Source organism: Talpa europaea (genome assembly GCF_964194135.1).
Source record: "Talpa europaea genome assembly, chromosome: 13".
In the NCBI taxonomy this organism is placed as follows: domain Eukaryota; kingdom Metazoa; phylum Chordata; class Mammalia; order Eulipotyphla; family Talpidae; genus Talpa; species Talpa europaea.
The window spans coordinates 51,560,089-51,848,446 of NC_140080.1; the positions used below are offsets into that span (position 1 = coordinate 51,560,089).

The 288,358-nt window shown below is 42.4% G+C and overlaps 1 protein-coding gene across 1 annotated transcript; it reads right to left on the reverse strand.

Annotated features, from left to right (window-relative positions):
• Window positions 1-114,361: 114,361 nt before the first annotated feature.
• On the reverse strand, window positions 114,362-239,705 carry MTCL1 (microtubule crosslinking factor 1; the record flags this gene model as incomplete). Its single annotated transcript, XM_084252675.1, has 15 exons — window positions 114,362-114,556; window positions 119,702-121,238; window positions 124,572-124,603; window positions 126,420-126,716; window positions 131,719-131,973; window positions 135,456-135,656; window positions 149,292-149,456; window positions 150,985-151,215; window positions 154,004-154,126; window positions 162,372-162,518; window positions 163,645-164,976; window positions 170,869-170,928; window positions 227,798-227,956; window positions 229,276-229,500; window positions 238,635-239,705. 15 exons carry the CDS (start codon window positions 239,703-239,705, stop codon window positions 114,362-114,364), a joined length of 6,030 nt encoding a protein of 2,009 aa, XP_084108801.1.
• Window positions 239,706-288,358: the final 48,653 nt, after the last annotated feature.

Here is a 288,358-nt window from a genome sequence, read left to right on the forward strand (position 1 = left end):
AAGACTGAGAACTGTTGTAATTCTCTTGTTCCATGAAGTTGGAGCAGAAAGCCTATGCCTGAGGTGCTGCATGTGGAAGGATGCAAAGTGACTGAGTGCTCCATGCAGAGTGGATGTCCAGGAGTGTCCAGCAGGGGACACAGTGGAGAAAGATCAGGTTGGAGGCAAAAAAGAGCCCTATCCAATAATGCAAGGTCAAGATTAACTCCAGGGCACTGTTAACTCAGGATCCAACTGTGCTGAATAGTCCAGCAGTTCTTCGTGTGTATTAGGTTTAGGAACATCGGCAAAGAGCAGTTTGTTCTTTTAAAATAACCCCTGTAGAAATGCAAATCAAAACCACAAGTCAGACACCACCTTACACCAGTGAGAATGGCACATATCAAAAAAAACAAGCAACAACAAATGTTGGTGAGGATGCGGTGAAAAAGGAACTCTCCTACATTGCTGGTGGGAGTGCAAACTGGTCCAACCATTGTGGAAAACTGTCTGGAGGTTCCTCAGTCTACTGAAAATAGAGCTACCATACGATCCGGCAATTCCACTCCTAGGGATCTATCCAAAGGACACAAAAAAACAGTGATTCAAAAGAGCACCTGTACACCTGTGTTTATTGCAGCACTATTTACAATAGGTAAAACCTGGAAACAACCCAAATGCCCAAAAACAGATGACTGGATCAAGAAGTTTGCTATATATACACAATGGAATATTATTCAGCAATCAAAAAAGATAAACTCATGCCATTCGCAGCAACATGGATGGAGCTGGAAGGAATTATGTTCAGCAAAATAAGCCAGAAGGAAAAAGAAAAATATCAGATGGTTTCACTTATGGCAGGAATATAGGGGAACCAAATAAGACATCAGTGTAAAAAAAATAATAACAGTACAAAACACAACAAAGCAAAACCAGATAATTATAAACCAGAGACACACTGCAGGGGAGGAGGAAGGAGAGGGGTGAGAGGGAGGGAGAGAGGCGCACAGGGGACTGAGGTGATGGTGCACGGGTGCCTTGGGGAAGGAGATTCTATGGGGACTCAATCTGAGGGGGTGGGGGGAGGCAAATATTGTCTCAAAAAATGTAAAAAATGATAAATATTAAAATAAAAAAAATACAAAAACACTACATTTTATTGCCCTTGAAAAAAAAAATAACCCCTGTATTGTTCCTACAAACCCTTTGTGTGAAGACCCTGCACTCATCAAGTCCACAGACCCACCACGTGCTGTCTATGGGCTGCACCACACAGAGTGTGGAGGCTGCTGTTGTGAGCTCTAAAGCAGGAAATTAACTTAAAAAAAATGCGACTTAATTTATTGTGTCTTTTCACGAATATTTTAAAAATAAATGCTGAAAGTGCTATTAATGGGAACTATGAAGTTTTTTGATGTGATGATGTTTGTACTTTAATGGGCGAGGAACGAGAGACTAAAGTTCTGGTTGAGGAGTCTGCTGGCCCGGTGAAGTGCCGTGTGGGCAGCCACCGCCACCGGTGACCTCCGGCGAGGACAAGTTCAGCCACACCCTGAGTCTGCATCTATGCCCAATGGAAGATGCATCTGCATGAATATTTGCTTAGCAACTGGCAAAAAAACCATAGCAAAGTTTCCTCCAGTGGCATCTGATGTCGCCCTCCCAGGCCCAGAAGTCATAAAGAGCATAATTTTCAAAGACAGAATAAAATGAATTTATAAAATTTGTTATACAATAAATAAATGCTATTTCTATGCTACTGTTGTACTGATTCGCTCCCAGTGAGATTTGGGAGAAGTAAACAACTCATAAAAAGCAGCAAACACATTAGCACTGAGCCTAAATAGCTCTGGGAAGAAACCGAGAGCTGGCCTGCAGCAGGCCGGCTGTTGTCAGGTGTAAATTGGCCTGGGCAAGAGATAGTCAAGGCTGGTGTTATCTTCTCTGTTTTTGACCCTGCAGACCAAACACGAATGCTCTGTCCCTTAGCATGTCTGTTCCCAGGTGGGAGCTCCTGTCTCTGGTCCAGGTGGCTTCTTGGACGCCTCACACAGTCTGAGAGACTAAGCAGCCCTTTTCCGTCACTGAGGTTCCCTCAGTACTGCCCTTGAAGTCTATTTTTTTTTTTGGTTTCTAACTTCCTGATTTTGGCCTCTGTGATGTATTTCACTACTGACCACCTCTTGGACAGGGCGGGAACCGGCCGATATTGTGGGGCTTTTCTTCCCTCTTCCCCTTCTCTGTGGCTCTCGCGCCTCCTCCTCTTACCCTGGGGCCTCCTGGGCTTTCTCTTCTCATCCTGGCCTTGCCCTGCCCCACCAGCACAGTGCTGCAAGGAATAAGAGAGCTGAGAGTTCTCTCTTTATGTTTTCTATCTCAAAGGTTTTACTTTTAAGATCTTTTCTATTACAGTAGATCAAAATGTCCTTTGCTCTTAGTTAAAGTCAGTCTAGACTCAGTGATGACAGTGGAAGTGAAGAAAGCAAACTCCAAAATTACCCAGTCACTAACTTTCTGTTTCCACATGTCCAGTGTGTAAGGCTCAAGTGAATAATAGCCCTGATGCTCCCTTTGCTGGTCTTATTCTTTTCTTCTTCTTTTTAGAATTATTTTAAAAAAGATTTATTTAGGCATAGGAGAACTGGGGTGCAGCCTAAAGGTGCGGGGATGTGGTGAGAGGATTCACCAGAGACAGAGTGGGGAGCAGAACCGGCAGACTGACTGAAACACACTGTGGATGTGCATTAATTCCCTGGCCAGGGATTGAACTCATGTCGTAGAGGTGATAGTGCTGAGACTCAATCCCTAGTCCACCAGGGAGGCCCTACTGGTCTTATTCTTAACTGAGTCTGTGATTAGCATGTTTTGTGCCTATTGGTGGCAATGTTACCAGCTAGAAATGCCTGGCACTCATCTGGGCCTGTGCTACTTGTGAGGAGCACACACACATTTCCCCAGCCAGAGTCAACATTGTGGCTGGGCCGGCCCTTGCAGTTCTTGATGGTGATTGCAGAGCACACATCAGTAACAGCTGTCAGCGAGAACTTCCAACTTCGGAAAAACAAGATTTGTCACTTAGAGTTCCTGAGGTGGGTGTGGGAGGTGGGGGCATGGGAGGAGAGAGAGATAGTGAGAGACAGATAGAGACAGAGACAATGCACTTGGACTGCTGGCTTTAGAGGGGTCCAGAGTGTGGTGCCAAGGGTTGCTGTAATTCACTCTTTATTGGCAAATTTAAGACAGAAGAGCAGGAATTAAGGTGCAGAAAGGGAGCCTTCCTGATGGCAGAAGGGGTTAAGTCTCAGCACTATGAAGCTATCTGCAGCATGACTTTGATCCCCAGTCGGAGAGCTAACCCACATGGCGCAGCAGACCTCTCCTGTCTTGCTCAATGCTCCCCTCTCAGCAGTAGCGTATTTCTATAGATTGGCCTGTTCTGCTCCCCACTCTGTCTCTGGCGAATCCTCTCACCCCTGCACCTCTGGACTGTACCCCAGCTCTTGTATGCATAAATAAATAAAAATATATCTCAAAAAAAAAGGTGCAGGAAGGGAAAAGTGGAGTCGCCAGTGATCTAGGTTGCCTGCAGCCGTCTGAAAGTCGCTCTTCATGGGTGCCATGGCCTAGTTCTTCATCTAGTTGTGTAGCTGGCAATATGTTTACCTGGCAGGGATGGTGGTTTTTCTTTTTTCTTTGGAAAAAAGATAGATTTATTAATTAGCTTTGTTTATTCACTTATTTTGATTATATTATTTTTAAATCCCACCCTATCCCCTGATTGTATTTTTTTTAATTGAGGTAACAATGGCTTGCCATGTTATGTATGACTTGGAGGAATAAGTTCACACCTCTTCAGATCTATGTTACCACACCACATCCTCTAAAAAGTCACCCATAACTTCCAGCACAGTCCCTTTCCCCTTGCTCCCTACTGCCCACCCTCTGACTATGGTAACCTTAATTCTATAGTCAGAATTTTAGGGTTTGTTTTGGTTTCATTTCGTCATCCATTTGTTTTGTTTCTCTCTATTCCAGATGATTGAAATTGTCTAGTACTAAACTTTCTCCTTTTGATTTATTTTCCGAACACTAACCCCTTCCAGTTCAATCCATGTTGCCATAAATGGCAAAATTTCATCTTTTTAAAAAATAGCTGATTAGAATTCCCTTAGGTATGTATACTAAGTCTTCCTAATCCATTCATCGGTTGTTGGTACTTAGGTTGTTTCCATAACTTGGTGATTGTAAGTAGGATTGCAATGAACATAAGAGTGCATACACTTAAATCAGTGTTTTGTGTTCTTGAGGTAGATACCTAGGAGTGGAATTGCTGGAGCATATGTTAGATCTGTTGTTTTTTTTTTTTTAATATTTTGAAATCTCCGCATTGTTTTCCATAAGGTTTGCACCAGTGTACACTCACACCAACATTTTACAAGGGTTTCTTTTCCTCCACATTCTCACCCATAGTACTTGTTTATGGTCTTTTTGATATAGGCCATTCTCATGGGAGTGAGGTAGTATCTCACTGTGGTTATGATTTGTATTTCCCTGACAATAAATGATAAGTATTTTTTCACGTGCCTCTTGGTCATCTCTATGTGTTCTTTGGTGAAGTGTCTATTTAGTTCTTCTGCCCATTTTTTGATTGGGTTATTTGTTGTTGCTAAGTTGTATGAGTTCTTTGTAGATCTTGGATATTAGCCCTTGTCAGATGTATGGTTTGCAGATATTTTCTCCCTCTCAATAGGGTGTCTTCATCATTACGATAGTTTCCTTTGCTATGTAAGTTTTTTTAGTTTGATGTAGTCCCATTTGTTTATTTTTGCTTTTGTTTCCCCAAAGATTCAACTCCATAGTTGGAGAGCTTTGCCTATGTTTTCTTCTATGTATTTTATTGTTTGATATGAATATCTTTGAAATGGGTGCCTCAGCAATCAACAACTTAATATTGGGCACATATCTGACACAGTACTTGCTTACTCCATCAAGACTGTGATCCTACTAGGCAGGTGTTAATTCCATCTTTTGGAAGAGGAATGCTGGTGAGGTTATTTGATGTGCTCAAGGTAGAGCACCCCAGCATTTGAAGACTGCAGCAGGCCCATTCGGCCTTTCCATCCTCTATTAAGTTGTTCTTTCCCTTTCTTTGTAGTATTTATCTCTTTCTCATTTCATCTATAGCTTTCTTATTAGGTTTTTTTGCATATAGGCTGTCTCCCTGCTTCACCTACCTCCAACAAGAATCTACACACTCTGCAAAGACAGGGATTTTTGTCAGTAATGTTCACTGGAGAATCTCATGGGTATAGAAGAATGACTGCCACATAGTAGATGCTGAATAAATGTTTGCTAAATGAATGAATGAAAGCAGCCAATGCAAGTTTCAGAAGTATTTTAATGCAACTTTATCACCAACTCATCCTAAGTCTTTTTTTTTTTCCACCCAAAAGTCTTTTTTTTTATATAGCGAGACAATTCATCTTTTGAATATCCTATTAGGAAATGCTGTTGGGAAAATTATGCAGACAAAGCAAAACATGTGATCTTTATCTGAACAAATGTCCTGAGCAGTTTTGAATTTCTGTCTGCCCTTCTGATGTGGAAGTCTGTTTAATTGCTGGCAGCTTCAGAAGTCAATATTTATTATAAAAGTTGAGATGTTCAAACACTGTTATAGTAGGTATTAGTGTTGCTTAGGGAACACATCAGTGTCTTCTGCAAGATATACTTATGGTCATCTGCCTCTTTGTTGCTAGATTTTTCTGTATCTGACTTCATATATACTGCTCCCAGACAGTCACATTTGTAAACACTAACATGTCCCTCTTCTCTTTGCCAGCTAACTTTCGAAAACAAATCTGTGATTTGCACTTTTTTTTTTTAACGTGCATGTCTTGTGTCATTTTTCTATATTCTCCTTATAGGGGATAGTTCTAAAATTTTCCTAGACTTCTGTATGTGGCATTTAATATCTATCAGTGCTGTCATACAGTTATTCCCTTTACTCCTGTAATGGCTTGTTGATTTTAAAAGATTCCACATACATTCTCTCATACAACCCACTTACCTGTCTGTGTACTTGGCAAGACAGGCATCATTACTGGTAATATTTTAGAAATGAGTGGTCTGAGACTCAGGGAGGCTGTGTCTTTTCTTGGGTAACAAAGCTGGGAAGAGAGAGAAGTGGGACTGAATCACTTCTGAGGCCTTGCTCCTGGCCTGAATTCTACTCAGTTGTTTTAAGTACAGTGCAGTGTAAAATTAGGTACTTAATAAATAATTTTCAAGGCTGATATTTTCTGCAGCTGAAGTAATAGTCCATTTTAACAGTGTTAAAATAATTATGGTAAGGGAATAAAACTATAACCCAAGTCTATCAGAGAAGGTTGAGGGTAGTTTGTGAGACATGAGGAGTAAATTGTAGACTGGGTAGAGAGAAGACAAATTCTGAGGGTAAAATACCAGAGAGATACTCAGTGGAAAAGGAAAAAAGCAACAACAACAACAACAACAACCTTATACTAGTATAGTGTTTTCAATTTTAAATAAATGATTTCCTTTATTCTGCAGGATAGTACTCCCTAAGATGTTCCGAATAGGCCTTCCCAAGACATTCTATGTTGGCATGTGGAATATTTTAAGCTGAGATCAGTTGAGCCCCTGTAAGCTCATCAGAAACTTACCACTCCTTTAACTACCTGGAAGAATGAAAATTGGGGGTATTGGGCCTCCCCGGTGGCGCAGCGGTTGAGCACTGGGTTGCGAAGCTGCACGCAGCCTCTGCGGCGCCGGTTCGATCCCCGGCTGCTCCCCGGCCACCGGAGGAGGGTCCCACATGGTGCACAGACCTCTCCTGCCGCCCGCTGCTCCCCTCAGCAGTGTATCTCGGTCCTTCTGCCTGCTCTGCTCCCCGCTCTGGCTCTGGTGAATCCTCTCACCCTCCCACGCTTCTGACTGTACCCAGTGCATGTATAAACAAAACAAACAAACAAATAAATAAATAAAACATGCCTCTATTAAAAAAAAAAAGAAAATTGGGGGTATTACCCAGACTTTTTTTTTTTTTAAATCAGCAATAACCGTTTTATTCAAGGGACCAATCTCTATAGCAGGGCAAACATATAATTAGAGTGTTTGGTTGTTTCCAGAATTCATCTTCTCCTCATTGTGGCCCCCCTTCTTGAAGTCCTAGGTTTTTATCATGTATTTTGCAGATCAGAGAGTTTAGTATTTTTTTTTTCTTCAACACCACTCAGTTAGTGATTGGTAGAGCTGAGATTTAAAGCCTCTCTACCAAATATAAAGACTGAATTCTTTCAAAGGGGAAGTAGAGGATTGTTTTTCCCCTTGAGATATGAAGTCTGGTTCCTTGAGTTATAGTTAAGTTATTCTTCTATGGCAAAAAAGACTGCCCTATTGGTTTCTCCTTTTTATAATCAGTCTTAAAAAGACATAATAATGCATGCGACAATAAGTTTAAACTCCTGCTCTGCCACTTACCAGCTGTTGGTGGATTTAAACAAGTTATTTCCCCTTTCTGTACCTTGGTTTTGTCAACTGTAAAATGGCAATAATAATGTATCTGGCATATAGGATTACTTTGAGGATCAAGTGATACAAAATGCACACTACAGAGCCTACCACCTAGAAAACCTTCATTAAATGTCAGCTATGGTCATTGCTATATAATAAAGCATTTGTCTGGTCTCTGTCTCAGGTTCCTGAGATAGAGTTTCTAAGCCCTTGGAATTTCCTGAATGATCTTTGCTATTCATGGTGAACTCTTGGAGGATGCTAAGTTTATGCTACTGAGAAGACCCAGCATGGGACCAGTTATGATATCAGCCTGACCTGTGACTTCTGGGCACAGGGCTGGAGATCAAGTTCAAGCATATTGCCAGTGATTCAATCAGCCATGACTATGTAATGAAACCACAATGCAATCTCTGAATACCTGAAGCTGCTCCAAGGTTGATGACCACATTTTGCAGCCTGTTCTGAGTCAAACAGACTCCATCTTTTCTCTCAGCTGCCATGTTGAGTCTTCTAGGTGAAAACTAAACAGTCTGACTCAACAGTTTAATGACTGTGAAAAAACAAGACATCATCTTCAGACCCCATATTGCAGCTGACCAATTGGAGATAGAAAAATGCACTAAGAGCCAATCCAAAGATTTTGGCACAGATGACTTAACCTCAGGCCATGTCCTTGCCTAATTCCTTAAAACTCCCCTGTGCTCTGACCCTGTTGGTACATACCTTAGAACTGCCTACTCTCAAAAAAACAAAAAACAAAAACAAAAAACCACTTTCCTGATTATGTTACAATCTGATTACTTCTTGGTCAATAACACCGATATGTCAGCAGGGTGATTTTTTTTTTTTGATTCTACAAGGAGTGGTTATTGAAGATCTGCATACAGGACCCCCCAAACCTCACCCCATGGATTCCTTCATGGGGCCATTCCTGATTTTCTTTCTTTTATAATAACACTGCAATCTTAAGTTTAGCAATTACTGAGTTCTATGAATCATTCCAGTGAATTGTTGAACTGGAGAGGGTCCTGGGAACCCCAAATTTGTAACTGATTGGTTGGAAGTGTGGGTGATCTGGGGACTCCCAACTTGCTGGAATCTAAAGAGAGGGCAGCCTTGTTGGGGACTGTGCCCTTCCCCTGTGTGATGCAGAGCCAATACTAGGCAGCAGTACTGCACATTGTTCTTATCACCTAACTAGCAAGATAAGTCAGACTATCACAGAAAAAAAAAAAAAAAAAACACCTCCCAGAGGGTGTGGTTCTAGGTCATGCAGGCAGGAAATAGGGGCCATGTTCAGTTACAAACTCAAATTCTGCAGTATTAAGTCCTTGATCCTGGGTGTATGTAAGAGTGACTCTTCATGATCATTTCTGTGACTGGAAGTGAGGAAGTGGGGCAGAGGGGTAAAGAATAACAGACTCAGCATTATATCTCAATTTTTTTTTTATATATTATTTATTTATTTATTTATTTTTTTATAAATTTTATTGTTATATTCCCCATACAATTGCAGCCCCCCATTCTGACCCCAATCCCTCCCCTCCCGCCCCCGCCCCCCTAAAAGTGTCTCTGGTTCATAGTTTTTTGTTGATTTTGATTTTCACTTTCTTATAGTTATTCATTTTCCTGGTCCCTTATTTAAGTTTTCTAGATTCCTGCTATGAGTGAGAACATCCGGTATTTTTCTTTTTCTTTTTGGCTTATTTCGCTGAGCATGATCCCTTCCAGCGCCATCCATGTTTATATCTCAATTTAATCTTTATTTTTGGTTGTGTGTGCAGGGACAGAGAGGAAATGTTCCCCTTATCCTGCAGGCTAATCACACAATTAAATTAATATCAGACAGGTTCATAGGAGAAAAGCCAAACTTATTATATATGTGTGGAGAATCTACATAGATGTGAATTCTAAAGCTAATGGGGAAAAATGGGGTTACATATACCCTGGGTCAAGGAATGGAATGGATGCTTGGGCCTTCCAGGAAAGAGGAGGGGACTCACAAGATGAGGACCTGACATATATTGAAGACCAGATGCTCTGTAATTGGATGTTTGTCCTGCCATATCGGTAGGCTTCCTTGATAGAAAGGTGGTTTCTAAGAAAAATACCGGATGGTCTCACTCATAACAGGAACTAGAAAACCTAAATAAGGAACCAGGAAAAAGAATAACTATAAGAAAGAAAAAAATCAAAATCAGCAAACAGCTATGAACCAGAAACACACTTTGGTGGGGGGGGGGAAGGAGGGATTGGGGTCAAAATCAGGGGGTTGCAATTGTATGGGGAATATAAAAATAATAAAAAAAAGAAAGGTGGTTTCTTATAAAAATTCTAATTCTGGGTAATACCCCTAATTTTCATTCTCTTTGGTAGTTACGAGAGTGGTAAAAGTTTCTCATCTGCGGCACACAGCATGGGAGGTGGAAGGAGGTGGGTCTGAATAGTGGAGGGAAGAACACAAGAGATTGTGGAGGTGGATTACGGTTGCTGTGGTGGTGGGAGAACTACGGGGACTACACTATAAAAAATACTCAACAATGTAAGAAAATAAATAAACAAACAAACAAACAAATAAATAAACAAAGTTTCTAATGAGTCTGCAGGACCTTAATTGACCTCAGTTACAAATAATTCACATCCTGAAGTGGCACATCTTGGGAATGCATATCTGCACATTTTGGGTGGCCTGTCCTTATGTAATGTTTTTATATTGCATAGACTCACATTAATTTTTTTCTTGGACTGAAATACTAATAGTACTACTACTACTTCTAATTAAAAAAAAAAAATTCCAGATAATACCCAAAGTGACTTATTGAAAGTGAGCTCCTTTTTGACAATCCTTATTTTCTTTTGGACATTGGGGGCCCTTCTAAGGTTTCCAGCTCAAAAGCAGATCCTTTTCCTGACAACAATCTCTGCCTTCTCGATTTTTTCCACATGTTCCTACTTGTGCATATTTTCCCGTGAAGGTTCCTGCTCCTCCAGCTCATGTACTGAGTCTGTGTCAGCTTGAAGCGACCCTGCAAGTCTACCTTTCTCCCACCTTCGGTGTCCTCTTGTTACTCATTCTTCTCATGGAGTTTCAGATTTGCTTTCTGAGGCTTTTTGCCTCCATGTGAAAGCCTTCTGCTGCTTCTTGACAAATATTCTGCCTTTCTTCCTAATTTTGCCTCCAGGCATAGATCTTCTCTGAAGTCTTTTTTGATTTTTTTTTGAAGATTTATTTATACAAGAACCGGGGTACAGGCCAGAGCCACAGAGGGTGAGAGAATTCACCAGAGACACAGTGGGGAGCAGAACAGGCAAACGGACAAAGACACTGCTAAGGGGAGCAGCAGGAGAGACAGGAGAGGTCAGCCGCACCATGTGGTATCTCCCTGACTGGCTGGGAATCCAACCTGCCCTGCAGAAGCTGCGGACAGCTTCACTGCAATACCTGGGAGGCCCTCTCTGAAGTCTTTTATGGAGATTTTCACACCAGACTGTTCCCATGATTTGTAGCAACTGAATTTGTGCTTCCGCTTCTGGATTTATTTTGGAGGACAAGGAACAGTGAGCCTAAATAGAAGGGGAAGAAATCACTGCCAAATGGTGGTAGTTACTTCTGCAGTTCTTAAATAAGATTTTCCTTTGAGACAGTGATGCTAAAAACTGGTAAAATGTGCATTCTAAACATTGTCTAAGTTCCCTGATTTCAGTTTAGCTGAGAGGGGCGGGAACTGCAGGAAGAGAGCTCGCAATGCACAGAAGTGGTCAGATACAGGGCTGTCCATTTTTGGCCCTGGAGACCAATGTCTCAGTTCTGTAGAGAAGATGTCTTCAATCCGTGGGCGAACTTGCCTGCCGTGACCTATGCCTGCTCAATTTTTTTATTTATATATCTATTTTATGTCATTGTTCATTTTGTACAATGCTTGCTTTCTCCTCTGAGGTGTAGTCCCCATAGAATTCCCACCAGCAATTCACCCGTGTACCATCACCATAGTCCCTTGTGCTCCTCCCTGCCCTGATCCTTCTACCTCCCCCTCCCCTGCAGAGTGTCTCTGATTTATAGTTGCCTGATAATTTTGTTTATTTATTTATTATTATTGTTATTTTCCCCCTGATCCCTTATTTGGTTCCTCTATATTTCTCCTATGAGTGAAACCACCCAATATTCTTTTTCCTTCTGGTTTATTTCACTGAGCATAATCCCTTCTATCTCCATCCATGTTTCTGAAAATGGCATGAGTTTATCTTTTTTGATTCTGAATAGTATTCTATTGTGTATATGTACCACATCTTCTTGATCCAGTCATCTAATTTTGGACATTTGGGTTGTTTCCATATCTTACATAGGTAAGATGTACCTATGTACATCTTGCTTTCTGTGGCTTTTTGCTTCCATGTGAAAGCCTTCTGCTGCTTCTTGACAAATATTCTGCCTTTCTTCCTAATTTTGCCTCCAGGCATAGATCTTCTCTGAAGTCTTTTTTTTTTTAAATATGGAAATAAACATAGGGGTACAGGTAGACTTTTGAATTAATGTTTTTGTGTCCTTTGGGTAAATTCCTGGTAGAGGAATCCTGGGTCAGATGGTAGCTCCATTTTTATTAGTTTGAGCAACCTCCACACAGCTTTCCATAGTGGTTGGACCAGGTTGCATTCTCACCAGCAGTGTAGGAGAGTTCCTTTTTCTCCACATCCTAGCAAACATTTGTTGTTTCCTATTTTTTTTTTAATGTGTGCCATTCTCACTGGTGTAGATGGTATCTCATTGTGGTTTTGCTTTTCATGTCCCTGATTATAAAGGATGTTGAAGATTTTTTCATATACCTGTTGGCCATTTGCATTTCCTCTTTGGACAAGTGTCTTTTTAGCTCTTCTGCCCATTTTTTTGACTGGATTGTTCACTTTGTTTTTGTTGAGTTGTTTGAGCTCTTTGTAGATCTTTGTGATCAGTCCCTTATCAGTCGTATTGTGTGCCAAAATTTTCTCCCAATCAGTAGGGTGTCTCTGTGCTTTGGTTAATGTCTCGTTTACTGTACAGAAGCTCTTTAATTTGATGTAATCCCAGCTGTTTATCTTTTCCTTCACTTTCTTTACTTTGGGGTATGTGTGTTTAAAGATGTTACTGTGCCTGCTCAATCATAATTGCACAACCCACTTGACTTGTTTGACAATAGCACTTGTGTGGCCAAAACCAAGGGATGACCAGTCCCAAACGAGACTCCACAATTCTGAAATAATCAAAAGACACCCTTCAGAGTCCTGCATTATTGGAGCAGTCTTTTCTTTTTATCTTTTATCTAGTCTGTCTCATTTAGCTTGGGGAGACTCAATGAATACACCTTTGAGTGAATGAAGCAGCTTTTCCTTGAATTGCTTCCCAGTTGTCTGGCAAGCAATCGACTTAGCTTTGTTTTCTAGCTGCGGTTATCTTTGCATAGTTTGAAGTTGTCTACTGTTGAGCTAGAGATGTAACCTGAGGTGACCTTACCTAACCTCAGTTATCTCAATCAGGATAACCATACCATTCTCAGAGAATTATTGAGGATTCAATGAAGTCATCCACATAAGCCCATGACAGTACCTAACATTTTATACCTGTTGGGGAGAAGAGATATCCATTTGACTCTCACACCCTATTTGTCCCAACATTATGCACGTATTTGCTGCTTCGTAGTTATGCACTGTGTCATCTGATTCTTAGAGCATAAGACACTGTGAACTTATGGGTCTTCATCTGAGGTCACACAACTAATTAGTGACAGGCAGTCTCTTCATTAGTGTGCTCACTTTAGACCATGGGACTTTATTCTCAGACTTTGCATGGAAAACTAAAGACTGAAAAACGGAAGAACAGGAATGTGTGGGTGAATAGTGTTGACCGAGCAGTCTTGTGCTACCTAAACTTTGATTGTTCCAAAGGAAGTCCTAACCCTTGACTGGTTCCTGGTAAATGATTCCACGTACACAGAATATCCTGTCTGATTAGAGTGTCTTCACTGGCCACACTAGTTTAGGCTCACAAGTGGGAGCCTTGTAACTGTATATAGCTGTGCTGTATCAGTTTGGTGAGGCTAGAATATGAGTGGCTTATGTCAGTTGTAAGGATATCCCAGAATTACATAATCAATGCACAAAATCCCAGGACTCCAAGACTCATGTGAGTGTCCCTTTTGAGTGACATTTTGTACGTGTACCATGTTCCTGGGAGAATGAAGTATTGTCTGTAGACCTCTGCTGGGAGTAGACAACAGGAAACTCACTCCTGGATACCACTCTCTGAAATTTTCTCCCTTGCTAAATTAATTGGTATCCTTCACTGTAATAAACCATAACCATGAGGACAACAACTTTTCTGATTTCTGTGAGTCCTTTAGCAAATCATTGGATCTGAGGGTGGTCTTAGGGACCCCTGATGTAATGGGAGAACCAAGAGCTGCTTCATGATGGTAGAAATGTGTGGCATCCAGGATGCTACACTTATGTTTGGAATAACTTGCTCTCTTTCTTCCATCATATTCGGTTTCTCTTTAGGAAATGGACTTGGCTGAATCTGGGAGGACATGCTATGTTTGGTTGTTGCATTAAACCTGACCCAGGGTTGCAGGCATGGCATTTACTTCCATGCTCTTTGCTGGAGCTGGGACACCTGGCCCTAACTGTATAGGCACAGCAAGTGTTCTGATATCTCTAGCATTTCTACAACTTATACCAGATGATGGGAGAACTAACTTGTGATCCTGGATTGTGCGGATTTTATCTCATGACTGATTTCACTCCTGGAGAAGCTCTAATAAAACATACTGAGGTATCCATGTCATCAGGATCCTGCTCTACAATTTTCTAGGCAACAAGGAGGGAGGCAGTAAGGATTGGGAAGGAATGGAGAGGAAGCAAGCAAGATGGATGGCAGGGAAGAGGGAGGACAATGTGAATCACTGCACAAGTTTGCAAAGTCACTTCTCCACCTGTTTACTGATTTCAACTCACTACTTTAAATGCTAAATAAATGTGTCATATTCTTGGTTTTGAACAAGTTCATTCATTGCAACACAATGGAAATAAACATTTTTTTTCATAAATACAGAACATTTTCCTGACAGCATCTGGTTTTTAATGTGATTCTGACTCTTGTAGGAAGACTCTTCTCTCCATCTGTCTGATTTGTGCCCATCCCTCAGGTTTCAGTTGAGCTATCATTTCCTCCACCAAGCCCCCTGTCCAGGTAAGTCACCATCTGAGATGACTTTAAAATCTGTCAACTTGGCTAGGTGGGACCACATATCCTAGCTCATCACTCATGATGAGCCACAGGAAGAGTCCTGTAAGAAGTGAGGGGGTTGGAGATGAAGCAGTCTCCAATCTGGAGCTGATTTGTGTGGTGTCTCACCTGCTACTTTGCCTCATAGATATGAAGTAGGGGATGGGCTGGTGTCGCTCTACCCTCTAAGCTTCCTCCTTCAGCTCCTCTCACCCCAGGATCAAGTGTGTGCTTTGCTCCACTCTGAAAGGTCTGGTTTGTACCCAACACCCACAGTAAGGACAGAGGCCACAAGAGAGCTGCTTCATCTCCCCCATGTTACAGCCATCCTTCCTTCCCCACCTGCCTGCCTACCCTGTGGACTTCAGACTCTAACCTCAGCTGTGAATACAGTCTTACAGAAACTGCTTAGTTAGCTCCCCAAATTGTGTACTGCTAGTCCCTATAACAAATCAATCTATCTATCTCTCTATCTATCTATCTCTCTATCTATCTATCTATCTATCTATCTATCTATCTATCTATCTATCTATCTATCTATCTATCTATCTATCCATCCATCCATCTGTCTGTCTCTCTATCATTGCCACCATCTATCTACTTCACCTGGGTACCCACCTACCTACCTACCTTAGTTGGACTGCTACAATAAAATGCTACAGGCTGGGTGGATTGAAAAAACATAAATTTATTCTCACAGTTCTGGAGACTGGGAAGTTCAAGATCAAGGTTCTGACAGATTTGGTGTCTCTCATTGATTGTCATCTTTCACTCCCACCTCACATGGTGGAAGGGACCAGAGAACTCCAGAGTTTCTTTTATAAAGTCACTGATTTCATCCCTTAGGGCTCCACCCTTATGACTTAGTCACTTCCTGATACCGTCACATTGGGTTAGGTTTCAATATATAACTTTTTTTTGGGGGGAGCATAGACATTCAGCCTTTGGTACCACCACTCTCTCTGTGTAGTTCCTCAAGGTTCTACTTTTCTGCCTGAGCCCTGATAAACCATCTTAACTGCTTCCCTAACCATCACAACCTTTACTGCCGTGTACTGTAGATTCCTGTAATTCCCCAGTTGTCCCCCTAGCTATTCAAACTTCCCTTTCTGTGACACCCCGTGTCTTTATCTGAGTATTTCATGAAGGCAGGGCTATGTGTGACAGGTGCTCAGCCACATTCCCTGGGCTAATACAGTCTCTGCTATATAACAGGTGCTCAATAAATCTTAGCTGTGTGAAAAATTGAGTAAGTTTTGTTTCCATTGAACTTTTTTCCTCCTTGTTCAGTGGAAATTTGTTTTGACAGAAGCTAGGAAAGAGGTCATTTCTTGGTTATACACAGGGGTGAAATAGGTAGATGTGAGCAACTGAGGGAAGAAGTAAGCATTTGATTCTGGAATCATTTGGCAAACTAAACTAGTTTAAATAATTTAATTGTACTAGAATCTTGTGTGTAAACATTTCCATGCTTTTACCTTTTGGCAAGTAAATATGCATATGTGCACCCCATTCCAACATGTTCATTCGATTTCCTAAGTGTCTTATAAGGATAGGGCTACTCAGGGAAGCCACGGCTTTAGCTGCCACTGGCCACTGAAGGCTGACTTTTTTTTTTTTTTGGTTGTGTGGCCTCAAATAGGTTATTTCAGTTTTTATTTTCCCCTTCTGAAAATCAATTGGTAGAAGCAGTCTATTTCTCAACTGGCAAAAACTGCCTGGTTCTGCCATCAGAAAGCTTGTATTTATTTCTTCAGCCTGGCTTCCTCTACCTGCTGACTTTGCCATCTCATGACCCTGCCCCAGAACAGCACAATGTGGGGAAATGCTTTGTGTTCATGGATGAAAGAGGATATCTAAGGGCAAAGTCTAATTATTGCCCTTGTGATTTTTATTTGTTATGATGGTAAAATATATATACCCCCCCCCAAATTATCATTTTAATCATTTTTAAGTATATAGCACAGTGACATTATATACATTCAAAATGTTGTGCAGCCATCACTGCTGCTGATTTCCAGCACATTTTCATCTTTCAAATGAAACTCTGTGCCACTAATTAACTCCCATCCTATCCCCTAGCCCTTTGAAACCACCATTCTTTCTGTTTTTATGAATGTGACTACTTTTGGTAACTCATGTAAATGGAATCCTCTTGTGACTGACACGTTCCCCTTAATGTCATCTTCTCAAAGCTCATCCATGTTTGTAACATTAGTGACAGTTTTCTTCCTCTGTCAGGCTGAGTTGTATTGCTATTCCATTTTATGTTTTAGAGTCATGAGTCGCTGAATGAAATCTCCGTTAACAACAAACCACATACATGACAGGTGTCCCAGCAGGCTGTATCACAGTGGGCTACACCATCTATGTTGGTGTAAATATACTCTCAAGTATGTCACAAATAAAATTGTCTAGTGATGCATTTCTCAGGTTGTAGCCCAGTTGTTAAGTGTCACATCAGTGTATATAAAGACCTACTAGAGGTTTTGCCGAGTCATATGGATTTTCAATTTTTATTTTCTTTAAATCCCCATTCCATTTTCCATAGAGTCTGCATCAACTTGCATTTTATCCGACAGTGGTTGAGGGTTCCTTTTTACCACAACTTCACCAACATTTTTTGATTCCATTCTTTTTTACATGGGCCTTTCTCATAGGAGTGATGTGGTATCTCAATGTTTTAATATGCATTTCCAGCAGCAACACTACTTCTGGACTCATTCAGGCTAACCTTTTTTCCTGCTGACTAGGCAGCTCTGACTGCATGTGGAACTGAAAACTCTGGCAGATTACAGGATTTGGGAATGGAACTCCTGGCAAAGTCATCAGTTGCTAGTTGTTATATCTAAAACTCTACAAGTAAGAAGAGTAATTCCCCCAAGCCAGCTCAGTCCAATGTAACAGGTAGTCTAGCACTTTGAAGAGCAGCAGATTCCAGGGAAAAATCCATTCAAAGGGAGACTGTCAGACCCTGTCTGAAGAAGTCTCCCCAGGAAGCTCTCAGCATGGGAGCAGGCATAGTGTTCCCTGAGCCTTGACATGTGGCAGTTCAATGATATTCTGATAAAATCCAAAGACCATCAGTGTCAAGCTTTGGTCAAACAAAAGGCCACTCATGCAAGATGGTGCTGTCCTATCAATGAGGGCCTGGAGCTCACGGTGTACTAGCAAGTAGTGGTCCAGGGTCCAACTCATGGTGGTGGGTGGAGGTGCTTACAGGTGGGGCTACTGAGATGACACAGCAAAAGCTCACAGCAACAGTCTGAAGGTTGGTCTGGACAGTACTGGATGCTGGCCTGGACAGGAATGTAGGCATCAGCAGCTGGAAGTGCTGCTGGACCATCAGAAAGGCTGAACAGCTCTCAAAAGTGACCTGGACACAGTATACATGTCATCTGTCAGTAGTGCTGGACAGTACTGGTTAGTAGTGTCAATCACTGGTCACCAGGAGGTGGTGTCAGACACTCCAGTATTAACAGTTCTTTGTGAGCTATTAGAATGAACCAATAGCACAATAGCTCTGCTCTTTTCAGGTGATGTCAGAGGCAGAGCTGGAGATAGGTGCAGAGGCCAGGCCTCTGTGAAAGTCTTCAGCTTCTTTTTTTCTTTGGAGGTTGGCTGCTGGATGCTGCTTCTTTCTTTTTTTTTTTTTGGAGGCCAGAAACAGACTGCCCTAAGTTGGCTCCTGCTCTGCCTTACATCCTCTTCAGGAGTCCCCCACCCTACAAGCCTGACTGGACCATGCTCAATCCTAAGTGACTGATTAGACCATTTAGAACCAATCAACCCACATAATTAACTAATGAGCTGGGCTTGGACATAATTGGTTCATCTAGCTCATACCTGATTGATCTATTCTCAGATCCAACTACCAAATATAAAAGGGAATACTTGGTGCCTGCACATATCTGACCTGCCCTGACCTTTGGGCAGGCTCACGGGTGGGTAATGGTGTCTTTAACCTCCACACCTTCAGTGGGGTCAGGTGTAATAATGTAAAAGGGAGGGGGCCTGTAAGGGGCAGGAATGACACGGAAGAGGTTTTCTGATTGAGCAGACGGGGAAGAGAGTCCTAAAGGAGAAGAGAGTCCTAAAGGAGAAGAGAGTCCTAGAGCCCTCGGCGGCTTTTGCAGGATTTTATTGGGATTACCAGGTACACAGCAGGCAGGGGAACTGGCCTCCCAGCCCCCAGCAAGTCTTCACACTGTCTGGGCTCTCCAGCGTCTCTGGTGGTCTCTGTTGCTCTGCTCTCTTGTTTGCTGGTGTCCCTATGTGTAGGGTAAGGTAAAAGGTATCAGGCTTTTCTGCCCTCCCGCCATTAGGATGGATGACGGAACCCTGCGGTCCTGAGTGCATGCCTGATGGCGGGCACCTGGAGTGGGGTGTGGGCATGCGTAGGTGCGTACACCTGAGCTAAGAGACTGATTTATAAGGGTGGTGCAGCAGAGTGCGGGGTGGTGGTAGTGCGGTGTCGAGGGTGGAGGAGTGGAGTGTATGGAGGCATGCGGCGACTACAAACCACGGCGAAGAGCATGTGGCTGCTAGAACCGTTCATAAACCTGTCCGGAATGGGTTGGTTGCTTTACAACTGGCGTAGACGGCAGAACTGTTCGAGGCAGGACAGCTCTACGCCAAACAAACCCTTTGGAACCTGGGGAGGGATCCCCGGATGGCCGGCCATGAGCAGATGGTGCTCGGTGGCCGACCTCCTCGCCCTGTGGGCACCTCCCCAGGAATGGCCAGAGGTAGATGGATCCCCGGGGCTTTTGGAACAGGCCCTGTATGATGTAGAAGAAACCCTGAGTGGATGCAGTGCCCGCGAGGCGGCAGGAGCCGTGGGATGGGTGTTTCTCACAGCTCTGCGAGAGTCCAGGCAGAAAGAGCAATCTAGGATCCAGCAAGGACGGGATGAGATGCGGGTACTGCAACAACATTTGAGGATTCTGGAGGAAGAAGTTTGGAGAAACCGACCCACCCTTCCGGAGATGCCAGACTCCGTCTCAGGAAGGAAGAAGAGGGAGGCTGGCCCTTTGCCCGAATCGCAGCCGGTGGTGGCAAACCAACCTGTGACTCCAGAGATGCCAGACCCCTGCTCAGGAGAGGGGGAGAGGGAGGCTGAACCGTTGCCTGAGTCCCAACTGGTGGTGGCAAACCAACCTGCAACCCCGGAGATGCTGGACTCCTCTGGAGAGGAGGAGGAGGCTGGTCCCATGCTCCGGCCCGCCTGGTGGTGACCCATGGCCCCAGGGGGTCTGGCTGCGGGACCACCACAAATGACGGAATTTACTACCTACTGACCTTACACCCAGGCGGAACTGGTGGACTTGGGCAAACAGTTCCGCCAGAAACCAGGGGAGCCCTTGGCAGCCTGGCTGCTATGTTTATGGGACCTGGGGGTAGATGGGATTATTTGCTCAGCACAAGAGATGGAGAGACTGGCCTCTGTGACTTCACACCCATCCTTGCGACAGAGGCTGCAGAACAGCCGGCGGTGTGGCCAGGGCGACCACACCCTCCTGGAGTGGATATGGCTGCCATACGGACAGTCTGGGCTGATGCGGGAGACGTGCCGGAGACAGTAAGCGGATGGCAGACGTCCGCCGAGCTGCTGCAGGTACTTCGGGAATTGGGGATGCGGCAGGCCATGTTTAATGTGAATACCTGTGGTCCTGACAATGAGCATTTCACAGCAGGTATGAGAGGCTTGGTATTAAAGAATGCCCCCTCATCTACTTTTGGATCCCTCATGGCAGTACTAGCACCCTATGTGGGACGTCAGATACACGACGTCACCACAATGATAGCCAGCTTGGGAGAAGTTGAGAGCCGGCGCTCTCAGAAAGGAATACGGGTAGTTTCTGAAAGGTCAAAAGGAATGCCAAGGAGGGCAAGGAAGCCTCTTGGCATCACAGAACCTATAAAAGTCACCCGTAACCAAATGTGGATGGATTTAATAAGAGCAGGGGTAGATGGCACTAAAATAGACGCGCAGCCCAATGCATATTTATTGGAATTATGGCAGCAGCTGCGAGAAGACCAGAGGTTCACACCCGTGAGAAGGACTGCTGCTCAGGGGGAGCCTGGAAGCTCCAGGCCTCAGGCGCGCACCCTGTGCCTGAAGACCACTTGCTGCCAGTCCCGTCCTCGGGTGATGGCCTGATATCTTTTGAATAGGGTGAGGGCCAAGGAACCCGTCCACAGGGGACGGGTGGGGACCGGAGGTCACATGTGGAGCTTGCCATCCACTGGTCCCCGACTAATGTACAAAGGGTTTTAGCTCTGATAGACACAGGAGCAGAATGTACTCTGCTCTGTGGAAATCCAGAAAGATTTCATGGGTCTCCTTGTTATATTGATGGCTATGGAGGCCAGAGTGTCAAGGTGACAGCAGTAAAACTATCTCTGGGGATTGGACGATTACCCCTGAAAGAGTATAAAGCATATGTATTGCCCATCCTGGAGTACATCCTGGGGGGTGGATGTACTACGTGGCTTATGGCTAGAAACCACAGTCGGAGAGTTTCGCCTTAGAGTGCGAGTGGTAAAGGCAGTGGTGAGAGGACACGCTAAGCATCCGCCCCTACAACTGCCAGTCCCCAGGCGAGTAACTAATACCAAGCAATATCTGTTGCCCGGAGGCTGGAGAAAGTGCTGCCCACAGCCCCTACAATTCTGTGGTGTGGCTGGTGAAGAAGCCCCATGGCTCTTGGCGCATGACAGTAGATTACCGTGAGTTGAATAAGGTAGTTCCCCCCTTGCATGCTACAGGGCCTTCAGTGGCAGACTTGATGGATCGTCTGAGCCACGAACTGGGAATGTATCATTTTGTAGCCGATCTGGCAAATGCTTTTTTTTCCAATAGACATAGCCCCAGGAAGTCAAGACCAGTTCGCCTTCACCTGGGAAGGCCGGCAGTGGACATTCACTGTGCTGCCAGAGGGATACCTGCACAGCCCTACTCTGTGTCTCGGGCTGGTGACAGCAGATTTGGCCCGGTGGGAAAGGCCATCTTCAGTGCGTTTATACCATTATATTGATGATATTTTATTGACAAGTGACTCTCTTACAGATCTGGAAAAGGCAGTACCTCTCTTATTAACACACCTGAAAACATGCGGCTGGGCAATCAACGAAAGCAAACTGCAGGGGCCTGGACTGTCAGTGAAGTTCCTGGGAGTTGTTTGGTCGGGTAAGACAAAGGTTATCCCTGAAGCTGTGATAGATAAAGTTCAAGCTTATCCTACTCCAACCACAGTGAAGCAGCTGCAAGCCTTTCTGGGTCTGCTGGGTTACTGGAGGGCATTTATACCTCACATGGCCCAGCTCCTACGACCCTTGTATATGTTGATACATAAGGGGGCCAGGTGGGATTGGTCAGCTGAGGCAGACACAGCATTTGCCACGGCCCAACGAACTATAAAGACTGCTCAGGCCTTGCAGGTTTTTGACCCAGCCCGACCCTGTGAGCTCGATGTGCATGTTACTCAGGAAGGGTTTGGGTGGGGACTCTGGCAGAAATCAGAGAGGTTATGACAGCCTATTGGGTTCTGGTCCCAACTCTGGAAGGGGGCTGAGGTTAGGTATTCCTTAATTGAGAAACAGTCAGCTGCAGTATATGCAGCCTTACTAGCCACAGAAAGTATAAGTGCCACAGCCCCTGTCTCAGTGAGAACCACTTACCTAATAGCTGGATGGGTACGGGACTGGACAACAAAGCCCCATAGTGGCACTGCTCGAATGCCCACTTTGGTGAAGTGGGGGGCATACCTAGAACAGCGCTGCACCCTGTCAACTAGCTCCTTAAGGGTGGAATTGCAGGAGGTTCTTGGTCCTGTGACATATGTTAGTATGGAACCAACTTCAGAAGCCTGTGTAGAAGCCGAACCTGAAGCTAGTCCTTACAAGGAGGGTCAAGCACCGATTCCAGCAGAGGCCTGGTATACGGACGGCTCCAGCCAGGGCCAGTCAGCCTCTTGGACAGTGGTGGCTGTCCACCCAGAAACAGATACTATTTGGTTTGAAACCGGGACGGGACAGAGCAGCCAATGGGCTGAACTGAGAGCAGTATGGATGGTGATGGCCCATGAGCCTTCCCCTCCAGTAATCTGTACTGACAGTTGGGCTGTATACAGGGGTCTGACACTGTGGATTTCCACGTGGAATCTAAATGACTGTTGGCCATTGTGGGGCCAGGACCTATGGAAAGATCTGTGGGATCTGGGGCATCAGAAGCAGGTGACTGTTTATTATTTCACAGGACATGCCCCATTAGCCTCACCAGGCAACGATGAGGCAGATACCCCAGCCTGGGTTCGATGCCTTGAAACTGCTCCAGGGCGGGATGTTGCAGAGTGGCTACACAGACGCTTGCTCCACGCAGGGCAGAAGACAATATGGGCCACTGTGCGTGTCTGGGGTTTACTTGTAACTTTAAAAGAAATTCAGACTGTTTGTGAAACATGTGTAGTATGTTCTAGGACTTACCCCCGGAGACCTTTTGCATCTACAGGCCAGGTGTTGCCGGGGAAGTTACCCCTGACATGCTGGCAGATTGACATCATTGGACCACTACCTCGCTCTGATGGACAATATGCGGTCACCTGTGTGGACACTGCTACCGGGTTATTGGCAGCTTACCCTGCTCTACATGTGGACCCAAAGGCAGTTCTGGCAGCACTGGCACGCCTATGTGCAGCATATGGACATCCGCTGGTAGTGGAGAGCGATCAAGGGACTCATTTTACAGGAGCCTGGGTGCAGCAGTGGGCCAAGAACATGGGTGTTGAATGGAAGTTTCACATTCCCTATAATCCCAAAGCTGCAGGGATTATAGAGAGGTATAATGGCCTGCTGAAGCAAGGACTAAGAGCCACTGCCCCCACTCAGACGCTGGCCAGGTGGAGCTGACGTCTATGGGAGGTGTTCAAGACATTGAATGAGAGGAGCAGGAGAGGCGGCCTGGCTCCAGTGGAGGCATTGCTGCATCGTGCCGCTGCTCCCATCCAATTACAAATAAAAACTTCAGACATCTTGTTAAAACCAGGACTTGGACAGCAGGGCAAAATCCTATTGCCAGCCCCAGCTGGAGTGGACCCAGGGCAGACTGTGGACTGGGAATGGCCTTGGACAGTGAAGGCTCCCCATATGCGCTGGGTTGCTCTGATAGCCCCTTGGGGTCATGGCCTGGAGGCTGATTTACAGATAATACCATGGGTAACTGCACAGTGGTCGCCACGGGTGCGTGTTACCCACCCCGGGGTGGCAGATCAGCGGGCAATCCTCAAGGGGACATTTGTAATAACTCTGTGGCCCATTATGAGCTCTCCACTCCTGCTGCATGTGCAACCCACTGATGCCTCTTCACTGGTAAAGCGAGTGTGGTACTCATGACCTGGAAGGCCACTGATGCCAGTGACAATATTGTCCTCAGATGCCAAATTAGCATGTGTATTGCCAGATGGGAGGGATCTCCCATTGCTGGTACAGGTAACTTCTCTGTCTTTCCGCCCCTAGGAAAATTGAGTTTAGTCATTTTGTGATGTATTTCATTTGCTTTAGTGGGCCATGGCTGCATTGTTTATGTTTGCTAAGAAAATTGTACATATATGTGGACTGTATGGCAGAAAACCCTGAGGGGGTGGACTGTAGAGTAGGTAAAAGGTATCAGGCTTTTTTGCCCTCCCGCCATTAGTATGGGTGACGGAACCCTGCAGTCCGTGCATGCCTGATGGCGGGCACCTGGTGTGGGCATGCGTAGGTGGGTACACCTGAGCTAAGAGACTGGTTTATAAGGGTGGTGCAGCAGAGTGCGGTGTGGCGGTAGTGTGGTGTCACGGGTGGAGAAGTGGAGTGTACGGAGGCGTGCGGCGACTACAAACCACAGCGAAGAGCATGTGGCTGCTAGAACCGTTCATAAACGTACCGGAATGGGTTGGTTGCTTTACACCGCGACACCACCCTTAAAAGCCCAGTCTCAGCCCAGGTGAATCCCATCTACCTCTGCCCACACCCTACTCCAGGTGCCCACCATCAGGCATGCAGTCAGGACCGCAAGGATCCATCATCTATCCTGATGGCGGGAGGGCAGAAAAGCCTGACATTTTTACTTACCCTACACCTGTCATCATGCTGGCCTCTGCTGGCAGGCTGAGCCCCAGTGGGGCCATGGTGGTGGGTAAAATGCCCACCACCCATTGCTGCCTGTTGTGCTGCCTGTAAGCAGCATGCCTCTCGGGCCAGGTGCTCTGAGGGAGGGGGGTTGAGGGAGAGCTCTGCTTGTGCAGTGGGAGGGCCTGCAGGCCACTGGAGCATGGGAGGAACCACCACTGCTTCTGCCTGAGGCTTTTGGCAGCCCCCACAGACCAGCCCTTTAGCTGTATTCACTAGTTCTGTAGAAATGATTGTTTTAGATGTTCTCTATAATTCAATAATATGCTTGTGGACTAGAAAAGTGCTATATAATCAGTGAATTATATTATACTAGCACATCTGCCTTCATTGTGCTTGCTATTAGCCTGAATAGAATGGCCCATTGTAGGGTAAGGTAAAAAAGTATCAGGCTTTTCTGCCCTCCCGCCATCAGGATAGATGATGGATCCTTGCGGTCCTGAATGTATGCCTGATGGTGGGCACCTGGAGTAGGGTGTGGGCATAGGTAGATGGGATTCACCTGGGCTGAGACTGTGCTTGTTTTTTTTTTTTTTTTTTGAGATTTTTCTTTTACCTTTATTCATTTAAAATGCAAGTCTGGGCCAATCCACAACCAAGAAAAAACCTTAAACTCTGTTAACAAACAGGCTGAATATGATAATGGTATTGCCCTTGTACGTGCGAACAAGAAATTCATTTCTATTCCTTTCATAAAACCTCTTGCTAAACATTAGATTTTATTCCATCAAAAATGCATTAAGAAGATCATGATTATATAGCTAGTCAGCACAGGAGACAAATGACAATTTATACTGAACTATTTAAGTCTTGCATTATATATAGTGCTCACAAACCCAAGATGTAGCTGTTGGCCTTTACGCGCTCTATCTCGTCTGATCTCGGAAGCTAAGCAGGGTCAGGCCTGGTTAGTACTTGGATGGGAGACTGTGCTTTTAAGGGCGGTGTCACAGAGAAGCCAAGAGAGAAGCAAAGAAGCAGAAGCAGAGAACACCAGAGAGCCCAGAGAGAGTGAAGACTTGCTGGGGGCTGGGAGGCCTGCCAGCCTTCCGGTGCCCCAGCACCCTTGCCTGCTGTGTACCGGGTAAATCCCAATAAAAGACTGAAAAAACCACTGAGGACTCTGACTCCTCCTTTACCCGGTCTGCTGGATCATAGAAAACCTGCTCGGTGCCCTGTTCCTGTCCCTATAACCATAAAGTTGATTTTTTTTTTAGGGAGCCTTTGAATGCATTTGGTTTGGTATTACACTTATTAAATAAAGGATTTAATTAGTGCTAAGTGTGAACTGGACCCTGTTGATAAGCCTCAGCAGTCATATCCTATGCAGGGTTAAATCCCAAGTAAAATTTCCATATTGCACATGTTCTAAAAGAGTTGGAATGTCAAATAAATTATATATTCACTTTAAAAATGTCATTGGTATTTTGATGGGCACTGCATTGACTCTTTAAATTGTTTTGGGATATATAGCCATTTTAATGATGTTAATTCTCCCAATCCATAAGTATAGGATATCTTTCTACTTTTTTTTGGTGTCTTATTTCCTTGAACAGAGTTTTGTATTTTCAATATACAGGTCCTTTACATCCTTTGTTAGGTTTTTTCCAGGTATTTCATTCTTTTGGGTGTAATTGCATATAGAAATGCCACTGATTTTTGTGTATTGATTTTGATCCTGCCACTTTATATTCATTTATTATTTCTAGAAGTTCTTTGATAGAGTCTTTTGGTTTCCCTAAATATATTAACATGCTATCTGCAAAGAGTGAGTTTCATTTCTTCCTTTCCAGTTTGAATTCTTTGATGACTTTTTCTTGCCTTATGGCTTCAGCTAGGACTTCTAATTCTATGTTAAATAATAGCAGTGATAGTGGGCATCCCTGTCTTGTTCCTGATCTTAATAAGAATGCTTTCAGCTTTTCACTATTGAGTATGATATTGGCTGTGGGTTTGCCATATATGGCTTTTATAATGTTTAGATAAATTTCACTTATTCCCATTTTTGGGAATGTTTTTTTTTTTTATCATAAATGAATATTGGATCTTGTTGAATGCTTTTTTGGAATCTAGTGAGATGATCTGTGATTTTTATCTTCCTTTTTCTTGATCTGGTGAATAACAAACCCACAAAATCTGTTCTGCTACACCCACAAAATCTGTCCTTCTGCTGCACATTTCTCTAGAAAACCCATCTGCTTGGCCCATCTTCATTCTTTCCATGCCTCCCTCTCAGCAGATGCCCTTGGAAAGGAACTCCTAACATCCACATTGATGGGCTTATATATGTGGGATCCCTGGGACCTGTATTTTAATAGGGCTCATGCTCTATTCAATCCAAGATGAGTTATCAGTGACAGTGCCTTAGACACTTAGGACAGGACCCTGATGATGGAGTAGCAATTGACCTTTTTCATGCACTTGAGATGTGGCTGCGGCCTGGCTACCCATTCTTCACAGAGTGGGAATAATGCTGGGCACAGATAATCAGCCTGAAAATTGGAATATTGTCTAGTAAGCTGTTGAAAACTGAGCATGGCACACCTTTTCTGACCTAACTTCCCAGAGGCAAAGTGTTATTTCCATGCTTGAAATGTTCGTCTCACAAAATCCTTGGAAAATGCTTAGTGGTTAAGTAGAGCAGAAACCTTTTGATAAAGGGCAGACAGATGACCCACCAAGTGACTCGGTGAAGTCACTTTGTGAAATGGATACTAGAGATTCATGACTCGTTATGCCACCCCTTTGGCTGGGATTTCTTGGGGCAGAAATAAATTGCATCATCATATACTTTGTTGTTATATGTGTATGAAGGCAATGTCAACAAATTTTAACCAAAAATTGAGGCACAAACTTGCAAAATAATTTTTTTTGTATGCTTCCTAGTGTGAAAAGTTGTGTGATAGATATAGATTGTATACTAAAATATTGGAATTTCTAGGGCATTTTGATGGGTTACAGAAACAAGTGAAATGTTAAAAACTAGAATGGTTTTAGAAACATTGGAACATATGGTACCCATCCTAGGGAAAGTCACTGCCAACATGGGAACCAAACACAATAGGAATTTTTGGCAAGGGATTATTTGGAGACACTGACAAAAAATGGACTCTTCCTGTCCTGGCCCTACTGCCTATAGTGTCTGGCCAAAAGCTGTCCATCGATGAAACACAAGGTATCACAGGAGGCTGCTAAGCACATAAGCAAAGCACACCATGCAGTCGGCTGGGTTGCCCCCCTAAGCCTGCTGCAGACTTGACAAGGCACATATGGTGTTCTTGCAAATGTCAACTCCTCATTCCAAAACCTAAAAATGAAATAAAGTGTATTTTAAACATTTATGCACAGTTCAATTGAGAATATGGTACCAAGGAAGTGAGTATGAAGTCATGAAGCTGTTTTCACAGTAAGTCTTGTATTTTTTTCCCGATAGTATGTCTTGTTCTACCTCTCAGGGCAGCAGGGGAGATGGCACACCGTGCCTAAAGGCCAGCATGCCTTTTGGCTAATGCAAGTGGGACTCCACAGTTGAGAAGCTCTCTCCAGTGGCTTTTGACCTTTAGGTCCTGCCTGATTAAATAAAATAAGGACACACAACCACCCAGTTTGGATAAGAAAATTCTATCAGGACATGAATGAATTTTATAAAATATGTAGCCCCTTTGCCTGCCCCTTTAAGTGGCAATTGGTTGTAATAGCAGAGGTGTAGGCTGTATATAGCTTTACACAGCGCAGAACAAAGAGGCCCTTCAACAAATGTACATTTTAATTCGTGGGGGTCGCCAACCGAGGTCAGTGGATATAGAGAGGAACCTACTCCTTATAGTCTCTCAGGAACTCATGTTATCAGAAGCTTTACCAACTGTAATGTGGCTGATGGCCTAGGTGAGAGAAATTCTGTATAGAGAGCTCACATCCGTCATTCAAACCGTAAGTGGCATATATCACTTCTGCTTGCCATCCATTGCCCAGGACTGGCCACAGGGCCCCATTTAATGGCAGAGAGGTTTGCCATGTAGTGTTTCATGTGCCTGGAGGAGAATAGAACTGAAAATGGGCACAAATAATGTCTATCAGAGTTTAGAACTTCATTCACTCATGCATTTGTTTAATAAACCTTTACTCAATGCAGTTCTAGGTCCTATGGGGGATATAAGCACATGTCAAGTACACTTGCCTTTAAAGTTAGAGACCCTATATATCTCACACTGAGGAAGGTGAAGTTTGAGAGTTTGACCTCCCATACTCAAATAATTACATCATTTGGAATATCACTTTCCTAAAGATGGAAGACAATTGATCAGACAGTCCCTGACGTGTAAATATGACTCCTACCTGCAAATGATCCCTATCATCAAATGAGTTAGCAACCACCCTCTCATTCTCTCCCCCAGAGCCCTCCTCCTGGGTCTGGTAACCAAAGTTGGAGGTAGGGTTCAGAGAAATGTTACAAGATGATATAAAAAGCAAGACTATCCTAGTTGGTGATTTATACCAGGCCCTGAGGCTGGGATGGATCTGCCCATCATGGTGCCTTCTCTTAACATTTTCTCACTATTTTCTTTTGGTTGTATTTTATCATGCCTGAAATTCAACTGATTAGAGATTCAGCTTGGTTATGGAGCAGTTTCTTTCAAAAATATCCATCTTGCTCAGAGGATTCTGAAGTTGATAGCTGTTGAATGTGATGACTATCACCATTCATCAGGTATTTTTCCTTTCTAACACCACCTTAGCTGAATTTGGGAAGAGGTGTTTGATTGAGGGCTAAGGATAGCAGGACTTGTTGGAAGAATGAGGAATTTAGAGCACTTCTAATAATCTGGGGGCCTGGGCAGAGAAGTACACTAATCCAGGGGAAGAGGTGATTACTCAAGTCTGGGGCTGATAGCACCTAATACTGAGGGAGGTTTGGGAGAACAATTCATTGAGTATCTGTTCAGTATCAGGCATACCAGATGCTTCACAAACATTTAGTTCATTTTATCCTCTCAATAGCCCCGTGGATTAATTGCTACTGCCTCCAGTCACAGCAGAGGCATCTGAGTGTCAAAGATAAAGAATTTGTTCAAAGGCCGTATGACTTGTAAGGAACAGAATAGGAATTAAAGGCTCCTTGCTTTTTCTCTGATACTACTACTGTCCAGTCACTACCTCCCCATCATTGCTGCAGTGTGACCTCCTGGTGTCCCATGGGACAGTTTTCGAAGGACCCGAGTTCTCTGACCTTGTAGTCAAATAAGATTTGATGGACCAACTCTGAATCTCCTTTCTACAGTGATACCTTTCCTGTGGCAAAAAGTACACTGAATTCCAAGTTGCTGGCTTACAAATGCATTTGGGAAAAAAATCATGGAAGCCTGCTCATATTATTAATCTCCTTAAAAATAGCCTAGAGTTTTAAGGTGTAATTCTAATAGATAGTTTTGTGATTATAACTGTCAAAAGTGGAACTGTTCTCAACTAACTTCTTGGGGTAAAAATTTGGAATCTAGTAAGTAATTACACATTCATCTTTCTTGCATTTTACAAATACCATATGCTTTTCTAGGATACGTTTTATCTTCTGCTTATCATCTCTTGACATTGGCTAGGGTCATGGTTTCTGAAAGGCAAAGTGTTCATCTTAGGTTCTGAAATAACACAGAATGTTATCATGAAAAAGGGTGACTTTTTCTTGTTAGCTTACAGGTTTATCACTTGGGTTCCTTCTAGAATTAGATCTGCCACTCTAGTCAGCGATTAATTGATGTGGTTATTATTTAACCTGCCTGGGTCTCAGACATTCTGAATTTCCACATGAAAAATGAATGTAATGAACTTAAGGATTTCTAAGTTTGCTCAGTACTTAAGGTTCTACAGTCTGAACAGAGAAGACAAGGTCAGGATTAATGCGAGATTTAGGGTCCTTAAATTAGGAGATGCAGTATTCTGGATAACTTCCTGTTGCCTGGGTGGACATATAGATTATTACTTTCCCTTTGGTACCTGTTCTGATGTGATTAAATATTCTAGACAGAGTAATTTCTCAGAGAAGCAGAAAGGGACTTGGAAGGTAGCAAGCAGATGTAGGAAGCAAATAAAACATTTAATGTTGTCATAGCCTGTTCTTTGGGGGTACTTGATCACTATGTAGTGGACTAAAGCATCCTTTTAGAGTCACAAAAGATGAACTACCTTTCATGAAGGTCCAAGAACTTCAGTTTTAAAATAAGGAAAAGAATTTGTTGATGTTGACCTTTCTATACCTACATTTCAGTGCTTTTGCCTTGAAACCTTGAAAACCTTCCTGCTAAAAATAAAAGCTCATATACTACATGAAATTGTTTTGTCTTTCTATGTTTCTTCTCTTTGGTCAATTCAGGCTGTTTTGAGGTATCCAAACTATTGCTTGCTTGTGTAAATTCAAAATTTAAAAAAAGTCAAACTATATTTTTTCACTTTTTAGACAAAGCAAACTATTTCATGAGTTTCAGGCCACTTCTTTCACTTCCTGGATGAGAAACACCCAAAGTAGATGCTTGCCTTCTTTGAACTTCAGGTAAAAATTGAGACAAATTATGAGCAAATAAGAGAGCAAACTGTTGATGAACACATGTAGATCTGCCTCAAACAGTAGTTTTGTTATAGGGCAACCTGGTATGAAATGTGTTGCCTGACTAGAGGTCCTCACCCGTATGCTTAAAAGGGACTTATAATAATACTCAATTGCAGGCACACACAAAAAGGTTAATAAAGGATTTATTTATAAAAGAAGGGGAAATGAAGACATGAATAACTCAGGGAGAAAGAGAGAGAGATAAATTCATGAATGTGTCCTCCCAGTTCTACTGCACTGGAATCCCATGGCACCTGAGAGTTGGCAAAAAGCCAAGAGTTAGAGCAAGAGCCGAGAGGCCAAGATGACCCCTGAGGCCCACATGTCTTGTTTTAGCAAACCTGGCTGCTTAACTCTACCCTCAGGTCCCAGCAGCCCTCCCTTCGATGATGATGGGGTTTGTAGTTCCCAGTGTCTTGATGGCTTTGGTCTGGAGTGGGGGTGGAGTCCATAAAACCTGTATGGAGTTTGCTCAGGACATCCTTTCCCCTAACAGTTTGACACATACTTTAGATAATTATGAGTAATGATTCTTACTATAATGCTTTTCTCAGGTTGTGAAAATATTATGATCTTTTGTGGTTTTTCTTTGACTGAATGTCTTGTATTAGAGGCAAAACTTCTGCTAAGAAAGGTGGGGATAGAGATGACTAAGAGGCAGGATCCTGACCCTCAAAGAACAGATGAGAGAGAACCCAAACACCAACAGAACTCTTGTATGTGCAAAGAGCCATGTTGCTATATTACTGATTATAAAGAAGCTCCTTGGGAATCTAAAGTGGGGAGAGAGGATCTGGGGGTGATTTTGATAGCTGGGGGGTGGCTATCAATGGACAGAGATAGAGCATGTTAAACACACCCAGAAGGCTTTTGGGGATTGGTAGCTGTCATTTACCCTAAGCACATTTAAAATTTTTCAGACACGTTCACATGACCATTGTTCAAATTGTGATAAAAAGATGTTAATAGAAAGAATAAGGAAGCAGGAGGATGAGTTAAGGAGAGGTGTGACAGTTGTAAATATTTTTTTTAAGATTTATTTATTTATGCATAAAAGAACTGGGGTACAGACCAGAGATGCAGGGGGTGAGAGGATTCACCAGACAGAGTAGGGAACAGAACAGGTAGATTGACTGGAATACACTGCTGAGGGGAACATTGGGTGAGTCAGAAGAGGTCTGCTGCGCCATGTGGGCTACCTTCCTGACCAGGGATCGAATTTGTGCTGCAGAGACTGCTGATCTCTGCCGATAGTTTCATAGTTCTGTGACTTAATGGTGCATGTTTACCCCTTGCACCACCAGGGAGGTCCCAAGAGTGATACATTTTTATGTTAATTATCACACTCTTACTGCAATAAGTGCAGGGCCCATGCCCTTCCCCAGAGTCACCTCACCTTAGGTTGGCTTCTCCAAAACATTAGACCTGGCTGAGGCCCTGGGGCAGAGATGATGGTCCTAAAACAATGAAAAATATCATCAAAGGCCTGGGGGTAGAAATATGCGAGGAATGTGCAGGGAATACTGACCAGTTCAGTTTGGTTGGAGCCTCTGGGTTGCAACAGCAAACAATGGAAGGTAAGCCTGGAAAGGTAAAGAAGGATCTGACTTTAGAAACCCTGAAATTTCAACTTAAGGACTTTGGACTTTTATCAGGCAGTGGAAAGTTTTGATCAGGGAAGTAATGCAATCAAAATAGTGTTTTAAGAATAGGAACACCCTGAGCATATTTAAGAATTTATTTTCAGATTAACCACTGGGCAGAAAATTTTGGGTGCATGACAATGAACAAATATTCAAAGGGTTAGCAGTGACTAGAAACTTTCTTGACCACTGCTTACTTGGCAGTGATCACATTCTCTTTTGAATTGTGATTGCTATCTCATGTATATTGAGGCTTATTACCACATAACTAGATTACAAATCACTTACTGTTAGTGACCTATGCATGGTATATGCACAGGACATATTTCTTATTAGAAATAATGACAAGAATCTATATGGAATCTATATGGAAACTAATGGAAACTATATGGAATCTATATGGAAACTAATGGGAAAGGATCAGATCTCTGAACCCTGATTTGTAGGAGTCAAGGAGTATCTATTGAGCAAGGAGTAGAATTTATGCAGAATTTTTATTTGAGATGCAAACAGTATGTATGAAAATTTATGCCTGTATCTTTTAATACCCACTATATTATGAATTTATTTATTTATTTAAAGATTTATTATTTATTTATACAAGAACTGGGATACAGGCCAGATTCGTGGGAGGGTGAGAGGATTCACCATAGAGTGGGAACAGAACAGGGAGACTAAAGAAATACACTGCTGAGGGGAGCAGTGGGTGAGACAGGAGAGGTCTGCTGTGCCATATGGGCCTCTTGCCAGCCAGCCAGGATTGAACTGGCGCTGCAGAGGCTGCAGACAGATTCATAGTGCTGTGCTCAACTGCATGCACCATCAGGGGAGGCCCCATTATGAATTTATTTTTAAACTCATAGAAATAATTTTAAAAATCTGATCATGAGTAACAAAAAATAAATAAATCTTGTGATAGACTTATTTCCTTTATTTGATGGCATAATACCAATGATTCCCAAATCACTAATGTGGATAATGAAGACTCTTGTGAATTCAGCCAAAGTCTGCATCCATTAAATGAGATATTCCTATCAAAATTTGGTCTTTCCTTAAGTGCACAAATTGTCTGAATATACTAGATTTTGTGCATCATATCTCTAATACATGCATTACATACTTGGTGACTATTTCAGATGTTGCAAAGACCAATCAAAAGTTAACCATTAACTAACCAAGATAAATCTTATTCAACCCAACAAACGCCAACAAATAATATAACACCCTAGTAAAACTAAGAGGGTTGAACCCTAAGGAATTCTTACAGGATTAAGAAATTCATTAATAAGAGTTATTATTTCATTCTTTAGATGAGTCAACAAATGTTTCTTTGAACCTCAAATGTGAAGTGCTTACATTGAAATATTTTCTGATTCATTTCTATGACTGAATGTTTCTGCCATTTCCTATGTTGTGAAAAAGGGTGGGTTGGAACCCATTCAGGTCAGACATGTTATAGGTGAATAAAGTAAAAACAAAACAAAACAACAAAATCAGCACCATAGTGATAAATGTATAATATGTTAAATATATTCTATATGCTATAATCTTTGTCTACTTTGTGTTGATGGTGATCTTCCCAAAGAGACTCCCAGAAGCACTGTTTGATCAAGCAAGACACATTAAACCTAGAGCCCTGACAATGTTACCACATTGTCAGTATAGGGGGTGGAGGGGAAATTTCCCCCTTCTTCTCTAGTTTCTCTAAGACTGGTCAAGTAATCAAAACAACATCAGGAAGATTAGCAGGAGAAAAAGATCAATTTTTTTCTGTTTGTACATAGAGGAAATCCACATTGAGAATGAAGGTTCTGCTTTCAGTGGGGTAGATGAAGGTAATATATCCTGAGATAAGGAATGGGAAAGGGACCAGGGGCTTAGGGAGAGAGGGACAGTTCTCTATGATCATGAGAGGGTGAATCACGTGACAAAGACCAAATGTTCTATAATTAGATGTTGGCTCTGCCATATAGACAGGTTTCTTTGATAAAAATGTTATTTCTGGAGGTATCTTTGAGTCCAGAACACAACTAGACTGCGTGGAACTGGGAAAGTGCTGTCCCCACAAGTCTGGCTGCCAATCAGAGCCCAGAGTGGGGTCTAGCCACCATCTGGGCAGACTGCAGGTGCAGGGAAGTGTCCTTCTGACTCGTCATTTTGGAATAGGTATCTTTGCATCCGGAACCCACCTAGACTGCGTGGAACTGGGAAAGAGCTGCCCCCACAGCCAGAGGGGAGCTGAAAAGCCCCCACAAGCCAGGTCCCGTCTGGCCACGAGTTGGAGTCCAGAGGGGGATCCAGCTACCACCAGGGCAGATGGTGGGCACAGGGAAGTGCCCTCCTGACTCACCATTTTAGAACAGGTATCTTTGCGTCCAGAACCCACCTAGACTTTGTGAAACTGGGAAAAGGCTGCCCCCATAGCCAGAAGTGAGCTGAAAATCCCCCACAAGCCAAGCCCTGTCTGGCCACCAGTTGAAGCCGAGAGGGGGATCCAGTGATTTGGAGCCCAGTGGGCAATCCAGCCATGGCCAGGGTGGTCTATGGGACTGCAAGACCCACCTCTGGAATTAAACAAATACAGAAAGAGGAGATTTTCTGTGACAGCGACCACTAACATATTTATAGTACCACTCTTCTGCACTGTTGGTGGGAGTGCAAACTGGTCCAACTACTATGGAGAGCTGTGTGGAGATTTCTGGACCTACTAAACATAGAGCTTCCATATGATCCAGCAATTCCACTCCTAGGTATTTACCCAAAGGACACAGAAACATCAATTCCAAAGAGCACCTGCACCCCTATGTTTATAGCAGCACTATTTACAATAGCTAAGCTTTGGAAACAACCCAAATGCCCAAAAATAGATGACTGGATCAAGAAGATGTGGTACATATACACCATGGAATATTACTCAGCATTCAAAAAAGATAAACACATGCAATTTGCAGCAACATGGATGGCACTGAAAGGGATCATGCTCAGCGAAATAAGCCAGAAAGAAAAAGAAAAATACCGGATGGTCTCACTCATAGCAGGAATCTAGAAAACTTAAATAAGGGACCAGGAAACTGGATAACTATAAGAAAATGAAAATCAAAATCAACAAACAACTATGAACCAGAGACACTCTATTGGGGGGTGAGTGCGGGGAGGGGAGGGATTGGGGTCAAAATAAGGGGGTTGTAATTGTATGGGGAATATAAAAATAAAATTTATTAAAAAAAAAAAAGTTATAGGAATCCCAGAAGGAGAGGAGAGAGACATAGGAACAGAGAAAATATTCAAGAAAATAATTGAAGAGAACTTCCCAGACATGAAGAAGGAGCTGAAAATAGACATACAAGAAGCAAGAAGCAAGATGAAAGGAAAAGTACAGCAAGAAACATAATAGTAAAGCTCCCAAGAATCCAAGAGAAGGAAAAAATAATGACGCTGACAAGAGGGAAGAAACATATAACATACAAAGGAAAACCAATCAGGCTGACATCAGACTTCTCCAAAGAAACACTGTGGACAAGGAGAGAGTGGAGGGACATAGTACAGACTCTAAGACAACAAATGCCAGTCAAGAATACTCTATCCCACAAAGCTTTCCTTCCTCTGTGAAGAAAGAATAAGGACCTTCCCAGACAAACAGAAACTCTGGAATTTCATTACCACTAAACCCCCACTCCAAAAAATACTACAAGGAGTCCTAAAGCCAGAACCAATAAGGGATGAATAAGAATGAAACAAAACAAAACAAAAATTAATTAAAAAAATAAGTAAATAAAACCAGAGAAAAGACAAACACAATGGCAAATACAGATGCTAACATATCAATATTAACTCTACATGTAAATGGACTAAACGCCTCAATTAAAAGACACAGAGTTGGGGCCTCCTTGGTGGTGCAAGTGGGTGAGCTCCTCACTGTGAAGCTGTCTGCAGCCTCTGCAGCATGGGTTCGATCCCGGTCTGCTGGGGAGAATCCCACATGGAAAAGCAGACCTCTCCTGTCTCACCTGCTGCTCCCCTCAGCAGTGTACTTCTTGTCTGCCTGTTCTGTTCCCCGCTCTGTCTCCAGTGAATCCTCTCACCCTCCTGCGCATCTGGCCTATACCCTGGTTCTTGTATAAAAATAAATAAATCTTAAAAAAAAAGACACAGAGTCACAGAATTAAGAAACAAAACCCAACTTTTGTTGACTCCAGGAAAAACATTCAGCTACAAAAGATAAACATAGACTCAAAGTTAAAGGATGGAAAACAATCCTGCAAGCAAATGGACCAAAAAAGAAAGCAGGATCAGCTATATTTATATCAGATAAAACAGATTTCAAACTCAAAAAGGTAAAAAGAGACCCCAACAGTCACTACATTATGATCATGGGGACAATACTTCAAGAAAACATAACACTCATTAACATATACTCACCAAATGAAGGAGCACCAAACGATATCAGACAACTATTATCATCTCTGAAAACAGACATCAGAGAAAACACATATGTAGTAGGAGACTTCAACACACCACTAACAACAATGGATCGATCAACGAGACAAAAAATAAGTAAGGATACTAAAACTCTAAATAAGGATCTAGACCTCATGGGCTTAACTGATCATCTATAGAACACTAAACCCAAACAAATCTGAGTACATATTTTTCTCAAACGCACATGGATCATTCTCCAGGATTGATCACATACTGGGACACAAGACAAATATCAATAGATACACCAAGATTGAAATCATACCAACCATCTTCCCTGACCATGAAGACATCAAACTAGAAATAAACCATAAAAAGAAGGCAAAGAACCCTCTTCTCTCATGGAGATTGAAACCCACACTACTAGAAGACCACTTGACTAATGAGGAGATCAAAGAAGAAATTAAAAAATACTTTGAGTTGAATGACAAGGAGGACACCAATTTTTTAAATGTATGGGATGCAGCAAAAGCAGTAATAAGAGGAAAATATATAGCAATACAAGCTCTCATCAAGAAACAAGAAAGAACGCAAAGAAACAACCTAATCTCACATCTCAAAGAACTAGAAAAAGAACAACAAAAAAATCCCTAAAACCAGTAGAAGAAAGGAAATAATAAAAACCAAAGCATAAATAAATGAAATAGAAACCAAAAAAAAAAAATCCAAAAGATCAATAAAACCAAAAGTTGGTTATTCAAAAAAATAAAATAGACAAACCCCTAGCCAGGTTCACAAAGGAAAAATGGCAGAAAACACAAATAAATAAGATCCCAAATGAAAAAGGAGAAATCACAACAGACACAGCAGAAATCAAAAGAATAATCAGAAACTACTATGAACAGTTATATGCAAAGAAGCTCAACAATCTAGAAGAGATGGACAAATTCCTACAACTCTACAATCACCCAAAGCTAGATAAAGAGGAAATAGAACACCTAAACAAACCAATTACAAGCAGTGAATTGAAATGGTAATCAAAACCCTCCCCAAAAATAAAAGCCCTGGACCAGATGGATTTACAAATGAATTCTACCAAACATTCAGAAACAAATTAGTGCCTATCCTTCATAAACTCTTTAAAAAATTTGAGAAGGAAGGGATAATACCAAACACATCCTATGAAATCAACATTACATTAATACCAAAACCGAACAAGGACAAGACACAAAAAGAAAACTACAGGCCAATCTCTCTAATGAACATGGATGCAAAAATCCTCAATGAAATTTTAGCTATCAGAATCCAACAATGTATCCATAAGGTAATTCACCACGACCAAGTGGGATTTATTCCAGGGACACAAGGATGGCTCAACATCCGAAAATCAATCAATGTAATCCAACACATCAACAAAAAGAAATATAAAAATCATAATAATATCAATAGATGCTGAGAAAGCTTTTGACTAAGTATAACACCCATTTAAGATAAAGGCCCTTGAAATTCTTGGGATACAAGGCACATACCTCAACATCATAAAGGCCATATATGACAAGCCCATAGCCAATATCATTCTCAATGGTGAAAATTTGAAAGCATTTCCATTAAGATCCGGAACAAGACAAGGATGTCCACTCTCACCACTGCTTTTCAATATAACACTGGAAGTCCTAGCCAGAGCAATAAGACAAAAGGAGACATACAAGAAATCCAAATAGGGAAGGACAAGGCCAAACTATCACTATTGGCAGATGATATGATAATATACATAGAGAACCCCAAAAACTCCACAGAAGAACTAATCAAATTAATCAATCAGTTTAGTAAAGTAGCAGGATACAAAATCAACACACAAAAATCAGTAGCCTTCTTATACACAAACAATAAATCTGTTTTTATTATTGAAACAGAAAAATCAAATACTTGGGAATAAAACTAAAAAAAGAGGTAAAGGACCTATACAAAGAAAACTATAAAACACTGTTAAAAGAAATAGAAGAAGACACAAAGAAATGGAAAGATATCCCCTGCTCGTGGATTGGAAGAATTAACATTATCAAAATGGCTATCCTACCAAAAGCAATTTACAGATTCAATGCTATTCCAATAAAAATTTCAATGACATTCTTCGAAGAAATAGAACAAATATTAATGAAATTCATATGGAGCCACAAAAAACCCTGAATAGCCAATGCTCTCCTGAAAAAAAACAAAGAAGCGAATGGAGGCATCACACTCCCAGATTTCAAACTATACTACAAAGCCATAATAATCAAAACTGCATGGTATTGGAACAAGAACAGACACACGGACCAATGGAACAGAATAGAAAATCCAGAAATGAACCCACAGATTTATGGTCAACTAATCTTTGACAAAGGAGCAAAGAACATGCAATGGAGCAAAGAAAGTTTGTTCAATAAATGGTGCTGGGAAAGCTGGGTTGCTACATGGAAAAGAATGAAGCTTGACTACTACCTCACACCATGCATAAAACCAACTCAAAATAATGAAAGAACTAGACATAAGACCTGAAACCATAAAATATACAGAAGGAAATACAGGCAAAACACTACATGACATACACCCCAGCAACATCTTTAAAGGACTAATCACAAAAATCTACAAAGAGCTGATGAGACTCAACAAAAACAAAGTAAAACAAGTCAAAACATGGGCAGAAGAGCTAAAAAGCAACTTCTCCAAAGAGGAAATGCAAATGGCCAACAATCATATGAACAAATGTTCAGCATCACTTGTAATCAGGGAAATGCAAATCAAAACTACAATGAGATACCATCTTACACCAGTGAGAATGGCACATAATAAAACTAGCTACAACAAATATTAGCAAGGATGTGGAGAAAAAGGTTCTCTCCTGCACTGCTGGTGGGAGTGCAAACTGGTCCAACCACTATGGAAAGCTGTGTGGAGATGCCTCAACCTGCTAAAGATGGAGTTTCCATATGATCCAGGTATTCCACATCTAAATATTTACCCAAAGGACACAGAATCATTAATTCAAAAGGGCACCTGCACCCCTTTCTTTGTAGCAGCACTATTTACAATAGCTAAGCTATGGAAACAACCCAAATGCCCAAAAATAGATGACTGGATCAAGAAGATGTGATACATATATGCAATGGAATATTACTCAGCAATCAAAAAAGATAAACTCATGCCATTTGCAGCAACACGAAGAGAGCTGGACGGGATTATGCTCAGCGAAATAAGCCAGAAAGAAAAAGAAAAATACCAGATGGTCTCACTCATAGCAGGAATTTAGAAAACCTAAATAAGGGACCAGGAAAAAGACTAATTATAATGAAAAAAATCAGGGTCGACGGGCAAGTATAAACCAGAGACACACTGCGGGGGTTGGGGGGAAGGGAAGAGGGATTAGGTTCGAAGTAAGGGGGGTGGGAATTGTATGGGGAATATAGCCAAGATGAAAATGCATACATTGTGCAAAACTGAGAAATGATGTAAAAATATATAAAATAAAATAAAAAATAAAGTTATGTAACTCTAAAAAATATTATTTCTGGAGATAATCCTGTAAATGGGTAATACCCCCAATATTCATTCTTCTAGGTAGTGAAGGGGAATTGTAAATTTCTCCTGAGCTTCAGTTGACCTCAGCTCAAAATAATCTGAAAGCCAAGGTGGCTCATCTTAGGGAGTTCTGAGCATCTTAAGGAAACTTGTTCTAAACATTAGCCTGCGTAGTGTCACAAAATGGAGAAAATAAGAAAGGACATATGGAGAGCATTGCAGCCTGGAAAGAGTGATTTTAAGGTGCTTTGTTAAGCGAAGAATGGAATGAGACTAGGCAAAGTTTAAGATACAAAAGATTTGAGTTGGTGAGCATATGGAGGTGAGGGTCTTAAAGTGAATCTTGCAGAGGAAGCTCATAGTTTTGATAAGCATGCCACTTTATTTGGTCTTCAGTTTTATCTTCTAAGAGCAAAAGCACAAAGATATTTTGCTTGCTCCCAGTATTGTTTCACACAGGGGTAGCTCCTATGATCACTCTCCATTCGTACATTTTCAGTCCCACATTGAGTCTTTGCTAACACACCTGCCTGAATCCAGAAGAGGTGGAGAACCTGTTCAGGGGGTACCTGTTGAAATGGTGGGGGGAAGGCTCTGCAGTTTTTGCCAGCAGAGCGAAAGTATTAACCTCTCTAGGGAAGTCAAGCTACCGCTACAAACCCTGAGGATCCAGGGATTGTTGTAGAATCACATTCTTAACTGTCTTAGCTCCACATTTCAAGGTTTCCCCCATCAGGGCCCTAGCTTGTGTAACAGATCCACCCTGACTAGACATTTAAACTTGTCTGGAGCCCTAGGTCATCAGCTTGCATTTTGGCTATGTTTCCTTTGCTGGAGATAAAAGCCCCTTTGTAATGTCACAGAGACCCTGTGCTAACAGGCCTCAGTTGCCCTTTCTTTTTCTGCTTGGCACCAAAACAATTTAGCAGCAAACCTTCGACTCTTCTGTTTTTGCAGACATTTTGTATTTTTAAATGCCCGCATCATGGCACCTGCCACAATATTCCATTCTGCCAGAACATTTTGTTTTCCAGGTCACCCCTGGTGGTATCTTGAGCAATTGCGCCATTGTCTCATGCCAGGGGCTCTCAGTGCTCCACCTGCCACTGTGACGGCAATTCTACCTCCCTATTTATTTGCCTGTTTTCTCAAACTATTCCTGCCCTATCCTGTGTTATTCCAGGTCCTCCAGACATGATTAAGTGTGCAAGAAATTTGTTAGGAGAAGGGCTTTTGCTAATTTAGTTTTTAAATCTGACTGGTTCCAAATTTAATGTGGAAAAAATGTGATTAATCTAAGATATTAAAATTTCCTTAACTTAATATTCAAAGGTCTCCATGACATAGTCCCAAACTACCTCATCAGGTTTCCCAGTGAAACCTGCACAGGGTCTGCAGGATGTTACTTGGAGCTATAGTTTGTGGCTTTCACTTTTAGACTCTGCTTTTTTTTTTTTTTTTGGCTATGTCTGCTATCTAAAGTTCCCTTTTCCTTTGCTCTTCACCAGGAGCATCCTTCTAATTATTCAAGAGCCAGGCAAAATACTATGCTCTTACTTTCCTGACCTTTGTGTTGGAATTAGTCACCTCTTACTAAAGTGGCAAGAGTTCCCAGAAGGACAGAAGAGGAAGTGTCTACTGTGCCTGGAGTTGTGTTGCTCACTCATACCTATCCTGCAAAACAAATGCTTACTATCCTGTGTTTACACATTGCATTTATCTTTTGTGATGGGAAGTAAATCACCACTAACATAGTGGATCAAAGAACGAACATTTCTCATCTCTGTTTCTCTGGCTCAGAAGTCTGTGCACAGCTTAGTTAGTCCTCAGCAAAACAGCAATCAAGTTCTTGGCTAAGGCTGGGTTCTCACTTGGAGGCTGAAATAGAGAGGGGAATGGAGAAGCAAGCTCACGCAGATTGTTGGAAGGATTTATTTCCTTCTGGACATACATTTCATTGATTCCAGGTTTTGGGGTTCCTCAGTCCTCGTCTATGGCCATGAAAGAATTCAAAGTCATGTTTTAGCAGAAGCAAGTTTATTTAGAGATAATTAAAGTACAATTGGGGAGAGGTTCTGGGCAGGCAGAGTTCAGAGAAGAACAACTGTGAGGAAAAGTGGGGGACTTCTGGCTTAAATGGGGTGTAAGAGGCTGCTCATTCCATCCCTTCCTGGAATATACTGTCTAGTTGCTTCCAGGGTGTTGGTTTATCAATTCAGGCAGCAGTTTCTAAGTCATCCCACCCCTACTGTGCTCCCTCAGTGTAGTTTTATCACCCCCAACAGAAGTTTGGGGGTGGGGGTCTGCCTTCTCCCCTTTGCCACTTCTTATTCCTCTTAGGCTTTATCAGCATGTCTATAGATTAGGTTGGCAGACTGCCTTTGCCCCTCTGAGCATTTCTTTGCTCTCCCTGGACTTCATTAGCCCTGGGAAACGTTTCCTGGGGTCCTGGGTTTCTGGCTATTTACTTCCCTTTAGGTATTGCCCTCCCTACCCTGCCTAACACTCATAATAGTTGGTTTCTTTAAATCATTCAAGGAGAGCAAGTCTTTTGACAAGACAGTCTTACATAACATAACATAATCGTGGGAATGACATCAGACCACTGTTTTCATAGTGCGTTGGTTAGGAGCAAATGACAGGGTCAAGGTAGCCACCTTAAAGTTCAAGTGCACACCTGTAGAAAACACCAGATTAAACCCATCCAGATTAGGTGATATTCTGAAGAAGTAAGAAGCAGATGCTGGAATTCTAAACTTGTTCTCCCTAAACCCTGAAGCCACATTTTTAATATTAATTAATTAATTTTTAAATATATTTTTTACATCATTTTTCATTTTTGTACAATGTATGCATTTTCATCTTGGTTATAGTCCCTGTAAAATTCCCTCCACCCATTCACCCATGAACTATCAGCATGGACCCTTGTGCTCTTCTCACCCTTGTTTTAATTCTACTCCCTTCCGCCCCCCCACCCATAGTATGTCTCTGGTTTATAGTTGCCTGTTGAAAACCACATTTCTGATACTAGACTATATTCATCTGTTTCATTACATTCGGATGATATGAAGGGAGGGGGTTTCAACTTCAGTGTTTCTCATTTGCATGGCTTCTGCAGGGAAGGACCCACAGAGTATCTAAATTTTGTGGGTCCTAAAACTTGTACAAAAATGCAAAATAACAATATTAAAATGTTACGGCCCCCTCAGGGCTCTAGAATAAACCCTGCAAGTAAAGGGCCCTAAAGCTTAAGTTTCATGGTTCCTTGGAAAATCTGCCCACTCTTGGTAAATCTTCACCATTACATTTTCACCAGGATTATTTACCTTTAGCCTATTACAAAGGTGGGAAATAGTTGTCATTCCAAAATGTTGCATGTCACTAAATAAATCACACTCTGAGCCCCTCAACTTCTCCCACTCAGTCAGCTTTCATTTCTTTACTTCCTTTCTAACCATTTAGGCTTCCACAGAATGAATTCCCTTCCCATGCTGCAAAACCCAATCACAGATGAACCAAAAACATTAGCCCCAAGGCGCGTGCACGTGCAAACACACACACACACACACATACACACACAGCTCCTTGTTCCCACTTGCACTGGGTTCCTTGTGTTCCTGGGATTGCAGTGCTGCCTTGCCTCCTCTGTGTCTACAGTTCTCTCTCTCTCTCTCTCTCCTCCCCCCACCCCAGATGATCACTTCAAACATCACCTCTCTTTAATCTCAGATGCACACTCCTCCTCCTCCCTTCAGCAGATGACTGAACATCCCACTTCAATGAGAAAATAGAAACCACCAGATGGCTATGCCCTTGTCTTTCTGCTCCCAAGCCTGCAAACCTTCCTTAACCTTCATTCTGTGCTCTTTCCCTGGAGCAGCCAGTCTCCCTGAAGCCCAACTCATTCCCCACCTGCATATAACTTGACACCACCCCTCTTGCCTTCTCAGAAATTTCACACTCTGGATTATTCATTTCTTTCTTTTTATTTTTCCTCTACTCTTTGATAGTCAACCTTTCTTTCTCAAAGGGCTCTTTATTATCAGTTTTTAAATATCTGAGAACAAACCAATCTGAATCAGAAGAAAGGAAAACCTTCCTTCACGCCCATGCCCAAAGATGCTGCTCTCCACTTCTTTCCATCCCAAATTCTCAAAATTCTTCATTATTTTTACTGTCTTCATTTCCATATTGGCACTCCCTCTTCAATGAGCCCTTTTCTGTGAGGTTTGGCTCAGCTCTTGTTGAGGTAACCAGTGATCGCTAATTCAAGAACTGCTTTTACTGGGACTACATCAAATTAAAGAGCTTCTGTACAGCAAAAGAGACAGTAATCAAACAAAGAGACACCCCACGGATTGGAAGAAAATTTTTTTTAAAGATTTATTTATATTTATTTATACAAGCACTGGGTACAGTCAGAAGTGCAGGATGGTGAGAGGATTCACCAGAGCCAGAGCGGGGAACAGAACAGGCAGACTGATGAAATACACTGCTGAGGGGAGCAGCGGGTGGCAGGAGAGGTCTGCGTGCCATGTGGGACCCTCGCCCGGCGGCCGAGGATTGAACTTGCGCTGCAGAGGCTGCGGGTAGCTTTGCAGCCCAGCGCTCAACCGCTGTGCCACCAGGGGAGGCCCTGGAAGAAAATTTTTGCACACAACACTAGTGATAAAGGACTGATCACAAAAATCTACAAAGAGCTGACGAGACTCAACAAAAGCAAAGTAAACAACCCAGTTAAAAAATGGACAGAAGAGCTAAAAAGAAACTTCTCCAAAGAGGAAATGCAAATGGCCAACAGGCATATGAAAAAATGTTCAATAACACTTATAATCAGGGAAATGCAAATCCAAACTACAATGAGATACCACCTTCCATCAGTGAGAATGGCACATTTTTCAGTATTCATTTTACTAGCTCTCTGCATCCTTTGACACTGCTGACCTAACTATACCCTCCCTGAAAGACTGACTTCCTTTGCCTTCTTCTGTGGAGACACAGTAGCTTGGTTCATTCAACATTCACTACACTTCCCTCTTCACATCCCTTCTTGACACAGTGTAGAAAGTGTAAAACGCTTCCATGTTTCCTCACCACTGTTTCCAGATGAGATTTAGACACCCCTTCAGACACCCCTTCAAGAGCACTGCCATTTGAAACAGGACAATTGTGGAGTGGTGGGGCTTGGAGCACCCCATGTTCTGGCACTTGTTCTGGTGGAAGCAGAAGGCTCTGCAGGATGGTAGCTCCCAGACTGACAGCTCTGAGACCATGTTGACTCATTTGGAGAATGGACTCTGAAAGATGGTTTTGGGAGTTATTCCTGAAAGTCCAGCCTAAAGACTGTTTTCTTGCCTTTCTTCACAGTTCTGTAAGTTGCTTGAGACTTTTAATAAAAATTTTTTTTTAAAAGAGACCCTTTTTTTATTATTTTATTTTTATTTTTTTTTAAACAAGAGCTGGGGTACAGGCCAGAGGTGCGGGAGGGTGAGAGGATGCACCAGAGACAGAGTGCGGAGCAGAACAGGCAGACTGACGAAATACACTGCTGGGGAGCAGTGGGCGGGACAGGAGAGGTCTGCCAAGCCATATGGGAATCTCCCTGGCCAGCTGGAAATCGAACCGAGTGCGCAGAGGCTGCGCACAGCTTCATAGTGCAGCGCTCAACCCGCTGTGCCACCGGGAGGCCCTTAATAAATCTTTTAAAATTGCCTATCTTCGATTTTACTCTATGAAACTAAGATGGTTGAGCAAAACAGTGAATTATTTTTTACCTCCTATGGTAAAAAATTTTATTTATTTTTAATTATCATTATTTATTTTTATTACTATTTTATTATTTATTATTTATTTTTAATTGTATTTTTTATTGAGGTAACATTGGTTTACAACACTGTGTATGATTTAAGGGAATAGATTCACACTTCCTCAGATGTTTGTTATCACACCACAGCAACCAACACTGCACCCATATCCCCTGCTACAATCTACTGGGCTCCCTACCCCCTTTGCTTGACACTCCTAATCCTCCCCCTCTGGAAGCTCAATTCTACAGTCAGAATTCAAGGGTTTGTTTTGGTTTTGTATTGTCTTTGTTTTGTTTCTTTATATTCTGCATGAGTAAAACCAACCCTTCTTTTTCCTTCTGTCTTACTTTGTTGAGCATAATCACTCCAATTCCAACTATGTTGTTGAAAATGGCAAAAGTTCACCTTCATTGTCTTATTCTTATTTTTTAAAATAAAGATTTATTTATTTATGCATACAAGAGCCTGGGTACAGGCCAGAGATGTGGGAGATGAGAGGATTCACCAGAGACAGAGTGGGGAGCAGAACAGGCAGACTGACTGAAACACACTGCTGAAGGGAGCAGCAGGTGAGACAGGAGAGGTCTGCTATGCCACGTGGGTTTCTCCCTGGCTGGGGCTCGAACTCGTGCAGCAGAGACTGCGGATTACTTCATAGTGCGGTGCTCAATTCCTTGCACCACCAGGGAGGCCCTTTCTTATTCTTGACTGGTATTCCATGGTGTATATATTCCACATATACTTAATCTACTCATGTGTCACTGGGCAGTTAGGTCTTTTCCATAATGTGACTTTTTTTTTTTTTAAGTGAAGCACCATTGCTTTCCATCCTTGCCAGTATTTTGACATTACAGGATTTCTCCCCGTAGCTGTGCTCACTGCAGCTCTCCCACCACCACAGCACCCATAGTCCTCCCCCATTGTTCATTGTGCTCTTCCCTCTCCCCCTAGCCCACCCATTTTCACCACTCCCTCTTCCCTCCCCCTCTGGATGCCTCAAATCTATGGTAAACTTTCAAGTACTGGAGGTTTTTTTAGATTTATTTATTTATTGAAGAACTGGGGTGTAGGCCAGTGGTGGGGGTGGTGGTGAGAGGATTCACCAGAGACAGAGTGGGGAGCAGAACAGGCAGACTGACTAAAATACACTGCTGAACTGTTTACAATAGCTAAGCTTTGGAAACAACCCAAATGCCCAAAAATAGATGACTGGATCAAGAAGATGTGGTACATATACACCATGGAATATTACTCAGCATTCAAAAAAGATAAACACATGCAATTTGCAGCAACATGGATGGCGCTGGAAGGGATCATGCTCAGCGAAATAAGCCAGAAAGAAAAAGAAGAATACCGGATGGTCTCACTCATAGCAGGAATCTAGAAAACTTAAATAAGGGACCAGGAAAATGAATAACTATAAGAAAGTGAAAATCATAATCAACAAAAAACTATGAAACAGAGACACTTTTGGGGGGGTGGGGGGCGGGAGGGGAGGAATTGGAGTCAAAATAAGGGGGTTGCAATTGTATGGGGAATATAAAAATAAAATTTATAATTAAAAAATACACTGCTGGGCTTCCCCGGTGGCGCAGCGGTTGAGCGCTGGGTTGAGAAGCTGCCCGCGGCCTCTGCAGCGCCGGTTCGATCCCTGGCTGCTCCCCGGCCACCAGAGGAGGGTCCCACATGGCGCGCAGACCTCTCCTGCCGCCCGCTGCTCCCCTCAGCAGTGTGCTTCGGTCCTTCTGCCTGCTCTGCTCCCCGCTCTGGCTCTGGTGAATTCTCTCACCCTCCCGTGATTCTGACTGTACCCAGTGCTTGTATAAATAAATAAAAATAAATCTTTAAAAAAAAAAATACACTGCTGAGGGGAGCAGCAGGTAAGACAGGAGAGGTCTGCTGTGTCATGTGGGTAGCTCCCTGGCCGGGGATTGAACTCAGGCTGTGGCGGTGATAGAGTGATAACACTGAGACTCAACCTTTACACCAACAGGGAGGTCCCTCAAGTGTTGGTTTTAATGTTTCTTTGTCTGATCCTTCATTTGGTCTCTTTATTTTCCACATATAGGTGATACCATCCAGTATTGAACATTTTCTTCTGGCTTACTTTGTTTAGTTAGCATAATCCTTCCCAGCTCCATCTATGTTTCCACAAATGGAGTGAATTTAATTTTTTATTCACTGAGTAGTATTCCCTTGTGTATATATTTCACATCTGCTTGATCAACTCATGTCTTTTTGGGCACTTAGGTTGTGTCTATATCTTGGCTCTTGTATATAGTACTATTATAAACAGAGGGTTACCTGTACTTTTTTGAATTCCAGACCCACAAATCTCTACATAAGTGCAGGAGAACGACTTCTCTGTTCCACCGGAAAGGGAAATGGGCATTTTGGTTGCTGTAGTTTGGCTGATTTACACATGAGTGGGCATTCCAGCTTCCAGATCTCATTTAAGTAAGAGTCTGAATATTTCTGTTCACAGTCGTAAAAACAAGGTCCTTGTTCTTCTCCAGTCTTCTAGAATCACCTATATGAGCACAAAGAATATAGTTGCTCTTTTGTGTGTCTGAGGCTTCCTGGGGTGGCATGGGGAATAACAAGTCTGGAGGCATCCATTGCCTCCTGCTTGGAGCTGCTGCTCCAATTTTTCCTGTATTATCCCTGGCCTCTTGTGTCAATCCCTCTATGTTCTCTAACTCCCTTCATCAGCCTTGTGTGGCCATTTGGACACTGCTACCCGCCCCCTCCAACCTCTATAAGGCAGTGGGAACATAAGTATGTCTCCCAGCAGTGTTGCCCTCTGCTGCTGCGTGTGTGTTAAGGGAAGGCAAAGGAGGATTTCTGCACAGCACAAGAAACATGAAGTGAATTTGCAGAATTATTAAATTTTGTTATCAGTGTTCTTATGCTTTCTTGTCTTTAGCCAACATTAGATTAAGAGTAAGAAAAACTGGGTCTTTCCTGGTGGCGCAGCAGTTGAGCGCTGGGCTGCAAGGCTGCCTGCAGCCTCTGCAGCGCCGGTTTGATCCCCGGCCACTGGCGAGGGTCCCACATGGCGCGCAGACCTCTCCTGCTGCCCGCTGCTCCCCTCAGCAGTGTATTTCGTCAGTCTGCCTGTTCTGTTCCCCTCTCTGGCTCTGGTGAATTCTCTCACCCTCCCGCGCTTCATAGCAAGCACTGTACAAGCACTGTACCCAGTGCTTGTATAAATAAATAAATAAATCTTAAAAAAAAAGAGAAAGAAAAACTGAAACTGCTTATTAACTAGCGAGAGACACCTGACTGTGCACCATACTCAGTGTAGACCTCTCAATTTGGGACTCATGTTCCCCATGGATGCAGAGGCTCTGCTTGAGGAGAAGCTGTTTTCAAATACAGACTTGTGTTTCACAAGGCAGTTGGAATATTTGCCACTGATACTGGCTTTTTTCTTTCAACTGGAGTAAAACATGCACGACCATTTTTAAATGTATAGTTCAGTAACATTAAGTATAAATAAATAAATAAAGAAAGAAAGAAATCTTAAAAAAAATTAAGTACATTCACAATGTTGTGCAACCATCATCCTTCTTTTCAGATATTTTTCATCTTCCCAAACTGAAACTCTGGCCCCATTTGGCAATCACTCCCCTTTCCTCCCCTGCCCCAGCCCCTGGTAAGCACCATTTACTCTTTGTCTCTGTATCTGATTATTCTAGTTGTCTCATATAAGCAAAATCATTCCACTTTTGTGATTATTTTACTTGGTATAATATCCTCAAGCTTCATCCATGTTACAGTATAGATCAGAATTTCCCTTCTTTTTAAGACTGAGTAATATTCCATTGGATGGATATACCACATGTTGTTTATCATGTATCCATCCATAAACATTGTATTGTTTGCTACAATGAGCATTTGTGTTCAAATATTTTTTTTGAGCCATTATGTTCAGTTCTTTCGTATATGTCCAGGAGTGTAATTGTTGGGCCATATTGATTTTTTGAACAACTTTTTGAGGAACCACTAAATTGCTTATCATAGTAGCTGTACCAGTTTACATTCTTACTAGCAATGTATAAGGGTTCCAGTTTCTCCACATCCTCACCAACAATTATTTTCCATCTTTCTGAAAGATAACCATTCAAACGTGTGTGAAGTGGTATCTCATTGCAGTTTTAATCTGCATTTATCTAATGACTAGTTATGTTGGACATATTCTCACGTGCTTATTGGCCATCAGTATATCTTTGGAGACGTGTCTATTCAAGTCCTTTGCCCATTTTTCAATGAGATTGTTTGTTTTCTGTTGTTGAATTATAGAAGTTCTTTATATATTCTGGATATTACCATTTTATCAGACATGATTTGCAAATATTTTCCTTCATTCTGTGTGCTGGCTTTTTTTTTTTTTTTTTAAATAGAGGCATGTTTTTATTTATTTATTTATTATGTTTGTTTGTTTTGTTTATACATGCACTGGGTACAGTCAGAGGCGCGGGAGGGTGAGAGAATTCACCAGAGCCAGAGTGGGGAGCAGAGCAGGCAGAAGGACTGAAGCACACTGCTGAGGGGAGCAGCGGGTGGCAGGAGAGGTCTGCGCACCATGTGGGATCCTCCTCCGGTGGCAGGGGAGCAGCCGGGGATCGAACCGGCGCCGCAGAGGCCGCGGGCAGCTTTGCAACCCAGCGCTCAACCGCTGCACCACCGGGGAGGCCCATTCTGTGTGCTGGCTTTTCACTCTTTAATAGTGTCCTTTGTATGCACAAAAGTTTTTATCTTTGATGAAGTCCAATTTATCTATTTTTTGGTTGCTTGTACTTTTAGCATCATATCCATGATTTCATCACCCATTTAAATGTCAGGAAACTCTTGTTTTCTTCTAAGAGTTTGTAATTTTAATTCTTACATTTAGGGTTTAATCCCTTCTGAATTAAATTTGGAATAAATGAGGGGCTCAACTTCATTCCTTTGGATGTACATAGACAGTTTTTCCAGGATTATTTGTTGAAAAGACTGTCCTTACCCCATTTAATGGTCTTGACACCCCTGTGAAAAAGTCATTTAGCCTATATGCAAGGCTTTATTCCAAGGCTTTTCTGTCCTGCTGTTCTATAGATCTGTCCTTATGTCCGTACCATGCTATTTTGATTACTATTGCTTTGCCATACGTTTAGAAATAAGAAAATATGATTCCTCCAAGTTTCCCCTCCCCCTCAAGTTTGTTTTGGCTATTAGGAGTCCCTTGAAATTCCATATGAATTTTAGCTTGAGTGCCAGTACTAGTTTTTTTTTTTTTTTTTAAAGATTTATTTATTTATTTATACAAGCACTGGGTACAGTCAGAAGCATGGGAGGGTGAAAGAATTCACCAGAGCCAGAGCGGGGAGCAGAACAGGCAGAAAGACCGAAGTACACTGCTGAGGGGAGCAGCAGGTGGCAGGAGAGGTCTGCGCACCATGTGGGACCCTTGCCCAGTGGCCGGGGATCGAACTGCAGAGGCTGCAGGCTGCTTCGCAACCCAGCGCTCAACCGATGCACCACCGGGGAGGCCTGCCAGTACTAGTTTTAATGGCACAATTCCTAGAGTGTTTTTTTAATATAGTGCATTAAAAAAATTAGCTTTTTGATACTTTGAATTCATGCTACTAAATCATCTAATTGTTGTTTTTGATTCTGCATCCTTTGGACTAACAGAAATTTCATGTACCTTCTGAATTATATTTTTACCTTCCTGATTGAGAATTACTGTGTTCTTTATAGCCCTAGAACTTAGAACTATTTTGCAGACTTGTTTCTTTTATTTCTTCCTATCTTGATAATATTTTTTCTGATTTTTAAATAGAAAATTATGTTATAATAATAAATATGCTTTTTAAGACAAGATCTTGGTTCAGACTCAGTGATACAGAGATTCTTTGCTTCTCTCCCATTTAGAATCTCTGACCTGCAGGGACAAGATGGACCTGTTGTGAATTGCAGTTCCTAACAGATGGTTTGTTCTGGTGCAGGGTCACCTGAAGACTGTACACTTGAGTCACAGTGTTCTACCTCCTCAGATTAGAGCTACGAGATTCTTTCTAAGAAACATGTTTCTTTCCAGAAACAGCTCCAATTGGGAGGTTGTCGAGTACTAATAAAGATTCTGTCCTTGATCAAACTCTCATCAGGATCCTCTGAGATCTTTTTAAATTAGGCTTTAACTTTGATTGTGTTTATTTCTTCATTGTTCAATTTCAGCAAGAATCCTGTTTAATTATAATGCGCTACCTTTGGTGTCTGATCACTTCCTCATCCCCCATTGTTCCCCAGGTGATGTCTGGTCACTGGTCAGCCTTCAGCAAGACTCCTGTTAATTCAGTTTAACGAGATTAGCCTCTTACTCTTGCTGTTTCCATTCAGTAATTTCCCTTCAAGTCACATCCTCCACCCCTGCTCCTTTGCTATAAAACCCTCCTTTTCCTTGTTGTATTTGGAGTTGAACCTAATCTCTCTGTCACACTACAAAAACCTATTGCAGTTGTCCTCAGACATATTCCCTGATAGTCTGTCTGACCATTCTTTAACAAGTGTCAGAAATAGTTTTTTCTTTAAAAGCACCTCTTCATCAGGAGTCATGGGAGGCATTTCTGTCAAGTCCCAGCACCAGGAAATGTTATGTCTTTTGCTTTAGCTTCTTGAAAAAATAAATATCTAGCAATGTGACATTTTTCCTCTTACAACTATGCAGAGCTACATGGTGAGAAATTGTTATTATCACCTTATTTTAATATTTTCTTATCCATTGTTTTTCTAACATCAATTACCTCAAATGTTTATTTTTAAATATTATATGTATTTTTGGTAAACTCTCAAATCTTTGTAGAACATAGTTAATATAAATGGGCTTTTAAAAATAAATTGAATTGTCATCTTTGATGAAACTTGGTCTCACTTGTAACCACAGAGCCACATCAAACCCATTTAATATGGCATGGTTTTGAAGGGTGGCTACATGTCAACACTTAATTTTTCTGGGATGAATCTTAGTAAAACTTTTAATGAATGAATAAGGAACATCTAACTTCCAAAAATAATCTCATATTGATCTACTTGTTGCAGGGACCTATTAATTACTTTAATTGTGTGAGAACATAAGTGGCTTCATTATTCCTCCCTGTACATGTTTAAACACAAAATTAGTTAAGTTGCTGGGTCTGCCTTTTATTTCCTCAGAATGGTGTTTGTTTGCAGAGAATCTAAAGGCAGTTGAGCTCTTACAATACAATGTAAAAACAAAGTATTCTTAAGCCTGTCAGTGTTTTAAAAAAGAATGAGACAACCAAACACAACTGCACTCCTTGGCTAACTTTCTAGAGAGAAGAAAACAAGCCATCTGCCAGGAACAGGCTGCTTAGGGGACACTGATCACAGGGCCGAATGTAATATTCATAGTAATTAGTGGCAGCACCAAAATAGAAGCTTCGCTGTGCTTTTCATGTTGTTATGGTGACAGTCCCCCAAACAGTTCCCCCATTTCCGAGCCACTCAATACTTTCTGTGCCTTCCATCTGGTGTGTTTTCTTGTTGAGTGTAGTGAAGTTAAATTAATTGCTCATTTGTCACCCAGGGTGTATGTTTGTGTGTGTGTGTGTGTGTGTGTGTTGGGTGTGAGGAGGTGAAAGACATGGATTGGAAGGAATAGTGCTGGGGGAAGGCTGTCCCCTGTGCTGAGCAAGAGGGACAGGAGAGCAGCTGGCACATCAGCCAATGGCCCAAAACTAGCCAATGGCTGATAGCACTTGCCTGCTGAGTTAGAGCTGGCCTACTTAGTTTTTTCTTATAAAACATTATTTTACGTATTTCTGCGTATATTTTTTAATTACAGTAACATTGGTTTACAATACTGTGTATGATTCAGAGGTCCAAAATCACTAATTCAAAGGCGTACATGCACCTCTATGCTTGCTGCAGCCTTAACTACAATAAGCAAGTTCCTAAATTGCTGGGAAGAAAAGCAGTACCCAGGATCTTGATTTATCCAGACATCCTCCATACTTTCCCTTTATACATTTTTCTTTTTTAAATTTTTTTAAAGATTTATTTATTTATACAAGAACTGGGGTACAGGTCAGAGGCGCAGGAGGGTGAGAGAATTCACCAGAGAGAGCAGGGAGCAAAACAGGCAGACAGACCAAAGACACTGCTGAGGGGAGCAGTGGGCGAGGCATGAGAGGTCTGCCACACCATGTGGGTTGCTCCCCAGCTGGGGATTGAACTTGTGCCGCAGTGACTGCAGATAGCTTCATAGGTTGTGTCTCAACCCCCTGTGCCACCAGGGAGGCCCTGGGAAGAATATTTATTTATTTATTTTATTTTAAAACAATATTTGCTTTCCTTCACCCCCTCAAATTGAGTCCCCATAGAATTTCCCCCCAAGGCACCCATGCACCATCACCACAGTCCTCTGTGCTCCTCCCTCCCTCCCTCTGATCCCTCTCCCTCATCCTTCCCTGCAGTATGTCTCTGATTTATAATTGTTTTTGCTTTGTTGTGTTTTGTACTGTTATTTTTTTTTTTTATACTGATGTCTTATTTGGCTTCCCTATATTCCTGTTATAAGTGAAACCATCCAATATTTTTCTTTTTCCTTCTGGCTTATTTCACTGAGCATAATTCTTTCTAGCTCAATACATATTGCTGCGAATGGCATGAGTTTATCTTTTTTGATTGCTGAATAATATTCCATTGTGTATATATAAATACCACATCTTCTTAATCCAGTCATCTATTTTTGGGCATTTGGGTTGTTTCCAGGTGTGGTATCTTAGTGTGGTTTTGATTTGCATTTCCCTAATTATAAGGGATGTTGAACATTTTTTCATATGCCTGTGGGCCATTTGCATTTCCTCTTTGGAGAAATGTCTTTTAAGTTCTTCTGCCCATTTCTTGACTGGATTGTTTATTTTGTTTTTTCCGAGCTGTGTGAGTTCTTTGTAAATCTTTGTGATCAGTCCTTATCAGTTGAATGGAGTGCAAAGATTTTTTCCCAATCGGTGGGGTGTCTCTCTGTTTTGGTTAATGTCTCTTTTGCTGTACAGAAACTTTTCAGTTTGATGTAATCCCAGTTGTTTATCTTTGCCTTGACTTTCTTTGCTTTGGGTGATGAGTTTTTAAAGATGTTTCTGAACTGTATGTCTTATCGTGTTTTACCTATATTTTCTTCTATATATTTTATAGTTTTTGGACTTATGTCCAGTTTTTTTATCCATTTTGAGTTGATTTTTGTGCATGGTGGAGGTAGTAGTCTAGTTTCATTTTTCTGCATGTGGAGGTCCAGTTTTCCCAACACCAATTATTGAACAAACTGTCTGTGTTCCATTGCATATTCTTTGCTCTTTTGTCAAAGATTAGTTGTTCATATAAGTGTGGCTTTATTTCTGGGCTCTCTATTCGGTTCCATTGGTCTGTGTGTCTGTTTTTGTTCTAATACTAAACTGTTTTAATTATTATGGCTTTGTAGTATAGCTTGAAGTTTGGAAGTGTGATACCTCCTTTCTTCTTTGTTTTCATCAGTAGGGCTTTGGCTATTCATGCTTTTTTTTTTTTTTTTGTGGTTCCATATGAATTTAAACAGTGTTTGTACTATTTCTTTGAAGAATGTCACTGAGATTTTTATTGGAATAGCATTGAATCTGTATACTGCTTTTGGGAGGATGAGGCCCTGGGAAGAAATTTTGAAGGTATCAATAGTTTGGCCCAGGATGAGAAAAAGAACTGCAGACATGTACAGTTAGAGGAGAAATTGTGAACTTGTACTGACTCCCACACCTACTCCACGACTTTTCTCACTAGCATTTTGGGAGTGGATAATTTGGGTTAACCCAAGATGACTTGTAAGATTGATTAGAGTGAGTCATGATAGACTTTCTTATAAAGTCAACCATATTTTCTCTTGATTCCTACTGGTCACAATGTAGCACAATAAAGTTATTAAAATTTTGATCAAAGCATACTTTAATTTTCTAACCTCACACTTAAAAGGTAACTGATGGTCACCAGTTTCCTAAACCTAGCATTGATTACTAGTTTACAGTCCCTAAGGCAACAATTTCCTTTTCCTTTAGTTCATGTTCAAGTTCCATCAGTTTCAGCGTGCACCAGTGTAAATGCCATTTAAACTCACTACTTGGTGAAGGCAAAGATAAACAGCTGGGACTACATCAAATTAAAGAGCTTCTGCACAGCAAAAGAGACAATAACAAAAACAAAGAGAAACCCCACCAACTGGGAGAACATTTTTGCACACAACACCTATGATAAAGGACTGATCACGAAAATCTGCAAAGAACTGATGAGACTCAACAACAACAAAGAAAATAATCCAGTCAAAAAATGGGCAGAAGAGCTAAAAAGAAACTTCTCTGAAGAGGAAATGCAAACGGCCAACAGGCATATGAAAAAATGTTCAACATCACTTGTAATCAGGGAAATGCAAATCAAAACTACCATGAGATACCATCTTACACCAGTAAGAATGGCACATATTAAAAAAACTAGCAACAACAAATGTTGGCGAGGGTGTGGAGAAAAAGGAACTCTCCTGCACTGTTGGTGGGAGTGAAAACTGGTCCAACCACTATGGAGAGCTGTGTGGAGATTTCTGGACCTACTAAACATAGAGCTTCCATATGATCCAGTAATTCCACTCCTAGGTATTTACCCAAAGGACACAGAAACATCAATTCCAAAGAGCACCTGCACCCCTATTTATAGCAGCACTGTTTATAATAGCTAAGCTTTGGAAACAGCCCAAATGCCCAAAAATAGATGACTGGATCAAGAAGATGTGGTACATATATACCATGGAATATTACTCAGCATTCAAAAAAGATAAACACATGCAATTTGCAGCAACATGGATGGCGCTGGAAGGGATCATGCTCAGCAAAATAAGCCAGAAAGAAAAAGAAAAATACCGGATGGTCTCACTCATAGCAGGAATCTAGAAAACTTAAATAAGGGACCAGGAAAATGAATAACTATAAGAAAGTGAAAATCAAAATCAACAAAAAACTATGAACCAGAGACACTTTTTGGGGGGTGGGCGGTGGGAGGGGAGGGATTGGGGTCAGATTGGGGGGTTGCAATTGTATGGGGGAATATAAAAATAAAATTTATTATTTAAAAAAATATAAATAAACTCACTACTTGCACAAAATTCAAGAGCTTACATATTCCATGGAGTCTTGGGATTGAACAAGGAGCTTTACGTCTTATGTGGCTCTTAATGATACTATGGAGAAAATTTTGTTTTTGTTAACCAGAATGTTTCATTTATAAGAGGACCAGCTTGCAACAGGTTTAGTCAATTCTAAAAATGGTTGCTTTTTAAATTTTTTCTTCAGAAACAGAATTTATGTGAATGGAATATTGCCCTAAGTCTAATAATGTGAACCCTAGTTAATCTTTTTTTTTCTGTGTAGGATCAAAACAAAAGGATAGTTCTCACTTTTCCAAGTAAAATCCTACTTAAATTTGTCCTCATCAACTCTAAACAATAAGAACAAAAACAACAAAACCAGCCACTCCAGAGTAAACAAACAGAGCATTGCAACATCCCAATAAAGTTGTAGATTTTATCACATGCACCAAAAAATCTACAGGGCTCGGTTTTGCACTCTTTTTTAACACAACTTATGTCTATTATACCAAACAGTGTTTTATGCACAGACATGTAACTCCCTAATAAGACAAAGCAAAGACAAAGCATTTATTTTATTCGATACCATCACTTAATCTTCAAACACTATTGCACTTTAACTTTCATATTTGGACAATACATTCATGCAGCAATCAGTAGACAATTACTTTTAACAGAAAATTAAAGAACACTTTTAAACAGACACGATACTCCTAAATTGTGTATTGGGTGAGACTTTTACAAACATGATCTATTATTAACAGTAATGGGGGAGCTGCACACAAGAACCAGCAGCGTGTGGGGGGCCTCAGGTCCTTCCCAGGACTTTGCCGTTGCAGCCTGCAGAAGTCAGCCTTCACCTTTCCCTGGCTTGTGGACGATTTTGGGGATCCACTGAACATCGGGATTTCTTCTGACAGATTTATAGAATGGATTGATGGGATAACCTCAAAGAATTTGTTTGTAGACTCGACAACAACCCAGGCAGAATTCAGGGCTCTCAGAACCTGGTAGTGGCGCCCAGCTCTCTCCTCAGCAACAGACGGAGGCTTCGGGCAAACTTGAGCTGGTTCACACGTGAGCGGCATACTGGCTGTAGGTCGCACTCTTAGAACTGGATTTTCTCGACTGCCGTGGTGAACACAAGGCTGACACGGGCCATGACCTTGCTCGTTTTGGTATCCCGTCTGTGTGCGTTGTCGGGCGGGGAGGGTTGGGGCCCTGCGGAGCTCTGAGAGCAGGTGGTACTGCCAGCATTGCCCCAGGAGAAGAAAGCTCGTCGCGTCGGACAGCTTTTTCCTCCACAATCCTGGACGTTTTTGTAAGCTCCTGGCTGGGAAGTAGACTGCTTATTTATCTTAGGATATTGTTCATTTTGGTGATAGGCATTGATTTGATTATTAATACTGTGTGCTGCTGTCAATGGCACCTTCTCTTCAAAAGCCCTGGGGCTGCACATTGAAGAAACTGCTTAGGATGTTGCTTCTTCAAATGGCACTGGGAATTATTTATAAAGATGGCTTCTTACTGAGATGGTACATGGAAGTGTTTTGGAAGAAACATGTGCTGGGCCTCCCCTGGTGGCGCAGCGGTTGCGCGCTGGGCTGCTAAAGCTGCCCTTAGCCTCTGCAGCGCCGGTTCGATCCCCGGACGCCAGCGAGGGTCCCACATGGCGCGCAGACCTCTCCTGCCTCGCCCGCTGCTCTCCTCAGCAGTGTGTTTCATCAGTCTGCCTGTTCTGTTCCCCGCTCTGGCCCTGGTGAATCCTCTCACCCTCCTGTACCCAGTGCTTGTATAATAAAGAAATAAATCTTGAAAAAAAAAAAAAAAGAAACATGTGCTAACTCAGGGAAAGGGCCTGGCTTGTTTGTCACTTGACAGCTATAGGTTTTCATGCCCTTAAATTTTCTTTCTATTGTGCTGCCCTATAAACTGAAGTGTTGGTGTGGTCAACAGAGTTGACACCATTTTCCTGGGCTTCTTAGTGAGATTTCCTGAGAATGAAAATTCAAGAACACAGAGCAATTTGCAGAATTGTATATATTCATGTATTCATTCAAGAAGTGGTTTTTGAGCAGGCACTACTGAAATTGTGTACTGGGGATGGAGTGATGCTGGTATCACAGATTAAAACCTAATCATTGCCCCCCCACCCCCACACCATCTGTGAGATTGCCAGGGCAGCCCTGGGAATGGTGCGGCAGCGTTTGGTCTAAGGAACAGGGAGACAGCCGGCTTGGGGAAAGAGGGTGATTTCCATTGTAAATGAGCTGAATAGTTTTATATTAGCAACAATGCCTAGTGTATTTCTGAGGAATTGGTCTGAGTCAGATCTCAGTTCTCTCTTGTTGGGTACAAAACTACTCTAAAACTTGGTGGTTTAAAACAATGACCATTTATTTCATTGTCTCTCAAGATTCAGAGGATTCAGCAGCAGGTGGTTCTTCTGCTCCTTGTGATGTTGTAGGGGCAGGGCACTGAGCAGGTTATCTATGATCTGGCAGACAGGTAAAGGAGGAGTTCTGGAACCCTCGGTGGCTTTCTCAGGCTTTTATTGAGTTTTATATATAGTGTGGCAAATGGTTACACGGCAGGCAGGGGTGCCAGGGGGCCAGGAGGCCAAAAGGTCTCCAACCCCCCAGCAAATCTTCACTCTGGGCTTCTCTGGCTTCTTTCGCCCCTTTTCTCTCCTGTCTCTCTCCTGCTGCTGCTTCTAGTGGTGATTATCTCTCAATACTCCTCCCATGGCCCACATAAGTAAATAAATAGTTTGCAACAATGTAACAACTGCAGGTGCCCCATCAAGCAGGGCAATCCTAATGGTGGGAGGGCGGAAAAGCCTGAAAATCATTTACCCTACAGATGTCAACTGAGACTTGGCGCTTCATTGGGAGATTCACTCCCACAAAACATTGCAGAGGTGACTGAAAAATCTGAGCTCAGCTGGATACAGAAACAGGTGGGGAGACTCCTTTTCTCCACTCACTTAAGAAGTGTTTTTGAACAAATTATTGCCAGGCCTCTCCCTCTCCTTCTCTCTTTGTCTATACAGTCTTGGGCTTCTGTCTTACCATGTAGTATCTTCCCTTAGTTTCTTCTTATGGTCTCTCCAACAACATTGCCAGACATCACATGGCAGTTCAAGGCTCATGCAGGCAGGTGAGCCAAGAGCTGAGAGGCAGGTGCTGCCAAGTCTCTAAGGGCTAGACTTGGAATTAACATGACATCATTCCCACCACACTCTCATGTTGACATGAGTCGTTGGCCTGTCAGATCCCTTGTGGGAGGGGACTCTCCAAGGCAGGGATACTGGTATGTATCCCTGATACTTATCACAGATTTCTCAAGCAGCATTATGCATTTGAGATTTATTCCAGTTCATGAACTTTGATCTAGTTCAGGAATTGGCAAAATTTTCTGTAAAGGATCAAATGGTAAACATTTTTTGCTTTGTTGACCATACAGTCTCTGTCACAACTATTCAGCTCTGTCATTATACTGAGAAAACAGACAATGACAATATGTAACCACATAAATGTAACTGTGTTTGAATAAAACATTATAAAACCAGACTGAGGGCCAAGATTTGGCCCCTTAAGCCATAGTTTGCCTGATGTTTGATCCACTTTATTCATATTAACTGTTGAATACATTGTATGAATAAAACAGCTTATTAATTTGTTTCCTACTGAGAGACAGTTAGGTTTTCATTTTTATTATCTCAAAGAAAGCTGGAATGAGCATTCTTTTTTTAAAAAAGACATATTTATTTATGCATATAAGAACTGGGGTACAGGCCAGAGGTGATGGTGGTGAGAGGATTCACCAGAGTCAAAGTGGGGAGCAGAACAGGCAGATCTACTGAAATACACTGCTGAGGGGAGCAGCAGGTGAGACAGGAGAGGTCTGCTGTGCCATGTGTGTAGCTCCCTGGCTGGCCAGGGATCGAACTCATGCTGCAGAGGCTGCAGATAGTTTCATAGTGCTGTGCTTTAATCCCTTGCACCATCAGGGAGGCCCTGAATGAGCATTCTTATATCATCTGTGTCTACTTGTGAAAGAGTTTCTTTAGGGTGGGTAGTTAGAAGTGTAATTGGTGTTCTCGCTCTCTCTCTTAGACAGTGAATGGCCTTTATTTGCTGCAAGTAGGCAAATAGGTAAGGGTACATGCTCCTCTCCCAGAAGGATGCTTGTATTTAGGTCACCTTAACCTCTAGTGACTTGAATATATAGAATGGTCATAAGGATGAGAAAAGATAGCTCATTCTGAGAGCCTTAATGTTTCCTTATTATCTTCACTACAGGAATGCTAATGGTCACTGAACATTTGAAATGCAAATTAGAAAAGGAGTCCTGAATAATTTCTGAGTGATATTAGCTCAACACATTTATCTAGCACATTTTTCTAGTTTACATTAAACTCTCTTGTATATTACCCCACTTTCACTCATAATAAATTTGCAAGGAAGGTGGGAAGCTTTTATAGATATAGAAACTCAGGCTCAGTAAAGTTAAGTGAATTGCAAAAGATAAGTAAATATCAAATGTGTCAAAACATTCTTATTCCTGGTTCTTTCCATTGCCTTTTTCGAGGTTGAACATAGTGTACACACACTCATGCCCTCATTCACACACTTACACACATAAACAGATGTTCAAACATGGAATGGAAGAAGTAAACTACTTGATCAGAGAGCTTTGTATTGATGATCTTACTGAGCATTATAACAACTCAGTGGGTGCAGGTGATATTATATCATTATTTTGCTGATGTGGAAACTGAGGCATAGGGAGGTGATAGAATTTGCTCAAGATCATGCTGGTGATGGCAAACCTGTCTGTTTGACTCTGGAGATAGAGGTTTCCCATCTTGTTACTGCCTTATCATGTAGTGTTTGTCATAGTTTGCTGATATTTTTGCTGAATACTCGAATGAATAAATGTTATTAAATTCTTCAAGTATTTTTATTAATAAGTTCATCACTGTCATTTCCAAAACAAGTTACTATAATGCTTTATTTATCCTTGACAGAAAAAATAAGGCATATTGAACACATATTTAAAATATTCCACTTTTCTGGTGCTATTGACTATGACATGAAATATAAGAGAATCCAAATAGATGTACTCCAAGGTCATTTCTGATGATTTTCAGAGATTTAGAGGTTACGTGGGTATTTTTAGATAAGAGAAGATTAAAATGTCCAGATATTTGGCTAAATCTGGAAGTAGAGTTGTTTTGGTTAGTTTGTATTATTTCCTGAGCAGGATCCTTATTTTTGTCTAGTCCAAAGGCAACTCAAGTGATTTCCTGCTGTTACTAGTTTGGTTAAACTAGTTACCAAAATTAAGAAGTGAGTATTTTCAAAATGCAAGTCAGTCCACAGTACAATTGAGGCTACCAGAATGGGGAGAGAGAAAGGGGAGAGCAAACTGGGGCGGAGCGCCATAGACTATGGTGGATGACATTGGGTGCTGTTATAGTGGGTGTGGTGTGATAACCCACTTACAATGTTGTAAACTAATGTTATTTTACAATAAAAGACACATGATGCTGCCACAAAACAAAAACAAAAACCCAAAGAGCAAGTCATTCCAGAAAGCCACACAGGGAGGATGGGCTAGGACCCTGTGAGTTCCTCAGGACTTTGGAGAGGAACCTGCTCAATTTCCAGTGCCCCCATGGTGCACCTTGCTGAATATTTAATTCTTGGGGAAAGGAAAAACCTTTTCATGAATGGTTGCTACTCTGTCATTGGAATTCGACCACATATAGAGTTTTGTAGGGGTTTAATAATCTGTGCTGTGCATTGAAGTGCTCAGTAGCATAGGCAGACAGTAAGTCAGGCTTCCTGTTATTAAAGACATTTTATTATTAATATAATGTGTTTTGAGGGCTTGTGATGATGTTGTACACATTTCCCATGGTAAAGATAAATGAGCTATGAGAAAATGCTTTGCATAGTGAAAGTATCATTAATAACCATTCAAGAAATTAGTGACTATGCACTTGGACATCTTGTTTCTCTGTGTGCTTTTAAACTTCATGTTTCGGTCCCTGAATCACATTTTCTTGGCATGTTTCTTGGGTAGTCCCCTTGGTCAATTTGAAACTGAACATCTTTATATAAATTGGTGATATTTCTAAATACAAATACCAAACAAACAGCATTTGAGTGCAGGAAGACTCGAATTGATGCTGGTCATTTCCTGCAACACTGATTCATACTTTTCATCAATAAACTATGAGTCCAAATTTATGCTTCAAAGACTAAACTTACAAGGAATAAATGAGCTATGTGTAAAAGCATTTTGCATATATATAGCTCTGATTAATTGCACCATTTTCTCAGTTACTATCATCCCTCAAAATATTCTGTGTGGTGTAACATTACCAGTTCTATTGTCTATACTGTACATCTTTTCAACTTTTCAAGAGTTATTGGAAAATTCTCTTTAACACTGAGATTTATTAAGGTGCAGCTTTATCTTCCCATCTTAAGGCTGTACAGGACTTATATTTCAGCAATAGCTAACTTAAGTGAACATACATTATTATGCTACATAATTTGCTGTTTGTTAAATAGTTGTCAGCTACAAACGTATTGTCCAGTACATTAAAGTAATAGGAAAATGTTGTCACAGATAATTGGATTGTGAAAATAGATGTGTCTAGATGCTCATTTAAAAAAAAGACAGCAGTCATCTTGTGACAGCATTTGCTTTCAGTAGCTTTATTTCTATTAAATAAGCACCAGGCAGACAATCATCATCCTTGAAGAATGTAAGGATTAGTTACTTCATCAACAGAGAAAGTTTTCACTAAATGCCAGTTGCAGTCTAAAGTCCTGGACACCATTTCAAGCTTTTGATTTAAACATTTTTAAATGTGCATATTCTGTGTATACATAACATAGGTAGCAATACAAAATTCATAAGCTTCTAAAGGATACATATGATTAAACGCTTCTCCTCTATTCCCCCTCCTTAGAGGCAAAGAGAGTTAATAGTTTCCAATGTATAGTCCGTGGATATTTTATGCACATACAGCTGTATATTTACAGCTCCATATATTTTCCTTTATTCCCCTATTAGGGGCTGAATACAGCTCCTCCCCTCTCTTCCTCAGCCCTATCTTCCACCCCCTACCCCCATCCCGCAATTCATATATTGAAAGCTAAACTCCAGTATTTCAGAAAGTGTATTCAGAGATACAATTTTTTTTTAAAAAAAGATTTATTTATTTATACAAGAGCTGGGGTATAGTCCAGAGATGCGGGAGGGTGAGAGAATTCATCAGGGACAGAGCAGGGGGCAGATCAGACAGGCGACCAAAAACACTGCTGAGGGGAGCAGCGAGCAAGACAAGAGAGGTCTATTGCACCATGTGGGTATCTTCCTGGCGGGCTGGGATCGAACCCGTGCTGCAGTGGCTGCAGATTGCTTCATAGTGCTGTGCTTAACCCCTTGTGTCACCAGGGAGGGGGTTGAGGTGGTTTAAAAGTTTTATTGACAGACAAAAAATCAACAAAGTAGAATACTTGCAAATAAAAAAAATTAAAATGTTAATATGCATTAAATTAATCATAATGAATATCATACTTTTAAAGATCCATCGTGCTGTGGCAGAATGATTCACAAAATGTGAAGCCTTTATTTCTCCCCTAGTTAGACATAGCAAAGCTAGAGAATATGCCGAGGTTTTTGGCTAAGCAACTCCAAGCAGAAGGTTTGGGTGTAATGTAGAGAAAACTGGAAGGAGAAAAGTTGGAGAGAGTGGATATTGTTGTGGGTCTTGCCTCATTCTGGATCAAGGCACCTATCTCCCAGCTGCGGGGAATGGCAGGTGCTTCACATTGGGCCCCTTGCTGGAAAGTGCCCTTGCCTACAGGTAACTACCTCCCTTGACATTATGTACGACTCCCACTCCCAGGAAGTAGTTTGTGGTCAATGACGAACTGATGTGGAGATGTACAAGGCCAGCCACCTTGTCTCATTTGGGCTGACTTTAAAGGATTATCCCTGTTCCCCTTAGGACAAGCTGAAGTTGCAATTGCCAGTGCATTGGGGGTCAATTTCCTTTTCAGCCCACAGTCTTGCCTTCCCCACTTCTGGAGTTTAGCTTGGAGAATGATCCTCCCCAAGGACCCAAGGCAGGACAAAGAGATGCACCATCAGAAAATAGGCTTGGGCAGTTGATAATGCTGCTGCAGCTTATGAAGTTTTACCATGGAGGGTATGGTAGGCAGAATTCTAAGATGCCCCCCTCCTCCCAGCCCTGGTATACAGGCACCCTTTCCCAGTTATTTAAACACCCAGCTAGGAATTGCTATGATGGCATTTTGCCAATGTAATTAGATTTCCAGCTCAGTTGGTGTCAGCATAGATATAGAGATTATTAAGGATACAGGGGTGGTGGTGGTGATCCCCTGGTTGTGGATGGGGAAGTCAGAAATTTGAAATATTGGAGGACCCTATATATATGTTCTTGCTATCTTGAAATGGGAGGGGTACATGTGGCAAGATGTGGCAAACCTCTACATGCTGAAGAAGGTCCCTGCTAACAGCTAGCAAGTCTCACAAACAAAAAAAAATTGAATTCTGCCGCTCCTGGGAGAAAGAGGTAGAGGAGAGGAGCATTCTTAATATGACAAAAATATCAAGAAAGCAACAAGGATACCAAGTCTTACCATCTATATTCAACATAGAAATTAGAATCCCTAAACAGAGCAATTAGGCAAGAAAAAGAAACCAAAAAAAAAAAAAAAAAAGGAGGGGGGGCGGAGCAACATGGCCGCGAGGAGACTCTGTGAGTAAGATCTCCCATTAAAAAAAAGTTAATAGGGAGGAAAAGCGCAGGTCCCAGTGAGAACTGGGACACGGAAGATAAACGGACGACTCCAGCAAACTGCCCGAAGAAGAAAGTTGCCATAAAAGAGGAGAGGACTAGAAGGGAGGGAAGCACAGAACCCTGCTCCCCTCCCCCGCCCACAGAGTCGGCACTCTCCGACCCGCAGAGAGGAGGAAAACAACAAACTAAAACGGCCAACAAGAACAAACAACGCAGCAAGCGGGACTGTGAGTGGAAAGGAACTATTGCAGCCACCACACCCCGTGAACGGGAGCTGTGGAGAACCCTGCAGGATTCGCCGCGGCAGTGAGCGAACGGCTCCGGGCACCATTAGAGAAGAACAAAGAGACTCTGGAGGAGACCTGCACTCAGCCCCGGCCGATCCAAAAGATCAATGATACCAAGAGCTGGTTCTTTGAAAAAAATCAATAAAATAGACAAACCCCTAGCCAGGCTCACAAAGGAAAAAAGGGAGAAAGCACAAATAAATAGGATCATAAATGAAAGAGGAGAAATCACAACGGACACAGCCGAAATCAAAAGAATAATCAGTAACTACTATGAACAGTTATATGGAAACAAGTTTAACAATCTAGAGGAGATGGACAAATTCCTACAACTCTACAATCACCCAAAGCGAGATAAAGAAGAAATAGAACACCTAAACAGACCAATTACAATTAACGAAATTGAAATGGTAATCAAAAACCTCCCCAAAAACAAAAGCCCAGGACCTGATGGATTTACAAATGAATTCTACCAAACATTCAGAGACGAATTAGTGCCTATCCTTCACAAACTCTTCCAAAAAATTGAGAAGGAAGAGACAATACCAAACACGTTCTATGAAGCCAACATTACACTAATACCAAAACTGAATAAGGACAACACACACACAAAAAAAAAAACTACAGGCCAATCTCCCTAATGAACACTGATGCAAAAATCCTCAATAAAATTTTAGCTATCAGAATCCAACAATGTATCCATAAGATAATTCACCACGACCAAGTAGGATTCATTCCAGGGACACAAGGATGGTTTAACATCCGAAAATCAATCAATGTTATCCAACACATCAACAAAAAGAAATATAAAAACCATATGATAATATCAATAGATGCTGAGAAAGCTTTCGACAAAGTGCAACACCCATTCATGATAAAAGCCCTTGAAATTCTTGGGATACAAGGAACATACCTCAACACCATAAAGGCCATCTATGACAAGCCAACAGCCAGTATCATTATCAATGGTGAAAAGCTGAAAGCAATTCCATTAAGATCTGGAACAAGACAAGGATGTCCACTCTAACCACTGCTTTTCAATATAATACTGGAAGTCCTAGAGCAATAAGACAAGAGAAAGACATACAAGGAATCCAAATAGGAAAAGAAGAAGTCAAACTATCACTCTTTGCAGATGATATGATAATATACATAGAGAACCCCAAAAACTCCACAGAAAAACTAATTCAACTCATCAATCAATTCAGTAAAGTGGCAGGATACAAAATCAACACGCAAAAGTCAGTAGCCTTCCTATACACAAACAATAAATCTGAAGAAGAAGAAATCAAAAAAACATCCCTTTTATTATCGAAACAAAAAAAATCAAATATTTGGGAATGAATCTAACAAAAGAGGTAAAGGACCTATACAAAGAAAACTATAAAACACTGTTAAAAGAAATAGAAGAAGACACAAAGAAATGGAAAGACATCCCCTGCTCATGGATTGGAAGAATAAACATTATTAAAATGGCCATCCTACCAAAAGCAATATACAGATTCAATGCTATTCCAATCAAAATTTCAATGTCATTTTTCAAAGAAATAGAACAAATATTGATGAAATTCATATGGAATCACCAAAAACCCCGAATAGCCAAAGCTCTACTGAAAAAAAAGAAGGAAATGGAGGCATCACACACCCAGATTTCAAACTATACTACAAAGCCATAATCATCAAAACTGCATGGTATTGGAACAAGAACAGACATACAGACCAATGGAATTGAATAGAAAATCCAGAAATAAACCCACAGATGTATGGTCAACTAATCTTTGACAAAGGAGCAAAGACTATGCAATGGAGCAAAGAAAGTTTGTTCAATAAATGGTGCTGGAAAAACTGGGTTGCTACATGCAAAAGAATGAAGCTTGACCACTACCTCACACCATACACAAAAATCAACTCAAAATGGATTAAAGAACTAGACATAAGTCCTGAAACCATAAAATACATAGAAGGAAATATAGGCGAAACACTACGTGATTTGCATATCAAAGACATCTTTACAGACACATCACCCAAAGCAGTGATAGTGAAGGCAAAGATAAACAGCTGGGACTACATCAAATTAAAGAGCTTCTGCACAGCAAAAGAGACAATAACAAAAACAAAGAGAAACCCCACCAACTAGGAGAACATTTTTGCACCCAACACTAATGATAAAGGACTGATCACAAAAATCTGCAAAGAGCTGATGAGACTCAGCAACAACAAAGAAAATAATCCAGTCAAAAAATGGGCAGAAGAGCTAAAAAGAAACTTCTCTGAAGAGGAAATGCAAATGGCCAACAGACATATGAAAAAATGTTCAACATCACTTGTAATCAGGGAAATGCAAATCAAAACTACCATGAGATACCATCTTACACCAGTGAGAATGGCACATATTAAAAAAACTAGCAACAGCAAATGTTGGCGAGGTTGTGGAGAAAAAGGAACTCTTCTACACTGTTGGTTTGGAGTGCAAACTGGTCCAACCACTATGGAGAGCTGTGTGGAGATTTCCGGACCTACTAAACATAGAGCTTCCATATGATCCAGCAATTCCACTCCTAGGTATTTACCCAAAGGACACTGAAACATCAATTCCAAAGAGCACCTGCACCCCTATGTTTATAGCAGCACTATTTACAATAGCTAAGCTTTGGAAACAGCCCAAATGCCCAAAAATAGATGACTGGATCAAGAAGATGTGGTATATATATACCATGGAATATTACTCAGCATTCAAAAAAGATAAACACATGCAATTTGCAGCAACATGGATGACACTGGAAGGGATCATGCTCAGCGAAATAAGCCAGAAAGAAAAAGAAAAATACTGGATGGTCTCACTCATAGCAGGAATCTAGAAAACTTAAATAAGGGACCAGGAAAATGAATAACTATAAGAAAGTAAAAATCAAAATCAACAAAAAACTATGAGCCAGAGACACTTTTTGGGGAGTGGGGGTTGGGAGGGGAGGGATTGGGGTCAGAATATTGTATGGGGGAATATAAAAATAAAATTTATTATTTAAAAAAAAGAAACAAAAAAAAGACATTTAATTGGAAAGGAAGACGTAAATATGGCGCTATTTGCAGATGACATGATATTACATATAAAAAAACCCAAACTGTTAAAATTAATCAACAGATGTAATAAATATAGGGGACACAAAATAATATACAAAAATTGGGCTGTGTTTCTATATACTATTAAAGAAGTAGAAGAAAAAGAAATTATGAAAAGAATCTCATTTGCAATCATATTAAAAATAATAAAACAGGAATAAATTTAATCAAGGAGGTAAAAGATATACTGAAAATTATATACTTACACCAAAAATTACGAAGTTGATGGAAGAAGCAAACTGGTAACACAGAGAAGTGGAAAAATATTATATGCTCGTGGATGGTAAGAATATTGTTTAAGTGTCTGTGGTACCCAAAGCAATCTACATATTCACTATGGTACTTTTTTTCACAGGAATAAAACAAGCAATCCTAAAATTTATATGGAACTACAAAAGATGCTGAATAGCCAAAGCTGTCTTTTTTTTTTTTCTATAGAGGCATGTTTTTATTTATTTATTTGTTTGTTTATACATGCACTGGGTACAGTCAGAAGCGCGGGAGGGTGAGAGAATTCACCAGAGCTAGAGCGGGGAGCAGAACAGGCAGAAGGACTAAAGTACACTGCTGAGGGGAGCAGCGGGCGGCAGGAGAGGTCTGCGCGCCATGCGGGACCCTCCTCCGGTGGCCGGGGAGCAGCCGGGGATCGAACCGGTGCCGCAGAGGCCGTGGGCAGCTTTGCAACCCAGTGCTCAACCGCTGCGCCACTGGGGAGGCCCAGCCAAAGCTGTCTTGAGAAAGAATAACAAAGCTGGAGGCATCACCTTTCCTGATTTCAAACAATTTCACAGTCAAAATAGTAGGGTAATGACATAAATACAGAGGCAGAGATCAATGGAACAGAATAAAGAATCCAGAAATCAACCAATGTATATATTGTCAATTAATTTATGACAAAGGAGCCAAGAATATACAATAGGGAAATGACAATTTTTTAAGTTAATTATATTAGGGAAACCAGCCAATCACATTCAAGAGAATGAAACTGTACCTATATCTTAAACTACATACAAAAATTAATTAGAAACAGAGTAAGCTCTTGAATGTAATATCTGAAACCATAACACTCCTAGAAATAAACACAAGTGGTCAGTTCCTTGACTTGGATTAAGGTAAGAATTTTTTTGGAATTGTTTCCAAGAGCAAAGTCAGCAAAACATAAATAAGCAAGTGGGACTACAGCGAGACATTCCTGCAGAGGATATCAATGAATGTGATGAAATATAATGACAAGAATATAAAAAAAATGCAAATCATATATATAACAAGGGGTTAATATCCAAAATGTGCAAAGAACTCATACAACGCAATAGCAAAAAACAAAACAAAACTCCAAAACAATCCGTTTAAAAATGAGCAGAAGACCTGAATAGACATTTCCCCAAAGAAAATACATAGGTGGCCAAAAAAGGTACATGGCAAAATGTTCAAAATCACTAATCATCACGGACATGCAAATCAAAACCGAAAGGAGGTCTCACCTCACGCCTGTTAGAATGACTGTCATTAAAAAGATAAGAACTGGCAAAAAATGGAACTCTTGTGAGTTGTTGGTGGGAATGTAAATTGGTGCAGTCATCACAGAAAACAGTATGGCGGTTCTTCAAAACATTAAAAACAGAACTACTATATGACCCAGTAAATCTGGATATTTATCCGAAGAAAATAAAAATACTGACTCAAAAACATATCTGCACTCCCATTTTAATTGCAACGTTACTAACAAAAGCCAAGATCGACATGTCCATTGATAATAATATATATGTTGTATATATATTATAATATATATAATTATTACATATTACATTTAATAGATCTAAAATGAAATATCTAGCCATAAAAAATGAAGGGAATAGTACTATTTGCAACAGCATATGTGGATTATGCTAAGTGAAAATAAATCAGATAGAGAAAAACAAATACCATATAATCTCACGTATATATGGAATATTAAAAAACAAAACAACATCATAGATACAGAGATTGTCAAAGACCGGAAGGTGGTTTAAATGGGTGAAGGTGGTGAAAAGACACAAACTTACAGTTATAAAATAAGTCATGGAATGTAAATTACAGCCATATAATTATATGTAAGTATATATATATTTATATAGTTATATATAGTACGTATAGTTATATATAATATAGTTAATAATAATCATTTGTGTATTTGAAAGTTGCTATGGAAATAAATCTTAAAAATTTTCATCACAACAACAAACTTTAAGGCAATGTTGGTGACGGATGTTAATGACATGTTGGTGATGGATATTAATGATATGTTGGTGCTGTTGTGGTGGTGATCTTGCAGTTTGTGTGAATATGGAGACATGTTGGACACTGGAGATTAATTAAGTGTTACAGGTCAATTATACCTCAGTTAAAACACTTACCTAAGATGTAACTGAGCTTTTAAAAGGAGACAAAGGGAACTCAAGTTAAAAATTAGTTAAATGAAATTACATTTTTTATACTTCTGGCATGTTAAATTTGTCCTCATTGTTATTTTTACTTGCTTGTTAGCAATGCTTAAGAATTTCCTTCACTATAGTTTCCTCACAATAATGATACATGTATTTTGCTTTGTTGTGGGTGAAGAAACATTTCCCCAGTGCCCATATCGTCACTGAAATTCAGATTAAAGTACTTTAAAGAAAACATCTGCTGATGGCAACATATGGTCCTTACATAGATCTTGATTCCAACAAAATTTAAAGAAGAAAATATGAGATAATGGGAGAATTTGAACACTGAATATTTTATAACAATAAGAGTTGCTGCTAATTTTCAAAGTCATGATAAAGGATATGTGTACATGGATATGCATACTTATATATAATGATACATTTGTGAGTGAAATAATATAATGTCTGGGATTTATTTCCACATAATTGAGGTGGGGGTGAGGGATTCACAGGTTCAGAGATGAGTTGGTATTGAGTGAATCTGCCTAAAATTTGGTCATGAGTTAATGATTATTGAATCTGATATGTCAGGTACATGGCAGTTCATTATATTTATTGATTATGACAAATACTTATTGTTTTATGTTTCATATTTGAATTTTTTTATTAAAAAGAAAGAAAGTCTCCCTTGGTTTCCTTTCCAGTTTTGCTGACTGAATTGCAGGTGCCCCTGCACACCCTAGGCACCAGATCACCCCAGGGGCCACTCCTCATCATGCAGGTGCTATTTCAGATAAAAGAGGCCTTTCCCTCAGCCTCCTTCATTTCTTTCAAGGCTTCCTGGCAGAATTTCACTGCTTTTCTTTTATATCATTTCTCCTTTCTATTTCTGAATTCTATTTCAGGTTTTTTCTAATTATTCTCAACATAAAAGAAAATTGAAATTCATATATGCTATCACTGAAAAATCTGGTTGCTGAAGGGCAGACAGAAATAGCCCACAGAGTATGATTCTTCCCAAGAAATGCAACTGGGGAAGGATTCCACTTCATTTCTCCTTAAAATATGGTAATTTAATATAAGTCAGAGAAAAACAAAGTGTACCAAATTTCATTTTCCTGTTCATTCTATTTGAGCTGAGAAACAGAAATAGAAAAATGTATTCTTTTTATATTTAAGCAAGATATTTATTTAAACAACAGGATGAGTGACTTGGAGGGCAAACTATCTAGGATTTATTTTTTTAGAGCAATAGATCACTACATAAAGACAGAGTACCCTGTCTGTAGCAGCTATGTACAAAAAATGCTATAAAATTGTCCTTTGTGGCCATTTTAGAACTGGGATCTCTGCATCCAGAGCCCACTTAGACTGTGTGGAACTGGGAAAGGGTTGTCCCCACAGCCAGAGGTGAGCTGAAAAGCTCCTGTAAGCCAGGCCCAGTCTGGCCATCAGTTGGAGCCCAGAGGGGGATCCATCCACTGCCGGGGCAGACAGTGGGTACAGGGAAGTGTCCTCCTGACTCGCCATTTTAGAACAGGGATCTCTGCCTCTGGAACCCACCTAGACTGTGTGGAGCTGGGAAAGGACTGTCTCCCCAGCCAGAGGTGAGCTGAAGGCCCCCACAAGCCAGGCCCCGCCTGGCAGAGAGTTGGAGCCCAGAGTGGGATCCAGTGATTTGGATCCCAGCAGGTGATCCAGGCACTGCCAGAGTGGTCTGTGGGACCTCACAATCCACCTATGGAATTAAACAAATACAGAAGGAGGAGATTTTCTGGGACAGTGACCATTAACACATCCATAGTACCACTGCCCTACTGGACTTCTGGCATAACAGCATTGGACACGATTGGACTACCAGTTTCTGACATCCCAGAAAGAGCACACCAAAGAGATGCCGGCCAGTACCAGTGACACTGTGTCCCAACACATAGGGCAAATTAGAAAACAAGCAACAGGGAGAAGAAAAATTACAAGTATGTCCCCAGGGAAAAGACACACCACAAAAAGACAAACACCAGACTGCAACAATAGTGAATTAGAGGAACATACGAGTCTTCCCGTTAGAGAATTTAAAGTCGCCATGATTAAAAAACTGAAAGAAGTAGAAAATGATATGGGAAAAATAATAAATGATATGGGAAAAATAATCAATGACCAGAAGAATGAAATTGAGTCCCTAAAGAGGGAAGTGAAAGAAATGCAGGAGATCAAAGAATTAATGAAGGAGCTGAAAAATTGTGGGAAAAGCAATGAAAGCAGAATAGATGAATTGGAAGAACGAATAAGTACTCTCAAAGACACAGAAATAAAAAGAACCAAAACAGAAAAGGAAAGTGAAGTATGAAGGAAAAAGAATGAAGAAAGAGTTCAGGAACTATCTGACTCCATGAGGAAAGGAAATATAAGAGTTATAGGAATCCCAGAAGGAGAGGAGAGAGACATAGGAACAGAGAAAATATTCAAGGAAATAATTGAAGAGAACTTCCCAGACATGAAGAGGAGCTGAAAATAGACATACAAGAAGCAAGAAGAGCACCAGACTTCCATGATGAAAGGAAAAATACAGCAAGACACATAATAGTAAAGCTCGCAAGAATCCAAGACAAGGAAAAATAATGAAGCTGACAAGAGGGAAGAAACATATAACATACAAAGGAAAACCAATGAGGCTGACATCACACTTCTCTGAAGAAACACTACGGGCAAGTTGGGAGTGGAGGGGCATAGTCAACAAACTCCAAGATAACAAATGCCAACCAAGAATACTCTATCCCACAAAGCTTTCCTTCCTCTATGAAGAAAGAATAAGGACCTTCCCAGACAAACAGAAACTCCGGAATTTTATTACAACTAAACCCCGACTCCAAAAAATACTATGAGGAGTCCTAAAGCCAGAACCAATAAGGGATGAATAAGAACAAAAGAAGACCAAAAAAAAATTATTAAAAAAAAAAAACAGAGAAAAGACAAACATAATAGCAAATACAAACTCTGACATATCAATATTAACTCTAAATGTAAATGGACTAAACTCTTCAATAAAAAGTCACAGAGTCTCAGGCTGGATTAAGAAAAAAAACCTAGCCTTTTGCTGTCTCCAAGAAATACATAGAGAACCCCAAAACTCCACAGAAAACTAATCAAAGTAAACAATCAGGTTAGTAAAGTAGCAGAATACAAAATCAACACACAAAAATCAGTAGCCTTCCTATACACAAACAATAAATCTGAAGAAGAAGAAGAAATCAAGAAAACCATCCCTTTTATTATTGAAACCAAAAAAATCAAATACTTGGGAATAAACCTAACAAAAGAGGTAAAGGACCTATACAAAGAAAACTATAAAACACTGTTAAAAGAAATAGAAGAAGACACAAAGAAATGGAAAGACATCCCCTGCTCATGGATTGGAAGAATTAAATATCAAAATGGTTATCCTACCAAAAGCATTTTACAGATTCAATGCTCTTGCAATAAAAATTTCAGTGCCATTCTTCAAAGAAATAGAATAAATATTGATGAAATTCACATGGAACCACCAAAAACCCCAAATAGCCTAATTCTTGGGAAGATCTCCTGAGGAAAAAAAAAAAAGAGGGAATGGAGGTATCACATTCCCAGACTTCAAATTGTACTACAAAGCCATAATAATCAAAACTGCATGGTATTGGGACAAGAAGAGACACATGGACCAGTGGAACTGAATAGAAAACCCAGAAATAAACCCACAGATTTATGGTCAACTAATCTTTGACAAAGGAGCAAAGAATATGCAATGGAGCAAAGAAAGTTTGTTCAATAAATGGTGCTGGGAAAACTGGGTCGCTACATGCAAAAGAATGAAGCTTGACTACTATCTCACACCATGCACAAAAACCAACTCAAAATGGATTAAAGAACTAGACATAAGACCTGAAACCATAAAATACACAGAAGGAAATATAGGCAAAACATTACATGACATACACCTCAGTAACATCTTTAAAGAGACATCACCCAGGGCCTCCCCTGTTGGCGCAGGCAGTTGAGCGCTGCACTGTGAAGCTGTCTGCAGCCTCTGCAGTGCCAATTCGATCTGGCCGGCCAGCGAGGGTCCCACATGGTGCGGCAGACCTCTTCTGTCTCTCCCACTGCTCCCCTCAGCAGTGTATTTCATCAGTCTGACTTTTCTGTTCTCCCATCTGTCTCTGGTGAATCCTCTCATCCTCCTGCATATCTGGCCTATACCCAATAAAATAAATCTTTAAAAAAAAAACAAGGAAAGCTTTAAGATGCTAGAAGAAAGATAAAAGAAATAGAATACACAATGGTAAGCTGTTCCCTACTTATGAACCAGAAGAATCAACATTGCCAAAATGGCCATCCTATCCAGAGCAATATAAAGAGTCTATGCAATTCCTATCAAAGTTTCAATGGCATTCTTCAAAGAAATGGAAAAACATTACTGAGGTTCAGATGTGACCACAAAAGACCCCGGATGGATAGTCAAAACAATTTGGACAAAATTACAGGAAAAATGGCAGTATCATCCTCCAAAGTTATAATAATCAAAACAGTACAGTGCTGGATTAAAACAGGAAAATAGACTGATAGGATTGAGAGCCCAGAAATAAATCCACACTATATGGATAGTTAATCTACAACAAAGGAGCCAAGAATATATATTGGAGCAAGATAAGCCTCTTCAATAAGTTATGTTGAGGAAACTGGATAGCCACATGCAAAAAAATGTAACTAGACCACTATCCTACATGGTACACAAAAATCAACTCAAAATGATAAAAAAAACTTGGACCTAAAACCCGAAAGCATAAAATACATAGAAAAAAATTAGGAAGAACACTCTGACATAGACTTCAGAGATGTCTTTGTAGATTTGTCTCTAAAAGCAAGCAAAACAAAAAAGAATATAAGTAATTGAGACTACATTAAACTAAAAAACTTCTGTACAACGAAAGAAATTATCATTGAAATGAAAAAAAGAAAAACCACTACCAACTGGGAGAAAATATTTACACATCATACATCTGAGAAGGGCTAATATCTAAAATTAAGAAAGAATTCAGGGCCTCCTGGTGGTGTAGGGGTGGTCTCAACACTATCAAGCTATCCCCAGCCATTGCAGCATGAGTTCACTCCCTGGCCAGGGAGCTACCCACATGGTGCAGCAGACCTCTCCTGTCTCCGCTGCTCCTCTCAGCAGTGTATTTCAGTAGATCTGCCTGTTCTGCTCCCCACTCTGCCTCTGGTGAATCCTCTCACTCCCTGCACCTCTGGCATACACCCCAGATCTTATATGTATAAATAAATAAAAATAAATCTAAAAAAAGAGAAAGAATTCATGTAACTCAAGAAAAAGAAAATACATAACAAAATAAGAAATTGGATAGAAAAGATAGACATTTCTCCAAAGAAGACATGTAAATGACCAAGAGACAGATGGAAAAATGCTCCTTATCACAGACACATGAGACTTTATGATCTTCTCCTTAGTTAAATTTAGTTTCCTTACAGCATGGTGACTGGCTTCTAAGAAGAAGGAACATCTCAAGAGAAGGAAGTAGAAATTGGTAGCCTGGGTGAAGAAACCAGCCCATTACTTGTATTGAATTTTATTGGTCAGTCACAGAGCTCAGATTAAAGAGTAGGGGGCAGAGATCTCAACTTTTGATATTGGACCAAATCTTGGGAAGACCGTCTCCCACACTTGGAGAATGTCAAACTTTTGATGACAGGTTTTAAAACTGCCACACCCCATAGTAATTTTTAGAGCTTGGGATGTGAATCCAGGCATGTCTGAACCACCCAGTTCAAGGTCTTAAAAATTCTACTTTGCATTTCAAATAGCAGGTGTGAGAGAACCTGGGATGGATTAGTTGGAAAGCTAATCAAAAAATTTTTGGTTGGTCCTGGGAGAGGGTGCTTGGTTCTTGCTCTTACCCTGGTCATCGTAACAGTCATTTTGGAACAAAAAAAAAGTCTGCACTATTAATGGCAAATTTCAAAGATTTCACTTAAATGGTGAGTTTCAGGAGACATGAAGGTCCCCTGTATTGGAGATGAAGCTTTTAAAAGAACAAACAGGAAAAGGGCTTGTTTCCCTTTTAACCACTGATCTGAAGACAGGACTCGCTATGAGCCGGAGAGCTCTGTCTACGTTTTGGTTTCTCCTGAGAAGTGGGTGTCCCTTTAGTTTGTCCCTTTTAGAAGGGGGCTGTCCCTTTTAGTGAAGGCAGGCCTTAACCTGGCACCAAGTCACACAGTTGGGCTTTAATTCTGGGACTACCATCAAGCCTCTCCAAACCCCATTATTATACTTGACAAAGGGGCATGTGCCAACATGATTCAAACCTGGCAGCATGAAATGGAAAGTTGGAGCTTCACTTAAGATGGAAAGAAATTCTAGCCCCTTTCCCATTTGTATTGCTATTGTTCCTCAAATTTGCAGCCCAGAGATAGGGGAGATTGTGGTCATTGCTCACATTGGATTTGGAGATCTTAGTATTCGAGATGAAGATTTACATATGCCACAGCTGTTAAAATATGTGCTTATGTGGATAAAACATTTTCAATTGGCTCTTGCAGCCTGGATAATAGGCGGTGCTGAGTGAAAATGGTATGATGGTGTAGGAACTTCTCACTGAAGTGACTCACTGGGGTCGGCCCAGCAGCATATTATTTTCCTGTGCACTCACTAGCAAGGAGAAATCAGTTCTTTTTGCTAACTCTAGAGCCTATTTTCTGGAACAAGATGTTCATGCTGGGGTTCCCAAGAACTGTGAACCTTGACCACTCTGGGATGACCTCACATATCCGCCCACACGCTGTCTGGGCCCTGGACCACGGAGAGTCTTTTTAAGGGGCTCGATGAAGACAATTCCCAGGACTAGCCTGCAGTCTCTTGCAGAAGGATAACTGTTCAAACAGATAGTTGTACTAAGGGAACAGCCAAGAAAGCCACTTCATGCAGTGACTGAGGAGTTATCTCTTTAAGACTAGGAAGGACAAGAGAAATGGCACATTTCAGACCAGTCCAGGACCCCCTGGATGATTGTGGTGCCCTGCCCTGCTCCTTCAGGGATCTAGCAAGAACATTCCCAGAATCTTTGCCTGGTGGGGCTGGGAAGCAATTTGCTGCTGCCTCACCAGCATTGGAGCTCTTCTACCTCTAATGGACCACAAGCCATTAGCACCATCGATCGTCCTTCAGAAGGCAGACAGCCCCTCCCTGGGTGATTTATGAGACAGGGACCCAGACAGTAGCACCTGAGACTGTTTTCCCAAGATGCAGTCCAGGCTGCATTAAAATCCTTTCAACACAACCTTTAATCAGGAGCAGAGACCTCATAAGTCGAAGAAGAAAAAAAGTCAGGCCTAAGTTGAGGCTGACAATTGACTATCAGAGATAGTCAGTGCTTAAAAAAGCACTGAGGGGTTTAGGAGAAGGAGGTTGGTGGGATGGGGACTGTTGAAAGAGAAAATTTTGAAATGAGCAGCCCATCTCTGAGGAAATGAGGGACAGAAGGAAAGGCTTAATGCCTCCATCAGTCTCCCTTGTCTCTGTAGCTTCTGCCTTCCCTGCTTCTAAACTAGGGCTTGCCTGTTAACTCCAGAGTCAGCCTGAGGAGTCTCTGCATCTTTCCCCTGGATTGCAGCCACTGCTTTAGCATCTGGCCCAGGGGATTTGGGGACAGAGGTTTCCTCTGATGTTTGGGAAGCAGGATCAGAGAGATTCTTTGTTGAATGTCTGGACATCAATCACCGCTACTTAACTCCACAACTTTTCATCACCCCAAAGAGAAATTCTGTTCCCATTAAACAAGGACTCCCCACTCCTACCCGGGGCCTGTTGTAACCACCACTCTACTTTGTCTCTCAGAATCTGACTGTTCTAGGTGTCTCATATAAGTGGAATCATACAGTGCCTTGTCCATTTGTGACTGATTTGTTTCACTTAGCATGCTGTGTCATGTGTCAGAATGTCCTTCCTTGTCAAGGCTGAATAGTATTCCATTGCAAACATATACCATCTTTTGTTTATCCATTCTTCTGGCAGTGGGCACTTATGTTGTTTCTATCTTTTAGCTATTTTGAACAACCTATGAACATGGGTGTACAAATAACTTTTCAAGTTCCAATTTTCTGTTTTTGGGATATATACCTAAACTGAAATTGCTGGGTTTTATGGCAATTATATATTTAATTTTTTGAAAGTGTATTTGGAGGTTCTAGCAGGGAAGCACAGTTGCTTGTATACCCTTGAGTGAGGAATTGTCCATTTCTATTTGGGGAAGGCTGTCCTCTTTGACCAAGTAGGCAGTTTCGGAAGCTATTTTTTTTTTTTTTAAAGATTTATTTATTTATACAAGAACCAGGGTATAGGCCAGAGCGCAAGAGGGTGAGAGGATTCACCAGAGGCAGAGCAGGGAACAGAACAGACTGATGAAATACACAGCTGCGGGGAGCAGTGGGCGAGACAGGAGAGGCCTGCCATGCCATATAGGATTCTCCCTGGCCGGCTGGGATTGAACCCACTCTGCAGAGGCTGCGGACAGCTTCATAGTGAGGCGCTCAACAGCCTGTGCCACCAGGGAGGCCCTCGGAAGCTCCCTTTTTAAAATTTCTTCTCTGGAACCTCTGTTACCAGAGTCTCTGAAAACAAGTCTTGTTAATTCGAATTTTCCTTTGTTCCTGATAATATGTATCCTACTCCGTTTACTAGTAAAAGAGGACAGTAAGACTCCTTGATTCTGTACACAGGGAGTGATAAGCCTTCCCATGGCTACTGCCTTGAGGTGAGTTGTAAAGCCTGGCTCTTTCCTCAACTAGAGTTGAGGGAGAGTTCTTCCATGTGCTCTACCATCAGTTTACAGTGGACAGCCAAGCTGAGCAAAGCAAGTGTCAGGAAAATGAAGTTAATCAGGCTCTTTTTGCCTCCTGCCATTAGCCTCTACAGCTGCCACGTGTGGCCTTGCTTTCCTCCCAGGTTTTATTGTCCACAGGTGATCTCATGTTGATGCAAAATATGCTTGGAAGTGTGAGCACGGGGCACGTGCACCTATGATTATGGACATCCGGCTGAGAAGCCAGAGAGAACCTGACCTGTGTACCTATAAGTGTGGACGCCCAGGCTGGAGATCATGAAGAACATCATTACCAGAGGGGAGAGAGGGAGTGGGAGATTCCGGGGGCTGGGAGGCTCCATTGACGTCTGCTTCCCAGTCTCCCTGCTCCCTGCCTGCTGGTCTGCTTGTACCCAGTCCCCTGCTTCAGCTTCAGCATTTAAGACCTGTCAAACCTACCAAAGGCTCCATGAGTCCTTATCCATTTGCCCGAATCAACCATGAACTGCTCACCTGGCTCCCGATTTGCCCCCACACCAAGCCCTATCCAATCATAATATTTTCTGCATGAGCAGTCACAACTATTTCTAATGCTAAGAGATTGGACCACCCATCCTACATAGGTCCACCTCCTGGTCTGGCGGTCAAGCCAAGAACACAGCAAATTGATACTGAGGTTCCCACTTCCAAGCAGCCTGGAGACAGCTGTTGTCCTTGCCCACTTCCAGCTTCCAGATTCCCTGATGGAGCATGTCAGCAGCACACGAGATGCCATTTGTTGAACACCCCCACGAGCTAGACACTACTGCCATGATAGATGATTACTCATCTTCCAGACTCTTGATAGAGAGGCATTAAAATCTCTGATTTGTGGTCAGGGAGAATGGAGATTCAGAGAGTTCAAGAAGCTTTTCAGGGGCACACAGCTGGTAGCTGGCAAACCCTCTTCTGCCTGATTTCAAAGTTCTTATTTACAACTCTGCGCAAGTGCCAGCAAGATTCTGAAGTAGGTAAACCTCATCTATGTTCTTTTCAGCCTTTTTTTCTCTCTCCCTTTACTTTACCCATAAAGCCACATTCTCTAGAGAACCTCATTTGGTTCTAGGCTCTTGGGTGGATTCCTAAACTACAATTTATTCCCTAATTTTACTTCTCATTCTCAAAAGATTTGCTCTGGGGCCTCAGAGGAAGCCTGACACTGGACTGGGTAATCCATAAGGCAAGATGGCTGCAATGCTAATAGGAACTAGTGGCCTATAGGGCGTCCATTGTATTAAAATGTTTGTACCTTTAACAAAATTCTAGCCAGAGCGCTGATGGGAGGAATTTAAGAAGTGTAGCTACCCTGGAAGTGAGACACAGGGCAAGCTAGGGTTATTAGGCAGTTTTAGGGACAGTGCAGGAGGGGACCTCTGAAGAATTTAGGGAGGCTTTAGAGATAAGGACAACCAAGGGAATGTAACCAATTCCACTGGGAAAAACAAACATCCCAGGACCATTGTTAACAAAATGGGAAAAACAAACATTCCAGCACCACGGACAATACCCAGGATGGTCCTGGTTTTCTTCAGATGATAAAGATAAAGTGTGGAGATGCTCTCCCGGAAGACTAGGCCATAAAGATAAAGATGTAACAAATGGGGAAAGACAAACCTGTTAGATAAGGAATGTGAAGATCCCCCACTCAGTAGCAAATTAAGTGAGACAGCCGAGAACTGACCAATCACAAAGAGACTGGTGGAGCTTTAGAATAATCAGGGAAAGAAAGTATATATTCCCTGAGACACGACTCCACTTTGGCTTCCTTGCCCCTCCCAGGCCTAGTTCCCTGGGCTGGGAGTCCCACTTTATTTCTGTTCTTTTTCTCCTCAATAAACTTTTTCTTTCTCTAAACAAACTGCCTCTTCTCGCTTGCTTGCCTGAGCGTCTGCGAAGTTCCTGCTGCGGCTTCATGAGACACCAACCCGTGGGGCTGGGGCTCAGTGCTGCCCTGCAGCCTGGGATCTGTTCCTGGCTGGGAGACTAGGCCTAAAAATTCCGGTATCAGAAGGAAGTTTTGGATAGGCCTTGCTGACATACAAATCTCAGGTCAGGCCAACACAGATAAGTGAGGCCCACAGTGCCTACTGGCCCCTGGGGCTTGGGGCGGGAGGCAGTATCTCCTTCCTGGCTCCTTTTCCATAAGTGCTGTGACGAGACTGAAGGACTCTGTGGTTAGCACTCTAAGCACTCAGATGGGATATATGAGATCAGAATCATTGAAATCACCTTCAAGGAGCCAGACAGAAAGGCAGCAAGACAGAGCAGAAGGGGAGCAGACAGACAGGGTTTAAATCCAAGATCCCCCATGTGTCCCATGCAACCATCTCTCTCTCTGGGCCTTACTTTTGTAAGAAAGAAATAATAACACCTAAGTTTACAACTAACTGCAAGGACTAGGAATGCTTCATGCCTCTCTCTTTGCCTCACTACCTTGCTAATCTATCTCAGGAAGAAGAGATTAGCATAGCCATTGACACAGCTATGGAAACCAAGATCTTTAGGTGCTGCCCCCTAGATTACAAAGCATAACAGAGTTTGAGGGCGCATCCAAAGGTAAAGATATGGAGATTGAGCCCATTGTGGAATCGCTGGTCCCTTTCAGATTCTGCACTGTTATCCAAAATCGGCAACTAACCTGAAGGCTCACAAGGAGTGGCCCCTCCCAAACAGAAGGAGACTATATCAGTGCAGTCTCTGCACAGGCTGGGGCAGCAATATGTCTGCCCACCTGTGACTGTGTAGGTGCTTCTTTTCTCCAACTCTCTCCCTCTGCAGGGCAGCAACCTCCCTGCCTGTGCCATGCTGGGGCTTCTCTTCACTGACCTCCCTCAGCAGAGGCCCCTCTCCTCCAGACCGGCCGCCTGCAACCATGCAGGCCTCTCTTAGCAAACATGTCCCTTTCGGGGTAGCTCTTTGCCTGCTTGTGTCTATGCAAGTGTCTTTTACTTTTCTGTCCCTTTTCCTAATAAACCTGCCCTTTAAATACAACTAATGTCTCTGTCTCGTGGAGAAACTCACCTGGGAAATTTACTGTGTGTCGCTGAAATGGGAGCTCTAGTGAAACCTTTCCCAGAGTGAGCCCAAGGACCCCACACTCCAAACCCACAGCCTCCAAAAACGACAATTCCACTCAACTCCTGGAAGAGCACATAGCAAGCGACATCTCAAAAAGTGACATCGCAAAATACCACTCAACTCTTTGCTTAAAAGTGCTCAGTATGCTTGGGGTGGGAGGCGGAGAGGATGTCCTGAACAAACTCCACAAACAGGTTTTATGGACTCCACCCCCACTCCAGACCAAAGAGATCCAAGGCATCAATGACTACAATTCCATAATGTCATCACCACTGCAGGGAGGATTGCTGGGAACTGAGGGTGGAGTAAAGCAGCAAGGCTTGGTAGATAACCTGACATGTGGGCCTTGGGCGGGGGGGTTCTTGGTTTTTCAGCATGTTACTGGAGTTCCAGCTAAGGAGAACTGGTAGGATGTATTCACCAATTTATCTCCCTTTCTTTCTCCCTGTTACTCATTTCTTCATTTCCCCTTTTTGTAAATAAACCTTTTATTAACCTTTTTGTGTGTGCCTACAGTCAAATCTCTTTATAAGTCCCTTTCAAGCATGCAGGTGAGGACCTATAGTCAGGCCAACCCATTTCACATTGGGGTTGCCCTGTAACAAATATGCAAATTTTATGTGAATGAAACCCCAAATATTCATTCATTGAACCCTTAGGCTCACCCCTCCCCCATGTAATGCTATTTGGAGGTGGGGCCATTGGGAGGTGATTTATCATGAGAGTTCATTATGGGATTAATGTCTGTGTAAGAAGAAACGCAGGTTCTTACCTCCTCTTTTTGCTCTCCACCATGGAAGGACACAATGAGAAGACAGCTGCCTGCAGGACAATGGTCTCACCTGATAGCGAATGTGCTGGACCTTTATCTCAGATGTCCCAGCATCCACAGCAATGAGACATAATAGTCTGTTGCTCAAGCCACTCAGTCTGTGGTGGGACTGTTATAGCAGCCAAGCTGGCAGAGGCAGTATGTTTTTCCATTTTTTTTAAGCACAAAATGACACAGTGAGACTCTCCAGCTTCCTTTCCTTGTTCTTTCCAGACTAAAATAATAGGCTGGGGGTGATATTTAACTTCTTCCCTCATATTTTAGCTAGTTGTCAGCATTGGGGGTACAGGCTTGGATCTTTTTCTATTGTTGTTTAGGACTTGTCCAGTCTTGCTCTCATTCTCATCCTATCACACAAAAGTGGTTCTGACACTGACCACAGCTCAGTTGAGACAAACTCAAGACTAAGCCCTGCCTGGGTACAATGGGCATGGCAGTGGTGGGAGGCAGCAACTGGGTTTGTCTGCCCGAAGGTGCACTGAGCCCGGTCTGTGTGAGCCAGTCAGCTAGGAATAGCTTCCCTGGTACTGCCGTGGCTGGGTCACGTGGACTGGCAGGTGAAATCTCTGCCAGAGCATCAGGGGAGCTCACTTGAGAATCCCCAGGATGCAGCCAGAGGAAAGCATTGCAGGGTGGCTTCTGTCACACTTGTCCTTGAGGAAAGAATGGTCACAAGTTGTTGTAGGACATGGGCTCTGAGGCCACTGGACAGATGACTCTGGTTGAAACTCAGTGGTTGACCCACCACCCCATCCTCAAAGAAGAAAAACAGGCTTGCAAAGGAAGAGTGGAGACAACAGAGGGAGGTCCTTCTGGCATCCCAGAACCTTGGAGCTAGGCAGTGGGGTCTGGGGGTGATGACGGGGAGCAGTCAGAGTCATGTCCTTGCTGAAAGCAGCTGGAAGGCACAGTCAGGGTGGAGGAGGCAGATGTTCCAACAAAGAAAGATCTTCAATGGAGTTCTGTGATTTTGGTGAACAAATCTAAAATACCATTGGACCCAGGGCAGTCACCAGGTGGTGTGACTGCAGCAAACTGGGGCTTCCATTCCTAACAGTGAATTCTTTAAGAAGCTAATTCCAGCACATGGCAACATGGATAAACAGTATACTGTTTATCTCAAAAACAGTATACTGAATAGAAGCAAATGTACCAATTAGTACATATTACATGCTTCCATTTACATAAAGTTCAGGAAGAAACAAAAGTATGGTGGTAGAAATGTGAGTATTTTCTGGCTAGGGACAGGACCTGTTGGTGGATTTAACTGGAAAGGAAGCTGAAGAACATTCTGGGGTGATGGGAATGTTTTCTATCTTAATTGGGTGGTGGTTACTAGGGAATAAAGCTCAATGAATAGCACACTTACTTTACATTTTGCTGATTGAAATTATACATCCATAAAATGAATGTATGTATTGAGTGAATGTAATAAATGCACACACAATTGTAAGCAAGTGTACAAAAGCATTGTGCTGGGGTGGGGGTACCTATAACCTACACGCAAACCAAATAAGAACCTGCCCTTAAGGAAGTACAAAGCAAACAGCTGTATAAACAAGATATAAAATGTGTCCCTCAAGGTCATGATAGAAGTCATCTAGTAATAATACCCATGAGAGAGGTAGGTACAGAGCGACATCTGAGGTCAGAGGAAGGAGAACGATTTCCAGCTGAAAGAACTGCCTTGGGATTCATGGTGGAGTCTTTGTTGGATCTGGACTCTGGAGTTGGGAAATAATATTCTAGGTAGAAGAAACCACAGAATAAAGGCAGGGTGGGGAATACAGCTAGGAAACAGTAAATAACTCCATTTGGTTGGCATGTAGCTTAGAAAACAGGTAGGATCAATTTGTGCAAGGTCGTAAATGTCGGGCAAAAGTGTGGATTTTTTTTTCAGTCAGCAATTGATGAGCTTTGAGCCAGCATGTGATACTGGTGAATGTACATGTTAGACTCAGGGAGGGAATCTGGAGGGTGGGTCTATTTTTTAATAGCCATCTAGTGTTCAGTCATTTATCCAAGGAATGATCACAACCAGCAGCATGGCATTATTTGGAAGCATCTAAGAAAGATAGAGTATCTAGGAATCCAATCTCACGGGTCTGCATTTTAGAAAAATCTGCATTTTAACAAGACTCCCTCCCAGGTAATTCTTGTGCTCATCAAAGATTAAAAAACACTTGTCTACCAGTTAGATCATGGAATAGTGGTCCTATGTGGGGACAGATGGGTCTGCATCAATCTCTGTTACCTGAAATCCGGGCACAACAAAGGAACATGTAATGTGCTTGCAAAATGTAACATGTAATATGTAGATCATCAATCTTTATGTTGTTTGACATGAAGAGCATTTCACTTCTTGAATCATGTTGAAGAGCATGAAAAATCTCAGCTAAGGAAGGAGTAAAAAGCCCAAAGCACAAATGCTATTGCTTTTCCGTTTCACACAGGCCTCTTACTCTGAAGGCCTCTGTGGGTCAGTGACTGTAGAATCGATATTCAGTGAGTGGAAGTTGGCTGATTTCATTTGAATAATTTATCATCTCCTAGCATTAGAAATTGAAGACTTGCCAACTATTGAGTTAGTTAGAAGGTTATGATTCCTTTCTGTCCTTTTTTGGCTGCTATTTTAGGTCAATTCTCCATATGCTTGCCAGACTTTGTCAAGATGATGCCAGTGAACCAAAAAAAATAAAAAAAGCTACATTTGTCTTCTGTAAATTCTCTTGCTTTGGATCTCCACAGCATTGTAATTATGACTTGGTGATGATGAAGCCAAGGCCATGTAAAAGGTTAGCCTTTCCTTTTCAATGGCTGACTCTCTTCACCCAACTTTACAGTAGTTTGACTTCACAAGTTACCTTAGTGTTCAGGGTTCCTGAGACCTAATTTCATTGTGGGTGTGTGGAGGCTCCCCCACACCAACTGGCAATTCCCAGACACCAGCTGGGTATCCCAGAACTCAACTCCATTCTGACTATCTGCTTGGAGACAAGGTCAGATTCCACAGGTCAAGGGCTCAGTCTTCCCAAGACCACCCTCCACTTGAGGTGCCAGTGGCAAGCTCAGGTTGTTACCTGGGCTACCAATCCATAAATTGGGCTACGAATCCCTCACCCCCTTCACCCCAGCTTAGAATAATTTGCTAGAGCAGCTCACAGAACTCAAGAATCCTGTTTAAGCACTGGATTACCAATTTGCTACAGAGGAAACTAATGGATGTGACTCAACAGCCAGATGCAGCGATATATAGGGCAAAGTCCTGAGAAAGGAAACTACTGTCCTTTCAGAGCTTGCGGTCTGCAAGGTCACATACGGAAGTCTCCGTTTCCCCAGCCTGGAAACTCTTCTTTTGGGAATTTGTGGAAAGTTCATTACTGAGGCAGGACTGGTGAATTTCTTGGCCATTGGCAATTGATTCAACCTCCAGTGTGTCCCTCCTCCCCATGGTCTTCCAGTTCCACCCTCTAATCATCCCCTAGTAACCAGCCCCTTCTTCCCAAAGTGTCACCTCATTAATATATCAAGAGACACATTTATCAGTCTTCACACTTAGGATATCCAGAGGCTCTTGGAATCTATGAATCAAGAACTATGGATGAAGTCCAAATATATATGAGAAATACACATTTTGGTTATCTGGATGACAAAATACGTATTTCTTATAAATCACAATATTTCAGTTACATACCTTCCCAGTGAGTGATGGGGAAATGACAGAAAGGATAAAAGAGTTGGGCCAATCCAAATATACTAAGAAATTCATCTACATTTTCTATTCTACATGAATACAAATATTTGTGAGATAGGTCCTGTTCTTCTTAACCACAAATCTGACATCGGGTCTCGGGGGATGCCTGATATGTGCTAACTAAGTCATGAATCTAAATAGCAAGGCCCTAAAATGCTGAACACGGGTTCGCAGGCTGGTTGTCTGATAAGTATTAGGAAACAAACTTAAGGGACTGGATTTGGTAAAACAGGAACCCAGATACCACTGTGAAAATGATAGGACACCTGTCTGGGCCTGGGGTCAGCCCAGACTCCTCCTGCTCCTCCCTGTATTGGCTGGATGACTTTGATGAGTTATTTATTTGAATTTAAATCTTTCCAAGAATAAGTCACTAAAGTGATGGCCTATCCTTTTGGAAGAATCTCAGAAGTACAGTTTGAAAAGGAAAAAGATTAATCTGGTAAGATGCCTCTTCCCATTCATGTCCTCACATCCCTGCTGGCCTGGATTCCAATTTCTCTGTGTATTTATTCACCCTTTGATACATTTTTATGGTGTGTCTCTGCTTCCCAGGCTCTGTGTCTCCGGGGTGGCAGTGGGAACAGGAGAGAGAGAGGGTAGTCGTCTCCGAGTACTTACTCCACAAGCCTCACGGCCCTGCCCTAAATACTAGAATCCGTATTTTGCCCAATCAGAAGAAAGTTAAAGCCTTATCATACATACCTTAGTGACTTACCACATCCTGTTTGTGGGCAGACTCCTACTAACCTATTGATAGATGCTGGTTAGAGTAACCAGGCTCTAGTCTTCCCTTTGGGGAGGGGATGAGCAAAAGGAGGATGAGCCCTGAGATCTGTTCCAGTCATGGCTCAGTTCCTTACTCCGGATGGACAGGAATTTGGATAAGCTGCAGAAGTCTCTCAGTTATCATTTTAGCTGTAAAATGGGTATGTTGGGAGACTGAACAGGACTGACATTGAGAAGTCACCATCCAGGGCCAGCCCGTGAGGGTCTGCACTATACTCTCACCACCAACTTGTAATGTCTGGAAGGTTGACACTAAGATTCTGGATTGGCTGTTTTTTTTTTTTTTTAAGATTTATTTATTTATTTATACAAGTACTGGGTACAGTCAGAAGTGCGGGAGAGTGGGAGAATTCATGGGAGCCAGAGCGGGGAACAGAACAGACAGACTGACGAAATACACTGCTGAGGGGAGCAGTGGGTGGCAGGGGAGGTCTGTGCACTGGTGCTGCAGAGGCTGAGGGCAGCTTCACAACCCAGCGTTCAACCGCTGTGCCACAGGGGAGGCCCATGGATTGGCTGTTTTTCACTAAAGAGAGGGGACCTTCTGATTCCAGGTTGTCACTCCCTCCCACAACTTGCCAGTCTGGTTTTTTCTAAATGTTAGCTTTTAGGAAACTAAATGATCCATTCATTTCTGTAGCCCAGTGACATTTTGGTCGCTGCAGTCACTGCTTTAATTTCGAACCATCTCAGATTCTATTTGAGGCTCTCGACACAGTGGTAACTGCCATGGGGCCATCAGGATGGCTTGCTCTGCAGCGCTGGTTTCCACTGTAAGTTCACAGAGCAAGTAACTTGCGCTAACCCAGGAAACAAGGGAGCTGTTTGTTTTCATGTGACATTCTTTCCCATGGGAAATGCTTGCAAATGTGTTTTGTTTCTGTTTTTTGCTTTCTCCTGCCTTTTTGCCTCTTACCAGCAGAACAGTGTCATGTTTTTTAAGGAACATAGCTTGGTCTTGGGAACATGGAATAAAAGGATGAGTTGAATTTAAAATATTAAAGTTTCCTAGCTAGCAGTTAACTGTAGAGAAGATTATCAGATGAAAAGGTAAACAATAGTTTATGTGCACCATTGATTACTCAAATACTTAAAAGGATTGGTACCTATATTTACAGTGTTGGTGCCCACAATAGGAAGGGGAAGTTCAGGAATGGCTCCAAGGAAGTCATGACAATGCTCATTCTCAAAGGACAAGTGATGGGAAGTCCCTTTGGAGGAAATCAGCATGTGCTAGAGCACCAAATTAACTGCTGTGCCAAGTAAATCCTCCAATTGTAACTAAATACTTATTTTCTTCATGGCTACCCTTTTATGTTCCCTGCCATTCCTCCTTTGGCTATGAAACCATTTCCAGAGCCAGATTACTGTTTCATGTATTGTCTCCTTCCTGATTTAACTCTCACTCTAATTTCTATTTGACTCCCACTATTTTTTAATTTGACTTGACATCTCTTCCCACAACCCTCTCCAATCCTCTTTCCCTACTTGCTGTCACCCGGGACCCCACTGCCACCTGTCTGCCAGTGTGCAGTGAGCCAGCAGTTGGGAGGACCCTACTGAAGATGAAAGTGACCAAGTATAAAAGGATGGAATGATTAGCAAACAAGCTCACAAACCTCTGTTTGTATTTTGATCTCTAATATACATTTACAAATGTTTGTTGAAGATCTACTATTGAGCAGAAGTATGAACAGAAATCCTTGCATATCTTGTAGAATCTTAGAGGTACTAACAAGCCTACAGCAATGCTTGGAGTGTGAGGCACAAGAATAAATTGCTAGGGGACTCCAGAGGGCTCCCTCTGTGGAGATCATGGAAAGCTTCACAAGAGTGATAAGGGCCAGGTCTGGGCTTAGAGGTACCTGAAGGTTCTATTATTTTGAGGTCCTTTAACCAAAAATATCATAGTCCCATAATGTTATAAAAACAACAAATGTCCATGTAAACACACTGATAGAACCCCTCCCGGAGCTTAGCACAGATTTGGGCAAATGCAAAGACCTATATTTAAATTTCATTGACTTTCAATAAATTTGCCTCTGGAAATGACTTTTGAGTTAGATTCTGAAGGTTGTCTAGGAGTTCATTAGACAAACTAAGAAGGGAAGATTCTACCTGGCAAAGCTGTTAGTTTTTGTAAGGGCCAGAGGAATGAAAGTGATGTGTGTCTCAGATTGAGATGTGTGATGTTTGTCTCAGAAATGGTTCTGGGACCAGATGGAGGGTGTTCTTGATGTACTAAAGAGTTCTGATTATACTCTATACCAACTATTCATGAGAGTTTTACACAAAGGAATAATAAGACCAGATTTGATCTTTAAGACAACTCTCCTGAAGTAGGATAATGACTTTTCATTGGAAGTGCCTAAAAACTTGAAGGTTGATATCAGCTAATGACTGGCTTTTAAACTGCTTTGCTGAAGTTTCATATAAATAGATTTTGAAAACATACAATGAAGTAGATTAAACACATATTGAAAACAGCATGATTGTGTGATGTGGAACATGCATGGGCCTTGTGGAGACACACCACAGTCTGGACACACAGCCAGAGGCTCCCAGAGAACTGGCAGTTTCCTCCAGGAGCGATGATTCACAATAAAGGAGTCACAGTATCTTACAGGGAATAACAAAAATCAACTGTAATTTATATATCATATAAATGCTAACAAATAACTATTTGTTTTGAATACTGGATACATGGACATTTTTATACCATTCCTTGTTATCTATGTTCCTCACTCAAGCAGAAAAGAGTTTATTTTATAGTATAAGCATAGGATAATTTAAGACTTTTTTCTTTCTTGTTACTAAAAAGAGTTTGATATAGTCACTTACAATTCACATTAAAAATAAAAGGAGCAGGCATTAGGTCTTTAAGCAAAGGCTTCAAGAGAGCAGTTTGCTAAGGCAATTGTCGATACCTCATAAAGACTGAAAATCTTTTCCAATCTCTCCTTAGTCTGAATTAGACCAACACCTCATTCTTCTAGAATCTGTGCTTAGATTTATACGAGGCCATTTCAGGACTCTGACACCATCTCAGCAGGCCCTATCTCACCTGCTCATGTTCTTTTTCTTTTTTTTTCCTTACTACCAAAAACACTGGTAACTTTTTAAAAACCTTAAAAATTTTTTTTACATCATTGTTCATTTTTAAACAATATTTGCTTCCCCCCACCCCCTCCAGTGTTGTCCCCATAGAGTTTCCTTCACCAAGGCACCCGTGCACCATCACCTCAGTCCCCTGTGCTCCTCCTTCCTCCTTCTGATCCCTCTCCCGCCTCCTCCCCTGCAGGATGTCTCTGATTTATAATTGTCCATTTTTGCTTTGCTGTGTTTTGTATTGTTATTATTTTTTTATCCTGATGTATTATTTGGTTCCCCTATATTCCTGTTATAAGTGAAACCATTGAGATACCACCTTACACCAGTGAGAATGGCACATATCAAAAAAACTAGCAACAACAAATGTTGGCAAGGATGTGGAAAAAAAGGAACTTTCCTATGTTGCTGGTGGGAGTTCAAACTGGTCCAGCAAAGAAGAGGTTGGGAAAGGGGATAAAACAGGAAAGGGAAGAAGACAATAGAATATAGAGGTGGTTCATGGGTGGTAAGGTGGTGGGAGAACTATGGTGACTGCAATGATGTAAGAAAAATTTAATTAATTCAAAAAAAGCTGTTTGGAGGTTCCTCAGTCTACTAAAAATGGAGCTACCTTATGACCTGGCAATTCCACTCCTAGGATCTATCCAAAGGACACAAAAACATTGATTCAAAAGAACACCTGTACACCTATGTTTATTGCAACACTATTTACAATAGACAAAACCTGGAAACAACCCAAATGCCCCAAAATAGATGACTGGATCAAGAAGATGTGGTATATATACACAATGGAATATTATTCAACAATCAAAAAAGATAAACTCATGCCATTTGCAGCAACATGGATGGAGCTGGAACTTTTGTTTTTAATAATTTTTAAATTTTATTTTTTTATTAATTAAATTTTTCTTACATCATTGTAGTCACCATAGTTCTCCCACCACCTTACCACCCATGAAACCATCACTATATTCTCTTGTCTTCTCCCCTTTCCTATTTTATCCCCCCTCCCACCCTCTCCTTTGCTGGATGCCTCAGTTCTATGGTCAGCTGCTAGTTTTGACTTTTTCTTAAACTTTTGTTTGGTTTTCTCTATATTCCACTTATAAGTGAGACCATCTGGTATTTATCTTTTTCCTTCTGACTAATTTCAGCTAGCATAATCCCCTCCATTTCCATCCATGTTGCCGCAACTGGCATGAGTTTGTCTTTTTGATCAGAGTAACATTCCATTGTATAAATATATCACAACTTTTTGATCCATTCATCTATTTTGGGGCATTTAGGTTGTTTCCACATTTTGGCTATTGTAAATGGTATTGCAATAAACATAGGAATGCAGGTTTCCATTCAAATTAGTTTTTTTTTTTTTTATGTCCTTAAGGTAGATTTCTAAGAGTGGAATTGCTGAATCATATGGTAGATCCATTTTTAGCATTCTGGGAAACCATAGTGGCTTGACCAGCAGCTTACATTCCCACCATTACCTGCTTGTATTCTTAACCTTACTATGGAGCAGATAGAATCTGCTGGGAGTAGGTGGTGAAGGCATCGAGCTGTTGGAGGGAGGAAGTCAGAATGAGGCTCCTGCTTGGGGCAATATCCAAGAAGTGGTCTAGGGTATCAGACAGATGGGATATCCAGTCCCTTCGTACCCCAAGTTGCTTAGATCATTGCCATTAAAGTGCAGTTTTTATAGGAGCAATAGGTTGGCTTTTCATCTTTATAGAAAGGAGAAAGAAATCTCTTTGTCCTGAATTCAAAATCAGCAATTGTTTCTATTACTTGCTAAAGAATATAGACAGGGTGCCCCTTCAATTTGACTGTTTTGGCAACAGAGGCTACATGCTAACTCCTGAGCTCCTTCTCAGTCTATTACAGCCACTCAAGTAAGACTTCTTTGTTTTTCTCTTGGTTTACATGTTCCCCTGCCCCGCCCGAGATTATTTTCAGTCTCTGAAGAACAAATAAGTTGCTGTTAAGATGAGCATTTTACCAAAATGCTGCTACAAAACAGAAACAGTTGTGTCGTTTTTCTAAGGCTGAGCTACTGAGAACCTTGTGGGGAAGAGAATACACTCGATATCTTCTGGGGTCTAATGAGTGTTTTGAATGCATCCCTTAATTCGGGTTAATCATGTCCAATGTCTCGAGTACAGCAGGAACTTAAAATTTCTCCCCTTCAATTAGCAGAGAAGTTCCTGATTCCTTAAGGTGCATTTGCATCTAGTGAGACAACTGCATGAAATAATTAGAGAAGAAACTTAAGCTGATGTAACTGTCTCTCATGCTAACTAGGATTTCATCAGTGGCCACAGAATCTTCCCGTTCATACTGACCCCTTTAGCCAAGCTTCATAATAGCTTCATAATCTATATTGTTAACTGTAAGCTTCACTGTCCCTCCCTTCAGTATGTCAATTTCCTTCTCATTGACTGACTTTCAACCACCTATTCCTGGGGCCATATGCATCGTTTTGTTATATCACCCAGATGTGCTCTATCTCTGAAATCTTAAACTTTAATGTTTTACTTACGCCATTACAGAGACTTCCAGGAAGCCTTCAACTGTGCCACTGAAGACAACAAGCTATTCAAAATAAAACTTATGTTTTCTAATCTCCTTTCCAATATCATATGGTGACGTGACTAAGTACTAGTTCGAAGCAGAAGTCATTTATGCAACTTTGAGAACTATCCTCATAGGAAGGGGGGCAATCCATTTTGTACTTTTCTGTCTGCAGGTTGAACTAAGGACTTGATGAACTGGCTTTGAACAGCCATTTTGGACCATGAGTTAGAAGCTGTCACTAGCAGAGCTAGTGGCAGAGCTACACTAGAGAAGGAGCCTGGGTTCCTTTAGATCATGGTGCTCATGCCAGCCCTGCATTAGTTATGTTTCCATAGGAAAGACACAAATCTTCAACTTAAAGCACTGTTCTTTGGGATTTTCTAGCCCTTCCAACCAATCTCAGTCTTTATATTTACAGGTTTTTTTTTTTCCCCTCACAATGTTTGTATTTCAACCTCTTTGATACCTCAGTCCTGTTTATTCCAGATTGGCTTTGTTGGTATTATATCTTTGCTTCGGCATTATATCCATTCTCTCTGTCTTCCTCTGTAGCCCATGCAATATGCATCATGAAGGAACTCAAAGTTACATGGTAACCCACTTGCCCCCAGTGATTAAATCATATACAGTGTTGTAAACCAATGTTATCTCAATTAAAAATAAAAGCTAGTATACACAGAAAGTGTTCTGCTGTCCTTGTGTTTGTGGAGTGGGAGATCTATTGCAGATCAGATCCTAAGGGAAGCACAGTTTCTCTCATAGCTATGGTTACAACCCTGAGGACAATTTACCAAGACCACTGATCCTGCAGAGGGAGCAAAGGCACCAAGCAGAACACTTGGGCTGGGGGAGAGGTGCATCTGTGTAGATAGCGCTGATGGAAACCTGGAAAGGACATAAACCCATTCAAGAAGCCCAGTAGATAGATGGTTCCTTAAGCAGTTCCATCAGCAGAAGACTCAGGAATCTGAGAGCTGCCATCCCAGACAGGGAAGCAGTGCAGAGAATGAAATGTGACTAAATTCTGTCCCCAGCCACAATAGAGAGGAGATGTCATCATCTCCTTAAAGAGGAGTCTGTGATCCATAGCCAGTGTTTATGACTCACTCATTGACTAATATGGACATTATAATACATTTTAATACAAATAATGAATTCAGTCAATCTCAATAAATCCTTTGCCAACTTTGTAAGTTATGAATTTTAAAACCCGAAACCTGTCTGATTCAAGAATCTCATCCTCAAAACTGAGAAAATCACATCTTTTTGGAGATCTATATACACACAAATTGTACAAAATTATCTCTTTTGTGATCTGCCTCAATGTCATGTTCATGAGATTCAATTCATATTGATGGCTATGCTAGTAGCTAGCTCATTTTTTTGTTGATATATAGTATTGTATTGTATGAATGTGCCAAGATTTATTATTTCCCCTCCACCAAACCATTCACACCCATAACCCATCTGCCTCCCTCCCTCATCTCCTCCCTAATGATATCATTGTGAGATGCCCTCTAAATGATACCGCTGTGAGATTCACTTTTGTTTGCATTTGCAATTCCCAAGGTAGAATTAGGCTCATCCTCCTCTACTTCTGTAGGGCCCTCTGCTGTGACGCAGTGAGGTTACTTACTTGTCTTCCAATGGACTCTGTGGGGGTTCCTTGAGGTAGGGTCTCTACTTATTCATCTCCATATCCCTGGAACTGAGACTGGAATGTAGTAGATGGCTAATAAATATGGTTCATTGAAGCTTGACCACTACCTCACACCATACACAAAAATCAACTCAAAATGGATTAAAGAACTAGACATAAGACCAGAAACCATAAAATACATAGAAGGAAATATAGGCGAAACACTACGTGATATGCACATCAAAGACATCTTTACAGACACATCACCCAAAGCAGTGATAGTGAAGGCAAAGATAAACAGCTGGGACTACATCAAATTAAAGAGCTTCTGTACAGCAAAAGAGACAATAACAAAAACAAAGAGAAACCCCACCGACTGGGAGAACATTTGTGCACACAACACTAATGATAAAGGACTGATCACAAAAATCTGCAAAGAGCTGATGAGACTCAACACAAACAAAGAAAATAATCCTGTCAAAAAATGGGCAGAAGAGCTAAAAAGAAACTTCTCTGAAGAGGAAATGCCAATGGCCAACAGGCATATGAAAAAATGTTCAACATCACTTGTAATCAGGGAAATGCAAATCAAAACTACCATGAGATACCATCTCACACCAGAGAATGGCACATATTAAAAAAACTAGCAACAACAAATGCTGGCGAGGATGTGGAGAAAAAGGAACTCTCCTACACTGCTGGTGGGAGTGCAAACTGGTCCAACCACTGTGGAGAGCTGTATGGAGATTTCTGGACCTACTAAACATAGAGCTTCCATATGGTCCAGCAATTCCACTCCTAGGTATTTACCCAAAGGACACAGAAACATCAATTCCAAAGAGCACCTGCACCCCTATGTTTATAGCAGCACTGTTTACAATAGCTAAGCTTTGGAAACAACCCAAATGCCTAAAAATAGATGACTGGATCAAGAAGATGTGGTACATATACACCATGGAATATTACTCAGCATTCAAAAAAGATAAACACATGCAATTTGCAGCAACATGGTTGGTGCTGGAAGGGATCATGCTCAGTGCAATAAGCCAGAAAGAAAAAGAAAAATACCGGATGGTCTCACTCATAGCAGGAATCTAGAAAATTTAAATAAGGGACCAGGAAAATGAATAACTATAAGAAAGTGAAAATCAAAATCACCAAACAACTATGAACCAGAGACACTCCATGAGTGGTAGGGGGCGGGGAGGGGAGGGATTGGGGTTAAAATAAGGGGATTGCAATTGTATGGGGAATATAAAAATAAAATTTATTTAAAAAAATAAAAATAAAATAAAATAAACCCACCATAAATAAAAAAAAAATTATGGTTCATTGACTGAGTAAATGAATCTTGATTATTGGTGATAATAAGACTTTACACTAAAAACATAATCACACAATAACCATCCACTTGATTGGATATACTAGAAAGGAAGCACACACAGGCACTGTAAGCTGGATGGACAGTGTGTGCCAGCTTCCAGGATAATTTGTAAGGGGATGTGCTCAGAAGGAAAGTAGAGTTCTTGGTGGGCATGTGCTCCACACAGAATTGTACAATGACTGCTAGACTGGCTCTAGGGCCCTGTGTGAGCTGTATTCATGACTCTCTTTCTTTTTTGCAGATCAGATTCCAAAGGGAATCTCATTCCCCTTGGATTCCCAAGTGCAATCCCATTCACAGACACAAGGACAGCAAAACATAAGAGAATGAACAGTAGGTACAAAACAGCATAAGTCCTTGCCGCTGGAGATCTGGGTGCACAGCCTATAAACAGGAGATGCCTTGGAGAGAGGGGTTACCCTACCTGCTCAGTGTAGCCACACAGCCCAGAGCTTTGACTCCTGAGATGGGCTGGTCCACTCATGTGGGAAGTGTGGTTTGTGGGGGTAATAAGCTCCCTCAAGTGAGGGATGACTGCTAATGCCCAGGTGGAGGTTTACCGAGTGGCACTTCATTGTGGGATCCAGGGATCTGTTATCAGATAGGGCTTTCCAGAAAACTTCCTCTCATGAGTCCCATTAATGTTCTTTTATTGCTCACACAACTGTACCCACTACAATCTTCTTCCTTTTCTTACATCTCTTATTTTCAGATGGGAGGAGTCATGGGGAGAGGCACTGGATCTCTTAATAGACCTAGCATGAGCAAGAGCATGAAATAGAGGAAAAACAAATGGATGGGTGGATGGGAAGGCAGAGAGATAATTGGACAAATAGGAAGACACTAGTAATAATATATTGGTATTAAAAACACAACAACACAAAAGCAGACAATTACAAATCAGAGACATTCTGCAGGGGAGGAGGAGGGAGAGGAATCAGAGAGAGGGAGGGTGGGAGGAGCACAGAAGACTGTGGTGATGGCACATGGGTGCATTGGGGAAGGAAATTCTATGGGGACTACACCTGGGTGGGGGGAAGCAAATATTGTTTAAAAATGAACAATGATGGGGCCTCCCCTGGTGGCGCAGCAGTTGAGCGCTGGGCTGCGAGGCTGCAGCCCGCAGCCTCTGCAGTGCTGGTTCGTTCCCTGGCTGCTGGCGAGGGTCCCACAAAAAAAAAAAAAAGATGTAAAAAATAAGTAACTAACTAAAAATATATATTGGTACTAATTATTAATATTTTATTATTATCTATATGTATTAATAGTCATGTATTATTACTCATATAATTTTTTAAAAAGATAAACTAGATACTGAGGTAGAGACATTGAATATCTCTTCAACTTCTAAATTTCTAGCAGGGTAGCACCAAAAATTACCAAAGTCCAATAGCAGTGTGAAACACACTTGGGATGTGAAGCACACCTGGGTCCAAGTCCTGCTCATTCTCTCTCCATTAACTATACACTCTGTATGATCGCTTCACCTGCACAGTTACTACAAGAATGGACATGGAGGGTAATCAGTACAGGATAGAAATATATATATATTTCCAGGAAGAGTTTGAGAAATGGGCTTATTCATATGGATCACCTCTTTTTGACAAAATATCCTCTCACATGTATACTACTTGACAAATGTCAGCACGTGAATGCTCCTAGCCCCAGCACCCTGTACATATTGATGTGCCTATGTCCAGAGTTTGGTGTAACTGCTCCAGTTTAAACCAGCTTTGTTTGTAACCTGTGTGAGTGCCAGGATTTTCCAAAGGATAAATTTCAAAATGTGTTGACACTGTAGCAAATGCCAGCTTGGTAGTTTTTCAGTAGGATAGATCTGGTGACAAACCTATCAGTTCCATAGGGGCAGGAACTGGTCTGTTCTGGTTCCTCCCACGTGCCCAGCCCCAACAGGGTGCCAAGAACACGGTCAAGGTCAAATATTTGCTGAATAGCTGAATGAAAGGGCCCTCTATGGAGAGACTGGGAGGACTTTGTCTTTCCAGGACTAAGCGAAGTATGTGTTTGTAAGGTCTCCCGGTGCGAACTCATTATATACATCTGTGGGATTTCATCTATCTTACTGGAAGGTAATCATAGAGGGTTGAGCTCCTCATCTCCTCTGTTATGTCATTGCTGAGCCACCAGTAGAGTGACCACACTTTCCCTGTGCTCCATGGCACTCAGGCCTGTAGGTGTGGGTGCTTGCTGTGTGTTTGCTGAGTGCATGGAAAGACAGACACAAAGCATCACTGCTGCATTTCCTAGATGGTGAATGGATAGGGAACAGACTGCTTATGTTGTATTTCTAGAGAAATTCAGAAATACTGCTGGGTTTTGTGCACTGACCAGAGCAGAGGCTAATGGTGCAGAAGGAGTGGGTGCTAACTGCTGGCTGCAAGCACAGCTTGAGTCAGAGAGTCCTGGTTCTAGACCATGGCCTCTACTCTCACTGCCTACAAATGACCCAACCTCTCTGAGCCTCTCTTTCTTCATCTAAAAGATTCAGAGTATTGTATGAAATGAGATCATACCTGGCACACGGTTGAGTACTCAACAAGTGATTGTTATGGCGTCTATTATTAATTAATATCCTTGAACATAGTAGGCCTATTCAACAATCACAGAGCCTCTGTGTAGGAGAAACTCAAATTGGCCCTCTTACTGGAGGCAGAGGGGAGATGTGAGGTTTTGGACCCCTCCCCCTTCTCACCTAGCTCAGGATCTGTGTAGGGGATCTGAGAATGGGCGGGGACTTTGTGATGTTCCCTGGGAGAATAGTTCAGGGTTAGGGAGCTGCCAAAGGACCAGAAGATGAGACGGTTGGAGAGTTATAGAAAGATTAGCCCCAAATTCAGGGCCCCAAATTCTAAATATATTAAAGAAGTGAAAAGTATAAGAGTGCTCTGTGAAAACACCAATTTGTATGCGAATTGCAGCTCCTCCCAGGGCAGCGGGCTTACTCGCATGCCACAGGGTTTCATGTCAGGGAAGAGAAATTTTAGGTTAGGCTAGAATCTTTAAATTCTATTATACTTAAATTTTAATATACTCCCTTTCAAAGAAAAATATTGGAAATGAGAGTGTCAGATTCAAAAGCATTACTGAGGGTTGAGTGCAGGGAACTGTGATGTGTGCGTGAAGTCCCTTGCCTTGGTGGGATTCCGTTAAGTGAACCTGGAAAGCCCTAATGCATTACTCCCTGGTAGTAATGCAGAAGGCCTGGAAGAATTCCCCTTAGCTTTACTGGCACTGCAGTGGCAGAACACAATAGGCTGGAAGAAGCTAGAAATACAAACCAGCCTTCCTTGACCAGTGCACCCCACCTGCCCCACGAGGGGTTTGCTTCTGCCCCGGGGGAAAACAGGTCATTTTAAATTCCAAGAAAGAGGTAGGGTTCTGGCTCCAACATTCATGCTCCACTCGTTGATCTCCCACCCGGAGTGGTGACTTAGCCTCATTCTATGTTTGGTGAAATGCCAGAGCTAATGTGCTCACCCATGCGCTACTGATGCCTTTCACAGTGACGTCTGCACTGTGTTGCTAGGCAACCAGACATAGCCCAGCACAACCTGGAGCTATGAGCTTGGGGCTGGCGGGCAGGCAGCCCCTCTGGCGCCAGCGCAGCTGTACACAGGTGGCGACCCAACCTTTGCCTTGCTGGCCTGCTGCCCATCTGCCCTCCCGGGTGGCGAATTAATATTGGATCGAACCTGCAGACTCGTCTCTGGTTGCTTTAAAGGCTTTTTGTGCTTTGACTACAGTGTTCCAAATTTCATTTTAAAAAGGTCAGCTTGCTCTGGCTCCTCCCTGAAATGGGTCAGGGTAAATTTAGACAAGATCTTTAGTGGCTCTGAGAATTCAATTCAGTTTGGACTTGATTTTTAAGGACACAGTGTTCTCAGGGGGGAGATGCTTCTGCTGTGATAGTTTGAGCTTTTGCTTTAACCTGGATGGTCTAGGAATCACCTTCAGGAATGAGGTCAAGATAAGAAGGCAAGAAATATTCTGAGGCTTTTTACAGGAAAAAACCCCTTCTGCTTTCAAAGTGGCATCAAAATTGCTAGCACAAGTGTCCCTACAAACCTGAGGCCCATAACTATGGGGGAATTCTACCTTAGCGAAACTGTGTGTACCTCTGGATTCCCATATAGAACAGCTTATTGGCTTTGCTCTAGTTGAATGGGAACTAGGATAGTTCTTGGCACTGTTTTCATGTCACTTCACATAGCAGTGAAAAATCAAATGCTCATATCTAAATAAAGGAGTGGCAGGATAATGGAACTATTCCCCTTCCCCAGGACATCCCTATTAATCCTGGTGCTGCCCCCCACCAAAGTCATAGTTTCAGTTCTGACTTACACAGGTGGGGGACAAGGGTCCTGGGATCATGCACAAATGACCCCTCTTTAGTGATGAACACACATTGTAAGTAAATAAAGTAGTTGTGCTTCTATCTGAGGGTGCCAGATGGCCCAGGCCATCCTGTGTTCTACACTTTTTCCCACTTATTGGGTCAAAGAATTATATTCCAAGCTGTAGAAATTTTTCAAGCAATTTCCCTTCTTTGCTGTAATTCCTGCAGCAAATATAAACAACATATCACCAGTTCATCCTTCTGTGTCGCGAGTTATGTGGGGATTTAGCAGGCCATAAGGTAGCATATTAATACAAGAAACAGTTGTAGGTAACCATTGTTTTTTGAAAATACATTGAGAAAAGGATTCTGGTGAAGTAGATCAGTTGAAGCTATTTTACAACCTCAAAAAGAGACTAAGTCAATGAAATTAAAGACATGATTTTGTCTTTTGATTTTTTTTTTTACATCATTGTTCATTTTTAAACAATATTTGCTTCCCCCATCCCCTCAGGTGTAGTCCCCATAGAGTTTCCTTCACCAATGCACCCGTGCACCATCACCTCAGTCCCCTGTGCTACTCCCTCATCCTCTCTGATCCCTCTCCTGCCTCCTCCCCTGCAGGATGTCTCTGGTTTATAATTGTCTGTTTTTGTTTTGCTGTGTTTTGTGTTATTATTTTTTTACCCTGATGTATTATTTGGTTCCCCTATATTCCTCCTATAAGTGAAACCATCCAATATGTTTCTTTTCCTTCTCACTGATTTCACTGAGCATAATTCCTTCTAGCTCCATCCACATTGCTGCAAATGGTATGATTTACTAAGCTCCAAGGCAGAAGCAGGTGAGCTGAGGTTGGCCCGGGTCTACCCAGCCTAAATTTGTCCCATCACTGAGCCAATTCAACCTTTGCTCAGCCAAGGCAAGATGGTTAACAGTGTGGGGGTGGGGCAGTTGCAAACTTCTGCTCAGTGAAGCCTTGGCATGAGTCCTGCTTTGCAGTTATTACCAGGTGATCTTGAGGCACCAACCACCTTTCTGATTCCCTGATCAATTTCTTTAACTATTCATGTAGGACAATAACCTTGATTCACAGAATTGTGTATATAATTAAATGAAATGATGCTAAGTTTCCTTTCTTGAACAATTATATGGCAGGCACTGTGTTAACTCACTTATCTCATTTAGTCCTCACAGCCATCTTGTGAGGTAGCTGCTGTTGCTCTTTTTACAGAATGAGAGAATCAAGAGTGAGTAGGATGAGCCCCACAACACACAGTGCATTAGATTTGCACCCACATGTGTCTGATAGACCTTGGGAGCTCTGAAATCTGGTTAAGACTTACAAACAGTGCTGCAAAATAGATTCCAATTAGGATTAATCATTTATCTCCATGCCTAGGTCTCACCCCAGACAAAATGCATCAGATGGTCTAGGGTGGGAGGTAGGCGCCAAGGTTTTTTTTTTTTTTTTTTTTTTAAAGCCCCAGGTGATTTCATTGTACAGTAGCATTTGGGGCCACTAGGTCAATAAATTCTGCTCTACTGGTAGTTATCTATCCTGGCTGACAATAAAACTACCAGGGAAACATCTAAAATATGCTGATGGCCTAACTCAAGTGAGCCTGATATATTTGCTTGGGGGCAGGGGACTTATATTACTCTGATTCTAAAATACAGCCAGATAGAGCCTGCTATGCTCTTATAGGGAAGCATCCTCAGAAAATTGTTGTCATTAGAATTATGTATCACATGAAGCTAAGCAAGGATGCGCTTAAGGTCTCTTGCAATTTACACTTGTATTTCCCTAGGAAAATTACCGTTCACCTTTACCCACTTTGCTAGCTCAAATGAGGAATCAATCTGTACTTTTCCAATAACAAGTGTTTCCAGGAAGAAATAGAAAAGAGGCAGGAAGCAACATCACAGCACTATTTAAACAATTTACTCCTGCCTCACATAGTAGTCAATTAGTTCAATAAAAAGCACAGCTCTACCAGTAAAAAGCACAGCTCTACCAGTAAAAAGCTCTTAGCTAAAGGGACTACAAGTTTATTTTATTATGTATTTAAAGAATTTAAAAAGGAGAATAACAACTATACAGTTATAAGTGCTTTTATTTCTTTGTAAACATGAACTTGTCTTTTCTATGCTGTGAAACTTTGATCTTTTTTTGATTTCTTAATATTATTTATACATGCATTTCCATTTGTTGACAGTTATTCCAGACAGGATGGGCTAGTTATGCTGCTTTAATAAACAATACCTGAATCTCAGTGGCTTAACCCAATAAGGACTTATTTGTTCTAAATACGCTGTATATTTAAAGTGGGTCTGTGTATGACATTCAGGGCCCCAGATAGACATATACTTCCACATCTACCAAGCTGGCAAAGGGACTATGGTCAGTGGTGTTGCCCCTGCAAACTTCCAGCAGGATGAGACACATGGGCCTTTGTTCACATTTCACTGGTAAAGAGCCACATCCAACTTCAAGGAGGGTAGGGAAGTATGATTTTATTATATGCTCAGGAGTAAATAGAATAGTCATGAACAGGTTTTTGTTTTTTGGTTTTTTTTTTTTGGGGGGGGGGGAACCCTCGCCGGCGACCAGGGAATGAATCGGCGCTCCAGAGGCTGCCGGCAGCCTCGCAGCCCAGTGCTCAAAACCTGCGACACCAGGGGAGGCCCGTCATGAACAGTTTTAAAGACTAACAGGTTTATATCTATCTCACTTTTATTAACACTATCCTGAGAATGTTGACACGTGTCCAGATCTAACTCACAAGTAAATAGGTGTGAACTCACAACAGGGTAGTGTAGATGTGACTGTTGATATCACTATGGGTTTGACAGTGAGTCTTTTAGTGAAACAAGATGCTGGAGAAGATTGTGTGCTGAGGAAGGCCTTATCTGGTGCCCCTGCTTGGACGCTCATGCACGTGGGCACCATTATCATGGCAATGCTCCACTGGGATGGATGGCAGGGTTCGGGGTCAGGATGGATGAGATACTTTTCTCCCTTTGGTTTTCCTTCCAATAAAGCTTAGCTTGGTGTTATATTCAATCAAAAATACTAGTCTGATATACAAAACTAGTTGACAATAATTTTGAATCTCTCTTGTAAAATTCTAAAGGAATTTTACATCCATAACCTAGTCGGTACTTTTTGAAGTTCTCTCTCTTACTTTCTTCCTTCTCCTTCACCATTTGCAACTGGAGAAAGCTGATGCATCCAATAAGACTCACCACACAGGTAAGTATAAGGTTTTCTTAGACCAGCAGAATTAATACCTTGTATATGCTCATTCTGTACTTACATACACTATTACAGCCTCATCATTCTGTGTTAAAATGTGACACATAGGGCCTCCCCGGTGGTGCAGTGGTTGAGCGCTGGGTTGCGAAGCTGCCCGCAGCCTCTGCGGCGCCGGTTCGATCCCTGGCTGCTCCCCGGTCACCGGAGGAGGGCCCCACATGGCGCGCAGACCTCTCCTGCCGCCCGCTGCTCTCCTCAGCAGTGTGCTTCATTTGTCTGCCTGTTATGCTCTCCCCTCTGGCTCTGGTGAATTCTCTCACCCTCCCGCGCTTCTGACTGTACCCAGTGCATGTATAAAACAAAAACAAAAACGAACGAACAAACCAACAAACAAATAAATAAATAAAACATGCTTCTATAAAAAAAAATGTGACACATATAATCACTTACATTCATACTTGCTCTCAGGGACTATTCTAGGTACTTAACAAATGTTATATTATTGAATCTTTGTAACTTCCCTATTAGGTGACAACTATTTCCGGGGGGTGGGGGGTCATTTTTGCAGAGGAGAAAATAGAGTCAAGGGTATAGATGCCTTTCCTGGGGTGCTTGATCAGAAAGCAGTAGAGCCAGATTTGGGCCCAGGAGGTTGGACTCCCTTGACTAGGTCCTGAGCTTTGTAGTAGCAGGACGTGGCATTTATGTTTGCATTCCCACAGGCCTATCCCAGGCCTTGCGCTCCAGGAGTGTGTGGTAGGTGAAGGAGCCCACTATTTAAATGTGTTGATGGACCATAACTTGATTAGCCTGTTTCCAAATTTAACCATGTAATTTGTGCTGTTATGAGTCTATTTTACAAATTACATTGACTTCACTGAAGTTACTTGGGGTAAATTCCCACAAGTGAAATGACTCAAGAAGTATCATCAGTTTTACCGATAATTACTTTTTACAGCATCACTTTCTAGAAATTTAGAATTTAGAATTCTACCAATTATTTTTTGGTACACCTATTGCATCATAGTATCTTCAGTGCACTGTTTTAAAAAATTACATATATGGGCCTCCCTGGTGGCGCAGTGGTTGAACACTGGGTTGCAAAGCTGCCCGCGGCCTCTGCGGCGACGGTTCGATCCCCGGCTGCTCCCCGCCACTGGAGGAGGGTCCCACATGGCGCGCAGACCTCTCCTGCCGCCCGCTGCTCCCCTCAGCAGTGTACTTCGGTCCTTCTGCCTGCTCTGCTCCCTGCTCTGGCTCTGGTGAATTCTCTCACCCTCCCGCACTTCTGACTGTACCCAGTGCTTGTATAAATAAATAAATAAATAAATCTTTAAAAAAAAAAATTACATATATGGGGGATCAGTGTGGGCAGGGGTTGATGAATGATGACTACTGAATTCGCTTCACAGCTACCATGGGGATGATGAGGTTTGGGCTTCTGGAGTCCTGTTGAAATTTATTAGCTCCCTGGGAAGTTATAAAAGCACCCATCTTTGAAATGGAGGGGGTTCTTTGAATCTATTAGAGGGAACTGGGCCTTGGAAAAACAATGCTGGCACTTTTTGTGTTCCTATAACGGTGCCTCCAGCCCTCAGAACCCGCAGTTGTCTCCTATAAAGACAATTTTAATAAGCAGGAACTTACTTTTACTAAATTACAAATGATTGATAATAGCTCAAAGGTATCAATTTCCTGTTGAAGAAAGATTAGACAGTCAAAACAAAATAAAATGAAACAAAACAGGAACGAGAACCCGGCTGTATGAATGGCAGGGGCTGAGGAGAGAAGACCAGGTCATCCTGGCTCAAGGCCACTGTCTAGACAGCTGGCCCAGCTTGAGATGCAGCAAAAGAATAAATAAGGGCTCTGATCTGCTTTTATCTCAAGAACTAGTGTCGATTCTGGAATTTGGCACTGAGGCTCAAGCACTCTCAGCGGCAGGTTCTAAGGCCCAGTTTCCATGTCCAGCATGGGGCAGGCCTGGTGGTGGGGATGCTAATAATAACAGCAGGAGAAAAACTGTCCAAGCCACTATTCTCTGAATCAACACAGCAGTCGTTTATTGGGAAGTCTTCCAGGCTTGTTTCTCAGTAGACTTCTAAGCAAGTAACTTCCTTGCTTAATGTATGTCAGTGGATTTTTCCCCCACCCAGCATAAAATCCAAACCCATTCTTGTGAACCATGAGGGTCTCCCCCAAGCTCCCCCTACACTTACCCCCTTACCCCCTTGCACAGGCCTCAGTGACCTTCTTTTGCTTTGTGACACACACCAAGCTCACGCCATTTCCCCAATCCAACTTTGGAGCAGCCATTCTCTTTGCTCACAGCTGCTTCCTTTTCAGGTCTCAAATCAGATGGTCTCCCCAGAGAAGTCTTAGTTTTCCTCCATCACATTTACACCTATTGCTAATGTGTTCTGTCGCTAGAAGGGTTCCTGAAAGAAGGAGCTTATCTTTTTTATTCATCTCTGGTGACCTTACTCTTAGTACAGTTTCAAGAACACAGTAGGTACAAAGTAAACCTTAATCTTTACAACCTGGGAAGTAGGTATTATTACTGCCATTTTCAAATGAATATTAAGGGGATGGCCTAAGGTTACCTGCTTTAAATGTTCATACCAGGATTCAAGTTCCGATTTTTCCATGCTGTCCCACAGTGATTCTGGTGACTCAGTGTGTGTTAAAGACCCAGGGTCATCAAATTCATTCAGACAGCCAACTTGCTCATGACTCAGCCTGATCTCCTGCTCTATTAGTTCCCAAGGCACATACCATTCAAAGAATGATGCCGCAAGGACTCAATGCAAATCAAAGAAATTCATAACAAGTATAAGACATACCAGTGGCCTCTTAAAACAACTGTTTAAGAGTTAGAGATGTCAAAGTGTGTCAGTTATGTAAACTGATTGAAAAGTGTCCTGATTAGTCATTGTGAATTGCTTCCTTTTGAGAAATTTCCAGGGCTCTTTAAGGTAACCAGGGGGTTTTCTTTTTTCCTTTCCTTTCCTTTTCTTTTTTAAATAGGTACGTGCTGATGAATGGATCAACAAAATGTATGACATCCATGCCATGGATTATTCAACTACATGAGGAATGGAGTGACATGTATTACAATAAGAATGAACCTTGAAAACACTATGGCAAGTGAAAGAAACCAGATGAAGAAGGCTGTGGACTGTCTGATTCCATTTACATGTAATGTCCAGAATAGACAAATCCATAGTGACAGAAAGCAGATTTGTGGGTGCCACAGGCTGAGGGAGTGACTGCTTAAAGCGGATTTCCTTTTAGGGTGATAGAAATGTTCCAGGAGTGTTCAGTGGGGGAGGATTGCACAGCATTGACAATGAACTAAATGCCACAGACCTGTGCACTTGAAAATGGCAAATGTTATATGTATTTATCATAATAAAAAATAATCAGTGAATTAGAAAATAGGAAATGACAGTTGCACATCTCAGTTACTTTTTGAATAAACTATGCATACCTCTGGCAAGATTAATTTTTAAAAAGCAGGCAGAGCACACATACACAAATAAATAAGATATAATTATGATATGCACAGATATAAAAGCACATAATCTTTATTTAACCTTTAACATAAGGAGAGAAAAAGGAATGGGTGGACCCTGCCCAGATTGCCTGCAGTGTGATGGGAAACAGCCATTGCCCTGTACACAGGGCGTGATAGGGAGTGAGGCCATGTTTGCGGAATCTGCTTCTGTATCTTTCTTTAGCACATAAAAGCAGATGGCACATTAACGACGCTCACGGATATATAAACAGACGCTTTGTGGGCCTTTTCACAGCTGTCCTTCCTTCAGAGGCCTGCGTTCTCCACTTCGCTGCCGCGGCGTTCATTTGGACAGCAGTGTAGTGGAAAGTGATTTTGGCCTATTGCTTACCTTTGAAAAAGTTGCAGTGGTTCTGAGCAAACTCCATACAGGCTTTGTGGACTCCACCCCCACTCCATCAAGACACTGGGAACTACAAATCCCATGATCACCAAAGGAAAGGTTGCAAAGACCTGAGGGCGGAGTTAAGCAACTAGGTTCTTGGTTTGAGTATTTAATTGGCCGTGTGTGTGTGTGTGTGTGTGTGTGTGTGTGTGTGTGTTGGGGGGTGCGTGGAGGGGAAGGGTTGCCTCTCTTGGCCACGCAGGGTGCTTGGTTTTTCGCCAGCTTGATGGGTCATTGGGATTCCAGGTCAGCAGAACGGGTAGGACGCATTTACGAACTTCTCTCCCTCTTTTTCTCCCTGAGTTATTTATTTTCTCATTTCCCCTTCCCTTGTAAATAAACCTTTTATCAACCTTTTGTGTGTGTCTGCAGTTTAGCATTCATAAGTCCCCTTTAATAGCACGGGTGAGGACCCACAATCAGGCAACCCATTATATCGGGGTCACTCTGTAACAGTTCCAGCTCAAGAATACATATGTCCAGTATTAAGAAACTGGATGGCAGAAGTTTCAAGTCAACTTTCAAGGCGTGGCTGCCCCAAAATGCGGCTTGATTTCCAGCAAGGTTAGCACATTCTTGCTCAAGTTTGATGGACATATGGCCTCCTCCTCACGCCTCTGTCCCTGCTGTGCTCCATCAGATAACCAGTACCTGCTCTCACACTTAAATCCTCTCACCTTTCAAGGTCCAACTCAAGGCCCACTTAGAGTTTATACCACATTATATTTCCATTTTTTCTTTTGTACCTGCAAAATGTGTCTCCTATAACCAGACAGCAAGTTTTCTGGTGCTGAAACCTCTTGTAGGCATGGGGTACCCACATTCAGACACAGCCTTCACTGCCCTCAGACACCTATCTCCTCTACTCTAGCAGTTCCCCGATTTTCCTCTGCTGAACCAATCTGACTGGCACAGGGTGAGGCATGTGAATTAGAGCAGACCCACGAGATTTGTCAATGCTATGGTTTTTGCAGGACCTTTTTGCTCTAGGAGCTGCTGGGACATATTGTTGCCAGCTCTTGGGTTGCTTGTCTGAGAATAAAGCCAAGAGAGAATCCTGTTGGGCCTGTTTGGAGCTCTGAATTGTCATGTGCTTAAGGCTAGGGCTTTGACATTTACGTGCCAACAATTTCCCCTCTTACTGCTGGCTGGTTGCTTCCAGTGGAAAGAATGCTAATGTGCCTCCCAGCATTTGCCGTGGGCACAGAGTAGGCACAAAAGGAATATTTGTTGGCAGTTAGTTTGCAGCTATGTCTAAGGAAAGTAAGTGGATTATTTATTAGTTGTATGAGAAATTGTTATCGTGGTAAAATATACAGAATGGTCATCATTTAGTTTTTTTAATTTAAAATTATTTTATTTTATATAATTCTTACATCATTTTTCATTTTTTGCACAATGTATGCATTTTCATTTTGGTTATATTCCCCATACAATTCTCATCCCCCTTATTTTGACCCTAATCCCTTGTTGATTTTGATTTTTTCTTTATTATAATAAGTCATTTTCCTGGTCCCTTATTTAGGTTTTCTAAATTCCTGTTATGAGTGAGACCATCTGGTATTTTTCTTTTTCTTTCTAGCTTATTTCGCTGAGCATGATTAAAAGATATGCGTTCAAGAGCTGGGGTGTAGGCCAGAGGTACGGGGGGTGAGAGGATTCACCAGAGACAGAGTGGGGAGCAGAACAGGCAGATCTACTGAAATACACTGTGGAGGGTTGCAGTGGGCGAGACAAGAGAGGTCTGCTGCACCATATCTGGGGTTCAAACTCATGCTGCAGTGGCTGCAGATTGCTTCTGAGTGCTGAGACCTAACCCCTTGCACCATCACGGAGGCCCACATCATTTAGTTTTTTTAAGGGGAGAGTACAGTGGCATTAAGTACATTCATGTTGTTGTACAAACATTATCACTATCCATTTCCAGAACTTTTTCAACATCCAGCCCTGACACTCTGTCCCATTGGACGATGACTCTCCATTCTTTCCTCTGCCCACCTGCTGGTAACCATTATTGTACTTTCTGTTTCTATGAATTTCTCTATATACACTCATGTGAGTGGAACCATATATGTCACTTTTGTGACTGGCTTACCTTACTGAGCATCATGTCCCCAAGTTTCATACATATTGTGCCATGTGTCAGACTCTCCTTCCTTCCTAATAATATCCCATTGTATGCATGGGCCACATTTTTTTTTTTTATTCTTTCACCCAATGATGGACATTGGGACTATTTCCACCTTTTGGCTATTTAAATAATAATACTGTAATCATGTGCCTGCAGATATCTGTTCCAACCCCAGCTTTTATTTCTTCTAGGTCTATACCTGGATGTAGAATTGGTAGATCAGTTGATAATTCTACTTAACTTTTTAAGGAACTGACTTTCACGCATTCCAGGCAGTGTGCTCATTTCTCCATACTCATCAAACAGTGGTTACTTTCCATTTATTTGAAAATATTTAAGTTAGAAGATGGAATTGTAAGAATGCTGGTTATGAAACTTATTCCATTGGTCTGTCTAGAAACACTGAAGTTCCGCGGTAGCACAGTTTATCATTTCTCCTACACTAGATCAAATACTAACAGACTTGGCTATATCCCAGTGTTAAGGACAGAGAAGTCTGTTCTGGAGTTCTGGTTAACCTGGTTTCCTAAGAGGGTAGCAGGAGAGATGCCAGGCATATCTGCCTTGTGGATAACCTCTTTTCTTATACCGCCTGAAGTTTTGACTTTTTCACAAGAGTGAAGTTGCCCTTGAATGTGCCCCCCTGGGACCCTCAGAGAGTTCAGTGAAATGGCAGTAGAATCATGTGCTCTAGGTGCATTTCCATTAACATTAGCAGACGGTATCTTTTCACACCCTCTTCCCTGAACCTTGGAAAACTTTTGCTGGAGTCCTCAGGAAAAGATTGTGGGCATGGGAAACACGAGATCAGGGACCAGGCTGCCATCTTGTAAAGGCTTTATTTCTACTTCATCATCGTCTCATACAGACTCCGAGGCAACAGCCTTCGTTTCAATTTAGTATTCTCATGAATTTTTTTGTAGTGTTTTTCCTTACACACACACAAAAAAACTGAGTAAACACTGTATATTGCCAGTTAAATCCTTTAACAATAATTTTAAAATGCCGTAGCTGTTGTATCATCAATGCAAGAGGACAACAATAAAAGTACAGTACAAGGGAATCACAATGTTTTACAGTGGACAACAACTCACAAGGAGGCAATGGTGAGACCACGTGGGGTAATGTACATGCACACAGGTGCTTCGAACCTGAAGACGTGCAGGTCGAGGAGGATGTATGGATTATACAGAGAATTCTGTAAGCCCAGTGAGGACTCTGTACCTTTTCAAAAAATGCTGTATCCTTTCCAACATATAGGATCTCTGTCCTGTGTACTGGCTTCATGGCTTTTTTTTTTTTCACTACAAAATGTTCACTGAATCAGACAGTCTGAAGCATTTCAAAAATTCTGAATAAGAACACTGACAAAATAAAATTAACTTAAAACACTGGAATCCAACGTGGGAAACAAATCAAACCAAAATGTAACAGTGCAAATTTCAACAGAGAGGCAGTCAGTATTGGGAGCAAGGGTTCAGGATCTCTTAAAATGTACATCTTTAAAACTTTTATATTTTAAATTTATTTATATCTTATTTACCTTTTTGTTTAATATACTGTGTAAAAAAGATGGAGACAAAAATAGTTTTCTGAGCTATGAAAAAAATTATTACAGGCACGTTTACTGTTTCATTCTAGAAACATCTCAGTTTCACAGGTTGAACATTCAGCAGCTGTGTGTTTTTTAAAAAACATTCTTTGACCTTGGGAAAACTAGCTCTCTCCTTTTGGGCAGAGTTTGATTGATGACAATGGTGTGGTTTTGCAAATTACAGTGAATTATTCCGGGATAATCCATGCAAACTTGCATCACGTCACAGGTGTGGTTTCTCCCCGGGCGGCTCCTCATCGCCCAACTCCTCCAGGGAGGTCGGGTCTCCGGGTGACAGAGCCAGTGAGGCAGTGGGGGGATGTGGGGCCCAACGGGATGGAGGGCGACGGTTTGCTGGTCTCTCGGGCCTGGAGAAGCAGGGTTCTAGGGATGGAGCTAGTGCGGAACAAGGTAGTTCCTTCAAAGCCAAGAAAGAGAAAGACAGTTATTGAGACCCACAGCTCCAGCGGATGATGTCCCGAGCATTTCTCAACAGATAAAAGTTAGATGCAATAGCCAGGGGCAATTTGTGAAAGTTAGTTTTTCTTTTGCTCATGGAGAGTAACTTAAGATGGTAAGGAAAGAATTTAGCAGGAATGCTCAGTGCTGGCAGTGATAGGAAGATATCAAATCATGATTAAAATATGGATGGATGGGAGATGGGTATGTTTACACAGTGTTTCAGAATAAGGCTGCAACAGATGGAAGGTGGGGACAGTCATGTGGCTGTGGTTGCCATGGTCTCTTTTGACCCAGTTGATCCCGTGCCCTTGACCCCCCCTGAATGACCGAGTCAGCTCCAGTGGCACCCTGTTGTTGGAGGTCAACCTCCCTATATCTCGGTCTGCTGGGCACCCATGAAGGGACCTGTGATTTCACCCAGCTGTTAGCAACAGACTCTGTTGCTGTTTATTCCAAATAAACTCCTACAAGATGGAAAAAATGCTGCTGGCAGAAATTTTAATTTAGGTCTAGTTTTCTTTAATGATTCTTCCTTGTGAAGCTCTATGTGCTTGTGTCGAAGGCATCCTACACATTCCAGGGACAGAGGAGGTGAGACGCACTCAATCCTGGTAAAAATCACTTACAACTCTCTCAAGGGCCACTGCTACTTTTTTTGGTTTTCAAGAATGTTAAGCTACTTGTCTTTAGTTTGCATGTTAGGAAACAAGGACACACAAACTTGGAAACTGCCGGCACACAGAAATGTGAGAAGCGGCGGCAGGAGTAGACAGTGAGTTCTACAGGCTGGAACCTGCCTCCTCAGATGATACTCACACAAATAAGGGCTGAGATGGAAAACCACTGCAATGAGCGATGATGGATGAAAGACCCTCAGAGCCAGGCGGGAAGTGATTGGAGGAGTTAAAGAGATGTGACAAGCAACTGTAAAGACCAGATGAGGCAAGACAGCAGCGCAGGGGAGGGGCAGGAAGATGGCTGGCCATGATGTCCAGGGGAAATGCGACGAGGGAGAGGGCAGGCAGAAGGTGGAGCACAGAGCACACTGGGCGCTTCTGGAAGAGTGATGGAGTGAGGTGGATCCCCGCCTCTCTGTGGGGTCAGCAGGAAAGAAGCATCTACATGGGGGCTACTCAATGTTCCCTGACTCTTGCGGCTGCTCCTTTCTGTGACAAAGGGGAAGCCTCATCAGCAAAGCACTTATGCTAATGGGAGCCATGACAACCAGAAATATCTCATCTGCTGAAATGAGAACCAACCCGAACTAAGGCGGGGGAGCTGTGTCCTCACCTCACCTCCGCCCAGAGCATGAGGGGACGCGTGGGCTACTATTTTGTCTTCTGGTTTCTGCGTTCCTAGTATTGTGAAAAAAAGTGTGTTAATATAGTTTGTTGTGTGTTTTGTGTTGTATATGGAGTATAATTGTGTTTTTGTGTTAGTTTGTGTTATGTATGAGTGTGATGTGTTCTTTGTGTTTTGTAGTTTGTGATTTTTGAGTGTACATTGTGTATACATGTCTGTTGTATAGTTTGTGCTGTGCGTGAGTGTCAATTGTGTGTGTGTTGTTGGTTGTGTAGTTTATGCTGTGTGGAGTGTCTGTGTTGCGTGCTGGGGAGGCACACACTGCTGATACGGAATGAGAAATGCCATGTGACTGTGAGCTCAAGGGCGTGACCAGTTACTTAGGGACATAGCGCAGGTCAGTGAATGAGGCCATCCTTTCTCTGAGAAGCCCCTGCAGTGGGCTGCATGGGCACTTCATCTCTGGAGCGCCTCTTTGGAAATGGCTTTCCAGATACATTCTTTGTCATTTTTCATGGGGGCACATCTTTAGTCTTTGCAAGTCAACTGTACTTTTGTACTGAGTGCTTTGAGTAAGGCCAGTGGATGTGGGTTCAGTCAAAAACAAAGGTAGTGTTTTCTTGGAACCTCAATTCAGACTCTGAAGGCAATTCTGCAAGAGAATTATTTTGGAGCAGGGATGGTTTTGTTGCTTATTCTTCAACAAATATTTGAGTGAAGAATGACTCAAAGACCTGCACAGGCTAGACAGCTGGGCCAGCAGCACAGCCCCCCTCTCCTGACTCCCAGGACATACTGGCCTTAAGCTGCATGAGAGAGGCAAACTGGGCAGGATCTCCGTAACCTGAGAGCCTTTCTTCACACTGAGCCATCACCACCTGGAGGGGAGACAGGCACGTCAGGCCTGCCAACCGTCCCTGCAGAGGGACCCTGGGTTGTGTGGCTGGACTTCATCTACCTGGGCTCAGCCTCGATTCTGAGTGTCAGATGCCAAACCCGAGATACACAGCGATCTGTGCAGACAGTTTGGGAGGAAGTAAGAGAGCACTTACGGCGTGAGGCAGGCAGGGCTAGATCCCCAGGGGGCGGTTAGTAAGACAGTTTGGTTCTGGACAGAACAGACAGAGAAAGAAAAAGCAAGTAGGTTGGAAAGTACTTTTTTTAAAAAAGAACAGTGTGCATTCCTGTCTTCCGCGGCTATCCAGGGGAGGAGGCACCTCACCCCGAACTTCTAGAGAGCGCCACTTCCGTTTTCCATTCTCCCCCAGTGCCCTTTGGCATTTAACATTTCAAACACCCTGTGGCACAAAGAGATGGACATCTGCACAACGCTGTGTGTGAGCAGAGGCCTCTGAACAGCCGCTTGTTGATTCACAATGATAGAGTGAACCCTGCTCATACTAAAAATTTCCCCTCATGAATTTTCCACTTAGCCGTGGGAGGGAAGAATAGCATTGCATTTCCAGATTATTCTTTTCTTCAACCAGAACTCTTCCTCTCTGCATCACTGCATGGGTGCAATGGCTTCAAGAGAAAAAGAGTAATAAGTAGCCCGTGGGGTGGAAGTAGGGAGAGAGGGGGCTTCCTGTTGAGTGTGTTTCTAGTACGGGGACACCTACATCACCCTTGTGTCTGTCTGAGCACACCTAAAGGGAAAGATTCCATGACAGGGTGCTCAGAGCAGGTTGGTGATCTGGGGAGAAAAATCAACCAGAACTACTACATAATTTATGGAGTGGCAGGAAGGGGCCTCCAATGGGCCTCAGATAATAAGTCAATTCAGTCAGGAACAAGTCCCCTGGAATCTCAACAAGCAAAATCGCTACAGTGAAGGAAAAAGGAGCCCACGATATGTAAACACCAATGAATGCTCCACGCATGTGGTTAACCACTGAAATTGTGCTGTGCTCTCTTCAAACCAGCCAGCCATTTCTTTTGATAGCAAACCCACCAAATGAGGAGGAAATCTAAATAGGCACTTTACAGAGGACCAAAAGGTATTGGGGCCAGCTTTGACTGATCAAACCATTTTTGGGCCTGGGTGTTGTGATTTAGTCATTAACCCATTTTCTTTATATTATAGATTACTTAGAGCATTTTCAGTGACACATAGCATTATTTGATTCCTGAAAATTAATTTCTATTTAGCCTTTAATAAAAGTAGACACTACAGACATAGTCTGTTAATTCTTTGGGACAAATGCCAAATTCCCAATAGTTTTTCCAGAGCTCTAAAAAGACAGGACATTCATGCAACAGATCCTCCACAGCAGCAAGTCACTTACCTGAGGACCTCGGAGGGATGGGGGTAACAGAAGCCCACAGAAGACACCCTTTGTTCCTTGAGAACACTCAATCATGATATCTATCCCTTTCAGAACATGTAAAATAACTACCACAAATAGTTGTACCTTTGGCACATGCAGGTGATATATGATCACTATTAGGTTGAACCACATAGTATTTCAGCTCACTGGTAATTCCGCATGGTCTAACCTATTTCAGATTTAAACCACGTTTTACATTAAATATTTCTAGCTGAGTTAGACTCATAAACTAGCCATAATTTTTCCCCACTGTGGGAAATGTGAGGTTAAAGGTGGATCCAATGACACAGGAAACACTCCTTCCCCTTCCCATCACCTGTGAAGCCACGGATGCCCAGGCCACAGGAGAAGACGGTGGGGCTGCCTGGGAGGCACTTTCTCCCCTCTGACCCTCACCACCTGCTGCAGCTCCCAGCCTGGACAACCCTATGGGTGTCCGGATTCCACGGCCATGGAGTTTGTCTGTCTGGGCTTCTGCTGTGTCAGGCCTTACCCTCAAGTCTACATATGAAGCCACCAGCTGAACAGTATCTGACTGAGGGTTGGAAGACTTATTCTTTTACCACAAGGGGTGCAAGGCTGGCAGCACCCATTTTCACTCCCAGCAGTACCATTTGGCTGTGTTTTATTTTGCTTATTCTTGAAGTGGAGATGGGACTGTCTTAAAGTGGTGTGGCAGCAATATACCACGGGTAGGTAGGCGAGAACAGAAGTCAAGGTTGGCTGGTGAATAATACGAAGGGGGATCTACCCTAGTGACAATATGTGGTCACATGTAATGTGATAATAACATGTAATGTATAGGGGGACAGTATATCACCATGATGTATCAAGGTAGCATTCTGACCTTGTCCATTTGTCCTAGCAGTACAAACTCATCTGGTTGTTATTGCTAGGGGTTTTCATGCACAGAGAGGGCACGTGACTTGCATAATGTGAAGCTCACTCTGGAATCCAGGCAGTCTTGAAGCTCCTGATGAGATGTTCTAAAATCCACACAATCAGAGTCTCTGTAACACAACTCTGGCATCGACATATCTAAAGACCTTCAGCATGCAGAAAGCCCTGACACAACTGGCTGTCCCTTATACATACACACACACACACACAGATTCATGCAGAAAGAAGACAAACATACCTTCAAGTGAAAGGACCAGATAAACAGGTATATCAATCACTTAGACCAGAGACAAGAACCTGAATCAAACCCTGAGCTACTTCTTAAAGAAAACATCATCTTTATGTCCTCTGAAGATCACCAAAGACGCTAAAATGACGTTTTCTTTAAGAACTAGCTCATGTTCCTGTTCACACCATTCCCCCATAAACCCTGTATCTTCTGGCTCACAAGAGCCTATTACAGTCTCAGATTCCTGAAATCAAATGCTCCCATACAATCTGGGTTCAGAGGCACCCAGCAATTACACAGAAGATCAGTGGGGTGGGGGTACGGGACACTCATCATTCATTACCTCCATGGACCCTGGTTCAGCTTTGACTGTTTCTCTCGTGTGGCTGTCACTGTTAAGACTTGGGGGGCAGTGAGGAGCTTGCCTCCTCTCCTCCTTTAAGGCATGCTCCAACAGCTTCTTGTTGAGGATCCGGGCCACATTCTCGGCCAGTGTGTAGCCAGGGGGAGCAGATAAGTCCTGCCTCACAGGTGTGCTCTCTCCCCCTTCCTCTCTACATGTCTCTGAGCCAACCCCGATAGGGCTGGGTGACCGTCCCCGGGAACTGGGGCCAGTTTCTGGGCCTGGGTTCAGATCTGGCCGGGGTTCTGCTGAGCGAGACCGACTCCCAGCCCGCATCCCCTTTTGGAAGGGGTCCTGCACGACGGGACTGTGGTCAATGATGTTGAAAAGGCTGGAGAGGCCGTCATTGATGGCGGTGTGCACGGGGCTCTCCCGCGTGGTGGTGGAGCGGGCCCAGGCTGACTCGCTGCACCCTTTCTGGGCCAGCCCTGGGGAGGCCCTGTTATTTGGCTGGTCAGCTTTGGGGAGGGGCTTTCTCTGCAGCTTAGGAGACCCATACTTGGGGGAGCAGCATGTGCGTTCAAACTTGGCCTGTACTTTCTCAATGGCGGGGGCCACCTGCCTGCTCCTAAGTCCTCGAGAAGGAGATGACACGGGTGTGGCACCACCCCCCGCCTTGGGTGTGAGACACTTGTGGGGGCTGCTGGTGATGGCGCTGCCGCGCAGTGCTTCAGTCTGCAGGCCAACATTGATGGTCTGGATGGTCTGAGTCCCAGTTGTCCGGGACCCATTGGTCTGGCAGGCCATGTCTTTAACCAGCGGCTCAGTGGGTCCAGAGCAGATGGCATTCCTAACGGAGAAGGCCACCTCCTTCATATCGTCACTCATGTTCTTGGACATCTCCAGGCTGTGCAGTGGGGAGGCAAACCCCAGGGGGGCGCAGAGGGCGCTATCAAGGGGGCGGAGGCCTCCCTCCATGTAGTCTCGGGGGTGTCTGGAGGGGGCACAAGGCCACCTGCCAAGCATGTGTTCTGAGGGGCCCTTTGTGTCTTCTGTGCTCCCTCTGGCTCTAGTTGCAGAAAATGGGCACTCGGGGTCCAGCCGGCCCTTGCCCTCACTGCCTACCACAATGATGCTGTCCATTCTGCGGACTGCAGGGGGGCTGTGCAGCACCCTCACCCCAGATGGCTCGGCACGGATGTGGCTCCTCAAGGGCTGCTTCTGGCAGTGCTCCGGGCTGGTCATGGTGTCCGTGGTCATGGTGACACTCGTGGTGAGGTACCAGGAGGAATCGGCAAAAGACTCGGCACTGGCCTCCTTCCCTGCCCACCCTGCCTCGGTCCTGTCTGCCCAGGGGTCCAAGGGTCTCTCATCCCAACTCTTGCTGTTGAACTCCTCGATGTACTTCAGGTCATCAGGGGACAGGGGTGGCGTGATGTCCTCCTTGTTGCTGGCAGCAGGCAGGCCCTTCTCTGGCAGGAAGGGAGACACGTCCATCAGGCGCTGGAACTCAGACATGGAGGACACGGACACTGCCCTGGGAAAAGTGGGAGAAAAGACATCAGCTGCCCACCGGTCAGGGGAGACTGCTCACCTGAGGCTCCGACCCTACCCCTGACCCCCCACCAGGAGCACCTGCTATGGGGTTTTCCACCTGAGCGCTCATCCAGCTATTGGATGATCCCTGCTCCTAAGCTGATCCCGTGGATATTTAGTGAATTTTTACGGTTCTGGAATTGTTCCAGGAGCCTTATATTGGTCAGCTCTAATAAAGACAACCCTCAAATACTGTGGAAACAAGTGGAAGTGGGATTATGGGCAGTCATAACTAAATTCCAAATCCACTCTGGAATAGTTTCAATGAAGTTAACCTACAGACCTCCATAGGAAGAAGGAAAGCCTGGCTGTGGCCTGGCCTCCCCATCTGCTGCTGAGTTTCTAGTTCCAGGCAGTATGGCCATTGCCCCTGCTACAGACATGAAAACCACATTCTGATCCCAAACCAGCTAATGGTGGGGTTGGGGGATGCCACAACAAAATAGCTATAATCTGAAGTCTTTTTCAGCCATCAGCCTCACCCTCCATTGGCCTCATAAGCTAACAACCCCTAAAGGCCAAATGGAAGATGTAGAAGAAGGAAGGGGAACACTAATCAGACTGGCAAATAATTCCAAATACTATTTCATATAGAAATTATATCTGGCCATGCTTCAATCCACCAACAGGGTTCAATGCTTGCCTGCCCCCCTGCTCCCTTTTTTCTAGCCAGTCCTCTTTTTGTTCTTGCTTCTGAAGCAGTACTGGACAAGAGGAAGACTCTGGCAGACACACACATACAACAGAAGAGTGAAGTTATACAATAGGTGAGCTAAAGCAACAGCTACTTGGGGTAAGTGGCTGCCTGTGAGGTGCAGATTTATTTTTTAATTTTTTTTGCACATTTTGATGTAGAGTTCTCATTATCTTAGCACTTTTATTCAATATATATTGATTTGATGTGAATTTACTGACTGCCCCCTATAGGCTCCCTCCTATAGTACCTTATGAGATGCTGGGGGTTCCAACACAGTAATCAGGGGTCTGCTGGAGCACTCAATAGCTTGTCAACCTACCCAGGGTAAGGAAGAGGCTGGGATTGACCAGGTCTGCTAGCTCAGATCCTGGGTCCTCCTCCTGAAACCCCTCCTGGGATGGGACAAGGAGGTGAGATACATGCAGACAGACTGTCTCTGCAACTAGACCCCATTCTCCTAGAACATACGAATTCCCCCTACACCTGCAAAACCTAGCGTTCTAGACCAGCTCAGGCCATGATAAGGAGGTCCCAGACCACTTGCAAGGACCACTCCACCACAGCACCATTCATGGCAGCAAGGTTAAAAATGGGGTTCCTATGACAAATGGGCTACAGTGTTGGCAAAGCTCTGGTGACTGCGGACATTGCCTCCACCTGGGCCATGTGCTCCTGTGGTCACCGCTATGGGGCAAGAGAGCAGGCTGCCAGTGCCGCTGTGACTTCTTGTTACTGTCACTAAAGCAAAAGTCAGTGGTATATCTTTGTTATAAACAAGCTACAGATCATTCACTGGCTCTCTGATTAGCAGAAAGCAGGCAATAACCAGCACTAGAAATAAAGGAGGTGGAAAGGACAGGCTGACTTGTTACTAGATCTAGAGCTTTCCAGAAAGCATGATTTTCCTCCTTTTGCCTCAAGTCTAAATAAGGGGTTACAGAGCTATAGTGAGCTTCAGCACATTGTTTCTTGGGGTGGGAGTGCACCGAAACCCCGGCCTTCTTCATGCTTCTTGAATGGAGCTCATCTACCTTGTTTCTGCCCACAGAGGAGCTGCTCTCGGGATTAAGTTGGTGACACCTGTGTGGGCACTTCATGCCTTGAGGACTTGGATGGATACCAGGGACTAGAGACTGTGTGGATGGAGACAGGAGGAGCATCAGCCTTAACAGTGGCCCAAGCGAAACAAAACAATGACTACAAAAGGCAGGAAGCATTGGAAAATATGCAGGGACTTGTAGACAGAAAACTGCCAGCAGTGCGGGAAAAGCGGCTGGCGAGGCAGACACAGACACTTTCTTACTTCAGACATTTTGAGGTATAATTCAAATTTTACAAGAGTAGATGGTTTTTTAAAATGAAAAGAAACAATGAAGACACATAATAAGTGTTGCAAGGAAACATGGAAAGGTTGATGGCTTGGAGAGCGTTGCCACACACCCTGATGGGGTTGCTGAGGCGGCGACTGTGAAGAAAGGAAAAAAAACGGGAGGCAGTCATGGTGGCTAAACTTCGAGCACTGCTGCTTCTGTGCTGGGCATTGATTTTTCAAATGTGTTTTCACACCTTTAAGCTGAAAAAATGTCTAAATACCTCCTGCATCACGAGAGGAGATGGGGCACAAAGCAGTCACATAGCACTCCAGGTCACACAGCTAGTTTGACATGGATCTGAACCCAGGCTGTTTGGCTCTGGAGGCTGAGCTTGAGGTGCTGCCCTATATTTTTCAGGATTGACTAACAAAGACAGGACTTGAAGGGCAGACACATACTATTCTAGGTGTTGGATGCATCTGATGAAAGGCAAAATGCAAAGAGATAGTAGTTAATGGACTCCAAATCATAGGAATATCACAGATGAGTTGATTTGACAATAGCAAATAGCAAACTGCCCTAAGAAGCAGTGTTTTCCATAAAGGGAGGGCTGTGGCAAATCCCTACTTTCTGCTCAGTTATGTAATTTTAATGTTTGAAGTGAAATATTTTTTTTTTATGTATCTTTCCAGGTACATAAAATCATCATCTACATCTGATACACACGATGATACATGTACATATACCTGATGATATACACAATCATCAGGATGCAGCTCATACCTATGAGCTGAAATCTATGATCATGAACATCAACACCTTTATATTTACTTCAAAGGTTATCACCGAGAAATATTTTAACAAATCTTTCTAGCAGAGCTTTGTGATGTACAGTATATAAAATGTCTAAGGCATAGCAAGGTGGGGCTTTTCCAGACTTTAAATTAGAACAGAGGGATTTCTGAACTTTTCAAAACCATTTAATACGATCGCTCCTTCATACACATGGCACACAACTACGGCTACACAAATCTCACACTAATGCTAACACACACACATGAAAGCAGCACGTCTGGCCTTTTTGTGGCTAGTAATATGAAATGCCATATTTATGAAATTCATAATAATAAAGCAACTACTCATTCCAAAGTCTTATGTTAGGTGTTTTGAACAGAGTGGCATAAAAGACAGCCGTGGCAAGATGGAATGTTAAGGCCAAAAGGTTTTTGTTTCAGCAGTCTACTAAAATTTTAATCTCACTTACCTTTGAAGATTTCCCTTGTGATTTTCTTCTTCCTATAAAGAAGAAATAAGTTCATCGGAATCAGTTAATTTTGGCTGCTGGGAGCTTTCAACATACTAACTGATTTGCTTCAGCCCAAAGAAAATACCATTTAAAACATACACGGGGGCCAAGGTTTGGTGTGGGGTGCTCTTGCCCCTACACCCTTTGAAGTACAATAATAAAGGGGTTGGAGCTTCTATAGCTCAGGGAGCAGCCCACATGAGTGAGAAAAACCAGCTTATAAACGTCACAGAGGAAGTAGCTCCCCTGATATGAATTTCAAAGGCAGCTTTTATAATGACCTAAATACAGCTGTGGTGTCCATGTATGTTGGCTGGATGGGGAGGGAAAAGGAGGGATGAAGGGCAGGTGAGGGTGAGAGGGAAACACCCCTTGGTTCAATTCCCTCAGTATCTAACACTGACCATGGAAGACACTGTGTATTCCTTAGGCTTGTGTGCTTTCTTGGTTTTAAATACTGCTGTGTAGAACTGGAGGCAAAGTTCGAGTGACTCCCCCTTGAGAAGAATGATAGCTGGGCTGCAGGGAAGAGCACAGACGCAAGATGCCTTAGGAGAAAACGCCCTTGTGCTGGCACATCTTAAGGAAGAAGTAGGGACCCTAGAAAGCCTTCAACAGTAAAGCAAATTCACTCTTTGGTGCATTTAATAGACAGGCATGCTTCCTCTATGGGGGAGGGGCCCTTGGCTCTGCCTAGGCATCTAGGCTGCTACTGTACTGGGACCAGGACAGTGCCCTGACCTGGGTTTGTTCTCTCTATGGTGAGAGGGGACCACGTGAGACCGCCAGTAGTTCAAACTGGGTAGAATATTGTGATGTCCTATTGACTAGATATGTACTGTTAAGGAGCTAGGTAGCTGAACTAAAATTTTCCTAGATTTCAACATTATTTGACATGAACTCCTCTTAGTAAGTGTTTGCAACAAGTAAATGACAGGTACCATCTTTACTCATTTCACCCACCCTCCACCCTCTTGAAAGTTGCTAAGGGAGTAGATCTTAAAAGTTCTCATCACAAGAAGAAAGTCTCTAACTATGCATAGTGACGTACATCAACTAGACTGATTATAATGAGCATTTCACAATATATACTAGTGAATAATTATGTCATACACCTGAAACTAATATGTTATATGTCAGGAATATTTCAATAACAATTTCTTAAAATAAATGATAGGTGCAATGATTGCTAAATGACTCATAATTAATGATTCCCACAGTTAAATTTTTAAAATCTAGTTTTAAAAAGGAAGTAACCAGAAAAATCTAATATTGTACCATGGAAATTTCAGAAGACAGCTCACCTATTTGCTGATCTAATTTAGATCAACACTTGGATTTCTGAATGTTCAACTTTTTGTCTTTTGCAACGAATAAGATATTTACGGAAGTATGCTATGTTTGGTGATGCTAGGCATTTTCTTTAAAACAGAACTTTTTTGGTTAATAGTAAGTTTTCTATGGTCAGGAAACTGTGCTATGATTTTAAGAAAAGTTGAAGATTATGCTTTCCAAGGCAATCTATTTCCTCCTACATGTTTTGTTGACTACTCCATTTGTGAGACCTTTCCTTCTCCACAGCATGGGTGTCCTGTATTTCCAAACCTGACACAAGGTGGCGAATTGAAACTGACCACAGCACAGGCTAAGGGCACCACCAAGCAAAGCTCCTGGCACTGTGCACATTTCACGTTCACTCAATCCAGAGGCTGCACAAGCAACCCTGAGAGAGGCCACAGATGTGCACTGTTTCCCAATGACCCTTGGTTCTGCAACAGATAAATGGACAGGAAAGCCCAGGCGAACCTCGGGGAGGCAGTTCCTGAATTCCAAGTGGGGATCACGTGCCGAAGGCTCCTCTGGCTCATCGTCCAGGGACAGCGCATCCAAGTAGAGGTTCTCCCGGGCCGAGCACCTGTCTGACTCCTTCAGCTTGGACAAGGGCCGGTCTTCAAACGAGGTGGAGTCTGCATCAACACAGGGCCACACCCCCACCGGGCAGGGCACTCGGGGGCCTCCAGGGTGGGCAAAGGGGCGGATGTTGCCGTCTTTTTGATCACAGAGGAAACTGACACTTCTCTGGGGACTATTTTCTTTCTGCAACTTGAGAGTTTTAAAAATGAAAACAATTAGCCTCATTTTCCTGTCTGTTGCTCTCCTAAGACCACATCCCCTAAGTCTGGAATTACATATGGATTGTAAATTCTCTTGAAGTTCTGGACTTAATTTCAAAATGTAGCATATTACTAATGCTTTAAAAAAATCACAATTTTAGCAGGACCGGAAAATCTGCATTAGCCACACTCAAGTCAACTTCTTCTTATGAGAATACATATATTACCATATACAACTCTCAGTAGTGTGCTCTGGCAAATGATCCAATTTTTTAAATCTACATTGTTAAATGACATAGTTAGAAATCACTTTTGTAATTACTATCACAAGTGAAGGCATGCTCAATGGAATAGCATCAGTGATAGGCAACTTCTGAGGGCGAATTTGATTTTCCTAACTAGCCTCAAATCATTTGGAACAGATTCTACATATAGAATCACCTATATATATATATATATATATATATATAGAGAGAGAGAGAGAGAGAGAGAGAGAGAGAATCCTCTATATATAGATCACCTATGTGATCAAACTGGGTTATAATTATTTGCTGTCAAAAGCACCTCACACTTTACTTGAGGGGATTACAACTTAGCTATAAAGGCAATTAAAGATGACTGAGAAGAGAGCAAGAGCCACATATTGTGCAGCCATACTCTTTGGCCTGGCTTGGTAAACCAGAAACAGCAGGGGGACCCCTGGGAACACTTGGTGGAAGGAAGACCCGGTGTTTTGTGGCTTGCTGGTTTGCTAGGGGTCTCAGTTCAGTTGTCTCATCTATGAAATGGGGCCAGCACACCTCCTCCTGTGTTGAGGTGAGGGCCATGGAGGTCTAGCATTGCCTATTGACAGCACTAGAAGGAGAGTGGACAAGCCTTTCCAGAGTGGAGCCAGTGTTCAATCACAGGGACGGGAGGAAATGGGGTGCAGGGGAATGCTCCCCCTCAGGGAGCACCCCAAATGGATTGGTTCCCCTGGACTCTCTCGAGCTTTCCCCATTGCCTTCCTTTCAAAAAATAAGCAGAAGAAAGCAGAAAGCACGGCTGAGAGGCAAGGAACTTCCCACCTGCATGCCTTTATTGGGTAACACACTCACATGCTCCAGCACGCTGGCTGCTCTTTTGAACAAGCTAATTACCTGCATGACTAAAGTGACATTTGGATTTGACCTGAACTCATGGCAGAAGAAAGGTTTTCAGTCTTCAGTGCGGAGATGGTGCCACGAAGTTCTAAAACTCCCTTGGAAACATACTAGTTTTTAACAAAGCTTTTTTCACAAACTATACTTTTTTGTCCTAATTTGAGCCTTCATCCAAAAGTTGGCTATAGGGCCTCCCTGGTGGTGTAGCGGGTTGAGCGCTGTGCTGTGAAGCTGTCTGCAGCCTCTGCAGTACAGGTTCGATTCCCAGCCAGCCATGGAGAAACCCACATGGCGCAGCAGACCTCTCCTGCCTCGTCCGCTGCTCCCCTCAGCAGTGTCTTTGGTCCTTCTGCCTGTTCTGCTCCCCACTCTGTCTCTGGTGAATCCTCTCACCCTCCTGAGCCTCTGACCTGTACCTCAGTTCTTGTATAAATAAATAAATCTTAAAAAAAAAAAGTTGGCAATCATTGTGGCTTGTGGGTCATCAAGTATAAAGCCATGTGAAATAATGGGGACAGAAGACTTTTAGTCATTTTTATAATTTCTAAGATGGTAGAAGCAAAATATGAGTATTAGCTTCATTTTATGAGAAAAATGGAGCTTCCAGCAGCCAGAGTTTAAATGTTAGAGACGGAGGCAGGGTCACAGTTGTACAGTTGAATGAGGGAACAAGTACGCCCCTCTGGGGAACTCTGTGCCCCTGCCCTCTGTTCCTCTGTCCTGATGACACAGTTCCTCACAGTTCTCTTAAGATGCAAAATGCTTTCTTTCAAAAAATAAAAAAGGAAAGCCTTTCATTATATTCATCTAGTGCATGTCAGCACAATTTAATTTCAATACATGATCATCTCCAAGTTATTTTGGGCAAGGAATTAAAATGCAAGAATCACATTTGAAGCTGTAAATGTGCACCGAGGGTGTGAGTGAAGAGGGGGAAGGATGACTGCAGAGGGGAGCTATGAACAAGCAGGCTTGTGCTCAGTAAAGTGGGATTTCAAAAATAAACTCAGGAGCCAGGAGCAATGTGCACTAAAGCTGGTAAGTGTTAGGTTTCCTAAAAATGAACTGGAATAGTTTAAGCAGAAGGTATCTGCTATGGAGATGCCTCTGGGGTGTTGTAATAGAATATTGGGTCCTTAAAAGGATAGAGTTTCCTAGGAGAGTCACTTCAAACCAGGCATCAGCGCCTACTGTACTCAGAGTCCTATTGCAAATAGAAAATTTAAGAGATTTGCATTTTAAATAATACAGAAAAAAAGGTGACTTTGTGAACAGGATTTAGAAGAATGATCTTTCATGTTGTAAAGGTAACTGATTGAAGGAAGTTACTAGGAGAGTGAAATGACATGAGCTTTCCTTTAGCTCTTTAGTATAAGGACAAGTCCTATATCATCTGCCTGTTAACTGGAAACTTAATGATCTAGGGAGAAATGTGGTGTAACTGCTACTCCCCCTAAAATATGAATTGACACAAGAGATGCTGATAAGACCGATGATATTTGTTGTATGACCTTAACCACATTCCCATAGACATTCATCATATAAAATGTCTCATGTGGCACAGAAATTATGTGGGAACTTAATGATAGCCGACAAGTATGTACCATGTGTTCTGAAAATGGAAAATGGATTTAGTGTTACTTCTGTCACCATCTGTACTGGGTTATCCTATTCAAGGCTAGATGGCTTCCAAGCAGTCATGTATCTGAGCATATGCTGTGAAGGACCTACACCTATATTTCTTCTTATCTATGGAATGTGTAAAAGTTAAATGACAGAGCAAACCAATAGCCGATAAACAAATACAGTTTATATATACACTGCATTCAGTTTTTTCCTTTTTTTTTTACAGAGAATACCTGTAGCTGCTTTACCTGGTTTTCAGGAGTACTGAAATTTAGAAAGATTTATAGTCTGGACAGTGAGCTTTAAAAATCTTCTTTTAAAATGGCAAATATTTTTGAGAACAGGCTAGATTTATTTTTGAAAGCCACACTGCATATCTGAAACAATACGCACTGGCAACAAATCCTCTTCTAAACACAGCAAGTGAAACCATTGTGCAAAGTCTGTGGGATCCACAACACAGATTTCGGGAATACAGGACTGCCCCAAACCCGTGTGTTCCGAATCCAGGATGCTCAAAGATGTCAACCTTGGAGAGCGAACTTATCAAACTGTCAGCTTGATTGCTATATTGACAATTTAGAAATGGGTTCTGCTCCTGCCTACACTTATCTTTCTAAAATATAGTCTTAAAATGAGGTGTGTACTTATTCCTAAGACACCAGCTCTGTAGGCTGAATGTCATAGGATATCTTACTAATTTTAGAGAATATTCTCATTTCCAAAAGTAAAATAAAATCCTAAAAGACTTGCCTTACTTAAATCATGGTGTGGCTTTCCAAAAGGAAGCTATGACATCGACATTCTATGGCTGACGGGCAAAGGGACACCAGAAGGCCTATGTCAGGGGTGGTGATGGCCTTGCTGGAGGAACAAAGAAATGATCCTGGAGGGAAGACCAGGAAGGAACCTCCCTAGTAACAAGTTGCCTGGAGTGACTGTGAGTGGTCAGCCAAAACTGGATATGATCACTCTGGGAACACTTCATAAGAATACACGCTATTTTTACCCCCTAAAATTTCCACCCAACAACTGGTCCATTCATGAGAACACAGGCACACAGAAGATTTTTATCAAGCACTGCATTTTGAGGCCAAACAGGAAATGGCTAACTTTCCTCTGATAGAATTTGGGAAGTGTTGAAATGAACCATTTCAATGATCAATACAATGACTCAGTTGCATGAGGAATCAAACCTAAAAAGAACGCCAGCCCCTTTCTATTACCTGGGGTGCACTTTCTTCTTCTCAAGGTGTCTAAGTCAAAGGCTCTGGTCTTTTTTAATCACTTGGCTTATTCCTTCTCCCTTGTTGCCCAGCAATATGCTGAAACTAACCATTGCACCTGTATAAAACAGGCAGCATGTGTGGGGTAAGGGAGCACACTTTTCAAAAGGCTCCCATATAAATGCAGGCAGTGTGGGTATTTGTAATCATGAGGTTATTTTTCCTGAGTTCAGTTCCTTACTGATTAACACATTTCCTTGAGGCCTTGTGAATTTACAAATGTGACAAACTGAAAGAAATAGAAGGTACACTGTGTAAAATCCAGCCAAGGGATAATTCTAAAACTTCATTACTTTAATGTGAAAATCTAACTTGTGTATCACTCAGGCATGGCTGCAACTATGCAAACTGCCTGAAGCAGAGAATATGAGCAGCAGAAAAACGACTCCTGACCCACTTAAATACATGAGTTTGTGAATCATTTGTGTAGCTGAAGATGATGTATTACCAGCTACCTTCCCTGACTATGACCCTATCTGAGCACAGCTCAGCAATATCCACAGCAGGCGCTAAGAGCCTGACTTCAACTTAATTTAGCACTTTCTTTACTAATGGGCAGCAATACCACTCAAGTTAGAGCAGTCACTGTGACCAGATCTTTAGTGGCAAACTTGAAAATTAGTTTTTGGCAGAAATTACTTTATCAGACCTGAAATAACCTCGTCTTTCAAGTTTAGTCTTTAAGTTCCTCTTAAAATTTATTCATCACCCCTGCCTAAACACACATCACTCAAACATGAAAGTTATCTACAAACTTTGCAATGAAAAGACCTATGTAATAGTTTCTAGTATTAGAAATTCTTTAAAATTTCTTTCTTTTCTCTGAAGCCCATGGAACACACTGATGCAGTAAGGACCTCTGATCAGACTGATTTTCGGGTGAGTTTAGTCATCTCCACTCTTTGCACTGTTCTCTGGTAACTAGCAATGTCCTTACCTGCTCTATTTTCCACAAGAGTTCTTTCTTTTGCCGTTCCCACTCCTGCCGGTCCCTGTCCAGACGGTCGAGAAGTTCCACCTTCTCCCGGTTCCAATTCTTCTCGCTGTGGTGGATCTGCCAGCGCAAGTCCATGACCAGGCCGTGACTGTCAGCAAGGAGCTTCTGGTGGGTTTCTCTCTCCTTCTTAAATGCCCCCTTGCTATCCACAGAGCAGCCTTGCTCCCCCAAGTTCTTCTCAGTCTTCTCTTCTAGCTGTCAAGGGAGAAAGACTTAAGAGCTAGTCCTTGACAAGGCTTGCATTAGCAGGTGAAAAATTCTCACCATATTTACCTATTATCCTTGGAAACATGTTTAAATGAAGATTTGACTGACCCTATGGAAGAACAACTTTCATCTTTATGAAAATCCTAGTATGGACATTTGACAGAGTTACACAGAATATTATGCCATGAGTGCACTTAGTGGGCATGGGAGTAGCCTGCTTTTCAGCTCCACTGTCCTAGCCTGAATCACACCACCAGTTGCATGACCTTCTTCAGAGCTCCTTCAGGACAGGTGCAGTGATGGAACTTAGCAATTTACAAAAAATATTTGCAAAACACCCAGGGGGTTAAATATCAAAACAACTAAGCAAAAAATTCTCATCTAGGTTTATCATATTAAAACTGCTAAAAACCAAAGAGAAACCCATAGGAGCAGACAGAGAAAAAAGACACTAAGTGCAGAGTTAACAATGACAGCAGACTTCTCACAACTATGCAAGTTGAGGGACAATGGAAGGTGGCTTTGAAGGACTGAAAGGGGGAAATGTCAACCTTGTTAGAATTCTATACTCAGTAACAATATTTTTCAAAAATAAAGGAAAAGTGCTTTTTAAACAAATGAAAATTAAATCACTGCTGGCAGACCTGCACTTTGAGAAATGATAGAGGACGTTCTCAGGTAGAAGGGCTGTGATACTAGCAGACTTCTATTTACAAAAAGAAAAATACAGTAGTAAAGAATACTGGAAATGGTATCACTTCTCCTATATTAATTGTTTTAAAATATCACTGAGTGTCTAAAGTGAAAATAGTGACAGCATGTTACGTGTTTATAGAGCATAAAGAAGAAAACTGTTTGACAGCAATAGTATAGCGAATGGGAGGAAGGAATTGGGGAACTACTGTCATTGCAGAATATGATAAATTTTAGTGAAAGACCAGTGAACATAAAAGCTATACCTTTTCTTATCTAATTCAGCAGGTCACTGAGTTCAAATCATGACACATGCTAATCTATTCAATTATAATGGTTTCTAATCTAGTCTCTACCTTGAAATCAGAATGAACATTCTCGAAAGCAAATCAGAAAGTTTTACTTGCTTGATAAATCCAGATGAAGATTTCAAGTCTTTGAGCATTTTTCCCTCATAGTTAAGTAGGTGTAGCTTCTCAGACTGACTTGCTCTTTTCTTCATAATGTTCCTTTTTGTTTGTTTATTTTGAAATGTCCTTCTCTTCTTCTCCATATACCCATCCCAATCACCCTCTAAGATTCACGCTAAACAGGAATTTCAAAAACAACCCTTCTGAATCCTTGAGCTGAGGAACAAGCCTTCATTTTCTGACAGAAGGTCTGGCAGGCATGTCTCACACTATTGTAAATTACAGTTGACCCCTAAACAAAGGGGGCATAGGGAACTGACCCCCATGCAGTTGAAATTCCCTGCATAAATTCTGACTTCCCCAAACTTAGCTACCATGAGTCTGCTGTTGACTGGAAGCTTTATTGATAATAAAGTCAATTAAAACATATTTTGTATGTTATCCCTATGATACATTCTTACCGTAAAGTAAGCTAAAAAAAAGGAAAAGGTATTAAAAATAGTGAGAAAAATGCATCTGTAGTACTGTGTTTATCAATACCCTAGTTTATGTAGCCTGTTTACAAGAAATTTGTGTACAAGTGGCCCCATGAGGTCTGAACCTGTGTTGTCCCAAGGTCAACTGTATAGCGTGTTTCCGGCCTCCTACTATACTCAAAACCCCTTTAGGAAAGATCTTATTTAAAAACAAAAAGATATCTGTTGTTTGATCCTTCATATTTAGAACAAGATCTGACTTGGGAATCAACTGAAAGAACACAGATTTGGGAATTGATAAAACATCGATTCCCCTGAGAAAATATTCAACCTTTGCTAGAATTTAACTGTTTTGCATTTAAATAAAAGAGGGCAAAGTTGAGACTATTATAGATGAACTAGCATCAGCCTACACTCATTGTTTTCTGAGCTGCAAAGATTTAACAAACCTCTTTGGGAAGGAGATGCATTTTTACCTATTACCACCTAGCCTCTAGGTGTGAAGTCCTAGCTTTATTTCTTGCTGCCTAGTGATTCCCTGAGGCTTCTTTTTTTTGTTTTTGTAGCAAATGTGTGGGTGGATACCAGGTTTCTCTAAAACAACGGAATGTTTTGAAATTGGCTTACATCAAAGATGCCTCCCTTCTTTAGAGTCTGAAAATATTTAGCTTTCCCCCCATAAACAAGTTTTTAAATAGGTTTAGAGGCAGCTCATCAGAAAATGTTCTTACTCATCCCTCCTCCACTGCTGACTCTTCAGGCTGTGTATGGCACCCAGATAAACAGAGCACCTCCTAACAGGGGCTGGCAGGCTGCATAACTGGGTCAGTGCCTCTGTCCTCTGATGGGCCTGGTGGTGCTTGCTTTGCTATGCCTTTGCTATGCTGTAGCTCTGCTTTATCAGGGCTGAGAGCCTGGCACCACAGTTCACGGGGCCAGCTGGCAAAGCAAGTGAACTTGTGGGAAATGAGAGAACAGGGAGCTGTTTTCCTTTGACAAGACAGATCCTTTCATCTTTTATCAAGGCCATTTGGAATATATCTCCTTCCTGGGCACATTTTTCTTTGGTAACCCAACCAATTCATATAAAATTGTAATTACTTTATGGTTTGCCCGGAAAGAAGGCCTAGGAAATAGACTGGCAAAGATGCATAGGCCTTTCCTTCCTGGTCACCATCAGGGACCAGAAGAAACCTGGAGTAAGGTTCTGAGCAAGCAGACAGGGTCATCCCTGCTTTTAAGACTGTCCAGGGAGAAAATACTGAGAAAAAACCCACTTCTTTAAATTTGATTGTCAACCACGGCTGTGGTCTAAGATATCCAAAGACACTGCTCTGCTGAGAGCAGGGAGGCAGGAAACCTGCTCTGCTCTCCACTCCAGCACAGAAGGCTCTGTGATCTCCTGGGCCTCATTTCAGTGTAAATAAGGATGAAGAGAATGATTAAACTTCGAGGGCATGCGAGGTCTATGAGCTCTTTCTGCTATTATGAGAATGCTAAGAAAGCATGCATTTACCTTTTTTCAGAGAAAACTAAAGCACAATCTGCTTTTTCCTTGCTCCTGTCTGAATTATGTCCACACATTCTGATCATCCTTCATGCTGGGCTACCCGATGGGGCTATAAACAGCCTTGTTCCGTGCAGAATGGGAGGATAAGTGCCACTTAAAATTGGAGGCCGTGTTTCATACTTGGGAGAAGACAACCAGAGAGGTCTTCCCAGAGGGCTGGGAAAGACCGGGAACTTTAATAAGCGAACCCAGGCAGCAGCTCTGGCATGCTCCTCTGGTGCCTCTTCACTTGGAAGAGGGTCACAGTGGCTGAGTCACAAGGTCACTTCCCTCCTTGTCCCTGACAACAAACAGAGGGCAGCGGGCCTGCAGGGCGCGTACCTGCTCCAGACGGCACCTGAGCGCCGCCCACTCCACGTCCCAGGCAGCCTTGTCACTGGCATACTGCTGCTGCAGCCGCAGCCTGGAGCGCTCGTCCTCCCGCAGCTCGGTGCGCAGGTCCTCCAGCAGGGTCTTGAGGGCGCCGAACAGCTGCTGGTTTTCCACCACCTGTGGGGACATGGGAGTCGGCGCTGGCACCTCCTGCAAGGGTCAGAAGAAGACAGTAGCCTGGCAATCAAGATGATGCGGGGCCGTTTTCAGTGTGCCACGGGAGATAGGCGCAAAGCAGCTGGGAAGGCTGGGTGGGTGATACCCAAGTGGGTTCCCGTGTCTGCCACTGGCTGTGGGGGTCGAGACTGGTAGGGTTTGCCTAGAGGAATAGGAGGGAGGCTGGAACTCAGGATGGCACTATGAGCACCTAAGTCACAACGGGCCCTGGGCCCAAGTCGCAGAAGGGAGGGGACCGTAGGCATCCACTGGAAACTCTGGAAGACATGCTGTGTGAGCTCAGAGATGGCCCCTCTGGCTGGGGGCACAGATATAACAAGACATACACTTCACGTGTGCATGCTGTCATCTGAGCGTCAGCTTTTGAACCAGATGATGTTATAAAAACTTTGTGACTCTTAAAAACTTAGGATGATGAGATTCTGGCTTGTAGTCACTAAGAGATCATATATATGAAAAACATGGCCACAGTGGGGAGGGACAACGGTAATTTTGAGATTTAATAATTAAAGCTAAAGATAAAAACCCAATCATGAAGGTTTACTCATGGTCCCCCAAGACAGAATCAATGTCCCAAGCCCCACTGTAAGTGTTGGGAGGAACAAAGACTGACCTATTGTGCCAGTGTTTTGCATAGTACTTGGCTCATGTAAAGCATGTGAATAGGCCTGATAAATGCAAGTAGATTTTTACTAGTGATCTGCTTACACCTAACTTTATATTTTTTTAAACCTGTCCAGCCCATGTATTTCAAAACCACAACTGCTATTTTCATTGCACACGGGTGTTATATCAGAAAGGTATGTTTAAATGAATATACACATGGAATCAATTATGGTACCTAGATAATAAAAGCTGATAATCCCATTTCTCCCAATTAGAGAGAAAGGAGGGATTAAAAACTCGGTCTTGCTGGATGCAGATCTTTCTACTCTGTCGGGACAGAGACACTGATCTCTGATGGAACCTCCACTTGGTGGACCTCCAGGTCAGGGCAGCAAGGTGAGTGCTGGGGCTCCCCACTGGAGCTCTGCAAGTACATGAACCCTCTCTCTTTTATCTGAACTCAGTCCTGCTTCCAGAGCCATCTAGTCAGTCCAGCAAACACACAAGTGCACATACAAAAACATATGGGAAGAATTAATCATATGGGAAGAATTTTACATATTTGGGTTAAAATAAAGTTAAATTAAAAAAGAGAAATACCTTAACATAAGCAGAGTACTGAAAATTCCATAATCTTTCCATAATATAGCTAAAGTTATATTAGACAGAGTAGACTTTTGGTGGCATAGAAAGACCTTCAGGGGTACTTGTTGCTCCTTGATTTTTCTCTCCCTGAATGCCAGTATTCACTTGAATAATTCTGAGATGAAAAGCACTAAGAGTATGAATTATCCCTGATTTAGGATGGCTCAACTTTGATTTTTCAACTCAAAAGCAAAAGCAATATGCATTCAGAGGAAACCATACTTCAAAGCCTGAATTTTGATCTTTCTACAGGTTGGTTAATGTATTTAATATATTACGTGAGGTATTCAGCATTCTGGTGAGATGATTTTGCCCAATTGTAGGCTAATATAAAGTGGCCTGAGCATATTTAAGGTAGCCAAGGCTAAGTTATGATGTTTGGCAAGTTATGTGTATTAAAATACTTGTACTTACTTTATGTTTAACTTTGATAGGCTTATTTGATAGGTTTGATAGGCTTATAACCCATCAGAAAATGAAGAAGATCTGTACAATTCAGTTAACAATTGAAAAATCCAATAGAGAAACTTTGAGTAGTTCCACAATTCTTTTTCAGCTATCTGAATGTAAATCTGAATTTAATTACCAATGTACTCAGAGATGTTCATGAAATGTGTGAAATTGTAGTAAATACATGTTTTGTAAAACAAAACCAAAAGTATTTAAAAATTATACACATGCAAATGAATGAGAGGAGGTGCTATAACAATCTTTTCAGAAATACATATCTTCATAAATGTTGTTTTTTTCATCTTTGGATTTGAAATTTAAAAATTTTTACAAAAAACTATCAAAAATAACAAATGAATATAGTAAAATGGCAGGATACAAAATCAATACACAAAAATCAGTGGCATTTCTATGTACAAACAATGTATCAGAAGAAAGGGAAATACAGAATATAATCCCATTTACAATCACACCAAAAAGAATGAAATATCTGAGTAACAAAGGAGGTAAAGGACCTATAAATTGAAAATTATAAAATCCTGTTAAAGGAGATAAAAGACATAAAGAAATGAAAAGATATCCATGCTCATGGATTAAAAGAGTTAAAATCATTAAAATGGCCACATTACATAAAGCAATTTACAAACTCAATACAGTTATTATCAAAATAGCAATGACTTTATTCAAGTAAATAGAACAAGTAATCACAAAATTTATTTTGTGATTAAAGAATCACAAACGTCTTTTAGATAGCTTTAGATTTCTTTAGGTAGCTACCTAAAGAAATCCTGACAGATAGGTTTCTTTAGATAGCTAAAGAAATCCTGAGAGAAAAAAATAAAAATGGAGATATCACCCTTCTTGACTTCAAACTATATTTCACAGCAATAGTAATCAAAATAGTGTGGTACTGGAACAAAAACAGAAACTCAGACCAATGGAATAGATTTGAAAGCCCAATGCCAAACCCATCAAATACGGACAGTTAATCTTTGACAAAGGTACTATGGCCATGCAAGGGAGAAAAGGTAGCCTCTTTAGTAAATGGTATTGGGCAACATGGACAGTAACCTGCAAAAAACTGAAACAAACACATCACCTAAAGCAAAGAAAGTGAAGGAAAAGATAAATAAGTGGGACTACATCAAATTAAAGAGTTTCTGTACAGCAAAAAGACATTAATCAAAACAAAGAGACACCTCATTGATTGGGAGAAAATTTTTGCACTCCATACAAGGGACTGATCACAAAGACCTACAAAAAACTCACACGACTCAACAAAAACAAAGTAAACAATCCAGTCAAAAAATGGGCAGAAGAACTTAAAAGACACTTCTCCAAAGACGAAATGCAAATGGCCAACGGGCATATGAAAAAATGTTCAACATCCCTCATAATCAGGGAAATAAAAATTAAAACCACAATGAGATACCACTTAATACTAGTTAAGAATGGCACATATTAAAAAAATAGCAACTACAAATGTTGGCGAGGATGTGGTGAAAAAGGAACTCTTCTACACTGCTAGTGGGAATGCAAACTGGTCTAACCACTATGGAAAGCTGTATGGAGGTTCTTCAGTCTGCTAAAAATGGAGCTACCATAAGACCCAGCAATTCCACTCCTAGAGATCTACCCAAAGGACACAAAAACATTAATTCAAAAGAATAAATGCACCCCTATGTTTACTGCAGCAATATTTATAATAGGTAAGCTATGGAAACAACCCAAATGCCCAAAAATAGATGGGTGGATCAAGAAGATGTGGTATATATACACAATGGAATATTATTCAGCAATCAAAAAAGATAAACTAATGAGATTTGCAGTAACATGGATGGAGCTTGAAGGAATTACGCTCAGTGAAAATAAGTCAGAAGGAAAAGGAAAAATACCAGATGGTTTCACTTATAGGAGGAATATAGGGGGTCAAGGGGAAAACATAACAACATAAAAACCAACACAACACAACAAAACAAAAATAAACGACAGCTATAAATCAGAAACATTCTGCAGGGGAAGGGGAGGGAAAGGGATCAAAATAAGGGCAGGAAGAACACAAAGCACTATGGTGATGATGCATGGGTGAACTGGTTGGTGGTGGGAATTCTATGGGGACTACACCTGAGAGAAGAAAGCAAAAACTGTAAGAAAAAAAAATAGATTAAAAAAAAAACCTGAAACAAGACCCATATTTAACTCCATACACAAAAATCAAATCAAAATTGATAAAAGATCTGGATATAAAAACTGAAACCATAAGGTACTTGAAAGAAAACATAGGGGACTCTCTATAAGATATCAACCCCAACAGCAAGGGAAACAAAAGTAAAAATAAACCACAAAGCTTTTGTAATTCAAAAGATACCATCACAAGAACAAAAAGGCAACCTACAGATTGGGAAAAAATATTTTCACATCATACACAAGAAAAGAGGATAATTTCCAAAATATACAAAGTTCTTATACAATCCAACAACAATTAAAAAAAAAACAAACAAGCCAATCAAAAAATGGGCAAAGGAGCAAAGTAGACATTTCTCTAAAAAAGACAGTCAGATGGCCTACAGACATATGAAAAATTGTTCAACATCACTGATTATAAGGGAAATGCAAATCAAAACCACAATAACACACCACCTCACCCCTGTGAGAATGGCCCATATAAAAAAGAATGGAATCAACATATGTTGGTGAGGCTGTGATGAAAAATGAATCTCATTCACTGCTGGGTACAGCCCCTGTGGAAAATGATAGAGATTTTTTTTAAAGAAAATAAAAATGCAAATTCCATATGGCCTGGCAATACCTCCATTAGGTATTTATTCAAATAATATGAAAACTCTAATATGAAAAGATTTATCTGTACCTATATACATAGCAGCACAATATCCGGTCATGGAAACAACTCAAGTGCCCTTCAACAGAAGAATGGAAAAAGAAATTGTGGACTTTATACTCAGTAAACTACCAGACAGCTATGAAAAAAAGATGAAATTTGGTACAAAATGGATGGATCTCAAGGTGATTATGTTAAGTGAAATAAATTAAAAAGTGAAAGATATCCAATGGTTTCACTCCTTTATGGAATACAAATAACCAAAAATCATACACAGGAAAATACAGTAGGAATAAATCTTAAATTCAGTGAAAGAATCTGATGGTTCTCAGGGGGACCAGGGAAGAGGCAGGAGGGGATAGAGGAGGGAGATAGATGAGGTATTAGCATGGATGATTTTGGCGAAGGTGATTTGGAACATGTGTACATATGGAAGAGCAAGACATTAACCCCCAGAATTAAAAAAAATTAAATTAAAAAAAAATCACAGTTTTTGGAGTCAATGTACTTCAAGCACAAAATAACAATTTTGATCCAGTTTTTGGGAGTCACCTAATTTTCACTGAATGAAAGCAGAAAACCATATAATAAATTCCTATATGGAACCAATTGCTTCTTATTGCATGTGACCACCTTGGAGGGCTCCTTAGCCCTATACCAAACAGCTCTGTTAACATTGGCAGCAGAACTTTGTATTCCTTAAAAGCTGGGGTTCACATGACAGTCTTATTGTCAATTGAAAATTTGATTCCTCCAGAAGTATTTTTTTGTCATCAATTGATATTAGATGAAATCAACTTAAGCCTTATTGTTTTCTGTACGTAGGATTACCATAACATCACATTACAGCAGCTTAATATTAATCATCATGGAATGAGCTCAAAAATTGTTTTGGGATGAAAATGGCCAAAGGGAACTTTATTGGTACCTGATGAGTTTTCACATACGAAAAACCCCAGTAATGATAACTAACATTAATCATTCACCTACATGACCTTGTTTGCATTTCACATCAGGCCTGAGTGAGTAGTCATGTCCCCCAAATTCCAGAGGAGGAACAGCATTGTGAAGCAGCTGTTGAGCCACGAGGTCTTGCTGCTGGAAGCACAGGCCAGAACAGCAAGCCAGTGGCCCCTCCCATGGCCTGGGAAGCCCAGTCAGGAGGCTGGGATACTGATAGACTCTGATACTGTTTTCTTTTCTTTACACTTTGCTTAGAGAACTTAAACTTTCTATTTCTCTAAAGAAATCTAGAGAAATATTTTTAGGCAAGAAGGATACTATAAAATCATTTCTTTTCTAGAAAAAAAATGCCAAATGATCCTTATGTGCAAGAATCTTAGACTTCCGCAATTTGTTCTCTGCAGCGACATGATGCCCTTGAGTTCGTGGAACTGATTTTATATGTTTGTGTCTATGATTGATAACATGGAGATATTGAGAATATACTGAACATATTGAGAAAAAAAGATGGCCAATATTCTCTTTAATGTATAGATACTATTTAATGTTTCAAAGGACTGCAAGTTCTTTGTTATTAAGCTGAGATTTTGCTGGTTATTTTGTTTAAAGATGTTGAATGCTTTTGCTGTTACTCTTTTTTCTTTAAAAAGAGTTCTGATTTTTTTTTTAAACATTTTTTTTTTTGAGGCATGTTTTATTTATTTATCTATTGGTTTGTTTGTTTGTTTTCTTTACACATGCACTGGGCACAGTCAGAATCACGGGAGGGTGAGAGAATTCACCAGAGCCAGAGCAGGGAGCAGAGCAGGCAGAAGGACCGAAGTACACTGCTGAGGGGAGCAGCGGGCGGCAGGAGAGGTCTGCACACCATGTGGGACCCTCCTCCGGTGGCCTGGGAGCAGCCGGGGATCGAACCGGCGCCGCAGAGACCGCGGGCAGCTTCGCAACCCAGCGCTCAACCGCTGTGCCACCGGGGAGGCCCAAGAGTTCTGATATTTTAAAAATTCTTTTGAATTATTGTATTTCACTAATGTTGGAGCCTATTTTTAATGAAATGTAACTAACAAGACAAAATTACTTGGTTCCTGTTCCTGTAAAGCTTGTTTGGGAAATGGATTGGGAAATTCATAAAATTTTTTAAAAAAATTATTTTTGTGTACCACATCTTCTTGATCCAGTCATCTATTTTTTGGCATTTGAATTGTTTCCATAACTTACCTATTGTAAATAGTGCTGCTATAAACATAGCGGTGCAGGTGCTCTTCTGAATTAATTGCTGGTATATATACACAATGGAATATTACGCCACAATCAAAAAGATAAACTTATGCAATTTGCAGCAACATGGATGGAGCTGGAAGGGATCATGCTCAGTGAAATAAGCCAGAAAGAAAAGGAAAAATACCGGATGGTCTCACTCATAGCAGGAATTTAGAAAACCTAAATAAGGGACCAGGAAAAAGACTAATTATAATAAAGTGAAAATAAAAATCAACAAGCAACTATAAACCAGAGACACACTATGGGGGTGGGGAGAGGAGGGATTAGGGTCAAAATTAGGGGGGTGGGAATTGTATAGGAACTGTAACCAAAATGAAAATGCATACATTGTGCAAAAATGAAAAATGATGTAAAAATACATTAAAAAAATTTAAAAACCAAAAAAAAATTATTTTTGTGTAGAAGAATTGGGGTGTAGGCCAGAGGTGCAGGGGGTAAGAGGATTTACCAGAGACAGAGTGGGGAGCAGAACAGGTAGACTGACTGAAATACACTGCTGAGGGGAGCAGTGGGTGAGACAGGAGAGGTCTGCTGTGCCATGTGGGTTAGCTCCCTGGCTGGGGATCGAACTCAGGCTACTGGGGAGATAGCGCAGAGTCTTAACCCCTATGCCACCAGGGAGGCCATGGATTGGGACTTTTCAATGAGCAGAAACAAACAAGAAAAAACAAACCAAAAAAATAATTAGAGAATGAGCACTTCAAAAATTTTGCATCGGGACACTTGGGAGGCAAAGTTTTGTTGAAACTCATCTCTATGAAACTAATTCCATTCCTATGTTAAAGGAAATAACACTGAGTCATCCTGAAAGAATGCCTAAAACTTATTTCTCTTTTTCTTCCTGTCATGGCCCTTGCTGAGCTATGTTTAGAGTAAAAAGATAGCTCAAATCAAGTCGAGAACTGAATGAAGACAATTTGGAGGTCTTCAGTTGAAAGTTTTGGATACTGAGTTTTCTGAACCTTCTGTGCCAGTGGCCGAGCTATGCAAACTTCAGTCACAATTTGTTAAGCATAGGTCAATTTCAACTAAAAACTTTTCAATCTCTTCAGAGATCAGCAATTGATTTTCTTGAAAAGAAGCAGGATAAATCGGCTCCACTATTGCCTTCTCCTCTAAGAGCATTTCAGTTCTTCCCAGCTCATCTCTCTTGGGAAAGAATCAAACTAATTCCAAAACTGGGATCCAGAGCTTGACTCTGCTGTAAAGTGTAAAACTTCATAACAGGTCCAAGGTTGGGCTTCAACCAATAGGACTGCTACTCAAGTACACAATAAATTTATTAACTGAATGTGAAATGTTTATGGAAAAGGTAAAATAACAAGGCATTTGTGATGCAATACCAGCTCCTTTACAAAATCAGTCTTGCCGAAGATTTCTAAAGCATGTGCATCAGAACTCTGTTAAAGACTTACACGACCATCAATTACTTTGATTACATTAGAGCAAATTAACTTTGGAGATGGGTATAATCTAAAGTTGGAATAGATATACTGACCCCTAAGATGTCATAACACAGAGGTGATGGCCTCTACCTCCTATTCATTTAGACTATTTGACATACACAGGGAGTTTGGGAGTGTAGTGGTAGTTCCCCAGCATTGTTCTTATTGAACAAATGTGGAGAGGGGGACCTCATGCTCAATCAATAAAAGTAACTCTTCTACTGGTGGTCATCCCAAGACAGTCCTTCACTGTGAGATTAGCCAGAAAGGATGCATATGCATATCCAGCAACATTTTTATAAATAAGCCACATCATTCTTACCTTCCTTGATACATTCACATTAATTTTAATATTCTTTTCTAAAACCTTTATCTCCTAGCTCTCACAGACAAAAGAGAACAAGTTGCTGAAGGCTGAATGTGAAAATATAAACTTACAGAGATGATAGCTTCATGTATGTACAAGAAATCATTTGTCCTCTGAACTTACGCCAGCTGACCTGGGCCATGAGGACTCTGCCTAGGGACTCCCTATTGTGTGGAAGAAGTAATGGGCATATATTTAACAAATTATAAAAGCAGTTATCAGTCACAGTCTTCAAGAAACCATGGCAGTTCTGATGAGAATCAAGAAAGAATTCACTGATTAGCCAGGTATAGAGCTTGTTATGTACTTTGAAAGGTATTTCTCAAACTGAGATCACAGTTAACTCTGGGACTGGGTGGAGACAGTCCCTTCCTTTAGTAGTTGTGAATTTTATTTACCTCCTGTAGGTGCTATTTTCTTTTTTTTTTTTAATTAAAAAATGTATTTGCTTAGAAGCACACAGAATGTCAACAAAACATCTGCAAATTCTTTTTTTTTCCCAATTAACAGAACAATTATTTCCTATAAACTGCATCAGAGACCACTGAAGATGAAAAAATGCCATCCCCACATACATTTGTGCTGTGCACAAATAAGAATGTGTTTTAAATTTTCATGCCAATTTATAACCCCCATACTGCACCATGCAAGCTAAGTGGCTACTGAAAATACCACCAGGACAAGGCTGTCTAAAGACATTCAGCTGGGTGTTAACTATACCAAAAAGGACACCACACAGTTTAAAAACAAATCTTAACACAGAGCCTTATGTATCAATACTTTTCTTTAAAGGAGTGAGTGATGTACAGGGTGGGTAAATGCTTCATAGACAAGGAAAAACTGATCTAGAACCAACTTATTCATTATCAGTTTCTTCATCCTGACCCTCCTCCTTCCCTCCTCTTCCACGCTTTCTTCAGCCTTGATGACCCCCTTCTGTGGCCGCATCAGGTTTTCCTTTTGCTCAATCTGCAGCAATATCCTCTTTGTATTTTTCCTTTGTCTTATAAGGCTGCTTGCCACCTGAGCAGTGTGATTCCACATGTCTCCCTTTTTCTTTGCAACATCATCAATGGAGAGAACGGAAAGTCCTCCTTTAATTTTGGGGTGATACTCAGAATATAACAAGAAAAAGGCTGAAGGAGGTCTCTTGGGTGCATTGGGATCCTTGAACTTCTTTTTTGTTTCCCCTTTAGGGGTGACTTAAGTTTTCATTTCTCTTTTATAATGGGCCTTGTTTGCCTTTGTCATGTCTTCAGACTTCCCTTTCTCTTTAGCAGACTGATCTTCCACATCTCTGAGCACCTCTTAGAAAGTTCTGAGAAGCTGACTGAAGCATCTGGGTGATTCTTCTTGTGTTCCTCCCAGCCAGTTTGCACCAAAGACGCATATGATGCCATTTTGCTTCTCAGTTAGTCAGGCTCTCCTTTGCCATTTCCTCAGCGAGGCCCAGAGCCGCCCGGCTGCCCACCTCTCACTTGCCTTGAACCTTCTCCATGGAGCTCAACCTCCTGCGGTGGCTGCAGCGGGTAGCCAGCTGTAGCCCTGCAAGCTCTCTGCTCTGTAGCATTCAGGTGCTAGCTGTTTTCAGTGATAGATCCAAGCAAACAAAAACACACAGCAAAAGTAAAATATTTATCATCATAAGCGCTGGTCTGATTCCTTTATATAGAATAACACATCTCGTAGGTACAGATGTAAAGTCACGGTGCCTGAAGAATAAACTGTGGCAGGACATATAAAAGCTAACTACCCCAAAGAGGAGAGCTTTCTTATTTACAAAAAAGAAGAGTCACGTCAGTTTCTGGTTTTGATATGCAGGCCTTACTTTGCAGAAGTACTTTTTCTTGAAATGTCTGCATTTTGGACAAAGCAGAAAGGTGACCCGGCAGAAAGTGAGGCTGTGGGGCAAAGCTCAGGGAGCCAATGCACTCTGTGTACGGGAAAAAGTTTGCCTTTCCTTAGAGGAGCCCTTCAGGCCTGAAGCTTCAGATAAGTCCTGGATGGGTGATGAAAGCCCAGGGGATCAGCTTCTACTCAGTCCTAAAACTGGACCCTGGGTCAGCCTCTGCAGCAAGCAGCTGAAGTGGAAGACTTGGAGGCTAATATGAAACATAATTTCATTAGACCTTACTCTGAATTTTATATTTGGCTCTTCATATTTACACTTAGATGAGTATTACATTACACACCTGAATAAAAACATGACTTCTCTTTTACTACAACAATCCAATTCTGAGAAGACTAGCTGTCAGAACCACCTGGCCATAATTCTAGTGCTGTCAATCACCTGTGTAGAAAAGCTTGGTTTCAGGAATGACTAATAAGTACAGATGCCTACACAGCCTTAGGAGTGCTGGCTAGAAGCTCTAGGCCACAGAGCATCTTGGGATTCTATGAGGACTACCCAACATGCTCTCACCTATTTCCACTCTTGCTCTTCCAGAAGGCGGAGCAGACAAAGTGCTTACTGTCGTGAGACCAAGCAGGTCACTGCCACTAGATCATGTAACTAAAGATCTGCCTGCAGCCAGACTTTTGGAAAGCCAAACATTTTCTAACCTGATGATTTTTTCATAAACTTTTTCCAAGGTTGACTTTGTACATGTAACTATTTTATACCTCTTGCACATGATAAATGTTGCCATTAACTGTCTTCTGCTGTGAGAATGTTCATAGGATACAAAACAAAGATTAAGGCCTGGGAAAAGTTGCTATTCTCAAATTTATCCTTGAGAAGGAGGCCTGGCCATATTTCTCATATTGCTTATCACCTTGGGAGGTCCTCAGGGTTTCTGAAAAGGTCTGCCTCTCTGGACGCGTGTCCTGGCTCTTGCGTCCAGGCTGCCTGACTACGCCCATGCCCTGGGAGGGCCGCCACCCGAGTGAGACGATCCTTCCCAGGGGAGCAGCTGTCGTTACAGTAGAGCTCATTAATCTCCTGTCCTCAGACAGGCGGCAAGTGTGCTCAGCCACTGGGGCCGGCAGTTCTGTTCAAGACAGACCTGGTTCCGCCTGCCTGGCTCCCGGAACCTTTGCGGCTCACATGTGTATCTTCACTGCACAACGTGTGGAGGGGAAACTCATGGCCCATTGGTGATTTCAAGGAGGTTAGTTAAATAATTAGCATTGGAAGGAGGAAGAAGCAAAGAGAGAAGACATTAAAATACATTGAATGTGAGGTTTAAGCTGAACGACTGTATTACTTTCCACCCCAGGGGTAAAATTTTCCATGACTGCTGTTTAGAAAAGCAGATGTGTAATATTTTCTCCCTCTTTCCAAAGCATTTGAATGATGTGTGGGAAACACCTACCATGTGACCTTAGATGCATCTGGCTTATGGTGATGTGCCAACCGAACCATTTGAGTTAATCAGTGATACTTTATAGGATTGACTGATAACCAATATCTCTCTTAAAAATAGTAAGACAGGCAGGTTTAAAAGGATTATTTACAAAGTAGCATTTTATTCTCTAACTTGATCATTGCTGGAAAACTCCCCCTTAATCCACAATCAAGAACACTGGCATAATGAGGGACTTCCTAAAATTTAAAATTAGCAGTTCCTTTGAAAGTATTCAGGGAAAATGAAGGGGGTATGGGTGCACAAAGAAATCAGCTCTTTGGGTGTAAATATGTGATTTGTATATGGAGAGAAAGTACTTGGGGGAAACCAAACATTTCCCTGAGCCCTGTGCTCACACAACACCATTTTTCCTCATCTGGATCTGAGCCAAAGTTCTGACGCCAGCCCTCTCCCACTAAACCCTCCAAGTCTCTGGGCTGAGGGAGGAGCTGCAGCTGTGGAGTCCAACGCTGAGAGAGCACCCAAAAATGCTTGTGGTTGAGCGGCAGCAGCCCCACCCAGGTGACTGCTGTGCTCAGCACCGCCAGCCCTGGATCCTCAACCCAGAGCCAGGGGTCCTGGACTTGGGGCCACAGACCCTCAGACACTCAGGGGAGCAACCCAGGGCCAGAAGGACTCAGACCAGAGGTACCTCCCAGGGTCTTGAGACTGCAAGCCCACATGACCACCATTTTGTATAAAAGTACAAAAAATCTGGGTGGCACCAACAGTATAGGCTTAATAATTAATAAATAAGGCACTTAGCAACACTAATAATTACTTAATAGAAGATGCTGAAATCAACCTCTTTTTTTTTTCAAACATGGCTTAACTTTGTTAAAGTGTCATCAAATATTTTTATTGGGGGTAATGTTTCAAGTGACCCAAAATGAATCTGAAACACTTTATACTACATGCTTGAGGATTAAAGGAAAAAAAAAACAAACACTTGTTCTTTCCTCCTACACATTATATTGTCAAATTAGTGACCTTGCTGATGCTGATTCAGCTAAACATAAACAAAAATGTCCTGTAACATCTCTTTTCTTCCAGGTTAAGAAGACCGTTAAGGTATTCTTTCTTCCTTGGAAGAATGGTCAACAGATCACTCTATAGCATTTATTTTTCTACTTCCAAATATACTTACTGGCCTTGAGGAGACACAATTGATCTGATCTTAATATGGTTCTTCTTTTTTTTTTAAAGATTTATTTTTATTTACTGATGCTTAGAAGAACTGGATTACAGGCCAGCGGTGCCGGGGGTGAGAGGATTCACCAGAGACAGAGTGGGGAGCAGAACAGGCAGATCTACTGAAATACACTGCCTAGAGGAGCATCGGGCGAGACAGGAGAGGTCTGCTGCTCCATTTGGGTAGCTCCCTGCCCTGGGATTGAACATATACTGCAGTGGCTGGTGACAGCTTGAGAACGCTCAGACTTTAACCCCGTGCCACCAGAGAGGCCCATATGGTCCTTATTTATATGTATATGTCAAATGAACTAAAGGCTGATGTTAAAATGAAAGCCTTAATGATGGAATTTCTAGCAGAAATACAGCAGGTGTTTGGGAAGACCAGTGCATGAAATACGATGACAGAGGCACAGATGAAGAGTCTCCTTTTCCAGATATGGGGAAATGAAGGGCTGGAAGCTTGGCACTCACCTGCCCATGGAGCTGTCCTCGATCTGCAGGCTCCAGCTGAGAGCAGTGCTCCCCCCCTATAAAGATTCGGCTTGGACTGTCCCCGTCTGGGTCTGGACCATCCCCCTTGGAGTCCCCTGGGACTCCGTGCTCTCCAAGTCTAGGGACAGTCTCTGGATGCTCCACCTGAAAATAGCAGGCATTGAAGATCATAGTTCCATCCAAATGCTTTTGTTATATAGCTGGTTTTTATTGTTTGAAGATAATTATTTACTTTAAGGGTTATCAGATCCTCACTTCTTAGTCATTTCCGATAATGCCTACATTTTGGCCACATCCCTATTGGCCAATTCCCTCCATTTAAACAGTGCAGAATGAGTGCCCATTTTGTTAGAAAAGATGAGCAAGTTTATGACATATAATTTATTTTAATAATGAAAAATCCTACTACTTATCTGTAAATTACTATTGCTTATAGTTACAGTTTATAAATTACAAGAGGAGAAATGACAAAGTATTGATCATCAGAAAACTTTACAGTTATTGTGAAGTTTTGCTTATATTTGATATTTGGAATCTGGCTGAATTAATTTTTTTTAAAAGATTTATTTATTTATTTGTTTATTTGTTTGTTTATTTATTTATATAAGCACAGGGTACAGTCAGAAGCGCGGGAGGGCGAGAGAATTCACCAGAGCCAGAGCAGGGAGCAGAACAGGCAGAAGGACCGAAGTACACTGCTGAGGGGAGCAGCGGGCGGCAGGAGAGGTCTGCGCGCCATGTGGGACCCTTCTTCAGTGGCCGAGGAGCAGTCGGGGATCGAACAGCCCTGCAGAGGCTGTGGGCAGCTTCGCAACCCAGCGCTCAACCGCTGCGCCACTGGGGAGGCCCTGGCTGAATTAATTTTTGAAGACTGTTTTTCACCCTGAGGGAAGAGGTATCTTCACTCTAGCCTCCCATTCACAGGGCGACTTAAAATTACATGCACGGTTGAATAAAGTGTAGAGCAGATGAAAGTGCTTTGGAGGCTAAAAGGAAACCAACTATTCACAACACCCAGAGCAGCTGACAAAGTAGTGAGAGCTGCAGGTGTCCAGAACACACCACTATCTGGGTCCCCGCCCTGCACTCACAGCAAGGCCAGGAAAAGAAGGAACCCGCAGAACTAGGGCACTTTGATCTATGGATAAAAAAATCAATCATAGAGCAAATAACTGTTTTGTTTCTATTACAAATCTGGAGACCAAGGCATTAGAAGGAGAAGATGTACAAATTACACAGGTGGAAAAAGTGACCCCTCTGAAGCTTAGAAAAGGCCCTTATAAAACTGTACAGCAGGATGGGCTGTAGCATTTAGGAACAAAGATTGATGAAAAGAAGAAGGATTTAGAATCAGGTTCTACAAACCAGCAAGTTTGAATGAAATAGTGAAGAACCTCAGGGTAGCCAATAAAACAAATTAATAAATCAGTAACAAAGGAGAGGGCAGCAAAACTTTGCTAGAGAATAGAGTTACTGACCAAGATGCCCTTAAAATGAGATCAAAGACGGTATTGAATTCTTGGTTGAATATATAATCAGACAATCCATTTCATTTCCATTGCTTTACTGGGCTTGACAAAAGACTCTAAAATAACAGAACATGACTTTGTGTGCATGTGTGCTGAGTGACAGCAGTGTCTGAGACAAAAGCCATACAAATAAAATATCTCACCTCAGTGAAATCCTCTCCCTCCTCCTCCATCTGCTTCCCTTGCCGCCAGTGTTTTAGCAGCCACCTGAGTTTGACGTAGAAAAGGAAAATGTTCTGCTTCAAGGATCGGAGCTCCTGCTGCATCAGATTCCTTTCATCATTCCAGGTTCGCTCATGGAGGCTGTTTTGCAAAGCCAGGCTGTGCATTTCCAGTTCTTTCCACCTTAGAGCATAGAGATGCTCCTCCTCCATCTTGAATGGAATAAAAGAGAAAGTGTCACAAGCAGCTAGCCCAATTTGCCACTCAAACCAAATCAAATCCTTGCCAACTGTCATTCAACCTATATCATCTTGCATATGGAACATGGAATGCAGAAGGCCCCAAAAGTTCAACTCAAGCTGTTTACTCTTCATAAAATCTTGTGACTATTCTGATTCAGAAGTAAGTGCCATTTCAAATTAAGAATTTTAATAACTTCTCACTGTCAGGTTTCTTATGGTGTTTTTGAATGTTTCTAAACTCATTCAGGAAAAGTGTTACTTGGATGCATGGCTTATAGTTAACTTAAATGTAGATTCCATTGGCCTTCTGGGCATGCACACAAAGGCACCACAATCATAATGGAGAAAAGAAGTGATATCCTTCCCTTGATTTTCTGAGCCACAAACAGCCTCCTTCAGGTAGAGAATACCAGACTGACGGAGTCCCACAGAGGCAGAGAGTGGGAGCTGCTGGGCCAGAGGGAATTCCTGTGAACATGCAGTATTCTACTAATACAGCACTGAGCAAACAGGAAAGTAACCTGATAATCTATTTCCATGCTTAAGACTTCATATTCCTATTAGATATGGGTAACTCCCAGGGAAATAAAAGCATTGCTAAAATAGAAATGTTTGCCATTCTGCATAAAGTTCCTATTTTTTAAATATGGGTATAGTTTCTTGCTCTTCAAGCAAGAGACAATTATTATCTGTTAATAACTGAGCAAAAGGATGTGAATAAAATCTCATTTTACTGGCAAGGGCAAAACTATAGTAGCTAAAGTGATACAGGGATGAGAGCTTTCTGTTCCAAAAAAAAAGAAGTGTCACAAGGCCAGCCTCATCATTATCAGCTGTCTTCTCTAAAATTAACACTCCCCCAAGTGCCAAAAACCAAGGCAATGGGGTTTGCTGTTTTTTTCTCCTAAGGTACGAGATGAAAGCTCAGAAGCCATAGATAGGACTATGGCTGCCTGAGAGTGACACCAGCACAAGCAGTGTTCTGAGGGCTAGCAAGGAGCTCGGGGCAGCTTGGGGAAGGTCCTCAGGTCTGCACCACGACCTATGTGGCTATTGTGGTGATACCTATCTCTTTTTCACTTCAAGTAGAAATGACATAAAATAGTGGTGATTTAATCCACCATCTATCAGCCTCTCAGAGCCTACCACTGCATCTCTCCCTGTGGACATAGAATGGGCAAAGCTGGGAAGGGGTCAACCTAGCGTACTGGACACCCAGCACTTGAACTTTACCTGCAATGTTCCCTTAGCCCATCTGCTGGCTTTGGTGAAGTCTCAAGCTTCTCAGCTGCACAAGGAAGCTAGCATTGCATGCAGAGGATGCACGAGGTGTTTAGAGCACAGGTACTCGGGGGGCACTAGAGTACTCTAGATGGAGGCTCAGCGATGGGGGTGGGGGATGTTCTTTTGCCCTTTCATCTGCTGGAAATATTCCTTCCTGACTCGCTGATTTCTCCACTGCTCTTACTGGCTCCTTCTGTTCCATTACCCCAAGCACTTTCCCAGGCTGAGCGGATCATTGGCCCTCAAGGTAAGTTAGGGAACACCTTCCTCACTGCTAACGAGCCCGTATGACATCTCACCACCTGAGGTCTGGGAGCCTCTTCTCCAGCATGCTGCTTTATCCTGAATCCAAGAACCAGCTATACCTGGGGCCCTGCTCTTTCACTGTAAGCATCTCCAGGGGTAAACACACTTCTCGAACGGGACATTTTGATGCAGTGCAGAATAAATTAATAAAATAAAAGCTAAATTACTTAGGAATTTCCCTTTTAGGAAACATTAAATTATTTGTCTTTTGTAAAAATATAAATGAAACTTTTAAAAAGGGTACGTGTGTGTGTAGTGGTAAAACTTGGCAAAGAATATTTAAATCTTGGCACAGCTGCAAGGCACAGAAGGTGCTCCCTTAATCATTTTCTGACCTATTTAGATGAATATGACGATGGACACATGGGGCTAGGTGTAGCACACCTTTCTTGCCAAAATTTTAAAACACCATGATGCCTTATTCAAGATTCACCTTTTTAAAAATTACTACTTTTTTAAGAGCAAATATGGCAGGGGTGGGGAGAGAACAGTAAGGGCAATTCTGTGGCTGGACATCTGTTCACAGCTTGATTAGATCTGGGGCGGCAAGAACAGTTCTTAATTAGATCTGGGGGTGGACTGAACAGTCCTGGGGTGGGGGGACCCACAGGCAGTGACAGCCCATGTCTGCTAGTTTCTTCTACTAGAACCCTGGGAAAGGACTTAATGGATAAATAATAACTAGCCAGCAGCAGGTTATTCTAAAAGAGCTAGAAGGGTTAATAAGGTTGCAGCTAACAGCAGGACTTTTGTAGGCATTATTTTAGGGTAAAATAATGTCTGTATCAGAAAATTTACCTAACATTGACAAAATTTACAAATCCGCAAGGCAACAAAGGTTATGGACATGCTCTCATGTCTAGTTGCATTGAATGCCCTTGTCTCATTTTACTTTGCTGATTACGGCTGTAGGAGAATTCAGATTAGACATTAGGAAGACATTCCTGAGATCACACGTAAATACTGAAAAGCATGTTGGAGAGCAGAAAGGCAGACAGTTAACTTTACGAGACATCAGGGGGCATGGACGACCTTCCCACATGCCTTCCAGCCCTGGAGCCCATAGGCCTGCTCTGCAGACAGGCCAGCATCCTGTTAGATGCCCCTTGTGCCGCTCCAGGTGGGCTCTGCCTTCCCGGAGGTGCTGCAATCCGTGTTACATATTTACCTTACGGATCTTGTTTGTAAATGTCTCTGTCTCCTCTTGAAGCAGTCTGGTTGCCTGTGCGAGCTGACCCTGTAGCTCCTCTATCGATACACTCTGTTCAGGTAAAACAGGGGGGCCCCTGAGCTGATTGGTGGGATAAAGGAAGGGGTTTAGTGGTGGCAAGAACTCTGCCTGAGGTGAAGACACAGGACAGACAGGTGCACAAGCCGGGGACACACACGGAGCGACATGGCATGGCGGCTGCAGCAGTGGAGTGACCCCCGTGCTCCAGTGTTGGGCTGGGTGCCCCTGCCTTTGCTCTTCCCGGGAGATAAGGCAGGTGTGGGTGCCTATCGCCTGCACTTTCTCCACCTCTGTTACTGCAAACCAGGTTGAGGAGTGGACCAGGGCATACCAGAGGTATCTCTGCTTCCACAGCAGCTTCTAGACAGTTTTTTTTTTTAAAAAATGCTGGGGGTGGTGATGACAGAGTCAAAAATGGCCCTCACACAGTCAGCCTCTTAGATGTATGGTCAAGTTCATACATAATTAAGTTGCATAATTAATTGGTTCATTTGTTTTCTAACATTATTAGAGCTCTTCCTGCCCAGTTGAGAGTGCCTGTCTTTCTCCTGGCAGCTCTCCCCTGTAGGCACAGGAAGATGTGGAAGGGTGGGCTGTTACCAGGTGGGATCTCAGGCCTCTCTGTAGCACGTTACCTCAGAGGAACTGCTCAAAGATCTGCCTATTACATTTTAGGTTAAAAAGTTAAAGGCACTTTTTAATAATCTTTTTATTGGAAAGGTCTATCTTTTATGACAAATTATAGAGGAGTCAGAGCTACTACTTTTGAATTAGTGTCTAAGAGATGGAAATACTGTTATATTAAAATTTCAGGCATCATTAAAATTATTCATGCCATTTTACTCACCGGTTTATGCTACTTGAAGATGGGCGATTTATAAAGTTGAGAACTAGAGTAGATTGTTGAAACAAAAATAGGTGTCATTTCATTGGTTTATTATGATGACCTGTAACTAATCTATTTCTCACTGAGGATGCTGTTTATTCTCCCTCGTCTGTATTACTTGGGTTATCATGAGTGAAGTTCATACCCCAAGTGCTGGAAAGGAGAATATGAAACAGCAGATCACTTCCCTTAGCACAGGGGGAGATGGAGACAGTTTACAGAAAGGTTAGAGACAAAAATTCAGAGACACTGGGGACTCAACAATTTTGGGATGAAATTCAAGAACCTCAAGAATTCCTGAGAACATTAATGTTTCTTTGATTTGTTAGTTATCTGAAATTATTATGATAGTCATATCTACTAGGCAGGTTTTGTTTTTGTGGGATTTTTTTGTTTTTTTAAAGATTTATTTATCTTGGGAACTGGGAACTGGGGTGCAGGTCAGAGGTGTGGGGGGGTGAGAGGATTCACAAGAGACAGAGTGGGGAGCAGAACAGGTGGATCCACTGAAATACACTGCTTAGGGGAGCAGCAGGCGAGACAGGAGAGGTCTGCTATGTCATGTGGGTAGCTCCCTGCCCGGGGATCGAACTCAGACTGTAGTGATAGGGCTGACACTTAACCCCTAGGCCACCAGGGGGGCCCCCTATTAGGCAGGGTTTTGGGTTCTGTTTTAAGAGAGGCATTTTGCTATACATTGAATTCATTCCAATAACATTCTCATTTCTAAAAGCTCTATTTTATTGTTTTTAATATGCATTTTTTTTTACAATCATAACTTACTCTTTTCTCCCATTTGCTTGCCTTTGTCATTTTGAACACATTTTGTACTCTTTATCAGATAAATCCTAGTATCTGAGGGCCACAGAGTTGAGTCCTTCTGGTCCATCAGTTGACTCTTATATGTTTTTGGCTTGTGAGTTTTCAGAAGCAACAGCACTTAAACTTTCCTTTCCTTGGGGATTCCCGGACCACCAGGAAACACTGTGAATATTGGTTCTGGGGAGGCTGGCTCTCCTTTTGTTACTTGGAGGAAACTTCCTGCTTGTAGACAATCTCCCTGTTGCCTCCCTATCTCAGGGAGTAGGTGTTTCTCCATACTGACCATTCAGGAGGAACAGCCCTTTGGCGAGGGGGCCCTGGTTCATTCCTATTCTTGTCCATGTTGGGCACAAAACATGTCTCCTGTCCCTGTGGAGCCATTAAAACCCAAAGCTCTGGGTTACCAATTCTGGCAAGTATTCCTTATAACCTGCCCAAAGATACTGCTTTGGTTTTCAATTCTGAGCTCAGTTCCAACCCTCACAGATATATCCCCAACTTTCTTGGAAATTCAGTTATATATTTAAAATGACTTTTTTAAAATTATATACAGCACTTTATTCAACAAATATTTATTGAGCATATATAGTGGTAGGAACTATACTGAAGAAACAGCAGCAAAATATGCTGCCTCGACACTCCCTCCTGGACGCCCCTTTAGGCAGCTAAAGGGTTGACAGGAGTGTTTTCGGGTGCTCTACTACCAGCTGCACTTTTCGGTCACACATCACTCTCTGTTTGAAATGTAAAAATCTTCCATATTTTAACACATCTAGTACTAGTCAAGAGCTCCCTATTACTAGATGTTAAAATAGGCATCCTTATCAAGCTTATCTTTTAAGAAAAGCGAAGATCTATTATTTTAGTTTATCACACTGAATAATTTAGTTTGGTTTTTAACCTTAACAATGTATGTAAAATGCTTTTATTTTAAACAAATATAGGGACCTCATATTTTAGCATCAATTGACTAAAAACATGTTCCTCTTGTTGAACCACAATTTGAAAGGAAACAACCCCTGGAGTCCCACGAGGTTGTCATCTGGGCATGTGATTTACTATGTGGTTCCTGGGTCATCTATGGATACTGGGTAACAACAGAAACTTTTGGATCTTCCTCATCTATCATCTGTTGTGCTTTTCCTATATTGTCCATTTTTGCCAAGGGAATAGGAAAATTCCTCGGGACCACTGACTGCTCTTAGTTGGGACGCTGTCACTCCAGTGTTACAAAAAACAAATACAAACAATCTATGGCAAAACGTTTCCACCCCAAATTTCTCTACTATCACACAACTGCAGACAGTCAACACATTTGGAGAGTTTTCACATGTAGATTTCCTCTAGAAGACAAATACTTCCCTTTATCACCAAATTCCATATGGTTGATTCTAAACACCATTCTTGGTCCATTTACCTAAGATTCTGTTTATACAGCAAATTCATCCTGATTTCTCTATGATGGCTCTTTAGTTAAAGTAATACCATCCTTGCTTGATTCCAAGGCTGTGGAGAAGCTTACATCTTGACATCACAGCACTTTCCTGGTGTTTGGGTTCTGAAACCCATCCTCCCACTATGCCCCCAGCCATAAACACACACACACACACACACACACACACACACACACACGGTTGTGCCCCACACCAGTTTATGCTAATATCCTGGAATCTTCAGAGGATATAACTTATGAATTACTTTTCACATTTCCACACAAATTACTTTCTACACCCAGAAGCTGCACTATCTCAAGAAATATCACCAATGACAACAAAAGGAAAACTTTCAATTACAACCATTCTATACTTAGCAAAGCTGCTTGCATAGTCAGACTTTAGTGTACCTCCACACCAAAACTTCATTTTCTGGTGAGTTCCATTTTGTCCTGGCCAGTTTTGCTCTTACTTCTTCAAAAGTGCTGTATGAGGTCAACACACGTGTACACATACTTGGCAAAAGCCCTCATCATTTTATCATGCCTGGTATTTCACAGCTGAGGCATGAGGGATGGCAAATGCCTTGGCGCTTCATTGATTAAAGGATAAAAGGAGAAGTGGAGAGAAGAGCTCTTTGAGATTTCTGACCCAGAAACTCAATCCTCTGGGCATAGGCTTAATTTCATTTATACGTGAAATTTGACCAGAGTCCATGCTTGACTACTTATTGCTCAGAACTATTTTTAAGGCACCCACACATTCCAATCCACATATTCTATACACTGTTCTCGCTCAACAAATGGGACCCTCTGAAACTTACTCGTTGGGAGCCACAGGGAACAAAGTGAGGGAAGAATCTGGTGCATAGTGTGAGAATCTGTTACCATCCACTGAGATGAATAAGCAATAGGAACATTTGCCCTTCTGAAGTCTGGTGTGCGTGTGTTTTCTGAGTGCTTAATTTTGGTGTGGTTGCAATAGTGGGCTAGTGGGTGTTAGTGGGTTCTGATTCGGCTTTCTCTGGCTTTGATTAAGAGTGGCAGGTGTGGATACACTACTCCTCTCCTAAGTTTAGCAGGCAGGCCTCCTACTACACGAATTTATTATTTGCTGAAATGCAACAGTGAGAATAGAGTCTTTCTTTTTTCCTTTCTGTTATTTCTACTGCTACTTGTACTACTACTACTACCAGTAGTTTAACCTGGTCAATCTATGCAACTCTTCTAAAATAAGAACTTTTCTTCTTTGCCCTTTCCCTAAATATGAACATCTATAAGGTAAAAACAAGCATAGAAGGCATTTCACAAGTAGAACTTGAGAAACTGATTCCATTTTAAAAATGTCAACTTAAATCCAGAAAGTTTCTTCTTTTAAGCCACTGATACTAGGTGTCCCATGAGTCCCTCACCCCAAAGAACCAAGGGCAAAGAGCTAAAGGAAATGTGCACATATATAGCAGCAGTTGACCTGAGCACAAGCTGAGTGGTAATTTCAAGGGCAGTGTAAGAGGGAATCAAGAAACTGCTAGCAGTCCACCTGGCTTCTTCCTGGCCCTATTCTGGGTAAGAGTGCCATGTGTGTCTTTCCCCCGTGAGCCTGGCACTCTTCACACCAGTGTCACGCAATGTGTCTTCCACAATGGAGCAGCTTCTCTTATAAAGCTGCCCTGCAAACTTAAGATTTTGCCTTATAGAGAAAGTTGGGAATGAATCTGGGATGTTTTCATCAAAAGACTTCTCAAGAGGGCCTCCCTGATGGCGCAGCGGTTGAGCGCTGGGTTGCGAAGCTGCCCGCAGCCTCTGCAACGCCAGTTCGATCCCCGGCTGCTCCCTGGCCACCGGAGGAGGGTCCCACATGGCGTGCAGACCTCTCCTGCCGCCCACTGCTCCCCTCAGCAGTGTACTTCGGTCCTTCTGCCTGCTGCTCCCTGCTCTGGCTCTGGTGAATTCTCTCACCCTCCCGCGCTTCTGACTGTACCCAGTGCTTGCATAAATAAATAAATAAATCTTAAAAAAAAAAAATACTTCTCAAGAGCTCTGCTCCCTAGACTTGTCCATTGCACAATTCTTTAACCCACTGTAATATTCAAAGACCAAACTGAGTAATCATGGTGACAGCAGCTCCCCTAAAATCCACATTGGGGTCCTTGGGTAAAATGAAAAACTAGGGAGCTGTCAAAGTGACCCCTGACTATATTTTATCTTTTCAAAAATGTTTAAAAATTATAATGTGCTTCAAACATAGTCGAGTTTTCACTTCTGTGTGAAATAACTTAGTGAATAAAAAAGTCAGAGCAAAGGAAGTTTAACTCCTGATTCTCTTTCCTCTTCTAGGAAATGCAGCTCTCCAGATCTTGCCTCTCATTATGTGTTCTTTACTTTTTCAATAAAATGTTTAAAATGAAAAGAAACCAGATAAAGAGATGAATGACAGACTGTAACGCCTGACAGCTGGTGGTATAATTAGTCACCTGAGTGGCCAGTCCCTGTTGGAAGTGTCCCCAAGCATGGTGGTCTGTCTGTGCCCAGTGTATGGGGTGGGGGTGGGGTAGAGGTCAGGGCTGACCAGTTCTGTCTGCAACTAAGCAGAGCTCCTCACAGGAGGGTGTGCAGAGTATTGAACCTGGCCTGAAGAGATTGTGCTAGATCCTTCTATCACCAGTCAACTGTGGGACTTATTTGTAAGCATTTTCACTCTCAGGGTCACATGTTTCTGGTTTACAGAATGAGGTAATTAATATGAAGATCTGAAGCTCCTTACTGAATTCTACTGCTTGGTGATTGTAAGTTGCCATGCGGCACCAACTCTGCTAATCTACCTCTTACCACAGTCAATTTCCCTTCAACTTTCAGCTTGATTCAACGAGGTATTCTCTCTCCAAAATCACTGCAGGTTTCTGACACTATGCATTGTATACATGTATGTGGCAAGTGGTGGGAAGACTGACCACGGGCCCATGCTGAATGACAGGGAGCTGAGACAAAGGCCGAACAGTGCTTGATTTACATAGGAATTTAACTAAACAGTTCTGTGTGATATCCCTTGAATGATGGTACCTATTATGGGAGGGAGCTGGAGTATTTCCAAAGAACATGTCACAGAGAGGGGGCACTGCCATGTGCAGCCAGAGCTGAGCTTCACAGTGTGCTCTTGTAATTATTAATCAGCTTCACATTTGCACATTTAATACTTTTTAGTGTATATTCTCAACCAACAGACCATAGACTCTGAGAGTCATTCATATACAACCATATGAGACAGGGCAGTACCTCTATTCTCTTTTACAAGTAAGAAAATAGAGGCCCAGGAACTTGCCTGAGAAACACCGCTAGTAATGAACAGACACTCGTGGGCTAGTGCCCAGGGGCCCTGATGCCTAAGTCTGATTGAGTCCATCATGGCAGCATGTGCTTGCTACAAACAGCTAACAGTGTGGTGGTAATTAAAGGCTGGGAACATGTCTTCTTGAGGTTCTCATCCTGGAGATGGATCATCAAGCCATTTGAAATGTACAGAACTGTGGCTTTTCTACTACCCAAGCCACCAGTACTCGCAGATGAAGACTCAAGTATGGACAGATCAAAGGAACTTACTCTGAAAGTTCCAGAGTTATAAGTACACTAATTACTAAATCCATGAGGAAAATACGAACTTTTGCTATAAAACCTAACGTCTTACCTGCAAGCTGGGAATGTGAACATATTCAAGTTGGTATGCTGTTAACATGTGTCTAGTTTCATGTCCAAAGACAGTGTTCAGAAAACACTTTAAATGGATTTCAAATGCTTATTCCGGGCACTGTGTGTTTCTAATTGGTGGGCTCTAGGTCTGCTCCATGGACACAGCTCCAACAGCACTTGGGAAAGCTGCACTTTTACTGAGGACTTGGCACCCACATGTGTTCGGCCCTTCAGCGTGCAAATGTTTCTGTGTCATGATTCTGTGTGGTCCACAGCTGCCTTCTTCTGGAGAAGGAACTCCCACCTTTGCGGAAGCCTGGCCTCTGCCCAGGCAATGTAAGGCAGGGGGTACCATATAGGATGGTTCTGAAAACTGTTTGCATTTCAACTTTTTAGAGGCAGTTTTCATGTTCTTGCATACCAAATCAATGACGGCAGACTCATCACATATGCTCTTATAAGACAAGGGAAAAAACATTAGATTGGAAATAATCTGAAGTCACGTCTCTACCTCTGACAGAAGATCTGCAGCCCAACCTAGGAAACGGCTGCAAGCAGAGCTGAAGACCCAAGGGCTGCTCTCCCCCCTCACACGTCTTTTGCTTCATTTCTTAGTCAAATGTCTCATGGTTTTGCCCAGTGAACTTGTGCTGCCTCCAGGTGTGAGTCACCCCTCTCCTTCCCCTGGCCATGGGGAGTTAAGGATGAGTGGGAACTGAGCTGTGACAAAAATTAAGACTCTTCATCCAGATCTTTTCTAATGTAGAATACTTGCTCCAAGCCTGCAGTAACCTGCCTTGCCCAGCTTTGTCAGAGTCAGGAACTCACTTGCTGGGGCACCTGTCTTTCTGTCCTGGGTGGAATTATTTGCATGGAAGAGCTTTCACTGACAGAACTGCTGACAGCTGTTTCATACAATGGAGAATCTGTGGTCGCAGGGAGCTGTGTTGACAAGGGCTGCTATGGTGACGGGGACTACAACTCCCCCTCTCCCACCAGGGACACTCTCCCTGACTCTGCCCACAGCTGGAGCACTGTCATTGGACCCTGTGGGATGGCCTCATGAAGCACAGGGGAGGGCAGTGTCCTCCAGACTAGTGGACACTGTGCTGGGTTCTCATCTTGCTTTCCTTACTGTTTGATAAGAAGTCTCTTAATTCTCACAAATTCGTTTCCTATGTCTCCCTAGATTTCTAGGTACCTACAGGTTCTGGAGAAACAGGTCTATGGGAAAGAAGATGTCTCTCTGACAATGGGTGTTGGCAATTCACGCACATTCTCCCCATGTGGACCCTCCAGTCCCAAATGCATGCAGTGGATTTAGACTCTGGTAAGGCCCCATCTGGGCCCATATCCTCCCTCCATAATCTCTCAGAGCCTTAAACCCAAGTAGGAAACGTCACAGGCAGCCAGACAGCAAAAGGAGGGGTAGGGGGGATGGAAGGGTGAGGGTGGCTGGTGGGACCAACCGGCTTGCTGACCTCTGAATTGAAGCTGCTCTGGCCTCCCGGCCGGACGTTGCCAGCATCCCCATCAGCTCGGCGGTGCAGCTCCTGGGTGGTGCGCAGGCGCAGGTGCTCCCGCTCCTCTGGGCCCAGGCGCCACTCCATCTGATCTCTCAGTTTGGACTGTTAGGTGCATGGGAGGGATTTGGGGGTTTTTTTTTTGTTTAATTTAAATTAAAAACAAAGGACTCGAGGTTGGGGATGGTGCAGGGAGGGGGAATAAAGAAAACAAAAATGGGTAAGGCAGACAACTAGAAAACTACCAGATGAAGAAAAGCATGACTAGAAAAAACGACTTAAATGCAGTGGAGTAACAGGATGAAGAGAACAGAACCAAAAAGGGGATGCGCAAAACGATGGGCTGAAAGAACTGTAAAGCAAAGGAAAAGGGGGTGGGTGCAAAACACTGGTGATGAGGCGCATGCAACAGGGATGCACAGATAGAAGACTCAACCACAAGCACACTACCCACGAAGGATACGGAAACAAGGCTCCTCCTTCCTCGTTTGTGGTCGAACAGCAAAAGCCATAATCCAGGGCGGCAGCAGGGTCATGCACCCAAGGGCGATGCATAGGAAAGCAGTCCTTAGAAGGCTACTCGGCTCTGCCCTCCCCTCAGGGAGGGCAGCGGGAGCAAGCTGGCAGCGAGATTTTTCCATCAAAACCATCCTTCTCTGAGAACTGTGCTCCTCTCCCCCCTTCTGGCTCATCTTCCAGTGGGAGGGTTTGGGAGGGAGGCTGGCTGCCTAGGGCCTTTGAGAACTGTACTCTGTCCCTTTGACAATTAACCCAGGTGGGGATCAAACGCTCCTGAGCGAGTCTGCTAAGTATCCTGACTGTGAAATGAGTTTGTACTTTGTTTTAAAATCCTCCTTGTTTCTTCTTCGGGATAGCTGGTTGTTTGAGACACCAAAAAAAGGAGAAAGGACGCACTGCATCGATCCCTATCGCTTCCATTGGGATTAGCCTTGCGTCAGGAGGGAGGGTCTCTAAGCCAAGAGTAGCGGTGCATTTAAAATAAGAGAGGAGAAAGGAAAATAAAATAAAAGAGAACTTAAAAAAAAAGGAAAGGAAAGAATAGAAACCCAACCAATAGAAAGGATTTGGTTGACACTTGAGGCTTTAGTACAATGCAGGTTTGAAATCATAACCAAGCAGCCGTGAGCAGAATGAGTTCGAGTGCAGCAATGCCAGCGAGAAGGAAGAAGAGCAACACGGAGCAGGGAGGCAGAGCCAGGAGCCCCCTTACCTGCAGGTCGGGGACCAGCTCCTTCCCCAGGTTCCCGATGGGGGAGTCCCGGGATACGGAGGTCATGGTGGAGAGGAAGCTGGACTCTGTGAGCTGAGGCAAGGGGGACAGGCCTTCCAGGCGCTCCCGAAGACCATCCCCAATCCGGTTCACCTGTTCCAGGAAGGCCTGAAGCTCTTTCCTGAAAGCCTTCATCCTTGAGTTGATGGTCCCCAGCAGCTGGGATTCACTCTTGCCACCCTCACCCTTCTCCCCTGCCCCCTGGACTCCAGGCCCCAGTGAGGCCTCGCTGCTCCCCTGCGGCCCTGAGCTGTCCCCAAAGCCATTGGTATCTGTGATGAGCCTCTCCACGGTCCGCTCGAGCCTCTCGGCCTCCTGCTTTATGCTCACCAAGTACTCGGAGTCCTCCTTGGCCCTCAAGAGCTCCACTGGACACAGCTCACTTGCCTCCGACGGTTTTCCGCTGCTGAAGCCCGAAGTCTTCTCGAACATCTCCTCCGAGTCACTCTCACCACCTATAGGGCCTTCCCGCTTGGGCTGGGGCGGACGGCCTTCCTCCCCATCGCTCTCCTTCTTCCCCACGTCACTGTCAGCATCGCTGTCCCGGGGACTGGGGGCACGCAGCCCCAGGTGGGCAGCCAGGTCGTAGTGCTGGACGTTGGACAAGAGCACCCGGTTCTCATACTGCAGCTTCAGCACCTTTCCACTCAACTCATTGATCTGCAGCCGGGCCGACTTCAGCTCCTCCTGCAGCGGGACGCCACTCGTGCCCTTGCCCGCGCCGTCCCCCAGCCACCCCGGCTCTGGCCGTGGTTCAAACTTGAACTTGCTCAGCTCATGGGTCAACTGCCGGTTGTGGTCCTCGATCTCGGATATGGATCTCCGGAGCAGCTCCGCTTCCTCCTCCACAAACTGCAGGTGTCGGCGGAGCTCTGTGGAGGACTCCAGTGAGTCTGCGAAGGGTGAGGTAGGAATGCTTGGGACGTGGTCCCGGCCCGTCCCCTCTCGCTCATACTGGCTCCGCATGTCCTCCATCTCTGCTTTAAGGCCTCGGTTCTCTACCTCCAGTTCCACAATCTTCCGGCCCAAGATGTTGGCTTCTTCCTCTACCAACTTCAGCCGCAACTTAAGTTCGGCCTCCCTGGTGCTGGGCGGCCCGCCGGCCTCCCCAGTGGGGAGGGGGCTGTCCACGTCCCCATAGAGGGTCTTGTACTTCTGGAGCTCTTGTTCCAGCTCATCCTTCTCCCTTCCCAACTTGGCCATTTTTTTGCGCATCAGGGAGCCTTCCTCTTTGGCAAACTGAAGCTGGCACTTCAAATCGGCACTGTCATCCTGCCAGGAAAGAACAGCCCGAGAGAAGGGTTATTTGAAAATACCAAATGTTCATGTTTTTTATTTCCCTCACACCTCGCCCCCAACACACACACAAACACAAAACACTGATCTTTCCGTCAGTGCCTCGAGTTACAGGTAGAAGGGGCCAGACAAAGCCAAGGCACGCCTGGGGCCTGCATGGCAGGGACATGGCAGGGGCCTACAGTCTGTTGCTTTGTCATAGAAACAAAAGAAATCACAAAATTAGTTCGGAAAAAACGTGCACATGAAAACCATCATACAAATGATAAGTGACGAGGGAGTAAATGACATGAAACCCAATACCCAGCAGTGATGTGGACCCATAATACTTGGTGGATCCAGTGTGGCTAATCGGCAGCACCAGTGAGAGACAGCAGAGCCTGTTGCTGAAGCTTGGTGCAACTTACTTCCGCCACAGGGCAGGCCTCCCTCATCCAACGTGTTCAGCAATCCAGTCATTACCAGGATCGGGAGGCCAGGTGAGCCCAAATCAGAGTCCAATTTTCCACTGATTTGCTGAGAGCTGAGACATGGCAACTGGCCAGTGCCCCTCCCGATCTCCCCATTCCCCTTGTATCACAAGAATGACATGAGGACAAAAATGAGATGGCAGGCATGAGGGTACTTTGGAGTCAAGTGCTGAGTAAGTAAGAAGCTCTGACGGTTAGTATGATTGGTTACTGCAAACCTAAACACCTGGGTTACTCACAACCTTCGCCATGCAAATGCAACGTCACAGCCTGGGTTATGTTCCATTCCCTTTAGTTGCTGGAACACAGCAGGAAATTAAGCACAAAGTCCAAGGCAAGAAGTGTTTCGAAACCTGAGAAGTGGCTCTTATTGGAATAACACAGGATTCTGGAGGGTCACCCAAGGGGCTCACTGTTGTTAAAAGCCCACATTGCTTGACTAAGGTCAAGAAGGAGCTTTTTGGAGAAAGTCAACTCAGTCTGCCCAGTGCAGGTGTCAATGTTTGAAGCTGTATGAACTCTGATTTGATCTTGCACAAATTTGTTTTCTTTTCACATTTAGTGAATGAGAAAAATGACCAGTTTTGTGAATCATCCTTCTTTGATGGCTGACAGAAACTTCAATAGACTGACACGGAGTCAAAGACTTTGGCTAAGGCTTCACAAAGAGAAGTTCAACAAGATGCTCCTTGGTAGTCAAACCCCATCTCTGCAGGGGAGGAGGTGCCATCAAACTAATATCTGGAACCAGCCAACCCTCTGGGAGGGAATAAACTGCCAGACCATCATTTGTAGGGTTGAAGCAGTTTTCACACTTAAAGAAGGTGGCTCAGTCTCTGCCACATTGTAGTCAGAAATTCACCAGTGGGCAAAGATATAGGACATTGACAGCTCCCAACTTTCCTCATTCACCATGCACTAGACCCCTCTCCTCGCTCACCACAAACCCACAGAAGGTAGTAAAAATAAAGACTTAAGGAAAAATCTAAGGTGAGCACTGACAAGCCCTGGTGCTGTGTGTATGTGATCTGAGGAACAACACTCGCTCCTACTGTGTCCTCTCAGCAGGGGATGAGCCCATCCCTTGGGCTGCCCTGGGTCTCACTTGGGCCCCTCTGTCCATAGCACCTTGGACTCATTTCAGAGCCTCAGTGACCTTGTCTCCTTAGGTGTAAAACAGGATTCTTGTTCAGTCACAGGCTGTGGCAGTCAAATGAAAGAATGTCCAGCAAAGTGGTTTGTAAATGGCAAATTACCCTGAAATCAACATTCTTCTTTGCCTGAAATGCAATTAATATTGGAAAAAGGAGACTGTAACTCAGATTTTTACCCCTCTGCACAACAGGAGGGTAATCTATAAATGTCACCAGGAGGAGAGCATGGTCTCTGTGTTCTAAGAACTTATCACATTAAGAATTTGGTTTGTGGTCCTCCCCGGTGATGCAACGGTTGAGCACTAGGCTGCAAAGCTGCCCGCAGCCTCTACAGCACTCGTTCTGTAACAGGGTGGTCCCCAGGAAAGGGGGAGGTTCCCTGCCCCACCCAAGAGAGGGTGAAGCTGAGCAGGAAGAGGAGAAGCTGCAGAAGAGACTGAGGAAGGGAGCAGGATGGAGCCTGGAGACCTGGAGACCTGGAGGAGGCGCATGGAGCCTAGAGACACGTGAAGAAACTGCGCTTGTCTTTTGGTCGTGGACTGGGTGACACAGATGTGGGTGAGACCCATGGGGAGGTGACAATGGCAGCTTTTATCTTGATTTTGATTTTGCTCTTTTCCTTCCGGGTTTGTCTGGTTGTTTCTGACCCTTTTCTGTGGGTCCCCACTGGAAGATGCTTTAGACTTGTGGCAGGCTTTGGGGCCTTGCTCTGGGCCGATCCCATATGGATGGACTTTTACCCACGAGGGGATGGGTAACTTTGGGTGCTTCATTTAGAAACTAGACTCTTTGCCTTACCTGTATTGTTTCCTAGTTTTATTAAAGTTCCTTCCCATTAAAGTCTCATATGTTTTGTGTTGATGTGGCGGATGGCAGAACCCATTTAGAATAGGCAGGTTTGCGGGGTTTGGGCTGCCCCTCTCCCTGTCCTATAACAGTTCGATCCCTGGCCGCTGGTGAGGGTCCCACATGGCGCGCAGACTTCTCCTGCTGGGCCCGCTGCTCCCCTCAGCAGTGTACTTCATCAGCCTGCCTGTTCTGTACCCTGCTCTGTCTCTGGTGAATTCTCTCACCCTCCCATGCTTCTGACTGTACCCAGTGCTTGTATAAATAAATAAATAAATCCTTAAAAAAATAATTTGGTTTGTTTAGGGCTAGGCTGACATAAAAAGAGCTTTGTGATTAACAAGAAATAAGGCCTGTGACACTCCTTGCCAGGGTAATGGTATATTCTTCAAAGGATCCATAGAGAATTCATGGGCTACAAAAGACCTACATTGTACCTAATAATGAAGGAAATGAAGGAAAGGTGTGTTCACTTGTTGATTCATTCTTTCAATAATTATCAAGCACCTACAATCAATATGTACCAAAAATTGGCCTGTTATTTTCATACAACCCAGCTTCTTAGAATTTTCAAAAGTAAAACAATCAAAAGCACCTTTTGTTGTTGTTGTTGTTAACATATATTTGCAAGAAATCCCAACACAAAGGGAGGGTTCTGTGGTTCGCAGTTTAAACACACTGAAGTACACGTGACTGGAGACACTGCCAATATTTCATAAATGGTCCTGTTCAGGAGTGAAAAGCTTGGGACAGGAAGACAGGAGGTGCCCCATGCTGACTTGATAGCCAGTGTTCGTTATTTTTCCCAAATCACCTAAACAATCCTTTCTCCACCTTAAAACACAAAATTCATCTTCGTGCCTGAGGAGGCAGCAGAGATCATGGAAGAGAATGTTGTCAGACCTGGGGAACCCTACCCTCTAGGCACCTCCAGTCTGGAACTCCAGCTGGGGGTGGGGCAAAGGAATGGTATTCCTGCTGTGATGTGTACCCGGTTCCTACTTCCATGGAAACTTTCAAATGGTAAGGCCTTGATAGGGTGGAGTCTGGGGAAGGGCACACAGGGGCAGTTACCTGCACAGTTCAGAAAGCTTTGTCTCCAAAGCAAGAGTCAGGGTCTCAGGTGATCTTTCCTGGGCTTATTCTCCCAAAATGTGAATTTAGAAATCAGGGAAGCGGGTGGGATCTGTCAGAGGCACATGGAACCCTGCTTTTCTTAAGGGCTCTAAACCACGCAGTCCTAAGAACTTACCCGTACCCCACTCTACAGGTATAATACCAAAGAGCTCTCAATGGCCTTGATTTCTGGAAACCTTAAACCTGGCACTATGACCACTTCTTCGACCATTCCCCACAAATTTGACTATAAACCAGAACCATTCTCTCCTGGCTTCTTGAATCTAAACCTGGGTCAGTTTAAGAATCAAGAATCTATGACATAGCCTAACAAGGAAATGCCCATTCATAGATTACCTGAGGATCGAGAAAATATCCAAAAAGTCTTCTTGTTCTTCAAGGAAACTATACCCACACCAGGAATTCTACACACGATTAAGCATGCTGTCATTTCTACTCAACGCCCATGCACTACTATGCCTGCCACCAAGAGAGAGCAGTTTTGAAAAGACAATCTTTGAAGCCAAGGGATTGTGTGTATTTGATGAAGGGGCCAGACTTCCTAGCTCTGGGGGAGGCATCTAGAGCCCCATGGGTAGAGTGGGGGAGTCTCAGGGATGTTGGCTCAGCCTGTTTCGGGGACAAAAAGCCCCTCGTAATAAGATAGGGAATCCCAGCCTCAGCTAGAGCAGCAGAAGATTGGATATCCATCTTATCTTTTAATTGTAGACTTTCTACAACTCTGCCAAGACTCCAGGGGAGGGGTCTCAGCCAAACCCTAAGCTGAAGGATATCGAGCTCTGGTTTCAAGAGATCATCAGATAGCTCCAGGAATGCAGTATGAAAGCAGGTCAAGTCAAACTACACTTGAAACGACCCCTGTTGCAGGCAGAGAAGGCAAGCATGCCATGGAAGGGAGGACACACACAGGACTGTCAGTCAGCACCACCACCAGCTGGAAAGGCCTTGTCAAGCAACAAAAATATATCGCTATGGGTATATATTCTTTAGCTTGCAAGTCTGACGTCTAGCCAGCACCCCAAGCGCTGACTACTTGTGTTCCTACCTTCCGCCGGGGTGCCAGTTTCCTTTGAGTTTTGGTTGTAGACCTGCAGTTCCCAAGGCGCTCCGTTCCACCACTCTGCTGAACAGAAACTCCTTTCTCAATGACACCACAGGCTGAGAGGGCAGCTACCCGTTCACGATGCCCCACGTGTCTCACACCCTCCTGAGGGGCAGCTGCTCCTGTCCTCAGCCTGATCTGCCCACAAGCTGTGCATTCTGTATTGGGGCAGCAGCAACCCTTTTAGGAAAAAGTCTTCCCTGGTTAAGAGCCAGTAACTGGAAACATACTTGAAGCTCAGGAGAGTCGAAGCCCCCAATGCAGGGGACAATAGATTTCAATTTCCCTGTTATCAGCGCGTGTCAACTTGAGCTCAGGCAAGGAGGGTGGAAGAGAAATGTAAATCATTGACATTTCTGCTGTCATGCGGCCTGGTGCTCTGTGAAGGATAGTCTGGGGACCAGTGAATTTGGAGATCTAAGAAACCACAGGGAAGCAAACCACAGGGGCAGGCCAGCCCTGAGGTCTCAGTGTGCTTAGTTACCCAAGTTAATGCATTTCTCTAATTACAACGTGTTCTGATAGCTCAGGGAGCTGATACCCCAATGATGTCTTTGTTCTTTCCAACACCTAATACTAGCAGCAAGTTAAAAAAGAAGAAGAAGAAGACAGGAACCCAGTACAGCAACTGTTCAGAAACACGTAGGCAGTTCTGAAGAATGCATACCATGTTCATAGAAAGGGCTAGGCTTTCACCACCTTTTGGTGAGACTATTTCACTGTCTGTTGGGACAATTTAACATAGAGTTCAGCTTGCACATTAAAAAAAACACCAACACTTAAAACGATACCTTATGAATGACCAGCACCATAGCAGCTGTACTATTTTACTGTGTGAATGACTTCGAAGGCCCAGTTTTTAATCAGTTATGAATACTGCCAGAGACTTAAACTATAGCTAATTATATTTTACACAAAGTCAGTTTATTCTTCTCTTTCTTGAAGAAATCACCAGTTTATCAGAGTGAGACACTAAAGGGAGGAGCTGCTGGTATGGAAGAAAATTTTTCACCCCATGGAGGTTTTGAATGAGTCCAAACTTTTTAGCAGATAATGTTTCTTGGAGTACTTCCAAGGCAATGCTGATTTTTTGAGAAAATTCAAAATGAGATGACTGGTGCTTTAGGAAATGGAACATTAGTATGAAACTTCTGCTTACCTGGTTAAAGGTTTTCTTTTCTTTGTACATTTCCCGACTGCCTCTTCTTTTCAGGGAACTCTGAAATAGATCCAAGTTACATTCAGTTACAGGGGGTCACATGTGGGGGCAGGCATGGGCAGACGCCCTTCCCCCATAAGTTGGGGGCACACACAGCGAGTGGAGGCTCTTTTCCACTGTAAGCAGGATACCACCCAAGAGCCGACTTTTAAATGCAGTTGAATAAGCTTGGTGAGGTCTTCAAATCTCCTAAGAGGTTTTAAATCCTGATTATTGAATTATATAATAATATGTAATTCCTCAATCATAGTTTAATGAAAAAGAAGAGTGGTTTAGATAATTTGTAACATGGCAGGAAGATAAAAAGAGAAGAAAGATAGGAAGTTTTAGAAATAAATATGACATTTCTGGGGTTGATTTACCTCCCTAATTATGCTTTGCTTAGGTTAATATCAAAATTAACTGATGTTTTCTGAGTGCCTATGGGTATATGGAAATGGCCAGTTGAAAAAGTGGTAGGAAAGGAGAGGATAGCTCTTTTTATAGAAGAAATATAATCTAGGGCCTCCCAGGTGGCGCAACTATTGAGCACTGGGTTGCGAAGCTGCCCGCAGTCTCTGCAGCGCCGGTTTGATCCCTGGCCACTGGGCGAGGGTCCCACATGGTGCGCAGACCTCTCCTGCCGCCCGCTGCTCCCCTCAGCAGTGTACTTCGGTCCTTCTGCCTGTTCTACTCCCCACTCTGGCTCTGGTGAATTCTCTCACCCTCCCGCGCTTCTGACTGTACCCAGTGCTTGCATAAATAAATAAATCTTTAAAAAAACAAAAACAAAACAAAACAAAGAAATATAATCTAGGTTGCAAAGTTCTTCATGAGCAGGCCACTCCATCCCGCGATTCACCCTACATATTAAAAGCTTTATACATTTCATAATTTATTCATATGTGAAGGAACCCTGGCTATGTTCTTCAAGGAAATGGGTCCCTGCTTAGTTTTATGTGCATTACAAGTGCACCTCTTCCTGCTACAGGCAAGACATGTGTCAAGAGTATGAAGAGAATAGTCAAGGGATGTCTGAGGTTCCTGCTAAAGTATGAAGATAGAAAAAAATGACTGGAAAAAGAGTGAGAAGCATCCAGGGGAAGGTTAAGGTAATCCTGAGACAGGTTGGAAGAAAGCAGTTTGGAAAGTGCAGCTTTGCTGCATTCCTACCGACCTTGACAAGCCTGTGAGAGGAAAGGGATTCTCTGGGCTATTGCCACCCAACCTACTTCCTCTCGGCAGCTGGGTTCAGATTTGCAGCCTGAAGCTCATCTTGAAGTGGCTCTTCATTCCTTTGCTGCTATTCCCCCATCAAGGGGCTCTCATGCAAGTCACTTACATCACAGCTAGACCTTAGCTAGTTAATTCAGTCCTGTTTGCATAGTGAGTGTCTCACCTGGACCACTAGGCCAAGACATTTATAGGAAGAATTTCAGGGCTAAGAAACAATCTAAATTTTTGTTGTCCCTTAGCCTCAAGGATGCTGGAGGCCTGTGAAAAAAGGGGTAATTGGGAGGAGGGGTGAGAGAGTATGGACTCAGCAAGGGGTGCAGAAGCTTCACTCTGAACCCACCTGCAGAATGGCTTTATTTCCTTTAGCCTTTCTCATAAAAGCATGATCCAAACAAAAACAAAACAAAACAAAAAAAAAAACAACAAAAACAAAACAACAAAACAAAAAAAACAAAACAAGTTTCTTCTAAGAGGTTACATTAAGCCTGTCTTATAAAGGTTCTGGTTTTTATACCCATAATAAATAGGTTTTCCAGGAATCTCCACAATGCAGTGAAGGAGGGATTCTTTGTTTTGAATGAGCTGAGTAAGGTGAATAGGGCTTTAATAGGGACCACGTCAGCATTCAAAGCACAAGGTGAGTCTAAACCAACCCACGCATCATATTCTTCCAGTGAAGGGAAAACAGACTCTACATGTGCTGAAAAAAAGCCATTTAGAAGTGAGAGGGAAGCTAGAAGTGGAGACAGAAGTTTCTGAAAGTCTATGCAGAATCACACTGCTGCTGTATTTCTGGTGCTGCGGAAGGCGGGAGGAGCAGATTATGGGTGTGCCTCCTGCTGGGGTGGGGGTTGGGGCAGATAGGAACCTGTGCACAGATTCCTGCTACCCTGACCTGCTGCTGGGTCTCTTTCCCTTGCAGAGTTCTGCCTCTGAGGCTGTGGATGGATTCACAGAAGAGGCAGGGAGTTGTGGGACCAGGTCCCCCCAACACTCACACAGAGCTCCCAGTCACTGTAGCAATTATAGTGAAAAACATTGCAAGGATTAAAGTTAACCAGAAATTTGCAGGACCTGTGAAAGAAATCACAAAACTTTGGTGATGTTGTAAGACATGTTGTGAATATGTCACAAAGCTCCCAAATCATTTTATAAGTACGATGTTATCTGAACCAAATTCCTTCCCACCCCACTTTCTCTCCCTGCTATAACACACACACACACACACACACACACACACACACACACACATTTTGTGTATCTGTAAGGGTGGTAAGATAACTTGACAAGATGACTGGAAAATGCATCTGGAACAGGGCTTGGCAAACCATTGCCTTGGAACAATTCAACCCACAGCCTATCTTGTAAACAAGTTTCATCTGAAGTGCAGCCCTGTTTACTTGTTTATGGTCTGTGACTGATCTGCATCACCAAAGCAGAGGTGAGCAGTAGTGACAAACCATATGGCCTGCAGAGCCTAAATATTTACTATCTGGTTCTTTTCATCTGATCTAGAAAAATGAAGTGCTAAAAAGACCCAAGAACAATTTAAAAAGGAGGAATAAATTGATGCAAAATACAATATAATGGAAACAAAACAGAAAGCTCAGAAATAGACTCAAGAGTATATGAAATTTTAAAATTGGTAATATTTTAAAACAGTGAGGGGAAATGGATTATTTGATATATATTGGGGGGAAACTGGCTAACACGGGAAAATATACTGTGATCCATACCATGTATCAGAAAAAAAAATCCAGATGAATCAAACATTTAGAAGCAAGAAATCATAAAAGAACTAGAAAGGTGGAGATGAATTTCTATTTAATATTGGGCCATGCATGGCCTTTATAAATAAAAAGGCAAAAGCAGAAACAATCAAGGCAGATTGACAGAGTGAATCAATGAGATCTTTAACTTTTTATATATTGAAAGAAACAACATGATCAAAAGTCAAATGGCAAAGTAAAAGGTTTTTCTAGCACATAACAGACAAAAGAATAATATTTTGCAAACAACAGAAAAACTACCTTAATGACAATCTAAATACATGATTAGCAGTAATTAAAACAATTAAGCAATTAAAACAAGGTATCATTTTTTAACTAAGAGCATCACAGGCCAAAAGAAGTATGACACTATGAGGGGGCTTGCACACAGACCAGTGAGTGGGGGGCAGCCAGCATTTCAGGCTAAGATTCTAGCTAAGATACCCTAAGGGAATACGCAGAGCTCTGTGCCAAGATTTATGGGTAAAAATGCTTATTACTGTGGAGATAATAACAATTTAAGAACACTAAAAGATTCAGGATATACAGTACATTAAAAGGAAAATGCAGATTACAAACAGCATGTATTTTGTGATTTTGATCTAGTATAAATACATATGTAAATTATATGCAAAAAAGAGAAAAGTGATTGGCAAATATATATAAAAATGTTAATAATGACCATCTTCATGTGATAGAATAATGGGTGACCTTAATTCTCTTTACTGTGGCTTTTCATGAGTTTCAAATTCTCTACAGTGAATGCTGTTTTATTTGCAATAAAAAAAACTTAAAATTTTCACCTTATATAGGTCAGAGAAAGGAAGCTATCACTAATCTCTATGTAGCATTACGGTGGCACATCATTAGATGTTATTCACCAATTTCTTCGGTCTATTTCCATAATTTAGTATTGCTATTATTATTTTTTTTAAAGATTTATTTATTTATTTATATAAGCACTGGGTACAGTCAGAAGTGCGGGAGGGTGAAAGTGAATTCACCAGAGCCAGAGCAGGGAGCAGAACAGACAGACCGACGAAACACGCAGCTGAGGGGAGCAGCAGGTGTGGCAGGAGAGGTCTGTACGCCATGTGGGACCCTCACCATGGCCGGGGATTAAACCAGCCTTGCAGAGGCCGTGGGCAGCCTCTCAGCCCAGCGCTCAATCGCTGTGCCACCGGGGAGGCCCAGTGTTGCTATTATTAATTGCTCTTATTAACCTGCTTCTAGAAGTATAACTATAACTATATATGTACATACACACACACACACACAGAGAAAGAGAGAGAGAGCGAGTGAGAAAGAGAAAGAGAGAGTGCGTGCACACGCAATAGAGAGTTTATTAAAAAGACCAGGAAGCCCCTGAGGGTGGGGGAACCAGCCAGTACCCCTATGCACTGTGGTCCCTGGCACAAAGCTCCCTTGTTAAGGGCCAGCAGTCCAGGACTCCAGCCACAGTCTCCTCCCTGGTTCACTTGTTGAGTCTCAGAAGGGCTGGCTGCTTTGGCCATATTGGTTAAGGGACCCTGAGTGTAGGATGGTTTGTGTAAGCATTATTCATGGCCAGTTTATTCCTCCACGTGACTCAGAGATCCAGTTTAGAGTCTTGTCCAAGAAACAATTAATGAAAAGGGGAAAATGTAGACTATCAAATAACAGAACCCAGAGTTGGGATCTTGCCTGCTAATTAAATCCACTCTTTTAAAAAAATAATCTGGTCATCTGCCAGTAAATCAACTTCAAATTCTATTGAATAGGAAAAAAAATTGAGTTTATGAACCCAAATTGAAGCCATCTAAAGCTGATGCATTTGCTGAGTAGTGAATATGATTAAATGAAATGCGAAATCAGGCAATTATTTGGACTTCAATATTGGCCATTAATATTGGCTATTTTAAGTTAGCCAGTATCTTCTAGATAATTTCAGAAAAAATAACAAGTTCTCAATGTTAAAGTGTTTCAGAGACAAATTTCAAGTTTAAAATTTGAATTGGTAATAAAAGGAGGCAACTAAAAATGAGGACACTTTATGAGTCAATGGGATAGAGTACAGAGAGGCAGAAGATTTCCAGAGTTTTTACACATTCTTATTATTTGTAAAGTGTGGGTTATTTTTGACTGATTTACAACATAAAAATCAGACTTAAAAAAAAGATGAAGGTACATAAGACTTCTTTTTCCTTTTAGGAGGATATTATCAAGATTCCTTTACCCATATAAAGTTTTCATCTACGTGTTAAGAAATGTGAAGGGTAAGCGCATATTAGCCTTCTGTATCCTCAGGCTCTACATCTCAGATTCAGATTTCATGGACTGAAAATATGCACCACATTTGCAGTTAGTCTAAGGGGTTGCATTTGTACGGGACATGCACACACATTTTGTCATTATTCCTCCTGCAATACAGAGTATGAACATTATATTAGACATTAAAAGTAATTTAGAGATGATTTGAAGTAGATGGGAGGTTATATGAAAACACTACACCATTGTGTATAGGGAGTTGATTGTCCTTGGATTTTGGAGGGTCTTGGAACAAATCACCCGTGGATAAGGAGGGATGAAGGTCTTGGTTTCCTCAGCTAGAAGCATCAGGTCCTGGCAAAAGATCCCTTCTCCCTTCTCCTTCTCTCAGGGAGACTGGGTCCCTGCAACACTCTGTAATCTGCTTGTGTCACTGAATCAGCATCAGACCCGATAATCACAGCCCTTCCCTGCGATCAGTGCAAGCCCTCCATGGCCTTAACAGAAGGGAGGGCCTCTCTCTTTGGCCATGTTTGGAAGGATATTGGTAATATTGACAGCTACTATTTGCTGAACACTTTCTCATGCCAGCACAATGCTAAACCCTCGCCACATGTAATTTATTTCTCACCAGAGCCCTGTGAGGCATGTGTGATTATCACTGAATAACAAGAAAACATAAGTTAGGTAATGTTTCTAGGTCCCCTGAACTTGGAGATGGGGCATCAACCTGAATCCATGCTCCCGCTGCCCATCACAGACCCCTGGCCTTAGAGCTGCCTTCCTGGCCTCGGACAGTCCTATCTCCCAAATTCAGGTTCTTTTCCTTTTTCTTTTCTTGAGGTTTTTGAGTCCCAAACTGCTGAGTTTTTTTTTTATCCAAAGAGTCTCTGTCTTTCTCTAGCAAAAAAAAAGTTCAGAGGATTATTCTAGGAATGGTTGTAAATTGCTATGTTCAGGAGGCAGCTCATGGTCATGAAATATTTGTTGGCACTCTGAGGGTGTCTGAAAGGATCAGAGGCTACAGACAGCTAAAGCCCTTATTTGGAAGAGACAGAAAAATCTTTTCAGAGGACAGAATACCACAAACTAAATAGAAGAACAAAATTATACTGAGACATTTTGACTGAAGAAAGATATAACCATAAAAGTCAGAGCTGATTCAGGATTCCCAGCAGCCAAGAGGAAGAATAGCAAGTCAGGAGAAAACAGCTTCACCCAGGGCTGTGATGACCCCCGAGAACTCCTAGGACAGAGAAAGACCAGCAGCACACTCAACCTGTCAAAGGTCATATTCTCCTAGGAGAACAACACAATGATAAAAACGACAGGTTGCTGCAAGTGGACTTTGGGGAATATGACATATGTTTGCTTTGCAATATGCACTGGTCAAACCATTTTAAATTTAGGGACACCTATCTTGAAGCGTAGTTATCAGGAAGTTGCTTGCTAAAATATACCACAACAGAGTTGCCTTGACCAAATGTAACAAAATAAATTAAACTGAAGATAGTAATTTATAGTTAAAGCAAAAAAGAAAAGTGGAAACTCATGGTCATTGAAAGACTAGAGTGCATCAAAAAACAAATGATTTTTCCTGCATTGTGGGAATCCCAACAATTGATGTGTACAACCAGGAGGGCAAGACTGCCAGACACTGTATGAAGCAACAAATTAGAAGCCACATTTCAGAGTCCTTACTTATCACTTAGTAGGTGACTTACAAGTGGCACTTGGGCATTCTCAAAAGTTGAATATCTATAGAAATGCTTGTGTCTTTTTAAAAAGGATCTGTTCCTGCATCCCCCTGGTCTAATGAAAAGGAATATATCAGTTCATCAAAAGGCAAATTATTTCCTATGCCAGTGGGAAAATATTTAGTGCTTTGCTTGATTTTCAAACAAAAGAGCATATGGACAAGTTCTGAATTACTTGTGATATAATTTCATAATAATTTGTCATAGCAACTTTGGACTTTCTAATTTGACTTTGATTATTTTCTAAGTGATAGAGTGCACTGCTTTATGATTATTTTTATGCATGTTTGTCAAAACGCAAGTGAATATAAAGGTAAGATCTGTGCATTTCAGTATATACAAATTAACAATAATTGAGCTCTATTTATCAAGGTGTATTTAGGGGGAAGTGAGTTGGTGTCTACTAATTAACAACTTATTTTAAATGCATTAAAATATGCATTAAAATGCATTAAAAATGCATTAGATGGATAGCTAAATAGTGAAAAATCTAGTCTACAATAAAAATGTAGAATGTAGGTAGTAAGAATATAGATGTTCACTATAAAATTCTTTACATTTCACTGTTTGATAATTTTCATAATGTTGGGAAGAAAAACATGCACATGTTTGTAATTTTGCTGGAAACAGCTACTATTGTATAATAATTAAAATTATGATAACTAAAACTGTTTTTTTTTAAGATTTATTTATTTATTTATACAAGCACTGGGTACAGTCAGAAGTGCGGGAGGGTGAGAGAATTCACCAGAGCCATTGTGGGGAGCAGAGCAGGCAGAAGGACCGAAGTACACTGCTGAGGGAAGCAGTGGGCGGCAGGAGAGGTCTGCGCGCCATGTGGGACCCTCCTCTGGTGCTGGGGAGCAGCCGGGGATCGAACTGGCGCTGCAGAGGCTGCGGGCAGCTTTGCAACCCAGGCGCTCAACCACTGCGCTACCGGGGAGGCCCTGATAACTAAAACTTTTTAATGACATGGGAAATTTTTCATAAAATCTCAATCTTTGATATGCAGGAAAAAAATAAATGTAACAGAATTTCACCAAGATTAAATATTTTGTCCTTGAAATGTTTAGCACAAGTACACTAAAATGCTAATGGGTCTTATCAAAAGGACAGAACTATGGGTGACTTCATATCTTTCTAGACTTTTCTGAATTCCCCTCAAAGGGTCAAAAATCAACATGCACTATTTTCCCAAGCAGAAAAGATGTTATTTTTTAAGGACAAGAGAATTGACCCATAAGGCAAACATCCCACTGAACCTAATACTGCATGGCCTTTGCCTGGCCTCCCCTAAAAGCAACGGGCAAGACTGTGGACCGTAGATCCTCAAGCGAGACAGAAATAAACAGGAAATTAAGCCAGAGGATTAGTCCCCAGGCAGGATTAGCTCTGTGCGGCTGGGGATCATCAAATACATCTTCCCACAGAGGACAAAGCAGAGCCTAATGGACATCTGGGGACAGTAAATGGAATTCAGATTCTCTTTATCTTCTTAAGCTGAAGGCTTCCTCTTGGGGAGGCTCCCCACCAGGCGGAGGAGACACGCTGACCTACCTCCGTCTTGGAGCCCTGTCATGCGGAGCCCTGTCATGTGGAGCCACCGCCCTGCTCTAATAACCATCCGCTAAATGGCTCTGAAATATCAAAAGTGTCCCTGGCTACACTCTGCACAAAGCCATTCCTGTCCCGTGGGTAAATCTTCAGCAATTCTTGTCTCCAAGCCGTAGCAATTTGGATCCACACTTCTCACACCACGACATACTCTAAGTGATTTGGGGGCGGGGTCATGTTTTGATGATTCTCCGGGAACAGAAGCTCTCAAGTTCCCCATTAGCCTTCACCACTGTGCTCAGAACTGCAGATGATTCAATTAAGCTAGACTGGGAACTGCACTGTGGGGCAAGAGGCAGGATGCTACTTGCTCTTGCAGCGTAAGAAACCCCTGGAGGTTCAAGAACTTTGGGGTGCTGTGAAAGGGGCTGGCCAGCCCTGCCTTGCAGTGGGTCAGCAGGTGAGCACTGCAGAATAAACATACTTTCAGCAGAATGTAACACGTGAGCAAAAGACCAGTCATGGTGGGAGCAACATCAGTCCTGGGTTTAGACCTGGGAAGAGCAGAAAGAAGGACCTGCTCATCTCCCTGGTCCTGCCCAGCTTGGCAGAAGGGCCCTGGCAGAGGGTGCAGGCATTCTGCAGAAGAATGAAAACAGCCCTGGGCAAGGAGGATTAAAAGCAGTCAGGTGTATTATCTGTGATGCTGTCTTCTTTAGTGCGTGCATGGGCTCAGAAGCTGGATACCCCAAACCAAGCATATTTCTGCTGGCATATTAAAGGACAAAACATCGCAGGCTGTTTAAAAGCATGATCAGCTGCCACGTCAGGTATTTCCACTGCAGCCCCTCAACAGCTAAAGCAGAGTGGCCATGATGGGGGCCGCTGTTATCTGCAGGGCCTCGCTCGGCCTACCAGGTCTGAGCTTGGCTGCAGATGGTGGTCACTTATGCTCCTCGGGGAGAGCTACTCCTTTCCTCAAAGTGCATCCGCAAAAAACTCCACAGAAAAACTAATTAAACAGTTCAGTAAAGTGGCAGGATACAAAATCAACACACAAAAGTCAGTAGCCTTCCTATATACAAACAATAAATCTGAAGAAGAAGAAATAAAAAAAATCCCTTTTATTATAGAAACAAAAAAAAAATCAAATACTTGGGAATAAATCTAACGAAAGAGGTAAAGGACCTATACAAAGAAAACTATAAAACACTGTTAAAAGAAATAGAAGAAGACACAAAGAAATGGAAAGATATCCCCTGCTCATGGATTGGAAGAATAAACATTATTAAAATGGCCATCCTGCCAAAAGCAATATACAGATTCAATGCTATTCCAATAAAAATTTCAATGTCATTCTTCAAAGAAATAGAACAATTATTGAAGAAATTCATATGGAATCACCAAAATCCCCAAATAACCAAAGCTCTCCTGAAAAAAAAAAAGGGAATGGAGGCATCACACTCCCAGACTTCAAACTACACTACAAAGCCATAATCATCAAAACTGCATGGTATTGGAACAAGAACAGACACACAGACCAATGAAATCGAATAGAAAATCCAGAAATAAACCCACAGATTTATGGTCAACTAATCTTTGACAAAGGAGCAAAGAATATACTTTGGAGCAAAGAAAGACTGTTCAATAAATGGTGCTGGGAAAACTGGGCCGCCACATGCAAGAGAATGAAGCTTGACCACTACCTCACACCATACACAAAAACCAACTCAAAATGGATTAAAGAACTAGACATAAGACCTGAAACCATAAAATACATAGAAGGAAATATAGGCAAAACACTACGTGATATGCACATCAAAGACATCTTTACAGACACATCACCCAAAGCAGTGATAGTGAAGGCAAAGATCAACAGCTGGGACTACATCAAATTAAAGAGCTTCTGCACAGCAAAAGAGACAATAACCAAAACAAAGAGAAACCCTACCGACTGGAGAAAATTTTTGCACACAACACTAATGATAAAGGACTGATCACAAAAATCTACAAAGAGCTGATGAGACTCAACAACAACAAAGAAAATAATCCAGTCAAAAAATGGGCAGAAGAGCTAAAAAGAAACTTCTCTGAAGAGGAAATGCAAATGGCCAACAGGCATATGAAAAAATGTTCAACATCACTTGTAACCAGGGAAATGCAAGTCAAAACTACAATGAGATACCATCTCACACCAGTGAGAATGGCACACATTAAAAAAACTAGCAACGACAAATGCTGGCGAGGTTGTGGAGAAAAAGGAACTCTTCTGCAATGTTGGTGGGAGTGCAAACTGGTCCAACCATTATGGAGAGCTGTGTGGAGATTTCTTGACCTACTAAACATAGAGCTTCCATATGATCCAGCAATTCCACCCCTAGGTATTTATCCAAAGGACACAGAAACATCAACTCCAAAGAGCACCTGCACCCCTATGTTTATAGCAGCACTATTTACAATAGCTAAGCTTTGGAAACAACCCAAATGCCCAAAAATGGATGACTGGATCAAGAAGATGTGGTACATATACACCATGGAATATTACTCAAGCAATCAAAAAAGATAAACACATGTAATTTGCAGCAACATGGATGACACTGGAAGGGATCATGCTCAGCGAAATAAGCCAGAAAGAAAAAGAAAAATACCGGATGGTCTCACTCATAGCAGAAATCTAGAAAACTTAAACAAGGGACCAGGAAAATGGATAACTATAAGAAAGTGAAAATCAAAATCAACAAACAACTATGAACCAGAGACACTCTATGGGGGGTGGGGGGCAGGAAGGGGAGGGATTGGGGTCAAAATAAGGGGATTGCAATTGTATGGGGAATATAAAAATAATATTTATAAAAGAGTCAAAAAAATAAATTAAAAAAAACCCAGAAAAACAAAAAAACAAAAAACAAAGTGCATCTGCAGCCCCACGTCTTGTTGAGGATCGGCATGTGGACAGGACTCAGTATGGGGACTACACTGAAAGCCATGGGGGTGGCATCCGGCACCCTGGCATGCTGTGGCCTTGCACAGATAGAGGGCTGCGTGTAGAATCTTGTTCATATTGTTATGACCACTTTGATCTTATATTTTCTCTTCTACAGGACACCAATCTATAACCAGTTTCAACCATGAAATGCTGGTTTGAAAAAAATCCAGGGGTCATTAGAACTTTATGTTCCAGCTATAAAAATTCAAAAGACCTCATCGATGTATGGAAGGGCAAGTGTTCTTTATTCAGACTCACAGCAGTTTACTGGATGGATGACTCCTCCCTGGGCTGAATGTAAATCCACTTTTTGTAATCAAGTTAGATTCTAATGGTTTCTGAGTTGACAAAAAGAAAGGCTTAATCAGGGAGTACCATCCGCCTGGAGGCTTCACAGGGCTCCCCTCCCCATGCAACGCCTGCCTCTCCCGCTCAGGCAGATCTCTGACAAGTCTACAAGCCTGCTTCTGAGCCATGGATGTTCAAGGAAGAAAGCAGAAGTCCCAGGTCCTTCCATCCTTTAGACTTTCTCATTCTGCTGTTCTAAAAAATACCATTCCTTCCCAGAAAGAGCTGGGAAGAGTGAGGCGCCTCCAAGAGGAACTGTGGTAGGAAAGGGTCCTGGCCTGACCATGGCACTGCGCAGGTGAAAATCCAGACTTGCAGGGTTACCTGAAGCACCAAGGACACACAGGGAGGCAGCCAGGACTCCCATGGACATGTTCTTCTCAACCACATCTCAGCTGCCTCTGAAGTCCAGCACAGCCTCTGAGAGCTGAGATGTCTTTGCTTTGCCTGTCAGCATCTGTTCTGTCAGCCATCTCTCTCCCCTCAGGTTCACCAGAACACTGAATGTGACCTTGGGGGCTGCACCACATCTCCACTGCTCTCGTGCCTCCACCGTTCTCACAGGCTTCCAGAAGGAAAGTCGGCTGTAGGGCACCAGCCTCACCCTCCTCTTCAACCGTACTCAGGTGTTTGGTCCACATGCATGGCAAATGCAAACAATGAGGATGCAAAAGTGCCTTGGAGAATAACTGGTGTGCACAGAGAAAGTCCTTTGAACATGTAAGTATTGTTATCTGCAAATAGGAAAATGCCAGAGGAAAAGCTTTTTCATCTGCTGGATGCCCAGAAGTTCTGCTCACCACATGCAAACTTCAGGTCAGCACAGTGTTTTGGTCACACATCTCTGTGCTCTGCTACTTTGCTTTGATGTTCCTTTTATGCATATTGTTTCTTCTCCTTTGATCATCTAGAGTGACAGCACCTGGGATTTCTCAGTGTTGAATATATAATTTCAACTGGTATTTAAAAGCTTTCACACAGTACAACTTAAGAGAAATTTTGAATTCAAATTATGACTTTTTATATTAGATAATAAACTTATTCCAAAATTAGTTCAACAAGGTCATGAATTTTTCAGTTTTCCATCGAGCACAGGCAGGCATGTAGCCATGTGAATTGAGAACATGGGCATTCAGGTGCAGGTCAAGGCACATCACTCAGAGTGAACTTAGACTACTGCCTTGAGCTCCTGGTGCGTCAATGTCCTTATTAAAGAAGGGGATAATGTAATATCTACTCTCTACAAAGGTTTTTTGTTAAGGTCTAAGTGAGTTAACATGCATAATAAATGATAGTCATAAAAAGCAAACAGCCTGCTAAACAATATAATTTTTTTCGTGGTTAATATTTTTAAAAGCTAATCATCACTTTTGTGGCAGAGTAGGGAGTAAGAGCCATTTTTAATCATTCAGATTCCTCCTCTAAGAGAAAACTAACGTTCACAGAAATGTCTTTTTCACTCTCCAGGAGAATTGTGTTTGGAGTATAAACTCTTTCAACTGCATGGCTTCTGTATGTCCTTTTCCATATGGAATGAAATTGGAATAATTTAGGATTCTAAATTCATCTCACGGTCACATAAAGCCTGCTGTGACAATATCTTACCATTGTCTGTTAATAATTCACAGAAGAAATTCTACCTTAATAAAAATTCTCTTGCATGTTAAGTGGGCATTATTTTTTTCATTTCAGAGAGATAAGTAGGTCAGATTTTCTACAATGCAATTAAGTATGCCGAGAACCATTGGCTCACTCACCAGGCACCGGATGAGTCAAACTAAAGGAGGAAACCGAGGACACATGTGCTCCCCACTGTCAGGGACTATCACAGGGATCCAGGGTCACAGGAGGTGCCATTCTCCTTGTGACCATCAAGGCTACCTTTAACATATTAACAAAAAGTGAATAATAAGGTTGAGGGAGACCAGCTGAACTGAAGGACAAGTGAAAGCAAGCAGCAGAAGAAAGGGAAATTAAGAGAAGAGAGATTATGCCATCTCTTTCATGAAACAGCTCAGGCTTTGATTTTAGATGGAGACTGAGAAGCATCTAGGCTGAAATGAAATGTCCTGGAAAGACCTCTTTTTTAGGCACGGCATCAGCCAGATGAGCTAACATCTGAAGTCTATCTGGATATGAACCAGCATCCAGGTGGGGCAATGAGGAAAGAGATGGTGCGCTCTGGGCCCTTTGATAATCTGGACCTGTGTGTCCTGGGTTGGCCCAGCCTGCAAGCCCTCCACCTGTCTCCCCGGAGCTGGGCCGACTCTTCCCATGGCCAATATCCTAATGTCTTTTAGGACATTGCCCCTTCTTTCTTTCTTTCTTTCTTTCTTTCTTTCTTTTTTTTAAGATTTATTTTTATTTATGCATACAAGAGCTGGGGTACAGGCCAGAGGTGTGGAGGGTGAGAGGATTCACCAGAGACAGAGTGGGGAACAGAACAGACAGACTGACTGAAATACACTGCTGAGGGGAGCAGCAGGCGAGTCAGGAGAGGTCTGCTGCACCATGTGGGTTGCTCCCTGACCAGCCGGGGATCGAACTTGTGCTGCAGAGTCTGTGGATTGCTTCATAGGTTGCGTATTAACCCCTTGCGCCACCAGGGAGGCCCCCTTCTTTATTTCTAAGCACCCCCTAGTATCTGGGTTTGTTCTCTACAACTAAACATGAATGTGAGGGCTTGTTACAGGGTCTCCTTCACTCTGGGCAGAAATTACACATTTTGTTATAAATTAGGACATTCTGAATGGGCCTCACTGTGAAATAACATGCTACGGTGACAGTCTTTGTGCAATTAGCAGGTTATTTTAGGCTATAAAATGTATAGAAGACTTTCTGACTACCAAAAAATTATTTAAACATGAAATTCATGAAGTGAAAGGATACACAGAAACTGAAATGTCAAGCGGCACAGAAACAGCAGCTGTGTCTGCAGGCAGGTAACCACATCTTGAGAAGGGACAGATGAGAGGAAGGGGTGCTACTCCCCTTCCCGACACCCTGACACCCCACCCCCAATACCATCAATGTTTTTCTCCTGTTCTATCCTCCTGTCTCCTCTAGAGCCTCTGGTCTCACACAGAGGGGTCCCCACTTGTAGCCCCTCTTCCCACGCCCTGTACCTTCTCATTCCTCAGTTTCAACACTGCTCTGTCTCCATCCCTTTGGGATTCTGGGCAGTCCCCTCATCTGCCCGAAAGAATAGAAGTCATATAATATCATCACCTGCCATCCTCTCATTCATAACATGCCATCACTGCAAATAATCTTCTGTATTTGTCCTTTGCTCCTTGAGCCAATGAAAGACTTGACCCTTCCAGTGGAAGCTTCCTTGGTGGTGATGCCACCCCTCTCCCCCCATCCCACCCTGTCTTGGGCACCTCTCGCCCCTCAATGCTGAGCTACTGCTGATGCTTTCTCCAGCACAGCCACAGCAGCACCTCCTTCCAGCTCACAGGGCACTTGCGTGCTCACTAGGTGGTTGTCTCTGACTGATGGACATTGTTCTGTGTTTGCAGATTCCACAGGCACATGGTCAGCTGTGATACTGAAACCGAAGAACACAGTGCCAGGCCCTGGTATTCCACACAAGGGAAAACCATTCATCACTGTAGCCTGACACCTCCTTGAACATTTTTACCTATAGAAAGATACTGTTTTAGAACACCAATCATTGGGGACTGAAATGGGTACTTGCACAATGTGGTCGCTGTAGCACTATTCACTCTGGCCAAGAGGTAGAAACAACCCACGCATCAGTCAAAAGGTGAACAGATAAACAAAATATGATAAAGAGGCACAACAGAGTCATATTCAGTCATATATAGGAGGGAAATTCTGACACCTGGATGAACCTTGAAGACATTATGCTAGGTGAACTAAGTCAGACCAAGAAAAAGAACAAATTCTGTACTGTTCCACTTATGAGAGACACCTAGATTAGGTAAATCCACAGAGACAGAAATCAGAACAGAGGTGATCAGGGATCAGATAGGCATGAAAGGGTCAGGGGATGGTGAGTTTCTCACTGTTTAATGGGTACAGAGTTTCTGTTTGACATGATTGTGGTAGTGGTTGGACAACATGGGGAATATTTCTAATGCCACAGAACTGTACACTTTAAAAGAATTAAAGTGGTAAAATTCATAAATATATGTATTTTACCACAATTAAAAATATAATATCCAAAAGAGTTTAAAAGCCATAACAAAGCATCCCAAGCAAAACTCTATAAATTGCTATAGCTTATATTTTAAGTGTCACTATAAGAGGCTGTGATTTATTTTACTTTCTATGTGCACAATACTATACAATTTCTCCTTTTATGGTCAAGAAGCTGTGTTAGTGAGTACTGTTCTCAATCTGTAAAATACACAGTCAGATGGACTCCAACTGTTTATAAATGCTTTGAAAGCAGCTTTTAAACAGTAATCAAAACATTAGCAAGATTTTTCTCCAAAGGCCTTAATGTTTTAGACAATACCACACATTTTTAAAAGTTGATTTTATTATACTTCTGGAGGTAGCTTTATCCTCTCTTAATGTTTCAGTCAGTGTTTTTTAACCAACTATTACGTGCATGGTTTCTTCATCAGAAGTAAATAACTTCTCCCAGTGATCATAACTCATTTGTGGGAAAAACACTCTAAAAATTTTATAAAAAAAAAGTCAGTGGGAGAAAATGATTTTTTTCACAGAGTTTTAAAATCTTAAACTTACTGGAAGCAATGCAGGTGCACCTTTTACAAAGTTTTACATTTGCTTTTCATACAAGTACATCTAATTACATGGCACCTGATGGGAATCTGTAAAAGGGGAGAGGACGTTGGAAAGAATAGAGATTGGACAAGCGACTGAAAAAGGAAAAAAATCCAAGCATTACATTCTCTTCCTAGAGCCTCCTAGCTGACCACACACCTCAGTTTCTGTGCCAGCTGTTAGGATCATAACATCTGCTCTCTGATGCATCAGGAGGGCAAACCTGGTAACAATACACCCACCAAAGGCTTGTCATCAGAAACAATGGTAACTCACCAAATACACTGCTTTTTTCTTTATATCTAATATCTTGTTCTAATATAGTCAAACATAATTTAATATTCAGAATCTCCTCCTTACAGCATCTCCACAAGGTAGGTATTTTTATTTGCATTCATTTGTGAAGGAAACAGGCTCATAGAAAGTAACCTGCCCTCCACCACAGGCAGGGGGTGAACCCATCTGTCCACAGGGCTGTGTGGCTTCTCCCTGAGGGGGGTTGGTGGGCCCACCAGTGAACCCCTCACCTCTGTGCTGAGTGCTCTTGTGTTCCAGTGGAACTGCGAGGGGGCACACGTCCTGGCAGAGTATTTGACAAGGAACAGTGCTGCGCCCTTGATGGGATGTAGACTCCAAGAGGAAGGAGGGGACCAAGCTTTCCTCGTCCAACTAGAGTCGCTGCACATCGATTCATCTTTTATAATGGGAGGAGGGACTCCATTCTGCAAGTTACCAGGATGGGAGAGACCTGATCCTCCAGGGCTCTGAGACAAGCACAAGCCCTTCAGGAGCCCCCCAAGAGACTTGGACTCCCACACTGTGCCACTATCCTCTCAGTCAAAAACCCACAGCTCACCCAGAAGTGACCCGTTTTGCCTTTAAGCTCAGAAGCCCAGAGACTGTGACTTGGGTTACCAGTGGGCACAGAAAACCTGTAATAATCACAGTTTGTTTATGGGCGTTATACTCTCTTTCAGAAATATGTGCCAATCACATGCTTCCCTAAAAAATCCTTGGCTTGAGAGGACAATCTCTTTTTAAGAAGACTCTCATTATGGGGTTCTGCTTTTTGAAGCATCTTTTCTTCCCAAAAGATTGTTTTCTCATTGTTCACAACAAATAAGACCTCTTCAGCCCCTTTATAAGCTCTCAGAGGGTCCTTGAGGGACAGGAATCCCACAATGAAGTGAGAACAAAGAAAGATCAGGGGGAAAGCCTTCCTCCTGTCTATTCCATGCTATATGGAAAAAGTCCTAAGCAACGCTCCAACCACAGGCTAGCAACATTCCATCAGTCTTTGAAATCAACGGTATTCTCCCAGAATACCTCCTCTGCTCAGCTCCCCCGTGTATCTAGTGAGAGCCTAAGGACAGATAAAAGTACTGAATTCCAGGAAGAATCTTGAAAACACATCACAATTTTCTTCTGCTTTGAAAAAAGGCAGCATTTGCTTTTAGACCTTAAGTCACCGGATGCACTTTACAGGAAGGCCAGCTTGGCAGCCTGACCGACAGCATCAATGGGCTTAAAAGCACTCGGCATAATTTATGTGTATGATCTGCTACTTAGGGCTTTCAACTCAAAGACAATTTTCCTCAAAAAGCAATCTCAAATGCAGAGTTAAACAACAGTATCAAACCCACAAAAACTCTTTACCCCTTATTTTTTTGTATTCCTCTACTACTTAACTGATTCTGGAGGTTATATCAATGTATCTCATTGCTTGCAATAAGTGGAGGAAAAAAAGGAGGAATCTTTGAAATAAATCCACAAGTCTCATATATTCAGTCCTCTTCCTCTTTATTCTGAAAATCTTCTATCTGGTTTCCCTAGCAAAATTTTCAATAACAGAGTTTTTTTGTTTCCATATCTCACTCACTATTGTGTATGAATCATCTGATCAAACACCTGATAACCAAGAATTACAATCATTAAGTCTCTGGCCCTTGAGAGATGAAGAGTGTCTGAATATGCAACAAGCATGAACAGTTTTCAGAAAAACTTCAATAGCAGAAAGTAACACAATCATAGTTCATGAAAACCAGACTCTTATAGATTTATCAAGTTGTAAGAGCTTAACTAGTATCCTCAAAGTGCCAGGCGCATCACAGAAGAGATTAATCAACCTGAAAATTTCATCTATTGTCTTTAATTACCAAAAATCCTCTGGATTAAAGAAAACCCAAGTGACAGCACCACTATAAGCTATAAAAGAAAATGTCATGAAATTATCCCCCCTTGGAAATGTGAAGTGAGCAGTTAGATAACTGGAAAAATCTCACAGTGATGTTGGCAGAATTCCTGACAGAAGGATTAGCAGAGTGGGTGCCACCATCTAGTTGATGAGTCATTACTGAAAACACTTTCTTTTATTAAAGTGACAAGCCAGTTTTTAAAATCCTGTTTAGCCAAATCCAGTTATAAAACCAGTTAAAGGAAGAATACCTGTAACAACAGAATGTGCACATTTCTCAATGATACTGACAACAATAACAAACATTGAGGCATTTAAACAGTAAAAACACACTGCTTTTAAAGAATGATGAAACTTGATGACAAGAACACCTTTACGAGAAGAGCACATTCTATGGCAACAGCAGGATCTGTAATAAGAAATGCATATTTGACCCTTGTTGATATTTGGTCTTTCTGGCACAGTGCTCCTTAAACTCTTAGAATTACCTGAGTGATAAAAGCCTTAAAGGTGTCTTGATATACATAATAAACTCCTGCTAACCACACTGAATTAATATGAATGAGGTGACTTTTGGAAGCACCTAGCAAATGGGGGCTGGTTGCCAGGAGAACCAACTTTGTGATTAGAAGGTTGGAGTTTTAGTCTCACCCCCAGACCTCTAGGGAGGGGAAGAGATGCTGGAGATTGAATTAGTTGCCAAAGTCAATGATGTTATCAACTGTGCCTGTTTAACAGAGTCTCCATTAAAATCCCAAAGTATGGGGTTTGGGGAACACGTGTGGAGGAGCTGGGAGAGTTCTGCCTGCACATGCTAATCCAGGTAACTGCAGAAGGGCATCCGTAGCATACCAAAGGTGTGACTGGGATCCAGGTACAGAAAAAGGAGGTCCTTCACATTTTTTAAAGATTTATTTATTTATTTATACAAGAACTGGGGTACAGGCCAGATGTGCCAGAGGGTGAGAGGATTCACCAGAGACAGAGCGGGGAACAGAACAGGCAGACTGACGAATTACACTGCTGAGGGGAGCAGTGGGCAAGACAGGAGAGGTCTGTCGTGCCATGTGGGACCCTCGCCAGCTGGCCGGGATCGAACCGGCGCTGCAGAGGCTGTGGACAGCTTCACAGCGTGGCGCTCAACCACCTGCACCACCAGGGAAGGCCCCTTCTTTACATTTTTTAAATGGTTAGTGAGGATCTGATGTAAGGTGATGGCACCTTAGAGAACATGGACGCTCAGGGCGTCTCCATAGATCTCGCACTCTGCATCTCTTTCATCTGGTTGTTCCTGGGGTACATACCACATACTTCTATAAGCCAGTAATCTAGTAAGCAAAATGTTCCTCTGAGTTCTGTGAGCTGCCTTAACAAATTAATCTTAATCAAGGGGGGCTGGAGCTTCCCTCCTCCCATCCACAGCCAGTGGATTAAAGGCATAGGCTGGATTAAAGGATTCCACTTTATGATGGAATCTGAGATGGGGGGCAGTTTTGTGGCACTTAACCCTTCACCTGTTGGATCAGACTATCTCCAGGTAGACAGTCTCAGAACTGAGTTAACTGCTTGGGAGTGTGGGAAAAACACATAATGGTGTCAGAACCAGATATTCAATAGCCATTTTAAAAATGCAAATGACCTCCTTTTCTATACATGCATCTCCCAGCACACCTTTTTGGGCTTGCCATAGGTGCCCTTCTGCAATGTCCCATGAGTTAGAATGTGGTGGCAGAGCCTTTGCTGTCAGATAGCCCTGATGCACCCTCTGAGAGCTTTCTCATCACCTCTGATCTTCAAAGGACAGTGATACTTGCACTTCAGCTTTTCACAGTCTCCCTGCTCCCTTGCCTTCTTGTTATCCACCTGTGTCTGGCTCAAAATGTCAAAATGTCTGTTACAAAGTCTATTGGGATGCACACATTTAGTTTCTAAAGTTTCTATCTTGCTGACTAAAGATCCTCAGGGTTCCACAAAAATATCTAAGGAAAATAAAACTTTCCCCTATAGAAGCTAACACTTAAAGCAATAGCTAGAGTTATTAGAGATGACTGAGGAGTTCTAGATCCCTGGAGGTTTGGAACTGGGTAGAAGAACACTGTGGTGCTCATGGTACTCAACAGCAGAAAAGCCAGCATTTCCAATTACTCTTTTAGAAAATAATACATTGTTCTTTATCCTGCCTTCTTAAATGGAATTGCAGAATACAGGTGAACCTTGTCCTAGTGTCTGGGCTCCCATTACCAACGTTTTGGGAATGCTGCGGGGGGCTCTCTAGTGACTATTCCATGGGGCAAACACTGTCCCTCATCATGAGGGTGTCGGCAGGACCTCTCATCTGTCTGCTCCATCCTGGCCCTACCAGTGTCAAATTGACAGTCGTCAGAAGTAGGTAACAGTCTGGGTAATATTAGAGAAAAGGAATCTACGACGAGACTTTGCCTACTACATACTAAATGGGATTCACGACAGAGCCTTTGGGGGATTCAAGGGGCTCTTTAAGAAAAAACTGAAGCATGTACTCTAGAGTTTGTGATAATGCTCCTGTAGCCTCCAGAATTCCAGATGAAGGCCTTCACACTTCCCCTTCTCCCTCCCAATTTTTCTTTAATCCAATTAGTTTTCCTCCATCCTTTAATATTCCTTATCTAAGTAAGAACTTGAGCCTCTTGCCTTTGATATATGCAATTTTATTCCATGACCCTAAGGCTAAACTTACACTGTTCCATAGTGGGAATGTGATGGGGTAGAAGTCACCAAACTACCTTATAACCTCCAGAATTTCCAAGACTCAGGTGCTAAAGCTCAAGCACCCCATTCTTAGGATGGAGCCTTCTGCCCTTATTCTATGTCTGCTCATTATAATTTTGAATACAAGTCTAACAAAACAGATGAAAATAATCCTATTTGCATGATATTTTATAATTTACTGTATAACCTCCTTATCCAACCCTGCTCCATGCATACCTCCCTGCAAGCAAACTTTCTGTGGACTTCACAGGACTGTATTCTCCCAAGAGAAGACTGTTTTTGTCTTCCAAAGGTGGTTTAGACATTAAAAATAGTCATGACCCATCACAAAATAGGTCAGGTCATCCTAGGGGCCCTGGAGAGAGGTCCTGGCTCCATGGGTATCTGGGACAAAGCTGCTCCCAGGGAGCGTGAGGAGAAGGGCATGAAACGCCTCCAAGTGTCCCTGGCAGAAATGAAGCCTCGCCCAGATGTCATTCTTTCATAAAGAGTAAATGGCACATGCTGCGAGTATATCAGGGCTGGAGAATGACCTCACCGCCACACCCCCCTGCCTCCCGCCACTTAATAACTTAGAGTTTGATGAGGACTAACCACCAGTTTTTCACTTAATAACCTTGAGCTTGATGAGGACTAAACACCAGTTTTTCATGCTGATATGAGAGTTTTCATCACAAATAAATCATAAGAACAAAAACAAAGAATACAACAACAAAGCCCCAAAAAGCACTGGTGACCTTGGTGTCAGAAGGTCAGAGTCCTGGGCCTTTTCCTGATACATCGTGTGACCTCAGACAAGCCTCTGGGCATTCTTGAGCCACACTCTCCAGTTATCTCTTAACTCCGAGTGGCAGTGAGGAGCAAGACCATGGCAGAGAAGCACTTGGCACTGCTCAAATGTGCTGTTTTGTTATGTAGCTGTCTCAACACTTAGAGACTACAAAATAATATTTTCTGTGATTTCAAGTCAAGCGCCCTTCCCGCTAACAAGAGCAAACTTGAACTGGTTAAGCTACTGGTTGCTCACAGCAGGCCAGGGTGTGCGGTAGGGTTCGGCTCTTTGATTCAGTCATGTGAAAAGGATCAAAAACTCAAGCAGCACTGGGGAGACTTTTTTTCAGCAGAGCTCCCCCTGCAAGCTATCTTCCCACTAAAAACCTGAAGAACTAAGCCCCCTTTCCACTGACCCTTGTATGCCTCACACATCAGAGATAGAGGAATGGAGAACAAAAGAACATACAAGACACAGAGAAATGGGGTATAAGAAGGTAATATCAGGTAGCAGGCATTTTGCAGAACTATGCCCTTCTGTTCCACAGCTAGTACGAATCAGGGTGGCCATGGCCATGGGAATACAAACCAAAGAAAAAATACATATCTGTTTTTGACAGAAAGGCACATGAAATTATTTAGTTCACTTTCTCCTCGGATATCACTGGTATTCCATTGTGACGCATGGCATAGGTTTAATCTGATTGTTTGATGTAAGCCTGTCTCATTATTCTGAGATAAATATAAAGACAAGGGTAAAGACTGAATATCTACTTCCTCCTTATTCCCTACAGCACCTCCCAGAATGTTATGCACATGGGGGAGGGGGGCGGTGTTATATATGATTCTTTAAAAATCATGGGGAGAGGAAAGAACTGTGGGAGAAAATTTCCCAAGCTGTTGCTTATCACAGAGTCTGAAGGAAACACAATAGGATTTCAAATCATTTGAAATAAGAATTAATATCTATTTTTTTTTAATTTTTAAAGATTTATTTATTTATTTATACAAGCACTGGGCACAGTCAGAAGCGCAGGAGGGTGAGAGAATTCACCAGAGCCAGAGCGCAGAGCAGAACAGGCAGACTGACGAAGTGCACTGCTGAGGAGAGCAGTGGGCGTGGCAGGAGAGGTCTGCTGGCTATGTGGGACCCTTGCCCAGAGGCCGGGGATCGAACCGGAGCTGCACAGGCTGCAGGCAGTTTTGCAACCCAGAGCTCAACCGCTGCACCAGGGGGGAGGCCCATAATATCTATTTTAAAGTTAAATATAGAACCAAATTAAGTGCTGTGAAATGGGCCTACATGGAGTAGACATAAATGTTAACTCCTTGAAGACTTGCACTTCTAACACTCTCACCTTCCAACACATCTTGCTGGGTAAGCCAAAGACACCAGGCTCAGACCAGTCTCACCCTGGATCATTTCATGGGACTGTGTTTATAGCAAACAACCTTGAGGAATGGGGAAACATGTCCCTGTACAACAAAGAGCAAACTTGATGACCATCTGCTACACAAGCGTGATTTGCACCAGCTTTGCTCCTCGGCTGTAACACAAGCCCACTGTGAGCACAGGATCCAACTGGGCCTGTGGGTCCTGCTCCCTGGACTTGGGGGCAAGGAGGACTGGCCATGCAGAGTTTGTCCCTGAGTGATAAAGTCCTTTGTCTCTGCCCCAGGAGTCCCATGCCTTCTGTCAGCATCCATGGAACAGTGATAGCTCAGAAGTTTGTAAGTGGGATAAAATCAAATCCTGGCTCTGTCAGAATTTTTATTTCAAATAATAATCAAGTGCCTCTAACTTCTTTAAAAAATGACTTTATAGCTGAGTCAACAGAAAACAAGTGGATTAGAAGATCATCACAATAGAACTTAGCATGTTTTAAAAAGCAATTTTAAGTTTTTTGCAACTGGCTTGTCCACCTTGGGCTTTTCTACATCTGTTTCTGAGTTAGCCTGAAGTTTTTTTTTTTTTTTAAAGCTTTATTTATTTATGAATACAAGAGCTGGGGTGTAGGCAAGAGGTAGGGGCAGGGGGCTGTGAGGGGATTCACCAAAGACAGAGTGGGGAGATAGAATGCGGAGCAAAACAGGCAGATCTACTGAAATACACTACTGAGGGGAGCAGCGGGTGAGATAGAAGAGTTCTGCTTTGCCATGCGGGTCAGCTCCCTGGCCTGGGATGGAACTTGTGCTGCAGTGGCCGCGGATAGCTTCATAGTACTTCATCTTAACCCCTGGCGCCACCAGGGAGGCCACTGCCTGAAGTCTTCTGTTTGAGACTCACATACAGTCAGGCAACCCTTGCCTACCCAGGCACTCAGCTTATTTGCTTCTACTTTCTTCCCTTTCTGGGCTGCCATGACTCTGCTGGAGGGATTAGTGACAAAACTTCAAGCAGCCAGCCTCTGTCTTTAGCCCGGCCCACTGTCCTCCCCTAAGCAGTAGGTCAGAATGGTGAGGGCAGGTAAAGTGACGCGCACTGTCTCAGTGCTCACCCTCTGTATTCTCCAGGCTTCTCACGCCATGTTGTCTGCTGCCCAACGCTGATGTCTCACTTTGGGTTGACTGCTCACTGGACAAAGCCATGGACCTCCTCGTCGCATTCCCATTGGTGAATTTGCCTATGTGATCCCCTGCAAGGGGACACAACTCCATAATACTTCATGAGTGACTGAATCAATTTATCATCATTTCTAGACCCCTACACCTCTCACTTGTGACAAATTTTTCAAGATCATTCTAGTGGGTTTTAAGTAGGAAAGTAGTAGGTAGGGTTTTTAAACAGTTATCCCCAGAACCTTAGAACTGCTCCACGCATCTGGCGTAAAAACTACAATATATCTCAGATTGGAAATGATTTCACTCTGTTTAATTTGCTATTCCATGTGGTTTCCTCTGAGACAAAAAGCCAGACAAGTCTTTATTTAAACTTGCCTATTAAACCTGGAAGAACAAGTTGCTAAAGAGAGCCATAAAACTTGAAAAAACCTTTTAAATTAAAAGGCTATCAACTATCCACTCTTTAAAGTTATGATGAAACTAGTATGTGTGAGCTTAAAAAAGTTTAGTGTTTTCTAATATGCAGACAATTTTTAAAATTTTAATTTTTTAATATTTTAATTTTTTTTAAAGATTTATCTATTTATTTATACAAGCACTGGGTATAGTCAGAAGCACGGGAGGGTGAGAGAATTCACCAGAGCCAGAGCGGGGAGCAGAGCAGGCAGAAGGACCGAAGGACACTGCTGAGGGGAGCAGCGGGCGGCAGGAGAGGTCTGCGCGCCCTGTGGGACCCTTGCCTGGTGGCCGGGGATTGAACCCGCATGCAGAGGCTGCGGGCAGCTTTGCAACCCAGCGCTCAACGGCTGCGCCACTGGGGAGGCCCTTTTTTTTTTTTTTAATATTTTTAAACATCCTTGTTTATTTTTTTTCACAATATAGGATTTCTCCCCTCAGGTGCAGTCACCATGGTTTTCCTACCACCAAAGTCCCCACAGTCCTCCACCCCCTTCCACTGTACCCCCCACCCCACTTCTCCTCTGATTGTCTCAGATATATGGCCAAAGCAGATAACTTTTATAAACAGACACGACACTTACATATCTTACTCAAAATAGCACTATTTAGATATCCTCACATCATCTAAAACATTAGATGATGCTTAATTTTATCTCATTTTGCAAGTCCACCCTGACCTCACTCTCTTCTCCCCAAATTAGCCCTCTCCATTTCTGTCATCAAGATGTCCCAGATTCAAAGCCACTGGATTCTCTCAACCTCTCCCCTTCCCACCTTCCCTTCCTTCAGTTTTATAAATTTATCAACAGACTTCTTTTCCAGACTCTTCCACATTTCTTGTTTATACGCATTTCCAGCATCCCTTCCCTAATCCAGGTCTATAACACCTCATGTTCTGGTACTGGAACAGCTTTCCAAAGAGAGTTACATTAGGTTAGTTACAAAGAGAGTTACATTAGGTCCATCTGTCCTGACTCAGAGCATTTCTAATCTAATCTAGTCTTTGACATGACACTGAAAATGACTTCTTACTATGCCATGCCCCTCTTCTAAAAGGCAGTGGCTCTCTGCACAAGCCATTCCCCTTAGTTGAGCTCCTTCCTAGCTGAGCCCCACCCCTCTTCCTGCATGGGATCTGTGGGATGAGAACACTGAGAACACTGAAGAACAGGCAGTAACAGCCTCCAAGAACAAAAAGTGTTTGCTGATACACGGAAAATGAGTGTCAAAAACAGCATCCCAGTGAGAAATTATTGTGTAAGATTTACCCTGTTTCGACCTATTCTGGAAGGACTGAGAGGGCCAACTTTCGAGCACAGCCCAGAACAGTAGCAGCAGCGCTACTTACTGAGCAGAAGCACAAATCAGATATCACGTTACATTCTTGGGTGGTCCCTGAGAGAGGTGTGTATAATGTCTCTGCACACAAAACTCGAAACAGAAAACCAAGGTCCATTAGAATATGCTTCTAGGGACTTCTTTTGATAGAACTCACACAAGCCATGTCCATGTATGTTTGAAATTCCTTATAAACATTCACGTTGGAGCACAGAATCAGCAGCGACTTAAGCCTTATAAATCTTTCTTGCACATTTTTTTCTCAGTAAAAGCCAGATACACACAACCTATGTGCTAAGAGATATGCACACAGAGCATGAAAACAAGGAGTTGCGTGTTCACACCCACTTGTCCTGCTTTGGGCTTAGCTCCTCGGAGCCCTGAGGAGATTGCCCCCAAGGCCAGAGGTCAGACCTGGCCAAGGTGCCGGCTGCCTACCAATGGGCCTGCCAGCCCCACAGCTGCTCCCCAGCAATTCAGTCACTGTCTTCCACTGCACGTTTAATACAGCAATGTATAAATAAAAGGTCACTCTGCAGGCCTCAACCCCTGCAGAGCCAAAGGTGATTATCTTGTGACTCTCCCTGAAATAAATTAAGTTTCACTGGAAAGTCAATTCACTGTAATGAAGACAAAGCATTCTAACAAGCCAGGAACTTCAGTCAGATGGATAATCTGATTTAATTGCAAGTGTTCAAAAAGCATGTTAATAATCCTGGCCCAACTCCTCCCATATCTAAAAAACAAGCTAAGCCTCTCCTAGAGCAGTGTCTTCAGGATTTATGCATTCAGGTCCAAGTTCGTTATCTCCAAGGAAGAGCTGGTAGCTTCCCTTGCTTCCTTCCTGCCCTCCATCTGATTAGAAGATAGAAATTTCCTGCCAGATGGCAGGCACATGCGCCATGGCATGGGGTGCCCAGGCCTCTGCGGGGAGCCATGGACACAAAGAGCAAGCAGGTGTGGCCTGTCCCGGAGGAAGGGCTCCCAGTCTGGGCTCCCTCCAGGGCAGTCCAGCTTTGCAGGTCACATACAGCCAACCGCTAACTAACAGCTCTAATGTTCCCTATGGGTTGAGAAAAACAGATTCAAAACAAAATTTTATGCTAGCCTGTATCTCTTAAAGCAAAGTCGTTTTTTTTTTTTTCTCATTTAGACATCAGAAGGAGGTTATGGGGTAGGTACAATATCTCTGCTTTGTAGTTGCAGACATTGAAGTGTAAATACCTGAGCATCCTGCCTGATGACTGCGTGAGGGAGAGGACCCAGCACCGAGTGTACCTGCCTTCTAGCTGTTCACACAGGCATTCAAAGGGGGCAAGCCCTTCTCTGGCCCGTGGATCTGTCACTGCCATGTCTGCCTCAGTTCAGGCTATTGTTTCCCATTTACATTCTTGCAACAGTCTGGTCTCTCTTCTCTTGCTTGATTCCATTGCCAGTTGTCTTTCAAAGACAAACGTGACCATCACCCCACTGCTCAGAACAACACCCGACACTGAGACTGGACAATAAGTGGTCTGTGCTTGGCAACTTGACCTGACTTGTGTTGCCTCTGACCACTTTACACACAGCACCCCTTGGATGGGGGGGTGTCACCCACGGTGACAGTCTGATGCTCCGTCCCACCCCAGCGCTTACCTGCTCTGAATGAACTGCTGCTCAGGTCTGAGGTACCTGGATGTGTTATGGTACCTCTGGTATTTTCTAATTGCTCTTTATGCTTTTATGAAATCAGTTTGGAGCTACTGCACAAGGAACAAAATTGAAATGAAAATGAAGATGCTACAGGTTGATCAAAACTTCACATTTACTGCTGCCAAACGAATAAGGTAAGTGGCCAAGTATCAGATTAAGTCATCTGAGGCAAGCCCAGGGCCTCCATTTATAATGGAACTAAAAGTAGAATGAGGCAAAATAACATGAGGGGTGAGGGTGGCATCATGTGCTAGTGCTGTGCACACTCATCCTTGTGCATATGATAGAGCTTTGAAAGGACAGAATATCTCAGGGGACTCTGACACCCCCTGGAAAGCAGCCCTGAGCTCTGAGACGCAAGGATCTGCAATCCTTTCCCGTTTACAAACCAAGTGGCTTCCCTCATGAAAGTCTTGCACTTAGTCCAGTGATTCCATCCTGAAAGAAGTGACTGACCCTAAAATTAAGGCAAAAGAAATCTGAAGAATCTATACCAATGTATCAATAAATTTCCTAGCTCTAGCAGGGGTGACTGATATATATTACATATATTACTTAAATGTGTATTAAAATATATATAATATCTATATCTATATAGATATAATATCTATATCTCATACCTTTACCTCTGAAAATGTGAATCAGTGCTATTTTTCTGTAACTCTGAATTGTTATTTATCCCCAGTTATAAAATAAGTTTCCATGAACTATTTTAGTATTTTTCCTCAAGGTTATAATGTTCAGTTTCATTAAGTTTGTTCAGATTTCTATGTAATATTTTCTCCAAATGGGAGTTGACCTTACTCATTATATCTACAGTATGCCACAGTCATAAAATATTTACTATTGTCAATAAAAAAGCAACCAGAATTTGTGGGGAATTTTAAAATATTTGAGTAGAAGTGCTAATAATTACAAAAGAAAAATATTGGATGGTCTCACTTATAGGAGGAACCAAATAAGATATCAGGGGAAAAATAATAACAATACAAAACACAACATAACAAAACAAAAACAAACAGACAATTATAAACCAGAAACATCCTGCTGGGGAGGAGAAGGGAGAGGGATCAGAGAGAGGGAGGGAGGTGCACAGGGGACTGAGGTGATGGTGCACGGGTGCATTGGTGGAGGAAATTCTATGGGGACTACACCTGAGGCGGGGGAAGCAAACATTGTTTAAAAATAAACAGTGGTGTAAAATATATATAAATAAAAAATTAAAAAATCACAAAAAACGTGTTTTCTATCAACTCAGTGTGTTGGAGCCAACAATGACCTGCTGATGACAAAACAAAGGTCCTGCCTTCCCAGCAATGGGGCAGGGTCTGCAGCTGTGTGGGGTGTGTGTACCCAGAGCTCTCATCTCTGCAGGATTTGGCTCGCCTGCCTACTTGAGTTTGCATGCAGCTAGTCATTCATTCACACATTTGGAAATACTCACGAGAGTACCTTTGCTGTGTGTTACATAATACTCCGCTGTGATGGAGATAAAATGAGTAAGACAGAGCCTGCCTTAAAGAGCTCGGGGTCTAGCAGAGAAGCTAAGATGGATACCTGAGTAAGAATAAAATGGCACAATGTGCTGGGTGCTGCAGCTCCCAGAGGAGCGAGCACTCATCTCCAGCTGGGCTCCAAGGGGGAGGGAGAGAAGCCTGCAGAGAAAGGCGACCACGTGAGCTGTGGCTCTGCAGCTGGGTAGTTGTGGCTTGTGGCTGAGGATGGTCAGCAGGGCTCTTAGGAATAGGGATGGGCAGGGGTGGAAAGAGCTTGGGTCAAGGTGATGGGGGGCGAATGCTAGTTTACTTCATTCATTGGAAGGCGAGTTCCAGTTTCTGAGCCTGGGAATGACTTTTGTGGGCCTTTCAAGAAGGCCCATCCAGCAGCTGGTGCTGAAAAGGCTGGAGGGCAGGAGCCAGGTCACAGGACAGCTGCAAACAGTCTCGTGTGAGGTTCTGAGAATGGAACAAAGGGACAGAACCAGGAGGCACTGGAGCACAGAGGTTGACAGAGTGAGTAGCCCATAGAGAGGACAGCCAGGGCAGCTCTGAGGGTTTTGCTTTGGGAACTGAAAACCAGCGAGACCACATAGGAAGAATGCAGGGAACTGGTGTAGGGGCAACGTCCAACCAGCTCCTCCCACACAGAAGGAGGTCCTCCTTTTTCAGGGGTACTTCAGCATCAGACAGCAAGGAAAGGAGCCCTAAAATGGTGCTACTCAAATTCTCTCTCCAGGAGTTTAAGAAAAATAGGAGAGAATGAATTAGTAAAAAGAAGAAAGAAAATGGGAGTTCACTGGTTCTGTACTTGGATGCTAAGGTGGGGTCGAATACCCATAAGAATTTCTGAGGGCTTTCTTTCCATATCTGTGCTTGTCTTAGTCCTGCGGGTTAAATTGGATTCCCCCCAAAGTCATGTTCAAATCCTAAACTCCAGTACCTGTGAATGTGGCCTTATTTGGATATAGGGTCAGATATAATCAAGTTAAGATATAGTCACTATGGTCCCAGATCTAATATGACAAGTGTCCTCAAAAGAAGAGGAGAAGAGACATGGGGGTGGGGAGACACACACACACACACACACACACAACACGATATTGTGTGTGAAGCAGGCACACCCAGGGAAGTAGACACTGATATAGGCAGCTGCCAGCAAAGGAAGGCCCAGAAATATCAGAAAAGCATAGCAAGTCATGACAAGGATTCTCCCCAGTGCCTGCCAACACCTCAATTTCAGACTCGTAGACTCCAGACCCCTGAGAGAATTAAGTTCTGTTTTAGACCAACACCCAGCTATGACACTTTGTGTTGGCAGCCCCAGAAAACTCAGCACCCACATGGATTGGCAACTTCTGAGTGCCCCCTGGGGAGCTGGACACCGTCACTCCAAAAGGCTGACCATCTTCTCAGATTTCCTTTGGGAAGAGCCAGACCAATGTGGGCCACTTGGAAGAATGACCACTGTGATTATAGATGGGTGCCAGGAGACAAGGCCCAGTGTGAGGGGAGAGAAGGAAACTGGCAAGTCCAGATTTCCAAGCTCACTCTTAAACTGGGTGTTCTGTCCATTCAACTCTTGTCTCCTCTGAAAACAGAAAAAAAAAAAAATCCCCCTTTTTGCATTTTAAGGCTCATAAGGACAGAGTTTTCCCATGGGAAGCTCAGAGAAGCCAGTCCAATTAAAAAAAAAAAAATCCCAGTGCATGTACTTCCAATCCTCAGGTATTTATAATGATTAGAAATAATGAGGTAATTATTGTATAATCATCCCATTTCAATAACTCACAACCATCACTCCCGGGGCACTGGGCTTGGCCAAAGTGAAGGCTCCACTCTCTGGGGAGCAAGCATGCACAGAGGAGTCTGTCAAAGGAGTCTGCAGACCCTTAAAGACACCTCGAGAAAAGTTTCCTCATGAGAGGGAAAACCTCCAATTTATTCCTAGCCTTATTTTTACTCCAAACAAGGTAAGGAATGGTGTGAGAAAGCGCCAGTAGTGACAGCCCCCTGGGCACCCCAAGTCTTGACAACCTGGCTAGGTAATCATGAATAACTGAAATTGAGAAATGAAAACACAGGTTTCCTAGAAAACATCATTTCCAGTGAGGACAGGTCATGAAAATACCAGACCAGTGGAAAAACCAGCTGGTCACTCCTTCAGGGACACACAGCCGAGTGCTTCACTATACCCACCTCACATAACCTGTGACAGACAAACTGACAAGCTCTTTTCTTCAGAACACATACATGGAAAAGCATATAGTACAAGAGCAAGTGGCCCAACCCAGGCCTGAGAGGAGAGAGGTCAGAGTCTGCTGGGTGTGTTTTCTCTCACACTCACACATGTACAAGCTCCATTGAGGACTCACTTGTCAGAATAGGGAGGGGGAGGCAGTTTGGAAAATCTCCCTGAAAATTCTGGGACACGACTCACTTCAAGTTGGGAGTGACTACTCCAAGACAGGAATCAATAAAAGGGACTGGAACAACTGGTCCTCCATCTGGCGGAAATGAAAAAAGCTCTCCACTGACAGCCTACCATAAAGATAAAGCCCATTTGAGTCAAGATCTCAATTGCAAAAGTTGGCAAACCTATAAAATTGTAGGGAAATATGTCAATGATTTGGGGGTATGTACCATAAAGGGAAAGGTAAATTTTAACTTCTGTTCATCAAAAGGTATTATTTAAAAAATGAAAAAGATACACCCACAAATCAGAAGAGATATTGCAACATCTGATGAATAAAACCATCAGGATATATGGTTCCATCCAGCAAACAGGCAAACACTTTAAAAGTCTGACCATATAAGAGTTGGCATGGATAGGAAACAAATTAAATTCACATGAACCGGGCCTCCCCGGTGGCGCAGCGGTAGAGCGCTGGGTTGCGAAGCTGCCCGCGGCCTCTGCAGCACCGGTTCAATCCCCGGCTGCTCCCCGGCCACCGGAGGAGGGTCCCACATGGCGCGCAGACCTCTCCTGCCGCCCGCTGCTCCCCTCAGCAGTGGACTTCGGTCCTTCTGCCTGCTCTGCTCCCCGCTCTGGCTCTGGTGAATTCTCTCACCCTCCCGCGCTTCTGACTGTACCCAGTGCTTGTATAAACAAAACAAACAAACAAGCAAACAAATAAATAAATAAAAACATGCCTCTATTAAAAAAAAATTCACATGAACCGCTGGTTACATATAAGCTGTTACAATCACTTTTAAAATGATTCGACATCACTAGTAAAACTGAATATGAATTAAAACTTACAACTTTATAGACATTCATCTGAAAGAGATATGCAAATGGCCACTAAGCACATGAAAAGATGCTTACTATCACTAGTCATTAGGGAAATACAAGTGGAAACCACAATTGATAACTTTTCACATCCATCAGGATGGATACTATCAAAAGAAAGTGTTGGCAAGGATGTGTAGAAATTGGAACTCTGGTGTCCCGTGGATGGACATGTAAAATGATGCAATCATTGTGAAAAAGAACAGTGGTTTCTCAAAACATAGAAATACTGGATGGTTTCACTCATGCATGGAATATAAATAAACTAAGCAAATTAACAAAACACACCAAAAAATAACTTCTAGATTCTGAGAGCAAACTGGTGGTTACCGAGGGGACAGGCAAGGAGGGTGGAAAGAATGGGCAGAGGGGTCAATTTGACAGTGTGAAAGGTACTAGCACTCTGGTGGTGGGGGCAGTGTGGCACGTGCAGGTATCAAGGCTCAAAGCTCCTGAAACCTAGAGAGTATTATAAACCAATGGCAAATCAATCTGAAAAAGAGATTTACCATATGACCCAGCAATTCTACTTCTGGCTATATACTCAAAAGTGAAACTTCTTGAACAGATAATTTTGTACAGCCATGTCCAACAGCATTATTCAAAATAACCAAGAAGTGGAGGCAACGCAAATGTCTGATGAATGAATGGGTGAACAAAGTGTGGTACTTACATGCATACATACACTGGAATATTACTCAGCCTTAACAAAGGAAATTCTGGTACATGCTACAATATGAATGAATCTTGAAGAGGTTATACTAGTCATAGACTAGCCAGTCTATAAAGCCAGTGTTAAAATAACAACCACTATATGGTCCCAATTGCCTGAGGGCCCTAGAGCAGTCAAGTGCATGGAGATGGCAAGAATGGTGATTGTCAGGGGCTGAGGGGAGGGAGAAGAAGGGAGTCAATAGTTAATAGGGACAGTTTCAATATCACAAGATGGAAAATACTCTGGAGCTGACTGGTGGCGATGGTAGCACAGCCATGTGAATTGTACTTAATGTCACTGAAAATACACCTAAAATGGTTAAAGGGGTCAATTTTATGTATGTCAATTTTACCATTATTTTAAAATTAAAAAAACTAAATCAAACATGTGCATACCATATAGCCCAGCACAACTAGTCCCAGGAAAACAATTAGGGAAATTATAGGACAGGGTGGGAGGAGACAGAGAGGTGTGTTCACAGAGAATGCAAAAATAACAGTGGAAATAACCAAACAAGAAGCGATCCAGAGAGTGGCATAACTAAAAGCAATAAAATAAATAAATTATAGCTACAGTCATCAGCTTGAATAAACATTAAAAAAGTACTTTCGAGACATAAATGTATGTCATAAAAGAAGATCTAAATATCGCTCCAGTTTCCTGCTTATTCAAAAATAAGAAAAGCTAAACAATATAATTCTTTGGGATATGCCATAATTGGCAGAGAATAAGAAGAAGCAAGAAAAAATTAATACTATTCCAGACAATGTTAACTTAAGGTGAGAGACAGACATAGGTGGATTTTCAAACCAATGGGTAATGTACTATTTCCTAAAATGGGTTTTCTTACTATTCATCTTTAAAATACACCTATACATACCTTCAAAATATTTTCATATATAATGTAGTTCTTTTTTTTTCAATCATTTTAGAATTTAAGGAAGAACTTAACTGAGAATCTCCAAAACTCAAATATTCTCAAATATTAGGAGGCAAGAGGTGACTCCTCCTCTGATCCTGTTCACAGCCCAGGTCAAACATGCTGGCATCTCCTGGTGGCTCAGGGATTAGTGGAGATCACAGAAGACATCACCAGACAACTCTTGGGGGTGGTGGTCCCATTCTGGGCCACCAACTCCCAGACATTCTGTATGTAGTCATCAGGAGGAGGAAAACTAGGCTGGGTGAAGAAAGGAGGGGCTCTTTCACAGAATCTTTACAGCTAGATTTTTATCACAAACAGAAAGAACAAAAAACAATGTGTGAGCACCCCTGTCTTTAAGAAAGGGTGCTGTTGTGACTGTTCACAATGCCTGACAGATGTCACACCATATTTAAATGGGACATGCGCATATGCAAGTCCATACGCTGAAAAAAAAAAAAGGATCCAAGCTTGTTACAGAAAAAAATGGGACAGGCATGTGTCAAAGACAAAAAGAGAAGGAAAAAAGGGATTCAGTCCTGAGAGCGGCAGGAATAAGGGAGAAATAGGATCCAGGTGAAGTTTTAGCTCAGAATTGTCACATAAATCTTCTAATGCAGTTGAAGTGGCTAATTCTCAATAAAATTCATGCTCCAAGGGGATAGGAAAAAAAGGGGTTGTCCCTTCGCAAGACAATCAGGAGCCACAAAAATTAAAGAAGATTGAAAATACCAATGATCCTTAAATCTTCTTTCAGACAGGGACTTCTGGAAAACACATTATTCCTCGTGTCCCTGGAGGATGATGTGAGCAGGCAGAATGGTATCATGGAAAATGAATACCAGACAGGAAATGGGAGGTCTGACAGGTAATGACACACACTCAGCATGTGGTAGAAAGAGCTGAGGCATCAGCAGGCTGGCTGTGAGTGTCTCTGCTCTACCATGTACCAGTCACGCTACAGAGGGCAGCATGTTGGCCACTTGGAGCTGTGGTTTTCTTTCCAAGAAAGTAGGATGTAAAAATGCCTACTTCAGATGCTTTTCAGAAAGATTAGACAAGCATTTTTAAACATCTAATGCCCAGTGGTGCATAAAAATGTTCTGCCTCAGACCTCAGTTTCCCAAATATGCAAATGCAAGAAGGAATCATGAAGCTTTTACCTTATTTCTTTCTCTGTGTGATAGGCAGAATAATTTCCTTCCTCCCTCCATATCATATGCTCACTTCCTTAATCTATGGAACCTGTGACTGTACTAATTTATATGGCAATGGGTAATTAAGGTCACTAGTCAACTAACCTTAAAAACAAGAGAAATTATCCTGATGAGCTCAGAATCATCACAATGTCCTTAAAAATGGAAGAGGGATGAGTTTATCTTTTTGATTGCTGAGTAGTATTCCATTGCAGAAAAGAGAACCAGAACAAAACCTCCACCCACCGCTGCAGATTTGAAGATGGAAGAAGAGGGCTTGAGTTCAGCAAGGCAGGCGGTCTCTAGAAGCTAAAAGGGAAAGGAAATGGACTCTTCTCTAGAGCCTCCAGAAAGGGATGCAGTGCTGCTGACATTTTTATTTTAGCCTGGAGACCCATTTCAGACTTTTGAACCACAATTCTGTGAGTTAATAAATTTACTTATCTTAAGGAACTTTGTGATAATTTGTTACAGCAACAAAAGAAACTAATACACCTACCTATAACTAAGACCTAGGATAGTTAGCAATAGACCTACACCACACTGGGGAGGAGAGAGCCAAGCAAAAAAAAAGGAAAAATGATTCCAACATACTAACACACCAGTTATACAACTTGTGTACATTTTTCATTCACTTACATATATGAATTGATATGTTTTGTATATTTACATGTGGATATAATTTAAAAAAAAAAACAAGTCTTCAAAATGCTAAAACAATGTTCTATCAAGGTTAGAGCATCTTCTCCAGTTTTTCTGCCCTGGGCTTACCCATCCTACATTTCTCTATTCTGGGTTCTTCCTAAGGCCTGGTGGCACAAGGGGTTAAGCACAGCACTGTGAAACTATCCGAAGACTCTGCAGCATGACTTTGAAACTCTGCCAGCCAGGGAGCTACCCACATGGTGCAGCAGATCTCTCCTGTCTCGCCCACTGCTCCCCTCAGCAGTGTATTTCAGTCAGTCTGCCTGTTCTGTTCCCCACCCTGTCTCTGGCAAATCCTCTTATCCCCCACATATCTGGCCTGTACCCCAGTTCTTGTATGCATAAATGAATCTTTTTTTAATTCATTCAATTTTCCGAAATAAATGTAAGTTAATAAGATGATGCAGGCTTAATTGTGATGAAGTAGAAAAATATATCAATAACTTCTACCACCAACCCCAAAGGAAAAGCCTGAGCCAAGGAGGTGAACGAGCAGCACATATATCTTGAAAACTCACAGAATTGTGGCCGGTGTTACACTTGCTCCCTATGAAGTAAAGGACTTACAGACTTTGTTAAAGGAAACTGCATAAATTATAGACTCCATCAGTTCGTTCTGCTGTACATTTTTCAGTTGAAAAATAAGGAATTTAGAAGTGCTAAATAGTGTGTGTGTAGATTTTTGGGATTTGTTTTAAAACACTCAATATAAAGGAAAGAGGGAGGGAGAAGGAATAAATAAAACAAGACTGGGAAAATGTTGACAATGGTTGAAGCTGGGTAATAAAGAGTAGAAGGTTCACTAAGCTATTCTCTCAAATACTATATATGTTTGAAATGTTCCATAATTAGAAAAAATTGTATCAGATATGCTTCCTACCTACCAATATACTCCTAACAAATGGCTGATATCCTGTTGAGAAGACATCAGGCTTGGTCTAGTGGTTTGGGGGAGGTCTGAGTTAGACTCCTGAGAAAGCAAGGACTACAGGTCCACAGAGGGTAAGCTGGTCTGGCTGGGGATTGGGGTAGGCGGGAGGGGGGGGCAGGGAATAGGGTCTGGGGAAACAACCACATCCTTGAAGATGCAGCCTAACTGGTTTTCAACAGCTCCCCCTCAGACCTCAGCCTTCCCTGGAAAGTGCAGCCAGTCAGGCCTGGCTTCCAGCTGCCTCCAGCAAGCTTGCTTCAAGAGCCATTTAACTCTCCATTAACTTGATTTGATGAGTTCCTGGATGGCCACCAAGCACACTGAGAAATAAGCTCCCAAATAGCAAGCACATCAAAATTTACCACATCCATTAACTGATAGGCGCGTGTGCACTGCTTGGTGCAAAAGTAAATTACTTCTGCTTTATTTTCCCTCACATCCTTCCTTGTTTGTGTGTGCATTAGCTGACTTTCCTCACCTTTCACAGTTTCAAATTTAGCCATTATTACATTTATTTTTCCGTTCCCAAAATCTGTGTATTGCTGTGCAGCTTGCTATTGTCATCATATACTTTTACAGCTCTGACCAAGGTTTCAAGGCAAAAATACCACAACCCTCGGATCTTCTACTCATTCCACTTAAAACTGTTCGGCAAAGCCAAGTATCTTCACGCATGAGTCTGTGAGGTGAGAAGAATTTTCAACTGGGACTCTAGGAAACCTTGTTATGAAAGCGTTCTGGGCCTAGGAACAGTCTTTGCAAAAAGAAGTGGTCTGGAGTTGCTTGGTGGAAAACACTGCACGTGTGGGGAGAAGACCTCACAGGCAAAAGAACTAATTGGATATTCAATTTTCAACTCTGTTCCCCAAACACAAGAGCAACTACTGGGTTCCAGATGCTACCCTGGAACTGTGGCTTTAGCAATGACCACCCCACAGCACAAGGATTTCTGAATAAATCATTTATGACTACTTCCCTGATCTTTTTGGGCCTTGGGGCATTTGTCCAGTGAGGGTGATTGCCTCACAGGGTAATAAAGTACAAATGAAACCAGATCATGAAGCACTATGCTGAAATGGTCATTAACTTGTTTCTCATGCTTGAGCAAATTCTTGTTGCCTGAATGCACATGAGTAAGAGAGCTCTAAATTGGATTTTGATTAGTAGAAGAACCACTCAAATAAAGTAAGTGAGCAATAAGACCAATAGACAACCATTACTCTGCTAACCAATCATGAAGACACTTGTCCCCAAACTTACTCAGCAGATTGGGCTCTAGGAGACAGGGAACATGTTTCCCAGAAGGCAGCAGTTGTCACAGAGAAAAGAGGTGTCACTCTCATGTCCTTGTTACAATCTCAATGCAGATGCTTCCAGCAACCCCCTTTGTATAGCACTTAACCGTGTTACACACATCACCGCCTGACCAGACTTGTGAGCAGAAACTGCTGCTCCACCAAATTGGTATTCTCCCTGAACTTGTCAGATTTAGAGTTATTCTGACCTCTCTGAAGATCAGAAAGAGATGCTGATGTTGATCTCTGGGGAATGTGACCTTAATAAACATCCTGCGTAGGGTAGGATCTTATATAAATGCCATTGGTAAGGCTAAGGAATCCTAAGGGAAGGCACCTTCATGTTTCAAGCTGAATCTCTCTCTGTTGATGCCTCTTCCCCCACTGTGCACACCCCCCTGATCCTACTAGAGGATGTGCTTCCAAGGGAGCACCCCCTGCCTGTACCTTATCCAGTTCCCCATATTTCAAGGTATTTTTGTTTCAGATGAACACATGACATGTACCAAAATACAATAGTTCCAGACTTCTGGGGTGTCTTTACCTTTAATACAGTATCTTTAGGTTGAGATCTTAATTTGTGGCTTTTCATGCTGTTGAAGCTGGCTTGTTAGTATGTTCTAGCTGCTACATAACCATTCAGGGTGGAAGGTAGCTAGGGACTCCATGTGCCTCCCTCCCAACTCTCAAAGCAATGTATTCTACCTTACACCTGGGGCAGGTCAGTCTCTCTTTTAATTGACATTAAAAGGCAGTTTTTGGGCAAAACTGTGTATTGTGTGGCGAGACAGAAAAGCAATCTCTGTCTCTGTTTCCTCCTCTGAAGGCAAAAGAAATGCCATGCCTTCATTCTTTGCAGATCATCTGAGGTCAACAGGACTTCCAAAATCTCTCCCAAGACAGTTTCCTAATTATTTGTGTTTATTTGCTAACATGTCTCAAAGTTTTAAGGATCAATGCCTCAAAAATCATGCTATAAACCCATATGACTTCATGTCATAAGTACACATTAAAAAATAATTTTGCATGAAAAGACAAAAAATCACCTACTTGCTCATTCTTCAAATTTCTTATGTAAACATTTGTGAATACCTATAAGCGCAAAGACTTCTTAGTACACAGAGTAACTTAACTAGGACAGTACTGTCTTACAGCAAGTAGTTAATGCATAAAATTATATTTTAGAAACTACTCTAGTAAGCTTGGAACAAAGGAAAATGGACTTGTAAGTTTTTAGTTGGATGGCTGTCTGCTCCTCTGCAAAGCTTCAGAAGAGAAAGTCCTCCATTCTGGAAAACGGGAGAGAAGGCAAACCCCTCTCAGAGGGAACTGTTGTTTTCCATGAAGCTATTGACTAAACTGCTCTTTCTTGAATAGTATTGAAGGAGAAATAAAAACAGTGAAAAATGTTTACTCTTTTATATCAGCACACTCCTGTGAGATTTATATGATGGCCACAAATACACTAAACTCAGTGCATTGATATCTAGTAATATAAACTTTAACTCTTTCTTTTTGTCATCATCAGTTGGACTTGGACATCAAGTAAATATACTGAGCCAGACAGGCTGGGTATTATACTCCAAGTAATCGTAAATATAAGAAATGAGGAAAACATGCTGCAAATCCCAAGAGGAAAGAATAAAAAGAAATTCATCCTGAAATGCACCATAATGAAGATGCAGTGATAATAACTAAAGCTTAAAAGGAACCAGAAGGAAAAGTCAAATAACCACAAAGAATAAGAATATAAAAATTAGGCCAACAGCTACTGTAGTCACAATAAATAACTCCCACCCCCAAAATAAAAATGGAATGATATCCTTAAAAGTGCTAAGGCAAAATGATTGTTAACCTAAAATTGTCTATCAAATTAAATTACCATTTAAGAGTAAGGGCCAAATTAAGTTTCTTTAGATATAGAAAAACTCTCTGAAGAGGTTTCTTCCAACTTGTGCTTGCTGAAATAACACTAGAAGATGCATTCCAGCAAGAAGGAAACAGAATCCAGACAGAAAAGTGGTAACAAGAGTTGGTAAATTCATACTGAAATGGCGAATAAACAGAAGTATTTACAATTAAAACAACAACAAAAAACCTACCAGAGCTTAACATGGACAAAACTAAATGAAAGCAAGTCACAGTGTCAGAGGGAGCTTATCTCAGTAGACTGGTAATATACTTTAAAAATGTGTGTTAAATTTTGCAAAGGCAATAAAGAATACAGAAAACACAACTTCAAAATCATTAAAGCAAGCCAAATATTTTTGACAGAAGGCAAGAAGGTGGGAAAAAAAGAAGAAAAACTCATGGCATCAGGAAATGCAAAGTAAGTTAGAACTAAATCCAATTACTTTAATTATAAATAGAATAAAATAATCAATTAAGTCTTCCTCTTCCTCCTCCTCTCTCTCTCTCTCTCTTTCTCTGCCCCCCTCTCTCTCTCTCACACACACACACATACACACACACGCTCTGCCATAAGCTACTTAAAATATGACACAGAAAAATTGCAAACAAAGCAGTAGAAAAATTATTTCAGTAAAAAAAAATGTAGTGATACTAATATCAGAGGAATCAGCATATAAGGTTACACGCATTAATGTGGATAAAGAATATATTTTAAAATAGAAAAAAAATCTATGTAAAGTTGTAATAGTCACTTATTTTATGCACATAAAAATGAAGTGGCACTTTCCCAACCCAAATTTACTTTATTTTTTTGAAATGACACCAAAAAACAAATAAGAAAGTCAACCCACAGGCTGAATGGACTGTGGTCATGATTTACAGCAGTTCCTGTCCTGCAGTTGGCTATGGAGCCATCAGTGGCCCCCATTGATGAGATAGCAGGACTGTTTTCCTCCTCTGCGTGACATGGGACTCAAATTCAGAGTTAAGCCTGAATCATTTGGTATGTGAATCCCCAGCTATCCTCTCAGCATTGAAGAAATTGAAGGAGACAACCAAAGGCCCAGCTGTCCTCTATTTAGTCACTGCTTGGAGACTTCAATTGTCGCTGCTCACCTCACCTAGGGTCAATTCGGTTCTAACAGAGCTCAAGGACACCAAAATCCTGATGGCCACGCAGGCACCACAGGCGTGAGGTAGTCCTAATCGGGCACAATCCTTCTTAACAATCCAGATGTCCTTTAAACCAACCGGTCTTTAAATACACACTGGTGGAAAGTGCCATTACCAAGGCACACTTTCCCTGCTTTCCTGAAACTTACCCTTAAAACTCTTTAATCTTGGGCCTCCCTGGTGGCGCAGCAGTTGAGCGCTGGGCTGTGAAGCTGCCCGCAGCCTCTGCAGTGCGGTTCGATCCCCGGCCGCTGGGCGAGGGTCCCACATGGCGCACAGACCTCTCCTGCTGCCTGCTGCTCCCCTAGCAGTGTATTTAGTCAGTCTGCCTGTTCTGTTCCCCACCCTGGCTCTCGTGAATTCTTTCACCCTCCCACACTTCTGACTATACCCAGTGCTTGTATAAATAAATAAATAAATCTTTAAAAAAAAAAAAAAATATATATATATAACTCTTTAATCTTCCCTGACTCTGTGTAAATTCTTTTCTACTAATGGCAAAAGAAACTCTTCATAATCAATTTCAATCTCTCTACTGAGTTGCCTTCCAGGGTTTTACTATCTTGTAGAAGAGAACAAAGAGTTACAACACAGACAGCACTCGCACAGGTAACAGGGATACTGGGGCCAGGCGCTCCAGGAAGTCTTCCTCAGTCTACAGGGCCAACAGTTCAGCCAGGAATGGTTTAAAATCTCCTCAGGCCTCCTTAGGCACCGAGCTCAGATGGGAAGCAGTTTGAGCATGGAACCTAACAGGGCTTACCTAAGGTAATTTTAAAAATATGTACATGTCATAGTCATTGAATTTAAGATGCATGCTGTGATCTAGGTCACAACATCATTTAATTGGCTGCATGTTTTCATCTCTTAATATTGTACCTTTTCCTCAATGGCAGACATTAGAATACAATTTGTCAGTAGACACTATGTCCAGACTATGTCTATGCCAGGATTTAAAAACGAGGAGGAGGATGCAATTCCCTGTCTTCAGTACTTCATTTTGCACACACCCAGTCTGAATATATAATAGTAGGCATGTTTTTTACATTTCACACGTCAGCCCTGAATACCCCCACTTCTCTTCAGTAAAGGGAAAGGCATTTTGATTAAAAAATATATATAAAGTATTTTCTCTGTTCTTTATAGAGTCTGTGTTACTTACTGGTGTGAGGGCCTGTCAGCCAGGTACAAATTATGTGACCTGGGGCAAGTCACCTTCTGTCACTGAGGCTCAGTTTTCTCAACTGGAAATGGCTTGGCCCAACCAACCATTTGGGCTGCTTTGAGGATGAAAAAAGGTGAGTTCTGTTTCTGACACCCCACAGGGTTCTGCCTCCTGCTTTTCCCCATTACTCACCATCACTCCCACACCTACTCCCCACAACAGGAATTCCTAGAAATAGAGACACCTAGGCCAATAAACCACCCCTTCACCTCACCTGTCCTTTTCCTAACAAAGTTTGCTATATTCTGAGGGCAGTGGAATAAAACGAGATCCTAGTGTTTGAATGGGGTGATCACAAAGGCAGGACAGGAGGGACTGATGTTCATGGCGACAAAGACATCCTAATGTGAGCTGCTGTTCCACTGGTGACCTGAAATGACAGAGTCACACACAGTCTGTACAACACAGGGCAATTAGAGGGGTGCTCTCTTTAAGTGGTGGTGGGGGAAGGATGGACAGGGAACAACTAAGGAGGCAGGGTGGAGTGAATCTGATGAGTGGCAGGTTCTAACAAACCGGAGACAGACGGAGGCCATTCTCAGGCATCTGCTAGAATCTGGCCTCTGAAGAGTCTTCCAAAAACTATAATTAATGGACAGGAAGCCACAGAGCCATTGCCCTTTACAATTTCTGTGGTCATAAATATACAACTGGAGACTGTGAACTGACTAACTCACTAGAGCAATTACATGTTTTAGCTCGACCGTCTGGGGCCTAGCTTTGAAGGAAAGAGGTCACTCCAAGGCTTCATCTTCCCCAAATGCCTACTCTTATTTTACCCTTCATTAACCTAAGCAACCCACAGCACCTCTCCTGGGTGGGAAACATTTTGCTACAATTACAGAGATGCTGCTTCCCAGACACTTCACTTCAAGGCAGAGAGGGCTGCTCACCTGAAACCTCCAGGGGAGCTCTCAAAAATACAGCTCCTGGGTCCCTCCCCTGAGGCTCTGATATAACTAGCTTGGGTGGAGCCAGCATATCAGGATTCTTAAAAGCTCCCAAGGGTTTCTAGGCGGAGCAGGGTGGGGCACCACGGGGCTAAAGGCTCCATCCTTGCATGCATTTATACAGCACCTTTCACTACCTAATGAAAGCGTTGGTGCAAGAAGCACCTTGTCAGAACCTGCTCCAAGACTACCATCCTCTAATCCTCCTGCACAGAAGGCTCCTGACATCTCCAATCATTTCAAAGGGCACCTTTGAAGATGTTTGGCAAAAGGCTCAGAGCAAAAGTGAACAAGTAAATTCCATCTCCTACCACCTCTCTGCAGAGTTGGGCAGGCCAGCCCACCCTTCAGAAAATAAAACAATCATCCAAGCTCTAGACTTTACTAGATGGCTGAGGAGCAAGATTTGAACTCAGATATGTATGTATGTGTATATGTATGTATGCATGTGTGTGTATACTTCATACATAGATCTATATATGTATAACAGAATGATTGATTAATAAGTAAATAGATATCTTGGTATCTCTTCATTGCTGAATAATTTTTGATTACCAGGGGAAAAAGTGAAACTGCTTATCTGGCTGTGATTCACACCATCCAACAGTCTATGGCCTTCACTTGAGTTTGAGAAATGCCAGTAAGGTCTACTTAGGTACTGAGCATTTTATTAGCATTTCTATTTCTCCCCTTCTTGATTCTGCATTTGAGGACAAATGATCTAAATTATATGACATCAATAACATCAGTTATATAAATTAATTAGCCCCTTCCCTTTTGAAAAGAGAAGTATTTTCTATTTATTACATTAGCACAAATTTGGTTCAGTTAACTGTCTCCTAAAAGTCTAAATTAGTCAGAAATATGCGTTCTGTCTATATTTTCATTGTTTAAGAAACATGAACATAGTCTATTTCATTAAAATTTACAAATTTCAGGGACCTCCCTGGTGGCCTAGAAGTTAAGTCTCAGCGTTATCATCCCAACAGTCTGAGTTCAAGCGCTGGCCAGGGAGCTAACCCACATATCTGCAGCAGACCTCTCCTGTCTCACCTGCTGCTCCCCTCAGCAGTGTATTTCAGTAGATCCACCTGTTCTGTTCCCCACTATGTCTCTGGTGAATCCTCTCACCCCCTGCACCTCTGGCCTATACCCTAGATCTCCTATGCAAATATATATATATTTTTTTTAAAAAGATTACAAATTCTATTCTAATGCTTACACAGCAGTAGATGACATGTTGCAATGTACCCCTTACCTTAGGAAGGTCCTGTCAGCCATCACCAAGGAGGTGTTCAGAGAAGGGGAGAAATGGCTGGATGCTAAATTTCTGGGAGAGCTGAGTGTGGCCTGCAAACCGAAGGACCATATGAGCTGTGTGTGTCACTGCCTCTGATGCGGTCATCTGAAAGGGGCCGCTGCTTTCCTGAAAGGCTGTCTGAGCAGCCAGTGTTTGTGGTGAAGAGCCATGGGAAACAGGTGAAGAGGGGGAGACAGCTCAGCACACAGGAGATAATGTGACATGATATAACCCCAGATCTGGACAGCCCAAGCTTGGCTGAATGTTCAGGAAGCAGCTTTGATTATCACTAACCAGAGAGTTTATGGCTTATAGTCATTGTCAAAAAACTTGACCAATGGTGGACTTACTGGTTTGTATTAACTGTCCTGAGATAATCATTTATAAAATTGGAAATTCTTCATCAAGGGATTTTTAAATAAAGCTTTGTTTCTCAAGAAAAAATAAAGATTAAAAAACCTTTACTCATTCAACAAATATTTAATGAATGCTTAATAAAGGCAGGGATATATGGACACACATATTTATACTAGAAGGTAGAGATAGTGTTGAACTGCCACAAGCAGAAATAGTGTTGAACTGCCTTTTTCATTTCTGAAATGCCACTGAAAGATCAAATGAGACACAAACTGCTGACTGGTATAGACATCATACCAAGAAAGCCCTTTCAAGATTCACACAGCTCAGTAATCAAGGCTGTCAATGCAACAGAACAAAGAACCCAGAGAGAGACCCACACAAATATGTCCAACTCACTTGGATAAAGGTACAAAAAATAATTAAATGAAGGAAAGATAGCATTTTAAGCAAATGCAGCTAAAGCAATTGCACATCTACAGGCAAAATAAATAAATAAATAAATAAATAAATAAATAAATAAATAAATAAATAAAACCCTGACCTTTGTCTCACACCTTCTATAAAAATGAATGCAAAGTGGGCTGTGGACTTAAATGTAAAACATAAAAATTCTCAAAAAAAAATGGAGAAAGTAGTCTGAATATTCAGGGCAAAGAGCTCTTAGAACTTAAAAGAAAATGTTTATAAACTGAACTTCATTAAAATTAAAAACATTTGTTCTGAGAAAAACCCTGTTGAAAGGACAAAAGGCAGTGGGAGAAAATATTTGCAAATCATGTATCTGACAAAACATTAGTATCTAGAATAAAGAAAGAAATCTCAAAGCTCAATAGTAGAAGTTGTGGAACAGTAAATAAATAAACAATCCAGCTAGAAAATGAGCAAAAAACACAGAGACATTTCACCAAAGGGGGTATACAAATGGCAAATATTATCTGAAAAGATGTTCAACATCATTAGTTATTGGGGAGATGCAAATTAAAACCAGAATGACTAAAATAAAAAACAGTGATAATACCAAATCTTGGTGAAGATGGAGAGAACCTGGAGTCCTCATACATTACTGGTGCCAGTTCCAGTCACTCTGGAAAACAGTTTGGCACCTTCTTAAGAAAACTAACTAAGTAACTACTCTATAACCCAGGAACTGAGTTCTTGGGCATTTATTCTGGGGAAATAAAGACATGCCCCCAACAGAAACCTACATAAGAATCCTCATGGCAACCTTATTCATGATAGACTCCAACTGGAAAAAAAAAAACACAACAGTGTTTTTTGGGTGATGAGTGATGAGATGGAGAAAAAAACCATCCATGAGTGATGGTTAAACACACTGGAGCATGCATGTCATGGAACACGACTCAGCAACGCAAAGGCACAAGCTATGGATGTACACAGCAACCTGGGTAAGTCCATAAAGAATGCTGCTGTCCAAAGAAAGCCAACCCCAAGTGTTATACACTGTATGATTGCATTTATGTAACATTCTTGAAATGACAAAATTATTGAAATGGAGAAGATAGCAGTGGTTGCAGGGATGATGGGTGGGGATGGGTGAAAGTGAGTGTGGCCACAAGAGGCCAACATGAGGGATCCTCATGGTGAATGAACTCTTCCATATCGCCACTGAATTGAGGTCAATATCCTAGTTATGATATCCACACTAGCTTGGCAAGATGTTACTACAGGAAGAAACTGGGTCAATGCTACATGAGGTCTCTGTAGTGTTCCTTAAAACTCATGAATTGACAAGTATCTCAAAACAAAAATAAAGAATACTATACTAATAAGTATATATGGCATGTTTTATAATTTCATATGAAAAATCAGATCTATCTCTGGAATATTAGCATATGGGGACTTTGCCTCCTCTATAACTTTCTTTTCTTTTTTTTTTTTTAAGGTTTATTTATTTATTTATTTATACAAGCACTGGGTACAGTCAGAAGTGCGGGAGGGTGAGAGAATTCACCAGAGCCAGAGCAGGGAGCAGAGCAGACAGAAGGACCGAAGTACACTGCTGAGGGGAGCAGCAGGTGGCAGGAGATGTCTGTGCGCCATGCAGGACCCTCGTCCAGTGGCCAGAAAGCAGCCGGGGAATCGAACCGGCACTGCAGAGGCTGCGGGAAACTTCGCAACCCAGCACTCAACCGCTGCGCCACCGGGGAGGCTATAACTTTCTTTACCTTTCAAATTTTCTACAATAACCACATAATGGTTTAATCATAGGAAAACATTTGTTGAGAGTTCAGAAGCATACTATGGAAGACTTCAGTGAGCAGGTGTATTTTCCAGAGAATCTTAAAGGATGGGCAGCATTTTAATAGACAGAGGTGGGAAGTTTAGGGAAAGCTGACAGGGAGTAAGAGGCTTGGAGGGAGGAAAGGGGACATGGGGTTGACGGGGCCATGGTGTCAGGCCGGCTGGGAGGGCCCCTCAATCTTCAAAGGTAGATCTTACTGTCCTTCGTCCTATAATTTTCTCAGTAGAGATGAAAGAAGAAGCTTAATAAATACTTCTAAAAGCAGAAATTAATTTTATAGAGAAGCACAAATGGGACAAAGAAAGATAAAGGTGCCCTTCCTTACAGCCCCATCAGGCTCAAAGCCTGGAACTGCTTGCTCTTCCAGTGACTTCCACTGAAAGACAGTCAAGCTGGCTGGATCTCGAGCTATGATCTGGTGGAGAGAAAAAGATGCCTGGAAATCAAGAGACATGTGGTCGAGTCCCAGCGGGTTGCCAACTCATCAGCTGCCTGATGAAAGGTCATCGCAGCCCACCCAGAACCTGGTTTCTTTGTGTAGGTGCTGAGACCATTGGCAAACTACCCTCAAGGATTCTAACACTCAGTGCATCCGGTCCTCCGGCCAGGGTCTGTGCACCCCAGAAGCAAGGTGTCACTATCAATTCTCTGATAGCCTCCCTTGGTGCTCATCACTACTTTCTTTTTTTCCAAGACAACAGTCATGCAAAGTGGAAGTAAAATGTTTCTCTGACAAAAGCATTTGATGAAAAAGATAATCTAAGAAACTGCAGCATCTGAAATAGTTGAGCCTGCACAATCCTTTACCTCCTTCATTCCAGCCACAGGTCACCATGAGGAGTAAAGATGCTGGCCTGTGTGTCCTAGGAGGCTATGATGAGCATCCACTGACAGAGAGTGCCGGGACTTGCTGCAAAGGGGTCACAGGGCTGCTACCAGCCTCCTACAAGGCCTTCATATGATTTTGTCATGACTCTGACAAGAAGAGATGGCTCCAAGTGACCAGAAAATGTTGTGATAGCATTGGCTCGCCCTCTCCAGAAACAGCAGAAATTTATTAGAGCTATTTATGGTTGTTTAACTGAACACATACTCCCTGTCTTCCCAGTCACCAAAACCAGTTCCATTTACAGTTTTAGCATTTCAAAGTATGAATGCCAAATCTTCTTGGAGTTGCTGCTCTATTCCTAATTTCCTGATTCTCCCTGCCTGCTGTGTGTTCCCTTGGTTGGCCTGGCTCTAGTCTATCTACCCCCTGCCCTCTTAGTCTGAACAAAAGAGACAGAGAGCATTGTCCCTCCAGACACACACGCAGAAACAGCACGCACATGAGCACACACACACACACACACGACCTGTTTCAAGTTTCATCGTTTTAGGGAGAGAATTCACCAGTGACCTCAGTTTCTTCCGGCTCCCACTTTTCATTCCAAAATAATTTCTAATTCACTTAGCAGGTCATATAATTGGGATATCACTCATGGAATAGAATTTCTCCCCCTTCCTGTTCTCTACCTAGAATCACCCTGACAGCAACCCCTTCCCCCCATTTATCACTACAAATGAGACCAGGTGCTGTTTATTTCTGCCGAGGTGTCCTGGAGAATGCCTGCCTTGATCCCACATGATTGGATGGTCCTACTATTTACCTGGCAGTGTCTGAAGAGATGCCCTGGCATGAAGGCACGGCCCACCATGCCTCACCCAAGCAAATCTATTTCTTACAAAGAGGGTCATAAAGTCTAGAAACATACAGGACACAATTAAATTTTAAATTACGGCATAATAGCAATAAACTATTTATTGTATTTTTACATCTATGTTTCTAGACTTTATAGCTGCCTAGCAGTTTGAATGTAAAGAGAAAGTCCTGACACAGTGGTTGAGAAAAAAAGTAGAAAGACCCAGGCTTAGTTCATGTGGGCTGATATAAATACTATAAACTGAATGGCTTCAAGAATATTTATATTTCACAGTTCTGGGGGCTGGAAAGTCTAGGAGCAAGACATGGCATATTTGGTGTCTGGGAAGGGGCACTATCTCTAGTTCATAGAGGGCTGTCTTCTTACTATGTTCTCACAGTAGAAAGGACAAAGGACCCCTCTTGGGTCTCTTTATAAGGGCAGTGATCACATTCATGAGGCTGTACCCATAACCTAAACACCTTCCAAAATATCCAGCTCCATATACCATCTCACTGGGAATTATGTATAGTTTAACATACGAATTGAGAAGGAGTGGGATACAAACACACAGAGAGAAGACAGTGAACAAAAGCCATGAGATAGATGTCATGAATAAAAACGTCCTGAGGTAAATGGGAGCTGACGAATTATGAAGTTGAAGCAAAAGAGAGAAGAGCTGAATCACGCATTGGATGATGACTGGGGTCACTTGTCGGGCTCCACAGCCTCTACCCATGAGCTCCCACTGAACCCTGAAGGGTCACATCCTGTTTTGGCAACATAGCACACTGAGTTATCAAGAGTTTTCCCTGTAATAAACAGCAAGAAATACTAGCAAAAATATGACAAAAATTTATATACAGTGGAACTCATACTAAAAAGGAAAGGAACATTCCCCAGTGTCAGAAGTATAGAAAGGCTGAAAACCAGAGTAGTTAGCATAGGATATATGTTTCGAGGTGGAGAGTGGGAGTGAATGGTAGAAGTTACCAGACACAGAAATAGGCTATAAGGGGAGACTTCAATGAATGTACCCAAAAGCAACCCACTGAAGAGCTCCACTCTTGAAAGTAAAAGTAAACTAAAAATCACTGATGGGAGGGAGTGGAGAAGTCTCTGTTCAGGACACTGGGCTGTGGGGAAAAAAAATCTCCTTTGAAGGACAAAAATATCCTTGGCCTCTCTCATATACAAGTATGATGTTTGAAAGACATTATCCATTTGTTACACAACTCTAGGAGCCAAAAAAATAACAACTATGTTTAGAAATGATAGTACCAAGGTCTCTGAAAAAGGCTAACAAAGAAATCACTCTAGAAGGACATTTCAACAGACTTCATGGATTTCCCACTGTGATAAGCTCATAATAAAATCCTCTGTGTGTGAGAATCAGAAGATTCAAATAAAAGGATTAATAACATCAAGGACTTGAGATAACAGAACAAACTGAAACTATGAGTTTAAAATGCTGAAAGATTTAAAAATAGATATAAGAGATAAAGAATGAACAAACTATGAAAAAGAACAAGCAACTTTTTTAAACTCACAAATGAAAGGTAAACTCACTGAAATAAAAATATAATGGGTGAATAAAATATAATTATTTTCTGTTGTAAAGAATTAGTAACTTGGTCAAAAAATTAATCAAATTTGGAAAAAAAAAGATACAAGTGGGAGACATGGAGGTTGGAATAAAAATGGTCAATAGGTCCCACATAAGAATAATCGAACTTCTAGAAGAAATACAGAGAGTAAGAAACAAAGACTATTTAAAGAGATAATTTCATTATTGAACACTATACAAAGAGTGAGAACTTTCCAGATTTCATGAAAGACATATTTAGGTTGGCATAAAAGGTTTAGAAAAAATAAAAATAAATCTAAATAAATCAAATTGAATTACAAAATACCAGATACAAAGGGAAAAACACAAAAATAACTGTAAGTAAAGAGAGATTATCTATACAAATAAGAATTATGCTCACAGCAAACCTCTTGATAGAAAAGTAGAGCTGGAAGATACTAAGATATTATCAAAGTGTTGTAATTCTATGCCCAACTAATTAGTTTTCAAGACTGTCAATGAAAGAAAAGCATTTTCAGATAATACAACCTACTTAAAAAAAAATCAAAGGATATATTAACAGATGAACAAGAGGGAAACTGAACTTGGAGGGAAGAAGTAACAGTCAAAAAGTCATGATAACAGATTGGAAAACCTGTATTTACTAAATTATTCGACTTGGAGGAGAATGATTTTTAAAAAGATGAAACTAAAATGACACTAAAATAATAATGACAGTATGAAAGACACAAGTTGCTTGCCGTTAAAGCTTTCTAAAATGTCTATATTATTCAGGCAAATAGAAATAATGACTTTAAATGTCAGGTCAAATATGCATGTTAAACATGTAAGAGTAATTAATCATTAAAATAATAGTAATAAAATGTTTAACTTCCTAACCAACAAAGAGAACACAATAAGTAAAAATTCAAAGAGAAGGTAACACCAAAAAACAAACAGAAAAAAGAAAAGTCATGGAATATAAAGAAAATAAATTACAATGATAAAAGTAAATTCGAACATATCAAGAACCACAATAAATATAAATGGATTAAATTTACAAATTTAAAAGAGATTCTCAGATTCCATTTTTTTAAATGCACACTTCATTCATAAGAAAAAGACCTAAAACATGAATGACATAGAAAAAGCAATCACAAAATAATTAATACCAGGCAAATATTAATCAAAAGAAAATCAGTATAGGTGATAAAAGCAGATAAAGTAATTTTATAAATAGTATAGCAGTAAATTAGAATAAAGAGATTTATTATTAAACTGAAAATATTGCAGCTTATTCCATATGGCAAAGATAAGCAATACTTTGTGAAACTTTTATTTTTTGTATTATATAAAATGAACTTTCTTTTGGTAATGGTTAAAGTTTGAAAGTCTTCAATTGAATGTATGTAAATTAAAGGCTTTACCCAAAATTGGTGCCTACACATCCTTCTCAAGCACTCAAGAAATATTTTAAAAACCTGGCCATTTACTAGGCACAATTCTCAAACCATGAGAATTCATATCAAATCCTGAATGATGATGAAAGGTGCCCCACATCTATCTACCAGGTGGTTCCCTGTGGTTTCATTCACTGAATGACTTCTGGTTTACTGACATGGTCTAGAGCATGTCCCTATCCCCTGATAGTGCTGACTAGCTCCCTAGTATTATTTGTGTCTATATAGAATGCATTATTGAGCACTCAAAACTTCTGGAAGAATGAAATATTGTTCACTGGAAGCACTTGGATAATCTTTAAAAAGTTCAAACTAAGCTAAGGTTAACCATTTTCCACATTTTGGGATAATCTACCTTAGGGAGAGTTGAGTAATAAATAGATAAAAAAAAAAAGGGGGGCACAAAAATATTTTGAGCTTGCACAAATGGAGGGGGGTGTTGGGTATTTGGGTGCATGGACCATAGCATGAATAGGCACAGGAAACAAGCAAGTAAGCTAGAGCTAACCAGAAGCTGGTTAACCCATGATTCTAGATGGAGTAACATTGCTAACTTTTTTCACTTGTCTCATCCATCAGTAAGTGACTTTTTCAAGGTAAACTTCCACTAGTACAAAGAGAACTAGAAGAAATAGTGTCTTCTCAACTGTCTTTTCTTTCCTTCCAGGGTTTACTGCCATGTTGGGAAACTCAGCTGGGACACAGGGCTCGGCCAGGGAGGAAAGAACCTCTATGTCACATGAAGAAGTAAGACAAGTGGGAGACAAAGTCTAGTTTGTTATTTAAGCAGAAAGTGACGCTGTCAGATTTGGCCACTGCAGGAGAGAAAGTAGAGGTTAGAAGCAGTGCGTGCTTTTACAGCAGAGATTACATAGTGTCGGTCTTCAATATTCATTTGAGAGGAGACAGGAGAAAGGATGGATAGAATAGAGAAAGTAATAATTTTTAATTGTGCTAAAAATGATCCACTTTAAAGTGTACAATTAAGTGGCATTTAGTACATTTACATTGTCACAAACCATCCCCTCTGTCTAGCTATAAAACATTTTCATGATCCCCAAAGAAAATCACATATCCATTAGGTAATCCCCTCTCCCAAGCCCCTGGAAACCACTAATCTGTTTTCTGTCCCCATGGATTTACCTAGTCTGGATATTTCCTATAAATGGGATCATTCAACACATCTATCTTCTTTAACTTCTTTTACTTAGCGTTATTTTCAAGGTTAATTCATATATTGGTTGAAAAGAAAAATTTTGAAACCTGCAAAAGCAGGACAGTAAAAGGCAGGCACAAGCACAAGGCAGGCAATTGAGTGTGGGAAGCATGAGAGGTAGGGAGAAATTGCCATTGCTTACACTGACCATGAAAAAGGCAGTGGAACCACTGATCAATGGGAAAGACAGAGGAGGTTCAGATGGGCAAGGGTTGTAACTCTGTTTTTGGGCACACTGAGTTTGAAGCACTAGGAGAAATTCATATTGGAGCAGTCCAACATTCAGCTGAAAATACAGCCTGCAGTTGAAGAGAAGTCCCAGCGGCACCACAGAGATGAAGGGGTGCAGGTCTGTGCCGAGGACCACGTGTACATCTGCAACTACTCCCTGTCATTTAGAAACACACACACAGTCACCTTTTTCAGAATGTGACACATCCATTTACAAAACTTACAAGGTGAACACTAATGAGCAACACTCGGGGCAGAGAAAATATGATCTTCACCCCACAGCAAAATTCATAGCATATTTTGTTCTGCCTTTGGTCAAAAGAACCCATCATGAAGGCCACAGCTGGCACTTTCCATTAACTATACCCTTGGCCACCTCTGAGCTTGTGCCACTTGGTCAAAGCTCAGCACTGCAGCACAGTTTGCCAGCAAGTAGCTGTATTGGACTATAGTTTTATAATTCATTCAGGCAACAGCTCGACAATTCATTTAGAAGTTTGTTATAAATATGCAGTCCCACCAGTTTTGATTGCAATGCTGCAAGTGAAAAAATTATTGTGCCCCAACTGAGCATTCCCTTAGAGTAATTTTAACCCACAAAGGAAGGAAGGGGATCCCTCTACTTCCCTCTCACATCCAGTAGGAACCAGCATCACAGCTCTCTGAAGGTCTTTGTCCTGCCATGAGTATCAGTAATCATTTTTTTCCCCATAGGGCTATCTGTCACCTGATGCCAGGTCTTACACAGATCCATCTAAAGGTGTTCAAAAGAATCTGTGCTTGCTGAAAATACATTTGTTCATTTACTTCTTATGTGTATATATAATTTAAATATTTATTTACAAACATACATGCAGACATATATAATGTATAAAATATACTATTTCTAAGCTGTTTTGTATACCCCCAAGGTGTGTCTCAAACTGGAAATTATGAGGAAAGAAATCACAGTCGCATGCCTTCTAGCCAACTTGGACCAGCGCAGAAAGTGCAGTGGTTAGAGATACCCAATCACAGAAGAACCACCTCCAGTCCTGGGGAAAGTACAGGTGTACATTAAGGATATTTAAGGCAGAGGGTTTCCCCAGTGAAAGAAAGTTCTCAGGACCTAACCCTTCCTTTATGACTCTCACTGAGTTTCGTAGGTGAGCTGTGGTCTCCACAACTCCATATTCTCACCTTCACTCACTCCCTCACCAGTGAGGCCTATGTATCAGGCACTGGACTAAGACCCCATGCTGAACCAAACAGATAATCCATCCCCACACCCTCAAGCCCACGGAGCTTGTGTCTTGGAGGTATTCATGAATGGGGGACTGACATAAGACAAAAAAAACAAACAAACAAACAGCATTTCTAGATAAGTGGTGACAACAAATAATTTACTGATATCAGAGGAGAAGTCCCTGTGTAGACACAGGGACTAATTTAACTTTGAAGTGTTGAGGGAGGGTGGGTTGAGGTGAGACACCACAGACCTGAAATTAAGAGAGGAGCCACAGACACAGCTGCAGAGGTTTCTGGAGAAGGCGTGTGTGGGGGTGGGGGGTGGGGTGAGCAGGAAGAGCAGTGGAGAGACCAGTGTGGCTGTGAGGAGAGGGAGTGGGAGAGAATCAGAAGCAGCAGCACTGCTGTTTTGCTGTATTTGTTTGCTATACTATCCTGTGCCGAACTGACCTGTAAATACCTTGAAGACAGGGCCTGCACTGCTATATGCCGAGATATCTGCAAACGCAGAGCCTAGTATAAAGCCTGAATTATAAGTGGGTGAATGGACCATTGGGTGGATGGAGAAAGACTGTGTGACTCAGGAAACTTATCCAAAGGAAAAATAAGCTGTTGAGGGAGGCTATTAGCAGGTAATATGCTAGTTTTAGCCATCATTTTAAAGCCTCCCAATACGTTTCCATTTCATTAATATACAGGATATTTTCCTAGATAATATTCAGCTTTAATCTTGCAATGGAAGTCAACAACAAAACAGGATTTACAGTGCTGTATGCAACTGAAAATAATAACATACATATATTCATTTTCTAGACCATTTTACTAGAACACATTCATTCCAAAAATTAAAAAAAAAGATATTTAAATCATATTGGCTGAATAATAAGTATAGGTAGAACACACTGTTATCTGTTCACACGGCTTTAACAGACAACCCAGAGCACTATTCCCAGCTCACTGGAAGAAAAAAAATCTCAAGAAAAAGCACCTGCTTAATTTTATATTCTCAGAACAACATACCCCATTTGGTCATATAAAAGGAATTAATAACCAACTCATCTATAAGGAAATTATAAAAAAAATTTAGACAAGAATTTATCAAGACTGTTCTGTAGTCAGAAAGAGAGTATTTTTAGGCTTTGCAAGCAACATACAGTCTTTGGCCACAGTCTTCTTTGCTTTTGTAGGTTTGTTTTTGCATGGTTATTATTGTTCTTTATAAGGCCATACAAAATGCTAAAACCATTTTTCATTCCTAGGTCCTACAAAGAATCTATGGTTTGCCCACTTGGAATCTTAAGTTCCTACCAGTTAAACCCCAGGGAGAAATGCCCATAGATATCTGGATTACCTCTTTCAGTCTCTCCAGCTCATTTTGAAGAGCCTGTTTGGATATTTCCACTTCAATCATCTGCTGTCGGAGAGTTTCATTGTCATCTTCGGCTTTAGCACGCTTTTCTTCCACAGTTTCAAGTTCATGGTGTAGTCTGACAGATACATCTTTGGCTACCTGAATCGACCCACAGAGACAGTCATGAGGATATACAGCTTTTCCTGGGCTGAGGATACATTCAGACAACTACAGAGGCAAAATCATTAATATGGTATTACACAAAAGAGCAAAGACCCTTGCAATGTTAGTTTAAAACATAAAATCCATGTTATGAGGGAGAATATGACTTTCATCTGACTAAAAGATCACTTTGGATAACACTTCCTTATAGAATGTCACCAAGAATGCCAGTCCTGCCCAGGTGCACATGCCTTAAATTATAAATAATAATAAAAACAAATAATTATTTGTGTAAAGGTAATATTAGGCCTCTCTGCAAAAAATAAAATAATTCTGCATACAGCAGATGTTCAATAGAGTCAAGTTATAAATTGTCACCTATGTAAAATATCCGAATGTTATAAGTAGTTAAACATTTTTACTTTCTAAAAGGAAATGAGGAAAGACATTTTGCAAGAAAAATATAAATCACCCTTATATCACACTGAATGACATTTTGTTAGTGGTTTATAAATTTGATAGAATTACAAAGATCCTTTTCCTGTTACAATGAAAGGCTAAATGAGATTTCACAAGTACTCCCATAATAAGGAGAACACTATGCATAATTCATCTCTAGATAAATGATTTGATAATTGAGGCATGAGAGAAGCAGTGCTGCTCATGGAGACAGTAAATGGTATAAAGTCTGGAATTTCTTCACCTCATTCTCATTTCTGTCAATGGTTCTCAAAGACACTTCAGACAATTAGTTCTGACTCTAGTTCTCCTTCAGTTAAATCGCCACTATACATCTCACTTGGGTTATTGTCATCTCAGATTTTCTGCATCCTAAAAACTAAATAAATATAAAAATGTTAAGTAATTATGGTCAACTTTAACAGTGGTCTTTGACTATAACTGTATTGATAACTGATTTTTTAAAAATCATGTCAGAGTTTTAGAAAAAGTCTCTGTACAATTTCTATACAATTGCCAAACCAATTGGCAGGTGCTAGTTCTTTTTCACTGTAGATCCATGACTATGATTTCTTTTCTCTCTTTTTCTTCCTTTGATTTTTTTTTTTTGGTAGGTTTTAAGATTCTGGTTCAGATGACAGACTTAGATCTTGACCCATCAAAGCCATATGACTACACATACCCTATAAGTCATAAAGTAAACAGACTGTTTATGCTGAAATTTGCTGAGGGAGATACACAAAGAGAACATGAGGCCCAGGTGTGAGCAAGTTCCGAGGGCTGATTTCTCAGATTGGGGACCCCATCCCAGCAGCCCTTCTGGGAATGTGCGTCCCACAGCCCCACAGCTCACTCACCTTCAAGTCCTGCTCCAGACTTCGGATAAGCTCGCCATCCACCTGACCTGTCTCAGCCACTTTCAAGCTTTTCTGCTCAGCTTTCCTAAGGCGGTACTGCAGAATTCGGCAGTTTTTATTAGCACGGTCCAATTCTCGCCGTAGCTCCTGCAGTTGATAAACATCTTCTTCTAAGTAGCTGTCTCTCATCTCTTCCATTTCAGCACGGAGTTCATCCAACTCATCCTACACAAGCCAGGAGGACTAGATTTATAAGCCAAGTCCATCAAAAAGGATAGTGTCTCCCTCCCACCCCATGCCCCATCAAACTAAATATTAGCCTGCACAGGTGCCCAACTGCTTGGGCCACACCTGTGTCATAGACTGCAGGGTCCTCTGGAAACTCTTGCATTGAGATAGTATCACCAGATGTCTGCTCAAATCTTATGGTCCCAGAAACCAATAAACACCCTAGGTTATTCACTGTAGTTTTCAGCATGTATTGCATTCCCAAAATTTCTTTATATAATCACAATCACAACTGAAATCAAATCTGAAGATAATTAAGTCTTTACAATCAAACCAAACACTGGCTATTTCTAAAGCACAATCTAGGTACTAAAATGAGTCAGACAGACCCTGCCTTCAAAGAACATAAACTTTAGTGGGATTGTAACTGTGAATTGCCATAAAATTATAACATGTCTGCAAATGTCCCTAAAATTCTGTTCCACAACAGAAATCTCAGCATTGACTATGTGACTCACAATTCTAAAGATAAACCCTTTTGCATCATTTCAAATACACATCAGGTTTGGTTTTTTCCATCCACTGATCCTTCATTTGCCTTCTCCATTCTACTCTGGTATCAACATGAAGACACTCTGGCTACAGACAAAAGTCCAGAGTTAACCCCAGGCTCTCCTTTGTTCCTCTCCCTTTCACATGCAGCCCAGTGCTGTCAGCTACATTCCCAGCAGCTCCACACCACTACACTAGCCCAAGCCCCCATCTCTCTCAAGGCAGCAGTAGCATACACAGCTCAGTTCATCAGTGGGGTCCCTGATTCTCCCCTTCATCATCCACAGTAAGTTCTTCACCCAGAGAGTGCGTCCTATACTATGAAACTCAGATGACCTTCCTTCCCTTAACTGAACCCTCTAGGGGTTCCCATCACATTGAGATAATTCTTCCAAGTCCTCCCCAGGGCCTCTAGGCGGCCCCTGACACACTGCTGCTCTCACAGGGTCAGAGGTGCTCCAGGTCTTTCACCTGTTATGCCTGCTTCTTAAATGTTCTTTCACAGCTCTTTGCCAAGTCCACAGTCACAAAGTCTGGAAGGCATACAAAGCCTTTCCTGACCACCCTTCCCACCTCCTACCCTCTATCCCTTGCCTTGCTTTGTTTTCTTCATACTTCTTATCTCAGCTAATATAATTTTGTTTCTTTCTATCTATTATGGGTTGCCCTCACTAAATGGTAATCCCCTTGAGTGTCTCACTCCTCTTTGCCACACTGAAGGCCTTTAATAGATATTTGCGGAATGAATACCCATGAAGACCAACACCTAGAAAGACCAAATCATGAAGACAACAAAATTGGACACAACTGCACTTTTGCTGTGCTCCTGACTCATAGCCTAATTATGACAATTTCTTCCCAAAGCCATAGACATAACTGTAGTATTTTAGATATGAAGTCTACTGATATATTGTAAAAGATCCTACAGAGGAATAGTTTGGAAGAAGGAAAATTAAGGACAGCATTCCTAGACAATTAAGGACAGCATTCCTAGACAATTCTAGGAATTGTCTTTATTAATTTGATAATTGATGGTTTAAAATGCCTCCAGAATAGGATTCAAAGTCATTCCCATTTATTTTGTTCAATTAATTCATATTGAGACTCAAGAAAGAAGCTCTCTCAAACTCTTGACACCCTTATCAGCTCTCATCTTGCTGTTTAATTTGCTCCTTTTACTGGATAGCACAGAAGCTAGTTAGTTGAACACACATGAACAGAATGGACAGGTTTGGCTTTTCATGAGACAGGGAAACACCGCTCTTTTGGGAAGGGAGAACAGTAACTGCATCAAAGAAGAGGTTGTCCCACACTGAGACTGTGATGATGCTGTGCGAGAGTTGTGCCCCTGATCCAACTCATCAGGGACAGGCCCAACTGGAAGAGGCTGACCTTAGGCCCCAAGCTAAAAAGGTCTTGTGGATGGCAATCTTTGTTTGGATAAAGAATAGAGAACTAATCCTGAATCTTCAAAATCAAGGTCAAGTTTCAATCAGGTTCCATCCATGAATATGATGGATCTGACTATGGGGAGGGCCTAGCCTCCATAATTACACCTGAGTACAATTAAAAGGTAGTTGTTTCAATAGGTAACTAGTAAAAAATAGTTTAACACAAGCAATACTCACTATATGCATATACATACATACAAATATATATAGCATACCTAATGTTCGGTGACTTTGGGTCATTCTGTTCAAGAAAGGAAATTTTTTCTTCTAGAAAGCTTGTCCATAAAAGCCAAGTCACTATGGCCTGTAATTACCTGTTATCTCAAAAGCTTTTAAAATGAGAGGTAGCCATAAGAAGATATGAGACCCAATTTTCATGCATAAAAATAGTCTCTAGTTTTCACTTTGTTACAGTAGGCCTGCATTGAACTAATGCTAAAAAAAAAAAAAAAAAGTGTTAATAGCAAATGAACCTATACCTCCAAATCAATGAACAGGCCAGATGCACAAATTTAATAATTTTTGGCATAAGTAATCACCAACATTAGTTACATTGAAAAGAAACTTAGGGAGAGACATATTGCATGTATTTGAATTATTGCTTTTATAACTCATGTTTTATCTAAATTTGTGAACCAGAAGACATATTTTATTAAGCACTTTACCTTCATTGCTAGCCCTATAATAATCCTGCCAGGAACATATGACCCTATCTCATAGACAAGGAAACCAAGGCCAGGCTGACTGATCTGTCCAAAGCTTCATAACTAACAAATGGAAACTAGAATGCCAACCCAGGCTGTCTGGTTCCAAGCACACACTCTTTCCAATAAATTGTATAAATTATTTGCTACAACCAGGACAAATGTAACTCTCGTAGGCCCTAAATTATACTTTCAAGAGCCCACCATCAGCACAAAATAATGAAAACTGGCTAAGATTCAGAGCTTTATAATTGTCAATGTATGTGTATATCCACATTGCAACTGGTGCTCAGAAAAGAAACATTGCAATGTGCAGCAAAGATGTCAAAACTCCAGTTTTAAAATGAGGCATTTGAGACACCAACATTTTAAATGGTTTCCCAACAATGGCCTATTTTTTTGGAGATGGGTAAAGGCCAGTATTTCAACTCTTTTCATAAAATCTTGAAAGAAGCAATTTTCAGATTCAGTAAAAGAAATCACAAGAAAAGCAAATTATAAACCATGTAAGCTGGCAGCAGATGTTTGAAAAAGCAAAAACTGATTATTCGGATTAGAGTCATGAGGGACAGTGATTTTCAAGCTAACATTACATTAATTTTCTGACAGCATGCTCTAATTTAGAAAACATTGCATTAAAGAACCTTAAAGATATCTGCATTTAAATATTTACAAAAACCAAATCAAGCAGAACATATGATGTTTCTGGCAGATATAATTTAGACATAGTAAGTAAAAGTGGAAAACTGCTGTTGTGTTTTTTTACAAAGAAATTAATAAGAAAAAATTGCCCTTAATCTTTACAACAACATGGTCCTAGAAAGTATTATGCTCAGTGCAATAAATCAGATGAGAAAGACAAACACCATATGATTTCCTCATGTGGGGTAGATAAAGAAACAAAACAAATACACCAACAAAACAAAACAAAAACAAAGTCCTGGACTACAAGAACAACATTGTAGAAAGGAAGTGGAAAAAATTGGGTGGGAAATTTGGGTAAAAGGGGTCAGTTGTATGGGGATGAAGAGAAACTAGGATTTTGGTGATTTTGGTATAACATAGTATATACCAAAAATGTCCTTAAGCAATAATTTTATACTGAATTTACATGAGGTCTGTCAGATATTTAAACTTTAGATATCTCATTGAAAAGCCAATCTAGCTTTTCATATAATTCAATACATATAATTCAATATGTAATGAAATCTTGAAGTCATATAAACCTTCCCAAAGAGGATGATTCCCCTTCACCTGCCGATAACAAATCATACCTTCTTCTATTTATGAAACTGGAGGAATAATGAGGTGCCATGTGTGCACTAGACTAGACCAAGATAAAAATGAAATGTTTCAATGAAAACCGCTATGAGCATAGTTTCATCCACAAATATAACAGAGTTTATGACCTCTTGGTAGAGGTGATGAAAACTCTATCACACTGATAATTTTATTCAAAACTTAACATTCTTTCAACAACTGAAATCAATAACTGGCTTTATTTTAATAACCCTCTTTAAGTAGATCCACTTTGGGCAGTAGGAGCAGTCATCTGCTACTGTCACAATAATTCCATCTTCTGGGAGTTACAGACAGAAGCTATTGTCTGTTGTAATATACAAATAATCCACCTCATTTCCCTCCGGACAATGGAAATGTTCTCTGCAGAATCCCAGCTGTAGCTAAGAAGGAACAGGGGCCGCTGCCATTGTTTACCAAGTGACAGTCCTCCCAGCAGCTGGCGGGCTCCATTTGCCCTAATCTACATTATCTTGCCACCTAAGAGTATTACAGCCCTTCTTTCATGGTTTGAATAAAGAATGGGTGTGGAAGGTGGAATGTCAGGAAAGAATAGGAATACTGTCCACTTTAACCCTTCAAAAGGAAGGGAGGAGGAGCAGGGCCTCAGGGAGGGAAGAAAGAGCTGAGGAGCTTTAGCTGCTCAGACCTGCTTGTTCTCTCAGAGGGTCTTGTCTTGTCAGGCCCAGGCCCTCTGTCCCCAACCCCACCCCAAACCCCCTGAGGGCCTAGAATCCACAAAGCCAAATTCAACAGAATTGTTCAGAACTTGAAACTCAGAAAAGGGCCTCAGGTGAGAAGCAGAATGGTAAAGCTGGATCAAGGGAATGCCTACAACCTATAAAACCCAGTGACTTCCCTTAGGAAATCATTTCTCTCAAGGAATCCACCATTATCTGCCCTTTCAGCTGGCACTGACTTCTTTTGTTTTAACCAAAAACAACTGTTATGAAATAGCTGTGAAAGCAGAGCAGAACTAGGTAGCCCATCCCCCATACCAACCCTCATGCATCCCAGGACATCAGCACGTTGGAAACACTATTTGGTGGGGGGGTGAGGTGGATGTAGAAGATGAGAAGAGATATTACAAGTGCATCCCCAGTAACACTAAACACATGTTCAAAATAGGCCAATAAACATGAAGTGATTAAATCCTCCTGAAATGCCTGTGGAAACAGAACATAATTAATATGTTCACAATGAGCACTAAAGCTCGTCTGATTGTCTCAGAGCACTGGAGCAAAACACAGTTGCAGCAGGCAGGCAGGCAGGCAGGCAGGCAACATACCAACAGCATTTTGTACAAGTTCTCGTCATTAAAAAACATGCCTGAGTTTGGTTTGAAAAAGCAAAAGTCTTTGAATAACAGTATGCAACTGCTTGCCTTAATTCCTGAAGACTTCTCAATGTACTAGCATTCATCAGAGGTAGGGGGACAACAGAGGTGTTTTTCTGACTGGGGTTTTTTGCAAAGCCAGCTACCTGGATTGAGTGAATCTGCATTTTTCTTACAGTCACTCTGGTGCCCTTTAATGCAGGTAGAGAAGAGCAGAAAGGAAGGTCAGGGAGGCCCAGCACAGCCCCATATAGCACAACAGAAGGCAGGCACTTCTCTGGTGCCATTTGCTATTTTTAAAAATCCAGCAATATGGCTAAAAACCAAGAAGAGAACGCCACTTGAATTTTCTGATCAATAAGGCATCCTCCTACGGTGTTGCAGTCCTTATTTTTCTGCTTGGTTACATTTAGGTCATTTTAGCTCAGAAATAGTGACAGTCCTTTACAGTAATGGTGACAGAACCAACTCAGGAAAGAATGTAATACTTCAAGTGGTCAGAGACATCCAGAATATATCAAAGTAAAACATCTGGGCTAAGTCTCTTCTTGTTAGGTGACAGTGGATGGATGCTGTATCTAATGGCGAGACTTCTGCGCAACATTCCCTAAGCAAGCAGTAGGTCAAGAACCATATCTTATTTACCAGTCACTAAACAAAAAGAGAATTTTGATTTATAATATACACACTCTAGGTGCACATGCCTCCTGCCTTTGCCCCAAGAAGTCACTGAAACTCAGAGTTGATTTCGCATAAGTGGGCAGCTCCTTGACCTTCAGAAAAGTCTACCAGGGAAATAAGTCAGAAGGAGAAAGACAGACACTAGATGATCTCATTCACATGTGGAAAATAAAAAACAAAGCAAAGGAAAAGTCAGCTGGGCCTCCCCTGTGGCGCATGGGGTTGAGATGCAACTTATAAGCTGTCTGCAGACTCTGCAGCATGAATTCAATCCCCAGCTGGCCAGGAAGCTACCCACATGGCGTAGCAGACTTCTCCTGACTTGCCCGCTGCTCCCCTCAGCAGTGTACTTGGGTCGATTTGCCTGTTCTGTTCCCCGCTGTCTCTGGTGAATCCTCTCACCCCGCCCCCCACCCCCCACACCTCTGGCCTGTGCTCCAGCTCTTGTATGCATAAATGAATAAATCTTTAAAAAAAAAAAAAGGAAAAGTCAGTTACAGAACAAAATGAAGATTGAAAACTGACTGCAGAACCGAGGATAACAGAATGGCAGGGTTGGGAGCAGGAGCAAAAGGGGGAGTGGCCCCAGTGGACTATGGTGGAGGGTTATCCTGACTTTGGTAGTGGGCATGATGTGTTAACTTACACTTGCAGAGGCCTGACCCTACACCCCTAGAACATACACAGTGTTGTAAACCAATGTTCCCGCAATAAAAAATTACTTTTAAAAATAAAGTCTGGTAGGATTGCTGTGTTTCTTTTCCAAAATGAACTATTGCAATTTAAACTTTTGAGTTAACAAATATGCAACTCCCATATGTATCTGCAATTGTTCGGTGTTGTTGCCTCCTTCAGACCCCCTCTACCCATTTCTCTCTCCTGCTGTCATGGGAAAGACTGGGAGAGGCACCATGGATAGTAAATGTTTGGGCATGACACTTGCTTCCCGAGTAATAGCAACTGAACATTTCCCACAAGAGAAACACTGCCAGTGATTTATATGACCATTTTGTACACAGGCTAGTGAAGCAGTGTTCATTATCGCCCAATCACCTAAAAAGAAAACAAAGTCCCTTAGGAGAGAGCTAAACACTTGGGAATGTTTTGAGCTAATAAAACAACTCTAAAGCAAGTAGTATATTCTGAGAAAAGTCATCATGCTGGAAATAGATATGTAGCCTGGTTGGGTAAAAAAAGCAAAGGCTCTGAAGGCTGGGAAAATAGAAACTAACTTTCACTGACTGTATCACCTTGGGCAAGTCACTTAAGTTTTCTGAATTCTCAGCATCCTTGTCTGCCAAATTGGGGTTATGATAAATACACAATTATATTCTATGTTGTTGTGAAAATTCATTGAAATATCAAATTAGACTGCAGGGTTAGATGCCCATTTTATTCACCGAGAATCTAGCAACAGGGAAAGATAAAGGAAATGTCAGTTACCTAGGAATGAATCCCGAAGTGATGTCTAACTGCCTACCTTAAGATCAAAGATGTTACGAGAAAGATCTTAAAAACAAACAAGCAAACCAAAAAACCACATTTCTGTTGCTTAGCAGTTATGATTTGTATAAATATCTCTCACTCTGCAGTATCATCAGGATTATGCTGAGTTGAAGCTACCAAACCGAACAAGATGATCTTTCCTCCCCTCAAGGAGCTTACATTTATTTGTTGAGATTTTTAAAAGTGTTGCTTTCAGGACAGAGTCACACACAACATGGTTGCCCTTTCTCTTCAAACCTTCAAATTCCCCTCTGTTGTCTCTTACATAAGAGCAGGTGACAAAAGCAAATGCACTATTTGAACTACCTCACCCCCAGTCCCAGCAAGCTCCCTCTTCTCCCTTCTCTCCCTCCCTGCCTCACTGGTAGCTCTCTGCATAGTCAAATAACCACTAATAGCTCTCTGCATGGTCAAATAACCACTTATCTCCTGATAAGAGGAGGTTTGGGTTCAGGAATAATCCTCAGTTAACCTGATCAGATAGGCAGAGTTCACCACCACTCACCTTACAAAAGCCCACGCCCTGGGTGTCAATCTGGTAGGTTCCTCATTTGCTGAGAGAACTGCACAGGCCATATAACCCTCTGGTAACAGAGTCACCCCATGGGTTTGGGAGGATATATTGCCATCTTAACAGAGACAGGAATAGACATACACCACTGGAGCTATTTACTAACAAGAGGATGACAACAAATTAAAAGCTGCCCTCAACACAGCTCCCCCTATTTTCTCTCAAGTCACCTGGATTGTCTTGCCTCCCCAGCCCCTCCCCAACACTGTCTAAGCCCTGCAGCGTCAGCCTTCCTCCTCAGAAAAAACATGGAGTCAGATGGGGAGCCCCAAAGCTAACAAAACCAAGGGCCACTGCTATCAAGCCCTGCCAGAGAAGGCTCTGAGACCCGGCAGCAGAGGCTGCCACTCCCTCGAAAGTGCTCTGGAGAGTGGTGCGAATCAAGTGGCTTCTCCCCATAGGGAAAGCCGGGCTGCAGAAGGCTGGCAAAGGACTGCCCAGAAAAACACGGTTGTCCCTCCATCCAGGGCGCACTCAAAGGACCTCTGAACTTAAGGTTTATCACCTAAACAGCGAGGTCCCCTCTGCCTGTGCTGTCGTGCCCCCAAGGGAACCACCGAGAGCGTCTGGCCGTGTAACTGCAGAAGCCGCAGGCAGGTCGGCAAGTTGGGTCAGCGCATCCTCCGGAGCTGACACATCCCGGGCACGTGGCGGGACCTGCGCTCCCGGGTCAGAGACGACCGACTTCCTGAGCTGAGGGCGAGCTCGCACGGGGGTAGAGGTGGGCACTAGGGTGCTCAAAACAAGATTCTAGACTCTCTTCCCCCATCCCATATCAGCAAAAGCAGCAGCGGAGAGAAACACGACCTCGCGAAACAAGTAAAGCTAAGTCGGTTGATAAGCAGCCGGGACATAACAGGTCTTGTTGCTCCTTCCAGAAGTTAGGGCTTAAGTTCCCAACACCCAACTTGTTCGGGGACAGGAAAGTGAAGGACACAAGGAAGAAAGCGCTGGTCAGCACCCGAGGGCCACCCGCACGCAGACCCTCCGGGGTCGCCGTCCTGACACCTGCGGTGTAGCCGGCTGCTCACCTTGAGATAGTCGTTCTCCGAGCGCAGTTCCTCCATCTCCCGCAGCAGCTCTTCCTCCGCCGCCGCGGGCACCAGTCGAGGCTGCTCGCTGGGGCTGGGATCTTTGAGGGTCCCCGGGACCGCTCGCTCCGGCGGCGCGCGCCCCCCGGCATCCTCCACCACGCTGGGCCCGGAGGACCCCGCAGGGGCGCCGCCCAGGCTGCTCCAGCCCCCCGGGCTGACACAAGCGGGCAGGGGCGCTGCGAGAAGCGCCGGGAGCTCCGGGCTGCCAGGCTGCGCCCCTCGGGCTGCGGGGCTCGTCGTGGGGGCTCCTCGCAGGGGTTCTCGGTCGCTGGAGCCTGTGCCGGACTCCGCGTCGCTGCTGGCGGCTGGGAGCAGGCGCTGCTCGTCGGACAGGGGTTCGGAGGGGCAATCGGAGAGGTCGGAGCTGCTGTCCGTGTGGCTGAAGCGCGAGCCGGGGGCCGGGGACCCGGCCGCGGAGGTCACGGCGAGGATCACGGCGGGAATCGGGGTGGCTGGGGCCGGGGTCCCCGCGGCACGGGAGGGTGGTGCCCCTGAGCCGCGCTTGACTTTTCGGCCTTTGGCGGCGGCTGGCGGCGGCTCGACCCCGGGCGGAGGTGGCTGCGGCTTCCCGGCCCTGGGCAGCAGCTCGGCGGCAGCCGCACGCGTCGCCCTCCTGGGGCCGGGAGCGGCCTTGGTGCCGCCCGCAGTCCGGGCCCCGGAGCCCGGCGGTGGCTTGTCCTTCGCACCCGGGGCGCCGCCGCTGCGCCGGGAGAGGCGACCGGGCGCGGCCAGGGAACCCGGCGAGGGCGGCGCCTTGCTGGCGAGGTTGGGCGAGCGCGGGGCGCCGGGCGCCGGGGTTCGGCCCAAGGAGGGGGCCGCCGGGGCCGGGCTGGGCGCCCCTGGCCGGCCAGGCAGGTCCTTGAGGAAGGGTCTGGCTGGCGAGGGCGCGCGGTGCAGCCGCCTCCGCTCGGCCAGCGGGTGGAGATGGTGGTGGCGGTGGTGCTGGCCGGACGGCGGCGGCTTTGCGTCCGGGGCGCCGCCGCCCGCCGGGCCGTTCAGCGTCTCCATGGCCGGAGCCCGGGCCGGGAGCCGCGGCAGCTCGGGCGGCAGAGGCTCCGGGCGGCGGCGGCGGCTCGCAGCCGGCCCGCGCACCCGCTCATCACTGTCCTCCCCGCCCCGCCCGCTCGGCGCCCCGCGCTCCCGCGCCTCCGCCGTCGCCCCGCACGACCGGCCCCGAGGACCCCGCGGAGCCCCTCGCCGCCCCGCCGCGCGCTCCCTTCGCCGAGGTCAGCGGCGCTCGAGCTCTCCCGGCCCCGCAGCGCGGCGGCGCCAGGCCGCTCGCATCTCCTGCGCGCAGCGCCCGGGATCGCGAGGCGGCCGCAGGCACCGGCGCACCCGCACCCGTCCGGCGGCGGCGCTGGCGGCGCGCTCCGGGTTCCCGCGCCCCGCCCACCGCCAGCCCGGGCCCCGCAGCGCCCGCGCGCCCCGCCCCGCCCCGCGCCCCTCCCGCGCGTCCGGGCGGAGAGAAGCTGCACGCGCGCTCCCCGCCTCCCCAGCGCCCCACCGCGGGGCGCGCAGGTCCCGCCTCCAGGCCGCCGCACCCGGTGTCGGGGCGGGGAGGGCAGGGGGGTGGGAGAACGGGAAGGCGGCGCCTGCTCCCCTGGGGCGCTGTCTGCGTACGGGTGTCTCACCGCCCTGGGACCTGTCTAGTTTTTTCAGGGCCTTGAAATTGCCAGGAGTTCGGGGGAGAAGGAGGTGGTGCCAGAGGTGAAGTGAGGAGAGGAAGGGTGGGCACTGAGCCCTCGGGGGGAGGCCGGCGGACTGAAGCTGAGGTGAGCGCCCTATGGTGTGTGCTGCGGGGCGTCAGCGTTTCCTTGGTTGTCGGACATCCACCTCCCGCCTCCCAGAACCCCTCAGTCCCCTCTCCCACTGTCCTCTCAAAACTGCGCCGCGGTCCCCACGCTCCTTTAAAGATCGCTGGTACCCGGCGCCGCCGGCTCTCGCGTCAAAACGGGCGAGGCGCTCCCCAGTTGGCACTCCCCGCGGCCTCCGGAGCTCCGGGAAGGAGGAGCTGCCGTGGAAATAGGAGAAGCAGCTCGCCAAGCTTGGGGTCAGAAAGGGAACGCACATTTATAGTTGCGGCTGGGAGCCAGGCTCTATTAGACACTGCATAGGCATTGTTTTATTTAATCATCACAACAAGTCTGAATTGGAATTACTGCCCTTGACGATGAGGACATCGGCACAGGGAGGTGAAGTCTCCTGCAGGAGGGGCGCTAGCTAGTCCATAGCCGAGCCAGGATTCATACTCAAGTCTGCAAAATTCTAAATCCTGCCGGTGATACCTCAGCAAAGCAGGAGCTTGAGGAGCGATTCTGCCACAGGAGAGCCTCGAGTGGGCCACTGACCTTTTGAGCCCAGTTCCCTTGCCGGTTAAAGTAGAAAACATTGCTATCTGAAAGTGGGTGGGGATTAAATCAGCAAATATGAGAAAATGCTGTGTAAACTGTAAAGTGCTTTTCAAATATCACTGAGCATAATTTCTGTCCGAGGCGCTGAATGTTGGGCAATACCCAAAGGTTTAAGACACAGACTGTCTTCCTGACTTGGCTTGGTGGGGAGGCGAAGGGGCAGCAATAATGACAAGTTGCTAGGGTTGCACTTACCTGAGGTGGGTCAGGAGAGCTTGGAGTTTTCCTATAAGGAGGGCTTGACTTTGGCGATGAGTGCCCAGGACTTGCCAGAGCAGGTGGAGCAGGGACTGCAGTGGGAGGGTAAGGGAGGTAGGGTCTTCAGGTGCTGGAGGGTGAGTGACATGAATAACCTGCTGTGGAATTTGGACACTGCCCACTGCCCTCGCGTTGGGGTGCACCATTGGAAGATTCTGAACATGACTGATCTTATTTACTCAGGAAGGTCCTATAGGGAACAGCAGCAACTAGAGGGAGGCATGAGGGGGAGTGGTTAGTGACGGTGGCAATAAATGTGAATGAGGGGACAGTGGTAGTAGGGATAAAGAAAAGGGGACAGGCTTGTGAGAGGAAAAAAAAGGAACACAAACTCAAAATTGGTGATCTCAACCACAAATGGCCCTACTTAGCTATCTTTTTCAAAATATGTAAAATAAAGTGATTTTTTAAAAAATCTTGTAGGTCAGGCATGCTTCACTCCCAGAAGCCACCCTGCTTGCTTTCCCCTCAACCTTGGTGGGCTTGAGATACTGGCCACATCCTATAACTGCTTATCCAGGGCACAGAAACCATATCTACGCGAGGCTGCTGTCTCAGGCTTGTTGTGAGTCATTTATCTGGTAATTCCTCTGGATGTGTGACAGCACACACAAATATAATCTTCCCTGAATCTCCTATGACACGGTATCTAATAGGATCTCAGATACATGGCTTATTTGGAGAGAAAGGATTACTGGTAAGGAAAGGCTTGAAAGTTGCTCGGCTGTGCCCTAGAGGGCGCTAGAACTCTCCTCTTCTGGGAACTGTCCATTAATCCTAAAAGAGCAGCTGTCTGTCACAGGGCCCAGAACCTGCACCTAGTACCTCCTCCAGAGTCCCAGAAGGGTCAAAAACCTCGCATTTCAGAAGAATTATTTCTAGGACTCTTATCACAAGCTAGCCAGCTCCTCATATCTTATATAACCATCTAAAAATGTTCCAGTGAGTTAGTCTTCCAAAAATATGAGCCGGATGACCAAACCACTTGCATTCAGCTACCCCTTCCCTCAGGTAATAAGTCAAACAAAATTTTCACTCTGAATTATTAACGTGGCAGTTGTTACCGTGGGTCCTTGGCAAGGAAGGGTCCAGCACTGCTTTCTTTGTTTTTCTAATATTCAGTGAGTTGCACGTATAAAGAGGTATCTGGTTGCATAACAGATGTTTTAAAGAAAAAACTGTTAGATCAAGCCACTCCAAAGGTGTTTACTACAAAGGTGTTTAGGGGGTTTACTACTTAAAGGAGCATTAAAGAGCTTTGTTCTGGAAAACAATGACAAAATCCAGAGCAGCTGTGCTTCTTTTGGTCTGTCTGCCTTCAGGTCCCTGCCCTTCCCCTTCTCGGTACAGAGGAAACAATCCAAAAAGGTTGGTTTTCCAGGGTTCTGGGTTTATTGATGGGGTTTGGCCAGTAGGAGGCACAATCAGAGATTACAGTGTATCAGCAGGGAAGACACCCAAGAATTTCTTACCCTCTCTCTGCCCGAAGTGGCTTCTTCAGCAGAGGCCCATTTCCTTTGTGAAATGGCTTTTTTGGCTTCCAACATTCACTAGATGACTTACTTTGATAACTGCCTTCCGCTCAGCTCATGCCTCTCAGTTGAGAGTGGTAGTGCTTCCTGCAGCTGTAAATGTTTGGGTTACATCATAGTCCTGTTTGCCCCTTGACTCCTCCCCCACCTCTGGAACGTACTGGCTGCGTTGTAATCCCTGTGTTCCCTGTACTTAACATTACACTCCAGGGTTCTGATTTTCACATTCTTTTGCAGAGGCCCAGGTACAAGCCTAGGGACCTGAAGGTATCAGTGGTGTAATAGGCAATTTTGTATGATTCTTCATGGCTTCCTTGTCAAAGAGCAGTGTGGTGACAAGAGCTCAGACCTCCACACCAAGTAAATCTGGGTTCGAATCCTGCCTGAGTTACTTGCACCGTGTGACCTTGGGGAAGTTATTATCAATATCATCATCATTATTATTTAATACCAGTGGAATAATCATCAGTATGGTAAATATGAGCACATCAGGCTTGCAGTAAGAGTTAGAAATATCTGTGTCTAAACAAAAAGAAATGATTTTTTTCTTTTTGTTTAACTCATGGAAGAGAAAAATAGGACTTCCTCGGGACTCACCCCCCTCACAGGCAGAATCATATGCAGAATTTTCACATTCAAAATCTTGACCACAGGGCATGTTATATTTTCCAATTTTTCCCCTTATTTCAACACAAAGGCACATTTACAATATGAAATCATTCCTGGTTTGTCATAAGAAACCATCTTCTTGGAAAAGAGTGGAAAGAAGAGGATATTTGAAACACAGTGGGTTTGTTTTTGGTGTTTTAGGAAAGTTAGTATTAAAAGGGGATGATCTGAAGGCAGGTGGCCACCTGGAGGTTGAAGCATATGTGTCCAACTCTGGGGAGTGGGTGCCTTTGGCTCCTCTTGTAGGGTTACCACCAAAATATCATATGGGGGCTGAAGCAAGCCAGTCTTGCGAGATTGAACCCTTCTCGTGGTCAGATGGGCAGCTGTTTGTGGTGGTGAGGATGGTGACTCCAGAGGCTCTTAAACCTTGACTACATTAAAATCATCTTGTGACTTTGTAAACAATGCAGGTTAGAAGGACACAGCCTGCAGAGGTGGAATTGCAGAGGGTGGAGTGGAGCTCTGGAATCTGTATATTTACTAGATACTATGATGTAAGTAAGCATCTGCCCCCACCCTGAGAAATGATGGGATTCGTATTTCTAACACAAATCCAAGTATCCTACCTCATTGTCTGCATTTCCTCCTGTTTCTTCTGGAAACTCCTCCCAATGTTGTGTGCAAAATTCTGGATGATGGAGATATAGCAATGGGGAGAGAGTTACTCAGTTGAACCCCAACAGAAACAAATGTCCCACTGAAGGCATCTCCTGGAGCCAGCTTTTGGGAGAAAAGACAATTCTCCCTTGTGGTCTCTGAGCTTACAGGAAAGACATAGATTAGGGGAGAAGGGAAGCCAGCTCTTAGTAAGGTTGGGAGCTGATTCTTAGTAAGGATGGGAGCATTTTCTAGGAGTATTTTGGATTTGTTGGGGGTATTTTTATTGTTGTTGCTACAACAATCAAATTGGGAACCACTGGTAGAATTTATGAGGGGAGTCTTGCGAAATGCTCAGAGAACTGTCTTGCATGCTGCAGGCCTGCCAAGCATCCTCCTAAAACACTCATGTGGGTAACAAAAATCTCTTTATCATTAACTGAGCCTAGACTTTGTTTGTCTCAGGCTTTTCTGGCTGGAATAATAAAATACACTGACTGGTAGTTTATAAACAACAGATTTATTTCCCATAGTTCTGGAAACTCAAAGTCCAACCTCAGGGTGTCAGCAGGTTTGTGCTCTGGTGACAGCCCCATCCTGGGCTACAGACTGCTATCACCTGGCAGAAGGGCTAGGGATCCCTCTGGGATCTCCTTCATAAGGACACTAATCCTGTTCATATGGCCCTGAGCAGGGGTATAGGCCAGAGGGGTGGGGCGGTGAGAGGATTCACCAGAGACAGAGTTGGGAACAGAACACGCAGATTGACCGAAGTACACTGCTGAGGGGAGCAGTGGGAGAGTCAGGAGAGGTCTGCTGTGCCATGTGGGTAGCTCCCTGCCTGGCTGGGGATCGAACTTGTGCTGCAGAGGTTGCGGATAGCTTCATTGATTGCGTCTTTACCCTTTGCACCACCAGGGAGGCCCTTAGCGGAGTTTTTTTAAATAAATATAGCTGCAATAGAAACCAAGAGTGGACTTTATTTGGAGATTTACAATGGGTTTTCATCTTTGATCATTTTGTCATTGATGGCAGCACCAAAGGATTTGTCATCAGTATTTATACATTTATACAGCTGTATAAAAGCATCTGTATTTGTCTGACTTCTAGCACTTGTCTTTACAGAATCTGAATACTACATACTACATTATATATATTTTCTACTTTACTTATATCTAAATTTTTTCTGCTGAAATACTTTTTATTTTGTTATAGATTATTCTTTCTTTTATATTACCTTTAGAGCATTGGATTGATGTCTTTAAAATTTGGGTTGTAATACACATTCGTTATGATTCTCATTTCACAAAAGTAAAAAGCATTTGTAAGAAAAGAAGGGTGGGTGGCCGAGCACAGCCATGCTTGAGAACCACTGCTCCTTCCAAGAGAGAGTTGTAACTTGAGGATGCCCCTAGTAGTGGAGGTTGGGATGGCCTCCCTTCCCCCACAGGACGAAATACATCAGAAATGTCAGCTCCAGAGGAATGGAAGTAAGTGCTGACGAGTTTTTAAATCTTCATTTCCCATTCAGTGGGCCTTTTAGTTTTGGTTATAGTTTCTTTTGCTGTGCAGAATATTTTTAGCTCTCCGTCATTCCATTTGTTTATGTTCGCCTTTGTTTTCCTTGCTGCTGGAGATGAATCCTCAAAAATATTCCTGAAGCATATGTTGTATTTTGCCCATATTTTCTTCTATGTATTTTTTATGGTTTCAGGTCTCATGTCCAAATCTTTTATCCATTTTGAATTGATTTTTGTGTATGGAGTCAGATATTGATCTAGTTTCATTCTTTCACATGTGGTTTTCCAGTTTTCCAGCACCACTATCTGAAGAGGATTTCCTTGCTCCAGTATATATTCTTGGCTCCTTTGTGATAGATTAACTGACTGTGTGTTTATCTCTGGGCTCCCTATACCAGCCCATTGATATATGTGTCTGTTTTTGTTCCAGTACAATTTTGTTGTAATTATTATGGCTTTGTAGTATAGTTTGAGATCTGGAAGTGTGACACCACCATTCTTCCTCATTTTGTGAGGATTGCTATGTTGATTCAGGGGTATTTTGTGCTTCCAAATGAGCTCTGTAGTGTTTGCTCTATTTCTGAAATTTTGATAGGGATTGTGTTGAATCTGTATATTACTTTGTGTAGGATAGCCATTTTGACAATGAGCTGGAAATACCTTTCCATTTCTTTGTGTATTCTTGTGCCTTCTTTTATATCTTCTTGAGTCTTCTATTTTTTTTAACAGTGTCCTATAATTTTCTTTGTATAGTTCCTTCACCTTCTTTATTAGGTTTACTTCTAAATATTTAATTTTTTGAGGTGTAATTATCAATAGAATCTTTTATTTAATGTCTTCCTCTTCTTTTTTTTTTTTTTTTTTAGAGGCATGTTTATTTATTTATTTATTATATTTGTTTGTTTGTTTTGTTTATACATGCACTGGGTACAGTCAGAAGCGCGGGAGGGTGAGAGAATTCACCAGAGCCAGAGCGGGGAGCAGAGCAGGCAGAAGGACCGAAGTACACTGCTAAGGGGAGCAGCGGGCGGCAGGAGAGGTCTGCGCACCATGTGGGATCCTCCTCCGGTGGCCGGGGAGCAGCCGGGGATCGAACCGGCGCAGCAGAGGCCGCGGGCAGCTTCGCAACCCAGCGCTCAACCGCTGCGCCACCGGGAAGGCCCCTAATGTCTTCCTCTTCTAATTCATTTTTTGTGTAAATGAAGGTGATTGATTTTGTGTATTGATTTTATATCCTGTCAGTTTGCTAAACTGATTGTTTCAATTAGTATTTCATTGGAGTCTTTAGGGTTCTCTATGTATATTATCATGTCATCTACAAATAACGATAACTTTACTTCTTCTTTACTAATTAGGCTTCCTTTTGTATCCTTCTCTTGTCTAATTGCACTAGCAAATACTTCCAATACTATGTGGAATAATAGTGGTGAGCATGGATATACTTGTTTTATGCAAGATCTTAGTGGAAAAGCTTTCAGTTTTTCATGGCTGAAAATGATGTTAGCTATAAGCTTGTCGTATCTGACCTTTTTTATGTTGAGATATGTCCCCTTTATCCCTAGTTTTTCAAGTTTTTTTTTAATCACGAATGAATGTGGTATTTTATCAAATACTTTCTCAGCATCTATTGATATGATCATGTGGCTTTATGTTTCTTTTTATTGATGTGGTGAAACACATTGATTAATTATCATATGTTCAACCACCCTTATATCCCTGGAATAAATCTCACTTGGTTGTGGTATATAATTCATATATCTGAAAAAGGGCTGATAGTAAAGATTTACAAAGAACTTATATACCTTTACAAAAAGAAAACTTATATACCTTTACAAAAAGTAACCCAAATTAAAAATGGGCAAAATAACTTAACAGGCACTTCTCCAAAGAAGGCATACAAATGGCCAAAAGGCACTTGAAAAAATGTTTGTCATCACTTACCAGAGAAATGCAAATCAAAATCACAATGAGGGGGCCTCCCTGGTGGTGCAAGAAATTAAGATGCAGTACTATGAGGCTGTCCACAACCACTGCAACAGGAATTCGATCCCCAGCCAGGGACGTGACCCATATGGCGCAGCAGACCTCTCCTGTTGCCCACTGCTCGCTTCAGCAGTGTATTTCAGTCAATTTGCCTGTCCTGTTCCTTACTCTGTGTCTGGTGAATCCTCTCAACCCCCACAACTCTGGCCTGTACTGTCAGTTCTTGTATGCATAAATAAATAAATCTTTTAAAAAAAATAACAAAATCACAATGAGATACCATCTCACACCTTTGGGAATGGTCCATATCAAAAGGACCAGAAACAATAAATGTTGGTGGAGAAAAATGAGCCCTGGTGCACTGTTTGTGGGAATGTAAATTTGTGCAGACACTATGGAAAACAGTATGGAGGCTCCTAAAAAAAATAAAAATAGAAATTCCATGCGATCCACTGATTCCACTCGTGGGTATTAATCCAAAGAATTAAAAAAACACTGGTCTAACCCCAACTGAAAACAGTATGAAGGTTTTTCAAAACACTTCAAATGGATCTGCTAATGATCCAACAAATCCACTGCTAGGTAGCTACCAAAAAACACTAATTTGAAAGGAAACCTGCACTCCCATGTTCATTTTGCACAATAACCAAAGTAGGGAGGGGTTGGGAGAGGAAAAGGAGCTAAGAGGGAAGGAAGCACAATGGACTGAGATGGTGGACTATGGGTGATTAGGCGGTGGTGATACCTGATGGAGAGAATCCTAGTGTTATCACAGTCAAAATAACAATAGAAAAATTTAAAAAATAAGAAAAAAGAGAAATAAGTTAAAAACTTTCTTTCATTAAAGGAGGTATCCAAGCTTGTGATTTGTTTGCTAAACTTAATTAAAATTTCAGGCTCCCTTTCCTTTTACAACATAACACCTAAAATTTTTGTAATTACATCTTAAAAATTATTTTTGGTTTCTAAGCTCGATGCGCATGTAAAATATGTTGTTAAGTGAGAAAACTAATAAAAACTCTCTACCTTTCCAGTATGTGTACTTCAAAAAAAGTAGGGAAATTAGTGGGTTAGTTATTATCCTTTTAGTTTAATACCTTACACATTTTACCATGCAGCTTCTTATATGTGCAGGATGTGTTCACTTTTACTGTAATTCACCATCATTTATTTTTCTACATACAGAGTTGCTACCCTTCAAAACAGAAATGGAGATTTGAAATTGAAGATGCTAAAACCATCTCTTCTGCAGACTGTGACTTTTCTGCCCAATTTTAATGCTCATCTTTACATACAAAATAAAGTTGGTTTACATAGAGAGCAAATAATAGAACAAAGGACTTACAGATGGCTCCATAGCAGATAATACCTATGAAATATTTTTGATTAATTTAGGAGATATAGTTTCTTAACTATATCATGAAAGCACAGAATACTATGTTTTGATTATTATTCCTATGTAAAATTACCATCAGGCACATTTTATCAATGAAGATATAGAGCAATATGGGTTCTATATTTGGTTATAGGATTTGTTCAGTTGCCTTGGAAAAAAAATTGTCTTCCTGGTCCTTTAAGTTCTCATCCATAAAATTAGGGAATTGAGAGGGGAAAATTGAGGGAGGTGAGTAAATTAGGTAAAGGGGTCAATTATATGGTAGAGGGTGAAAACTAGATTTTTGGTTGTGATCGTAATGTAATATATACAAATGACAATGCTGTATACCTGAAACTTATATAATTTTTTAAATCAACCTTGTTTCAATGAAAACATTTTTAAGAAAAAGTCAAAACATTGAGAAAAATTGTAAATTGCTGCAGCATCTGTGCAAAACATGTGGAAATTAAAATAGAAACACCACATGATCCAGCAATATCACTGCTATGCATTTTTCTGAAGAATATGGAAGCAGTAACTCAAAAGATAGCTGCACCCCTATATTCACAGCAGCATTATTCACAATGGCCAAGAGGGAAACAAGCTACATGTTCATGAGCTGATGACGGGATAAAGAAGATGTGGTGTATAGACTCAAAGGAATACTGCTCTGCTATTTAAAAGGTTTGCCTTTTCTACAACATGAATGGAAATGGAGGTGATTATGCTAAATGAAATAAGTGAAAGAAAATAAAAGACAATTACCACATGATTTCTCTCATATGTGGAGTAAGAGATTTGGAATATAAATAAGCAAAGCCAATGAACTAGCAAATCACAACAAACTCTTTGATTTTGTAAAAAAAATACAGTGGTTGCCGGCAGGGGAGGGAAAATGAAGGGAAGGGAAGGGTCGAGGGGGTCAGTCTGAGAGTGAGAATTGTACTAGAACTTTGGTCATAGGTACATGAGGCTTAAACACATACAGAGGTGTGAAGCTGTATTCCCAAAACTGCCATAGTCATGTAAACCAATGGTAGATCAATAAAATTTTATTTAGGAAAAAAAAAAAAAGATTTGGAAGCGAATTTGTAAATGTTCTTTTAACTACTAACATGGGGTTATCCATAGTCAATTATAGGTTCTCTCTGTTCATTTGCAGGCAAAATGTGGCCAAGAATATAAAATTGTTTTAATAGATGAATAGTATAATAAAGAAGGTTAATATGCTGGAATAAACCATGACAAATGCTAGTTATACATATTCTTGATTACCCTTTTGGGACAAAATACTGAGAGTTAATCATGTATTTAAGTGATTCTGGTATTATCATTTAAAACAAGTCCATTTCAGGGCCTCCCCTGGTGGCGCAGTGGTTGAGCTCTGGGCTGCAAAGCTGCCCGCAGCCTCTGCAGCGCCGGTTCGATCCCTGGCCGCTGGCGAGGGTCCCACATGGTGCACAGACTTCTCCTGTTGCACCCGCTGCGACCCTCAGCAGTTGTGTTTCATTGGTCTGTCTGTTCTGTTCCCCACTCTGGCTCTGGTGAATTCTCTCACCCTCCCACGCTTCTGACTGTACCCAGTGCTTGTATAATAAATAAATAATAAATCTTTAGGAAAAAAAAGATCTATCATTTTAAAAATAAAAATAAAAAATAAGTCTGTTTCATAGTTGCCTTTAAGTATTTCCCACTGGATCCAGGAATTTGACAGCAGGAAGAGGCCTTAGAAAGCATTTGCAGACAAGCTTTGTCAACCCTATTTGGGAAATGTCATGACTGGTATCCACTGTTTGTTATTCTGGTGCAGTCCTCCCTTCTATGATTAGGGTGGTGTAGTGGCACGACAGTCACTGAGCAGGTTTTCTAGGATCCCAGGAGACTGGGTAAAGGAGAGTCCTGGAGCCCTCACTGGGTCTCTCAGGCTTTTATTGAGCTTTTACATGTAGAGCAGCAACCAGGTACACAGCAGGCAGGGGTGAGGGTGGGGGGGCAGGAGGCCAGCAGGCTTCCAAGCCTCCAGCACACTCTGGGATTCTCTGGGCTTCTTTAACACACTTCCCTCTCCTGCCTCTTGGTGACTACCTCAATACTCCTCCCTTGGCCCACAGAAGTAAGCAAGACAGTTTGCAACAATGTAACAACTGCAGGTGCCCCATTAGGCATGGCAAGCCTAATGGTAGGAGGGCAGAAAAGCCTGAAAACCATTTACCCTACAGGTTGTCATATATTTTATAATCTAGACCACTGAATATTTGAGAATGAAAGGAGACGCTGTTGATTACACAAGACAATGGGGCGTGAACTGGACCAGGGTGGGCAGCTCCAGCTGGATGGTCACCCTATAATTAATGTGCATTCCTCAACGTAAGAATGTCTCCAAATTGACTTAAACAGACTCACTTTTATATCCACCCACACTAAGAAGACATGAACTTTTTCCTTTTGTTGACTCTTTCAAATATCATTTGGAGAGATGGCTGCTAAATAACCCCCACTGCCTGTTCCTCCACTCACTCATTTATGCATGTAGTCATTCATTCCAAGATCATTGAACTCCTAAAATATTAGGTCATATATGGATATTTGGAAGAGAAGGAGTTAAAAATGGCACCTGCCATATAGTAAATATTATGAGAAAGAGAACACAGCTCCCGACACCTGGAGCTGGCCTCCGCTCTCCACTGTCACCCAGCCTTCTGCATCCCTAGGAGCTGGCCTGCCTCTCAAAGCCTGGCCTGATGTTCTCCAGTTAAACATAAACAATATCACAGAAACTGCACATCAGAAAAGGCCCCTTTTGTGGACCCATGATAGATCAATACAAAAACCAGAGCACTCCACAGTCATATCTGAACACAGACAAAACATGAGCATTTTCTAAAACGCTGACATTTGGGTTCTTAAGATACCCCATCATAGAATTACTCCCACTACCTGACAGGATCCAATCCATAGCAAAGTCCCAATTGACTGACTCCCTAAAATTACTTAGCACAAGTCCAAATCCATGTCCTTTCTAACTGCCTCTTACTGAGAACTCCCCATGGCATCATTCTTCCTCAGTGCCAGGAGCAATTAACCTAACTCACCCAACCGCAGGAGTGTGTGCTCCTGGTGAGCTTTCTAGCTGGAGGCCTTTAATAATTATGACTACTAGTTTAAGGCAAGGAATCAAGATGAAACCAAATATAACATTCATTCTCTGCTTTATAAATATATGAGTGTGAAACAATTTTTGTGCTTTAACAATCCTTGTTTTCCCTTGAAAAAGACTGCATAAATATTGAAAAAACACTATACTTAAGGACTTGTATTGACTGAGCAATTAACCTTAATAGTTGCTCAGATCAAAGTCTACTTTGTAGATGGCTGAATAGAAAGTCTTTTGGCTTCATGAAATTCTTTTGTTCTCTAGTGAAGCAAATATTTTATTTTTTTGCGCAACTTGATGCCATTTTGTAATTTAGGGTACAGCATTCAGTGATTCTATGAACTCCCACATCCTTTTGGCCACACAACTAAATTTGTGTTTGTTTCTATTTTCTCTATAGGAAGCTTCTCATATATAGTCTGGGAACTATTAATATGAGTTTAGAAATTTATCAAGTACTGAAAAATGAAACCATCATAGAATTATTGAAAGAGGAGATAAAGAAAATAAAGTCATGGCTTATTCAATATTTCAAAGCGATGAAAGACAGTATTTGAAGTGTATAATTGTTTTCATACCTAAAAAGATAAGTGAACGGGCAGTCTCAAAAAACACAATTGCTATTTTTCTGGAAGAGCATTTCCCAGGGCAAAGGCCATTTTCAAAGATGCATAGAGAAGATTCCAGTGTGGCAAAGGGTTCCTTTCTACTTTGTAGTTATATTCTTACTTTATTGTCAAGTATGGAACCACAGAGCAGTATAGAAACCTAGGTAACGTATCTTTGCCTAATATATTACTAATATAGTTCACCAATTAAGCAAGTTTGTGACAAGAAGAAAGATAGCTATGAACTTGCAGAGGTGGAAAGTTGCAAAAGCTGCTGTTTCTACTATGTTTTTCCTACTGATCTGTATTCTTAAAGATGGCAAGAGTAAGGGGCTCCCCGGTGGCACAGTGATTGAGTGCTGGGTTGCAAAGCTCCCTGCAGCCTCTGCAGCACCAGTTCGGCCACCAGGCGAGGGTCCCACATGGTACGCAGACCTTTCCTGCCGCCTGCCCGCTGCTCCCCTCAGCAGTGTATCGTCAGTCTGCCTGTTCTGTTCCCCGCTCTGGCTCTGGTGAATTCTCTCACCCTCCCGTGCTTCTGACTGTACCCAGTGCTTGTATAAGTAAATAAATAAATCTTAAAAAAAAAAAGTGGCAAGAGTAATAGCTTTGTCCTTGTCTAGCATCCTGAATATTCCACACACTGAAAATTTTCACAAGTCCTTCTATAAATGCATCAAGTTTAAGGGAGAATGTAGAAAAACTTAGAATTGCCATCTGCTTAAATCCCTTCTTTGGGGTAGGGCCCTTCCGTTTATTCACCATGCAAGATTCTAGAATCTTAAACAATTTCTATCAAGTAGAACATTCTGGATTTCTATTTTGCTTTATTCACTGAAAATGATGAAGACCAAAGTTGTCCTTTTATACTACTTCTACAACTGGCTTTGAGGACTGCTGATTGGGAAACTGGTCAGAGGTGCTCTGGGACTTGTTCATTAAATATGTGTTACCTTCCACTATTAATACTTTTCATTTACTTTTTCAAAATACATTATTATGACAGGCACTGGATATAAAAGATGAAAGTCCTGGGTCCTGTCTTTGGAAAATGTATTAAGTGACAAACATTATAAAAATTAAAATATTAAGAAAATAACTATGATAGCAATACCCAGGACCAGTTACATAATCTGTGAGGCTCAATGCAAAATGAAAATGCAAGCTCCTTTATTCAAAAGTTGGGAGGAAAGCACCATTAAACTTGTTTTAAAATAGGAAAATTTTCCTTTCTTCCATGTTCTCTTTCTTGATTTTTTCAACGTGTCTTTATTTGCTATTTAATGTTGCTTGAAAAATCTTATGTCATCATTTCCAGTGGAGGTAACTGACTGAACAGGGAAGTAACACACGTAAGAACTAATGTGATAGAGTTCTTTGACCAAATGTGTTTCTTTGAACACACTACCTTCCTTTTGTATTCATAGTTAGTTCTGGTCAAAGCAGCTATTTATTTTAAAGGAAAAGTGTGGTCTCTCAGGGCTGTAGCACTCTTGCTTACTCAGCCACAGAAGTAAGACACTTATCACATTGAGTCTTACTGAACTCCATGCATCAGGGGTCCACCAGAATAGAGTACTGACAGGTGAATGCAGCCATGCAAATGAGGGGTGCAGGGCTATTGCCAGTGAAGATGCACATATGAAGACATATAATACCAGCATCTCTGTGCCCATGCTCACAAAACAGCTTTCTGACAATGATTTAGCTTCAATAAATCTGCTTACAGGCAAAGACTATGTTTGATAGTTTCTTTCTCATTGAAAAATAATAAATAGGTATTCTGGTTTCTGAACTGAAAAAAACAACAACACAAGAACAAAAACATACTAAGGGAAATTATTAAGTCTGGCAAGGCTTTATGGTGGAAATAGCAACTAAACCTTGTCAAGTGGAATAGTGAATCTTAGGTATGATTATTCTCTCAGTTTTACAGATAAACCAAGAAAAGAAGTCATTCAACAAACAAAATACTTTTCATGCCAGGGTCAGCATGGCAGGGTTTGCTGCCCTCCCTATCTTTTCCTAGGGGTAAAACAGAGCCCACATCACAAGAAGGAGGTGTTAGAGAGGCAAATGGGAGGAAAGAACTGAAGAGCCTCAGGTAGATGACACTCACAGATGGTCTTGCTTCATCATGGGAAATTTAATGTTAAATATCTGCTCTGTGGGTTCAAAGAGCCAGGAGCAGCTCCAGAATTGCCATTTGTAAGGGAGACGATGGTTGCAGGAGCATTTTATATATAATAGGAATTGGAGGTCTTTGGGAGTACATGCAGTCCAGACAGGAAGTTAATTTCCCCTCAGTTTAATTCTATGTATGTTAAAATCTGGAAGGCTGAGAAAGCAGGTTTTTTTAAATTAAAAATGTGAATAGGTCTTTTGAGCAACACGATCCCTAGATGGTGATCCGAGGAAACACTGCCCTTAAGCTCCTGAAATAACTGGTTGTCTTTAGACCTAGAAGCTTAAGTGTGATTCTGAGAGAATGACATTTGAGAAGAGCAAAGGAGGAAGCAATTAGACTCTTTGAGACTTGAGAAAACAGAAACCATTAGGGAACAGGAGAAACTACCTGTGATTTTCTGGTTTCCGTTTACCTGTTTCTCTTTGTGCTATATGATGGGGAAAAAAACAGTAGATAAGTACTAACCTACCAAGAATGCTCTTGGGTTATATTTATGTGCTATATGGTGAATATGATACATGATTTTGATCCATAACTTCAAAAACTATGAGTCTGTCAATCTCAGATATCCATTTTTGCCCAATGTTATAGTATCACAGAAAGCTCTTGATGATAATAATAGCATCATGATGCAAAAATTACATCATCAGGGTGCATGATGTTAGTGACGATTTTGTGTGTGTGTGTGTGTGTGTGTGTGTATAACTGATTTAGTTTGTTAGCTCACAAGCTTAGACAGTTTTGGCTCCATCTTCCATGGCAGCATTCCACCTGAAGGAGACAGTTGCCACAAACCTATTCTTCTGTTTATCTGTTCAGAGGATATGGAGGTTTCATGGAAGCTGTGTTCCAGCTGAGGGTTGATCTAAGGAGAAAGAAAATAGTTGGCTAAGAGTATGCCCCAAAAATTCTGATAAGGAGATGGCCAGGAGATGAGAAACCCCTTGTGATACTTTCCTGCTGCTTTAAGTTAGTTCTGGGCTCTGGAAGACTCATCTTCTCCTTCTCTTCCATTTCACCAAAGACTTCTGAGCCACTCATTCAGAGAATCCATTTCCACTGAGCGTCTATCTACTCTATGTCAGGCTCAGCCATCACACAGGATCGTCATAGTGTCCCATCCCATCCTTCGTGCCCCTATGCCAGCCCCTCTGCTCTGCCTGACACACCAGCCAAGCTCTCTAAGGCCCAGGCAATGTCTGACTCTGAATCCTATCACTGCATGCTTAGCCAGCTTCAGGATACAGCACAGGGAGAAGAATACCTTGCCAGAGCTTGTGCATCTGAATGCAACATTTCCATAGTAGCCTGCAAAACAAAACCAAATGTACAAACTTCAGAATATGTCAGAGATGCTCTGTCAGTTGCTAAGAAATTTCTTGAATAAAGGAGAAATGTGTTCACTCATTTATTCATTTATTACTTTTGTTGTGCAAAATATAAGTACTTCTCCAAATATGCAAATATGAATGCTTACTTTTTTTAATTTTTGAAAGTAAAGGCAGACTATACCGCATCCACCGCTCTAGATACACTGCAAATCTGAAATGAGAGGGAAATGGAAAAAAACACATACATGTTTTGCACAATGTTACTGAAAACTTTGTTGGGTTTTTTTTTTTTAAAGATTTATTTATTTATACAAGAACAGGGGTACAGGCCTGATGCACGGGAGGGTGAAAGGATTCACCAGAGACTGAGCGGGGAACAGAATAGGCAGACTGATGAAATACACTGCTGAGGGGAGCAGCAGGCGAGACAGGAAAGGTCTGCTCGCCATGTGGGTTTCTCCAAGGCCGGTGGGGATTGAACCGGCGCTGCAGAGGCCGCAGACAGCTTCACAGCGCTACGCTCAACTGCCTGCGCCACCAGGGAGGCCCAAAACTTTGTTGGCTTTTAGACAGCTTGTGAATAGGATGAAATGTAAATATCTTAACACTACTAAATATTGGTCAGAAACAATCTAGAAGGCTAACTTAAATTTATAGATTTCTTTTTCTGACTTAAGACGCCAGACTTTATATATAAACATGATGAGAACTAGGCAGCTTATGCTCTTTGCTGATTTAAGACTTGGGACACACACTTTTAGCTTTGCCTCTGGTAAGCAAGGAATAACCTGACGCATCCCTCTCTGAGACCAGACTGACCTCAGCTGAGACCTTACTGGACTTCATTTGATTTCACTTGCTAGTAAAGTGAATCTGGACAAGTGTAGCCTAACTTCTCTCTCTGTGGTATCTCTTCTCCACCAACAAGATGATAATAGTAATAAAATGCCCAAGAGTTGTTGCAAGGATTAAATGAGATAGTGTATATAATATCTTCTGCACATTCAGAACACACAGAAAATTTCCAGTTAATTAGGTGTGTGACCTTTGGGCAAGTTACTTATCTCCAATTCTGAATTCTCTTTCCAAACAGCCTACACAGATTATACAGAATTGCAATTAGCACATGAAGCACCAGCCAATTCGTGCCTGCTCCTGCTATCTTTGCAATTACACCGTTAATATGTAAATGGCACTCCGAGTCCCACAGTGCTCTCTACTAAGAACACAGTGTCTAATTTTATTGACACACCTCCTTTCTTTAGCAAACCTTTGTTCACTGAGAACACAAAGGTACACTTCCAACCAGCCCCTGAGGAACTGCCAAGACTGACAAAATGCAATTTGAATTCTTAAGATTTTTCTTTGGTTCAGGGATAGGAACAGAACTGACCCTGTGGCACATGAGTACCACCTCCCTTCTCTTAAGAGATGTGTGCCGTCTGCAGGTAAGGCAGGGGTGGACTAGGAATTAGCTGGGACAGTTACTTGAAGCTTGTTTAACCTAAAAGGGAATTTCAACTGACCTGAAATCTCCATCAAGGAGTGTGCATTTTCTGTGTGTGTGTGCACGCACACAGTTGTGTGTGTCTAACAGAAATCTGTACGGTCAGGAAGATTTGACTAAGTAGCTCTTAAGATCTGCTGGCTGACTCCATTCCCACCCAGACATCTGACTCAGCTCTCCTTAAGACTCATTCATTCAGCAAACACTCTTTGCCAAACACAGAGAACGCAAAGGTGACTAATCATTGCTTTGGTCCTCAGCCTTGTTAAAGAGCCAGCATATAAGCAAGGAAAACATAATATGGTACGTCAGGGAGCCCTGCTGCACCTCCCCCTGCAGTGACCTTTAGGGCTAACCGTCCCTAGGTCCGGCTGGGCAACCAGCGCGCAGGGGGAGAACAGCAAAACCCCCTGAAGACATCCCTGCTGCACCTCCCCCTGCAGTGACCTTTAGGAATGGCTTTCACCACGGTGGTCCCTAGGTCTGGCTGGGCAACCAGCGCGCAGGGGGAGAACAGCAAAACACCCTGAAGCAGGGGAAGTACAGCGAAGTTCCCTGAAAAGACAGAAGCTTATCAAAAGATAACGACCACCAGGAACCACTACAAGAATGCTAAAAATCTTATCCTGTCTTTCTAGAACTACAAACTTTAATCCCTTATTGTCTTTCTAAACTTCCTTCTTTCTTCTATAAAGATCATTGCTTGTTAATTAAAAAATCATATGAAATCCTTAAAACAAGGCTGACTCAAATGAAACATTACTAAACCCTGTAATAATTAAAATATACTTTAGGTAAAAAAGTAGTTAATAAAAATGCGATTATATAGTTTAAAAACAAAACTAATGGTCTATCTACTTAGGAATGAGGCTGAGTCCAGATGTAGATCACCGCTCTGTTGGTGATAGGCTGAGCCCATGAGCAAGCTGATTTCATTGATATTCATTGTTCCTGTGCTTTTGGAAAACATATATATACTGGTCACAAACTCAAAGAAAATTACACTCAGATTTTCACTCTTGAAGTGGGTCTGTTTGTCATTTCTTTCACCGACGCCCTGACCACCCTGCACGCTTCTCTCAACCCTGAAGTGGCCTCATCGTCTACTGCTGTGCTGGTCCGCGGCAAGCCCCCTGAAACAAAGGAAAGACTAAGCAAGTTGTCCCTGGGTGAAGGGGGGAGGGGGTTGGTGAGGGATGATCTAGAAAAGAGGTAACTATTTTTGTCTTTTTCAAAGTAGTGATTCCCCAATTATGAAGACTTTTCCCTACTCCTCATTCTAAAGAAAGATACTAGCTCTTGCCATCTGTCAAGTTTGAGGCTGCCTGTTTAGAAACATGACATTATTCCCAAGTCAGTGGGAAATCAGCATAGCTAAGAACAGAAGCAAGTCAGAGTTTTGCTGACTTGCCTGGACACCTTTCCTGTAAGGAGCGCTCAGCAGGGCCCATTAACCTCCTGAGCGGAGAAGCAAGAATCAGCCACCAGCTTGTGTTATCTTGGGGGGAGGTGAAACAGCAATTGGTCGTGCTCCGTAAACAAAGCCCTGCAGTCTACTGTATAAACTGTGTATTACTGGGTCACTGTCTAAGCCCCAGACAGCAGGATAATGTATTCATTGGAATGAGGCCATATTGAGCCATGAATAATAGGAAAAAGTGGCTTATGGGTAGGTTTTCTCTTTTTCTAAACAACCCAACCCAAAGGCAGTCCATCAATGTACCCCGCAACAACCTTGATGTAAATCAGTGTCCTCAGGACTGTAGATCTCAAATTTCTTGTGCACCAACATCACCTGGAGCTCTATTACTATTGACAGACCCAACCTCTGAGTTTCCTATTCAGCAGGGCAGGACTTGAGAATTTGCATGTCTAGCAATGTTATCAAGACTTTTCCTTGAAAGGGGAGGTACTGTGTTCTTGTTCCACTGAATGATGACTGGAAGGCAGGTGGGCAAGAAAGGAAATAAGAAAGAAATTCCTCTTGTCCCTGCAGCCTGACTTGTACTCTAGCACTGCTGGAAGGAGATGTGGAAGAGGGACGTGTAGAGCTACATGAAAGAGATGCATGGGAAGGCTGACAATGGCAGCCATTACCTTGATTTGTAATTCAATTTTGTTCCTTGTCCCAGCTCTCTGGAACCTGCTTCAGAATCCCTTTTCTATGGTTCCCCATCAGAAGATGCCTTAGTCTTGTGGCAAATTTAGGGGCTTCAGGGGCCCTCCTTGGGGCTGACCCTGTTTGGTTGGGCATTTGCCCAAGAGGGGATAGGTAACTTTGGGTATTTTATTTGGAATAGTCTTTCTTCTTCTCTTTCTATGCACAATGATTCTATTAAAGCTCTTTCACACTAAGAGTCTGCTTTGTCTTTGCACATGGATGGCTGGATGCCTTTGGAGCATGCAAATTTGGGGGTACTGGGGTGCCTCTTAGCTGCACATTAATAGCAAGTGCCCAGGTGAGACCACATTTTAGCCTCCACTGCCTCAGAGCATGGCTGATCATTCTTGCTGGTAGCCAGTGCCATAGGGAAGCCCAATTTCCCCATGGGGCTGACTAACCACCGATGGCTCTGTCCTAAATCACGTTGGACGCCAAATCTGTTATAGGACAGGGAGAGGGGCAGCCCAAACCCCGCAAACCTGCCTATTGTCTATTCTAAATGGGTTCTGCCATCCGCCGCATCAACACAAAACATATGACACTTTAATGGGAAGGAACTTTAATAAAAACTAGGAAACAATACAGGTAAGGCAAAGAGTCTAGTTTCTAAGTGAAGCACCCAAAGTTACCCGTCCCCTCGTGGGTAAAACTCCATCCATATGGGATCGGCCCAGAGCAAGGCCCCAAAGCCTGCCACAAGTCTAAAGCATCTTCCAGTGGGGACCCACAGAAAAGAGTCAGAAACAACCAAACAAGCCCGGAAGGAAAAGAGCAAAATCAACATCAAGATAAAAGCTGCCATTGTCACCTCCCCATGGGTCTCACCCACATCTGTGTCACCCTGTCCACGACCAAAAGACAAGCACAGTTTCTTCACGTGTCTCTAGGCTCCATGCGCCTCTTCCAGGTCTCCTGGCTCCATCCTGCTTCCTTCCTCAGTCTCTTCTGCAGCTTCTCCTCTTCCTGCTCAGCTCCACCCTCCCTTGGGTGGGGCAGGGAACCTCCCCCTTTTCTGGGGACCACCCTGTTACAGAAGCAGCTCTCCAGAAAATTTCGATATGAGAGTTGATGTGATCTTGCATGCAAAAGAAAAGGTGTGCAGTAGAACAATATAATTTACTCTTGTAGAGATATTTTACAGGAAAAGAAAAAGGTTATGAAATGGTCATTGCTAGATCAGATATGAGAAAATGATGTTTGATGAAAAATCACCTTTGTCCAGCTTGACTGTGTGGGTGGTTGACAGTTTTCCCAGAACTAGTCTTAACCCCATTAAAGTTTATCACTAAATTGTTTTTTAAATCAATTTATCACTAAAAATTTTTTTAGCATTTTTTAATGCTATTTTACCCAGAAGAAGTCTGGGTGGTTTATCACACAAAACCAGGTCTCTTCCCACACAGGGTTTGGGACATCTATTCATTTACACTGAGAATATAAGTCACTTAAGTTAACAAATAAAATGTGGTTTCACTAAGGATTCACTGGATACTTCCTTAGGCCTTTAAGAAAGAAAATGATATTGAACCACATTGTACTAGAAAATCAGAGTGCTTCTGTCTTCTCAGTCACGGAGCTTCTTGTTCTCTCTGCAAGCTGTCTTGGTTCTCCTGTGCTTTTCTTCTCAGTACCTGTGTTCCAGAAATTCCTGGAGAAGAAAATCTGAGGCATCTGGCCCAGTGGGGTGTGGGAGATGGGGGGCGGGGATGGGGGGATGCTGTCAGCTCCAGGGCAAGGGCCAGCCCGGTGTCCTTCAGTCATATGCAAAGTGAACTTGCTTATTCTAACTCATCACTTTGTCAGTCAGGGGTGACTAGGTAGAGCACCTAGCAGGACACTTAGGAGAGATTAGTTTCTTCTGCTCCTCACTCTTTCTGAAAATTCATCAGGGATTTGGGGAGTCAGGTAGAAATTCTGCATAACTGTGTCTGGCAGGACAGCATAGGTAGGATGGGTTTCTGATTCCTGGACCCACCTCCTTGCAGGCAGCAGGCAGTGAGTGGCTCAGGACATTCTCAGACCCCTGCTTCACAGGAAAGCAGGATGCTCATGTCTGCCCAGCTCAAACCACCAGTGAATAATCACACACCTCTTTTGCTTCATACTCCAGACAAGTGTGACAAGTCATCAAAGGTTTCCTTTGTTGCAGAAAAGGTGACAGAAAAATCATAGATGTGTAAAATTATACCCCGATCTCAAGGGTCTAACCAGATCGTTAACTGTAATCTGAATGCTTGATTGAAAACGCGGATTTAGCAGCTTGTGTGTTATTTCATGCCAATTAATTGGGGGGGCGAGGGGGGGAACCTTTGCAATCCCAACAGAAACAATCGTTTTTACAAATTAACACCCAGTGTTTATAAAGATGTGACATTTAATTTGGTCCTTGTTTGGGCATGTTCATTTCAGGGAGTTTTTTCTCGTCTCCTCCTATCTTCTTTTGTGTATTTGTTTTTTAAATTTTACCAATATTTCAGGAACTTTGTGTCAACAGATGTCTTGTGTTGTTTTGTTTTTCTTTATTGAAGCAACATTGATTTACAACACCTGCATATGATTTAAGGGACGAGGTTCAGAGTCTCACATATAAGTCACAGCAACACCCATGAGTGTGCCCATAGTTCTTTACATTAGGGCATAGCGACCTCTCCCCGCTTTGTTTCAACTTCCCCCACCCCATAGCCTCAGTTCTGCAGCTTATTTTGAGCTTTTGTTGGTAGAATTTTGACATCGCAGCGTTATACTGGAATGCAAGATGGGAAATGAGTGACACAGTAATAGAGAGCAGAAGATGTGGCTTGCCCCTTCCTGGGTGTTTATGTGAGACAGTAGCTGGGGAAGTGGCACCATCTCGAATTTCCATCCTCATGGCACACCTCAGGCTCAGGAGTTTGCTCACAAGGCAAGGAGCAGAGCAGGCCCTGTAGGAATAAGCCTGCAACATTAATTTTTAATTTCAAAAATACTTGCATTTCAACCTTTACATTGGTTTAGGATTTGTTATTTCCCAAAGGAAATAAGAAAATTCTTCTTCATCAGATTTTTGAACTATGAGTAAACTGCTATTATTTGCCACATGTCAAACATTAACTAGGACCCATAAGATATATTGAAGTTATGTCCTTTGGGAATTCTGACGATTATTTTAAATCATTTTCTTGTTGGGAAAAAAGAAAATCCTAATGCTATATTTTACTGTGTTGATATTTATTAGTTTCCTATATTCCTGGAAGAATTTAGAGAAGGAAAACCTTACAGCAAAACATCCTGGGCCTCCCTGGTGGTGCAAGGGGTTAAATCTCAGCACTATCAAGCCATCAGAAGCCACTGCAGCACAAGTTCCATCCCTGGCAAGGGAGCTGACCCACATGGCCCACCAGACCGCTCCTGTCTCACACTCTGTTCCCCTCAGCAGTGTATTTCAGTCAGTCTGCCTGTTCTGCTCCCCGCTCTGTCTCTGGTGAATCCTCTCACCTCCTGAACCTCTGGCCTGTATCCCAGTTTTTATATGTATAAATAAAATAAATCTTTTTTTTTTTTAAGGCAAAAAGTCCTAACTAAAATGTAGTATGTTGGTGTTAGGGTACAGACTGAGGGGTACCCTGAGACCCCAAACTTGCATGCTCTGAAGGGATTGTGCCTTGTACCAACTAAAGACAAAGCAAACTCTTAGTGTGAAAGGACTTTAGTAGGATTAGTGTCCATAGAGAAAGAAGGAGATAAAAGATAATTATTTTCCAATAAAACACTCAAAGTCATCTATCCCCTTGTGGGTAAATGCCCAGTCAAACAGGGTTGACCCCAAATAGGGCTGCTGAGGCCTGGAAGTTGAAGTCTAAGGCACCTTCTGGCAGGGAACCATAGGAAGAGAGCAGAAGGGCCAGGCAAGTCGGGAACAAAAGGAGCAAAATCAAAATACAAATCAAGGAAACAGCTGTCAGTGTCAGCCTCCCCACATGTCTCTTGCCCATGTCTCTCCCAAGTGTCTGTACGTGTCTCAATTCCATGTCCCATAAATCCCTAGTACAAGCCCAAACCTGAGATGCAAGCAGGACTCGTTCACATGTCCTGGTCCTCCTCCTTGTGCTTCCTTCAAGTTTCCTTCAGCTTCTCCTGCCCTGTTAGCTCCACCCTTGATTAGGTGGGGCAGGAATCATGGAACTTCCCCTTTTATGAAGATTACACTGTAACATTGGGAAAAAAGAGTATAAAACATCTCATTTTATATTGATTTTATATTGAAATGATTATTTATTGCATATGAGTTAAATGAAATATTAAAAAAAATAATGACACTTTCTCTTTCAGATTCATCATGATTTTTCAAGTTAGAGAAAATATTTTACTCATGCGTTATCATGAACATTTGTGCATTTGTGGTGGCCTCCTCTCCCTACCTTCTCACATAGTTTTGGACAAAGAGCTTTTCTCAAGCACGATTCCCTATCGTGTATTGTTTTGTTTTCCTGCTTTGAACGGGCATCTCAGGTTACTCACAGAGCTTCTTAATTTGAAGCCTGTCTCTCTTTGGAGGGGTGAGGCAGTGGTTCTGAAACTTGTGGGTGTATGAGCAGCATCCCGGGGTTACTGAACACTGTTAGGTGCATTACAGAGTTTCTGAATGTGCAGGTCTGGGAGGACATGCATCATAATGACATCTCAGACCCTGCTGCTGTTGGTGCAGGGCCCACACTTTGAGCACCCTGGTCTAGCCTGCCTGTGCCTCGGTCCTGTCCCCCCTTTTAGGACTTGGCCCAGGGGGGTCTTGGAGTGGAGGAACAAGAGCCTCCTACCTCACATGTCAAAAGGAAAATAAATCTCATATGTCAACCCACTTTTCAAACTATTGAAACTCAAATTATAGAAAAAATAAACAAGATTTTGTGCATCACATTGTGCCCTCGGTTTTATCGATGAAAGAGGTTTAAACTTGCATCTCTATAGAGTCTCCCTTTCTCTGCACTTAGCCCACATCTCACTAGTTTCCATATTTATTTATAAATACGAGCTCAGCCTTATTTAAGGAGTCCTGTTTTCTTAGCATTGAGAAGTCCCTGAAGGAAAAAACGGCAGCATTAACTATTGAATCCCATCGACTTTGCCATTTATGGCCATGTAACTCGGGGTGAGAATTTCAAGGGATAATGAAACTATAGGTTTGGCCCCCAGAATTTAGACTCCTTTTGTAAATTTCCTCTCCCCTTTTATGAAAGGCAACAAACAGTCGTGTAATGAAAGACTAAAAATTTTCATAAGTTAAATATTTTTCTTGACCAAATGAAGTTTAATTAACTGTTAATTTAAGGAAATGTTCACATCCTGTTTTAAATCAGCAGGAGAAATTGCCAGCACACCTCTTTTCATTTATAAGTGCAAAATGTCAGCCCTCTATTTTCAACCTTATTAAAGTTGAGAACTTTATCACTGACACCTTCTGGATTAAACCTGTAACCACCCAGGGATGAGATAGTTAATTAACTCGTGAAAATTCACAGTGAAAATGACAGCATTACAAATTTGTCAAATTTCCCCAACTCAGAAATGGGAGATAGAAGGGGAGGTCATCTTTTTTTCCTACCACGGTTTACAAATGTATAGGATAAAAGGAAGGTGAGGGGCACATAACTAACAACACCCTTATTTTATTTGATTAGACAATAAACAAAATAAAAATTCATAATTTATTTTAAAATAAAAAATGGAGAACAGAAGTTGAAGGTCTTACTCTCTCTGGACTGGAGGATGGGAACGTTGCCCTGCAGCCCCTGCTTAGATGACTGGGTGTCTCCTAAGCTCAGAGGTCCTCAGCTGTCCCATCATCAGAGCTGTTTTGCACCCTCAGCCCAACCAACACATAGCCCCTTGGGGACTTGGAGGGTGAGAAGAAGCAATTTCAACATGAAGTGTGCACTGTGTGTTGTGCCATGAGAAATGAGCTCTGTAAATCCATGGAAAGTCTACAGGAGGGTGACCACTCCCTCACAGCCCCCACCACACCTATTTAGGAACAGCTTGCCAATTTTTGCAAAACACCTTTTCATTTATCTGGCCAGTTCTTTGTGTTTAAACATAAAGTTGCTACATAACGGTACTTCTTTATGGATTGTTTATACAACATCTGTCATTTAATGTAATGCAGTGGGTATGTGTTAGCAGATAATACAAGCAGAAATCTCTTTTTCAATCAGAATAGAGATGATAGTTTGCAAGCTATAACTATACATCTTCAGGAATTATCACAAGAGGGATATATACAAGTACCAAGAAATAGAACTTTAGTAGTGCTCCTGGTATCCATGCCTCTGGTTGTGGTCATCTAAATTGTGTACATTTTGGACTATTAGGAATAATGCTGCTGTGAACAGCCTATGATACTCCTGTTTGTGTAGTTCTGTTGGCTATGATTTTAGTAGATAATGAGAAATAGTTTTCTTATTGACTATACTAAATACTAATAGTTTCCTATGATTGTACTAAAGTACATGCCCACCAAAGTGCATGAGAATTACTGTTTTTCCAACATAGGGCATGATTCTTCCATGTAAACTTAAAACCAACCTAAGTTCCACTAATTGAACACACTCCACAGAGAATACACACACCATTTAAAATTTGTACTGAACATAATTATACTTCTCTATCTCTACCGCCCCCCCCCCCACATTTGCTTTAAAAGTATTTAACAGTCAACATTTGCTTTAAAAATATTTAAATTTCTACTTTGAGAGGTCTGCCGTGCCATGTGGGTATCTCCCTGGCTGGCCAGGAATCGAACCCGTGCTGCAGAGGCTGTGGACAGCTTCACAGCGCTGCGCTCAACCCACTGTGCCACTGGAGGAATAGTGTTCTTCAATTTTCTGTTCTCGCAGGGTAGTCTATTTTTTTAATAATTAATTTTTTTTTCCAGTGAGAGCACAAATGCAGTCCCCCACAACCACAAATTATGCAGTTGCGTCTGCTACATTTGGGGAAATCACTGGGGTCAGCACATCCGGATTGCAAAGGATAGTAAGCCTCTCCCTGGGAAAACAACTTTCGTGATCATGGTGTCTCCACTGCAGGTAAGTATAAATAATTTATTACTTTTTAACTGAGGTAATATTGGGGTGCCCCTATCAGGTATTACCACCATAGTGTACCACCAACAACTTACCCCTAATCTACCACCATAGACCATTGTGCTTTCCTCCCTCTATGTTGTTTTCCTGCCCCACTTCTTTCCACCTCTCCCCACCTGGTGCTTCAGTTCTGTAATCAGCTACCAAGGGTTAAATTTTCAACTTGTTTTTATGTGACTTAATTTAGTTACTTTATATTCCACGTACTAGTGAAACCAATAGCTGTTTTAATTATTAGGTGCATGGGTCCCTTTGAGAATAAAACTTAAAGACCGTCTCCTCTATAGATGCATTTATGTGCAAATGCCCATGCAATTCCACCTGAGCTTCAGAGATCACAGCTCCTAGAAGCCCATCACTTCATGGAATCCAGGCCAAGGACTTCTTCCAAAGGCACTGACCGACCTTGGCAGAGTACCCGCTTACAAGAGCTCTTCAAGTTGTTTCCCCTCTTTGTAATTCCCCCCTTGTTTGTAGAGGAGAAAAGTCCCACCTTCCTACTTTGAAAGAGTTATACCTCCTTTCAGAGGCAAGGGTCAATTTCACGCACACCGACCTTGGGAAGGCTTGGGACCTGAGTTCATTTCTCTTACTGGTAATTGCTCTCCCCACTCTTCTCCTCGCCCAACCTGGTTCTTAGACTTACTGCTGCACATACCACCACCTCAAACATATCCACAGTGCCCCTCAACACTGCCATCAACAGCTGGCTTAGTTTCTCTTCTTCATCTCCACATTTCCAATAGGGAAATGTTATTCCCCAGTCCCCATGTTTCCAAGGGAAAAATACAATTGGCCAAAATCACAAGCCAGTGAAGAGGGTACAGAGCCCCATGCATCCCCGGCCTGACTGCCGATTAGAATCACCCAGAACACTCATGCCTGACCCAGCCAAGTTTAATCAATGTCATGGAACAAGGGCAAGACATTGGTGCATTTTAAAAGTTTTCTTGCATAATTCTGATGCTCAGGGAAAGTTGAGAACCACTGATATACTCTAAAGACTACAGACAGGCAAACAGTGAAAAAATGTTTAATACAAATGTATAGAAGAACCGTCTTTATGTGAAACATATAAGGGGATGGAGAGAATTTCTACAAAATCAGGAAAAGACTAATTTGCAGGATCTATTAAATTCAGAGCACAAACTATCAAGTCCTTCCCACATTGCATTCAATTTCCCATCTAGCAGGTGTCAGATCAGAAAATGAGGTCCTCCCCTCCCACTGGTTTTATTTTTTTCTTAAAAAAATTAAATCCTAGTGTTTACGTTTTGTGATTAAAGTAATGCAACTCAATATGAAGGGACTTTTTGAATATGCATTCCTCCATATAATTTAAAATAATAACGTCAAAGAAACTAAAACACCTAAGGAAAGAAATGCTACTGTTAACTGTAATCCCTGTTAACTGTAATTCTCTATTTGTGTGACTTCTGCATTTAAAAAAAATTAATTTTCCAATTTTCTATTAATTAAATTTTCAGTTTTTTCCCTTAAATTCTAATACAAGTGGTGTGCCTGGTTATTACATAACCTGAAAATGTAATTTTAAATAAAAAATATGATTAAAAGCTGTAACACTGTATTCAAACATTATTTCTTTAATAGGAAACTACAGCGAAGACTGCCTCTGTTAGCTGCACAATGAGGAGCAAAGTGATCCTGGGAATGGTGTCTTGAAAGAACTCCATCCCCTGAAGTCTTTACAGACTCCACCCCCAACTCCACCCCTGTGAGATCCCACACACTGAGGATTGCAACTCCCAGCAAGCCAGGGACCTGACTTGCTCGACAGGAGGTGGCTGCTGGGGGCTAGGGAAAGTTAACAGGCCATGCTGGGCTTGTGACTGAGCACATGCTTGCTCTTGTTCTTGCTTCTCTTGCTTTTAAGGCTTTCTCTTGTACCCTATATGGCTGAGAGGACATACTTGGAGAGATACTTGTGAAACCGGATCCCTGTGCACAAGCCAGAGGGTAAAACCCGATTTTTCCCGCCACCTGAGCATAGGCTGTGCTGGCTCTGTGGTACCATTGGCATGTATGATCTGAGGGCCTACAGGTGCAGGCTGCTCTAAAAATGGACGAAGTGGCTAGTGTTCCACTGCCTGTCATCCCCAGTGTGAGCAACCCCACTGGGACTCAGGCAGCTTTGGTAGACAAGCAGCAGTGGTTCCCAGCCAAGCTGCCTCAAGGCATGCTGCCCCACTGGGGCTGCAGCAGCAAAGTTGCCCCTCACCAGAGCAAGCTCTAGCAGTAGAGGTGGAGACCCAAACCCCAAGGTTTCTTGCACAGGACCTCTTGGAGGAGCATTGGGCGCAGCTGAGGCAGCTCCAGTGTTGATGCTCCCTGGAACTGCAGGCAGTAGAGGCCCGCAGAGTGCCAGGGCAACATGGTGGGCTCCCAGTAAAGCCTAACCCCTGTCCCAGCTCTGAAGCAGGCTCTATCCCCTCCCCCTGCATTGTTACACCATGCCCAGCTGAAGGGGCAAGAGGTTTAAAGTAATCACCATTAAACACTCCAAGAATCATTGCAAAAAGTTCTAATTTCACCACATCCTTGTCAACACTTGTTATTGTACGTATTTCTTGCACCATCCTTTATGGATGTAAAGTTGTTTCATTATGGGTTTGTCATTGTCCTTAATGACTAATGACAATCAGCATCTTTTATTTATTTATTGTCCATTTGCATATTTTCTTTGATAAATGTTATTCAAGTTCTTCATTTTTAATTGGTTTGTCTTTTCATTATTGAAATGTAAGCACTCTTTACATATTTTGGACATAAGTTCCTTATTAGATATAATTTCCAAATATTTTGATATAGACAACCTCATTTTGTGCATTTTTTTAAATTTTCTTGATTTTAAGGGTTTTTTTCCTTGATTAAATTTCTTGACATCAATTGAAGCACAAAAGTTTTCAATTTTGATGAAGTTTAAATTACTTATTTGTGTCTTATGTTCCTTATGTTTCTGGTGCCAGATCTATGAAGCCCCTCCACAAGGTCAAAAAGATATACTCCTAAATTATATTCTAAGGGTTTTATAGTTTTAACTCTTATGTTTAGATCAGCAGTCCATTTTGAGTTAATGTTTTGCACGGTGTGAGGTAGGAGATCCAACTTCATAGTGGGCATCCAAAGACTTGAGTATCTATTACTAAACCAAAGACTTTAGTATCAATTACTAAATGAGAAATGTTTTAGATTTTTGACAACTGTGTTTGAACTCCACAGCAGGACCTTGGGCTTACTATCTTGGAGACAAGTAACAAAAGATAGCAAACTGTTACTTTTTAGTAAAAAGAAATAAAACCCTGATCTCTTAATTTGCCAAATATTTTCATCTCTTATATCTTTAGTTCTATTTCTCTCTCCCAAAATACTTCACACTCCAAATGTTTGTTTTTTTCTTCATTCCCCTTTCTTTTCCATGTATTTATTATGCTGAAATATTCCAAGCATATTCAAATAATGGAGCACACACACACATAAACATGTCTCAGATTCTCATGTTTTCTCTTCTGGTCTAGGTCAGGGCCCTTGTCTACAAATAAGCTTAATGACATTGCTACCCCCTTCCACCATATCTCTTTATAGCAAACTGGAATGTCTACCAAATTAACTGATTTTGAGTTTGAGGTTCTCCCACAAACTTAAGAGCACTAAATGTGACTCTAGAGAAGCAGTATCTGCACCAGATCTCACTATAAAATGAAGGAATGGATAAGAACAATCACGTATATGGGGGTTATATAACCAAATTCAATACAAATTCAAATATAGCACTCTTAAATTCACTCATATTTGACTTGCTTTTCTTAGCAGTGTTTGGCTACAATATTGTGAGTTACAGGAAATATGTATATTTGGTCATTCAAGAGACAAAATATCTTTCATATATATTTGGTCTTCATCTACAATTCCTGCCTCACAGGTCATTAGGACTTGGAATTCCCTAAATATTGTGATAGATAGGGCATTTCTTGTTATGTTAATGAAGGTGACTTTTGGAAACACCTGAGGATGGGGGCTGGTTGCCAGGGAAAGCAACATGAATGTAGGGCTGGAACTTCCAGTTCACCACCCCCAACACTGACCTCCAGAGAGAGGAGAGTCTGGGCTGCAGGTTGAGTTCAGCTGCCAATGGCCAGTTAGTTAATCAGTTATCCCTATGTAATGAAGCCTCCATACAGACCCAAGAGGAGAGGCTCCAGAGAGCTTCCTGCTTGGTGAATACATGACAATTTTGGTGAGAACGGTGGAACTGGAGAGGGCACAGAATCTGTATGCCTTTCTCCATATCTTGCCTTGTGCGTATCTCCCATCTGTCTGTTCCTGAATTATATCTTGTGCAGTAAGTTGGTGATCTAATGAGAAAAGGATTTCCTGAATTTTGGGTGTCATTCTGACAAATTAATCAAACATGAGGAAGGGGTACTGGGACCCTCTGATTTAATATTGGGGTGTCAGATGCATGATAATAATCTGAAGCCACCTGAAGTCTCAGGAGGGGGTCAGGAGGGACATCTGATTTGAACTGGTTAATTGGAAGTCCAGGTAACACCCTTGGATTGTGGCCAGCATCTGAAATGGGGGGTGGTCTTGGGAGACTGAGTGTTTCACCTGTAGAACCTAGCTTTATCGCCAGGTAGATAGTGTCCCAGTTGAATTGAATCCCTGCCAATGTCTGAGAACTGCTTGTTGGTGGGGAGAGCCTCTATACAGGCTCATTGGATTCGGCTCAGGGACATCGCTCAGGGACATCGAGGGACACACTGGCACAAGGGGAGTGGTGAAGAAATGCTAATTGCCTTCACAGTGCCACCTGCTGATACAGTGGGGGTGGGGCAGAAGAGGCATGGCTGCTGTGTGGGCATAGTCAGTGCCTGTCTCTGAATGAAGCAGTGAGTACAGGGTACAGGGTGGTGGTACAGGGTTCCTCAGAGAGAGGGCCGAAGATAGGGTCCCAGCCACAGGGTGCACTATCTGTTAATCTACTGTGTCAGCAAAGCCTTTGCTGTCCCAACTTCCTTTCTCTTAGGTCTCCACACAGTCTTAGGTGAACAGTTGCACTTAGGATGAAGTACAGATCCCTCTCCTAGGCTTCCAGAGCTCAGCATGATCCATTTACCTCCTTCTGTCTTCTGCTTGTCCATGGCAGGGAGGAGAGAAAATTTCCCCGTTCCCCTCTAGGTTCTTCTTGGGCCACTTAACAATCAAATTAACATCAGATGAATTCATAGGGGAAAAAATGAATTTAATTGCATCTATTTGGACACTCTACATGGACACTCTACATGGATTCCAAAGACAGTGAGGCCAAGATGGGAGTATTTATATCCTGAGCTAAGGAATGGAATAGAGGTCTGCGACTTCAAGGGGAAGATGGTGCGGGTAAGGAGACACATGAAATGGTTTGGCTTTTGGTTTGTCTTTTGGGTTTGTCTTTTTGGTAAAACCTCCAAATTTCTTTCTAAGTGGTAAAGTGATGGTTAAGGTTTCCTGCGAGCCCTTAGGTCCTTGGTTGACTTGGCTAGAAATTGTCCACCTATCAAAGTAACACTGGTCGGAGAGCCCATTCTGAACACCTTGGGGGTCTGTTTAAGCTTCTGGTGAGCCTATTCTTCACCGCAGCTCATCCCATTAGTTCCTACTCCAGAACCCTCTAACACCTGTCCCAGTATCTACAATGGTCCTGTCCCACCCCTTCCACTGATTCCTGACTCCAGCACCTACTCTCTGCCCTCTGGCCACCTGGTGTCTCCTCATGCCTCATTGCACTGCCTTTACTTGCTTCTGGCCCTCAGAAGTTTTGCCCACTCAGCAGTGACCCCAGATGCCGCCTTCACAGACATCTCTCCATGTACAGCAGGGCTGGCCACTTGGCAGGCACTCATAACGTGCTTAAATCCTTAGCTGAAATACCCTATCACCCAGCAGTTCTACTTTTAGTCATCTCTCCAAAGGATGTGAAACCACTGACCGAAAATGATATCCTCTACAGCATTTATGAGTGTTTATCAGCACTACCTACAATAGCTAGGAGGTGGCCACAACCTAAGTACTCACTGATAGAGGATTGCAACAAGATGCAGTATATTCCACATAGTGGAATATTATACAGCCAAAATGAAAGGCGTTCAAGGGAATCATATCAGAATGACAAAGACGTACGTTGGATATTTAAATAGCAGACAGTTCCACAAAGCAATATACTTAAAAGATCTAGCAGGCACTAGCAAAACCTCATTCGTTTCCCTTAGATGGTGACTGTTCTGTGGGAGCACTACCTGTGGGTGTCTTGCTCAGGAAGGACCTAGAGGGCCCCCGGGGTGAGGAGGTAGCTGTTCTTGATCCAGAGCCTGCTGATAAGGAGCTCTTCTGGGCCTCATGGGGCAGCAGCAAAGGGGAACTTGGGGGCCCTAACACTCCCCTCTGGGCCTAACCTCTCATGGGGTGGCGTGTTCAGAGTCTGGCTGGCAATGCATCTAGGGGCTCAGGCTCCTCCCTTCCCTGCCATTTCTGCTCTGGGGACCAGCAAATCATGAAACCTCTGTGAGTCCCCACGTCTAAAATTGGAATACAGTCAGTGCCCATCTCGAAGGTTAATGTAAGAATGAAGTCATACCATACATAGGAAGTGCACATAATAGCTCAAAGTGCACGTAATAGCTCAACAGTTAGCTGTTGTCACACAAGGGAAAGCAGGAGAGAGGGGAGGAGAGTAGTGATGGAGAGATAAGGGCACAGCGCCCTTCTCCCCAGCATGCACCCTGGGAATCTGCACTTTGCATACAGCTGGAGCACAGCCTCCCTCCAGAAGTCACTGAGCCAACTGGCACACAATGAGCAGAGAAAGGAGCTGCTGTTGCCAAAGCCACAGAATAAAGACTTAGACTGCTGACAAATGCAGGGGATCCCTATTGTCCACCTTGAGCTCTCACTGCTCCCCCCAGGTTTTTTTCTTTTTTAATTAACATAACTAAACTGAGAACCCAATGTCTTTATCCTCTTCTCAAGTTCAATGCTAAACTGCAGGTTCTTTGGGAAAACAGTGAAAAGAAACAATGGTCACAATGAGAACACACAGGCCTCACAGTTACAATTCAGTGAACATTATTATATTTTTTTTAAAATCATTTTCACAACAAAACCACTTTGCAGCCCCTTCTTAGGGGAAGAGATGGGCGTGTTTAACAGCTTTACCCAGCTCCCACTGAGGCGGCGCCCTGCTCTGTCCGTTCTGTGCTGGGATATCAGGCCCGCATCCTCATTCACCAGCATCATCAGATTAACTTTCTGTCCTCCAGAGAGGTCACAGGAGCCCAGCTGCAAATACAAATCTGTAATGAGAAAGGGTGCGGTCTCCAGTCTCCACCAGGCTGCTACAGACCAGTCTCCTAGGTGACAGGGGGTGCTGTTTTCCTGGTAAAATCACTGGGAGGACAAAGAAGTAAATAAAGAAAAATGAGTCTGAGCAAGAAAAAAACCCTCTTCACTAGTAAAGGCTGATCTCCGGCAGTTGCTGCGAATGTGGGCCATATTTTAAACTTGCTAGCTTCCTGATCATTCTTACCATCAACACCATCAATGGCAAGTTTGATTGTTCACTATTCATTATTCAATTTGTATTAATGGGCAAACAATCACAACAGTGTAGTTCATGTTTTCCTAAGTGAATTATATTTGCTCTCTGTAGTGATTAATTAGTAATTTATGTTGAAGTCTCAATATGTTGATGAAATTTAGTATGAAGACTTCAGTCTCAGAATTGTGAATAGCAATTCTTCAATAACGTTGTGAGGTTATTTTAAAGAAAACTTTGTAAGGATATAGTTTAAATGGATCTATGCGTCTAGTTCTGCACCTATACAGAAACACCACAGCTTGATACAATCACCTTGCTTGTCTTACCTTCTTACTCTTTTCACTGTTTCTCTCTCCTTCCTTCTCTCTCTTATTCCTTCCTTCTTTCCAGAGTGGAGTCACTGTTCCCCCTCATCTGTTCTGTTCTTCTAAGCTGGCAAATAATCAAATTAACATTGGACAGAGGAAAAAAAAAACAGAAAAGAAAATAAAAATAAGCTTCAAAATAACATATACACCTCCTGCAAATGTGGGAGAAACATAGTAAAAACTGAGTAACTGGAATGGCTTAAGTCACTCCCTTAAATAACTTCAGCTAGAGACAAAGGATGTTGGGAGTTGGGAAGTCAGTTAGTTATTATGGGAGGTCTCCAGGAAAGGCAGTGTAAACAAGGGTATGACTTTGGAAATTTCAGTTGCTTAGAATAAAAGACATGCAAAGCACACACTCTTACAAATGAAGCCTTCCCTTATGCATGTAAATGTCTCTTACGAAAGGGCAACCTCCACCAGTTTTTAGAGCCCTTCCTATAGAATAAACCTTATACTCAACAGACATATTTCCGGGAGCAAATTCGACTTCCTTTCACTAGGCACATTTATTGTCAGCGCTCATCAAATGCTTGCTCTTTATTAAATGGGAAAGTCATTTACAAATGAAACCGCCTCTGTAAGAGATCCTGAGCTGGTAGGACGAGTTGCCACAGTCCTGTTTGAACAGGTGGACTGAATCACGGACTGGCGTGTCCTGTCCAAACAATTCGTTCCTCCACACTGACCACGGGGCGCCATATTGACAACAAGCACTAGCTCCTGCCTAATGGTTTTCTCATGATTTCCTGGAGGGCAAAGGCTGAGAGCCCACGAGTACAACTGGAATGTGACCCATCTGCGCATGCCAGGGCGTAGCCCAGCCCAGAACAATCTCCTCCTCCCTGACTTGTGGGCCTGCCCTTAAAACAGCTCTTCCAAACTCCCTTCAAGGAGCCAGGTTAATTATTCTTTCTTGCACTGCTTCCCTCATGCATGAGTCTCTAATAAAACTAACCACACCTATTGCTCTTGGGTGAATTCTTCCCACTTTTGGGGGCTGGGGCTTGTAATACAAATATTTAAATGTTTCTTGACCTCAAGTGCTTCACAATTGAGTTGAGGAGACAGACACTGGACACAATAATAACTGGAATATCGAACAGTTTCACCCACCAGTAGAGTGAAGAAAATCACTTTAATATTCACAATCCCAATTCCTGTTCTTGCCCCTCATCCACCCACAGGGCCTCCACCCCCAAGTTCTCACCCCTCCCTGTGGTGAAAGCTAAAGCAGAATGGATAAGTAAATGAACAAAAGTGAGTATAGGCCAGTTGGTTATGTCTTAATATAGATATGAATATGTTCCTGAAAATTGATTCACTTCATTTTAGATCACATTTTAAAATGCAAAAAGGAGGTTAATGATTTAAAGCAATCTGAAAAGGAATTATTTTACAAAACTTGGAACTTAGCATCATTTTGTAATTGCCATGATTAGCCACTTTTATTTGGTATGGATTTGCACATATGAATTTTTCTTAGAGTACACATGTCTCATAATATCCCAGAGAGGCATCCAGGTAGCCATGTAGAATCTCAGACAGTCAGAAGTCAAGACCAGAGGCCCACTTGAATATAATACAGTTCCCAGTCAGGCATTCAGTAGTGTTTAGTAACAATCCAAACAAGGTAATTTTAATATTTTAATTGATTTTCTAAAATCAGTCATGAATAGGGCAACAACCCTCTAGCAAGCAGAAAGGCTCCTCAAGGAGTTGCACAAAAGGAAAGTTCTTTCTAGTGAGAAAGAGGGGCAACAAGGTTATTGTTGGAAATCATTTAATAGGGTTAAAACTCAGCCCCTGCTCCCTGCTCAGCAGGTGATACTGGGATTGAATAGATAAGAGGCGCCTAAAAGTTCACAATGGAAACCAGACCATAAAACTGATTGCTATCACCAGGAAAAATCAGAAATGCTGGAGCAGAACCAGGGCACATTCTGTGTCAAAGGCCAGCACCCAAGACCAGACATCCCAGCAGACAACAACTGGCACACATGGAGCACTCCAAGTAAGAAAGTCCACAAAAAACAAAGTATAAAAGAGAGCCTCAGACCCGGTTGGCATTGTGGCGTTATTAGCAAAATTAAAGAAAGTTATTAGCGACAGTTATTAGCAAAATTAAAGAAAGAGTATTTTAAGCAAAGCCACCTTCCATGAGGGAAGGTGTGTGTGTGTGTGTGGTGGGTGGGGGGGGGATCTTAATATGCCAGTTATATCACTAGTACTAACCAGGAGACTCTGAATTATTTAGTTTAAATTTCCATTTTTGGGAGAGGTTTAAACTGTAGTTAGATTAGGTATTAAGTCTTTGTGGGGCTTGTCAAGAAAGGCACCATTTGGGGTCTGTTGTTTCTTTTCTTTATTTTTAATGGTAGGAAAGCTGTTTTCCTAGGTTTCTTTTTCCAGAAGTTGGTGCTGATGGTGCCTATAGGCAGATAATCCTCGATGAGTTGAAGCCCAGAATTCAAAACCAGTGCTGATCAAAATAGCCAGAATGTTGTAAGTCCAACAGTGCAAAACCTTGCTGCAACAGAGGAATCTCCATAAAAAGGAACCCCCAGGTTCCTACCTAATGAGGGTGGAGCTAAGTGGTCAGGTGAAGCTATTGAAGACTTGGAGGAGACAAAAGAGGGGGACATGTGGAGAAAAAGAGCTCACTTTTTTCTCTGCTCTGTACTTGTGCCAGGGACTCGGGGGACATGGAGGAGATATATGGAGTGAAGACAGGTAGAAATCCATGGGGAGGCTGACAATGGCAGCCTTTATCTTGACCTGTGTTTTGATTTTATGTTTTCCTTCCAGACTTGCCTATCCCTTCATCCCCTTTCTTATGGGTCTCTACCAGATGGTGCTTTAGACTTGTGGCAGGCTTTCAGGCCTCAGCCCTGCTTTGGGCCTGTCCTATTTGGCTGGACATTTTCCCACAGGGAATGAGTAACTCTGGGTGTTAAATTGGGAAACTATATCCTTTCTCTTTTGTCATCTCTATGCACAATTTTTTTTTATTTTTATAACATTTTTCATTTTTGTACAATGTATGCATTTTCCTTTAAAAAAAGATTTATTTATTTATACAAGAACTGGGGTACAGGCCAGAGTCACGGGAGGGTGAGAGGATTCATCAGAGACAGAGCGGTGGGGAGCAGCAGCCGAGACAGGAGAGGTCTGCCGCACCATGTGGGTATCTCCCTGGTGGGCCAGGAATCGAACCCATACTGCAGAGGCTGCAGACAGCAACCAGTTGTGCTACCAGGGAGGCCCCAATATATGCATTTTCATCTTGGTTATAGTTCTTGTAAAATTCCCACCACGCTTGTTTTGATCCTACTCCCTTCTTCCCTGCTGTAGTGTGTCTCTGGTTTATAGCTGCTTGTTGATTTTGATTCTTACTTTATTATAATTAGTTTTTTTCCTGATCCCTTATTTGGGTTTTCTAAATTCCTGCTATGAGTGAGACCAGTATGGTCTTTTTTTTTTTTTTAAAGAGGCACGTATTTTTATTTATTTATTTATTTGTTTATACAAGCACTGGGTACAGTCAGAAGCATGGGAGGGTGAGAGAATTCACCAGAGCCAGAGTGGGGAGCAGAGCAGGCAGAAGGACCGAAGTACACTGCTGAGGGGAGCAGCGGGCGGCAGGAGAAGTCTGCGCGCCATGTGGGACCCTCCTCCGGTGGCCGGGGAGCAGCCGGGGATCGAACCAGCACCGCAGAGACCGCAGGGAGCTTCGCAACCCAGCGCTCAACCGCTGCGCCACCAGGGAGGCCCGAGTATGGTCTTTTTCTTTATCTTTCTGGCTTATTTCACTGAGCATAATCCCTTCCAGCTCTATCCATATTGCTGCAAATGGCATGAGTTTATCATTTTTGATTGCTGAGTAATATTCCACTGTGTATATGTGCCACATCTTTTTTTTTTTTAAAGGAGTGTTTTTTTGTTTTGAAGATTTATTTATACAAGCACTGGGTACAGTCAGAAACACGGGAGGGTGAGAGAATTCACCAGAGCCAGAGCGGGGAACAGAACAGGCAGAACAGGCAGACTGATGAAATACACTGCTGAGGGGAGCAGTGGGTGCCGCAGGAGAGGTCTGCGCGCCATGTGGGACCCTCGCACGGCAACTGGGGATTGAACCGGCACTGCAGAGACTGCAGGCAGCTTTGTTAGACTTTGTTAGAGCTCAACCGCTGCGCCACCAGGGGAGGCCCTGTACCATATCTTCTTGATCCAGTCATCTATTTTGGGGCTCTATGCACAATCATTCTATTATATATTTTTTAGGCTAAGAATATGTTTTGTCTTTATACAGATAGCAGAATCCCTTTAGAGTGAGCAAGTTTGGGGGTTCTGGGTATACCCCTCAGTCTGCTCACTAACATAGAGAGTTCATTTGTGTGATACTCAGAAACTGCAAACTGATCTTTATTGGTAGAAATGAGATGGTATCCTTTGGGAGATGGGGGTCGGGGATGTGGGTATGAGAAGAGCTATCCAAAGTAGAACCTGATAAATGTTTAACGGAAGTGCTAAGTGCTGAGACCCAGCCACTAGGTGGGAGATACTACATAAGAATTTTTTTTAAGATTTACTTATTTATGCATACAAGACCTGGGATATAGGCCAGAGTTGTGTGTGGGGGTGTGTGTGAGAAGATTCACCAGAGACAGAGTGGGGAACAGAACAGGCAGATTGACCGAAGCACACTGCTGAGGGGAGCAGCGGGCGAGTCAGGAGAGGTCTGCTGCACCATGTGTGTTGCTCCTTGGCCGGCTGGGGATCGAACTTGTGCTGCAGAGGTTGAAGATAGCTTCATAGGTTGCGTCTTTTTTTTTTTTTTAAAGATTCATTTATTTATTTATTTATTTATACAAGCACTGGGTATAGTCAGAAGCACCGGAGAGTGCGAGAATTCACCAGAGCCAGAGCAGGGAGCAGAGCAGGCAGAAGGACCGAAGTACACTGCTGAGGGGAGCAGCGGGCGGCAGGAGAGGTCTGCGCGCCATGCAGGACCTTCCTCCAGTGGCGGGGGAGCAGCCGGGGAAGGAACCTGCGCTGCAGAGGCTGCAGGCAGCTCAACCAGTGCTCAACCGCTGCACCACAGGGGAGGCCCCCATAGGTTGCGTCTTAATCCCTTGCACCACCAGGGAGGCCCAGGAGATACTACATAAGATTAAGGAAGGAGGGAGGCGTGGACAGGATATTCCCCTGTGCTGGGACACAGAAGGAGTGAGCTTCCTGCCGGGGAGCAAGCAGAGCGCTTTGGGCCCCTGTGGCAATGTAGCCCTGTAATTCTTGAAGTCCATGAAGACTCTGAGTGTGTCCCCTGGGAGTGGGCTATGACACTCAGGCTCACAGGAGCATTCAGGAGCACTCACAACCCTGCTTGAAGCTCCAGTTCCAGCTCTAACAAAGTCACATATTGTTCCTCTTTGACACTTCAGCGTAATCTTTGAAGAGTCTCCAAAATAGCCAATCCTTGAAGGCCAAAGGCCTACTCCAATTTCTCTGTGAGGAGAAGCTGGACTACCTAAGAAGGGTGGAGAAGATGCTGAAGGAGGCTTGGGGACACAGGAAAAGGATTTGTGGGGGCAGCTGGCAGCAGGGATCAAACCTCCTGGCGCTCAGGAATAGCCCCCCCCCTTTTATTTAAGATTTATTTATGCATACAAGAGCTGGGGTGTAAGTCAGAGGTATGGAGGGGGGGTGTTGAGAGGATTCACCAGAGACAGAGTGGGGAGCAGAACAGGTGTGCTGCAGTGGCTGCAGATAGCTTCATAGCACTGATACTTCACCCCTTGCATCACCAGGGAGACCCAGGAACAGGCCCTTTTATCCAGAACTAAGTGTGGGAAATGTGAACACTTCTAGCCAGCGATTGTCTCAGGACTTTTACATATATGCACGTACCCTCCTGACAATCTCATTTTGTAGACAGGATATCGAGGGAGCAGGAAGTCTGGTGAATTTTCCAAATTTATGTTTAGTGACAGACTTAAAAAACTGAAATTGAAATCTGTGTGAGTTCAGGGCTTTTACCTACTTAGGCTCAGTGTGTTGGGGCTGAGCTGGCTTTGTCCTCAGGCAGATGAGTTACATCCTAGCCATCCTGTCTCCAGCCCCTACTTCCATTTACAGCCTGTGAGGAAATTGAGTTTCAATTTGATTGTGGTTATTAATATCAGCATCATAAGTAGGAAAGTCCTATGAGGCAAGAGTAAGCCTTTTTTTACTTCTTGATCAGTAAATGCCCAGACAGCCATTGATCAATAAGATTTTATCTTAAGGTCAGACTGTCACTGCGTCTTTAGCTGAGGCCCTGCAGGACAGGACAGTGGTGGCTACTCAGAGCTGTCTCCCTGCCCTCAGGTCTGGCCCTGGCTGCTCCCTTCCAGACTCTGCAAGTTGGCTCTCCTGGTGACTAGACCTTAGATCTTTGGATACAAAGTGTTTATAAATGATTGTGAATCTATCCATGCATTGTTCAAGGTAATTTAGAGAGAACATGGAGAGAAATTCCTCAGGGAGAGAACATGGAGAGAAATTCCTCAGGGCCATCAGTGGAGCTGGTTCCTGAAAGGAGGGATACTTACATAGCTTATGATGTTTGAAGATACAACAAGAACTGCCTTTGCAAAGGAGATATGAAATCTGTCTGTTTTCTCTCTCCTCTTTGCTGTAGCTTCCTTTCCTCTGCCATGCCCCCAGTCAAATTCCTTTCAAAACACCAAGGCCAAATGGGGACTGTCATTTCAGCTGAAGAAGTACTGAGTTAAATGAAGCTTCTCCGAGGACACCGTGATGACCAGAATTTCTGCAGAGATGATACAAACAGCTTTCTGCAGACCCTCACCTGGCAAGAGCTTCACTCCACAATCCACTGCCCGGACAAGTGAGCACAGAGAGCGGGTGGCACCCTGCCAGGACTTGGAAGGCACCAATGGGATAGTTTCCAGTAACGCTGAGGTAGGGTCCACTGACTGGGCCAGCGTCCAAGGCCTCAGCAAGCACGCCCTGAACTAGCTGACTCGGCAAGTAGCTAGTTGCCATGGCAACGTGACGGCCGCCCCCCCCCCCCCCAGAAGCAGGGTGGGGTTCTAGGAAGAAGAAAGCCAGACAGCTGCTAAGCTTGCATGGGGGACAGGCTCAGCCTATTTGGAAGGAGCTCCAAGTATATGTAAGACTTACAGATTTTCTAATGAAGGGAAAGATCATGGTGATGAAATTGCACTAATGGTGAAGAAAAGGAAAGGTAATAGGAAAAGCCCAAAAAGGACCAGCTACTGGGCACTGAAGATATGGAACAATGAGAAAGCAATATATAGTGGGTTAAAAATCTTGCCCAAAGAGAAAAGGAATAAACTGGTATCTTTGAAGCCTATAGAGAAAGGCAATCAAAGCCGGAGGCAGCACCCTTACCAGCAGCCCTGGGGCAGTGAGTGACCCGGCAGGGCCAGGAGTGACCTTGGCAATGACAAAGCCAGGCTTGTGTTGGAAATGGGCTAGCCGCAGATGCCCTTGCGAGGAGCACACCAAGAGTTTTAGATTTGTGCTGGTGAGGACTAGTGATTTTGTCTTGAATTTAAAGTATTTCTTCCCGTGAAAATGGATTTAATTTAGGTGGCAGTTTCTTTCTTTTTTTTGTGTGTTACTTTGTTATTTTTTTATTTATATTCCACATATGAGTGAAATGATACATTTTTCTTTCTCTTTCTGACTATGATTTAAATATATATATTTATTTATATTATTTTTTCATTTTTTTACATCATCATTCATTTTTTTCTTTAAATAGAGGCATGTTTTATTTATTTGTTTGTTTATACAAGCACTGGGTATAGTCAGAAGCTCAGGAGGGTGAGAGAATTCACCAGAGCCAGAGTGGGGAGCAGAGCAGGCAGAAGGAGCGAGGTACACTGCTGAGGGGAGCAGCGGGCGGCAGGAGAGGTCTGCGCGCCATGTGGGACCCTCCTCCGGTGGCCGGGGAGCAGCCGGGGATCGAACCGGCGCTGCAGAGCCTGCGGGCAGCTTCGCAACCCAGCGCTCAACCGCTGCGCCACTGGGGAGGCCCTCATTATTCATTTTTAAACAGTATTTGCTTCCCCCCACCCCCTCAGGTTGAGTGCCCATAGAATTTCCTTACCCAAGGCACCTGGTCACCATCACCACAGTCCCCTGTGCTCCTCCCTCCCTCCCTCTGATCCCTCTCCCGCCTCCTCCCCTGCAGGATGTCTCTGATTTTTAATTGTCCATTTTTGCTTTGTTGAGTTTTGTACTGTTATTTTTTACACTGATGTCTTATTCAGTTCCCCTATATTCCTGCTATAAGTGAAACCATCTGATATTTTTCTTTTTCCTTCTGGCTTATTTCACTGAGCATAATTCCTTCTAGTTCCATCGCAATAACATCTTTAAAGACTCATCTCCCAAAACAAAGAAAGTCAAGGCAAAGATAAACACCTGGGATTACATCAAACTGTAAAGCTTCTGCAGTGCACAAGAGACATTAACCAAAACAGAGAGAGACACCCCACTGACTGGGAAAAAATCTTTGCACTCCAGTCAACTGATAAGGGACTGATCACAAAGATATACAAAGAACTCACACAACTCAACAAAAACAAAATAAACAATCCAGTCAAGAAATGGTCAGAAGGGCCTCCCCGGTGGTGCAGCGGTTGAGCACTGGGTTGCGAAGCTGCCTGCAGTCTCTGCAGCACCCATTCGATCCCCGGCTGCTGGGCGAGGGTCCCACATGGCGCGCAGACCTCTCCTGCCGCCCGCTGCTCCCCTCAGCAGTGTACTTCGGTCCTTCTGCCTGCTCTGCTCCCCGCTCTGGCTCTGGTGAATTCTCTCACCCTCCCGCGCTTCTGACTGTACCCAGTGTTTGTATAAACAAAACAAACAAATAATAAATAAATAAATAAATAAATAAATAAATAAAACATGCCTCTATTAAAAAAAAAAAAAAAGGGCAGAAGAGGGCCTCCCCGGTGGCACAGCGGTTGAGCGCTGGGCTTCGAAGCTGCCCGCAGCCTCTGCAGCATCAGTTCTATCCCTGGCCGCCAGCGAGGGTCCCACACAGCAGGCAGACCTCTCCTGCCACCCGCTGCTCCCCTCAGCAGTGTACTTCATCAAGTCTGCCTGTTTTGTTGCCTGCTCTGGCTCTGGTGAATCCTCTCACCCTCCCACGCTTCTGACTGTACCCAGTGCTTGTGTAAATAAATAAATAAATCCTAAAAAATAAAATGGGCAGAAGAACTTAAAAGACATTTCTCCAAAGAGAAATGCAAATGGCCAACAGGCATATGAAAAAATGTTCAACATCCCTTATAATCAGGGAAATGCAAATTAAAACCACATTGAGATACCACCTTACACCAGTAAGAATGGCACAGGTTTCAAATGGCCATCACAAATTATGCCAGGCACACAATGCAAAACTTGTCCAACGGGTTTAGAGCAGGAATGTTTTATTGTTACAGGAAGCTGGCAAATCAGCAGAGGGTCATGTGGAGGCAGAGTAGTAAATCTGTTCTTCAAGTGACCATGCTTATGTACCTGATGAGAGAAGATATTCCAGGGGGCCAGTTGGGCAGAGTAATTGGCTGTCACTGTTGAAGTGGAGGACAGCCAGCCAGGAGTAGCAGCCGGGGCCAGCATAACCTGCTTTATAACTGCTGAGAAAGTCTCCATTCTTCCTGACTCCTCCCAAAGGCCATCATGAAGCCCCGTGTCCTGAACGACAAATTAATCGTAAATTCATCTGAGTGAACTGATGCTATTGTTTCCAAAGCCATAAAACAATGCGAAGATTCTGCTGCATCCCAGGCTGGGCTCATGTTCAAGTCATCAGCCATATATGCGTCTTTCTTGCTTTGCCAATACATCTTGTGGACCACAGTTTGAAGGATTGCATTCTCGAACGTGCTCCTAAATGCTTTGTGACTTTTTTGGAAAATGTGATAAAAAACGTTGTCTGGAAAAATGCAAAATCGCATATTCTGTGGATTGAGTTTAACAGTGGTACTTGTGTCTTGAAATTGATCCCAGAGATGATGTTGGCATCTGCTTCTCTCTGGACCCTAATCCAGGGAAGCCCAGTCCAGGGAAGTCCATGGAGCATGGCTCAAGATCCATGAATTTCATACTGAAATTCTGTCTGGTTAAAGATATTGGTTCCTCTGGTATCCTGAGTTAGCTTTTACATCACTACAGCAATACTGCTGCAGGAGAGTATACCATACATGTGAAGGCTTTTACAACTCAGTGAGTTAAAGACAAACATTTCAATAGAAAAATGAGTAGAGCTCTTTTTGGGCAAGTGTTTTCCCCTTTCCTTTTCCTAATAAACCTTTCCTTTTCAAATGAAAAAGAGATAATAAGTAAAAGATAGGAAAAGACACTAACCATAATGAACTACTACCACTATATAACCATCAAAATGGAAAAAATAAGAAAAAGATAATGTCAAGCTAAGAAATTATATTATTACAATTATAATTGATAATTTTATTTACTTTAAATAATCATTTATTTGATTATTGAAATTATTATAATGACTTCTATAAAATAATTAATCATTATTATTTTGTTAGTATTAAACACCAGTAGCTTAATTACCGAGCTGCAGGTATTCACCTGCAGTATACATTGGTACCAATACTGTGGGAAACTATTTGTCAATATCTGTTAAAGCTGAATCTTCATACCCTAGAACCAACCCTTTGGTGTACCCAACAGAAATACATAACTTAATTCACTCAGAGAAAGGACATAAATATTCTTAGCAACCTATTTTTAATAACCTTATTTTTAATAACCCCAAGCTATTGAATATCTATATAAAATGGATAAATATAATTTATTTACACTCAAGATAATGAGCATGATTGTATTACAACTTGCTGCACCAATAGAGATAACCCTGACAAACAATGTTAGTGAAAGAAGCTAACACAAAAGGGCACCTTATGTAGGATTCTTTTATATGAAGATGAAAACCATCCAGCTAATCTAGAGGGTAACAAGTTAGCACAGTATACAAGGAACTTTGTGAGGGTTTGCTGCCACTTTTGATTGTGTTGAGAAAAATCTATCAGCTCTACAACTTATGATGAGTGTTCTTTATGCATGTTATGCTGCATAAAAGTGACTGAAACAGAACACAACCAGACCAAGTCAAAATCCCACCTTATGAGCCCTGCACTTCCCACTCCTGAAGACCCTTTATCCTCCAATAGCCATGGCTGGCTACCTGATGAAGCTCCCCCTTCTTAGCTTTTCTTAACACCTGCTATTTTTCCTGTTCATCTCATAGTGGACTCTCTCCCATTTGCCAAGGAGAGAAAGCAGAGGAAAATTATATCTTTTTTTTGCTATCCTAAATATCGTTACTTGACACAACTCAGACAGCAAGAGAAATCATGCTTTACTTTCAACTGGTACAAGTTATAACCCTTCTAGGTGTTTTTGCCAAGGGTACACACAAAACATATTCCTTCAACTTCTCTTTCTTTCCTTTTTTTTTTTTAAAGATTTTATTTATTTTTGTATAGAACTGGGGTGCAGGGCAGAGGTGTGAAGTGGGGTGGAGGGTGGGTGGGAGGATTCACCAGAGACAGAGTGGGAAACAGAACAGGCAGATCTACTGCAATACACTGCTGAGGGGAGCAAGCTGGCAAGACAGGAGATGTCTGCTGCGCCGCATGGGTAGCTCCCTGGCCAGGGATCGAACTCAGGCAGTGGAGGTGATAGCGCTGAGACTTAAACCCTAGGCCACCAGGGAGGCCCAATTTCTCCTTCTTTGTCTCCTTCTCAGAGAAATTTTTATACTTTCTGATTCTTGGCTCCTGACATCACTCTGTCCTTTATATGCAACTTTGCCAATCTGTGCCACTTGGTGGAAACAGGTTCCTCAGTTACTCCCTTCTCCTGCCACTCCCCTTCCCCCCATCCATATTGCTGTGATTCTAAACCGCCACTCTTCCCGCTGTGTCACTAAGAGCTCCCGCTCCCTTTCTCAACTGGGCCTGCCATATATGTCCAGTCATGAGTCACAATTTCTGAGTGTGGCCCATGACTACAAAACAGCAAATAATACTTAAATTCAGTTAATAAAGCACAGTTTTATCCCCTTTGCATGGCATCTAGATAAAAGTCACGCAATACATCTTAAAAAAAGACTTATTTTTAAAATTATTTTTTATTTTTTTAAAAGATTTATTTATGCATGGAAGAGCTGGGGTATAGGCTAGAGGTGTGGGAAGTGAGAGGATTCACTAGAGACAGAGTGGGGAACAGAACAGGCAGATCTACTGAAATACACTGCTGAAGGGAGCAACAGGTGAGACAGGAGAGGTCTGCTGTGCCATGTGGGTCTGCTCCCTGGCTGGGGATCAAACTTGTCCTTCAGAGGCTGCAGATAGCTTCATAGTGCTGTGTCTTTAACCCTCATGCCACCAGGGAAGCCCCTATCTTTAAAATTATTATTGCACTCTATCCACCTCTAATACTTCTTTATGCTTTTAAAATCTTCAGTCTTGTGAGGATAATGTGGGGAGGAGGCACAATGGGCTATAAACTAACATTACTTCAACAATTGAAAAAAGACACTTTATTTAATATAGAAAATAAAATAAAACCTTCAGCTTTGGATTTAGGAATTTTCCTCTGACTTCAAATTGAATTTATTAGGTATGTTCAAATTACTGCTAAAAAACAAAACAAAACACCAAAACCAAAACCAAAAAAAGTCAAATTACTGCTAAAATATAAGTTGTGATTGTTAAGATTTACATCCCTCTTCTAATTGAAAGAATATATTCAAATGCTGCCTTTTAATTATGTATGTTACATATTGTAGAAAACATTAAAATAATGACACTGATTTAGAAATAATTGTGCAATTTGTAGAAAACCTAGTTTTATCACTAGTGCTCTGGTTCCCCCTAATGGAAAGTTTGCATCATTGCAGAAGCATTAAAGAGCTTATTCCAGGTCCATTAAGACACTTCATTGTATTGATTTTAGTCCATATGGTTTCCCAAAGGATTTGGTTTAATGAATATATACATTACCAGAAAGTAATATACCAAATATAATATACCAAATGTAATAAATATAAATACAAGTTTTCAATATACTCAATAACATCCCTTCACTAAATAAAGGATTCCACAAGAAATTTCCCAAGGTTGTCACATGCTAGCTGAAGGCATAAATCAAAACACAGAGAAGACTTTTCCAGAAGATGAGATTTCTTGATCCAGCTCT